The sequence below is a fragment of the Simochromis diagramma genome, unplaced genomic scaffold (assembly GCF_900408965.1).
Source record: "Simochromis diagramma unplaced genomic scaffold, fSimDia1.1 OVJJ01000361.1, whole genome shotgun sequence".
Classification (NCBI taxonomy): Eukaryota; Metazoa; Chordata; class Actinopteri; order Cichliformes; family Cichlidae; genus Simochromis; species Simochromis diagramma.
In genome coordinates, this window is record NW_024386860.1 from 3,415,552 (window position 1) to 3,696,090 (window position 280,539).

The 280,539-nt window shown below is 40.9% G+C and overlaps 21 protein-coding genes across 43 annotated transcripts in view; 8 read left to right on the forward strand and 13 right to left on the reverse strand.

Moving 5' to 3' along the window:
• The first annotated feature begins 1,797 nt into the window (after window positions 1-1,797).
• Window positions 1,798-22,269, forward strand: rorc (RAR-related orphan receptor C). Of its 2 annotated transcripts, XM_040029741.1 has the most exons (13): window positions 1,798-2,068; window positions 2,178-2,306; window positions 6,787-6,816; window positions 16,043-16,128; window positions 17,354-17,495; window positions 17,591-17,941; window positions 18,032-18,133; window positions 18,221-18,342; window positions 18,780-18,912; window positions 19,014-19,121; window positions 19,202-19,312; window positions 20,450-20,559; window positions 20,705-22,269. In XM_040029741.1, the coding sequence occupies exons 2-13, from the start codon at window positions 2,255-2,257 to the stop codon at window positions 20,867-20,869; spliced, it is 1,512 nt and encodes a 503-aa protein (XP_039885675.1). In that variant the 5' UTR covers window positions 1,798-2,068; window positions 2,178-2,254; the 3' UTR covers window positions 20,870-22,269. The 2 variants fall into 2 exon arrangements, with proteins under 2 accessions (XP_039885675.1, XP_039885676.1); XM_040029742.1 differs by lacking the exons at window positions 1,798-2,068; window positions 2,178-2,306; window positions 6,787-6,816 and adding an exon at window positions 8,052-8,390.
• Window positions 22,270-30,045: 7,776 nt separating this feature from the next.
• Window positions 30,046-36,588, forward strand: LOC120732273 (extracellular matrix protein 1-like). The gene is made up of 12 exons (XM_040029743.1): window positions 30,046-30,140; window positions 31,064-31,319; window positions 31,819-31,875; window positions 32,314-32,349; window positions 32,464-32,502; window positions 33,047-33,070; window positions 33,171-33,451; window positions 34,150-34,358; window positions 35,014-35,296; window positions 35,384-35,577; window positions 35,764-35,851; window positions 36,005-36,588. Exons 2-12 carry the CDS (start codon window positions 31,250-31,252, stop codon window positions 36,185-36,187), a joined length of 1,464 nt encoding a protein of 487 aa, XP_039885677.1. The 5' UTR covers window positions 30,046-30,140; window positions 31,064-31,249; the 3' UTR covers window positions 36,188-36,588.
• Window positions 36,589-40,263: 3,675 nt separating this feature from the next.
• LOC120732274 (phosphatidylinositol 4-phosphate 5-kinase type-1 alpha-like) lies at window positions 40,264-50,154 on the forward strand. Its single transcript, XM_040029744.1, is given in 17 exon segments — window positions 40,264-40,387; window positions 43,729-43,763; window positions 44,341-44,427; window positions 44,674-44,804; window positions 44,898-45,015; window positions 45,494-45,646; window positions 45,781-45,969; window positions 45,971-46,081; window positions 47,507-47,742; window positions 47,852-47,935; window positions 48,057-48,105; window positions 48,300-48,384; window positions 48,476-48,646; window positions 49,288-49,420; window positions 49,501-49,563; window positions 49,684-49,783; window positions 49,862-50,154. Coding segments are annotated over 16 exon segments (1,791 nt in total). The 5' UTR covers window positions 40,264-40,341; the 3' UTR covers window positions 49,862-50,154.
• A 5,135-nt stretch (window positions 50,155-55,289) lies between these two features.
• Window positions 55,290-61,016, forward strand: LOC120732279 (26S proteasome non-ATPase regulatory subunit 4-like). The gene is made up of 10 exons (XM_040029754.1): window positions 55,290-55,418; window positions 56,301-56,441; window positions 56,526-56,640; window positions 57,810-57,896; window positions 58,432-58,500; window positions 58,612-58,827; window positions 59,628-59,736; window positions 59,842-59,979; window positions 60,417-60,472; window positions 60,574-61,016. The coding sequence occupies exons 1-10, from the start codon at window positions 55,393-55,395 to the stop codon at window positions 60,742-60,744; spliced, it is 1,128 nt and encodes a 375-aa protein (XP_039885688.1). The 5' UTR covers window positions 55,290-55,392; the 3' UTR covers window positions 60,745-61,016.
• A 132-nt stretch (window positions 61,017-61,148) lies between these two features.
• On the forward strand, window positions 61,149-73,953 carry znf687a (zinc finger protein 687a). The gene is made up of 11 exons (XM_040029745.1): window positions 61,149-62,057; window positions 64,930-66,884; window positions 68,168-68,423; window positions 68,521-68,684; window positions 68,795-68,979; window positions 69,076-69,252; window positions 69,339-69,501; window positions 69,610-69,834; window positions 70,599-70,711; window positions 71,793-71,895; window positions 71,975-73,953. Exons 2-11 carry the CDS (start codon window positions 64,935-64,937, stop codon window positions 72,605-72,607), a joined length of 3,969 nt encoding a protein of 1,322 aa, XP_039885679.1. The 5' UTR covers window positions 61,149-62,057; window positions 64,930-64,934; the 3' UTR covers window positions 72,608-73,953.
• A 989-nt stretch (window positions 73,954-74,942) lies between these two features.
• otoa (otoancorin) lies at window positions 74,943-91,588 on the reverse strand. 4 transcript variants are annotated; one of them, XM_040029747.1, is made up of 31 exons: window positions 91,119-91,232; window positions 90,932-90,963; window positions 88,359-88,478; window positions 87,513-87,587; window positions 87,289-87,350; window positions 86,677-86,698; window positions 85,237-85,285; window positions 84,124-84,265; window positions 83,770-83,847; window positions 83,478-83,671; window positions 83,266-83,399; window positions 82,749-82,867; window positions 82,515-82,651; window positions 82,052-82,157; window positions 81,710-81,925; window positions 81,460-81,630; window positions 81,194-81,334; window positions 80,988-81,037; window positions 79,813-79,933; window positions 79,606-79,724; window positions 79,374-79,515; window positions 79,084-79,277; window positions 78,672-78,762; window positions 78,386-78,506; window positions 77,979-78,160; window positions 77,313-77,462; window positions 77,096-77,238; window positions 76,491-76,627; window positions 76,262-76,359; window positions 75,658-75,811; window positions 74,943-75,391 (listed from the first exon to the last, which is right to left on the reverse strand). In XM_040029747.1, the coding sequence occupies exons 4-31, from the start codon at window positions 87,568-87,570 to the stop codon at window positions 75,309-75,311; spliced, it is 3,414 nt and encodes a 1,137-aa protein (XP_039885681.1). In that variant the 5' UTR covers window positions 87,571-87,587; window positions 88,359-88,478; window positions 90,932-90,963; window positions 91,119-91,232; the 3' UTR covers window positions 74,943-75,308. The 4 variants fall into 4 exon arrangements, with proteins under 4 accessions (XP_039885681.1, XP_039885683.1, XP_039885682.1 ...); XM_040029749.1 differs by lacking the exons at window positions 90,932-90,963; window positions 91,119-91,232 and adding an exon at window positions 91,348-91,588 and having other exon boundaries at window positions 88,359-88,385; XM_040029748.1 differs by lacking the exons at window positions 90,932-90,963; window positions 91,119-91,232 and adding an exon at window positions 91,348-91,586.
• A 370-nt stretch (window positions 91,589-91,958) lies between these two features.
• Window positions 91,959-93,875, reverse strand: LOC120732280 (RIIa domain-containing protein 1). The gene is made up of 4 exons (XM_040029755.1): window positions 93,551-93,875; window positions 93,393-93,469; window positions 92,407-92,453; window positions 91,959-92,238 (listed from the first exon to the last, which is right to left on the reverse strand). Exons 1-4 carry the CDS (start codon window positions 93,632-93,634, stop codon window positions 92,168-92,170), a joined length of 279 nt encoding a protein of 92 aa, XP_039885689.1. The 5' UTR covers window positions 93,635-93,875; the 3' UTR covers window positions 91,959-92,167.
• A 251-nt stretch (window positions 93,876-94,126) lies between these two features.
• Window positions 94,127-104,092, reverse strand: il6r (interleukin 6 receptor). Of its 5 annotated transcripts, XM_040029753.1 has the most exons (11): window positions 103,775-104,088; window positions 101,055-101,687; window positions 99,905-100,028; window positions 99,332-99,510; window positions 99,060-99,229; window positions 98,778-98,922; window positions 97,884-98,056; window positions 97,657-97,787; window positions 97,413-97,444; window positions 96,097-96,205; window positions 94,127-95,957 (listed from the first exon to the last, which is right to left on the reverse strand). In XM_040029753.1, the coding sequence occupies exons 1-11, from the start codon at window positions 103,980-103,982 to the stop codon at window positions 95,696-95,698; spliced, it is 2,166 nt and encodes a 721-aa protein (XP_039885687.1). In that variant the 5' UTR covers window positions 103,983-104,088; the 3' UTR covers window positions 94,127-95,695. The 5 variants fall into 5 exon arrangements, 3 of the variants coding, with proteins under 3 accessions (XP_039885687.1, XP_039885685.1, XP_039885684.1); XR_005695566.1 differs by lacking the exon at window positions 97,413-97,444 and having other exon boundaries at window positions 95,843-95,957; window positions 97,645-97,787; window positions 99,332-99,504; window positions 103,775-104,092; XR_005695565.1 differs by lacking the exon at window positions 97,413-97,444 and having other exon boundaries at window positions 95,843-95,957; window positions 97,645-97,787; window positions 103,775-104,089.
• Window positions 104,093-104,478: 386 nt separating this feature from the next.
• atp8b2 (ATPase phospholipid transporting 8B2) lies at window positions 104,479-133,121 on the reverse strand. Of its 2 annotated transcripts, XM_040029757.1 has the most exons (30): window positions 132,767-133,121; window positions 130,032-130,099; window positions 122,717-122,775; window positions 122,505-122,618; window positions 121,188-121,286; window positions 121,049-121,110; window positions 120,845-120,917; window positions 120,409-120,479; window positions 120,216-120,295; window positions 119,641-119,799; window positions 119,474-119,562; window positions 119,083-119,279; window positions 117,292-117,412; window positions 117,118-117,205; window positions 116,992-117,026; window positions 116,745-116,904; window positions 116,443-116,631; window positions 115,395-115,510; window positions 114,965-115,129; window positions 114,433-114,544; window positions 113,789-113,894; window positions 112,748-113,006; window positions 112,408-112,591; window positions 109,938-110,161; window positions 109,767-109,850; window positions 109,091-109,336; window positions 107,789-107,927; window positions 107,329-107,459; window positions 105,933-106,535; window positions 104,479-105,791 (listed from the first exon to the last, which is right to left on the reverse strand). In XM_040029757.1, exons 2-30 carry the CDS (start codon window positions 130,054-130,056, stop codon window positions 105,693-105,695), a joined length of 4,089 nt encoding a protein of 1,362 aa, XP_039885691.1. In that variant the 5' UTR covers window positions 130,057-130,099; window positions 132,767-133,121; the 3' UTR covers window positions 104,479-105,692. The 2 variants fall into 2 exon arrangements, with proteins under 2 accessions (XP_039885691.1, XP_039885690.1); XM_040029756.1 differs by lacking the exons at window positions 130,032-130,099; window positions 132,767-133,121 and adding an exon at window positions 126,696-130,003.
• Window positions 133,122-136,259: 3,138 nt separating this feature from the next.
• Window positions 136,260-141,270, reverse strand: aqp10a (aquaporin 10a). Its single transcript, XM_040029764.1, has 6 exons — window positions 140,956-141,270; window positions 139,171-139,297; window positions 138,659-138,796; window positions 138,458-138,576; window positions 138,162-138,379; window positions 136,260-136,547 (listed from the first exon to the last, which is right to left on the reverse strand). Exons 1-6 carry the CDS (start codon window positions 141,037-141,039, stop codon window positions 136,355-136,357), a joined length of 879 nt encoding a protein of 292 aa, XP_039885698.1. The 5' UTR covers window positions 141,040-141,270; the 3' UTR covers window positions 136,260-136,354.
• A 1,036-nt stretch (window positions 141,271-142,306) lies between these two features.
• si:dkey-92i15.4 (serine-rich adhesin for platelets) lies at window positions 142,307-150,053 on the reverse strand. Of its 3 annotated transcripts, none has more exons than XM_040029758.1 (7): window positions 148,913-149,743; window positions 145,124-147,902; window positions 144,831-145,026; window positions 144,440-144,538; window positions 144,091-144,337; window positions 143,874-143,990; window positions 142,307-142,939 (listed from the first exon to the last, which is right to left on the reverse strand). In XM_040029758.1, the coding sequence occupies exons 2-7, from the start codon at window positions 147,544-147,546 to the stop codon at window positions 142,776-142,778; spliced, it is 3,246 nt and encodes a 1,081-aa protein (XP_039885692.1). In that variant the 5' UTR covers window positions 147,547-147,902; window positions 148,913-149,743; the 3' UTR covers window positions 142,307-142,775. The 3 variants fall into 3 exon arrangements, with proteins under 3 accessions (XP_039885692.1, XP_039885693.1, XP_039885694.1); XM_040029759.1 differs by lacking the exon at window positions 148,913-149,743 and adding an exon at window positions 149,773-150,053 and having other exon boundaries at window positions 142,776-142,939; XM_040029760.1 differs by lacking the exon at window positions 142,307-142,939 and adding an exon at window positions 143,680-143,751 and having other exon boundaries at window positions 148,913-149,744.
• A 732-nt stretch (window positions 150,054-150,785) lies between these two features.
• On the forward strand, window positions 150,786-155,984 carry cunh1orf43 (chromosome unknown C1orf43 homolog). The gene is made up of 7 exons (XM_040029765.1): window positions 150,786-151,083; window positions 153,028-153,129; window positions 153,209-153,317; window positions 153,433-153,486; window positions 153,582-153,748; window positions 154,735-154,793; window positions 154,906-155,984. The coding sequence occupies exons 1-7, from the start codon at window positions 151,021-151,023 to the stop codon at window positions 155,120-155,122; spliced, it is 771 nt and encodes a 256-aa protein (XP_039885699.1). The 5' UTR covers window positions 150,786-151,020; the 3' UTR covers window positions 155,123-155,984.
• Window positions 155,985-156,491: 507 nt separating this feature from the next.
• Window positions 156,492-166,924, reverse strand: tuft1a (tuftelin 1a). The gene is made up of 12 exons (XM_040029763.1): window positions 166,749-166,924; window positions 161,157-161,237; window positions 160,159-160,260; window positions 159,968-160,054; window positions 159,652-159,702; window positions 159,459-159,542; window positions 158,650-158,760; window positions 158,311-158,534; window positions 158,096-158,201; window positions 157,912-157,995; window positions 157,644-157,738; window positions 156,492-157,530 (listed from the first exon to the last, which is right to left on the reverse strand). Exons 1-12 carry the CDS (start codon window positions 166,806-166,808, stop codon window positions 157,458-157,460), a joined length of 1,158 nt encoding a protein of 385 aa, XP_039885697.1. The 5' UTR covers window positions 166,809-166,924; the 3' UTR covers window positions 156,492-157,457.
• A 7,177-nt stretch (window positions 166,925-174,101) lies between these two features.
• Window positions 174,102-194,344, reverse strand: LOC120732284 (cingulin). Its single transcript, XM_040029761.1, has 21 exons — window positions 194,148-194,344; window positions 187,323-188,208; window positions 187,115-187,212; window positions 186,928-186,997; window positions 186,742-186,837; window positions 185,563-185,684; window positions 185,264-185,375; window positions 184,823-185,035; window positions 183,209-183,357; window positions 182,973-182,999; window positions 180,816-180,936; window positions 180,518-180,730; window positions 180,121-180,342; window positions 179,776-180,024; window positions 179,470-179,640; window positions 179,041-179,202; window positions 178,577-178,750; window positions 178,302-178,420; window positions 177,472-177,580; window positions 177,197-177,360; window positions 174,102-175,806 (listed from the first exon to the last, which is right to left on the reverse strand). Exons 2-21 carry the CDS (start codon window positions 188,205-188,207, stop codon window positions 175,671-175,673), a joined length of 3,612 nt encoding a protein of 1,203 aa, XP_039885695.1. The 5' UTR covers window position 188,208; window positions 194,148-194,344; the 3' UTR covers window positions 174,102-175,670.
• A 1,385-nt stretch (window positions 194,345-195,729) lies between these two features.
• she (Src homology 2 domain containing E) lies at window positions 195,730-203,343 on the forward strand. Its single transcript, XM_040029762.1, has 6 exons — window positions 195,730-196,686; window positions 197,110-197,236; window positions 198,556-198,810; window positions 199,051-199,417; window positions 200,937-201,056; window positions 201,736-203,343. Exons 1-6 carry the CDS (start codon window positions 196,240-196,242, stop codon window positions 201,926-201,928), a joined length of 1,509 nt encoding a protein of 502 aa, XP_039885696.1. The 5' UTR covers window positions 195,730-196,239; the 3' UTR covers window positions 201,929-203,343.
• A 5,636-nt stretch (window positions 203,344-208,979) lies between these two features.
• On the forward strand, window positions 208,980-231,564 carry chrnb2 (cholinergic receptor, nicotinic, beta 2). 3 transcript variants are annotated; one of them, XM_040029766.1, is made up of 6 exons: window positions 208,980-209,305; window positions 219,798-219,943; window positions 220,641-220,685; window positions 223,524-223,633; window positions 225,277-226,402; window positions 229,752-231,564. In XM_040029766.1, exons 1-6 carry the CDS (start codon window positions 209,254-209,256, stop codon window positions 229,899-229,901), a joined length of 1,629 nt encoding a protein of 542 aa, XP_039885700.1. In that variant the 5' UTR covers window positions 208,980-209,253; the 3' UTR covers window positions 229,902-231,564. The 3 variants fall into 3 exon arrangements, with proteins under 3 accessions (XP_039885700.1, XP_039885702.1, XP_039885701.1); XM_040029768.1 differs by lacking the exon at window positions 208,980-209,305 and adding an exon at window positions 215,099-215,103 and having other exon boundaries at window positions 219,911-219,943; XM_040029767.1 differs by lacking the exon at window positions 208,980-209,305 and adding an exon at window positions 217,847-219,657.
• A 1,035-nt stretch (window positions 231,565-232,599) lies between these two features.
• On the reverse strand, window positions 232,600-235,803 carry s100t (S100 calcium binding protein T). Of its 2 annotated transcripts, XM_040029769.1 has the most exons (4): window positions 235,293-235,803; window positions 234,247-234,272; window positions 233,219-233,381; window positions 232,600-233,121 (listed from the first exon to the last, which is right to left on the reverse strand). In XM_040029769.1, the coding sequence occupies exons 1-4, from the start codon at window positions 235,332-235,334 to the stop codon at window positions 232,960-232,962; spliced, it is 393 nt and encodes a 130-aa protein (XP_039885703.1). In that variant the 5' UTR covers window positions 235,335-235,803; the 3' UTR covers window positions 232,600-232,959. The 2 variants fall into 2 exon arrangements, with proteins under 2 accessions (XP_039885703.1, XP_039885704.1); XM_040029770.1 differs by lacking the exon at window positions 234,247-234,272 and having other exon boundaries at window positions 235,293-235,798.
• A 99-nt stretch (window positions 235,804-235,902) lies between these two features.
• si:ch211-105c13.3 (uncharacterized protein LOC325758 homolog) lies at window positions 235,903-243,166 on the reverse strand. The gene is made up of 3 exons (XM_040029771.1): window positions 243,032-243,166; window positions 236,455-236,576; window positions 235,903-236,352 (listed from the first exon to the last, which is right to left on the reverse strand). Exons 2-3 carry the CDS (start codon window positions 236,572-236,574, stop codon window positions 236,197-236,199), a joined length of 276 nt encoding a protein of 91 aa, XP_039885705.1. The 5' UTR covers window positions 236,575-236,576; window positions 243,032-243,166; the 3' UTR covers window positions 235,903-236,196.
• Window positions 243,167-247,595: 4,429 nt separating this feature from the next.
• pbxip1b (pre-B-cell leukemia homeobox interacting protein 1b) lies at window positions 247,596-258,162 on the reverse strand. Of its 5 annotated transcripts, none has more exons than XM_040029777.1 (11): window positions 258,037-258,162; window positions 256,222-256,300; window positions 254,891-254,966; window positions 253,915-253,985; window positions 253,048-253,441; window positions 252,026-252,268; window positions 251,834-251,857; window positions 251,177-251,229; window positions 250,838-250,951; window positions 250,598-250,688; window positions 247,596-250,255 (listed from the first exon to the last, which is right to left on the reverse strand). In XM_040029777.1, exons 2-11 carry the CDS (start codon window positions 256,270-256,272, stop codon window positions 248,712-248,714), a joined length of 2,661 nt encoding a protein of 886 aa, XP_039885711.1. In that variant the 5' UTR covers window positions 256,273-256,300; window positions 258,037-258,162; the 3' UTR covers window positions 247,596-248,711. The 5 variants fall into 5 exon arrangements, with proteins under 5 accessions (XP_039885711.1, XP_039885709.1, XP_039885707.1 ...); XM_040029775.1 differs by having other exon boundaries at window positions 247,596-250,258; XM_040029773.1 differs by having other exon boundaries at window positions 250,454-250,688.
• A 129-nt stretch (window positions 258,163-258,291) lies between these two features.
• LOC120732296 (lens epithelial protein) lies at window positions 258,292-259,655 on the reverse strand. Its single transcript, XM_040029783.1, has 2 exons — window positions 258,950-259,655; window positions 258,292-258,804 (listed from the first exon to the last, which is right to left on the reverse strand). Exon 1 carries the CDS (start codon window positions 259,277-259,279, stop codon window positions 259,085-259,087), a length of 195 nt encoding a protein of 64 aa, XP_039885717.1. The 5' UTR covers window positions 259,280-259,655; the 3' UTR covers window positions 258,292-258,804; window positions 258,950-259,084.
• A 120-nt stretch (window positions 259,656-259,775) lies between these two features.
• shc1 (SHC (Src homology 2 domain containing) transforming protein 1) overlaps window positions 259,776-280,539 on the reverse strand; it is a 21,430-nt gene continuing 666 nt past the window's right edge. Inside the window, exons 2-14 of one of the 5 annotated variants that reach the window (XM_040029781.1) lie at window positions 276,435-276,479; window positions 269,288-269,452; window positions 268,989-269,059; window positions 268,435-268,495; window positions 266,871-266,990; window positions 265,755-265,808; window positions 265,325-265,376; window positions 264,499-264,625; window positions 264,262-264,409; window positions 263,998-264,055; window positions 263,606-263,722; window positions 262,792-263,048; window positions 259,776-262,689 (exon numbers count right to left, since the gene is read on the reverse strand). In XM_040029781.1, coding sequence (XP_039885715.1) covers window positions 262,561-262,689; window positions 262,792-263,048; window positions 263,606-263,722; window positions 263,998-264,055; window positions 264,262-264,409; window positions 264,499-264,625; window positions 265,325-265,376; window positions 265,755-265,808; window positions 266,871-266,990; window positions 268,435-268,495; window positions 268,989-269,059; window positions 269,288-269,452; window positions 276,435-276,446 — 1,371 coding nt within the window. In that variant the 5' untranslated portion in view covers window positions 276,447-276,479 and the 3' untranslated portion in view covers window positions 259,776-262,560. Of the gene's footprint in view, window positions 262,690-262,791; window positions 263,049-263,605; window positions 263,723-263,997; window positions 264,056-264,261; window positions 264,410-264,498; window positions 264,626-265,324; window positions 265,377-265,754; window positions 265,809-266,870; window positions 266,991-268,434; window positions 268,496-268,988; window positions 269,060-269,287; window positions 271,119-276,434; window positions 277,050-280,539 lie in introns of those variants that run through there. The other 4 variants (XM_040029780.1, XM_040029782.1, XM_040029778.1 and 1 more) reach the window with 4 other exon arrangements.

Sequence of the window (280,539 nt, forward strand, 5' to 3'; positions counted from 1 at the left end):
CTGTTTTTCTTAATTATGGAAAGAATATTTTGATCATCCAGTCTTTCAGGCTTCTTGGTATTACTGAGCTGACAATGCATACCTGCTGTTTGAGAAGGAACCGGAGTTTTGATTTGGACAGCTAAAGATTTTTTTGTTTGTCCTCTTTTACTCGCATGGCATCTCTTTGTTCCAATGAGCAGCTATCAAAGCTAACAAAATGACTTCAACACATGGGATCAACTCCAGATCCTGCTGAATCTGTTCATGGAATGACAAGGAACAGGCCTCACCTGGCCATGCAACTGCTGGTCAGTCAATTACCCCGTTGCTTTTGAGGCAAATGGGGGACTGTGTATAAAAACAAACAATTAATTCAAAATTGCAGTTAAACCCCTTCAGTTAAAGTCTGCACATCAATCTAATCTTGATTGTTTGATTCAAAATAATCCATTGTGGTGGAGCACAGAGGCAAAACAAAAAAAAAAAAAAAAAAAAAAAAAGAACAGTACAAAATTAAACCAAAAACAAACAAATCAAAATCCAAAAACTTAAGCATGTTAAGATGCTTTGTATTGTTCTTTGCTGCAGTTATTAGCAACATTTGAAATGAAAATACTCACTTTCTCACAGGTTAGCTAGCCAACACATCACTTAACTGTTTTTGCAGCATGTGTGTTTGTTTGTTAGTTAAAGCGAGCCACGCAGCATTCACTCCCTCACTGCACCTCTGAATTATTTTTTTAAGTACTTTTAGAATAAAAGAATCAGAATCAGAGTCAACTTTAAACACAGGAACTTTAACCCTAACAGCCTTTGAGACTTAATCTGTAAATGCTGGTAAAAGTGAAAGGACTTGATAAGACCCTGAAGTGATTCTTGGTGACTTAGATGAACTCCAGTGTTTTGAGTGAGTGTTGGATTATGAGGATTATGATTTATTATTGCGAGTTAATTTTTGTAGTAAAATGAGTTTAAAATATAGCTGAACAAATGATTAGTAGTTTGACACACAATTATTTATTTATTTATTTTGATAATTAATATTATTAATAATAATATTAATAATTAGCAGCTCAGTTGTTGTGTACATAGTAGTTCAACTTAGTTGTTAAAGTAGAACAAATTATAATTGACTGCTCAAAGACATGCTGATCTAAGGACATACTAAGATTTTTTTTTATTGACGTTTAAAAACATTGTTGCCGTGAAAGAAGTACGTCCTTACGAAGAATGAAAAGTGTCACTATCACGTGGCAAACATTAAATCAAGATAAGATTTTGCAGCCCGGGTTCATATGAGTTGTCTGCTACAGGCTACTTGAGTAAATGCACTCGGTTACAGTCTGTTTCCCTCCTGACATGCATGTGTCTGCACCATGTCTGCAACCACTGTACGAGCCATGTCTTAGAGGAGGATTTACCACAATGATGTAAACCGAGAAGACGTATCGATTATTCATCGTTTTATTTTTGTCCTCCCACCCGTGTTAAAATGGGGCATAAAATAACCCCTCCGTGTATGCCATACTGTATGGGCAGGGCCCTGCGAGTAATTCTAACAAAAATGACACCAACCCACGAAAAGGGATTTTTAATTGAAGGATGTTCCATTTCCATACAGACTGAAATCTAACGTCTCCACCGTGCATTTTATTTTCTCGATTGGTGTGGCGGAAATTTGTGGCAGCAACATGGGATTATATTTCTCAACCGAGCACTTCAAAGCAAAACCCGATCCGGTGCTATTACGTAAGAGCCGGTGACATAACTCTCTCCAGCCTGGGACGGCTAGGGCGCACTGTGAGCGCAAGGGGAGGGGGGTGGCGGGCGCACGGTCGGCCGGTCCAGCTGCACTCTCCGCACTGCTGCTGCCACAGGGGGGAACGGGATTATTTCAAAAACAACCACATAAGAGGAGGAGTGCTGTTGAATAAGGGACCCTGACACACACACAGAGAGAAAGAAAGAAGCCAAGGAAGATGACTGCCGATTTTGGGGAGCCACTGTGAAGACTCTTGAAGGAGGCGAGATGGCAGTGCATGTTTTCAAATGCCTGCGCCGGCCTGGGCGCTAGAGCGACCAACAGGTAGTATGAGTCTCGAGTTTTGCTTCGTTTCTTTCTGAGCACTGCAGTGTCAGCAGATAGAGTTGAAAACTGACTGACCTTACAGGACTTTGTGGTTTGTGTGCGCCAGAGTGCGTGAGTGAGAGAGAGAGTGAGTGAGGGGAGAGTGTGTGCAGGCCCACCCACTGGTGTTTTGACAGGAGAGTTATGGAATATGAAGAGCCCGACGTGCCCTCCGCTGACACCCCCATCAAGAGAGGTGAGATTTTCCCTCTCCAGGTTACATTTACACTGTGGCAGGTGCAGGAAAACTGAACTTTAAAGTCACAGCAAGAAAAATACAATTTGTTTGAATAGTTTCAGCTCACTAAACAGTGTGCCTTGACATTTTATGCCCCCATGTCCCTCGCTTATTTCCCAGCATGCCTTTGTGTGCCCACTCACTCCCATCCCCTCCTTTCCTCCTCACTTTTATCTCATCCTGTTGGCCTCTAGTGCACCAGCTGACTCCCTATCTCTCCCTCTCTGTTCACTCTTAACTTCTCCCCCTTCACTCTCATCCATCTTTACCCTAGTAAACCTCCTCATCCCTTTAACTGGGGTATGGTTAAGGTGCTGTGAGTGTGTAAGAATGGCAGTAAGCCGGAGTAATCCATGGGAATTAGCTCTAATTTTTGCCTCTATTACTGGCCAATGCCTTTCTGTTCAAAGCCTCTCCCAGGCCATAATCAAACTATTGGCAGTGACTGGAGATAAGACTGTCTCTCTGTCACAGAAACCCATAGCACACCTTTCCTACAGGATAGCAACACAGCTTGTCTGAAGTGCTGCAAAATTTATTTATGTGTGTATGTGAGTGCCTCCATTTAATGCATGTAAGAGGCAAAGCAAATAAATAGATTCTTATTTCTAAAGAGGTGAAGCAATAATGAGGCCTGTCCCCTTTTCTTCAGTAAATGTAGGAGGATCATAGCAGCAACAGTTTACATTCAAAGTCCTGAACTTTGTATTTTACCTGTGAAAATTTCACCACACCGCTGATATAGTTTTTGGTTTTCTTGACTTAAGTTTTTCGATATTTGCCACTAACATTGACAGATTGATACTTTTATCTACCCCCCAAACTCCCCCAGAAACATAACATAAACAATTTGCTGGTTACCCTAGATTACCTTTAGACCGCAATGCCAACAGTTTTAATTTGGAACCATTAGTGATTTAATAGTATTATGTAACCATTAGAAAGAAAGCGACCAGCAGGCAGGTCAGAGAGGAAACAGGCACAATTTAGTGTTCATTATAGATGTATTATAGATACACAATTATAATTTAAAATGGGTTTTGTTTATGTTGCAAAGTGTCAATGGTAATCAAGGGAGGAAAATAGGGTAAGACTAAAGCTGAAAAAAGAAATGCCAGTATCAACAGGGACACTGAAACGGCTCTTAAAAGTTTTATGTCCTTCTGTTCTTCTTCTTCTTCTGGTTTTTATTTGCAAGTGACAATTCAAACGAATAATTCCAGAGTGGTTTCCTTTGGAGATAGCTTGCCTTGGGTAAGTTAAAGTCATGTCGTGCAGAATTTAGTGTAAAAATGACAACGTTTGGGGTAAATTTGTTAAAATGATGCACAGCTGAAGCTTGAACATTATGTGCAGGATACCTAATGCATCTGGCCCTGGAGCTGATGCTTTATTCAGGTTAAACTAGAGTGTGGTTGCACTGTTTTATTTTCATATTTAGTTTCCGTACTGCTGAGACGGCTCTTCTTGACTTGATGAGAGTCTTGGTTTTAGCGGCTGTTGTGGGCGTCACTCACTTTTCTCAAGCAGTAGTTTTAGTCTTGCTCCACATTTGGGTTTTTTTCTCCTGTCTGTACAGTATAGGAAAAGAGAAAAACAAAACAAAACAATCTCCTGTACATTATCCAATAAACGCCCATTTGTGGTGTCCCTCAGGGATCTATTGTAGGTCCAATTCATTTCACCATAAATCATTCTGCAGCCATTTATGAACCAAAAACTGTCTTCACAGCAATGACAGTATATTATTCTTTTAACCAAAATGCATCTGGCCTTCTTCAGCCGTCTGCTATTTTCTTGGAAATCAATGCAGACAAGTCAAGAAATACTTTCTGTTCTAAAAGAACACTAGCCTTGCAGCCGTCCTACTGATGTTTTCAGAAACTCTTTGAAGCCAACATGTTCAGATGACTCTTTTTACAGAGAGATTATCCACAATTTGTGACACTGTGAGTGCTACTCCTTTTTTTGTCACTCTATACCTTACTTTTCTTAAACTCCTGCAAAGGTTTGCTTCACCAAATTGGCAGCGACATTTATTTACAGACTTGTGGTGAATTACTTACGGTGTACTTCTGAGCTACACGACTGTCCTAAAATTTTCAGCTGTGTAGATGTTTTGGGTTTAAGATTTTAGAGGAACTGCACGTGTTGGCACATTCTTCTTGAAACCTGGCGAACAGCTTAACCATCCAAATCAGACTTGCTTTTAACTTGATTTGTACATATTTCTTTTTGTTTCAGCATCTAGCATATATTCCTTTTCATATTTTATAGTTGTTATAGTACTATATGTTGTAATTTTTTTACTTGTTTTAGTAATCTTCTTCTCAAATGTATGCTTTTCTTTTGCTTACTGATTAATCATTCTACCTAAACCTAATTTTTAAAAAGCCCTTTTTTAATCTTGTTTACTGTATTTGGCACCGGTCTTGGATGTTCACATGTTTTGTATGTTTTCTGTGCTAGATGGGTCGTGGTTTCTATTCAGACAAAATCGTCGCCTCCTCTCTGGGTTCAGTGGTCTTCGGTGCTGTTATGTAACACAGCAACTGTCACTTCAGCAGTGAGCTTAGATGTCAGTGCAGAGAGTGAGATTTTGCCTGATGGGTGGTGTTGATTTTTGTGCCTCCGCTGTCACTTTTGGGTGTGTGTAGATGGTACATGGCCTGGCTAACAGGTGTGCCTTGCTAAATATGTACATGCTGTGTCACATTTAGTTTTCACAGGTGCCATCGACCGCATGTTTATTTAATTCTGCTGCAGCAATATTTTAAGCATTTAATACCATTGGTGACACATTTCAGGAATAACAGCGGTGCAAATAGGTGACGTCAATTCTCGCTAATTTTCAATCAGCGTATTGGGGTTCAGCATTTTATTTATTTTCTAAAATCAGATTAGTCGCCCTTAAAATCGTCTCCGTAAGGCGAGAAGCTGCTGTGCGTTTCTGTAAATGACTATTCAAGGAACGCAGGGGAAAGCATTGATGTAACACTAGTGTAAAAAACACTGAAAAAATTCAGGCCGTCCTCATTTGGAAATGATGCTCCAATAAATGTAGCTGATTTTTTGTGTGTAATTAATCAGCCTTTTCTTAATCGATCACCTTTAAAACAGTTGCTCTGTGAGTGTTGAAATTTTCTTTTCATTTTCCGTGCGTGCACTGCTGCGCTTTCATTCCATATATTCTGCTTATGAAGCAAAACTGATTTGATGAGGGTAGGAAAACAGAGGAAACCACAAAGGGCCTGATCTGGCGCCAGACAAAGACCGGCTAGCTCTACGTCTTCCATTGATACTTATCTGCCCTGCATTCAAACCTCTGTCTAACACACACAGACTCTCACACGCAAATACACAGAGAAAACGCACACATACCCTCACACACATGAGTATACATACACCCACAGCAGTAAACCCCCTGCTTAAGAACTGACCCTTAGTCGCTCTATCTGCACTTCAGACTTTCTCACAATTGCGGTCACAAAGGCAGACAAGAAAGAGGACCTATTGCTTCACAGACACCCACCTTCCTCTACCTTTATGTCCTGTGTGTGCGTGCGCTGAAACACCACACAAACATATCATAGACCCACACTAGTGTAAATAGGAATCCTCTAATTTAGCCTCTCCGCTCTCACTGAGGCTTCTTATCTGTCCACATGCTATTGTACACTAGAAAAGAAGCCAAAGAAAGTGCTGCCTTCTGCAAACCCCGTATCAAACTGCCATTTAGGAGCTGACAATGGCTACAGTGTAATTTTATGCCGGTTTTACTTTCCCTCTCATTTCAGTCTATTTGAAAGTCAGGATTTTACTTGTTGTTACAGTAGTAACATGCTCATTTGGATATTTGATTATGATTGGTGAGTATGATATGTATTTGAATGTCAAACGTGCTTTTGTAATCCATTCATTGCACTATGAATAGCTCCTGTGTAGGTTTCAGTGGTATTTAAATTGTTCGCTTAAGTAAAAGTAGAGATACCGCACTCTAAACATGATCACTTCTTTTTTTAGTAGCAGATGTAAAGGGAACAATAAGTTAAGGTATCAAAGGTATTCATCAAGCAATCAAAGATTGTCTCATCTAACTTTTGTGATGGGGTTAGCTGTCATTTGTAACTCTTTTTTCTTAAAATGTTATACTGTACAACATTTATCTCAAAAATGAAGTAAATCCGATGCCTAATTTATTTTCCAGTGGCTATCACATTTTCAATTCAAAGAGATGGAAAACTCTATTGGTAAATGTTTACTCCTGGATTCAATATGAAGCTTAGATGCCACTGTGTAACGCCCACCATGTATTCATATGAGTATACAGCAGGTTGAGTTTCTTTCACTAAAATGCGCTTTAGGATGCTCGTACAAAGCATAGACTCACAAAGTTGTTTAGTTTGAATCCACTAACTAATTTTTTCCCTCCCTTTAGGAGGTGCCGTGTCCAAGAAGAGTCATTTGAGTAAGTTGTCTACATTTGTGTGAGTGCGTGTGCAGTAATAACTTTGCTTGTGTTTGTGCTAGATATTTGTGCATGCAATGTGGTTAACTTCATAGTTAGTGAACATGCAGCATGCACCTGTACAGCAAAACACACATACACACAGTGGTGTCGACGGGGACGGGGCCATTAGCGACACACTCTGCGCGCGGCGTGTCGCACCTGTGCTACCCCCCTCGCACAAACACACTCGCAGACAAACAGTGATGAAAATACCAACCACTTTGGCATCTGAATGCAGATGAAAGCGATAACATCTCGTCTTTTTTTAACTTTTTTGGTTTAACACCTTCTGCCACAACTTTAGCACACCTGTGTATGTTATCGAGAGTGAAGGTGCTGTGTGTAACACACCACCGACCTTCATATTAGGTGGCGTGATGATAAACCAACTGAGACTAAATAATAATGGTTTTCATTCATCACACGTACCCAAAACCAGAGAAGACAAGAAAGGAAGGGCAACGTTTGGGGGTCTTCTGTGGTTCTGTGTGGTGGGATGGAAGTGGAGGGAAATATGAGTGGAGAATGAAGAAGCTGTGGTGGATTGCAGCTGCAAGTGTTTGCTTAAACGCAGCACTGAAGACATAAAATAGTCTGAAATACATTTTTCAGTTAAGTTGAAGATCTCACATAAAAAAATAACAGATCTCAAAATACGTACCTTTTTTTGTAGCTACATCATCCGAACATTTTTAATAAAATGCAAACTTAACATTGAACACATGCAGCATAATAATGAATTAATGTAATGTTTAACTCGCTGTACTTTTGAAACCTAATTGCTAATTGTATGAAAATGATAAATATGTAGATTTTACTTGGAGCATTTTCAGTGGAGGAGATCTGTAAGCTAAACTCAGATAACCTGAATCAAGTGTGTAAATATGCTACATGGAGAATAAATAATTCTTTAAAATGATTTTCTCTCTCTCATATACATATATATATGCATTATTTGAAAATATCTGAAATCTCCAAACTGAGTTTCCCAATAACAGAAATGTAAGTTTGTGTGACTTACATATTTTTTTAAGTTCATCTCCAGTGATTCCTGTCTGCTGGTTTGACTTAAACTCTCTCATGGACAGTCTCAAAGGTGCCAGACATTATAAAGCATTTTTTGACATATGATACAGAGTGAGGGGGTGAAGGATAACAACAAAGGTATGAAGAAAAAGTACCTTGAGAAAAACGACAGGGCAGGGGACGGTCCCCCCTTCTTTGTCTTGATCTCTCTCTCTCTCTCTCACACACACACACACACACACACAATCATGCACACGCAAACAAGGAAGGTGAGGCGGTGACTGACACTCAAAAGTCTGAATATGTATGCTGAAGCTGCAGTGAGCACCCGACCCAGCTTGATAAAGGACGAGCAAAAAAAGGAGCAAGATTAAAAGATATAGGTGGTTCCAAAAAACGAGTGTGTGTCAAAAGAAAGACTATTCTTAGACAAAGTGAGAGGACAAGTGAGTTTGTGAAAGTGGGACAAACGTCTGACACAAGTGGAGGAGTGAGGATGATGCGAGGTAGGGATGAAGCTCTTCAGCGTGTGTGTGTGTGTGTGTGTGGGCACTTCAATCAAAGATATTTTTATCAATTAAATCAGTTACATGCTTTTTGATGACGTTTTTCTCCAAGCCTCCCATATTTCAAACTTTACGATTATAAGGTAACGTTGCGGCTGATGCCTCTGATGGTGCGCAAAATCGGTATCGTTCGATAATAACGTCACCTTTTGGTTAAAAGTAGCTGTGTCTTTTTAAACCTTCACCAAGTCGCCCTGAAATATCTGTGCTTTCATGCAGACTCAGACACCTGTGGCTTCAAACACATCAACTTTCTCAGGGTGTGTCATTAAGCTTTTTGTTCAGGTTTGCACTTTAGTTTCTGGTGTAATACTTCGTTGAACAGGAAAACGTCGCTCAAGTTTCAAGTGCCTTTATATTTCACAATTTTTGCTCGTGTGCTAACTAGAATTTTACAGCTTTACAAGTTTTATTGAATCCCACCGACGGATGTTTTTAGCAGCCTTGTAGAAAGCATGAAAACACACACGTGTGTTCCTGTGCTTATGGTTTTCAGCGAGTAAAGATTATCTAATCTGTTTTGAGTCCCTCCATTGGCTGAATTTTGAGTACCTTTACACTGATTGATGTGTTTCAGTTTTACGGTTTGGCAATATGACTCAATTTTGAGCTCTCTTTGATGATTTTAAGATTTGAATCATGTCTCAGATATTTCTGCCCTCTGATACTCCCACATATACAGTATACCTCAGGCTAGGCTAATTCTGTAGAGTGAAAAGGTTGTATAAAAATGTATATTTCTGGAAATAATACCCATTCATAACATTGTAGTAACACCTTTTGTCAAGTCAAGTTTCCATTGTAAGTAATTCTTTTAATGAAGCCAGTGATTGGTGGAAGACCAGTGTGACCAGGTTATAATATAATATTTAAGATGTTGAGTTTTTATTTATTTTTAAAATCATACACACACACACACACACACACATACATATATATATATATATATATATATATATATATATATATATATATCATAATCAATCATCATAGTCTTGCACTTGAGTGCGGAAAACAGGATGTTTCACTACCGCAGTGCGTTGCTTTTAAATGGACCGACTCCAAGCACGTACAGGATGCAGAGGAAATGCTAAAAGTGTGATACTGAAAATGATTTCTCACACAAATAAGTCCCAGATTACCTGAATAAAAATGGACAAAATACACAAAGAGGTGACAAGGGAGAAAAGGCAAAGGGAACAATGAAAATTGATTAATTTGTTTTTGCTGCGTACACACTTTTGCCGTTGCAACTTGCAAACACTTATAGACACACCAGCACATGCAAGCACAAACACGCACACACAGATGCGCAGCTGCTTTTTAGATGGCGGCTAGATGCAGCATATCTCTGCCCTGCAGCTGTGCTGTGGATACTGCCTGTGTGAACAAAACGAGAGCAGCATCTGATGAAAAATAAGTAACTAAATATATTTGTGTTATGACCACAGCTGGGAGACAATGAATTATCTCTGGTGTTACACACTTGATTCCATCAGGCGCACTTGAGATGGCTTTGTTGCTGTGTTTGGGGGGATTCCTGTGTAGATTGTTACACAGTTTCTTTATCAGAAAGGATTTCCTTGTTCCTCTGGGTGCAGAAGCCTGCAAAAGTACTTCCAAAGCAGCAGAAGCGGTTGGCTACAGATCAAAGCAGACATGAAAATGGCAGGTGACACATTCCCCCCCAAAATTTGGTAAATGAAATACACAAGTCGAGCTGATTCATACCCTTTGCTACTGTCAAAACATTACCTCTTTCAGACACCTCCGAATTCAGGAGCAACTTCAAAGTCAAATATATGAAATCTGATGCTAATTGGTGTTCAGATCTGCTTTGAAAAATTCCTCAGATAATCATCTCTCAGTAGGTTTTTCCATCTGTTTTTTGTTATTGCAAATTAATGAAACTCAGCGAAGGAGTTCTCGCATTTATTAAACAACCACAGTCTGTCTGGCTCTGAAACCTAAAAATACATTAGCAGTGAACTATTTCTGAGTGAAAATGTTTAGTCCAAAAAAGCTGACGTGAAATGCTTCTTATTAAACCGCTCTCTGGCACCAGGTTTTACTTTATTTCCCCTTTTTTTTAAATGAATTTTATTCAGTTGCTGCTTATTTTGTGTTTTCTTCTAACTCTTGGTTTCTTTTAAAAAAGTAACCTGACATTTTATTGTTATTTGTTTGGATTTGCGCTGCAAAGTATCGTGTGGTATGATGTGTAGCAAAACATTCATCTTTTATCTAATGTATTTAAATGCAGTACTACACATGCAGTTATTTGTAAAAAATAAAATAAAAAGCTGTGACAATCTGCTTTTTTTGTCATTTAAAATTAGTTTTAAATGCAGCAGAAAAATAGTGGTTTTAAGCTAAAGTTCCAAAAGTCTCAAATTTTACTTCAGGACGACCTTAAATTAAAATCATTAAGCGTGTTTTTATGTATTAGAGATAATAACAGTACAAATAAAACTGAATTAAATTCGCCATGAGTCATATTAAAGTAAGCGGTTAAAGAATTTGTCTTCACTGGTGTTGTAAACTCAAAAAATGATCCTACATTAGGTACAGCCCTCCTGTGCTGAGTGTTAATGTGCTGTATGAGGATAAAGAGTCTGTGCAAGTGTGTTTGTTTGTGGATGCAGTCTGTATACAAAGCTTGTTTGCACTTTTGCTTGCGTATGTCTCAAAGGTAAGCTTCCGTCAGAGGAAAGATTGAGGTTTTTTTTGTCCGTTTACAGTTCATAGAACAAGCTGCTGACAAGGTAATTTCAGGCACAGAGAAGAAAGTGTCTGGTTAAACGCTGCAACAGTGGAGCTGGTACAGTTTTCACCCGTGAGTCTGTCTGCCTGTACGTATCATCATGGTAAAATGGGATTCTTTGCCCATAGCGTCACAACCGTGAGAGACACGGTCTCAGAACTGGCGTCTTTGTGAGGTCAAACTGAAGGCCGAGTTCAGAGATTTGGGGCAGTCCGATGTACTAGTTCGCTGATAGCGGCGATGTGAAAAAGAACGTGAGTTTCCACGATAAACCCCTGTCAAAAAGTCTTTTTAAATACCTGCAGTGACAGCGGTGCCGTTAGTGTTTTGACTTTACGAGTCCGTTTCTCTGTCTGTGTCACAGCGTCGTGATTGAAAACCTTTACAGGTGAGAGCTCAGTTCAGAAGAAAGGCCTCGATTGATGGTGGTTGTAGTCTGACTCATGAGTGCTGACTAAAGGGAACTAAGAGTCGAGGGGCTACTCCCCATTGTCCCTCTTTTAGGACAATTTTATATCACAGTTGTTCTGATCCCATCATAAAACTGGTGCTGGTTTGCATCAGTATTCACACACACACACACACACACACACACACACACACACACACACACACACACACACACACACACACACACACACACTTGTGCTCAGTTTCACTTAAACGTTGTGAGAGGACTAATTCATCTTTTTTTGATTTGAAATCCAGGAATAAAAAACTGTCCTTGATCTTTTCTTAATCCTTTTTATTTTTTCTAAATGATTTTGAAAACGTTCCTCATTTTGCAGTTTACTTTATAGCTTTGTAAATGTTTGAGGGTTTATTAATTTCAGCACATTTAACCTCATTATTATTATTATTTTTGCTTTTTCAGTTTCCCTAAAAAGAGATTTAATGCTTGCACCATTATTATTTTCTTTAATGACTGATATTTATTATCCAAATTTCACTGAAAAGCCATTACAACTAGCTTTCGTCGTCTCTGCTTACAGCTCTAAATGAAAGCCTATATATTATATTATTATATTTAATATATGATTTTTTTTTTTACTTTGACAGCAATCCTGCTTTGTCATTTAAGTTCTCAGTGAAAGATCTCAATACTGTTTTAAAGATCATCAGATCATCTCTGTGTGGCGGCATTTAGGTGTACAGTGCACTGTGTGCGGAAAGCGTGGGAGGTGGCACGCTGTTGTTTGTACTGACAAATCAAAATATCTCCACCACTAGTGTACTTAAACCCCTACACTTGCCAACAGCATGTGTCAGGCAGTTTTGAATAACCTTTCAGGCGAACGGTTTTGTGTAAATGATCTCATTTCATTGTTCCTCAATCATTAAGTGGTTAGTATAGGATTAGTTTCGCACTGTATGTCGTCACTTGTAGGTTGTGATTGCTTACGTAAGGTGTTGGCAGCCATGACTATCAAAAGAGACTTTTTTGAGTGGAAAAATCTGTGTGGACTGCAGAAACATGTTTAAAAGTCTCTATCAGTATGAGTTTATTAGCATTACTGCATGTGATTACTGTGCAGTGGGAATTTATAACTGTCTAGCACTTAAGCTTTGCGTTGTCATTAGCATACTGTCATGTTTATGTTGCAGTTATGAACTATAAAGCCTTCAATGACTAGAATGACTCATTTTTCAATGTGTTTTATTGCCACTAAAACAGAACAAATCTGAAATGGAGGAAGAAAACATCTACTCGCCTGCTGAGGCCTACTTTAAAATAGAAGAACTGCGCTTTGAGTTCTACCTGTGTTTGCGCACATTAATCAAATGAAAAGAAAAGGAAACCTACACTCACAAAATATAATGAAAGAAATAACACCATACCCGCTGCAAAAACAGTAAAAGTAAAGCAAATAGTACCAGTTTAATTCTGACTAAACTTCGGTTACATATTAAACACTGCTAATTATTTTTATTTTTTAAAATTTGGACACCACAACTAGGAGGACTCAGGTCATGACATTTATGTGTTTAGGGTGCTAGGTGATAGACAAAGACTAGGTATTAAAACATTTCTTTTTTTATTGGGTCTATTGGCTGCGCCGTGTTTTTACAGCTGGAGAATGTAAAGAATCGCTAACAGCACTGATAAATAAAAAAACAAAATGCCAAAAAAAAATTAAAAGTCAGATCAAACTGAAAAAGGTTACTGTTGCACCCAAAGGCCTTGTGGTTGCTTCACTGTTGCCAGTTGTGACAGCATTTTAGCATTTTTCTTTTTAACATACGTGTATTTGTAAAATCTTATTCAGTAGCGCAGATTCCCAACAACAGTCGCCTCAAACCACTTTATATTGCAAGGCAAAGACCAAAAACCATTAGAGAGAAACCCAGATAATCACAAAACCCCCGTGTGAGCAAGCACTTGTTGAAGGCGGGAAGGAAAAACTCCCTTTTAACAGGAAGAAACCTCCGGCAGGGCCAAGATCAGGCAGGCTCAGCCATCTGCAGCGACTGGTGAAGGGTGATGGAAAAGAAAAGAAGAGAAGGAGACAGGACAAAAGGCAAAATAACTATAGTTTAATTCTGTATTAGCATCTGTTGTAGCGACCCCTAAAGGGAATGATCAAAAGAAAAAGAAGAAGACAGTCATCTAGTTTTTAATAAGGCCATTGAGAGTCACTGGAGCTTAAACAGATCAAACTGAAAAAGGTTACTATTGCACCCAAAGGCCTTGCTGTTGTTTCACTGTTGCCAGTTGTGACAGCATTTTGGCATTTTTCTATTTAACAAACATGTATTTGTAAATCAAGCGCTGTGTTTAGCTACAATGCGCACCAGACGCAATCGCTCGTGACGGAAAAAGACACAAATGGAAGAAATAATGGTGGCGCGGTATTTTTATCACTCTATCTCACACAACCATACAACCATGCAAGCACGCACACCAGGAGATGCTGGGTTTGATTGGTCTGTGCCTGTGGCTGGAGATAACCAGGTGAGACAAAAATGGCTATAATCTGCTGATAGAGGGCTGTTCGGTGGCTGCCTGGCGTTTATTTCTGTTTGGCAGTCGGGCTTTTAAAGGCAGATTGATTCTTGTTTCTGTGTGGCACCAATAAAGATGTCACAGTTGTGTTGGGCTCATTTAAGGGGAGCGCAGGTACGACTACATGGAAAGCTGTTGGAGGAGCGGTGTGCGTGATTGCCATGAGTTTGAGTGTGAGATTGCATGTGTGAGATTGCATGTGTGAACAGCGAAAAGCTTGTGGGCCACGGTGGATTTCCTGTTGTTTGAGGTTGACAATCAGAACTGAAATAACTAAAAAAGCAGAGACCACTGATGTTCTCTCTGACTATCCAGCACTACCAACAGGAACACAATTTTAGTCACAGCTCGGTCTCTTTTCTTCGTTCTTTTTTTTTTTTACATGTGATATTCAGCTGGTGGCGAAAGGCTGCTGGTCAAGCTTAATGGTTAATTTAAAGGGACAGATTAATGTGAAATGTTAAGCATCGGAGTTAAACTGGTGAAATATTCTTATCATGGTCAATCATGAGGTTAATCAGACAGTTCCATTAGTAGAAGCTGCAGTCTTATCAGATTTGTGGCTCTATTATTTTCAGCTTGATCGTACATGCCTTTGCTCTGTGTCTATATTTATTTTATCTCAGACTGGCTGTTCTCAGAAACCTTCTAGTGATCCCTGTGGCACCAAATAAAGAGGGCACACACTGACACACTAACACACACTCATGAAAACAAATCTGACACAGTTATGCACGGAAACGTAAATACTCCCGTATATTGTCAAGTTGCAGCTATAAGAGCTCGTCTCGAAGAATGCAGTCACACTTTCTAATGAGAGACGATGGCGGGAAGAGATAGCAGCCTTCATTATTTTAGGTTATTTGAGGCTGGAAATGCCTCTGCATCACCACACGGCATAATGCGAAAGAAAAAAAGCGCACTTCCTCATGAGCTTCTCAAAAATATTTTTGTCAAGGATCCGTGATACAATTCATCTTTTTTAATGAATCAAATGACATCTGATTGTGACAGAAATCGCCACTAATCAAAAGACTGGGGGGGTGTGAGAGTTTCACAGTGCAGTGGCATGGGGGGAGGTGAGAGGGGATGGCCATTACTGGCAGTGATGAAGGAGAGTGCATTACTGGCAGCGATGTCCTTTATGAGCGAGATAGAGAAGGATTCACAAAGAAAGAAATGACATGAAAGCAGGAAAGTCAGAGTGAAAGAGAAGTCACGCAACCACTTGAAAGCACTCTGAGGTTGACACCTTCATATTCGCCGCTTTTCTCCATTTGCAAATATTCCATGTCCTCAGAAGTCTCTCGGCTTATTGCATTTGAAGGTATTTTGTTCATTATTATTAAGGCAAGAGGTGCTTGAGAGGAAAATACCTTTGGTCTACTATGGTCACACAACAACTGATAGATGCTTAAGGGAAAGTACAGAATAAAGCAAAAGTTGTGGGAATCACTTTGCAGTTTAATTGTTTAGATAAAAATGTGCAGTGTCATTAGAATGACAGTTGGTATAGTTTTACTTACACTGCGATGAGCTCTGTGCTGCAAATGTTATAAAGGAATGATTAAAAATGCTTGCTTTTAATATTAATAACAGACTCGTTTATTCTGCTATTTTTTTTTTGTTTTGTTTCCATCTGTACTGTAGATGTGTGTGCATATACAAAGTCTGAACTATTGAGCTGACATTAGAGCAACAAAGGTCACGTTAAACTACACTGATCAAACGTAAAAAGTGCTGCATTTAAGAACTGTATTTTATTTTCTATAAAGTTAAAGTTTGGATTTAACAAACTTTTTCTCTCCTTCTGTGTTTGTTCAGCCCAGATTGAAGTTATCCCATGTAAAATCTGTGGTGATAAGTCCTCTGGAGTTCATTATGGAGTCATCACTTGTGAGGGCTGCAAGGTGAGATGGGCCACAACAACCTCATGCCCACATCATTCTGATCCTGACCTCATATCACTCCACTCATTATGAACCTACAGCCAGAAGCCTTTAAGGTTTATGCCACAGCTGCCTTAAATTAACAATGTCTGTAATTTACAAAAAAATCAGTTTTTATATTTCTGTAATGGTTCATCCATCAGTATGTGCAACCTCTTTGATCAAAATTATATTTTAAATGCAAAAATATAATGAATGTTGTCATCCATGAATTTTAAAATGACCTTTATTACAAATAAGCAGAAAGGAAATGCACGTTCTTATTTTGTGATGAAGATGTCAAATTACAGTTTTTAACTTCCTAAACAGAAAGATTCATTTTAGCAGTTGAACATTACTCTTGAATAACTTCTGACTTTCAGTGTGCCGCGCCACATTTGGATATAAAATCATGAATTCAGTCATTTGAGCTTTTTAAAATTTCTAATACTTTTTTGTTTTTATAACACTTGGTTTAAATAATTTGTCAAGCAATGTGCAGGAAACAGGAAACACTTAGCTATGTTAGCATAAAACAAATCTAGTTATCAGTGTCTCTTAAGCATAATAATTTAATATGTATTCATGTTTTATGTTTAACTCATTAAAAAGTGTCTTGAAAATTTAGCCATGTGAATCTACAGAGTTACTTTTCTCATCCAGGTGCTTTTATTTTTGAAGTTCTTGCTAGCAGGCTAACTGGTTTCAATCAATGAACATTTCATCTGTTTTTCTACAAGAAAGCAAGTCGATATTTCCCAATACTCTAGTTCCTAGAAGAATTCCTTTGACGATTGGTGACCAATAAACTTTCCCAATAGGAAAAAAAAATCTGGGACTGTTGTGGAGGGCCGCACCAAAAAACTGTTGCGCAAAACTGAGTTAATCTTATCGGTGCGGCCCTCCACAGCAGTCCCAGTTTCTCACTAACCTTTCACTATTACAGTTGAACTGTTGAATAGCAAGTTTTAGCTTATTTTAGATATTTTGTATCACTTATACCTGACAGATTACAGGAAATATGAGTTATACTGATTTAATTTAGAACTTGTCAGATGATAATAAAATATTTTGGCCACCAGAGAACATTTCTGCTCATTAACAAGAGCAAATAAAAATGTTTCTCTTCTGACTTTTATGTGTAACTCAAAAATCACTATTTCCCAGTCAAAAATTGAGCTTTTGTTTGACTCTGCTAATCCCTCAGGGATTTTTCCGGCGCAGCCAGCTGCCTACCGTATCTTACTCCTGCTCCAGGCAAAGTAACTGCCAGATCGACCGGGCCAGCCGCAACCGCTGCCAGCACTGCCGTCTACAGAAGTGCCTGGCCCAGGGCATGAGCAGAGATGGTGAGAGAAAGCACACATGCACTGACAGGCAGACAAATATATTTACTGTTAATTCGCAGCAGCTGCTTAGTCATTTGTTGATTGTTTATTTCCAGCGGTGAAGTTTGGACGGATGTCCAAGCGTCAGCGCGACTCTCTGATCGCTGAAGTGGAAAGGCACCGACAGCAGCAGCAACAGCAGCTTCAGGGAGACGCCCAGACCGTGTTGTCCTACCCCACCAAGAACCGCCAGGACCGCTCCCCCCAGCTTCTTCAGCCCATGGCCCCGACCTACTCATACAGTGGAGATGCCGAGCTGTTGACCTACGCCGCTGATATTCACCCTTACCTGATGTGCTCCCCGAACGACTCACAGGTGCCTGCTATGATCTACCGCACCTCTGGGATCTCTCCCACCTCAAGATCCCAAGGGAGGGGAGACAACGCCGGTCATGCTGATATAAGAGGTGAGGCTCAGGTGTGGGAACTTCACCATGCAGGACGAATCCTCCTTTCTTTGTTACTTATTTGTCTCTCTTCTCTGTTCTTTATGCAAGGATTTGACTCCAGGCAGTCGTCTCACGATATGATGGGGATTCATCCGTATAGTGGTCTGGAGGATCCATACAGCCTGTATCCTCACTCCCTGCGAAACATAGGTGAGCAAATGAGCACAGTGAGTCAAACTAAACATGTAATTTTCTCATATTTATAGTATTCATAAGTGCGTCGTCTTCTTTTTTTAGATGAACTGTGTGCCAGCATTGTGCGTTCCCACAGAGAGACCAGTCAGTACAGAGTGGAAGAGCTCCAAGCTCTCAGGTGGAAACTCTTCAGCAGAGAGGAGATCCAAGCATACCAGAGCAAAGTATGTGCACTGTTTTCTCTTCATTTTTTTTTTTTTTTTTTTAATTTTGCGATTTCTCCTTCATGTGTGCGAGCTTACTCAGACAGTCTCAAAACAAAACATGTCATTTCACATGCTTTACGTCTGAGGCTAGTTTTGTTTGATGAATCAAACAGGAAACTGAGAAAACGTCTTTCATCGCTTCCCCCTCCTCTTCTTTCTTTGATCTTTTTTTTTCAGTTGATCAGAGAGAAAACAGCAGGGTAAATTGAGTGATAAAATACAGAAACTTGAGCAGCAGACTGAATTGTTGGGACACTGAGGATGAGTTTTTGTGAGACGAGTGAAATGTTTTGCCCTTTAGAGCCCATTTTAAACAATCTATGGTAAAAGAAAAGGATTAATGAGAAACAAACTGAGCTAAGCAAACTGAGCTTCTGTCTGACTCTCTTTCCCAGTCAGTAGATGAGATGTGGCAGCACTGCGCTATCCGACTTACTGATGCCGTCCAGTTCGTGGTGGAGTTTGCAAAACACATCCCGGGTTTCCGTATGCTGAGCCAGAACGACCAGATTGCCCTTTTAAAGACTGGTGATTTTCCCTTTTCTAGAAGGATGTGCTTAAAACACAATATATATAACTGAACAGGTTTGATCTTACTGTCTTCTGACCTGCCTTCCTACTCTTTTCAGGCTCCATGGAGGTGGTTCTGGTCAGAATGAGCCGGTTCTTTAACACAGAGAACAACACTGTGTTCTTTGATGGGAAGTTTGCTGGAACTGAGGTCTTCAAATCTTTGGGTGAGGATTTATCTGAAGGTGTGAAACCGTCTATCTAAACACCATAACTTATCAATGCTCAGTGGTTTCTTGTCTTGCAGCTTGTGGTGATTTAATCGCAGCAGTATTTGACTTCGCACATGGCATGTGTGCCCTAAAGCTGACTGAGCAACAGATTGCTCTCTTCAGTGCCCTGGTGCTCATCAACACAGGTAAGCCCAGCTCGGTCTGTCTCACTCGTACTGCGTTCATTTTAAGCACATCAGGAAGGAAGCGGTCTTTTCTTTTCTCGTCCTCCATGATGGCGGCACATGGTGCGGTCTTGGGTTCGGCCTTTATGTGTTCATTTGGCATTCTCCCTGTGCCTGTGGGGACTTTGTCTTGATACTCTGACTTCTTCTCAAAGACATGACTGTTAGGCTTAATTGGCAATGGCGTCTATGAGTTAAGTGTAATAAGTACCTTGAACTGGAAATGCAGTTGCAAAAATGGGTGGATGGATGTCATAGATGAATAAGCTTGACCTTACTGTCAGATGTGCATGAATAAATCTTGTAGGTTTATCATATTACTGCCCAAATATAGATGACAGATATGTTTTGTGTCTGTGTCTTATCCAGTTTGCCTCTTTTCCATTTTGTCTTGTGTAATTTTAATTCATTCTGTCCCATTAAGTTAACCTTTCTGCCCCCTAGTGGCCGTGAAGAGACATAGTTCAGTTAATAGGCCGCAGTGAATGAGGATGAACTGATGAATGAAGGAAAAGACACAGAAAAGGAAAAAACAAGAAAGACAAAGAAAACTTTACAAAAAGTGTTCTTAGGTGTTGTTGGGAAGGTGCGACAATGTTTCTGGCCTTTGAATGAAGTCCTTTCCTGTCTCGTTGTTGTTGCGTGAATTTTAAACTGAAATTAAAAGGAATCAAAGAGAATATTTTAACAATGGACATTCAGAATAAGGGCGTGATAAATATCTGGATCCTATCACCTCATCGCTTCAGTCCTTATTTTTACTGCTGTGCTTTATGGGTTCCACTGAAGATTTTAATGTCATTATATGTCTAAAGTATAGTATTGAAACAAACTTCTGAATGTATTTATTTAAAAAAACTCTTTTATGATTTCAACCCTGCTATTTTTGCCTGCCAAAATTGACTAAAGTTCACTGCTGAGAGCATCAGCCTGCTGCCAGGGACTTAACTTCCATGCAGCAAGTAATGCTGTCTAGCCTGTTCTGCAAAATGCTTTACTTTATGATTTTTGTTATGTTTTTCACCTTTAAAGGGAACAACCTACTAAATAGCTTGAAAAAAACTCAATCCTTCTTTCATAAAACATCTTTGTGTTCAGATCGTCCGTGTCTGGAGGACAGGAGCAAAGTTCAAAGAGTTCAAAGAAGCGTGGAGTCGGGACTGACACACATTCTGCACCGAGACAATCAAGAAAGTTTGATGCACAAGGTAAATTTCAGTCACCTGGCTGTTCAAACACTAAAATTAAAGGCTTGTATGCTCCATGTTTCATATCTGTGAGTAGGCGTAAGATCGCAGGCTTTCCTCGCTGCTGTAGAAAGCTGACGGCTAAATGTGTGTGTCCTCCCTGCAGCTGTACCAGAGGATGGCGGTGTTGCGCTCGCTGTGCAGTCTGCACATGGAGAAGCTTCGCTGGTTTAGTCAGCGGTACCCGCTCACAGCTCACTCTCTGTTTCCTCCGCTCTACAAGGAGCTGTTCGCATCAGAGGCAGAGCTTCTGCCGGGGACCACTCACTGATGATCTACGGGAATATGCAAAAACAGTCGCGCACCAACGTACAGAGACTCCTATTAGTTTGAGTCTCATTACTTTCTGGCAGATTCTATTTTTCTAATAATAAAAAACACACACAATAATTGTAGCGTGTGTTAAGTGTTATATGACTTCCAGCAGAGCTTTTCTTTGTTAGATGATGTCAAGAAGAATTTTTTTTTTTGATAGCTTAAAATTATTTTGATGATGCCAGAGAAACATATATTTTGATGTTCTTCGAGAGCACATTGTCGGTGGAGTAAGAGCTTCATTTTCTCTCAGGTTGTGCTGTTGTGATTCTGTCCAGTTGTAGCTTCTGTGTGTCACGGTGTCTTTCAGACATACAAATTCAAAAAGGCAGGCCACTGTTCATCATTAGTTCAAACTTTTAAGTGGTAGTCCACAGAAAGTCTGTCTTTCAAGCAGAAAACACCAAACTTCAGAGGGATTCAAATGTGACTTTATAAAGTTTGTATCTTCACCTTGTAGTGATTTCAAGAGGATTCTTGCTTGACTTTGTTAAAAAAATAAATAAAATTTGTGCTATATAAGTTAAAGCTAAAGCCAACCAATGTGCTTTCAACAAACTTTGCAAGACAAACAACAATATCAAGCACTAAAAGCAACCATATGCAACTACAGATGTTGGTCTAAAAACAGAAATCCACTTTGTCTTTAGCTTCCATACTCATAATAGGGTTTAAGTTTTGCAATGCTCCTTAAGGATCATGCAATGCCCTGTTGAGCCTGTGCATGCTAGCTTGCACAAATTACATCCTGTTCCTGTTTCTTCTCGGTTGTTTTTGCCCTCAGGAGTATTTAATGCAACACTGGCTTAATGCACCTGGAAGCTGAGAAAGTCAATCATCTTGTCTCTTCACATCAGCAGCTTCAGTCACACCCGCCGGCCATGAAGAGCGGAAAGTGTCATTTAGATGCTGAATACTAAATTAAAAACTTGCCTCTTTGCGTCTGTATGTCTCCAGAGAAGTTTCTCCTCCTCAGGCTGGTGTCTGTCATAGACTGACCAATAAATACTACAAGGGCAGCAGTACCACTGAAATGGTTCCCTTTAAATGAATCCTCACATGCTTTTATATTGTGTGAGCTGTTGCATTAAGTGTAGAGATAATACAAAAAGGTGCAAGCGTGTAAAGTAGAAATCTCGTCCCGTGTGTGCTAACTCTTCCTTCTTTTCCCCAGATGAACTTGTTTTGTTTTCTCTACATATCTTTGAATAGAGCGGCGGGTGAATGAGAAATGTCGAGATGTTTCTGCATTAAGTATGTCTGTATGTAATCATCTCTGTCCCTGGAACAGCTGGCATTTCCCTCAAGATAATTTGCTGTAAACCTTCTAATAAACTGCTGAAGCTGTGACACCAAGCAGATGTTTCACTTTATTTGACTGCTTGTGAAATCACCATAAATATTTATGCAAGGCTGAGACAAGCAAGAAAAATTAACCGAATTATAGGGAAATCCCTATCAAGTCAAACACCAAAGTTTATTTGTTGCAGTCAAAGCTCTATAGCGAATATACTGAAAAACATCCAAATAAGTTGTCTCCAGCAAATTTCGGTAAATTTGCAGCTGCAGCAAAACAGAGGAAATATTAGTCATTGTGGGTGACTACCAGTGGTCTGTGGAAAGTTTTTTTGAGGTTGTCACACATCGACACACGCACACAACGGTTGCTAGCCAAGTTAGAGAGGAAGCAAATTAAAAGCTTCTAAATCCGTGGGATGTGATTAACCCAGCAAACAGATTTTATGTTAAAGACAGCTCCGATCAAAGCTGCTCACGTTTTCTTTAATCACCTCCTGCATGCAGGTTTGGGCAACAAAACTCTCTAAACTGCTCTTGTATGTAGTGGTCTTTGGTTTCTTTTAATATTCTGTTATGCAGAACAAAAGAATAAAAGGGTCATTTTTGCCTTTGCTTAAATACCATTTCCACTTTTCTTCTTTTTGCTTAGATGTTTGTAAGAAAACTGACTGTGTGGCTAGATTTTAGTAAGCGGAAGGAGAGTGGTTTAGTAGTTTATTACCTTAAAGGAATTTCCAGTTTCCACCAAGTTATTTCACTATTACAGATGAGTGGTACACATGACTCGAGGTCATGGGAAATAGGAATATTTGGTCCTAACTACTGTAAATCAAAACACTAGTTTACCATTAAACATAAAGGCAGCATTAATTATAGCAAAGATGCGCATGCTTACTTACTTGTCCACTCACAACTGTAACATTATAATAAAAACCTAAAAGACCCCCCCCCCCAAAAAAAAAATACTCACATGGAGAGGATGCTGCAACAAAGGCCGAGGGGAAAGCTGGACTATTCACACAAAGTGGGTAATGAGGGAAGTGGAAATAGCTGAGCAAATGAGATACAGGTGTAGACAGTCCCGTGGGGGGAGTAACCTGAAATAACCGAAAGATAACTACTAAACACAGAGATGTGAACTCACACTGAAACACGGTACAGAAAAAACACAAAGTCAAAGACAGAAATCCAAACACAAGAATATTACAAAAAAACCTCATAACACACAAAACTTAAAACTCAAGTATTACCAAAACAAAGGTTTAAGAGGAACAAGCAGGACACTAAAAATGTAACAAACACGAAAATCTCCACACAGGGGAATAACTAAAGAACCAAAATGGAAACTCGAACTCGAAGACTTCAAAACAGAAAACTGTCAGATAGACACCGACTCTGACGCTTATCAGCTGACATCAGCTGGCTGTTAAATCAGAATGAATAATGATTACTTTGATTTGTGTTATTTCTTACTCAGGTTTTCTCATTTTATCTTTTCTTTCTTAAATTCTGCCATCTTGTCCTATGTTTTTATGTCATTTGATTATTTTTGTTGCGCTTTGGTCGGCAGCCGTTGTTTTAAATGTGCTACAGAAATAACTTTGACTGACTGGATGAAGTTCCACTCCCAAGTCTTGGAAAGCAGATGGGTTTTTCAAATGTAGTAAAGCATCTAAGAAATAAACATTATCAGTCTGGGTATGTCTCTGTCTTTTGCAAATGATAACATGTGAATCTGTTTTCCCTGCCTGATGAAGGGAGACATCTAGTTGCCCAAAGAGGAGCAGATTTGGGGTCATGAGTCTACGATTAGCGAGGTTTAATGACATGTTCCAGGAAATTTGAGTTGAGTATGTGTTCAGTAGTTATCAAAACAGCACCAAGAATGTCTGCAGTAGCTATTTGACCATAATTACTCTGGAAAACGGACAAATGAGTGATTTGGTGAAAGAGAAGAGTTATTTTCCTTAATGGAAGATAAAGTTGTGGGAATTCTGAAGTTTCATATGGGTAAGCTCGAGAATTATTTTGCCAGGTATTACACTGACTTACTGGTTTAGTAGATGTGAGTGCTTATAGGTTGGTTTGAGGACTCAAAACAAAGGATTTATTAAGTCAGGAAAAGGAGCGTGAGGTGGCCACAGATCAAAAAGCAGCGGCAAGAATGCTGAGCATCTGTTCCATCTGCACCATTTGGTCCCATCTTTCACGGCCTCCCTATCCTGTTTGGATCAATGATTCTTGTTCTTGGGGGGGGAGAATGTGCATTTAGTTCTATGAGTATCGGGATGATAACACATTTGTTCTTTTTATAATTTTTCCTCTATACACATCAGTTAAAGACCTGAGTGTATACTTTGTAGTTGGCATGCACCATGTACACACTGGCTTTTTGTGGGATTAGTAGCTTCATAGTCTGCCTCACATAACTTGAGTGATAAGAACAGCAGGAAACTGTAATTTAGTCATTTGGATTATGTGTTGTGGGTGGGCTGGAGAGTCTTTTGTTCATGGGCACAGCTGCGTGAGAATGTTCTTGGAGGTGAAGAAGGATAAGAGACTTTATAATACTAACAGTCCTGTGTGCATGAGGGCATTTTTCTCAGCTGAGCTCCCCTCCTAGGTCTCTTTTTTATTATTGTGAACTCTCTGATCTGCATCCAGTGTCTAAGTGCTCCAACTCCAGGAACCATGCAGAAAACAGACTAACCTGGTGTCTAGGCTTTAGTAAGCACCTCTGCGCTGACACACCAGTGAAACAATGAGAGTGAGCAGTTAAGTGGTTTAGATGAGGTAACTGACTGGTACAGATGACTGCTGCAGATGACTAAAACAGAACTTTTAAGAGTCAAATAAAAAAAGGAGGGTTGTACTTTAATAAGGAACTAATTTAACTTTGAAATGATGCAGAAACAAACATAAGAAAAATGCGAAACCTTACTTAGAAAACATATGAAACACATTTTTAGTGTCGTTTAAAAAAAGACATCATAGCATGCTTGCTCGCAGGCTGCAGCACGCAAGACAGAACAGATGTCTGATCCAGGCTTCTGATTGGGTCCAGTGCCACCCCCAAAAGCTGGGCAGGGCGTGGGATTTTCAACAATATTATGATGTTTTTGCAGTTCTGTATATCTCATTTCCACTGACACATGACTTACCCAAAACTCCTTTTTACCAGAGAACCATTTACTGTTAGAGGCTGTCAAAGCAAAAAAAAAAAAGAAAAGAAAATTGTTGCCTTTAATTTTCTTAAACATCCATGACAGGCTGTGATGTATCAGCGGGGCTTGTTTATTTTTCCATAACCCTGACCTCCAAGAGGAATTTCAGCTTTTTCGTACAGCTCCCGGCACTCACCACCACTACCTTTAAGACTCGTATCTGTTTGACTCGACAAAGCTGCAGCCAAAGCAGCAAAAGAAAAATACTCCTCCTGGGTAAACAACATATGTCCAATAGTCAGTATTAAAGTTTATTTGAACTGCAAAGGAGAACTGAAGGAGAATTAAACTGGCTGGAGAATCTGTGTTCCAGTCATTCTTTCATACACTGAGGCCATGATGACTCTGGACCTAATCTCTACAGATTAGAGACATAACAAGGACAGCAAGGCTTTTCATATCTCTGTCATATAAAGTTAACCATCACATCACTGCATTAACTTGATACTGAATCCTGGTGTTATTTTATGAAGTGTCTATAATCATATTCCAACTTCTTTGATTTGATTTCAATTTTACAGCACCAAATCTAAACAGCAGCTGCCTCAACACACTTTATATTGTAAGGTAGAGATCCTACAGTAATAGATTGAAAACGTCAACAATCTTGGCGATAGTGGGAAGGGAAAACTCCCATTTTACAGGAAGAAATACCTGGCAGGATTCTGGCTCAGGGAGAGGCCATGATCGTTTGGGGGTGAGGTGTGGGAGACGGGACAAGAATACACACTGTAACACAAAGTGAATGACAATGAAACACTCAGCAGCCTAGACCTAATGCATCTTAACTAAGGGAGGAGTCAGGGTCGCCTGATCCAGCCCGAACTATATGCTTTATTAAAAAGGAAAGTTTTAAGCCTAAGCTTAAAAGCAGAGAAGGTGTCTTTCTCCCAAATCTAGTGGCTGGTTCCACAGAAGAGGGACCCGAAAGCTGAAATCTCTTCCTCTTGTAAATATGCTTCTAGTTGAGGAACTTTCTAAAAATGGTTGACTAAAAAGCAAACTCACACATCTATTACAATAAAACAAAAGTTGTGATGATCAGTTTAATCATCACAGAGATAAATATTTAGTATTGTGTGTCTAGACAGGCCTCCACAAAGTCTGACAAATAAGCCTGACGACTGTCATGGTCCTGGGTCGGTGACCCAGCGCTTTTAGTTTGTTATCATTTTCTAGTTTATTATGATGATGATTATTATTGTTTGAGTTCTATGTGTTATATTCGGTCTGCCTTTGAGTCTGCTTCTGTGTCTCTGTCTGTCTATGGTGTCACCCCGTCTGTTTGTGAAGCTGTCTGTTTAGTTCTGTGTCTTGTTTGGTTCCCCGTGTTTGAGTTTCCTGCTTTATTGTGAAGGTCTCTGTCTGATGTGAGTGTGTTCAGTTTACATTTCCCCTGTCCCGCCAGCTCTGATTCCTCCCAGCTGTGTTGCCCTCCTGTCTCTCATCCCCTGATTACTGGTGTGTGTATTTAAGCCCTGTGTGTTCTCCTGCCTGTTGATGGTTTGTTTGCGTTACCCTGTGTCAGTCTGCGTTACCCTGTGTCAGTCTGCGTTACCCTGTGTCAGTCTGCGTTACCCTGTGTCAGTCTGCGTTACCCTGTGTCAGTCTGCGTTACCCTGTGTTCCACGGTGTCCTGTTCCTCGTCTGCGTCTCTCTGCTTCTCATCCCCTTTGTCGTATGCTCCCAGGTCTGTTATTTTTAGTTCTCCCAGTTTAGGTGTCTTCAGTTATTTGTCATGCCCCACTGCTTGTTTGCCACTACACCTTTGTTAATAAACCTCACTAGCATTTCATCCACTGCCTGCATCTTGGGTCCTTCTTCCAGCTCCACACGGCTCGCCTCGGCAGCCGTGACAGTACGAACCGGCCACTATGGACCCAGCAGCAGTCAACCCGCCCGAGGAGCTCCGGGAGGACATTATTTACTCGGTAGACAAATTAATTAACTTATGGCTGGAGCATGAGGGGAGAGAAATCCGCCAAGGCATAGCTGTTCGGCTACAGCGCTTAGTTTCTGGTCTCCCCTGGTTGCTCAGCTCACTTCACCCGCTCACACAGAATTTTGTTCTGAACGAGCTTCATCTTCTCCCCCTTGCTACCACCCACCCTGCAACTCATGCTTCACTCCCTGACCTGACGGAGGGTGTCCTGCCTGGCCCGTCGGTCCAGCCTTCAAATGGGAAACGGCACTCACGCCGTCGTCGCCCCTCGCCACAGTCGGAACCCGGGATATCAGAGCGGCCGACTGTGGTGAGTAAAAAGGATAACAGCTCCGATTTGAACTTTGAGACTTTTTCTTCTGGGGTTGTTCGGGGTGTGTCAGTGGGAGCTAATTCGCAAAGCTTACCTACCTTCGTGGTAACCGATCTCTCCCAGGTTGGCATTTTTAAGACTTCAGTGAAAGCAAAGGGCTGTTGTTCTTCTGTTTCTTCTGAACCTGTTAAACCCATGTCAGCTAACCCAGGGTCCGCTAAAACTGTGGCATATATCCCAGAGACAATTAACACCAGCTCTGATAATACCAGGACTGTTTATTCTTTTGAACTGCAACCTGAAGCTCAGTTAGCCGCCCGGCCTCCAGCTCAGTCTCCAATTCCACCACCGTCGTCATCCCAACCATTGTTTCAGTCACCCTCAGTTCAGCCTCCGGTTCAGCAGCCACTAGCCCTGCATCCTGTGTCACTTGCTACTCCGGTACAACAAGCTCAGTCAAATCAATCTGAAAGGAACTGTGTTTCATCAGTTTGTTCTAAGCAGAGAGACAAACCTAATGATAATGTAATCATTCCTAAAAAGCTGGCCAGTTCAGAGACTGTGACGCACTCCAGGGCCTCCCCAGAGGCTGAGTTTCAGCCCTCAGCCCACTCTGGACCCCTGGAGGCTAGGAACCCAGCTGAGGACGGCACCCGGCTGTCACTGCCTGAGCAGAGTCAATGCTCTGGGCAGCTGCAGTCTGCGATGTGTTTGCCAGGGGCCCCCGCGCCTGCTGATTCTGTCCTGTGTGTGCCAGGGGCTCCAGTGCCCACTGGTTCTGAGACTGTTTTCGCTGGGGGGCCCGAGGAGCCCGTCCAGCTTCCTGCCTCGTCAGCTGGAGGGCCCGAGGAGCCCGTCCAGTCGCCAGCTGCAGCCTCATCATCAGCTTCAGCTTCACCCACGCCGTCGCCTGGTCCAGCTTCAGCTCCACCCACGCCGTCGCCTGGTCCAGCTTCAGCTTCACCCACGCCGTCGCCTGGTCCAGCTTCAGCTTCACCCACGCCGTCGCCTGGTCCAGCTTCAGCTTCACCCACGCCGTCGCCTGTCCAGCTTCAGCTTCACCCACGCCCTCGCCTGGTCCAGCTTCAGCTTCACCCACGCCCTCGCCTGGTCCAGCTTCAGCTTCACCCACGCCCTCGCCTGGTCCAGCTTCAGCTTCACCCACGCCCTCGCCTGGTCCAGCTTCAGCTTCACCCACGCCCTCGCCTGGTCCAGCTTCAGCTTCACCCACGCCCTCGCCTGGTCCAGCCTCCGCCTCAGCTTCTGCCTCCGCCTCAGCTTCACCCACGCCCTCGCCTGGTCCAGCCTCCGCCTCAGCTTCTGCCTCCGCCTCAGCTTCTGCCTCCGCCTCAGCTTCTGCCTCCGCCTCAGCTTCTGCCTCGCCTGGTCCAGCCTCCGCCTCAGCTTCTGCCTCGCCTGGTCCAGCCTCCGCCTCAGCTTCTGCCTCGCCTGGTCCAGCCTCCGCCTCAGCTTCTGCCTCACCTGGTGCCGCAGGGATCACGCCACTTTCAGGTCCCAAACTGCCGCCTCAACATCATCGAGCATTTGTCAGGCCGCTTGTTGGGCATCATCACCACCGTGGCCGGTGGCCGCCCTCCGGACTTCTGTTGCCACCCCCGCCTTCCGCGTGGACGACCTCCTACACGCCGCCGTTGCCTTCCGCACGGTCGGCCTCCGGACCTGCATTCGCGCCGCTGCCCACTGCGTGGTCGGCCTCCGGAACTGAACTGTTTTGGCCTCCTGCGCTGTCGGCCCCCTGAACTTGGCCATCTGGGCCTTTTTGGACTCTGTCCCTCCGTCCTGGGCCCCGTCCGCCCGCCCTGGTCGGGTCGTTTTCTGTTTTGTTTTGGTCAGTTTTTGTGTTTCTGCTGGGCTGTCTGGAGCCAGCCCTTGAGGGGGGGGGGGTACTGTCATGGTCCTGGGTCGGTGACCCAGCGCTTTTAGTTTGTTATCATTTTCTAGTTTATTATGATGATGATTATTATTGTTTGAGTTCTATGTGTTATATTCGGTCTGCCTTTGAGTCTGCTTCTGTGTCTCGGTCTGTCTATGGTGTCACCCCGTCTGTTTGTGAAGCTGTCTGTTTAGTTCTGTGTCTTGTTTGGTTCCCCGTGTTTGAGTTTCCTGCTTTATTGTGAAGGTCTCTGTCTGATGTGAGTGTGTTCAGGTTACATTTCCCCTGTCCCGCCAGCTCTGATTCCTCCCAGCTGTGTTGCCCTCCTGTCTCTCATCCCGTGATTACTGGTGTGTGTGTGTGTGTGTGTGTGTGTGTGTGTGTATTTAAGCCCTGTGTGTTCTCCTGCCTGTTGCTGGTTCGTCTGTGTTCCTCCGTGTCAGTCTGCGTTACCCTGTGTTCCTCCGTGTCAGTCTGCGTTACCCTGTGTTCCACGGTGTCCTGTTCCTCGTCTGCGTCTCTCTGCTTCTCATCCCCTTTGTCGTATGCTCCCAGGTCTGTTATTTTTAGTTCTCCCAGTTTAGGTGTCTTCAGTTATTTGTCATGCCCCACTGCTTGTTTGCCACTACACCTTTGTTAATAAACCTCACTAACATTTCATCCACTGCCTGCATCTTGGGTCCTTCTTCCAACTCCACACGGCTCGCCTCAGCAGCCGTGACAACGACTGTTTGCGGTGTCGATGACAGCTATGGAAACTCATTCTCATGAGGCAGGAAGTTGCCATAATCCAGAGCATAAACTCTGGATGGAATTTGTCATTTATCAGGCAATAAGCAACACAATCACTGAGCTAGGAATGATTAACCTATTATTAAAATAAGGATTACTCAGGCTCTGCTGCTTTCTAAAAATAAATAAATAAATAAAAATTAATTTCTTTTCAGTCAGCCAGCTTTAATGGGAGTATTGGCATTTATGGTCTCACACTGTGGTATTTCAATGTAAACACAGTATATAGGTCACGATAACATCAAGACCAAGTAAACATCTGATACATGATAAGGACAAGCTTCTGATCCTTAAGAAAAACAGACTGTGTTGCATTAAGTTCTCAGTAGCCTTGAGAAATAGGAAAGCATAAACATACTTTGTTTTAACACTTTCTATTTAATAAACTGTATTTTATACGTTATTTTACAAGACATATTTGTATTGTTATTCCAAGATTGCCTATGTTTTCGTTTGGTTTATTTTCGTTGAAAAGTTCTCTTTTCCTCTCCATGTTAAGTTTTTAAGCAGGAAAAAATGTTAAAGCTGAGCTTTTCCACATAAGGGTTCCATACATTCCCATTAAACAGCACCAGGATTTTGAACGCATCACCAATGAGTCATGTCAAAAAACTTCCTTCCCTCCCACCTTTTTTCCGCTCCCTTAAATCCCACAACAATCGTAAAAAGTTTTTGCCCTGTTGCAGGCTTTTGCTCCTCAGACAGACAGCGCAGCGGCTTGTGTTGGACCAATTAACGGGCCCGTCTGTGCGCTGCCCCGCGGAGCGTGCTTTCCTGGGCGGCCTCTGCGCACTCTGCCAGGACAGTCAGCTGCAGCTGCAGAACATAAAGCACGCATAGCACGGCACGGCACGGACACGATCAGGTCCAAAATGGGTCCGACTTGGGCGCTAATCTGTTCCACCGCTTTGCTCTTGGTTTTACTGAGCTCAGCATCCGAAGGTTGGTACACTACTTTTTTGTTGCTTCCAACTAGAAATCCACGCAGGGAATTCTTGTTTGCTTCATGGCCGATTGCCCAGCTCCATGTTTGATCGCTCCTGCTGCAGTGGGAGCGTCTATTTTGCAGTGATCTGGTGCCAGGTAGACTTTTATACAAAGCAGTCTGCTCTGAGCACTTTGATTCAAGTTCTTCATTTCAGACATGTCTCACGTGTATTTTTATAGATTACACACAGATGCACGTATAAAATAACATTTTTATTTGTTTGTTTGTTTATAAAACTTCCAAAACTTCTCTTATTTTGTCCCACTCTACCTTTTACAGTTTTTTTTCCGATGAAGGATCTGACTTCTTCAATACTTCCATAATTTTTCGCTCTCAGTAGTAATAAACAAACAACAACAACAAAAAACATGCGTAGTTATGGTTATGTAACTTTGTCTCACTCTTTTCTCTCTCTGTCTGTCTCTCCTTTGTGTGCCGCCTGCAACATTATAGATGAGCGCTTCTTTGAGCAGCGCGAGGTCACCTTTGACATTCCCCAACTGATGCAAGGTGTGTGCGCGCGCATTCACATATTAGCGCAGCATCTCCACAGCTACCAATTATAACGTCACATGCTCATACTTGTATTTGGCCAGCTCTCACTTCTAGAGGAATGTTAGGACTTTGAGATGAAAGTCTTCTTTTAACCGGTTTGTTTTATGATTGCAGTGAAATGTCTTCTGTGGTTAGAAGGTTAGAAAATGTACTGATAGTCTTGTTTTTCTTCTCTCTTTTTATGGAAGTGACATTCTAAACCCCGAAAGAGCCCACCACTCTCGTTTTAAGGTTATTTGCAGCCAGGTTGAGTTAGTTGTGGCCCAGTTTGAGTACAGAACTAAAATATAATTTAAAAAAAAATATAAAGCTGTGTCTTTCTGTCTGTTTTGGTGTTTTACTTCATTTAAAATAATGTATATAAAAATCTGGTATTATGTTTTGTATCTTTAGAGATGCAGAAAGAGATGGACTTGAGAGATTACTTTGGTATGGGCACCGTTTATCGTCTTACATCTAGTTATAATGTTTTGGCATAAATGCACTACATACCCCCCCAATTAAATTAATATATTTTGTGGGGGTTTTTTTCTGTTTTTACAGATTTACAGCAGCCAGTGCAGCCTCAACCAAGGCAGAGAGGTGAGCAGATATTCACAGTAGTGTGCAATACCATGGAATGTCTTCAGGAATACTTTTCCAGGCTTCTTAAAAGCACACTCAAAGCTTTTCTTTGTATTTTGGCTGCCTTTGGTCCATTCTCTGTTAAGAGTTTCTTCCAATTCTTTAAGGACACACCGCACACCATGCTGAGATATGTCTCCAGTTTTCAGCTAATAGCTCTTTGTGAATCAGCTTATTAATGTAAAAATACAATTTTATGCCTTTTGAACTTTGTAATCTTTGTCATTTTTGTAGAGCCTGTTTATACTTGAATGATTCCCAGGTCAATGATTAGTGGCATAATTTAAAATTAAAAAAAGACTGGATTGTAATAAAAAAAAAGGCAGCTATGGTCCTAAGAAAAACTTCAGAAGGTCTGCAATTTATTTTTCAAGTGGCTCAAAACTTTTGCACAGTACTGTACTTACCTACTCATAAGTACCACCTGGGTCAGGGAATCTTTCTTGCCTTCTCTTGTTTGATTTTTTTTTTTTTTTTTTTAAATGTTATTTGTTTTTCTTAGGTTTCAGACCAAGACCAAGAGGACGTATGCATCTACTTTACTTACATTTTTTTTTTTTTAAAACTTGCTCCTTCTGTACTACGTTCTACTGCTAAAAGTGCCGACTGTGGTCTTTCCCCTGCAGGCCCACCAACTGTTGGTCCCCGTTCTTACAGCGGTCCTCTTCCGACAACTTATAACGTTCAGTTTCCTCTCGGTCGGCCAACGTCAGAGAATCTCCAAGCCATCTGTGACTATAGCGACCTTCGTCCACGCTACCCATCATCTTACTTTCCTGACTCAGGCTACGGAGTTGACAAGTTGAGGGCCTCTGCTGTGAATAACGCAGAGGCCTGGCTGAGCACATGCTGCAAAGACAACCAGACGTGGGAGAGAGAAGTGACCCTGTGTTGCGCCACACAGGCTGTATGTTTTCACAACAGCTCTTATAGCTAATTCAGCAATACTTTTTTAGCTCTGCGTAAATATAAAGTGATGTCATGGTGACCTGTGTTTGTTGCTCGAGTTCCTCTTCTCTTACTTTTGCTGATGATTCGTTTTTTTTTTCAGAATAGGGAAGTAGTGTTTTCTCTACTTCCATGTAATAAAAAACACAATTTGTGCTGTTTAGGAACAATGCACTAATAATATACAGTAACATATACAGTTTTTTATTGCACTCATATTCTTTTCATTTTTGAGTCTGTAAATGTAGAAAAAGCAGCATTTTTTTCAACCACTTTATGAATTGGACCTGAACATAATTGGAGCATGAAACATTCTTCACATTGCAGAGGTGATGGTACTTGGGTTTTGTTTTTTTTAAAAACAAAGTTGAAAACCTTGAGCGCTTTCAGTCGATAAGCCCGTTTAATCAGCCCAGGCAGACATAACAGGCGGACAGGCCTTGGCACGAGCATCAAAACTATGTTGAATTCCTCAGTGAGCTTTACCTTAGCAGCTTCTTGTTTGTTTTCTAATTTGTCTCTTGACAACATAACTTCAGGTGGTGAATTTACTCAATAAGTAGCAGACAAGGTGCAGACTTCATGTTATTATTGAAGAATTTCATTCACACTGTGCACCCTGACTGTCTGTGTTACTCTGTTTTGTGCTTACTCAAGTGGGAGCTGTCAGTTGAAAAGTACTGTGAGAAGGACCTTTCAATAAAGCATCCTTGGTATCACTGCTGTAAAATAAACGACAACAACAAAAGGCTCAACTGCTTCAGCAATGATGCTCCAAACCCAAACTACGGGCCGACACAGGAGCTGCCAGTGGAACCTCTTCCCTCTACCCCTGAATTCACCTTTAACCCGAACACTTGCCAGAGGTGCGTAGAAAAGCAAAAAAAAAAGATTATCAATATTTTTGCTCACTCGGATTAAAGAGGATAATACATTTGTTCTCCGTCAGTCTCAATAAACAGTACCAAGGTTAAACCATAAATACTTTGCTGCCTCAGCCACTAAAGGCAGTACTTTTAAGGTACATTAAGTAATTTTTTAGATCATTTAATAGAAAGAAAATATTGTACTCATAAATGTATATTGATTTGTGTGTAATTATGCCTTTCAACAAATTAATAATTCTTATAAACTTAGAATGAATCCATTAAAAATGCATAGCAGCAGGCACCATTTTTAATACAGTAGCTGAGATGGTTATCACTACATTGCATTTATGTTTATGCATTAATCTAACAATACACTTTACAGCAAATGATAGTACTAATGATTCTATTACTGTGGAAAGATGTTATTGTGCACTTGCTTATATTGATTTTGTTGGGCGTGCATCATCTGTCAAGTTCAAAAGTTTAATTGCAATGAAGAGAAGAGTCCTGTAGAAGAAATGATGTCAGGTTATCATTTAAGGCAAAGAGAAAAAGTAGCTTCATATTGCAAAACACATTTCCGTTATGCTGAATTCATCCTGAGCCCGTAAGAGGCATGTCTGTGTCTGACCTTATGCCTCATGCATTGCAGGACACACGGCCCTGTTCCCAGAGCCCTCATAGAAGGGAAGCCCAAGAAACTATCTACTCCTCGAGCTGCTGACATCAGCTTTCCTCCTGGACGACCCACCGCAGATACCATTGAATCCGTGTGTCACAACCAGAGGCTTCGCCCCATCTACAGCATCAAGTGCCTCCCACGTTCAGGCTATGAAATGGTGGCTCTTCAGGCGAAGACCATTAATCTTATAGAGAAGGGATTCAAAAGTTGCTGCAAAAATAAGAAGACTAAACTCAACTGTGCTGACCAGAAGGTAAAAGAATAGCAGCTAAAAATACACATTTTTGCTTAACTGAGTAGTTTCCATGTCGTGACACTTCATTCTTGCTCTTCATTTCAGTGGCGTGAGGAACTGAACAAGTTCTGCTTGCGTGAGAACGTTGGACGGGTGAATTACCCCTGCTGTCTGAACCAAAGTGATAAATACAGCTGTTTCCAGCAGATGTCTCCAGACCCGTATTATAATGTGACTTCTGCTCATGAGGAAGTGTCGCTGAACAAGATATGTGACACTCACAAAACCATCAAGAAGAAGTAAGACACTATTTATTGCATTTTTTCTTTGATCTGATCTTCCTATAATTTCTTTTTGTTTCTTTTGATGTTTTTTCCATTTTTTCTATTCATTTTTCTCTGTGAAACTCAACACATTTGTTTAAGTATATAATCTGTGGCCAGTCTAACATGAGATGCATTGGCATCAATGTGACTGTGTTTTAGATTCCCTGTTGGGTTTCCTCTTAAGGACTTTGTGACACAATGCTGCCCCCTGCAGGAAGAAGAGAAGACCGCTTGCTCTGCGCGACTGGTAAGTCCCATTAAAAGCCATTAAAAGGGGAAGTTTGTCTGCAAAAACAAGACAAATTGCAAAAAAAAAGTTTGGCCTAGCAACATTTAACATTTGAACAGAGAGTTCTGATTTCCCGCTGCTGTTCTGCCTTTGATCTCTCCATGACATCAGCTTGAAGAAATGTCACAGAAGCTGTGCGCATCAAAGAGGGCTGTTCCCAGTACTGTCCGCCGCTGCTGCAAATCGTCCTCACAAGAGACTCCACAGTGCATCTCCAAAATTATCATGAGTGCCATCACCAAAGCAACCAACTTCTCAAGCCAGAAGAAGAGGAAAAGGTGCCCTATCTCCTAAGCTTGTATGGCCTTTCGCTGCTGACCCCACTGTCGCTGGGCTGTTCAGGATATTGGTGAGATAGCAGCAGACGTGGCATTCGGTCACTGAACAGAAACGATTCATGCAACACTTAAATGTTTGTAAGACAAAATGAAATGTAAAATGTTGACCGAGTTTTCTAGCTTCAACTACTGCCGGCGTTCTGAGACCAAATGAGCATTTCTACCATTTATACTACACATACTTAGCATACTGTTACATGCATAGTTGCTAAAACAGACTATTGTCTAGGACACTGTACCACTATTTTTATAGGCTGCTCTTTGCATACTTGATTATTAATTTCTTAATTCTTTTGGAAATTCAAGATCTTTTTTTTCTCTTTTATATGGTTTCTAGTTAAGATCTTCTCTGAAAAAGTGATAATAAACACATTTTTAAAATCTTCCTTTCTGTCTGGTTTACTGTGTGACACCTTGGATACAAGTCCATGCTGCTTTAACCACAGACTTTATTTATCCCACACTGTGAAAATTCCCTTGTTACAGCAGCACAAGGTAGAAGTTGAAAGGATAAATTAGGGATGTATTGGAAAACAATAAAAAATAGAAAAAAGGTTTACAACAACAACAAAAAACCGCCTGGCCAGAGGATGAAGCCTGCCCTGTCTTCTCCTTCTAAATGAAGGTAAAAAAAAAACAACAAAAAAACCTTCTGTCCTGTGAATAGGGGTCTTGTTCCCTAGAATAGACCCCTCCCCTCGGGAACAATTATTTTTCACAGGACGGAAGTGGGTGCTCTGGTTTCATTTGCAGTTAATCTTCTGGACAGGTTGCCAGTCCATCACAGGGTTCATGCAGAAAGGCCCCAGCTGACCAAGAGGCTCATAAACTGCTTGAAAAAAGTTTTATCTCAACAGCTCAAAAAGGTGCTCAGTAGTTTGTATGGCTGGGCACTGTCATGCACCAAGAGGATCCCAGGACTCCCTGCACCAACTGTAGGGTCTGACAGTTGGTCCAAGGATTTCATCCTGATACATAATGGCAGAAAAGGTGCTGTCCCCCAGCCTGAGGAGTTAAATGCCAACTGGACTCCACAGTACCTGGCAGTGAGTTCAGGGACCAGTAAAGGACATCACCTCATGTTATCAGCAATTACAGCCCCCCCCCAAAAAAAACACCTGGAAAAAAAAAGTCCAAAAAGATGATGAGGGACAAATGTTTTTACAGGCCTCCACCTGTAAAAACCATTCCTGTTTTGGGGGTTGTCTCACTGTTGTCTCTCTTGTGCACCTGGTGTTAATTTAATTGACACCAGAGCATCTAAAACTTTAACTCACTTGATGATGCTACTTTCTGAATAACAGAGTCAACTACAAATGACTTCTTTCAGCTTGGCCAAAATGTGGACATCTCCCCCTCCTTCTCCCCAGAGTTATCTGGGAAGTGGTCTGACCTCAGACCACTTCCAGGGTAACCACAGGAGCTCAGTGACCCTGAGACAAAGTGCATACACAGAAGAGGAACAATTTAACACCTTTAAACTCCGTCAAAGGTATACTTCAGTTCCAGTGGGTAGGTTAGGTTCAAAGTGTACATAAGTCCAAACAGCATAGCAGCTGCTAAGGCATAGTTATCCAAGTCCTGCAAGACTCTCTGGCCTTCAAAGACTATCCGGATGTCCTCGGGGCTGCCACTGGCATCTCTTGACTTTATGATGTAGATTCCCATGGTTATTTCCTCAATACAGTGGCTTGCAAAAGTATTCGGCCCCTTGAACTTTTCCACATTTTGTCACATTACAGCCACAAACATGAATCAATTTTATTGGAATTCCATGTGAAAGACCAATACAAAGTGGTGTACACGTAAGAAGTGGAACGAAAATCATACATGATTCCAAACATTTTTTACAAATAAATAACTGAAAAGTGGGGTGTGCTTAATTATTCAGCCCCCTGAGTCAATACTTTGTAGAACCACCTTTTGCTGCAATTACAGCTGCCAGTCTTTTGGGGTCTGTCTCTACCAGCTTTGCACATCTAGAGACTGAAAGCCTTGCCCATTCTTCTTTGTAAAACAGCTCCAGTTCAGTCAGATTAGATGGACAGCGTTTGTGAACAGCAGTTTTCAGATCTTGCCACAGATTCTCGATTGGATTTAGATCTGGACTTTGACTGGGCCATTCTAACACATGGATATGTTTTGTTTTAAACCATTCCATTGTTGCCCTGGCTTTATGTTTAGGGTCGTTGTCCTGCTGGAAGGTGAACCTCCGCCCCAGTCTCAAGTCTTTTGCAGAATCCAAGAGGTTTTCTTCCAAGATTGCCCTGTATTTGGCTCCATCCATCTTCCCATCAACTCTGACCAGCTTCCCTGTCCCTGCTGAAGAGAAGCACCCCCAGAGCATGATGCTGCCACCACCATATTTGACAGTGGGGATGGTGTGTTCAGAGTGATGTGCAGTGTTAGTTTTCCAAGCTAAAACTCAGTGGAGATTTCAGCTGCGTGCCGGTGATTGGACATCAGCCGCTGGTAAAGTGGGTTCACCTACAATGTGCTCTGTAGGGAAACAAGCTCCAGCAGCTCTGCGCTCAGGAAACAAACTATATTTACTTATCTTGTGCAGAATAATGCCCCAGCATTGCGTTATATCGAGCACCGGCTGTCCAGTTAAACTGTGACTATCACCAGGTAATGTGGGCGTGTTTCTTGAATTAGCAGCAGGTGTTAAACAGCTGACAGGTGAGCAGGATGTATGCAGGTAACTCGAGGGCCGTTGAGCTGATCGCTAGTGTCCTGAGGAAAATGTCAGCTCGTTATTTAACACAGAGACACAGCCACAATCATCCAAGCTTTAGATGATTAAAAAGTTTTTTTAACCTAAGAACAAGAAATGGCAGATTCCCAAAAACTGCTGTAAAAAAACTATGCAATAATGTTTTTTTCCACTTTAAATCACTCAGTCTTTTAAAAATACTTCAGCCTGAACCGTATATATTAAATATTAATTACAGTTTGGGGATTTTAACCCTTTAAAGGCCAGTATGTTTACATAACTCCATTGATTTTTATTGAATCCCCCCAGCCAAACAAAAACAATTTCCATAAAAAACATTTCAAGATGCATTTGATCATTGTTTTTATTAGGCCCAGAGATGGGCCAATGATAGCAGCGACATTCATTTTCATGCATTTCTATTTTTTCTGCAGTGTCAGATTTTTGTTTTACAAAAAACGATACTCCAGGTCCTAACAACAAAAAATGCCACCTTCCCAAAAACTATTATATAGTAATTTCCCCCCCCCCACTGACACAGTCTTTTAAAACTTCAGCCTGAATTATAAGTTCAAAATATTAATTACAGATTTTGGATTTTAACCCTTTATAGAAGAATTTTAAATGTAAAAGAAATTCTCTGGCAAATATGGGATATATTCATTTAGCACAGCCAAAATAGCATGAAATGATCTTCCAATGTTGTCCCGATTCATTGTTTCATTCATTTTTCTTCTTATCAACAGAAAATTTGCAGACATTGAAGCAGCAAACCACCAGCTTTGGCATCCGCTCTTTATTTTAAGGATGAGGACAAAGGCATGTCCTCTCTGTCATCACACAAGCCAGATTCACCTGACCAGTCTGGTAATCCATCTAAAAGTGGTGGTCCACAGGATGCCGATAAAAGCAGCCTTCGAACAGGTACAGATGGCACCTCAAAGTCTATCGGTGTCACCACCTGACTTACATGAAAGTCAAGTAAATACAAAAAGGAAGCAGACTGAATCAGGGCATCTTTGAAAACATCACTCCAAATCGCAGTCCTCCACCTGCAGAGCTACGGCGAACAAACAGAGCAAGAGTAGGCAGGAAAAGGGAAGCAGAGGTCATAAACCGGTGGAAATGAAACCTATTAGCTCCCCAAGAAGTTTTGACTTGTACCACGGGGCTGAATTGTTTTATTTTTACAACAAGAGTCAGTCGAAGCCAGCCGACAACTTCTTTTTTGAGTAGTGTATATATTCAATTGCGGGCGCCTTTCTGTCGCACTACAGCAAACTGAAACCGTCCCACGTCCCTCCACTGGAGGCGCTGTGGTGCTGCAGCAGCAGCAACACGAGCATCAAAATTCAAGTGTCGGCTCTGTCTATGATGTTAACAGTCAGATCGTAATGGCGACTGCTGGAACAGCAGACATGGGATCAGCAGCCCCGACAGGTATCTAGCCATCAAATCTCATTCCTTTCTCGTCTCAAAACTAGCGTAAAAAGCGATATCTACAGTGTTTTAAAGCATTGAAAATGATGCAACGCTGGAGCTCTGGCTGTAATTGAGCCTTCGTTAGCCGTTAGCTAATTAGCATCGAGGTTTTCCACCAAAGAAATGAACCAATCTGTGGTTCGCTTATTTAGCTGGCTCTTTAATAAATCCTGGTCTTCTCGTGTTAAAACACAAGAAGATTTTGTGTGCAGGCCACTCTTAAATATGGGGAACAATCTATTGATTTTATAGCGTGCTATAAAGTAATTCCCGACACCACGTTGACCAAACTGTTTTGTTATCAAGCCGGCTGTCCTGTTGACGCTTTATGGTGTTTACACGCAAACGAAGCAGGTGAAGGCGAGTTGAGATTTTATAAATAAAGATCGCCGTTGCTTGGTAAATGAATGGGACGTGTGTAATACTCCTGGTGTTAACACCCCCCCCAAAAAAAAAATAAATCAAGCATCTATGGGAAGTTAACGGTAACTGCTCCCACTCACGTCTTCCTCGCCTGTTACATCCCGTTTCCTCTTCCTCTGAACGTTTTGTGATGTACATGGATAAAAAAAAAAAAACGCTTTCACTTACCTAAGGGCTTCATTAAACACCTCCCAACTGTTACTGTACAAATATTTTCAGTTTAGGTGGTGTATTGTCTTTTTCTGCGTTCCTTTGTCACGCTTATCTAAGTCAATAAAGCAGCCTTAATTTATTTAACCACCTTTGTTTAGGATCACCGATATCAGACCTGTGCACTGCACATGAACTGGTTCCACTTGCTTCACAGATATAGATTGATTATGTGCTTTCAGAGACTTCTTTTTCCCCAAGATAAAGCACGCAATGGGGAAGATGCATCTCTCTAATCCAGTTAGTTGTGCATCACTCATTAGCTTCCCTGTATATGTTTGAGTTGCTCTGCTCCTGGTAACCACCCAGTCTGAATCAGTGAATAAAAATAGTTGCTTTTTAAAGCACTCCTGTGGCTCCCAGATGGCTGAAATCCAGGGACAGCACAAGCACAAGATGTAGCATTCACGCTCACAGACACTTGAGTGACAGTAACTCACTGTGGTTTCCCTAATAGCTTTTATCAGCGTCGTTTCCAAATCAGGTCAAGAAACAGTATATTTGTGGACTCTTCAGAAATGACCTTAAAGAGTGTGTCCATGGGTCATGGTATTGCCGTGCATGCTGTGGGCTGTGCGTAAACAAGGCTGGCAGGGACTTGTTTGGTACACAGAGAGGAACAGATGGTTTGCCTATTGTAGTGAGGCCTGCCGCTGATGAGCTAAAGTTATTGTTAGGGAACTGACTTAGTCTAATTACTATCCATAGTCTGCTGCACAATATATGCCATTAACTGGTTGTATATTGACCTTAATAAATACAGATGGTAGTAATAATAACAATCATAGCTAAAACCGGGCCATCTGGGGTTACTACACATGCAAGTACACATGATCCAAATTTAGTAACAGTCTGTGTTATCTACCTTAAACAAAATTGTCCATTTCTAAGTTATTTTTGGCCTTTTTGGTAAACAATATTCTATTTTACATGTTGAGCACATTTAATCATGTTTGTTTTGTAAACGGTCCTGATGGTTTTCCTTTTACAATAAAAGAAAAGTAGCAGTTGCTTAACTGACTTAATTATTTAGGCCATGCTTCCTTTACTTCTGTGCACACCTACTTTAAATGAGTTCAGTGTGGCGCATGTACTCGGTTAAGCCAGTTAGCCTGACCTTGTCCTGCTCCGCAGATATCAGGACTCAGTTCTGGAGGAGAGCGTTGCAGCGAGGTATTCGCATGGGTGTGCTGTGTTTGTGACTGTGAGCAGCAACTGCATGAGTAGTGATGATATAGTGTGTTGTTTTACATAATGAGAGGGAATGTGGGCAGAGCGATGCTCATTGTTTCCCAGCAGATTGCAGTGTGTCCCTGCTAACTCAGGAGAGATGCATGGCATTCAGTGAGTCTGTGTAATTATACATAGTCCTGCATTTCTTAGGTTGAAAATGTTCATTTTCTGTGCATTGCCAGGTTTAGATTTGATGGGGGTAGAAAGACAAATTTTCAGACTCACTTGTTACTACAGGTGTAAAATCTTTGTAGCCTTCAGTCTTTTTTTGTGTGTATATTGACCTATGGTACTGCAGTGGAGGAGATGTTGCCATTGGTTACAGGCTAGAGGTGATTGCAGAGTGGGCGATGTAGTAAGTGTATACACCAAGTTTATATAAGGACAGGACACAGGAACTCATTCGCTGTATTTATTTTGTTGCACTTGAGTGCCTTTCTTACCAAACATCTGTATGCTGGGATTTAATGACTTATCTCTGTTTAGCAATTAAGCAAAGGTCTTGGCTTGGTGTTTGCATTATTATTTTACAGGCACACAAACAGAAGCTGTTGTGTTTGGGGTTTCATGCAGGCATGAAAACCCTTCAGTGTTCCTTCATATCGCCATGCTGCATTAGCTTGTCACATGGTGAAATAAACATTGAATTACACAGAATTGAACAGAATATCAGTCTCATAGATCTCTAGTCGGATAACAGAGTTTACTAAATGGCCTAATTTAAAGGGGACCTGTTACCTCATTTCCTGCTTCATATTTCATTCTTGGGCTACAAGAGTAGCTTTGCATGATTCACTGTTCAAAAAAAATCCCTATTTATCTTATACCAGGCCTTTGTGCAGCCCCTCAGTCCATCACCGTTCAAAACAAAGCATTTAAAGAGTTGTTAGGTTGCCTTTAGGAAACATCTGAGCATTCATGAGCATGCTGGAGTGGATTTCAGTTATAAAATCAAAGTTAGTCTGAGGCTTAAAGTAGGCTGGGACAGCAACAGCTAGAAATTGCACCATTTTTTGAAAGGAGGTGGTGATGTTGACACACATCCTGGGGGAACAGATGAATGTGGAGCAGCTAGCTCATGGGAGAAGTAGTTCCAGTTCACATACTGGGTGCAGCCGGTAGTAACTGTGGCCACATTTAGGTTTGGGTTCATCATCGGTCTTATAGTCATCCGCCAGTGCTGGAAATAGCCTAATTAACCAGCACAGGGATTCATAAACAGTCCCTAACAAATTCGTCATTGGTCAAAGCCTTTCCAACTCAAACCCTTCAAATTTATTTCAAGCCTTGACTTTGAGTACTGACTGCATGGGTTGGGTTTCAGAGTCTCAACAAAGGAACTATACAGAGTGCTTACTCTATGTAGGATTTTCCTTGCAGGTTTTCGAGCACTTATCTTCCTCTCAATTTAACTTTTTCTGTTTTCTTTTTAGGGACCAGCAGCATTCGAAAAATGGCCCCCGCCGAGGTAACTATGGCAGATACTGTAAATGTAACTACTCTCAGCTCTAAGGGGAAAAGGAGAGCGGAGCAGGCTTATAGGGCTGAACTTTTTTTCATCCACACATTGGCAGCTTGAGACATCGGTCACTAAAAGTTTATTATGGAAGTGAGAGAGTGGCTCTTGTAACGCAGGAGAGCCACATTGTTGTTCCTCAAAGCTCTACATAGATTAATATTTAAAAGTTTTCTTACTTTGAAATATGAATAGTTACTCATAATAATACTGTAGGTTCAGAAACAATTATGACATTTTTGTAGCTCCAAAATCAATAAAAGGAGGAAGTGCAGAGGTAGTTTTTTGGTCAGGAATAGTAACATCAGGCTGATTGCTGTTTGATTAGTTTCCTGCCTTACAATTTGACCTTCCTCTGCAAGTTCAGTTACTTGTGAGCCCAGTTGATCGCTTGGTTAAGGCTGTCATCCATCTGGCCTAAAGCTTGCATACTACAACAGCTAGCTCATTGTTTTCTGCGTTTACCAGCACAAACACACATCAAACTGTGTTTGATTTTCCTTTGACAGCTTTCTGCCTCTCTCCTCAGATGCCCGGCTCTTCAGGCATGAGTATGAAGAAGACCATTGGACACCGGGGCGTTGAGACTACCACAGGAGAAACTACTTACAAAAAAGTAAGGGCAGGGGTCGGGGTCAGTGACAACAGTGATTTGTTGACACCCGCAGCACTGAGCCGGAGTGATCCAAGGTGTTTACAGTTCAGTGGGTTGGCCTGCATGTTTTGGTGTCTGTATTCTAAAATTAGTTTGGAAGTTCCTCTTGCTGGAAACCCAAGAATAGTGAGTGAAACAGCAGAAGTCACAGGGGTAAAATGCTGTTTGTTCCAGTGCTTACTCTCTTTTCCTCGCTGACCTCCCTAGACTACGTCATCTGCCCTAAAGGGAGCAATCCAATTGGGCATCGCTCACACAGTTGGCAGCTTAAGTCAAAAGGCGGAGAGGGATGTTCTCATGCAGGACTTTGTAGTTGTTGAAAGCATCTTCTTCCCGAGGTTTGTGATACGAGTTGTTTGAATGCATGAGGTGAACTGTTATTTTTCCATTTTGCATAGTTTAATGGTTTATCTGTTTCTTGCTCTTTCCAGCGAAGGCAGTAACCTGACCCCTGCTCATCACTACAGTGACTTTCGCTTTAAGACCTATGCTCCTATCGCCTTTCGTTACTTCAGGGAACTGTTTGGCATTCGGCCAGATGACTACCTGGTCAGTATTAACCCCAAGGCTTATTCTGCCATGTTCACCACAGCTGTGTGTGAATCTCTACATGCTGCATATATATTTTGTGGTTTAAGCAAACATGATCCCCTTTTGGAGAAATAATGAACAATAGCTGAAGGTTTTCTCCTTTTTTCTTTTTTTTCCTCAAAAATGATGATGCTTTTGTCTGCATCATCACCACATTTGCTGACACAGTGGGCATGGAGCTGCGCCATCTCAGACAGAATGATAAGCTGTGGTCCAAGTGCTTTTTGGCTCTGTTTTATTTTCCTCCTGACTCTTTCTCTGCTGTCTGTTTTTACAGTCAGCACTAGAAATGCTGATAATCATGTCTCTGTAGTTTAAATCGATCAATTGTGCAATCAGGAGCCAGTGACCCATATATCTTACTTCAGAAACACAAAATCTGTTTTGTTTTTTTGCATTTTATATTAATGCGGGTTCGTCTGTCTCTTTCTGGAAGTATTCTCTGTGTAATGAGCCGCTGATCGAGCTGTCGAACCCCGGAGCCAGCGGTTCCCTTTTCTACGTCTCCAGTGATGATGAGTTTATCATCAAGACTGTCCAACACAAAGAGGCAGAGTTTCTCCAGAAACTGCTGCCTGGATACTTCATGGTGAGTCTGGATAGAGTGGGAGGTAGGAGTTTTAGAATGAGTGACTATTACTGCAACAATTCTCAAGTAAGGGGAGGTTTTTCTTCTAATTTCAGTGTCTAATTTTTTTTTTGTCTGTTCCCTCTCCCTTTCAGAATATAAACCAAAACAAGCGCACCCTGCTGCCTAAGTTTTATGGACTGTATTGCGTTCAGGCAGGCGGTAAGAATATCCGTATTGTTGTGATGAACAATCTCCTGCCCAGAATCATCCCCATGCACCTCAAGTATGACCTGAAAGGCTCCACCTATAAGAGACGGGCTTCCCCTAAGGAGAGAGAGAAGGCCTGTCCCCACTCACAAAGACCTGGACTTCATCCAGGACATGCCTGATGGCCTGCTGCTGGAAGCAGAAAACTACAATGCTCTGTGCAAGACTATACAGAGGGACTGCCTGGTGAGTTACAGAGATGTGGCGGGTTTGTATAGATTGTTTATTGAAGTACTGAGCACTAAAGTGTATGGAGAATGGCTTGGCAAGCTCAAATAGTACACCACCACTTTACATTGTTGTTATCCTCTTGCATAAAAGATACAAAAAAAATGAAATTTCTCTACATACAGCATAAATGTGAAGAAATATCGAAGACTTTTTAGATTCATTTAGTTATTTTAGGCTATTTTTCCATATAATGAAAAGTCCTTACATTGTAAATGGCCTGCAGATGGCTTGACAGATTGTACAACACATGTAATGTCGACATGTAGTGCACTGGCACTTCATTAAACTTTACATTTTACAGAGACTACTATAATTTCCAATTTCTCCAAAGTCGATTAGTGGTTGTTGATAGTTGGCATTGGTTGTTGTTTGCTGTCATGCTCCAGGATCATCAACAGATGTGTGTAGTGCCGGAAAGATGACTCAAGCTTGCATGACACTGCAAACTAATACCTTATTTACTTTGAGGGATGGTATCTTTTGAAATGATGGGAGTAGACTGGTGCCAGTCTGCACGGACTACCAGAATGTTCTGTATCATTTTTCCTTTTAATCAGCAGCTGCACATGCTTTATTGATTCGATCCATTTCCATTATCTCATTGTTCCGGGGTTTTCAGCCACCAGAGGTTCTGGCTTTCCACCAAAGAAAAATCATTAGGACTGTCATTTGTATTTTTGTTTGTTTGTTTTTTGCTTTTTTGATTTGGGTGTGTTATTTAGTTAAGTTTAAAATAGATTTTCTGATCAGACGACTTTTTTGTTGTGTCATGTAAAGCAGATTATTTGAGTTATATCTTTTCACCTAATGACTGTGACTAACATCTAAATATTTGAATGCAGTTTGAAAGTAAATCACAAAACCCAACTCAAGACTTTTAAGGATTCCAAAATAATTTTTAAATATTTTTTTTATGTAAGAAATTACCTCTTGTGGTCCATACTTTGGAAATAACTGTATTAGAGGGTTACCTAGGCAACTGGCGCCTTGAAAAATCTCACTTTGATCCCTGTGTAGATGGGATGTATTTCAACTTTGGGCTCAAACTTTGTTTCCAGGATCAAGATTAAATCAGAATCAGTGGTCACATTACAAATATTTTTGTTCTTAACTGTTGCTGGATTGAACACTTAGACCTGTTTTGTCATATTTAAAAACCCTGCTGCTGTAGCGTAAGGAAACAGCAGCAGGGTTTTTAAATGAGGGTAATATATATGACAGCATGTCACATTTATTATTGTACACTCGTATCATGTTTTATTGTAGTGTTGCCAAAGTCTTTGGCGCCTGTTGTGAAACAGTGTGTCTTTGCATTGATTTACAGTTGGTTGTTCCAGTCGTTGCCAGACGATTCTCATTGCACTTGTTTCTTTGTTGCAGCTCCTGCAGAGTTTCAAGATCATGGATTACAGTCTGTTGATGGGCATCCACAACATGGACCAGGCCAGCAGAGAAAAGGAGCGTAGTGGAGGCAGTTTGGTCGACAATACGGGGTCTGAAGGAGCAGTGACCCCAGATCAGCGCCGACCACAAGCCCAGAAAAGTCTGTATTGCACCGCCATGGAGTCCATCCAGGGGGAGGCTCGAGGGAAGGGAGCTTTGGATTCAGAAGATCAGTGAGTGTGACCATCAGCACACCTGTATCAGCCTGTATTTGCTTGCTGGGGAAATTGTAGCTGTGAAATAATGGTGAATGAAGCAGTTGTTCATTCTGTGACCTTGCAGCATGGGTGGTATTCCTGCTCGCAATAGCAAAGGAGAGAGGTTGCTGATCTACATCGGCATCATCGATATTCTCCAATCTTACAGGTATGTGTGTCAGAGCAGCAAAATCCACTCTTTATATATGCATTTGATGCTAATTCATAAGCAAGATTCACACCACTTATGTAAGTTGCACTAAATAGTTTCATTATGTGATATTATTTAGGTTTATTAAGAAGTTGGAGCACTCCTGGAAGGCGCTGGTCCATGATGGGGTAAGTCGTACACTATACATCACAATATGTATTAATAGACTTTGATTGTAATTGTAGCTTGCATATTAACTGATTAGCTTGGACTACAAAGAATTATGACTGCTTTTTTTCACTTTTAAGAGTTGGTGAATTAAAAGAGAAATGTTGCTTTATAAGGTCTGTCAGGTTTTAATGATCCTTTTCCTGGTACTTAGGACACAGTTTCAGTTCACAGACCTGGCTTCTATGCAGAGCGCTTCCAACAATTCATGTGCAACACAGTGTTCAAGAAAATTCCACGTACGTCTGTCTTTGTAATTTTACTGCATTGAGAGCAGAGGTGTGAAAAGTCCCGATGATTGCACTGATCATTTCCTGTTGTCCTCTTCAGTTAAACCATCACCATCCAAGAAAAGCCGCGGTGGAGGTCAGGCAGGGCTTAGGAGGGCGCCCACTCTTGGAGCACCCACACCGCTCTCCCACGCCACAGGACAGTCATCTGTGGATTCCAGACTAGTTTACCACTCCCATTTTAAAAGCACAGAGTCCGAGGCGGACAGCGGTAAGAGCCAAGAAGATGAGGTCACATTAAGTAGATCTGTGGTTAAGTGGAGTGGTCACTGATGTGGGAACAAGTTCAGGCCCCAAACTTTTATCAAGCATTAAAAATGAAATTGGTGGGGAAAAAATTGAGATAAAGTTCAGCAGATAGCATCAGCAAACTACACATTGTAGTGACACTCAGTGACATTTGAAACACTAAAATTATGTTTCAAATGTCACTGAAATGTTTGGCGCTTTGTGTCATCTGATGTCACGCACACACACGTGCAAAGTCAGACCTGTTAGTTGTAGTTAATGTGAGCAGTGAGTGTCCATGTGTCTGTGCAGAATGTGATTTGTTAACTCTGACTGAGCCAATGTACAGTCACAGAGTCCTGCAGAAGCACACAGCTGTCGTGTGCTTACTTTCCACCTACTTTTCACCTGATTACAACTTCCCATCATAGAAGGCAAGAGAAAGGCAGTGCGCAGCATCAGCCTTGGAAAGACTAGTCAACTAGTTGCGCTCATCCCCATACTGTATCTGCAGCAGCTCCTTGCATTCCCCACAGGCTTAATTTTATTTTAAACTGCACTCAGCTTTGGATAAGATTGTTAAACTCTCTGTAATTGCCATATTAATATCTTTTTTTTCCTCAGGTGTGCAGTCAGGAAGGCCGGATCTGGTTCCTAGGACTCCTCCGCTGGTAGACAACCCTGCAGACTGCGAGGCCAATCTGTCCACCTCATCACAAGGCAGCACAGGAGTTGTCTCCACCTCTCCTCCCCTGCGGTAAAACCTCTCATCTTCCTTCTCGTGCTCACGCTGTGTTTTTTCATCTCTTCTGGTCTGACTCTGACTTTCCTCTGCAGCTCTGTAGGCGTGGAAGTGCACAAATCGGCAAACACGGACTGTGACCAGGCTGTTTCCCACAGGTACAGAGTACAGCCAATGATAAGTCTGTTTAAAAAAACAAAATCAATAAATATGTTTTTTTTTTTTTAACTCCTTATGTTAGTCATTGTGTCTCATTGATTGCTTTTTCCGCTTTGCAGTTTGGGAGTAGAAGGGGCTGCAGATAATTCAGGCAACCTGTCTGGAAATGAAGATGTAGTTTCTCTGTCGGACATCGTCCCTGAGACCAACATCTGTTAAGTAAGTGTGTTCATTTGCTAGTGTTTATGCATGGTGTCAGAAATACAAAACAATCTTAATTACATTTTTTCTTTGCAGTAAAAACACTCCCAGCAATGAGAGACTTCTGGAAACGGCGAGGTGGGTAGAAGAAAGGCAAAATGAACTGGAGTCAGTCATCCACCGCAGACCCTCCATCGCTCCTCTGCTGTTTTGTGACCTCTGCAGTTTATACAGTAGCCACCGAATAAAACAGCATGGTTTGCGACCGTGAGGAAAGCAGTGATTTGGACCATGTTGTGCGGTAGGCTCCAGACTTCCCCAGCCATCAGCACTGTCACTGTGTGTACATATTTGTCCACACCTATCCAAAACTGTCCGATACACACTCAGAAAAAGGCTTTCGGCCCTGAATTGAAGATTTCCCTTCATGTCCGTCTGCAGCGATGATATAATAAACAATATAATGAGTTGTATATTGTATTGAAAGAGAAATAACAAAAAAAGAGGTCATCTTCACTATCACCAGTTGATCATGGAAGGCAGTCAAATTATCCCTTGAAGAGCCAGTCATCCTGCCCACTATCCACAGCATGAGGAGATGTGGGTAGGAGTGGGCAGGGACGGTTCAGCAGGAACACACACACAAAAGCACATGAAGGGCATAGCCTACATAGGAGGAATGAATGTTACTGTGCGTTCGTGCACAGTCTAGGTGGGTTCACATTTCCGTGACTCCCACTCCGGCGTACCTGTTATTGCACATCCATCTCCCCTCAGCACTCTAAGCTATCCATGGCTCTCTCACCGTCATCGATAGAAATCCTTCAAATCAACACCTGCTGCTGTCGACTCTGTAGTCGTGTTTGCGTTTTTCTTTACTGATTGTACAGTATTCATTTAAAACAGCAGAGTTATGGGGTTTTAACCTGACCTATATGGTCATCTTTTTCTTATAAGTTATTTTTCTGGAAGCCTCAGTGGTGCCACATAGATCTTCCCACTGCTGAATGTACATTGTAGTGTTTTTCCACATAAAAAAACGTGTCTTATTTAGGGATGGGTATTGATAAGATTTTCACGATTCCGATTCCATTTTCGATTCTGTTTAACGATTCGATTGTTTATCGATTCTCTTATCGATTCTTTTTTTTTAAAAAAGGAGAACACTAAGGTCGATTAGCTTAGAACTTTGTTTTATATCTTCTTTTTGAATAAGATAGAAATTTAGGCGTAACATGGTCTTACAAACCCAACAGTGAGATCTTTAGAGATCCACAGCCTACGGCTCTTCAATGGGGTGTCACAGGGTCCCCAGGAAAAAAAAATTGTAAATGTAAAATAATAAAATAAATATTCTTCTGTAGCAATAACAAAGTATAACAAAAATTATTCTGTAGCAATTACACAAGAATATCCAGTAATGTCCCTGCCTACAATTAAACACATTCACTTACCGAAAATCGGGGCATCTGCTGTGGCAAATGGGTTCAAGCCTTTGACCACAAACTTAGTCACTGCTCGGTGACATTCGTCTATCCTGGCCTGAAAGGAGACGCTACCAGTAGACTGCAGCGAGAACTGCCAGCGAGCGCCAGCCAGACTCTGTCTGTCTCTCTCATCATGGTCACCTAAATGCACAGTAATGGCAGGTTTTGTAATAAGGCAGATTGCGCTAACATAATATGCACTGTTAGTTGATTATTTACCTGCCGCATTAACGGGAGAGGACGTGCAAACGTTACCGCTGCTGCTGGGTTGAGATTCACGAGTCCGGAGCGGAATTAAAAACACGACATTCATTTAAGGTCATCGAGTGTTTTGTGAGCAAATGCTTTTGCATATTCGTAGTGTTTCCTCCCTTAAATGAAATATCTACTTTTCAAGTATTGCAAGTTGCCCTGTTGTCATCCGTTCTCGTAAAGTATAACCAAACTTTTGAGCGTTTGAGCCGCCATGTTTCCTGCCAGGTAAATGACGCTCCGCAACGTGGTGACGTCATTCGGGGCGACTGGAATCGATAAGGGAATCGTTTGCAAAAATGGCAAACAATTCCAAGGAATTGAAACAGTGGGAACCGGTTCTCAACAAGAACCGGGTTTCGATACCCATCCCTAGTCTTGTTACCATGGCAGATCACATTTATACTAACCTGAACATCTCCCCTCTCTGTTTATGGCCGTATGTGCTGAAGTATAAGTGTAACAGCATTGCTAACCAGTAGATGCTGTTGAATTTTTAATTTAAAGTTGCCGTGCGTCATGTCTGTGCCTTTCCGTGTTTGTCCCCTTCCCTTACATGCGATGAAAACTGACACTTTTTACAGGTGAGTGCACTGGTTACACAGAAACCTGCCTTATCACTACAGCTGAAGTCCTCAAACTGCCATTTATACGTCTCGACCAACCAGTGAGTCAGTTTTCAGACTTTCAGTTTTAAACTCTATTACAATCTCCCTTTTTTTTTGGTTACGTCAGGTATTCGGTCACTGCGGTTTTTCATCTCAGCCAATCACATCGCTCCCTGTCACATCATACATTGAAGGATATACCGGCCTCCTCATTTCTGCTGGTTACAGAAATGACACTCGCTCACATCCACTCAGACCAATATTATTAACGATAAGTAATTTTTGTATCGTGTTTTTATGAAGTTTCAATGTGGCTGTGTTTATTCTACCTAAGTGATTTTTTTTTCTAACCCCAAGAGATATTTCTGATAGAGAAATCACTACAAAGTGACTGAAGGAAAACTTGAGACATCTCATTTAAAGAATCGTTATTTATGTTTGTTGAGCACATGTGGTCTATGCAGCAGAGAGGCTTGGGAAGAAATATGAGCTGTGAATAGAGAAAGAAGGAAAATTACTCATGTTCATCAATGCACAGCTGACGATTTAAGTCTTTTTGTATTATAAGCAAGTCACCAAAGAGAAGAGCAGAGTAGACTGAAGATTTAGTGCAGTTAACGTGAGGCTGAGGGCGAGGGCTTTAGATTACTGCATGGACTGATGGTTTCTGTATGGTAATAACACTGGGCTGACCTGTGTTTAAGGATTTATTATTAAACTGGATGTATTTTGTTTTTCCTGACGTTGAAAGTTTTATCTGACGTAAAATCCAGAGCCTGATAACATTTCTTTGTCAATTATTTCTTCATTTCAAGATTTATCTCCACATTCCTGTGAAATTCATTCATTTGTGGTAGCGTTTAGAACCTTTTAGTTGTACTTGAAATGAAATAGTTCTGGTAGTTTGCTGAAATGTAAACTAATCACAGTTATAATACAAAAATGAAATGCCACAGCCAACAGAGTAAACACTCTGACAGTGTCTTCAGATCAGAACGAGTCCGGGTTTGATTTTGCGAGAGCTGCATTTTGATGTTTTTATGTGATGACTTCTTTAAATTGGTTGCACTGGTTAATTGCTGGCTGCACACCAGTTTTGCTGGAGTAATGTACTACACCGTGACAAAAGGAAAAACCTCCTTTGGTGCTTCTAAGGCAGTACACTCAGTAGTAGACACTACAATGAATTTGAAGTAATGCAATATGAACCACAATCTGCCACTTTTCAGCTCTAAGAAGCATATTTATTGATACGACTGATTGCTGTAGGTTGAAGTGATGTGTTATGTACCTTTTTAGATGATTGTAAGTAAAGTGTATACTGACAGAAGGATGTCTGAAACTTTATAGCATGTGTTGCCTATAAAGGGAGACTGTTTGACAATTTCACTTTTTATATTTCATGTTTGGATTGTGATACGATAGATATATTCTCTCCATGATGATTTTCTCCATGCTTTTTTCTACATGAATGTGTTATACGGCTCTTGAGCCACCGTTGCTGGTTGTCCTATATGCTTCGATTACTATATTTTTACTGTGTACAAAATGTGTATATGTACATATGAGTCACGGAAATGCCTTCTCATGCGATATGTGCTGCCTGTCCCTCCGGCCATGTTTCAGTTATGTGGTGGTGGTGGTGATGTTTTCATGTCTGATTTTAAATGAATAAACACATTTTGTAAGTCTTCATTTTGGTTGGTTGTTGTTGTTTTTAAATCTGAGCATCGCAGTGAATGCTGCAGTTACTAAAATTGATTTCTTGTTTTGCACCCTATTATATCACTTCCTGCATGAAAATATGCACTTTGGTTTCATACTGAGCTGGAAAGGATTAACTTTACTTTTTCCACTTTTTGCCATGTTACAGTTTATCCCAAAATGGTTTGTGAAGGGAAGATTTAATCTGTTTTTGGGAATTCATATGACTGAAAGTCTTACTGGTGTCACACTGCCCACTGATGGGGTGTGAGATGCTCCTTGAGTGGATCCTGATGGTAGGTGAATCTCATTAAAATTAGCTTGCCATCCATCCTCAGGTGAAATAACCTGCTGTCAGAGCTCCAGGTGATGCTTACAGACACTGGCTTTATCTTTCCAGTTTGCACCTGGATGATGTCGACTGGCTTAATGTTAAAGACCAAAAGTTCATTTATTGTTTTGCTCCAAATTGGGCCAAGAGTACATTGTTCCTGGTAATATCAGTGAGGGATCTAAACAGATGTTCCAGATGCTAGAAACTGGGACAAACTGTTCTTGAAACACTGAAATGAACAAACTTTGTTTGCACTGTCTGATCAGTTACCGCAGACAGGAACTCAGAGAATTGCAGCTGTTTTTAGATGTAAGGACTTTCACATGACCTGTGTTGGTCTTTTTTAGGAAGACCAAAACTTTCCCTTAGAGATCTGCACAAGTGGAAGATGAAATAAGTCACAGTGTGTGTGTGTGTGTGTAGCATGTTGCAGACATTAAGAGTACAGTTATTTTCACCTAAAGGTTGAACCGTTTAGTATCAGTGAAGATAGTGAGTTCTTTTGATAACATTTCATGGTCATTTAGTCACTGTCAGGTGAATAATGTCAAGGTTTCGAGCTTCTCTGTAAAAAAAAAAAAAAAAACTTAGAAATGCATATCTCATACCTTGCATCCCAGTTGTGAAATCCTCTGCCTCTGGATGATTTGGCCCCCACTTTAGGATGTTTAACCCACTTTTATTTGCAAGGCCAACATCGGTTGACCTGCTTTCTTTCCACTGGACTGTGGACGGTTTCTTTTTCTTTTTTTAAACTGGAAATATGAACTAATGGGGGCTTTGATGTGTGAGTGTGTGTATGAATTTTTTCCTATTACATATTAAATGCGATTACGAAAACCACAGCAAGCTGTTGCAGCATCTGCAATGAAATATGAACAATGTAAAGCCATTATTTCTTCTTACATCTTTTCTAAATTGTATGCAATGTAAAGATTTTAATTATTTCGGTATAATTTAACCTGTTTTCCTTTAGTTTATAACAGCTTATAACAGTCAGGCATTCCAGCTCACTGTACCAGCAATTGAAATTGAAATTTTGAGATAATAATTTCTTTCTGACTGGCAATTTTATGTATTTATTTTTCAGAATCGAAAACAAGCTCCAATACGCTATGGAATCCGTAGATTGTACACAGCAAGAAATATAAAATTTAAAGATTTAGCTTTATCGGAGAAATTTCGATTTAACTTCATTACCCACAAAGCATCACGATGACGTAGTAAACGGCAGACGCCAAGATGGTGCTTGAAAGCACTATGGTCTGGTAAGGAATTTGAATTATGTTGAAAATGAACACTTTTGAGTGCTAGCTTTGTTTAAATGAACCCGTGACATGAAAGGCTGAGTGTGTTTCATTTTGGCGCTGTTTATATAAATTATTTTGGACGTGTTTTTCTCGCTTTGTTTAGGAAATAATGAACTCCGTCTATTCCCTGAGTCACTCCACAGCCTAACGTTAGCCAGCAGCTCAAAGCAATCATCGTTAGCTGAACAGCAGCTCTTTAATCAGGACCTGGTCATGCTACTGCTTGTATATTTGTAGTTTAATTCATATCGTTTCTACCCAACTTGAATTTAATCTAGCTGTAATTTTTAGGTTGCTTCTGGCGGTAGATTAAAAGCAGTTTGATACGTTAGCATTAGCCCGCTAACAAATCAAAAGGCTACTGTCAATATGAAAACATACATTTCACCAACGCAGTAAACAAAGATGAATGCTATCGCTTGCCTTAAATTAGACCTATATCTATCTTTTAACGTAACATAACTCATCCTTTGAGACAATAAAAGGCTTTCAAACATTGTTATTAAAACATTGTATTTATTTCTATATGAAGTCTGTAAAATCCTATTTTTACAAAGCCCAAATTGTAAACATTTATATAGTAGCTACTATGTTCAATAATCTGCCTAAAAATTTTGTTTTTATTTTTTCAAGGCATTTTTTTTTTAAAAGAATTTGAGTGGTTTTAGATTCGTTTATTTGCATAATCAACCTTTAAATGCCAATTTTGAGTAGGAAAAATCCTGATGATATTGTTTTTGGCCTCTTTTCACAAGCAATATTTATGTTATTTGACTTATATCATTCATTTACATTGAACAAGTGCTTTTATTTTAAATAATCTACTTTAAATTTCCTTAGTGTGGACAACAGTGAGTACATGCGAAATGGAGACTTTCTACCCACTCGGCTGCAGGCTCAGCAGGATGCTGTTAACATCGTATGTCACTCAAAGACTCGAAGCAACCCTGAAAACAACGTGGGCCTCATCTCCATGGCAAAGTAAGCAGCAATCCACTTCAGTATACTGAGGTTTAAGATGGGATAAAACCTATGATAACACAAGTGTTGTGATTCGCTCTGCAGCAACTGTGAGGTGCTGACCACGCTGACTCCGGATACGGGGAGGATACTGTCGAAGCTGCATGCTGTGCAGCCATGTGGAAACATTAGCTTCTGCACCGGTATCAGGGTGGCGCATGTGAGTTTGATTTTTATCATACAACAACTGCTATCTTGGTCTTATTGCTGGACACACAATAGACAAGTAGAAATGCTTGAATGCAGTGAAGTTTTAAGTTTGATTAAAAACTCTGGACTAATGGTGTTGTTGTTGCTCTCTGCAGCTTTAGTGAGGTCCTTTTAAATTAATGGATACAGTAGCAAATTTTGTTGTCTAAGCGAGGAGCTGCTGGGTTTGCAGAATTGCAGAATATTTTGAAGTAACGGTTCTTAAGCCCAGTTAGTGTAGTAAATATTAGACGAAACAGAGCCTAGTGTTTCAAAAAAAGGAGGAGGATGTGGCCATTGCAGAAGAAGTTGTGGGTTCGACAGTGCAGGAAAGGCTAAGTTGTACTCTGTTATTTAATTTGTACGAGCAAGAAAGCAATCAGGAAGAACGGACGTAAGGAGTGAGCTCGACTGCAGTACAAGAGCTTGACTGGAAAGGCTAAAAGTAACAAGAAGATTGTGAGAGAAGCAAAACAAACAAACTGGGGATTTGTGTTAATCTACGTCGTAGCTACGTCATAATGACAAACCCTCCTGAAACCCTGATGTGCAGCTCCCTAGAAATTCCAGCCCACACGCAATTATTGTGATTAGTCTGTTCAGCATTCTCGATTCCTCCTGTGCATTTATGGCTACTTTTGGTCACAGTCTTTGAACTTATTAGTGAGAGAATAACGATAATCGTCTCAATATAAGGAATAATAATCATAGCATCAGTATAAGTATCAGCAAAAACGTGGGCCACTTATTTAGGTTATGCCACAAACCTCACCTGACTCAGTGCCGAAGTCTGAATCCAGCATAAGTGTTACAGACTTGTGAAAAAGGGCAGCTTTCCACAGGTTTCCTTGAAATTCCATTTGATACTTTCAGTGTAGTTTGCAACTTGAAATTTAATAAAAGCAATTTTGGATATTTCAAAAGGTTTTTTTATGTGTTTGGTTGTTTTTACATTACATACATTTGGCTGTATCGCTAAAAGTTCATGCAGTTGTTATCAGTGGTACTGATTGTATTGATGTTGGTAAATGCTATTCTGCCATTTCTGTTTTTATGTTCACACACAGAAAATCACACAGATGCATTTTATTTTGTATGTGTTCGTTTCTCTTTTTTAATATTCTGTCTTTCTGTCTGTAGTTGGCGCTGAAGCACAGACAGGGCAAAAACCACAAGATGCGTATAATTGCGTTTGTTGGCAGCCCAGTGTGTGACAACGAAAAAGAAGTAAGCCAAACTCTTGTTATTAGTTATTATTATCTTATTAGGGTTCATGTATTGCTCAAAAAGTGTTGCTTTCCCCCACCTTGGTTAAGATAACCAGTGAGAAGACTTGCAGCTGTTTCAGACTAGCATCTGGATAGCAAATCAGTTTATTACAGTTAACTGAGTTTACTCTGAAATCACTAGTTGGACGGCAGTATCGTATCTTAAGGTTACGAAAGATGTGACAAACTTGACATCAAACATTACTATCTCACAGCATGCAGGCCACAATCTCAACGTTACAGCATCGGTTGAATTGTTTACAAAGGAAATGTACCTCACAGAGCGATTCTGTTGCTTTAAAGAACATAAAGTCTTCAAATCTTGGCCTGGGAGCTGAAGCTGCTTCAACAGTTTCTTTAGTATTGCTGTTTCCTTAAACAGACACCAGTTTGTTAGCTAAGTGGTCTCTGATGTCAATGTTGAACTTATAAATGTATGACGCGCCTGATAAATTAGCGTTTGTTTTAACTCAAGTGTTTCTCTCTTTTTGTAGTTGATCAAAATGGCAAAGCGTTTGAAGAAAGAAAAGGTCAATGTTGATGTCATTAACTTTGGAGAGGAGGTATTTTTATTTTTTTTAACCTTCTGAGCTTATAACCCACTCAAACATTTTTTTAGTGTATATATTGTCGTCAGAACCACATGCACCCTTTAACTTCTGCTCTGCCCGCAGGCGATGAACACAGAGAAGCTGACAGCCTTCATCAACACGCTGAATGGCAAAGAGGGAGCAGGTTCCCACCTGGTCACAGTACCCCCGGGTCCCAGTCTTGCCGATGCCCTGCTGTCCTCACCCATTCTGGCAGGAGAGGGTGGTGCCATGTTGGGTCTGGGTGCCAGTGACTTTGAGTTTGGAGTAGATCCCAGTGCAGACCCTGAGCTGGCTTTGGTGAGTGAACACAGGACATAATTTTTGTTTTTGTTTGTATAGTTTGTGCAGTTTAATATAGCCACAACTTTTTGTGACTACATTAAAAGTTCTTCAAATGATCTATTTTAGGCTACGTCCACACGTACACGGGTATTTTTGAAAACGGAGATTTTCCATTTTCGTTTTAAAAAATAATCCCGTCCACACGTAAAGGCAGAAATGAAGGAAAACGCTGCTAGGAACATGCCAAAGCAACAGGTGGCGATATATTCCTAACCATGCAGAAATGTTGGCCAAGCAGAAGTCTAGAAGCCTCGGTGGAAAAAAGTAAACAAAGCTGGAAGCAGAACTGAGTCGTATGTGTGGAGGGACAGTAGCTGTGTGTGTATATGTAAGCATTTAAACACTGCAGAGAGTACAATTAACAGTAATAGTATTGTAGAAATTCATTTCACCGAAACAATAACGTGGCGCACAGTGTGACGTCAAAAAAGGCGCACACCTTTGACGCTGCGTTTTCTCCGTTTTTCTCGTCCACACGTAAATGCAAAAACGGAGTTTTCAAAAATATCCACCCTGGCCGGAGTTTTTAAAAATCTCCGTTTTCAGTGACCGAAAACGCAGTTTATGTGTGGACGAAAGGTGCAAACGCATAGAAAAATCTGCGTTTTCAAAAATACCCGGGTACGTGTGGACGTAGCCTTAGTCTTTCTTCTTTATATTTTCTGCCTTTTCTTTGCTTTTTTCTGCACAGTTGTAAGACTCAACGTGTTTCATTAGGAAGTAATTTTTGTTTTGTCTCCTGCTCTTCTCAATAGGCTCTGCGTGTGTCCATGGAGGAGCAGAGACAGCGACAGGAGGATGAAGCTCGCAGAGCCGCTGTTGCATCAGCTGCTGAAGCTGGCATTTCCTCCCCAGCTGCAGATGGTGAGAAAACGTTGCATTCATAGATGCCCATTGCTGCCTGTTTTCCCTCAGTGACAAGTGATCTGAGTGTATACATGCAACATATTCTTTTTTTGTCTGCTTCAGAGTCTGAGGATGCCTTGCTGAAGATGTCTGTTCCACATACAGACTCAGCCACACCTGCCCTACCAGACTTTAGCCGCATGACAGAGGATGAGCAGATCGCCTATGCTCTGCAGATGTCCATGCAGGGAGCAGGAGCAGGTTTACCTACATTTTTTTTCTTCTTCTTTTACTACAGCCAGTCAGCAAATTATTATAGAGGGTTCATAACTTATAAGTGCTCTGTATATGTTACGTGCATAATTTGTATTAACTTGTATCTAGAGTTCACCTGTAAATTTGGGGTGAAAAAATGACTACAGCACTGGATTACTGTACCAAAATACCAAAATACCAAAATACCAGACTTGGCTTGTAGGTCATCAAGTCCCCAAAGAGTTTTAGTTAGATATTTATGAAGGTAGTGTTAATGTACAACTTGGGTATAACTTGAGCTAACTGGGGGGGAAAATTCAAATTTTAGACCTTTTTTTAAAAATTGTTTTTTCCTATTAAAAATTTCAGGTTAAAACAACTACAATTACTTCCAGTCCCCTTTTTATTATGCACAGACATCACTGCTTTCATTTGTTCTGCAGAGTTTGGTGCTGAGGACATGGATACAGGTGCTGACATCGACTCCAGTGAAGCTAAGGTGAATATAAGCAACTGTGGTTTGAAGTCAAAGTTTTCATCACACTAAAAACAAAAACCTTATATATTTATTTATTTATTTATTTAAAAACCTCTACTCAGGATGAAGAGGATTATGATGTTATGCAGGATCCGGAGTTCCTCCAGAGTGTTTTAGAAAACCTTCCTGGGGTCGACCCCAACAACGAGGCCATTCGTAATGCCATGGGCTCTCTAGCTTCCCAAACGGGCTCTAAACCCGATGCCAAGAAGGACGAGGAGAAAAAGAAATGAGCATAATGCACAGTGTTATAAATAAAGGATGAGAATTGCCCTGTGTGTGTCATTCACCATAGCGTCATTATTCTCCTCAGAACAGAAAACAGTTTGTTCACCTTTTGTTTATATAGCTGTGTAAACTCTAAACATTTGCCTTTTTTATGTACTCTTCTGATGTTAACCCTTCTGTGTTCAGGACTTGTGTTATCTTGATTTTTTGTTTGTAATGTAACTAAGTTACATGGTTACATGGACAGATTTCCTCAATAAATTTCCAGAATTCAAAAGTTTATTTACAGTTTTTAATTTCCTTGCACAAACTAGAAATAAATGTTGGCCTGATACTTGCATACACTTCCATTTAAAAATATAATTGAAATATTTATTTATTTATTGTACAACTTATTAGTACAGGTTGGATTCCCTTTTGCAGGAAACATTCCTCAGAGATTTTGGTCCATATCAAAATGATCACACAATTGCTGCAGACTTGTAAGCTTCACATCCATGATCTCAATTTCGCATCGGTGCATTGCCCTGCTGGAAGCAGTCGTCAGAATGGAAATGTTGGGGTCATAAAGAAGATATCCAGCTCATCAGACCAGGCAACGTTTTTGAATCTGTGCTTCAATTTTAGTGAACCTATATGAATTGAAGCCTCAGTTTTTTGCTCTTAGCGGACAGGAGTGGCGCCCAGTGTTGCTGCTGTTGCCCATCTGCTTTAACTTTTGGCATGTTCTGTCTTTAGAGGTACTCTTCTACATATCTTAGTTCTAAGGATTGATCATTTCTGGTGTTGTTGCTTTCCTACAATCCCAAAGAAGTCTGGGCACTCTGACATCAACAAGACATTTTCACTCAGAACAGCGGCCCACTGTGAACCCTATGATTGTGCGGTAAATCTTAGTAGGTCAGCAGTTTCTGAAATAACATTACATTTCTTCCCCAACCTGATGGTGGGGTCGAACTCCAGCGGGTCGTCTTGAACCTGTCTACGTGCTACATGCATTTAGCCGCTGCCATATGATTGGCTGATTCGATATTTACGATAACAATTACCTGAACAAGCACCTAATGGACTGATGATATTGTATGTTAAAATGCTGTGAATCACATCATAGTGTGTAAATAAGACGAAGTCGATAACCGAATTATTTTTTAGTTGTTTTCTTTTGTGGGAGATAAGATAGTAACGGTACGTGGAGATAACAGAGGGCACTTTCTGACGTCTGAGTTTTATTTGGTTCAGTAGCTCACCGTCGCATTTGATGACGCAAACACGTATGAGACCAAGTGCAAAGTGAGGAACCAACTTCGCTAACTTGCAGGTAACATAATTAAATTACAGTTCTCGTGTCCTCTTTAATGCTAGCACACTTAACACGCAGCGGATAAGATGGATTAGAGCCCGCATACCCGAGTGCTGCACTGCTCCAGTTATTTGGACTGCTTAAGGAGAGTTGGTGTGTTTTCATTAGGAAGGCCAGCTAGCAGGTAACTGCTAAAGTAGCTAGCTGTTAGCAGTAGCACACACTTGTTGCAAAACGACTGTGAAGTTTGACTTGATGGTGTGAGAATTGTGCAGTAGTTTCCGTGTTTTTCTTTTTTAAATGTGCTGTTCTGCACCGGTAGAGTCTCTCCTCTTGGAGTTTTGCTTTGACTAACCCCTTTTCACGCCAACTGTTTTCGATTTTAGTCAGCGTAAACCTGCAAGCTGTTATGGACAAAACAGAAGTTTGCATGTTTAAAGCAAGTAGAAATAGTATCCCAAATCTTTAACCTAAAGTTTAACGCTGTTTTGGATTTAATTGCTTCATACTTTTGAGATTCTGAAGTGAATACGTACAGTCAAACCATGCATTCATATAAATGTGTAATTTGGACATGGTGATATTGAGATATGTGAAGTACAGGTAAATGTTTATACGCTTTTTATTGTCTAGAAGAGCAGATAATTCATTCATTAAAAATTGCAATCAAACTTTGGTCAATACTTTAAGCGCATACACTTCGACCACTTCATTAGGTACATCCGTTCTACTGCTCTTTTATGCAAATAGCCATCTAGCCTCTCACGTGACAGCACTCAGCACATAGAGGCACGCGGACATGTTCAGTACGACCTGCTGAAAATCAAACTGAGCATCAGAATGAATTGATTTAATAAGTGACCTAGCATGTAGCGTGGTTGATGGTGTTAGACAGCATGCTCTGAGTATTTTAGATGATCTGATTTGCTAGGATTTTTCCACGCAACCATCTCTAGGGTTTACAGAGAATGTTCCAGAAAAGAGAACATAATCAGTGAGCAGCAGTTCTCTGCGTGAAAATGTCTTGTTGATGTCAGAGGAGAATGGCCAGACTGCTTTGAGCTGATAGGTAGGACACACAGTAACCAAAAATAACTGGTTAATACAACGAAGGTATTAGAGGTGGGAATCACCATACATCCCACGATACGATATTATCACAATACTTAACGCACGATATGATATTATTGCAATTTTTAAAAATATTTTGCGATATTCAGATTCTGTACATAAAGGTAAACTTTATCAATATTCATTTTATCTAATATCAAAGTCTGCACTCAGTCTTTCTCTCATTTCAGTCAGTTTTATTGTTGACAAACTGAACGGTTTGTATTACAGTCTAGTCCAACTTAACTGAATGCAACCATCTGGTACAATTATAGCTATTCTGAACTATGCAATTTATGAAAACTATGCAGCCCATTCAGCAACTGAAGAATTTGAAAGTAAATTAAAACAAAATATAATTTTACATAAAATAAAAAAGTTTTAAACTTAATTAAAATAAAACATGTCTTAAATTAAAATAAGTAAACTGTCATGTTTATTGCTGCCAAAAAAAGTTAAACACATTTGGACAGTGAAGGAATGTCAGGGTTCTTGCTCAGAAAAAGGATCAACATGCTCTGAAGTCAGAGCACAAAAACCTTTTTTGTAACAAAATATCGATTTCTGCTGTCCCTGTATCGATACATTATTAGCAAACAAAATATCACGATACTACACAGTATCGATTTTTTTCCCCCCCACCCCTAGAAGGTATGCGGAAGAGCATCTCTGAGTGCACAACAAACTGAACCTTGAAGCAGGTAGGCTACAGCAGCAGAAGACCACTCTGAGTGCTACTCTGTCGGCTAAGAAAAGGAAACTGAGGCTAAAATCGACCACCAAAAATGGACAACACCTTAGAAAAATGCTGTCTGCGTCAATATTTAGTTGGTTAGGTCAGAATTTGAGCTAAACAACATGAAAGCATGGATCCATCCTGTCCTGTATCAGCAATTCAAGCTATTGGTAGTGGTTTAACGTTATGGGGGATTTTTTTTTTTTATGCCCATCTGTTGATGGCTGCCTCCAGTAGGACAACCACTCAGATCATCTCAAACTGGTTATTGAGCAGGATGGGGAGTTCACTGTGCTCAAGTGACCTCCACAGCCAATCTCAATCTAATAAAGCAACTTTGGGATGTGGTGGAACAGGAGATTCACATCATGGATGTGCAGCTGACTAATCTGCAGCAACTGTGCAGATTTCTTTTCTTTTCTTTTTTTTACTTTACTGGGGGTAACTGGTGAAACAAATATTACATATGGGATTTTTCTGGTGGCAGTGCATTTGGTGGCTGAGATTTAAAAACAATAAAAATTCCAGAGAGTATTACACATAATCTGTAGCTTTTACAAGGACATTATACAACCAACACAAAGACCTTAGAGGCATCGAAGCACTGCCAGCAACCAATTTCCTGTTTTTCTCCTTTTTTGGTAAAGAATTCTGCGTAAATTGTTCAAAAAGGGTACAGAAAATAAAGAAACCTTCAGTATTAAAAAAACAAACAAGCTGTATTATTTTTTTCAGCTGAATGCTACGTTTAAATGCTTTGAACTTTCATTTTACCAGCATTAAAGTTACAGTTTAATGTGGATTAGGGGTATATGTGGAATCTAACAAACACTTAGGGATTCTCTTCTGATTAGTAAATATAGAACATGTAGTTTATTGGAATTTTATAAGGAGCAGCTTTATCAGTGTATATTAATATTGTATATTAATATATATTTATCTTCATAAATGTGTAACCTTTGTAGTTTATCTGTGTCAGCTTGTCCTGACTAAATTAATCAGTTGTTCCAACTCATTTGTTGCTTTAATTGGTTTTGCTTGCAGTGGCAATGGGGGATATGAAGACCCCAGACTTTGATGATTTGCTGGCAGCGTTTGACATTCCTGACATTGACGCCAAAGAGGCCATTCAGTCCAGTCCAGACGAGGAACGGGATGAGGCCCGGACTAACGTGCATGGGAGAGAGAGTGGATCTCCTTCAAGGTTTGCCGACCCTCCTGCCCCTCAAAGCGAGCCTCCTGTGGTCAGTGTTATTGTTAAGAACACAGTGAGGTCAGAGTCTTTTGAAGAGGAAGAGAAGTCTGCCAGGGATAAAACAGACAATCCTTCAAGCAGTGCCTTAGCCTCTCCTGTGCACGTTAAGTTGGATGACATCACTTCACAGCTTTGTCCCAGACTCCCCTCTGAGTCTGCTGTGGAGGGTGAGACGACTAACGGCTTTGAGGAATCTCCCTCCAGCCGGCAGGGACAGTCTAGCACAGAAGCATGGCACCAGGCTTCACCTCTGAGGTCCACACTGAGTGAAAGTGACAGTGAAACCGATAAAAGGCCTGAGCCTGGATCTTCCCAGCATGCGGTTGATGTTATGAACAGTTTAAGGCCCCTTCTCCACCTCAAGTCGCCAACCACTGGTGTTCCCACCCCATTATCTCCTCCTTCCCCAGCCTCTGTCAGTGATCACCTTTCTCCTCACTCCCCTCAGCAGGATGAAACCTGTCTCAGAGATAATACACTATCATCACCGTCACTACAAAAGGACAGCATGGAAACTGGAATTAAGCATGTTATGCACACAGATGAAGATGACTCAGAACCAGAGCTGGTGATCCAGGAGAGCCCAGAATCTGTAATGGCCCCACCTCCTAAGTTTAAATACAGAGCAAAATTACCACCTACTTTTCTTGGGTCTCCTGAAACGAGACCTTCTGATCCTCCTAAGCTCACTTTTTCCAGAAAACCAAAACCCCAACACGAGGAGGATGGGCTGCCTACCACACCAAGCTCTCCACCCTCACCTCAAAGTTCCCAGGACCGCCTCCCACATGTTAGCACCAGCTCTGCATCAGTCCAAGAGGAGAAATACCCAGAACATGTGATTGATGAGAGGGAGTCGCCTGAGAGCCCACCACCCAGTGAGACAGGGTTTTTACTCCAAAATAGAAGCAGCAGCCCTGATCCCGGCTCAACAGCAGCTCTAACTACAAACCATGACGAATTCCACCATCAGGAGGAGCACATGGAGAGTGAGGACTGTCAGCAAGACAAGCCGGGTAACAGTGAAGGAATGGGTGAAAAGGTGGATGGAGATGGGGAAAATTTAGACACGGAGAAGTGTGATGCTGACACTGAGGATGCTGCAAGCGCCACAGAGACGGTTTCACCTCCACTGCGACCACTCAAAGTTAAAATCAAAATGCCCACAGGCAGCATCACAAGGACTGTCACTGGTGTGGCGCCTAAAAGAAGCGGAAGAGCCACCAGTAAGGGTGTGACTGCTCCAAAACCATCACCACAGCGTCATAACACAAGAGCCAAAAGGGAGTTACCGCAAGAAAGTCAGCTGACTGCAGTGGAGATGCTACAGGATGCCTGCGCTGCCACACTAGAAGGTGCGAGTACAGTTAGAGAGAAAACCCCCGCTGACGCCAGGCCAAAAGTTTCCCCCACAGCAGTGAACATCACAAAAACTGCAGCTCTGCCCTCTATTACTACCTCCTCCTCCAGAGTCAGTGCGAGTACAGGCAACCTGCGCACCCTGGGCCAAAAAACTCTCAACAGTGGGGTGACACTACCTGCTTCTTTACCTCTGCTGCCCCCTCAAAGCAGCAGCAGGCCAGCATCTATAGTCAACAGCACTGGGGCCATCATATCAAAGAGCCAGACCAACTTAGTGGAAGCCTTCAACAAAATCCTGAATAACAAGAACCTGCTGCCCAGTTATAAACCAAATCTGAGCGCCCCTCTTCCTGCAGAGTGGGGCATTTCTCTACCTGCGCAGGTAAGCTCTCTTAGAAATTAAGGAATTAGTTGGTCAGCAGCTAAATGAAGCATTTGATATTTTTGTAAATCATTCGAGGTCAATAAGCTAAGTCTAAAAGCGGAACTCAGTTCTGCACAGTATTAATTTGATCTCTTTTATAAACAGCTACTGGTAAGAGTAGATGTTACAATTAAGCAATGAAAGTGTCAAAAAAGTGGAAATTCAACATTCCCAGAAACAACTGAAATTTTGCAAAAACATGAACATTTTATTCACAAAGTAGTAATGCTGTTTGCTTGTAGTTGAATCACTACATCTGCAGTTTTTCAGCTTCTTTTTCTTGTTCAAGCCCAAAACAGATTAGATTTTTCTCATTGAAGTGCATTAAAGTCAGATTAAATGTCTGAGGTGGAAATGCAAACAACAACAACAGAGAGGTGATTGTCATTGATAGAGGATCTGGAGTTAAATGTCGTCACTGACTGTTCACATATGAGAGTAGATCTTCTGAGGATGTGGAAAGTTCTTCTCCGTGAGGGAAGACTAAAAATCCAGCAGGGACATTGACCTAGAGTGCTCTGCCAGCAGTTAATCAGAAGTGTAGCAAACTCTTATTCAGTGGTTTTACCCTGAAGAAGTTACCAACTTTAGTTACTAATCAGCAACATGGTTAATTTTTGTCACTCACTTACACAACACCACCTGGTGTATAACATGGTGAGAGAATACCAGTTTCACTTCTTTACAGTTTTGTCAGAATTCAAAAAGCTGGTCTTGAATGTTCCCTAGATGTGTAAAACTTGATGCTTGTCACGTCTGGTTTCAATACAAAAACAAGGCAGCTAAATGCTAAAGTTCAGGCTTGAAAACAAGACTTCACAAAGCAACGGGTGACATCACAGTGACTATATCCATCATTTATATACAGTCTATAGCGCTAAGCAATTAGATTAAATTAAGAAAATCATGATTGTTTCACCGTTCAATCACAGACTGCTAATCAAGGGTTGAAAGTAGTTATTTTAGTCATGTTATGTAAAGAGGCACGTTATCAGGTTAACACAGCTGAAAATGAAGATAAGCTTGATTAAAGCAGGAATCCTGACATTAGGAGCGTGTTTATATAAAAAAAAAAGAAAAAAAGGACAGAAAATGTGGGCAGTATATCTCGCAATGGATTATTTTTCATACTCTGACATGTAATGCAAAGTGAGTATTTTTTCATTAGAACAAAGATGTAGCATTGTTTAATATTATAGCTCTATGTCAGTTTGAGAAAGAGGATGTTTGATCCCCTGCAGGGTTACCGGTGTCTGGAGTGCGGTGACGCCTTTGCCCTGGAGCAGAGTTTAGCACAGCACTACGACCGGCGCTCGCTCAGAATCGAGGTGACCTGCAATCACTGCGCCAAACGGCTGGCCTTCTTCAACAAGTGTAGCTTGCTGTTACACGCCAGAGAGCACAAGGACAGAGGCCTGATCATGCAGTGTTCACACTTGGTCATGAAACCAGTGCCTGTGGATCAGATGATCAGCCAGCAGGAACCAACAGCAGCTGGTATGGGAATGTTTTTCTTTTTTGTCTCCACTCCACTGTTTTGATTTTTGGATGTGCTTTAACTGCCTCTTCCATCCTTTCAACACCATGCTTTTAGGCCAGACCAACCCAAAGGCAGCACCCCAGGCACATCAAGCAGTAGCTAAGAAAGCAGAAGCAGTGCAGTACACAGGTAACAAATGTCCTGAGTGTCAGGCTCAGTTCTGCAGCAAAGAAGAGGTAGCCGAACATTTCCAGGAAATCAAGCCAGCACAGAGCACCGTAAGTCTTCATCGTGTATGGAAGAGGGTCAAGTAATTGAATTTAAATTCTCTGACTTGCTAAATGGACTCAAACTTAATTCTTTCCTTTTTGGCTTCTCCTGTTTCCAGTCGTGCTCCGAGTGCTCGCCTCCCATGCTGCTACCCAACAGCTGCAGTGCAGCAGCTCATCAGCGCATCCATCAAGGCTCCTCTCCACATGTGTGTCCAGAGTGTGGGGGCACAGCCAAGCAGGCACAGTTCAGAACACATGTGGACGAGACCTGCTTGCACTTTTCCCGCCGTATTGGCTACAGGTGTGACGTCTCCCCATGTGATTGGTTTATTAAAGCACTGCTACACCAGTCATGATTCCACTCTGCTGATTTTTTTTTAACTTTTCTCTTCTCCAGATGTTCTAGCTGCCTGGTGGTGTTTGGAGGTCTGAACTCGGTGAAGTCTCACATCCAGCAGGCTCACTGCGACATGTTCCATAAGTGTCCCAGCTGCCCCATGGCTTTCAAATCTGCCCCCAGCATTCAGAACCACATCACTGCCCAGCATCCGGGGCTCCCTGAAGGACAGCCAATGTATGTGCAGCACACAGTCTGAGTGTTCACGCTCGGATTTATTGCATCACTTTCTGTTTCTTTACCCCGAATTTCTTCCTTCACAGGCTGATCTATAAGTGTGTCATGTGTGACACAGTGTTTACCCACAAACCCCTGTTGCATGCCCACTTTGACACTCATTTAACCAATCAAAAGGTCCACGTGTTTAAATGCCCCGCGTGCACCAAGCTGTTTTCTCAGAGGAACTCACTGCTGGACCATTTCAAGGTATAACTGTTACAGTTGAGGTAGTGCTAAAATCTTGTCCTCTACTTACTCATTTTAAAAAAAAAAAAAAAACTTTTTAAAATTAAACTTTATTCTTGTTTCCATCAGACCCACAAGACTCCCAAATCAAAAGGAGAGCTACCTTTGCTTCCAGGTGGTGCTTCTCTGAAATTAGAGAGCTCTGATGGAGATGAATGGATGCGTAAAGACAAAGAAGAGAAGGTGAAGCCAGAAAAGATGAAGACCCCTTCAGGGTGGAGGTGTTCATCTTGTAACACGCGCTACACGGACCGGGAGGACTATATTACCCATATGGGTGAACTGCACGGCAAGGTTTGGAAGCCTCAAAAATCACAGCACCGTGTGCTGATAAATGTGCAGATGAGTTCATTTATAATCACATCTGAAATGGTTACAGATTCAACATCAGTTAAGCATTTATAAGTTGTTGTTAGCTTTGTGGTGCAGTGGTTACCGCTGTTGCCTCACAGCAGGAAGGTTGTGGCTTGAAAGCTGCTGGGGGACTGAGGGTGTGGGTGCTATGCTTTCCTCCAGCAGTTCAAAGATATGTATGTTAGGTTAATCTAAACTGGCCATAAGTGTGAACGTGAGAGTGTGTCTGTACCCCTAATTTGTTTATCCACACTCCTGGATACAAAGTACTGATTCATACATGAGCACATTATTTTGACAGTTTTTGGTCTTACGTATGTACTTGATTGACATAATAAAACCTTTCAGCTTTTCATGTATTTTCAAACTGGGTTTTTGGAGACCTTGAACCTTTCTGTGTTGACTGTCACATCTATTTTATCTATAGCACATTTAAACAATAGAAGCTGATCCAGGGGTTTTTCACAGTTCATTTTTTTGGAAAGGAAGAAAAAAAACATAATTAACACAGTTCAGTGGGATACATACTGAACCAGCGTTGACATTAATACGATTGATATTTGAATCGATCAGCACGCCTCTGTGCATGGCCATTACTCATTTATTTAAAACATTTCTGCATTCTCTCTGTTTCTGCACCCCTGGCTGTGAATCACTGGTTTAAAATGTCTGATTTAATCAAATCCTTTAATCTTTTTGTGTAGATTTTGAAGAAGTTTCCCTGCAACAAATGTGAGAGCTCCTTCACAACCACCTCCAGTCTGAGGCGTCACATCAGAGATAAGCACAAAGCCATGAACCGCAGCTTTCGTTGCCAGTGAGTAACTTCCCCACCCAACCTCTACTTACAGGGAATTTTTTCTTTTGTGTTAAATGTACATTATAGGTATGGAAAACCCTGCTGTTCAGTACCAGTGAATCCTATGCATTTCTGGTTATTTTTTTGACCACAGCTTTTGAATTTATTAGTGAAAGAATAACAATCATCACCTCAGTATAAGGAATAATAATCACAACCTCAAAATAAGGACTCACAGATATCAGAAAATTTGTTTGCCATAGCCTTCCTATTTTGTTTGTACTCGCTCTGCATGTTAGACTGGGAACAACCAACAACTTTTACCCCACAACGTTTTCTTTCTTTCTTTTTTTTTCTGAAGGATTAACTAGCATTTTATTGATTTCTATTGTGGTGCACATCAAACACACCCCCACTAGCTGGTAACAGTGTTGGTTATGTTGTAGGCTTTATAAAGATTCACCATAGCCATTACTCCCTAATGTGGGATTTCTATACTTATATAATGTCCACTGTAGGTTCATCTTAACTGTAAACTCTACACTGCTTAATGTTTAATTTATGGTACCGCAGTTGTGTCCATTAGTGTACGTATTTGCAAAGGCAAGTGTGCATCCCCGCAGACTCCCAAATTCCCAACTGCATCCTGCTTGATGTGAATAAGGCTGACTTGTTGAAGTAGGCTGCAATGGGGAAGGAAGCAGGTGAACAGCAGAGTTCACCAGGAATTGGATAAGCATGAACAGACTCATTTTAAATAATGTTGCCATTGTACTTTTTCCAGATGTTGAATCTAAAGGTGGTATGTGTATGAAGCAATGTGAGACTTCACTGATTTCATGTGGTGACACAAAAATTGTTGAGCAGAAGGTTTAATTGTTCCACAATTATGAAAGCTTACAAGCCTGTAAGCTTTCATGTTTTTGGGCACCTCCATATACTTTTGTCAGACCCTGGTCCCCAGTGCAAGGTTTGGGAAGCTCGTTGTAAACTCCCGAATACTAACTTTAAAAACTCTTAAATGTATGAAGTCATAACAGAGGACAGTTATGACTGTAATTTGGTGTGTGTGTGTGTGTGTGTGTGCGCGCGCGCGCAGGTTTTGCACTGAAGGTAAGAAAACCTTCAGCAGCAGAACGATGTTGGAGAGGCACCTTCAGCTGAGGCACAGCACAGAAACTGCAAGCCAGAAAACCACAATGGTAAGCCAGCAGTAATCCGATCACACAAGAAGTCAAACAGTAAGTATTTTTTACTAAAGTTTGTATCTTGATATCTCAGAGTGGTGAAGATGAAGCTGACAGTTCATCGGAACAGGACAGCAGTTTGGGGGCTCGCAAGAGACGGAGAGGAGCCGTGAAGGTGGAGCAGAATGAAGAGTCCACAGACAGAGTTAGTCCGGGGAAGAAGCTACGGTCCTCTTCCTCCTCAGCTCTCGCTCCGTCCTCTCTTCCCGAGTCTGGGTTTCGGTGTGCCGTCTGCGGCTTCACCTCAGAGGAGCAGGTGGCGTTCCTGGAGCACATCAGCCAGCACAGGCGCGGAGGCACGGACGACGGTGGCCTGCAGTGTCTCCAGTGTGGCGCCTGCTTCGCATCCACCTTCTCACTGTCACGCCATCGCTTCATCACCCACAAAGTGAGAGATGTGGTCAATGACAACCAACAAACACCCAGTGTGCACCTGTCACCCTCCGTTGGAAATAGTAGGCACCACGAGGAAAAGAGTTCTCTGAATGGCTCTGCACCAGCATCACCCTCCACTCAGCCCTCCACAGGAGAGGAGAAAGAGGAGGAGGGAGCACTGGCCTGTAAGGTGTGTGGTAAACACTTTGACAAGGTCACAGATCTGAATACACACTTCAGAACTCACGGTATGGCTTTTATCAATGCGAGGAACGCAGGAAAAACGATCTGAGATGGCAAACATGAAGAATATGTCATGATTAAGAGTACTCACAAGTGCCTTTCTGTTATCGAGTACCGGTTAAAGTGTGAGTTCTGCTCTGATTTTACCAAAGATTACCAATATAGTCTGAAAACGTGAAATGTTCAGATGCGATTCTCATTGTTCCAGATGAGCTTTTGTGACACTCAGGATCTAATGCTGTGCTTCTGTGTTTAGTTAATGTAATGAAATTAGAGTTTAGTCTGTTTCCCTCACAATCATGTGCCTGCAGAGGCCGGTGAACACTGTTCTAACCGTGCTGTGATAACGATGGCTGTTTAATGAATATGCTTTTTTTTTATTTCAACACTTTCCTCCTACTTTGGAGGTTTTTCTTCTTCTGTAAAATCTTTTTTTTTCCTTTATAATGCTTTTTTTTGTGTGTGTTTTTGTTTTGTTTTTTGTTTTTTTTAGCAAATTGTTGCAGTGATTTTGATGCGTTTCTTTGAATTTATTGCCAGTCATTTTTCAAAGCATGCTGTCTCTTTCAGTTCATTCCCAGCTTAAACTGCAGCCGCTGGCTTCTCTACATTTTAGTTTCAATTTACAGATACTTAAATTTCGCTTTTCTTGACTATTTTCACTGACTATTTCTGCACTGAGCTGAAATGGAAAAGTACACGTTTGTACTTTTAGAAGATTCCCCCTGAATTTTGCTTTGAGTCACACTGCTGAAAGTTTTTCATTAGCTTTCGCTTAACTTTGCAATATATGCTTGCATATAGTGGAATCATGGTGGTGTCATCACTGAATGAAAGCAGCAATAATTAAAGCCACCAATATTTTACTGCATATGTGCAATAAAGCATTGGTGCTTTGGGATTAGTTTTGAAAAAAAAAACTTACTTAACTTAAAATAATGTACACTTAAAGGCCACATATTACCGTTATTGATATTAACCTTGAAGTCTTTACACATTTAATGCATATTGCACTGAAATAAATGCGGACCAAAAATTTCTGGAAATTTTTCTAAGAACTTTTGACTATGCTTTGGAAAATGTTAAGCAATAATCTGACTTGCAGACACACTATTTGTAGGAATGCAACTTTCTGATGCATTGAAATCAACGTTTAATTCCTTATAAATTGAATGTATTTATATCAGATTGAGTAATTTATTCAGTGAGCAAGAGGTGGAAAGTGAAATTGTTATTTTTTTTTTTGTTTTGTTTTTTTTTTTTTGGTATGCGGGCCATATGTTTACCTAAATCTTGCTTTATGGAATTACTGTAAATGGAAGATTGTTATATATGCATTTTGTCTAAAGTCCTTGGAACTGCTAAAAGATTAAAACTATTGTTCCCCATAACCGACTACACGTTCTCTCGTGGTTCTTTCACCTATAGGTGTCAACGTAGCATCCTCATCAGTTCAGAGAAACTGCAAAATCGGCATGTTTAACACAAGTGTTCTAAAAAAATCTGAAAGGAGGAATAAGTGCCAGTTTGATCGAGACGCCTGGTTATCCTGTTTAGAGGATGTTTATTCAGTACAGATGTAATGCAGATTTATTAATTTGGTAGCTCAACAAATGTTTCACCACCTCAGGTTTTGTCACTACTGAAGAATACTCTCAATAAATTTAATCCTACCTTAATCAAATAGAGTTCACAGCTGAGGTTTGTAGGGTGGATTTATGAACTTTCATGTATTAAAACGATAAACCATAGATGGATGTTTGTATTTTCTGTCCTGATGTTTTGGTTGGATTTGTTGGATTTCTTTTTTTTTTTTTTTGTTTTGTTTTTAAAGGAGCTGTTATACTTTTTCAGCTGACCACTCTCTTGTTGAGGCTGGCAGCTCACAAAGATCAAACACTTTCTTTTAACTGCAGACTATTTTGCATATTTACATTTGCAAAGGTATTTTTATTTCTAAAACATGGGTATTTTTTGTTTTAGGTTTTTCTTTTTTTTTTCCATTTTCTCGAAAAAATACAAATAACTGAATTTAATTGGTTTTGGAAAGGTTGAAGCCAAGATTTTCAGCCATAAAACAAAATTGTCTTCAAATTAGAAAGGCTGAATGAACGTCTACATGTGGTGATTTCATAATGTGAGCCTCAGTTGTAACTTTGCATTAACATTTGGACAGGCTGCAAGTTCTGAGATATTTCTCACCACCATACATGAATAATATCAATAGACAGCTAACAGTTTGTTTAAAAAAAACTGTCAAAGTTAGCTCTCCCCTGTGCGTGTTTAGCATTGATAAAACAATTTCAAACCAATCATTTCAGAGAAAGAGGGGAAAAAAGTCACTTGTAACTTGGTCATTTCTTTCAACAAACTTCACTGTTGGCTGCTGGCGTAACAATAACGTTTATTAAGTTGAATCATTCTTCGGTTTTTGTCAGTAAATATCAACTTTTCAAAAAACAGACTCATACCGAGAACATCTGAAAATTAAACATGAAATATTTCTCTGCAATTAATAAAATATATTTTCTTATTAACACATAACAGAGTAAAGGAACTCTAACACATCTCAGAAGGTCATCTAATCGTGTGAGCTACAGTCACAAACATGTATAGATTATCATAAAACATCAATCTGTGCAAACGTCTTCAACACTAAATAAACCTGAAGAATTGCTGAACTGTTGTTTATTATTATTATTATTATTATTATAGGTCTGTAATTAGCTTAAGCAGATGGATGTGATGACTCACAGCAGGAGAAACCCAATGAGAAGCAAGAGAAGGGGCTTCATGAAGGCTGAGAGCCCCTCTGCACCCAGCGATGGAGCTCCTGGACATAGCAGTGAAATATTCAAAGGTCATTAAAACCAAAGTCTAATATTTACATATTGATATATAAATATATCATAATAATTGTTATTATATTGTTAATAAACAATTTAAGTCATATTTATGTTGAAAACACTCTGAAATTAGGTTTTTCAGAATAAGCCAAGCCTACATGGCAGGATGAAATTTAACTTGTTCCAAATACTTCAAAATATTTAGATGACGAAGAACGTGGGAATTAAATGCTGTGCAAATTTGTGTTTTTACCTGATTGAACAGCTCCTTGTGCCTGGTTACGAAAACCAGTTAGAGCCGTTTCAACTGTGTCAAGTTGATCATTATTCAACAGATTTCGCTGTTCAGTGGTCACCATTGCTGCATTGTCAGGCCCAAGGGCCTCCAGCTGAGCAGCAGAGAGTACCTGCAGGGAAAACAGGCATACAACATTTAATAAAATAAAAGTCCTGCATTCAAAATTTGTACTGACATATATTCACACACGTAGAACAAGCGAACTTTAATTTCAATATTATTAGTGATGCATTTATCCTCTTCATAATGACAACATTTGTTGTCTTTCACTGTACCCTGTGAAAACCTTTATCTGCCTTATTGTAACTAATTACGTTTTTATGATCTGCTTTGAAATGGAGTGAGCCTAATAAAAGTAAAACATAGTATACATTTGAGCTCAGTCCACCTGAGCTCAAATTTTCTCTTATAAAATATTGGTAAAAATATCAATTAAGGGTTTTTGTATGTAGGCCTATTTCGGCACGGCCCAACACTCGAGTGAATGTATTTGTTAAATCTGGTCTCTAGGTTTGGCTTCTAGCTTAAAAACAATAGTAGGAAATAAAAAGCTGCTTACAGCAAAATTGTTTGGAGGGATGAGTGGGATACACGTCCTGCTGACAAATGGAAAGACAGATGGGTCCAAAGAAGCCAGCTCCGATGCATCCAGCCCAGCTTAGGGACACAGATGAAAACATTACCAAAAGTGAAAGCTAATTTCTCTCCCAGGTGACACTTTACAGGTATTTCTATGAAATATTCCAATGGGGGTTTTTTTTTTGTTCGCAGATCAAATCTTATCTTACCAAGTATGTTGCCCAAGTCTGCAACCTGTGGTTCTGTCCAGGTGCTGGGTTTCCCAAACGCAGCCACAGCTAGAGTTTTTAATTGCTGTAAAATCTGAAAGGAGCACTTAATACCATCCATCGAGCCCACAGCCCTCCTGTGACAAACACAAACTTTCACACATCGTGCAATTGTGACTCTGTATCATTGTGCAGCTCTTTAAAGTTAAAATAATCTTAGCATCACTACCTGTGAACAAATCTACTCTAAAAAAAGGTTTGTTTATGCACCTGACCAGAAAGAAAGTATTTATGAACTATTTATGATCACTGCTTTAGAAATAAGAAGACATCACAGCTAAAAATTTAAAAAAAGAAACTTTTAAAAAGTCTTGAATGAGTGGCAGAGATTAAGATTTCTTTTATCTGCATATGACAGGATATCACTTGAATTTTCACTTCTCAAAAGTACAATAAGTACTTTCACTACTGTTACAGAGGTGGGAGGAGATGGGCTGTGGGCAGTCATGGATCATTAGATTAGCAAAAAATAATCTGTGAAAATAAGAGCCTGGAAAAATGGGTAACATAAATAAAATGAAAAGTGAGATGTGCGGTGGACAAACTTGAAGGCGCTGATGTTGAGCTGTTTGATCTCGCCGGAGCTCAGGCCACAGATGAGCCGGTTCAGTGATACCATCTCTGCAGCTCCCAGCTGCTGCGCTTTCAGATTGTTATATTTGGCAATTCCCCTCCACAACGACTCCATCTATTGGCACATGAGTCATGTCATGTGTGTAATCGATATAGCGGTGAGCATGCAATGCTGTTTCTATGCTTCACCTGTGATTGAGTCCACCCACAGCGGGAAATTCCCTCTACAATATCCATTGGCAAGGGGAGATTCTCCAGGTCAGAATTAGAAAAACCCTGATTTATACATTCAAGCTGTATGACCACGCCCTCGTTCATCTGTGACACGGGGCCAAAAGCCTAAAGAAATATACAGAAATATTCACACTAACACAAAATAACTAAATATAGGATTTCTACATACAGACCAGCAAATGCAACCTTAAGAAGTTACAGATTGCGTTTTAATTTTGACACCAGAGGAGTGTAGCGTTTTATTTGTTTGGATATTTACACAGACGTTATTCCTCTCTAACTTCCATTAAGCTGCGGAGCAAATTATACCTAGGTCAGTTTATCAGTTAAGACAAACAGGGATAATAACTGCTCAATTGGATCTTGGTTCAATAATATTAAAATATTGATATTCAAAATGTACACCTTAACTTTCATTAGTGAAGCTGTATTAATTATTATTAATTGTGGGAAAGCGGAAAAAAACTTTTATGTTCCACCTTGATTTACAATAACTTTTTATTACTGTGGCAATCTCACTGTGAGTGCCCGAATCAAAGCCAACTGTTCAAACTAGAAATGCTGGAAAGAAAAAACAGACTGGCGAATGAACGAAGCCAAGATGACTGTGTCTCACTGTACCTCAGTAGCTTTTTTGCTGAGCACAGCCAGTTGATCTGCACTGTAGTTCGGGATTTCTCCAAGTATTTCTACAGTGGCCAGGAAAGTGCTGTTTGACATCTTATCCAGCTCTCCTGCTGACCAGTACACATTATCCATTCCCAGTTCTTGAATCAAATTCTCAGTGGGTTCTCTCAGTATCTCTGCAGGTATAGACAATATAATCATAAGGCTTTTTAAAAACCACTTTAAATAAAATGTATTTTAATTTCAACTAAAAACTAAACTGTGGCAGAGATTCAAATAAAAAGTTACGCTGCTATTACCATGATCAGTGTTGCTCTTGCTGTTAGAGACACAAGAACTACAAAAAACAGAAATATAAAACTGAATTGTTGCAAAACAGATAAAGCGTGCCTCCTTCTCACCCCTCTTTTTACGTGTTGCATTTGATCTAGTGGTGGTAAGAGCAAAGATTTTCTTTTTCAGGGCATCTGAAGGATCAGAGGACAGTGACTTTATGTAACGAAGAACATCCTTCATCCAAGGCTAACGGAGATACAGAGAGGGACAACATCAAGAAAAACTGAAAATATATATCCATTTTTAATCACAAGCAGGAGAATCACTTCTGAGTTCTGAGTGACTTAATAATGAACATGACAAAAACAAACACAAGATGAGCTGCATGTAATGGACAAGGCAGATACGCACTTTGTTGGGTAGAGCAGACGTGGCAACCTTATCACAAAGAAGAAGGGGACCGACTGATTCCACAGTGTCCTCGGTCCAATCAGAAGAATTTCTACAGATGTTTTAAAAAAGTACACAAGACTACTACTTTAGCTTTTTTGTTTGGCTCTATACAAAACATGTATGTATGTATGTATGTAAGCTGGATGTCACACACACAAAGCACACTGGCTTTGTTCCCCTTATTCACTCAAAAAGAAAGCATATATATATATATATATATATATATATATATATATATATATATATATATATAACTTCATGTTATATTCAGTAAGAACCATAACTTTTCTGGAAGCCTTGTGCATCTTTTATATACAGTCTATGGTCCTTCTTTGTATTAACTTTAATGCTCATTAGGAGGGTGTCCTACCCAAAGGTCTGGTGAACCATCTTAATGATATCTGCCCTGTATTGTTGAGGAATATGTTTGCAGGAAGCCATCTCCTGGAAAGCGGAGTTGAGGACATCAGGGTTCATTAGACGCAGCTGGGAAGGCTGCAGCTCACATACGAGGGGCCCTAGCTTGGGCAGATCACCACCGGTGAGGCTGGATAAATCTTTCCCCTACAAAAACACAGCAGACATCTCTAACTGCTGTTGAACAAGCGGATCAATTTATCAGATAATACTTATTGTTACTATGTGTATCCTTGAGTGTACATTGGTTAGGCAGAACAGGGCTTTCTTGGTGAGTGCAGGACGAGACGGGGAATTAAGAGGCAAAGAGCTGATGTTGGCTTCTTCCATCTTGTCAAGGAAAATAGGACAGACAGAACTAGGCAAATCGTCCACATCTGAAGGGCTACGATAAAAGGAATGAGAAAACAGATTTCAACACAAACTTAAAAAAATCTAAACAAACTTTAAACTAGTAAATACACCATTTGCTTACAGCAGGTGAAGAAGCAAAGCTGAAGGAATCTTATCCAGTTCCTGTTCAGTGATGGTTTTGAAATAGTCTGCTCTCTTTTTCACCAAAGTTGCGAAAAGTTTTTTGGCAGCACATCCTGCCTAGAAACATGTTTGTTATAATAGTTATTCTGTGCGGACTGCACACACTATGTAAAGACAAGATGTTTATGTGTGAGTAAATACCTACCTGAACTTTGGAGAGCCACTCTGGAGACTCTGCCATGGCCAAAGCCATTTCCATTACACCGCTGTCAGGAGCTTCATTAATCATCTTACAGGTTATGCCCTGAAGGACCGAACGCATCTTCCTGTGTTAGACAACAATGTTTCAGATGTAGGAGCAACAAACACAGTAACAAGAACATGACAATAACTTAAGCACCAAAGAAAATTGTAAACCTGCATTAAAGGCTTTGGTAAAGATCACACGATAATCTTAAAGAGCTTCACAGAAACAACTAAATGAATAAAATTAAGTAGTAAGGAAATTTATGGTGCAGTGAATTAGATTTTATAGTAGTCTGCAGGAAAAAAAACATATCAGTACTGGGGGCTCTTGGTCTTAATGTGGTTGTACTTTGCATTCACACAGGTGCTCCTAGATATGATCAAATAAGTCACAAATGTAAGTGAAACACTTGCGTTTACATGGCAGAAAGTGAGGGCCAAAGAGCTGTAGACTAATGCGTTAACGAGCTAACTGTGCCAACACACTGATGCCGTGCAGCCCCACGCACAGGGCGATCCGCAATAACTCGTTAATGGAGATTTGCCGCAATAATGCAGTTATTTTAACAAGATTAACGCTGACAGCACTAATATGTGTATATATATATATATATATATATATATATATATATATATATATATATATATATATATATATATATAGCTCTGCAATCTGTTCACGTGCATTACGCATTCAATGAAAAGCAATAACATTGACAGGTTGCTCTAAGGCAGTAATGTATTCTCTCTGTACTTGTAATCCTTCAAAAAGGTCAAAGGACTGCCAATAAAAATGATCCATGAGGGTGGCAGTGAGTCAATGGGCCAATTCAGGTGCTTCAGCAAGAACCTATATGGACAAGTTTAGACAGAGAGCTCTAAATCTTAAATGAATACAATGTTTTCTGTTACAGTTAAGTCATGTTACCACTTGTGGCAAATATCCAGCTATAGAGAAATATTTCTGAGATTTGCTGATGAATCAAGTAATAAAGTCAAGTGCTTTAAGCAAAAACTGTAGAAACGGTTAGGTGAATAAATTCTTTGGATGCACTTTCTGTTTTTCTATTAGAAGGAATTTTTCTTTTGCCAAAAAGAGTTTCAGATATTTTGTCAGCAGCATACTTCTCTCACCTAAATTGAAGCTGTTTTAGGTCAGCCATCTTCTTTGCCAGGTATGCTGCCTGAGTAAGAACACACCACAAGTAGCACCATTTTTTGAGTAAAAAGAGAAAATCACAAAATCAGTCATATACTTACTACAGCAATGCATGGTAACAGTAAATAAACTCAACAAAATAATACAAAGAAGCTGCCTAAGGCATACTTAGCATCACTACCTGTGACCGAGTCCAAGTTTTGTTTGTCACTTGGTCCAAAGAGGTGACATTTGCATCGGCCAAAATGTTAATAGAAACGACGTTAAGTAACTGGGAAGACAACTTTGGCACCAGCGCAGGAGGATGCATTTCCTTAAGCATCTACAGGAAAACATTTAATTCTTTTAAGAATATGTTTAGAAATTAAATCAAAGAAAGAATACATACTTTTTGTTTAAGACACAATGTATTTGGTGTGATGAAATGAAGAAACATGAAGAACTCACCCCTGCCAGCATGGCCATTAGCTGTCCCCTGCTCAGTCGTTTGGAGATGTTCTTTAGGCCCTCTGGCTCATTCAGGACCTCTACAGCTTTTACCTGTTTCAGTATACAGTTTGGCAAACCTTCTGCAATGGGCTGAAGTTTCATCAGCTCCATCCCAGATATCTGTTTACACTGAGGCGGAACAGAATGAGGTAAGTATCAAGCAATGAGGACAGCTATCTGACACAAGCTGTCAGGTGAATCCACCCACTTTCTTTTCACCCAAATGTTTCTCGATAAGAGCATGCAGCTGGCTCCTTGTCCATCGGATGTTGGGTCCCAGATTTTTGAGAGCCTGTGTGAGACTGGTGGCAGGGATTGCAGCAATTTCTTTGGCAGACAATGCAGTAACAGTACTGCTTAAGTCTCGTATTATTTGAGCAGGGCTTGACAGTGACCTCAGAGAACTGAGAAGCCGTGTCTTCAGCTTGTGTGGGGGAAGGATAAAAGAGAGAACGAGTAATTATGACACTATTGAGATTCAAGAAACAATTCAAATCTTTGATCAAAGAAGATAAATGTGAAAGTTTGGGTAAGCGTAAGTGAAAAATACCCCTTTGATTTGGGAGCTGTCACACTGGTCCAGTTGAGAGAGGAGTTTCCCACTGAAGTTAGCATTCAACTCTGGGGGATCATAATAGCAAGCCAGTGGGCCAAGTCTGTGGAGATTCAAATACCAGACAACGTAGTGATTATTTCAAATCCTTCACACATTTTTGTGTGAAACCTTGTGTTTCTTTCTGTCCCTATAAGATCTAAGATCAGAAACCTCAGTGATGTTGTGTTATTTTGGTATGTAGCGGGTAAAGTAAAACCACTCGTCAGTCTTTTAAAAAATGACATGACATGTTATGTACAGCTAGATCCTTTTCCTGAAATGCTTCTTATCACTTCTTTCACAGCAGACATGTTAGAGCAAAAAAGAAGAAGACTCTGGGCTTTCCCCATAGTGACAAATCAATATTTTTACTGTTAACACCTGCACCTGCTAATGTACATCAATAATGTATACACACTTTTCCACATGTTCTGGAAACTCCTGTGAACTGAAGCACTCTTGGATTCTATGGAGCAACTTCTTACTCAGAGTGGGGTTCATCGTGGTTACCTTCATGATGGATTTGAACTTAGCTGAAGAGAAAAACTTGCATAGCTAGAAGACAAAGCAAAGCAGACCAACCAGGAAAAAATTATAACCTTGTTGTTTTTTTTCTCTTCCATGTCTTATTTCTTCTTTATCCTTCTCTTACCGCTACTTTAGAAGAATAATTAACCTCACTTGGTGGTAAATAGGACAGGTAGGGTCCCAAAATAGTCAGTGCTTCCAAATTCAGCCATTCCAGTGAAGGGGAGCAGATATCCACATGCTCTATTAATAAATCAAGGTTTTACAATGCACATTTATACTTATCAGAAGCGCAACGAGAGAAATGAGGCAGAAAACAAAGCATCTTAATTGCCTCTTAAAATGTATTTGCAAGACTGTGGTGTGTTGGTGGATCTGTCTGTATGGTCATTTAAATTTTACTAAATTGAAACAGAAATTGTTCAAATGGGATAAAACTACAAATTAAGGTTTAACATAGATCAGAGTCAGGGTTTTGCAGGTTCTGGGTATAATGGAAGTCCCAACGTAAGTAACGTGAGTCAATTTACAGTTTTTCTCACATCAAAAATGCCATCAAACTGTAATAGCCTCTGAAGTTATGCTAACAGAACTGTATGTGTGTACATAGATTTTATCAATTGATTTCTGACTTTTCTTACTTAATGTTGCGTAAACCCATGGCTTTATTGAACAGTTGAAGTAGTTTTGGGTGATCTGATCTTTCGCCCATTGAGCCACACGAGTCCTTTGACCAGGAGGTATGCCATCATACATACTCTTCAACATGTCCATCCTGGAAACAACAACAGGTTTAGTTATAGGAAAGGTTATGAAAAAGCCAGATAATATTATTGCATAAAAGCATACTCACATGTTTTTTAGCTTTGGGATATCTACGTTCATCAGAAGTTTTGTTTTTAGGAAGGGCATAAGCCCCGCCATAGGTGTAACAGCCCACATCAGTTTTCTGTAGTCATTTGAGTCCATGCTGTTTTTATCCTGTGTGGTCAAAGTTGCCCAGGAAAGAGGGGCTGCAAACGCTTGCATATAACATCCAGAATCCTCCTAGGAGAAAAGGATAGATGGCAGACATGATAAGACTGTTAAAAAACAGTAACAATTTAGCCATTGCATTTATTTTTGGGGGGGAGGGTTTCCCTTGCCTTTGATATACCACCAGAATAGTTTCTCATCACCTCAATCATGCCTGGAAGATTGCTGCAATTCCACATCTGGTTAGTCTATTAACAGACAGACAGAAAAAACATTAATGGTCAGAACTCAACAACAAAAAATTCATACTGACTATTAATAAGACAATAAGCGCTGCTTTAAATAATCAGTGACTTTAATGACTAACCTGGTACTCATAAAAAAAAATGAATTACATGTTTCAGTTAATACAGAGTGCATCAAAAAGAATCATCCGATTTCAAAAGGCAATATTTTTTAAGGAAATGGAGATAGATTATACAGTATGTGTGATTATGGGTGTATGGATGTTTATATTTTCAAACCATTTTTTGCAAAATATCCACGGGGAGTTGACCAAATGACTTCATGTTTGTTCCTGTAGTGACTGAGGTCAGGAGATGACGAAAAGTGGAAAGGAGGGCGTTCGACTGGTTAGCGTCTCTGTTCTGCACAGAACCACTAAGGCTAATGAGAGAGCAAATAAAAGTTGATGAGAATAAATGTTTTCACATATGAAATATACCAAATATCCTTTGATTAACTAGTCACATTTGACCAGGCAAAACCATATTCTTAAGATGGAGTTAAATACCAATGTCATAGCTTATCAATAACTTATTTACTAACATTTTGCAGCAAAAAGCAAAAGCAAATCTTTTCTTTACACTTATTTATGAAAATACTGGCAACCACCAGTGTTACCCCTCAGCCTCCTCGTAGACACATGTATGGTACCAATTTTAAAATCTTATGTCACCTTGTTCTGAAGTTCACTAGCTGGGACCGAATCCTCATTTTTAGGTTTAACGGCAGATAAGCATTGAAGGAGTATGTTTCCAAGTTTTAGACTAGTTGGTTAGTTACATTTCTTTTCCTTGTTTATGCACAAAATTGATAAAGAATAACTTGAGGGACAAAAAAGACAAGAGAACTAAATTATTCCCAATTATCACGTTCAAAAGACTTACAGAAAACTTACTCTGACCTCGGGGTCGAGATCACTCAGATTCAAACTTGTCCAAGATTTATAGTAGATGCACCTATGGTATCAGTTTAAAAATCCCACATTGCCTCGTTCTTGAGTTATTGCATTCACAACATTTTCAGAAAACTTGACCTCTGGCCTTTGACCTTTAAGTCGAGGTCACCGAGATTTGAGCTTGTCCGCAATTTTTAGTAGATGTATCTATGGTATCAATTTGAAAATCTACGGTGACTTTTTTCTTGAGTTATGGAAATCACAAAGAGTTTCAGTGGGGTGACGACAAAAAGTGGATAAGCATAAAGAAAAATATTACACAACAGTCCAAATAAAGGTATTTCAAATGGATCTATGGACATTATTTGACAAAATGTATGGCTTAGCGATATCAGTGTGATAACTGAAGTGACCACTTGATTCTTCAGGACAGCAACAAAATACAAAAACAAATTACCTGGAGTTGAAGACACTGTTGACCTGCATCAAATTAGGCTCTGGGTATCCTGTAAAATCAAACCATTTGCCACATATCAGTTGTGGCTCATATTACAGAATGTGGTCAGGTTACTCACACTCTCACACTGACGCACTCAGCATGGTGACTGGAGTTACATTACAATTACTCCAACAAAACATTTTAAGGTTCAGCTTCAGTACACCCTGTGTCAGTTCCAAGATTTTATACATGTTAATTTTTTAATGAAGCTATTCATTTTGCAGAGGAATTCACTCCTGGGACTGGCAACTATGTTGAACGCACAGTGGTCCCTCGCTATAATGCGGTTCACTTTTCGCGGATCTTTTTTTGGCATGATTTTTTGTTGTTGTTGTTTACAGCGCTTTGTGTTCTGCGTCCTGGTCGGCTGTAGACCATTGTCAATCAATCTCCTCCGTGCCGTGTCCCCTGTACAGTACAGAATGTGTTCAGCTTGTCAAATTTATATAAATCTTCTATCTCTAGCAGTGTGACTCTGAAGTGCTGTACTGTATGTAATAAGTTTTCTCCCTCACAAACACAACAATGTCGACGAAACGTTTTTTTCACTATCAAAGGTACCTGTGCTAGCACCCAAAAGGCAGAGGACGATGCTAACCATCGCACAAAAGGTTAGACTTCTAGACATGCTAAAGGAAGGTAGAAGTTAGCGTATTTTTCAGACCATAAGGCACACCACAGTATGAGGCGCATTAAGCAACAAAATAGTCAGATCAGTCAAACTTTACTCAGCTCATTCTTCTTGCTTCCTCTACGTCCGTATCATTGATTTGTTATTCTTGAATTCTCTCACAGAGGCTCTATTCCCATGTTCTGGACCTGAAAACAGGGTTTGATCTTTGGTTTCATTCTATAATACTGGACTTATTTTTCTATGAAGGCTTAAACTGTGAGGGTCTTTAAACAAGAGAGAAAAGTGTGAAAATCTTCGAGCCTGTCTGAGAAAACTGTATAAAGTGTGTAGTGAGGGGTTTTAATGTAAAAAATAAAGTTGGGATTTCACAGATGGCAGGTTAGTTTTAGAACGTACATCTCGCGATAAACGAGGGACCACTGTATTACACTTGTGAACAATGTTTTTCACAGAAGAATGATCGGTTTGCTGGTTCGATTCCAGTCGGAGACACGAATCCCTTTTTGGGGGTTGCGTCAGTAAGGGCAGCTGAAGCACCAGGCTGGTACTTATCCTCTTAATTCCTATGGAAGCACTAAGGGTGTACTTTTGTAATTAATGTGTCATGCGTTGCTGTACATTTGAGGTTGTGTTTGCCTAACTTAAAGACTCTTTAATGAACAGATTATTTTTATTACGCAGTGATGTATAAAAATGTGAAAGAGGGTGTACTTTACACACATACACATTCTTCTCTTTAAAAAGTGTATTGAAAGTTTTCTTACCCCTATAGTAGCACTTCTTCATCTGATGAAGAAAAAAAATTTAAATTAAAATCACTGGCCCCAAACTGAATATGAACACATTTTATTCGCTTTGATGCTTTGTTTAATGCATGACTCTATGATTCAATTGTCACTATGTAAATGCCAATGTTTCACCCGCTCCATTAAAGGCTTTACTGGGAAAAAGCTGATGGGAGGTTGACCAAACCTCAGCCCTCAGAATGTTGATATGCGCACTTTTCTTAATGCTCTTTTAAAGGCTTACAGACACACACACACTCATTTATTAGCACACTAAAAAATACATGCACAAAAAAAAAATACACATGAAGCCTCCTACTAATGTAAGAAAGATCTCTAAGAAGACAGCGTAAAGGCTCTTTCACTTTTTTTTACCTTAGTTTCAGCTGCATGTATACCTTATTTTTTTTACCGTGATTATTTATTTATTTTGGGATTTAAGAAAATGTTTTCTTTATTAAAAATATTCAATATCGGATTACTCGATAAACTGATGAGAATACTTAATTATTTAATAATTGACAGCTCCAGCCCTACTCTTAAGCCTGAAAAATAAATTTCTACTGACGTGAAATTCAGAAAACACCTTACCAGTTTTTCAGTCACTTTTTCTAACTCAGCTTTTTCTTGAGGCCCCATATGTGGAAGTTGAGCTAGGCAGACACGTAAAGGTGTGTATTAATGAACACACACTTTTAATAGCATTTATACATGCATGTTTATGTGCCTATGAGAACACATATTTACATTAACAAACATATAGTATAAAAAAGGGGTAAAACGGGTATACTGAGTGTGATGTTTTTGCAGCTTACCGAAAACTGCAGAGGCCAAGATGAGCAGAACCAAACAGGCTCCTCCCTTCGGAGCCATGTGGATAGGCTGTGCGTCTGTTCGACAGGATGGTATTACATAATGTGTTAACATGAACACAAATGACATGTTTGGCACAGATCTTCATTCTTGGGCTTTAATTTCACTTCTAGTTGCATGCAGTTAATCCTCATTGGTCTTCACTTGTTGTTGAAACTGTCTCTATGTGAGCCACCTCCAGTTTTGTGATATACTTCCTCCAGTGAGGATTTATGATCACACTTCCCTAGTAACCGTATGAGCTATTCATCCTTTGGGAATCTCTGAGGACTTTGGAGGATAACTTGCAGTGAAAAACAGGTTTGGTAATGCACGCAATGTACTGTGGAACAATATTTTAGCACCACGTTTTTGTCTTCTCTTCTTTTGTCCTATCATTTTTACCTTTTTTTAATGTATTTGGTTCACATTCATTAGGATTTCCCTTCACCAACATTTGGATACTGTTATGTTGCATTCACTGTTTACTTTACAGAGATTTTTCTTCTCATTTAAATATTTCAGCAGATTATGAATAATAAAGAATGAAAAGAGTATTAGAACAAAAATGAGTGTTTTAACCACGCAGTCTCAACAGTGTGTATGTAAGAGCAGGATTTAGAGCATATCTTTTCTTTACTATTATATCATCTATTAGCGAGAAAAACAAAACATTAAAATATAAATGTTCATCTGTGCCAGATCTGTACAGGTTTACAGTTAAATTTAAATAATAGTATTACAAGAACTGAGAAAGAAAAAAAAATAACTTATGCAACTTATGAATATATAAATTAGTTGTTACTTACAGATTACCAGTCTTCTCCTTGGTAGATCTGAGAAAAAACAGGATGCATAAGCATAAGAGTGTTCGTCCTCTGTGCCTGTACTTCGTGACTAATGTGATCTGGGAGGATGTCCACCTGTAACTGACACAGTCAAAGCAGGCGGATGGCATTAATACAGCACTGTGAGTGGGAGTGTGTGTGTGTGTGTGTGTGTGTGTGTGTGAGTATTTGCTTTTTTAACAATCAAAATAAGTTTCACGTTGAATTCACAAAATTTCTGATTCTTCAGGCAAAACCTCAGTAATAAGTCAAAACAGTTTTGTCTTTACTCATTGCTAACACCGCTGAGTATTCATTATTACATTCATGTAACTCAGATTTTTCCAATCAATCATGTGTGTATTGCAGTTCTAGAAAAAATAAGAAAACATTAAGCAAAATTAGAACTGTCACCCCACAGCTACTACCTCCTAACTATTTTACAACGTGCTACGGCGTGTCTGGTGCGATTAAGCTCTTAAGTTCCTCCAATCACACAAGAAAAAGAAACATCAACTTTCACATTTTATATATACACGGTATATCTCATAATTAAATCCTATATCACAGCAAAGCATCTAATAGACATGCTGGTCCACCATGTCCATTTCACGCTTTGCCTATTCTAAGTGTGAAATGGACACACATGCAGAAATTGCAGTACCAGCAGGGGGAGATACTATATTCAAAGCCAAGAAGTCGCTGGCGAGCAAGGAAGCTATGAATCCAGGGTCCTTGAACAATTAAGCTAGGCTACTAGTATGTATTTACATGTAACTGTTGGTAATGTCTATTTAAACACTTTTCTGTGATATTTTCATGTTCAAAATAAAATATCTCTCTCTGCTGGTACTGCAGCTTACTGAAACTTACTACAACTTTTGCATGTGTGTCTATTATTGTTTACTTTGCCATTATATTGAGTTGCATAGTTATTATCAAGTATGAATCAAACAAACATTGTGCTACAGAAGAAAAACCTTGAAAGAGGACACTTCAATGGGTAAATTGTGAAGTGACATATAAATCTGGTCTTATAAAATTCTGTTATTTGTTTGCATAAACTATATAGAAAACTGTATGTGGACAAAATCAAGCATTTAAACACTCTGCTTTAACAAACATTTGTTTAAGAATGGGTAATTAAAAAGAGCTCATTGAATTTGTGCGTGGCGTTATAATACAATGCCAACATTACAACAAGTTTGTGAAATTTTCTCTCTCCTAGATACTCCTCGATTAACGATATGTGATATTGCAAAGTGGAAGCATTTAGGAACCACAGTAGCTCAACCATAAAGAAGCAAAGTTGCTGCTGAGGTGGCTTAAAGTTTCAGAGCAGGGCTAACAAGTGCGTGCCTATTGCCTAACTGCAGACCTCCAAACCTCCTCTGGAATAAGTCTAATGTGTGAGTGGTCCAGGAGCTTTGATCATATCATGTATGGGCATGTATGTATATCATGTAATTCTCATCTGCTGTGCACATATACTACTTAAATTACAGTAGTAGCAAGTGTCAACAAAAATTAAGTGCTGTAATTGCGTATAAGGTCTGGTGAAGAGAACATTAATTCACCTAAAAGTTATCAATAAAATCATTCACAAATCATTAATAAAAGTAATAATTGGTAACTCTGAAGCTGTTATTCTAATAAATTCAGTGAAGCACAATGTTTATTTAGAGTTTATGTCATGATAATATCTCAGTTAAATTGTATTTAAGATAAACATACCACAGCTCATATACAAGTATTATTCATATAAAAGTGTGAAGTCAAAACAAAAAAAGACTATTTACATTTTCCAGGGCGAAAGCACATAAATATGAAACAACTGCCACTGGTGGGTAAGGCTACTGTTAAAAAAACAGTAAATAGCTCACCCATCGTACTATTAAGTAATTAAAATATCTGACAGGACACTAGAACAATAATATTTTTTAAAATTGATCATAATATCTAGAGCACTGAGCACTGTGCAGTTGCCTCACTAGTTCCTAACAAGCAGTATTCAAAGAAGTCCATGTAGCTGAGCTTAAATAGCTCAAATGGGATTAAAGAAAATCACACATGGGGCACAATTAAATCCTTGTCTCTTTACAATAATACATCAGATGGACATCCTTTTCTCGTTAAAATATAATTACACTATTACCTAACTGTTATGTTAAAATCAATAAAGAAATTAAATTGAATTCCTTCTTAACTCTTCTTCAAATTAGACCAAACTAGAAACGGAAATAGACATCAAAATAAAAACACACCCCAACCAAGTAATCACACTCATGTCAGTTTAAGTCTGGTCAAGTGTTAAGCTCAAATTTTTTAATTTAACATTTACTAATATTAAATATTTACTTACTAATATTTCCAAACATAACATAAGCTAAACGAGCTAATAGTTACGGGTTAGCAAATGTTTACTCATTAGCCTACTATTACCATTAGCCGTTTTTCACATACACCTAAAAAGACTGAAATGGTTACAAGAACAATAAAGAACTTATACGGATGTTTTTATTTCATGTGTTTTCAGCTCACATTGATCCATTTACCTTCACTATTTCTGTGCCACCAGCTCCTTGCCCTATGTTAAAACAAATTTCTGTTAACTTAGCTAAGTAAGCTAACGAGCTATCTTTTATTTATTAGCCTATTGTTACACATCAAAAAATGCCTGTAAAGATTATAGGAAGGTGAAAAAAGTTAATAATGCAAATATTCTTGCTTAATGTCTTTTACCTTCAGCTGTCCAACTTTTTTCTGCTTATGGCTGCCGAATTAATTTTTTACTTTGCTTGTTTTTTTTAAGTTAGCTAATATTACCTTTATTTATTAGCTTACTGTTACTGGCAGTACCATTCAAACAATAGAAAATCTGTCTATAAAGATTTAAATAATCACAGAGAATAGTTGCCAAAAAGAAAAGAAGCACCAGATAAATGCAGTAAGTTGGCCTATACTTTTTTACCTTCTGTAATTTTTTGGTTTAGCCAAGTCGATCCTATTTTCACTGTAAAAGGATTATCATAAACTGGCCCGCCTATCTGGAAAGAGTTTATGTCCACCTCCTATGCACATGGAACTTACACTGTGAAGGAGGAAAAAGTGATTCTTTAAATTTAAAAATGGTTTAGGTGTCTGTGTTTGATTCCTAATATCCACGACCCCTTGCTTAACCAAAAGTTTACATTAATTATATTAGTGGTATTAGTGCTTTCTTTCTGCTTTCTAGTCTAATAAACAACCAAATAACTAAAATTAAACTAATTTAAACTTATGCTACAGCTGTAAAATTTAGTTAGTTAAGCATCTAAAGATACTTATATTTAAACACTTATTTTTTGAAAATTTTTATTATGTTATTGTTAGGCAGGTTGTGCTAGATCTGTGTATTCTACTAACAACTATATGACAAGCTTATCTTAAATTGTCTTAAAGGGTTAGACTGATAAATAATTCCTGTATATCAGCCAGGTTAACCAATAATTTGCATTTTCTTGTCAGTATGGCTTTCTAGAGTGTGGATCGTGGCTTTAAAAAACATTTTATTGTGTAATTTATATAAATACTTGTGGTGACGTGACAAAATATTTAATACCACTCAAGGTATATCAAGGTAATTATACATTTAAGGATTTTGATTAATAAATAAGCATAAAACCCTTTAGGACCCTTGTCCACAAACTGGACAATGGAGCAACTGAAGCAGCATCATTGTTCCAAAAAACATAGTCCATAAATTTTTTTATCAATATAGAGAAAACATAGGTGAAGTTGTTGGAAGTGTTTCAGTTCGTCTGGCTGTTTCCTTCCATTTTGGGGAGAATAGTTTCTTCAAGGTTTGGGTTTGAGAAGTGATCTGAAAAAGTCCAACAAAAGAGAGAAATTGTAAAAAACCGTGGCAGACTTTAAATATGTATTTATATTTATTCACTAACTAAACACTGGGCAAAAGGATGAATGTGAAAATAAATAATAGTGACCAACTGGCCATTTTTGGTGTTGATGCACACTGCACACAACTCACCTGCAGCAAACTCACGGATGTCAGCTGGCTGTTTGTGAAGCACATCCCTGTGAGGAGAGGTGGCAAATAACAAATTATTGCTCAAGTAGACTTGAGTGATGGTGCTTTAAGCTTTGGGCTGTCTGGAGGCCTTTTAAAATTATTCTTTGGACTTGGGCTCATTGTCAGTCCATCAAAAGAATGGTTATTTTAAGTTTGTTTGTTTGTTTATTTGTTAGTTGCAAAAGGCAGACAATATCTAGAGAGCTCTGGGATGTCCCTAAAGAAGCCTCGAGAACTATTCCTGAATACTACTTAACAAAATTACAAGAAAACTTTTGTAAAATCGTTTGTATTTTGCTCCATACTGTATCCACATGCATGTTTGCACAAATTTAAATAAATCACTGCACATATTTCCCATTTTCCCAGACAAATATAAAGATATGAGACACAAGACTATCACACAGTATAAGATGATGATATATTGCTCAGATATTAGATTAATTATTCCAGAATTATTGAATTGGTTTTTTATTTTTTGAGGCTGTTAAAACCTTTTTTGGCAGCTCCAAAATCCATTTAAGCAGGGAAAACTCAGATTTTAATACTGATGTTGTAACATGTGTTAAAAATATGATACAGAGACTAAGCTTGAATAGCAGAAACCATATTGCAGTACATTTATTGGTGTAAATCCTTTTCAGGGTATACATATATTGTATTATTATATTGTAAAATACACTGTAATCTTTCATACATTTCTTTGAAAGGGTGGCTGGTTCCATTGAATGTACAGAGGTTATTAATATAATATGTTATACACAGTGAAAATAAAATGAAAGTTTGCATATTACCCTAGAAGTGTAACATTTGCTGTAAGATAAACAAATACAAACAAAATTTAACTTAAAGCAGACAGTGTTAAGTTCAACAATAAAACATCACAAACATTTTTTCCCCATTCAGCATGTATTTTTGTGATATTAATGTGAACTTGAGCAGACCTTAGAAAGTCGCCTATGAGTACGTCTACTTCGGGATGCGACCTCAAATACCTCTCGTTGTCGATTCTCGTCTTGATCTGGGTCAATGCGAAAAGCATTTCAGGACATAGCTTACAAATAAAGGTGGTATTTTAGCGTTGAGAAATGCAACACGTTACCTTAAACTGTCGCAGTTTCTCTTGCTGCTCAGCGTTTAGTACAGAGACGTCTAGCTTGGTCACACCGCCTGTCTCAGCCATCATTTCTCTAAGAAAATGCTATTTTTCTGTCTAAGTGCGAACCCTGCAGTGTTCACTGACTGCAAATCTACAGCGAACCCTGAAGTCACGATAAGCACGAGTCAACCGTTGCTAACACAGTGGTTTGGCAGTAACAGTTGCTATGGAAACGAAGTACCGTACACAATGAACGGCAGTGTCCGCGAGGTGGCGGCGTACGTCAATACCACGTTTGAGCCGTTGCTGTGCAAAAAAGTGATTGACTACTAAATAACGATTTAATTCTCTCTCTCTCTCGCTTTTGAAATCTTTGATCTATTTGCTTAAATAGGCTGCAGTAAACATGATCTACAAAGGGGTTATATATTAAATGAAGAAATATCCTGCTTTGAAACCATCTTTATTACAATCCATTCAGCCCTTTTTGGCCACGTTACAGAACAGTGACACTATGTATGTATACCTTGCAATTTCTGTTGCCTTCTTGGCCAGATTTCTCTTGAAAAATACTTTTTTTTTTTAATGTCAGTGACGCTTTTTATTTGGAACCCCCTGGAAAACCAATTACATCTTCTATCTTGTGACGACTATTTTTTCTCCGGCTCAAAACGAGTTAGTATCATTCTTGACAGATCGACATGCTTGACATATTATATACCCATCATTTGGATATGAAGTCACCAAAACTGCCCCACTGCTTCTTGGCCATCTCATTCTCACAATTACGCCTTCACAACATCTTCTGACAGGCAACCGTTTTCATCAACTGTTTATACATTTGTTAAGCACTGTATGTGTTGGCATTGCCTACATATTACATATATATATGTAAATATTTATATCTCTTGGCATGTTACTGGGGTTACAGAACCAAATATATGTGGTAAAATGTAAATAAGGATTTGTGGTTGAACAGGATAAAAAACAAAAACGAATCCACACATGTCCTCCTCCTCCTCACTTTATATAAATGTCACACTATTAAGCATTAGTAAAGTATTAGCAAGTGCCTGATTTATCATTTATACATCATTACTCCCCCTTAGTATGCCATTTAGACTTGCTATTAATTCTTAATAGTGTGACTTATTAAAAAGTGCTACTAATGTTATTTATTCTTATGTTTTATTGTTGTTTTTGTACTATTTTAACATGTTTAAAACTCTATCTATCTATGCTGGTCTAGAAACATACAGCTTATTCAAAAGTAGCTCACATTTGTTTATTTGAAAGGTTCCCTTGCATTCTTATAACAGCAGGTGAACCATTTAAAGTCCACCATGTCACTGAAAAACTATACAAAATAAGTTGTTGTTTTTTCACTGTGCAATAACTACAAAAATCAAAAGCATGTTGGGGACTATGACTGTCCCAGTCTAAAATCCCAGGCAAACAGATGAAGTATTTACAAGACCTCAACCACTACTTCTGCAAACCCTGCATACATTATGAACACCCTGAAAGGAAACAATGTGATATATTTGATAACCTTTAGCAATATATACAAAATTCAGACAGGTCAGGTTGCTCAAAAATTGTAAATTATTTGACCTGCATAACACATATTTCAGTTGCTCTGATGCAGGACAGTAAACTCTACATAGCTTCAAACCTGGGACCTTCTTGATACGAGGTGATGGTGCTAACCATCAGACCACCATGCTGTGTGTGTGTTCTCTGACATGCATGGCAGGCTGGTGATTCTAAATTGGCCGTAGGTGTCAATGGTTGTCTGTCTCTCTGTGTTAGCTCTGAGACACAATGACCACCTGTGCAAGGTGTAGCCTGCCTCTTGGTTGGATGGATGATGTAGGATAGAGAAGGTAAAGGGCAACTCTTTGGACCAGTCACACAAAAAAAGTGTTTAAGAGGTATTTTAGGTATGAGATAAAGTTAGATAGATAAAGACAGATAGAAGCAAAGTCAGAAAGCTGCTTCTGACTTCAGAAAGCTGCTTCTGACTTTGCTTCTTGAAGTTCAGTGGAGAACATCGCGCCATCTATAAAACTGGCACGGAACTGGAAAACAGTCCAACAGTATAAGTTGCCACATTTTCTGCCTATAATTCTTCTTTCTGCACGGCTCTCATTCCCTCTGGAGGAAGAAATAACTTGTGTTGTTGAAGTGCTTGGCGTCTGTCATCTCTCTCAAAGGCTTTTGTTCCTCATTTTCTTCACTTTCGTTTTCATCACTTGGTGGGTGCTCTTTGTTGCTCTTTGTAGGGACAAAGGTCACCAAAGCTACTCCTTCTGGGGCAACCGGGACAGAGGGCGAAGGTTGAGATGAGTCATCACAGAGGGTGGTGAAATAAAGACTGTGCAGTTTAGAGATAAATCTGTCCTTGTGCCTGAATGACAATTTAAAAAAAGAAAAAGAAATATGAAAATGAAGGAGCTGACCGTACATCACATCTTAGAAATGACTAATGTTATGTCATAAATCTGCCCTTTTTTGAAGAGATGCATTGAAAGTGCCAATGTCAGTACCCGAAAGTGTAGATGGCCAAAATGACAGACAAGATAGCGAATAAACCAAATATCCACAGCAAATGATGTGGCCACTCTTTAGGTCCATCTGGTGTAAGTTTTGTGGGATCTGTGGTAAAAAAGAAGGGTAGACTGTGATAAATCTTAACTGAGCAAGACAGCATCCATCTAAATACATCTGAGTGCAACTGAACGTCTGTGTTTGCGTGTAGGTGTGAGGAACCATAACTCCTGAGGCCTGTTTTTGTTGCAAGCCTGAGTTGTTATGATGACATGGTTTCCTGTTAAAACCCAGGGGGCAGAGGGGATTTTCAGCACTAACAACATTTAAGAGTTCCCTCCCTTCTTTTGGCTCTCTCGCACACACACGCACACACACACACACACACACACACACACACACACACACACACACACACACACACACACACACACACACACACACACACACACACAATCACACACACACACACACACACACACACACACACACACACACACACACACGCATAAGTAACTGTAATATTTCACAGTTTGCATGCCAACTCACCATCATCATATTGATCATCTGAACCTGAACCTACGGGGTAAATAATATATTTTAAAAACATATTAGTAAGATAATAATAAATGATAAACCTGAGATAACAAGGCAAAGTTGTATAAGGCAATTTTAAAAAAGACTGAAATTGTCCATTTCCTAAAGAACTATGTCAGACTGCAATAAGTAAGACATGGTTTAAGTGGTCCCAATAAGCAGACAAGGAGATGTTACAGCAGGGAGGAATAACTCCTGGGGGAAAATTATTCTAAACTGAATTCTGCAAACTTTTCAGGTGTTTATAGCTATGTTAGTTCAGAGTTGCCAAGCAGCAAGACTTGCTTCTTTGGTTGTAAGAAGTTTTGGGTAATTTAGCAGACAAATTCTTTACCAATTAAAAGTCAATATGGCCTAACACTTGCTTTCAAAATAAAAAAGACTATAAATAATCCAACATGATAGTGCCTAATCCAGCAGAATCTTGTTTCTCTCTTTCTCTCTCTCTTTTTTTGGAGGGCTGTTTCTTCCTTATTTTAAAAACAGGCTGAAAGAAGTGACCATTAAAGAGAACAGAGAGTTGGACTGATGTTTAAAAAGAAAGGGTTTTTTCACCACAACGAGGGGAAGTGCACTAATGGTACACGGTCAATATCTTGAACCCCTAAGCCACTGAGAAACTTCTTAATAATAATAATAATGGATTGGATTTATATAGCGCTTTTCAAGGCACCCAAAGCGCTTGAAAAGCTATTCATTCACTCTCGCATTCACACACTGGTGGTGTAGCCACAGCTGCCCTGGGGCAGACTGACAGAAGCGCCCCTTAAACATCTGTCACAGGATTTAAAGTTTAATTTCATTCAGCACAAATAAAGTCCACTCAGCTACTTCTGTGAAAACTTACACTCCTGTACTGTGCTTTAATTGAGCATATAGAATACTTACTGATAAACTTAAATATAGTTATTTATTTTATTTTTTAGAGGTGTGTGTGCGTATTTATTTACCCGTTGGGGGGCTCACAGGATAAGGGTATACTCCACTCACTCCACTGACCATCATGTTCTGCCTTATACCTCAGCTGTATCAGGAAGTCAACGTCAGGTGTAGGAGTCACTACAATGGTGTAGGAGCACTCTCCTTCAAACTGCTGTACCAACATGGACACATACAGGCAAACGTCTCCATTTACTGACACAACAGAGTGTTCAACTTTTCACAACTAAGTAAAACCTTGTCTACTTACGTTTTCGCTGTGAAAGGAGAGGTTTGTTTCCCCGTATTTGATCTCACAGATGAGTCTAAAATTGTGTGGCTCCTCGAAGTTTGTCGGTAAACTCCAGGACACCGTCATCATCGTCGTCATATCCTGTCCTTCCTCCAACGTCGCTGACACGATTAACGGAGGCTGAGGCTTCTCTGAGGGATCAGGGACGAACATGTAAAGGTCTTGTATGTGGAATAATATGACTAGTTTAAAAGATGACGAATTTGTCTGTAATTTACTTGAATATGAAATAATAGTCAGATATATTTCACAATTAAATGTTTTGCAATTAGGAGCATTACAACTTATCCAAGGGTACAATAATAAGTCTTTAAATCATTACTAATGTGTTTAATATAAACCAGAAGACTTTCCTAAAAATGAAAATATGCTTATTTGTTTTCTTCTTGGGAAATTAGCTAGTATTCCTCTTTCATGTCTGTAGAGCAATTGTGAAAATCAATCAGAAGGCATCTTAACTTACAGACGGGCAAGATTAACCAATAAAAACAGAACAAAACAAAACATAGACCACAAAGTGGTTTCACTTTCATGTCTAAACTTCGACTTTAAAGGGAATTTGAAGTATTTAATCTGGGAAGGTGCAACAGGACACTGTTACTCATAAACTTTTTCAACCACTTCATCAACTGGTATCCTGAATGCTGAGCCAATCTGCACATATTCAAGTCATTCATAGAGGAAGAAAAATTGGAGGCTGTATAAATGTACATGAGAAGATGTTTATGCAAAGTTTTTCATGAGAAAGTCTAATCATATGGCACAGAAACAGAAATACTACCTCGTCATGACTCTGTGTCTAGGATGGATCATTTTTCTGATTTTTTTTTTCTTGGGTTTGTGTAAATTTACCTGTCCAGCTCTTAGCATAGGTGGATGGACTCCATTCACTCCATTGTCCATCAAATTCCTCTTTAGCTCTGACTTGTATCAGGTACTCAACACCAGGCATTATATCAGTGATGGTTGCTTGCCGCTGGCCATTAACTGGCAGTACCTGAATACATACATAAAAGACAAAAATCTCTGAAACAAAACTGCATTTTCTGTTTCATGCTAGCGTAATGAACATTGAAAAAAAAACAAAAAAACATACACACTTAGTAGTTTGACAACAGGTGTCTCAGCACTGACCTGTTCGTTACCAATTGACGGTTTGACAGGGTTGTATTTAACTTCATAGATCAATTTATAGAAGTTATCTTGCACCTTCCAGGATGTCGGTAAATTCCAGGAGACCGTCAGCCTGTTCTTCTTTCCTTTCTCCTGTCGGACTGACACATTTGACGGAGGGTCTGGTTTTACTGAGGAGTGGGAACAAACACAGTGAGCACAACTTTAAAGCACTTCAGAAGGCCAATACTCAGTCCTGTCATGGACACATGTACTTTGACTTGAGCACTTACAATTTTTTAATGGTGTAAAGTACTTAAGGGGGCTGGTGACATTGCCTGTGATGCTTGTAACACACATGTAGACCAGGTGAGGGGTTCTCCGATCATCCTCAATGTGGTCCAGAGCACACCAACAGCGAGAGAGCCGAGATGAGTATGAGCATGACACTCGCTTGAATTTCTCTCTTGGTTTGAGAGAAGGAAAGGAAAAGAACAGTCAGTCACACAAAGATGGACATAAAGGAAAAGAGAAAGTGGCCTACAACAACATTTCTAGTACATTAGGCCCATTTACAACTTTCATACTTTTTTTCTTTTTAATTTTTGATCTCAAGTAGTTTACTGGAAATAGTATTTATTTATGTAACAGCAATGTTAGCATTTTGACCGCACAAGATTACAAGTTTTGCAACATACACCAATATTGATCGAGAACACACCACAGTATGCACATTTTTTCATCCATGGCTTGCACACATCAGTTTTCCTGTATGTATGTAAATACAGGAGCAAAATATTACTTGATGATCCTTTTAAAACACAACACAAAGCACTCATGGGGGACTTCAAGTGCAATGAACTTACTTTTTACTCAGCAGGAGGTAACAACTAGGCTGCTTTATGGCGGCTTTCTGAGGCATTCCTTCACAGCGGATTTTACTACTGGGCGACTTTTTGTAGCAGAACAGACTGGGAGGCTCAGGAGAATCTAAGAGATAAAGAAGACATGTAAACACACTGTTCACCCATCCATTTTTAAAAATCAATTATCCAAATAGGGTCCTCTCAGGCTCTACAGCCCTCAGGTAGTTTGTTATATTGTTGGCCTTCATGACAGCACGATTAGAAAAAGACTGAACTATGTGTTGTTTTAATGGCTGCCAGGAGAAAGCCTCTACTCTCTTAAAAAGATCATGGCAGCATGACTTAGATTTGCAAAGTGGCATGTAAACAAACCAGAAGAATTTGGGAACAATGAACTTTGGACAGACGATAGTCACAACACCACTTTTGGTGATGCATATCAGCAACAGTCTGGCACAACGTGGAGTGATGATCTGGGCTTGTTATTTAGCCACAGGACCTGGGTGCCTTACAGATATTGAGTCAACCGTGAATACTTCTATGTAAAAAAAAAAAAGTATTCTAGAGTCAAATGTGAGGCCTTCTGTTTTACAGCCAAATGTTGCCCCATACTGGCTCATGCAACAGGACGACGAGCAATCACAGCAGCAAAGCTATAACATATCTGAAAAAGAAAAGAATCGATGTGTTACAATGGCCCAGTCAAAGTCCCGACCTCAGCCCGACTGGTATGCTGTGATGGGGCTTCAGGAGAGCTGTGCATAAGCAGTTCAGTTCAAATCAATTATATTTATATAGCACCAAATCACGGCAACAGTTGCCTCAAGGCAAGCTTTACATCGCAAGGTAAAGACCCTAAAACTGCTAAACTGCAAAATATTTTTGGTGTCACTATTTAAAATTTGAAATTTGCCCAAAAACATTTAAAGTCACAGTTCACCCGCTGGTTTGTTTACTGATTGTCTATCAGTGAGTCGTGTGTACAACATCAATCCTGACCCAATGATATACAAGTTCTGAGCTGGATTTAAAAGATGGATTTTAAAGCCATTTGCCTTCCACCTATAGGCTTTTTATTTGAAAATGAAAGCATGGATGGAATTATATAACCTTCCTCCTCCATCACAAAGTCCTCACTATGAGAACTCACCTGCAACGATCACCTTTAAGCTAAACTTTTCTTTGCCTTTGTGATGACAACTGTATTTTCCAGAGTCTTCCATTCTCAGTGAGGCCAGAGTTAGCGTTGTCCCACTCCTCCCGAATTTAATTTCACCCCAGTCCCTGTCTTCTGTCCCCACTGTCATCGTGTTCCACTTCCACTCAGGCATCACTTTTATCCCCCTTGTTACCCGGTTCACTCCTTCCCCCACTTCATCCTGTTCATCCTCCTCATAGTCATCCTCAACATCTGTTTCTCCAGTGGTCCAATGAGATTCGTCCTTCAGCGATCGAGTGGCCCTGGTTGGCTGGACGATGTGAGGAGAAGTTGTGTATCCTGCATCTGAATATATGAGGCTTCTGTTTCCTCCTGCCTCCGTGAAATGAGGGCTGTAGCCCTCACTTACATTCTTCAGAGAACTGTCATCACTTTTGACTGAAACTGCACTGTTTTGTATATCATTTGGAGCGGCTGGTGTCCCGTTCGAAGAACCATCCCTTTTGTTGATGTTTAAGCTGCTTCCCTTCAGACTGATCTTTACACCATCCACCCTCACATGACCGCCACAGGTCAGAAACAGCTTACTGCCCAGCGATAAGACCAACACACCTGGAGGAGGGTCTGCAGAAAAACACACAAACACAGAATCTGTAGAACTAATAAGAACCAGAATCATTTTTGATGTGTGTGTGTGTGTGTGTGTGTGTGTGTGTGTGTGTGTGTGTGTGTGTGTGTGTGTGTGTGTGTGTAATGTTTGTGATTTGATTGTTCATACAGTGTTTTGTACAAAATGTTAGCTTCTCATTATTTTCAGTACTGGTTGTATTTAACTAGGCACAACACAGAGCGACACATTGCATAACCTCCACCCCAACTTCCTCTTTTAACGTGTCTCTCATCTTCATCATTTCTTTTCAGTCTTGTATTATTTCTAACATTCCCCGTAATGTTTCAGATTTTCTGCTCAGACCTCACACAGTCACTTATAACCTGACATGTTTTGGTTTAGTATGACTTGCCTGAACTTGACTGGGTTGAAGTCATAGTTTCATTCCCCTCAGTCTTTAGTAAAACAAATCGTTTTGCTCTTGCCCAGTTAACCGTTGTGTCTTTTTAAACATCTGATAAGACTTTATCTGATAAATCTGATAAAATGGAGACTGAAGCTGAAGCTGATAAGGGCCTGATGTAGAATCAACAGCCACTATGTTATATGCTGGTACTGGGTTAGTCCTTCTCTGTTCATACTGACATGATAACATCACACAGTCGCTATAGAAAGTTATGCTTAATTCAAACTAACTTAAAAATAAAACTAAAACTAGATGTGAAAAAAATAGTTACTAAAAAAAAGTCGACTTTGAAGAAATTGAAATGAGCTTAAATGATTTTGTAAACTTGGAAAACTAACTAAAATAAAGTAAAAATGGAGAGAAAATATCCTTTTAACATTTGTTAGTTTTGTAAAATTTGTTGTCACAAGTTTCCTGATGAGGCTTTGACTGACTTTTTTTTTTATTTTAAACTTGTTACTTGTTACTTTTAAAAAGCTCTCTCTGTCTCTGGTATATGGTTTCCAGACAACAGTCAATAAAGAAACTAAAACTGACATTGAAACTAATAAAAAAATAAAATTAAAACAAAACATTTTCAGTAAACTGAATTAAAAACAAGAGGTCAAAATAAGATCCACATAAAAACTAAGCTTTCATGCTGTTTATGTCTGATCCTACCATCCACATGTGCAGCAGAAATTGACACATCACAGCAGCCAATATTTTCTGTCCAGTTTTGATGAGCCCTGTTAATTATAGCTTCGCTTTCCTCTTTTTAGCTGACAGATGTGCTGCTGCTATAGCCTATATACTTCAAAATTCAATGTGTTGTGCATTCAGAGACCTATACACCTTCATGCTTCTGTTGTAACTAGTGAATATTTGAGTTGCTGTTTCCTTCCAATCAACCTGAAGCAGTCTGGTCATCCTCCTCTGACCTCCGGCATCAACCAGACATGTTCACCCAGAGAACTGTCGCTCACCTGATATCTTCTCTTATTTGAACCATTCTCTGTTTACCCTATAGACAGATGTGTGGGAAAATCCAGGCAGATTCTGAGATACTCAAATCAACCTTTCAAGAATCACGCCACATTCAAAGTCAGCTACATCATCATCTCACATTCGGATGCTCAGTTTGAACTTCGGCAGGTCGTCTTGACCACGTCTACACGCGTAAATCCGCTCAGCTGATAAGACCGGCATACTTGAACAGGTGTACCTAATGAAGTGGCCGATTAATTTTTGTTTGTTTGTTTTTATATGAATTTTCCTGACTCTGTGCCTATAATATTTATAAAATGTAAAGTTTACAACAAATTAAAAAAAGCTTGTAAAATTAGCTGCTAACGCGTCATAACATTTCCCAACAGGATAAAAACGCATTTTCCCCGAAAGAACAAAAGCGGAAAGAGCAAGAAAAAAAGTTTACTTTATATATTATCCTGTAATAATACAGTGAACTTCGATGAAGTAAATATTTTTAAACGCTGTGATTTTCAGTTAACTCCAAAACTAGACTCCAAAAAATCCTAAATTATAATAACTTTAACTTTGTCACTAAATTAGCCTAAGTTTTTGTTATTCTTAATAACAAAGAAAACAGATGAAGAAAAAAAAATTACATTTAGACAATATGAGAGGAGAGGTTACCTTTTCTGGGACATGTTCCTTCAAAAACTCCGCTGACCGGAGCGAAGAACAGCAAAAGGAGAAAAATCCCCATTTTTACCCAGAGAGCCTCCTTCCAGCGGCGGGTCCTCACACCATCGCAGACGGCAGCAACTGTACACTGACCCCACTCAAACTTTTTACACCGTGAAAACAAGACCGAGCTATTTACACCACGAAAACCGCTCATGCAACACCAAAACCCCCTGTGCAGACAGCAAAGTTAAAGGCGGCTCTCTCTGGTTGGCTCAGTCTGCTGTCCATGAGACCCGTTATTGTGAAATCCCTGCGCTCTTCCCCTTGTTCAGCGCCGTTACACAGAGGAAATCCTCCTCAGCATCAAAATAAGCTCCCCCAACCCAGCGAAAGCTGAATATAGCTCTGCTATATTAATATTCATTTATGAAAAATCTCTTAACTTAGAAAGTTCCTTAAAAATATTTTCACATATCCTGTTTTCTTACTGTAGTGTTTTTAGCACATACACCATGGCGCACGAAAGGAAAATGGCAAATGTGGCAATACAGACTGAAGCTTTTAATATTTCATTATATATATATATATATATATATATATATATATATATATATATATATATATATATATATACACACACACACTGGGAGTCATTTCCACCTGAAACTTCGTTTGATGGGTAAATCATTTGCACAGACACAGCATGTTTCCCTCATGTGAAAGACAAATCAGATTTTTATTCAATATCATTCACATCCACACTTCCACAGAGACCTGCCTCCTGCTAAAACTGTACAGTACATTCATTTAGACCAGATTTTGCAGATCACGTGAACTGTGTTTCAACTGCCTGTTGCTGACCGTAGTACAGAGAGATGTCCAAGAGCAGGTCAGTGTTCCTTTGGTTACCCTATTTAATGATTATCCAAGTCTGAGGTGCATCAACACTTGGATTAGTGGAGGGGTGGAAAAAATAAAAGAAAAAAGGGGGCGATATCTTGGCTTTGTTAAGGCATGATTGTCCACAAACAACTTCCTTTCTTTAATTCATGAACAAAAATGAATATAAAGCACTTTACTGGAGTATATGTTTACAGTACGGATAAGCACTACTGTTCACAATGACAACAATCATGATTAGGAATTTAACAAATCACTTTTTTTTTAAAAATTTATTTTTCTTCTACCTTTTCTTTTCTGCAGAACTGGCCTAAAGTGAAGTCTTTCCATTCTGTTCTTACGTCTGCGTTACATCAGAGGCACATTAACATGATCTGGCCTTTGTTAGACCAAAAAAAAGGCCTAGCTTTAAATCACACATAAACACATCAATGTGATGCAAAAAAAGCTAATGTGGGAAGAGTTACAGTATAACAAGTAAGAACTAAACAAAACAGACCTTTGGGAGAATACTTTAAATTAAAATACCATTCTCATTGAGAACCTTTGCAGATAATACAGCTTGCACTTCACTGGTTAAAACTGTTATGATTCTGCTTGCTCATTCGTCTCATTACTGAGAGGTGCTGAGTGGCTTAGTTGTGAGTGAGGCTTGTGAAATAAGCAGAAACAATCTTTCAAAGGCTACTTTGACATTTGCTTCTGCACCTGCTTCTGTCCCTCAGTTATGTACTGTAAATCTCAAGCATTCATTAACATAACCACCACACACTGTGCGCTCAAATATCTCACCAGTAAATCTTAATTTATGGCTGAGAAAGTTCATGTCATAAGACGATATGTCGCTTCCTGCAGAGATCCGGATGTAACTGATGCATTTTGAGACAAGAACACTGTGCGGGTAAAGTTTTTTTTTTTTTTTATAACAGTCTTTGTGTTCTCTCCATAAAAGCACACAGTGTGTACAGTTTGTGTGTCTGGTACACGCAGTAAATATAGAATTCATCCATCAGATGTTTACGTTTCACTTAATCTGGTTGGTTTCCTTGGCAATAGAGGTTGGGCCCGGACTGTTGGATGAACTGGCACGAGATGCAATACCCTTCCAACCAAACAGAGCTTCCTGTTGGACAAAGAAAGAAAGGTTATGTTTTAGCTTGGTGTTAGAAGAGTTGCATCACACAGATATAAAAGTGCTAGTGTGTATTGTTGCATTTGTTATATAACTGTTGTGTTACTGCTACATCATAAAACCTCAAATGACCTGCACGGTCCCCAGAGAAAGGGTCCAGCCTCCAGGTGAGTCTCCCCCCTGGGACTTTGCTGCTGTGGGGGTTACAACGCCAGAACTGGTGGCCTGAGCTGAAACTTGAGACGCAGGAGCTTCTGCATCTGGTGCCAAAGCCGGTAAGGTTTGTGTGACTGAAGCAGGGATCATCTGTGTGTTCTGAGCTGGTGCCGCAACCGTTTCCTCTTCGATCGGTGTTTCTTGAGAGCCGCCCAGAATAGACGAAGAGTTTGAAAGTGGTGGAACCGACACAGAGATGAAACTGGGTGCTGGGCTGCACTCCCCTGAGGTGCTGGGGGGAGTGTGAGTATGCTTCTTCCTGCGGAGCGTGTCAATCCAGCTGGAGCTATGTCTGGAGGCAAAGGATGCCAGGGCCAGAGACGAGAGCCTCATATTTTTCCCTGATGTGATTAGCTCTCCAAAGCCTTCCTGATGGGCGAAGGCATAGCCGGATCTCCTTGAACCACCACGGGCACCCAGACGGCCCTCTGACACACTGCCGGTACCACGCCAAGCGCTTCCAGTGTTACGACCTGGCGGCTTTCGTCTCTTCTGCCGCACCAGCTGAGTGTAACGAACCTGGAGAACGATGAGACAGGAAATGGGACATCGTTTCAGCTTATAGGAACACGGCTAGTTCACCATAGCCACACAAATAAGATCATCCAAAAACAAAAAAAAACAAAACAAAAAAAATTCCCCCAAAACAAAACAAAAACTCAAACTAATATTTACGCCATCTGACAACAAAATAAAAACTGAAACTTTCAGTGAAACTTTCAGTTTTAGGACTTCTAAACCATCACATTTTTTCAAACTTTTATGCATCCTGCCTTATTTTTAGTCTTTGTAGTCTTTGCATCTATCCAGCAGTTCATCAAACTATTTCTGCTGCTTTTAAACTCATGTTTTAGGTCATCGAAACCCAGAACATTTTGCACTTAACTCAAAATTAACCTCATCATAAAAAAAAATCTGTAATAGTGACTGTTGAGAAACTACATGCAAATCAAAGCAGGAACTTCTTCACAACATCTTGACATCGGCTTCGGTTGGATGCACGGCTAAGCTCAAGACATAACGTCTGATAAAGCCACACACTTATGTTGGATGAATTTACTGAAAGCAAGTCATGACATTAGGGGAAACTGACTAGGTCAATATTTGCAGGGTATTAAAGTGCACTGTGACGGTTAGCAATAAGTCCCGACCACCCCACACAAAGACACACAAAGATAAAATGTTTTTACACATGCAGTTAATCATTGCACAGAGTTCAAACTGACGTTCTAGAAAGACTGTAAAGCATGTTGCAAGGAAGAAGATGGAGACATCAGTGTTAGAAACGCTGTGTTTTTGTGTGTTTTCTCACCGTGTCTGAGAGCTGAGGTTTGAGGTCCAGCTTGAGGAAGCGGAACGCCAAAACTGGAACTATGCATATTGCTGTTGCCAGTGCAATCGTTAACCACACGACTGGCTGCAATAATGTGCTCTGGGCACTACCTGCACTTACAAACAGACAGGGAACAGACAAATGTGTTTTAGACATGTCTTGCTTTTCACTGTGTACACATGATTATTATTATTATCTCCAACAGTAATGCATGTGGTGCAATGAAGTGATATCAGATTATACAAAATCAATCTATTCTCAGTACTGAAACCTACTTGTGTTTAGTTTTTAGACTCACAAAATAGATTTTCATTACAAAAAAGCATGTAAATTATCGATGAAAACAAATCGGTGTTGGCAGAATGATATCGGCTAAGAAGAATTACAGTATTTGATTTGCTGGTACACATGTGGCTGAGAAATGGGAGCAGGGACGAACCTACAAAGTGGAACTGATTAGGAAAGATCCTGAAGAGGGTCTGACTGTGCAGAGCAAACATGATGATGAAATAGGAGCCCAGAGAGCCCCACACAAACACATGGTTGAACACTGTCCAGAAGCCGGTATCGAGAACAACCTACAAACACAGACATGCAAACAAAACAAAAAGAATAAACCCCCAGAAAACAGCAGATGCTGACAGTTAATATGCCACTCCTGAACAATTAATTGTTATACAACGCTGAGCTTGCCACTTCCCTGCATTTCTTTATATTTTGCTAGTAAAATGGGAAACAGGTGCAGCGGTTTATTGAAATCTGTGCAAATATACATGGAAATACAGGATATAAGCATTAATACACAATTCTAATGAGTTTGAAAATTTATATTGTGTATGACCATCTTTAATCTTCATCTCAGCCTGAGCTCTCTTAGACAAGCTTTCTTGTAATTTCTTTAAGTAGTCTTCAGGAATATTTCTCCAGGCTTCTTTAAGTAGAGCCTCAAAGCTCTACTTTGGATCTTGGCTTCCTTTTGTTCTGTTCTCTGTCGACATGATCCCACAATCCTTCAGTAATGTTGAGATCTGAGCTCTGGGGAGGCCAGTCCATGACTCATAGTGTTTTTAGGTGCACCTTTACTGCATTCCCAGTGTCTTTGGGATCACTGTCATGCTGAAAAATGAAGCTGTTGCCAATCAGATGCTTTCACGATGGTACTGCATGGCGGGTCAAAATCTGATGGGACTTTTCTGTGTTTCACCAATTTTGACAAGTTCTCCAACACCACTGGCTGAAATGCTGCTATAAACCATGACAGAGTCTCCACCGTGTTTTATAGATGACTCACTGTTCTCCATACGTATTGATGATGATTTGAAACAAAAATTTCACATTTGGATTCATCCTTCCATAAAGCCTGATGCCACTGATTATTTTAGTTCAGTTCATGTGTAATTTGGCACACTTCTTCTTAAGGAAGAGAGAGTTTCTCATCCACTGAGACCACCTTTGATGAACAGTAGATGGCTAAACTGCAGCGCCAGATGCATCTCTATTTCTTCACGATGTTATTTTCAATACAAATGAAAAAAAAGAACCTTCTCTGAAAGTAATTAAGTACAAAGACTAGATGAGAAGAAACTGGGAATGTAATTTAAAGAAAAACCTTGCAAGACCAGAAATGACAGCAAGTCTGGCTCCTTTGAAGTAAAATATAAAGAAATGAGGGGTGGCTCAACACTTTTGCACAGCACTCTGTGAGGCAGTCGCCTGCTTAAAGCACTCTACAGTTCCTCACCTGTACACTGACCACAATAACCAGGGCTGTCGCTGTGGTGACTGCAAAGGTCTGGTAGTCAGCGAGGGGTACTCCGTTGCTCTGAGTGGCATTGGACAGGACAGCATATGGAACAAAAAACAGCACCACTGATGTGTAGATGCCCTGGGCAATGCAGATGAAGAACTCTCTCTTGTTGAAGAGGAGGTTGAGCTGCCCGGGCTCATACAACTTTGGATATTCCAAACTTCTGTGATCAGGAACATCCTGCATTCATAGAGGAAGTGAGATGCTGCGTTTACTAAAATAACATTATATAGAAACTACAGCCAAAACTTGTGGCTTGGTGTTCTGAGCAAAATGCTAACATCAGCATGTGAAAACAGTTCCATATTTCATGCTAATCCTGAGTACTGTCACCTCAGTTAAAAGGATGTGGTGTTGAACTTGATTGTCTGGGACCTTTTTGTGTCTGTTCTGGTTTTCTCCCACAATGTGTGCAGTATTTTTAGCCATGGTCCAACAGACTCTGGCCAAAAACGTGTCTTATATACATTTTTTTTAAAATTCACGAGACAGATTTCAAATGCAAAAGAAAATTATTTTCTGATTCATGAAACTTCATGGAGTTTTATAAAAACGAAATGTAAAATAAAATCTTATGAGAGCTCAATACAAAGGAATAAATGTGAAAGACCTGGTCAAATATCCCCATGGCCAGCACAGGGAGGGAGGTGTAGACAATGTTGAAGAGTGTGATGAAGTACTGATCGTATACGGTCTACAAAAAAACACACACAAACAGAGTTATAATCATGACTGTAACCCTTTAGACGTTATGATAAAAGCATAACCTGTACTCTCTGACCTGGGCAGAAAAACCACAGAAGAAGCCAAACCAGAAGTGCACCATGGTGAAGGCAAAGTTCTTGTAGAAGAAGTAGCAGAGGAAACGGCACATACGCAGGTAGGACCAGCGGCCGTGGACCAGCAGGAGGCGCTGTAGAAAGCGGAACTGGGAAAAGGAGTAGTCACTGGCTAGCACAGCCTGGATGCCCTCCTGACCTGAGATACCAACTCCAATATGAGCACCTGGAAGCGTGCAGATGAAATGAAAAGACAAATTCAAGAGATTTTTTTCCCCCCAGTTTTCTATACAGACAGTGCTGGGGAAAAAGGATTTGACCCCTTCCTGATGTCTTAGTTTTTATACATATTTGTCACACTTACACGTTTCAGATGATCAAAGAAATTTTACTTTTACTAGACAACTCTAAATCTTTCATTTTTTTGTGTGTTTTTTGAGCCACTCCGAGGTGGACTTGCTGTGTGTTAATTGTCCTGGTGCATAACCCAAGTGAGCCTGAGCTTCAGGGCACGAACTGATGGCTGGAGGTTCTTCTTCAGTAGAGAGCAGAATTTATGCTTCCATGAATTATAGCAAGTCGTCCTCAAGCAGCAAATCAACCCCAGATCACAGTACAACCACCATGTATGATTATTGGTATGATGTCATTTTCATGAAAAGCTGTGTTAGTTTTATGCCAAAGGCCCTCAAACCTTTAAAAAAGTTCAACTTTTGTCTCATCAGTCCACAGAATATTTTCACAAAAGAGATCATCAAGATGTTTTTGATAATTGATGTTTGTGAAACAAGCCTTTGTGTTCTTTTTGGTCACTAGTGGTTTTTTAACTTTTGAATTCACCCATTGATGCCATTTCTGTTGAATCTCTTTCTTATTGCTGAATCACAAACTCTGATCTTAACTGAAGCAAATGAGGCCTGCAGTCTCATATTGAAATTTCTTTGATCCTCTGAAACACGATGAGTGTGACAAATATGCAAAGAACTAAGAAACCAGAATGGGGCAAACACTTATTTGCCCCAGTGTAGACAATGGTAAAAGTTTCACACTGTTTTTTTCTCAGATGTGTATGATATCAATGAGAGGGGAAAACCAAAATGGTGCACTCAGCTTTGACACCTCACACGCCTACTGTTCAAACCTTCTGTTTATCAAGAGCAGACAGTCAGAAGAAAGACTGAAATAAAACAACTGTTGCATAAAGGACCAGAGCATAATAATAAATAAACAGGATTATTATAAACTGTGAATAATATAAAGCTACTTGCAGAGTCCAAGAGTAAAGAAATAGAGTACAGGGACATATGGACACAACAGGTTACCTTTAGGCCCTGCTGTCTGTATTTTACACAATCTAATAAGTGAAAACTGTGGCAAAAGCTAACTCTAGCTAATAAAACTTTATCATTTTCTAACGGAGAACCTTTCCTCTCGGTTATGAGCTATAGTTAATGCCATGTTGAATAACTTAGCAACGTTAGCATGCTCATTACCTTCCTGTCGAGAAGACTAATGCCACATAACATTATGTGGAGAAAGAAAGCGGTAGCCAGAAAATGTTTTCACAACTTGGGAACCCAAGGTTCCCACAAACTTCCCACAAACTTCCCACTAACTGCTGGTAACTGATTGGGAAACCAGCATTACCATCAGCAAAACCATAATTCTCAGTTTAACTTGAGTGTGTGTTCCATTTTCAATAGCTGGACAAAAAGAGCACAAAAGGGGGAAAAACATTTGATTGTTTCGAGATTTTTAAATCAGAAATTACAGGAAGTGAACCAATCCTTCTCCTCACTGCTGCACTGATTGCATTTCTGTTTTGCACTTGCATGCAGATATGTAGACATGATGTACATCCACAGACAAACACACACAGGCTGATGCACTTACAACACACTGATTACAAGACATGCAGAGAAACAGAGCACGGAGGTATTAATAGTTTTCTCTTTTAGTTTGCCTTTAAGCTTAGAAATAAATATTATGAAGCAATGATTGACAGTATAGTTCAGTCTTAGTACAATTATTTGTACAGTGAACAGTTCAAACACAAACCTCCTTTCTATTAAACACAAATACGTTTTCTTCTAAACATCTTTTCAAAGCTTAACAGGACATATTTGGTGTTTTGGGATTTTAGGAGTGACACTAAAATTAAATGTGACTTCTGTCGATTTGTTTTGTTTGTCGGCGTCACATCCATCTATAAGCAGTGAACAAATAATTTGTAAATAAGGCCTAAAAGAACACTGACAACCAAACCTTTACCTCAGGAGGACTCCTGCAATACAGATTTCCACATGACCTACATCACTACTAGGAACAGCGTGCAGATAAACAACTTCTACAGCCGCACTTCTGCTTAGGATTTCCATTGCTTAAAAGTAGACAAGCCACCCAAATGGCTAAACCCAACTTCTCTCTTCTTTTCTGAAAACAATATTTCAGTTACACTTTTGCACAACTCACTTTTGATCATGCTGATGTCATTAGCACCGTCTCCTATAGCCAGCGTGACGGCCTTCTTGCGCTTCTTGATGAGCTCCACCACCTGAGCTTTTTGCAGTGGCGTGACTCTGCAGCAGATGACCGCTTTGCACGCGCACGCTGTCGACACAAACTCTGCCTCCATGTCTGCTTCGAGAGCGTGGGCCTACCACAAGACAACGGAGAGAGGTTTTAGACGTTCAGGTGGTAAAAGGAGTCCAAGTTGCTGCTTTGAAGAAAAGTACTTAATGAGAAAGAATTGTTTTTATGTAACTAAGCTTAAATTTCCATGACAGATATCATGCAGGAGTGTTATTCATACCAGACTGTGACCGTTGATTACGAGGGCAAACTCTCCTGAGATGTTGTCCATTAAGTTAGAGAGAGGCAGAGGAGGAGGAAGGGGAGAGCCATGCAGCTGCTTCCCCACTCCTCCTCCACTTCCACCTGCCGTATCACCTCCTTCTTGTCCTTCTTTGAATCCATTTCCATTGAAACATGGCTCCCTCCATCCCTGCATTCCCTCCTCTTTAACTCCATCTCTGGTACGTGACAGCTCAATCATCCTTTCCCTCGCTCTTCTAGAGAGGAAGACAAACAAAGCCCACATCAACAGTGTCTATCTGCATCACAGAGACATAATTACATGACAACATGATCATGCACAGCAAAAAAAAAATGAGATCTGAGTGTGGGATAAGGAATATAGACTCAAAAAAGCAAGTACATAGGGGATAGTTGGAAAAGTAACATGGATGTGAAGAAGATTAGTGATAATGGCAGGTTTTATCCTGAGCCTGATATTCCAATATAGGCTCTTTATAACTTGAATAATTGCACTTTCCAAGTAAATTTGAACATTGCACAAAGAACATCAGAGTTCTTCTGTCTTTGAAAGATAATTTTATTCTTTTGCACCATTACACTGGATTTGCTCACTTTCTAAACTGACTTCATAGTTAAGGGGTATGTTGCAATGCTGCTCATATTTAACCTTGTGAGTTCTCAGCCATAATCAATGATGACTGGAACTCTAACCCTTTGCTATCAGTTCATGTCATGATGATCACTGAAGTCTGAGAAAAATCTCTTTCAATTATTCCTTTTTGCTTTTATCTAAAATGTCAGGGTCATGAATCAGTCCTCACAGGGTGAGCTGGATGATTTGACTAGAAATGAGTCAAGAAGCTCTGGTCACTGTCGAGTGATTCTCACAGAGTAGTTGGAACATTTTGCTACCACACCTACCGACTTCAATCATGCATACATTTCTTAGTTTCTGCCCGCCCGTCATCTGGAGTTTGGCATTTATCTCGATCCCACAGTGTACAGTCTAGTACAGTGTGCACATAACCAGACTGACCTGAGTTCTTGCCGTACGCTCTGGACGGTGTGGCCACTGATGATGAAAACCTCGGTCATATCATCTGTCAGCATCTTGCAGGAGTAGCCTATGTTTACAGCCGTTTCTGTGTGAAGGAATGGGAGAGGATCTAACAAATACAAGTGCTGCTTCGGTTAAAAGCTATTTGCTAATGTACTGCTCGTCGTTTCAGCTACTTCTCCCTTTGCAGGCATGCCTCTGGCCTTAAACTATAATAGCTGCTGCAGGCATGTCAGTCAACATGTCCCTTTATTTTTCATTCACTGCACTCATTCCTACAGCCTACGGTCCTTTGGTGATGACAGAATACATGATAAACTTCCAGAAATTAATTTTTCCAGTGCTAGCCCAGTAAATAGGTTCAGATTACAAAAGCAAGAGGGGTGTAGCAGTACTGTATGTTTACATGAATGACAATACACCCACATAGTCAAGGTGCAAGTAGATGCACTGATGCTTAAAGTTTTCAGTTTCAACAACCTCCTCATCACAAGGATGCTGCTCTATAATTAGTTTAAATTTTGCAGATTCTTTTGCTTTTTAAACCCTTGTCTAAATGGTTTAAATGTTTTAAACATGCACACTAAGTTCTGAAAGCTGGTGCAAAACTGTGTGCATCTCACCCTGTTTATCTCCAGTAAGAACCCAGATTTTAATGTTAGCCAGAGAGAGGATAGCGATGGTCTCTGGAACGCCTTCCTGCAGCTTGTCCTCTATAGCAGTGGCACCCAGAAGCTAGAAACACAAGCCGAGAGAGAGAGAAACACAAACAAATAAATTCCATATTTAAGGAAATTTAAGACAGGCTTAAATGCAACTTTGTGTTAACACTATGAGTAGAAAATCCAAACTCAAAAGCATACGTGTGCTCCAAATATAGAAAGTAAAAGAAAGGAATTTCCCTCGAACTGCTTAAGTTTCAGTGATCCCAACAAGTTCCCCTTGCTCATTGCAACATTTTTACTTTATTTGAACTTTTTACATGAAGGGCAAACGGGCCTACATACACACACACACACACACACACACACACACACACACACACACACACACACACACACACACACACACACACGCACACGCACACACACGCAATAAATAAGACACATTATCTTGATACAGATTCATACATTATCTGAAAATAAACTCACTGACCATCATATTTTGTTCTATTTCCTCATAAGCTGCTGCCAGTCTATCCTCCCTGCAGTCTGTGGCCTTATCAGCAAAGCGGTGGCTCTCTGACCAGGCCTCCCATTCATCCTCTGACAGGTCCCTGTAGGCCAGAGCCAGGGTCCGCAACCCATCTGCTGCATACTCCTAGCACCAAAAATATACACATAAACATGTAGAAAAACAAAAATATACAGCAGGGACATTAAGAATCACATGACTAAGCATTAAGTAGTGTTGTTTGATGATTTTTAACTTATACTTAATCTAAGAAATGTGACATGCCATGATGAGGTTGACTGTCTCATTAGGAGAAGGTAAATAAAAATGAAGTGCTGTTAAAAGTTGTTTTAAAGTGTGGAGACTCTAGATGGCAGTGCAGCTCAAGCCATCCGTCCAAGAGCTGACTTACATTGAGGTGGTCTGAAGTAATACTCATTACTTCCTGGTTACAAGGGTGGAGTCTTTCCAACAGAACAGTGTCAGCTCCTTTACAGTAGAGACGAATCCTGCCCTCTGGGTTACGTACTGAAAATAAAAAAGAGAGAAATGAAGAAAAAAGAAATCTCAGCAATTCAGACAATTTTTCCATCACCTTTACAATAACGGAAGAACTCTTCAACAAAGGCCACCGGTAGTCTTTATAATTATGGGTGTATGTGTGTGTCCTCAGAGCCTGGCAGCAGAGGTAAAAGTAATTTATGACCAGAGGTCAAATTTACAGCATATTCATCCATCTATCCATTCATAGCATATTTCAGCTATAAGGGGTCTAGAGGTGAGATACACCCTATACAGGTCACCAGGTTATTGCAGGGCTGCCACAGAGAGAAGGACAATCATACACGTTCACGGGCAGTCCAGAATCACCAGTTAACCTAACATGCACGTCTTTGGACTGTGGGAGGAAGCCAGAGTAACCCACTTCACACAGAAAGACCAAAAAAAACCCCCCAAAAACAAAGGTTAAAACCCAGAACTTTTATGCAACAATGTGGCAACAAAGATAAAGATTGCACCACAATGCCATCCTGTACAGCCATACCAGTTTCTGCTATGGCAAGCTGTTAAGTGATTGTCTTGTGACATTGCACAGATACACGTGGCCCTGAAAGGTCGAATGCACTGCAACTTACGAAAACACAAATAGAAAAATGCTGCAAAAGCGCACAATGCACAATGAAAGTTAAAAAACCCAAATCTCACAAAACAAGACAATAATGTGACGTAAGTGACAGAAACCAAAATATGTGGAGGATTGCACTGAGACACGCTTGAAAGAAGCCAATGATTTATAAGTGTTGTTTTTGCATATTTGTTTCCTTTTCCATTGTGTGCTTTTGTAGAATTTTTCTATTTACTGGTGTTTTCTTATGTTGCTGTGCATTTGACCTCTCGGGGCCACCATACGCAGGTTTTTTGTAGTTAAATCAGAAGAAAAAGCACGGATTGCTGCATACCTATAACAGACATTCGCTTGCGTATGTTGTTGAAGTCCAGTATGGCGAGCAGCGAGTAGGTGACGGTGCGTCCCATTTCTGTGGTGGTTATCGTCCCAGGGGTTCGGGAGCGAAACACAAAGCCAAAGTTTCGAGCCGCCGTCACTAAAGCGCCCTCGTCTGGAGACTGAGCCTTATAAACCAGCTCTCCTGTGCAGGCAGGTAAAACAGTCGTTAAATATTATACGATAACGAATGAGCAGATGTTGAGTTTTGATGTCATTATTTGCTGTTTTGCAGCTTCTCTCTTTTTTTAAGCTCACCCTCACTTTTCTCCTCACTCATAACGGTGTGACAGAGGGAGAGCAAGCGGAAAAACTCATGAGTGCACGAGTCTCCCACTTTCACTGATTCCAGCAGCTTGTCATCATAGAAGCAGAAGTCTGGGTCCGCCAGCGGGTTGAAGGGACTGAAGTCCAGCCTCTGAAGACAAATGAGTGATAAATAAAATCACAGGTGATAACAGACATGCATGTGATCTATGATTGATCAAAAAATACTCATACGCACCTTTGGCTGAGTTTCCAGTGGGTCTGTTAGATCACCTGACAAACACATCGGCACCACATGTATGAGCTCTGATATACACGTACATACGGTCTCTGCTACATGCACATGTATTGTGTGTGTCCTTACCGTAACTCTGTCCATTGATGGAGCACTTATTGAACGTCATGATGTTCTGAGTGAGCGTTCCAGTCTTGTCACTGAAGATGTATTCAACCTAGGATCATTTTAGGAGTATATAACTACTCAAAGCAAAGCACGATGGATGGATTTGCAGAGTACAGAGTGAGTCTGGACACTTACTTGTCCCAGTTCCTCGTTCAGAGTGGTGGTCCTGGCCTCAGCTGCTGTGTTACATTGTGAGCAGAACATCTGTTGGTCCCAGTTAATGAAGTAGCTGTGACCGAGCCTGATCACCTCCACACTGAAGCAGGTGAGGAAGGGGAGAGGTTACAAACTCCGAGCCGTTCACAGTTTAAAATAAATGTAACTAAGTAAGTAACAGAACAAGTGAGCACAGAACAATACAAAGATTTTCTGGCCAAATACATTTGGCATGCAGTCAGTGCAGTTCACTGACTTACTGATTACCAAGGACCAGATCTCTTTGCATACACAGTAAGATTGTGTGCATGTAAAGACAGAAAAGCATGTAGCGATTTTTTAAAATCACGTTTATACAGCTGTGTGCATGTTCCTCTTTTCTAAATCTCAGTCATTATTAAATATACGTTTCGCATGTGCACAACTCTCATTTCCACTTCTCTGACTGGATATAGACACCAATACTTTCAGTACTTGCACTCCTATTTGCACCTGAAGCTGTCTGGAAAACAAAAGACCACAACTGGCTTGACCAGAGGAATGAAGAAAACAAGAAAAAAGAAATGTGGGTTTTGTTTGCCTCACTTCTGGAGACACAAACAGAAGAAAAACTCTTGTAAATGAAAAATAATTGGGGCCATTGTACCACTAGGCACCAGCTTTTTACAGCACTAATATTACCAATGAATGACTGTGATAAGAGGACTGATAAAACCAAGTACACGATAAATTTTCAATGATGTTTGCAAATGGCAAACACTATCTCCAACTGCTGCTTTATATTAATCACTGTCTAACTAATCTTTATCTCTACTTCCGAGTATTGTGGTTGACTTTCTATGTAAAGTTGGGAACACGCATGGTCACAAGTCCAGTATTATGCAAATTGTTGTGCAACCCATCATTTCTTGATATTTTTGAAGTACAGCAATCTATTGACACACAGATTGCAAGATATAAGGAAGAAGTAAAGTTTATAAATGTTTATATGTGTGTGTGTGTGTTTAAATCCAGGTATGCTTTAACTGCTTTGGCAGTGTGTTTGGGATCAAGACAGAGCCTCGACTATGTTTTACAGATGGCTGTAGACGCTGTTGTATCTCTCTCTTTACCTCCTGTGAACATCTTGATTTCAACGGTCACTAAACACAAATGTGAAAATTTCATATTTGGATTCATCACTCCATCAGACTTGTTGCCAGTTCTTAAAAATGGCTTCTTAACAGCTGCACTACTATTGAGGCCATTTCTGATGAAGCTTCAGAGAACAGCAGACGCTTCTTTTAGGTCCTGCCTCAGGTCTTTGCTTTGTCTTTTCCAATTCCATAAGGACTTTCAGATGCTATTTATCTGTTGTAGATAATTCATTTTAGTTGTTGAGGTGTTAGGTTTTGAGTTAGTCTTCATTTTTATGTTTTAATGATTAACAAACACACAAAAACAAGCACTCCTACGAACACTGTCAGGTACACGGACTGGACTGAAAATGAGTGAAAAAGAAGCTAATGTCCAAAGAAACACTATAAATGATTTTCAGAAAGTCTGGAGCACTTTTGCTCAAGACAATTAAAAAAAGTATGAAGTAAGCCTGAAGTAAGCAAAATATGAGGAAATGAGGGTTGGCTTAAGACTTTTGCACAGTATTCTATCCATGAGGTCCATACATTCTTTCTTTATAAACACCAGTTTATATGTGGGAAGGGCAAACACAGGGTTTTTGTCTGTAAGCATCATTTATATATTCTTATAGAACTATTGTTTTCTTCCTACCTGACATATAGAGAGATAGGCACGACGGTATTAAGAATGATGACGTAGGACCAAAAGGAGAGGAAGGCCGAGAACAGGAAGTTATTCACAGGAGTGTCCCAAGCCAGGTAGCTCTGGAACAAGGACCCCACCTCTTTCTCCCACCCTGCATTACCCACAGCCAGGATCATACCCATGCACACCAGGAAGCCAAATATCTGACAGAAAATGGACACAGACGAAAAAGTAGAGAGTAAATAAATGAATTTTATAGTTAGATCTGTAGTCATTTAAGCCTAAGTTAGAACAGAATACATCACTAGTGTAGATATATGAAACTAAATTCAAGCCAGTGAGATCATGTCCTGAAATAGTTATGAGCTATGAAAATGAGAAGTGTGGGATGTCCTACCCAGAGGACCAGTGTGTTCATCAATCGATCGATACTCGTACGCTTAAACTTGGTGCGACCGCTGTTCTGCATTAGCTTGGTGTCTGGGCCTGGCAAACAGAAACAGGATTAGACTTGCAACATACAGCAAATGCATTATTTTTTTGTGCAAACATGCACACACCTACCTGCAAAGATGACCAGGCCATAGCAAGCCTCTGTGTTGCGGAGCACGCATCCTCGGAGGAGCATGTTCTGATTGGTCAGGCTGTATTTCTTCTCTCTCCAGTACAGAGTCCCGGAAAAACGATCCAGCTTGTTGTTGGGAGGCTCACACACCACCTCGCCTTCACACAAAGAAGAGTGTGGACAAGCAAACACACAAATGTAAATTAGATGCTCATTCATAGTCATCTGAATCCAGTCACTGCTATGTTTTTAGAATTGAATTAATCACCCGGATGACATCACGCTGTTGTCGTGCACCTGAACACGTGCACAGAGGGAGGATCACACACCTTTTGTAAGCTGATGTGAGGCAAAACGTGAGCAGATTTGCTGCAGTAATGCATTTTCCCGAGCAGGTGAGGAGTGTGTGGGTGTGATGTGCTGACAAAGTGATGCGGTGGCTGTGTGATAGGCTGCCATTCACTGATGGTGGAGCGGTACAGAAAGTGTGTGTCTCTGTTTGTGTGTATGTGTGAATTTTAGTGTGCATTTGTTATCAGAAATGTGCATTAGCATGATTCTCCTCCTAACTCACCGTCAAATGAAGCCAAGTTGTTCGGGTCTCCAAGTTCAGATGTCACTGACACAGACTGACGCACCTTCATATTGGTCTCTCTGCAAGATAAAACCACACACAGCAGTTTAGATGTAGTGTTGCGTTCCTTCTGCAGATTTTAGGTTTTTTTTGGTCACGCGAACAGATGTTGAGGTGCAGCGTGTTTTCTGACCCGTCTAGCTCGGCTGTCTCGATGTAACAGAGACCATGAGGTTCAGTGCTAGACAACAGGAGCAGGTCAGCCTGAAAATGGATACAACAGCTGAGATTAGCATCAGCACGGTCAACATGGACTGAACTAGAAAAGCGCTGATGACACAGCAACGACTGTTTGCATCTATTACAGCTACAAGAAAAGGCAGAATAATTGCAACTGAAAGCATGTTAGTGATTAAATGTAGCACTTCTAATGAGGCACATAATGCATTACAATCCATTTAGCATCAGAGCTTGTGGTCTACTGAAAGCTATTATGAACAAACAGAGGTCTAAAAACACGAGAAGATGCTGGTGCTGAACACTAAGCTGGTGTAATGGTAGATAAATGGGCCTTTTCGGACTACTGATCACTATGTTTTCTTTTGTTTCTGTGCTGGGTGCACACTTACTGCCACAAACTGGTTGTTTTCCAGTTTAATAATATCACCCACTCGAACATTCATCCACTTTTCATTTTGAAGCCTGGAAGAGCAAAACGAAGAGAAACAGTAAAAAAAAAAAAAAGTAACGGATGCTGCTCTATTTTAAGAAACCTCTTAAATCAAGAGATGGGTAAAATCTGAACAGGTAAGTTGTCAGATGTAATGACTCACGAGCCACGGATGAGGACCTGAGACTGACGATTGTTCACTTGGTTGTCGCTCTTGTGACGAAACTAGAGATGACAAAAGGTAACGTGTAGTAGAAATACAGACTCGTATCTGTGCCTGTGGTGCATGAAAACATACTCACGTAGTCATCCGTGGCATCCTTTACTGCAGTGATGCTCAGCACCAGAGCTAAAGGCACGATGGTGGTGAACCAGGAGAGGGAGGAGATCTGAGGTATCAACTAAACACAGGGAGACAAAGCTTATTATGAAAATTACTTTTAAAATGGAACACAAAGGCAGTGTAAGATACAGAGATAGCTACGTCTAACCCCAGCCACATCAAAGACAGCTTGTTATGATGGTGAGTGTACCTGATGGTACAAAATCATGGTGAGACAGTACCAAGGAGGCAAAAACAACAAAGCTACAGTACACTGGTTTGTTTGGGTAGTTTTAAAATAAGCATTTGTTCAATAATAGACCCCTAACTTCACCAGAGTGTTAGGAACCAAACCTTGCTTTTAGTTGAACTATAACATAATATAACATTTTGGGGCTTTGAAATGAGTTTAAAGGAGCTGGGGGGGTATGATTTCATTTTATCTAGCAAGGTTTGAGATTGCAACTAACTCAATATCTCTAGCCTAATGAACAGGAGAACTTACAGTGGCTTCTAAAAATGCAAAAACATAAAAGAAATAACAGCAAGAGCGCTCTGTTAGCCTGGACTTAAAATCAGCATCCTCACTGCCCCACAGTCACGTGCTAATGATGTGCAGGTTTCCCTGCATATCATTTGATTACACACTCATTTACTATTATTTAAAATATTGATAATTGATAACATGCCATCACTACAATCATACAGTACAGTACCAAAGTACTGCACGTAATGAAATTTTGCTGCTGGTGTGCAGAAAAAGTTCCAAGGATCGGCCTCTGGCACGTGTGTTTTTCTGGCTTTATTATGACAGGAAAGCTAGAGGAGAGAACAGGGGGAAGAGGCGCAGCAAGTGGCCTTGGGCCTCTGGTCTGGCCTGACAGCATATAGTTTGCCTCATTCACACAATGAGCTAACTGTGTGTATGAATTTTCATGTTACTCCATCCACTAGACATTATGACATAATCAAGAGGCATTTGTTGCCAGTGAAATGTGTTTGAAATGATTTGTTATGAAATAACTGATCTCATATTCTGCATTGATGTTTTTTTTTCATCATATTCTCAAGTGCAGGAAACTGTGAGGCTCACTACTTCCCTGAAAGTCTTTTATTAATAGCTTATTTTCCATTTCTACAACAGATTAGATCAGCCATTTGGAATTTGAATGTACCAATATTCATCTAATTTTGTACCACCAAACTTTAACTAACAGTTACTGATCACGGTCCTTTAAGGGCGTTAACTAGAAAATCATGTGCTCCTTATGCCTCCTGTCTGTCTTTGATTTCTCACCTGTAGTATGAGCAGGAAAAGAAAGTAGGTGTTGGCTACTTCCTGGAACTGCTCAAACAGATTGACGGGCAGAAACGTGATGATGTTGTACTTGGATGTCATGATGCAGTTACTCTGGAGGATTAGGAGGGAAGAAAATACCTCTCAGTTAAATTGCTTTACGAGTATAAATATTTTAAATATGTACAATAGAAAACAGCAAACTCTCTTACGGCATACTGAAACTTTTCGTTGTACTCTCTGTCATTGGCTCTGACCCTTCTCTCCTCCTCTGCGGAAACACAGCACACAAGATGAGTCATTAAGGCATCAAAAAAAACACATGCAGTAAGTCTGCATAAGGACGAATTTTTAGCATGTTTGGCAAACTGCAGAGTTTAAAAATGTCGGCACTATTCACAGCTTCCTAAAACCTGGAAACAAAAGAGAGGGAATCAAGCAGTGAAATCAAGACGTTTATTGTCATATACACCCCAAAACACAGTGGTTACACTGAGCAATGATTGTTTTACTTTGTGAGTTGCCCTCACAGTAAAATAAATATCTACACTAAAAGAAAAGAAAAGAGTAATAAGCATAGAAAAACAAATAAGATAAATGAAGTAGTATGTACAGAAGGCTCGATTGTGGTTAGAATATAAAGTACAAGATACTTATGGATGCTATCTTACTTACTAATGGTAATGGACATTCAGAATGTATGAGTGTTATTATATAAAACTGTATTATATTGTGTGCAATTGCAGTTGTACAGGTCAGTATGGAAGAAAACAGCCGGCAGTGTTGAAGCATGTATTCATACATCACTGACTGTGCTGTGCATTGGTTGAGTGTAATAGATACAGAGTGTCAGGCAGGAGCCATGCAAAACCAATAAGCAGGCCAATCATCGCTGATGTTTCGTTAGCTGCTACTACTCTTTGTTATTAACCAGATGTGCAGTCGTGGCCAGATACACGCAACCAAACATGAGTGTGCGTGCAAAAGTTTAGGCACCGATATGGGCAGATCATAGTATAGTCTCCAAGTTTCAGAGAGTAAAATTAAGACCGTTTCTTTTTCCTGTGCTCAATCTCTTGTGCACCCCTCCTCCTGACCTTGCACTTTATCCTATTGCTGTTTTTAGGTTTCTGTTATGCTGATGCAAAGTAGTTTGGGAGTTCCCCTCCTCATCTTCCTCCAACACCAGTCGCTTCTCTTCTAATATTAATGAAATGGCTTTTAAAATGAAATGACTGGTCATTTTGAACAGGGCTGCACACAGACACACACCAAAGTAATAATATCCAAGACCAAGCGCATGTTTTGTGCACGAAAGCACAGTCCTTAGCATACTTTTGACAGATTTGTGAAAGGCAGTGAGGTGCCACAGGAAGGGACATCACACAACAGAAACCGATAGGCTATAATCAAATGCCGGCACATAAACAAAGACGCTGTGGTTTCCTGTGTTTCTGCAGCACAGTGAAGCTTTCACACTGCTCATAACCTACATCTTTGTCCCTGCTGCATTCAGCTTCACCAAAAGAGACAGAGGCCACTTAAAGTGATCCCATTAGAGCTGCACTTTACCGTCAGATTATAAGACAGATCTGATGTGACAGATTAGCTCTGGTCGGCTTTAGACCAGCTGCGCCTTTGTCAGGGTGGTTTTAGTCAATTTAGAAAAACACGTTACGTCCACTTATTGCTGATGGTGTTGAGTGAGACTGACAATGAGAGGGACACTAGCAGAAATAATTACATCATTGTTTGTTATGTTGATAAAATATTGGCATATTTAAATGTATTTTGCTCCGGTTTATTAAAAAGAGGTCAGTTCACAACTACGGTCACCTCATGGTGCTTTACACTGTAAAGCAAAGACCATACAACATTATAGAAATAACCCCAACAATGCAATAATTTCCGGTAAAGTGCTTGTTAGGCTGGCAACTCCCTGTTACCACATAGAGACCTCAAGCAGAACCACGCTCAGTGAAGAGTAACTATCTGCCAGGACCGGAAAAAGAAGGCCGAGAAAACAAAAGCATGGTCAAAATTTGTTGCACAGTGCCCTGAAAAAGTATTTGCCCCTTCCCGATTTCTTTTTTAATATATTTGTCTATCTAACATTCAACAATTTGGGGGTTCAGTATCTCACCCAAGGACACTCTGACATGCAGACGGAAAAAGTGCAGGATTGAACCACTGCCCTTCTGATTAATAGACAACCTGCACTACCTCCTCAGCCAAAGCCACAAATCCAGATTGAGATATTTTTGCGTGACTTGTAAAAGATTGCCCATGCTGGAAAACCATCCAGTGCGACTAAATTAAAACAATTCTACGAAGAAGAGTGGGCCAAAATTCCTCCACAGTGATGTTAACGCAAGTAAATACAAAACTGTAGTCTTTAACTTTGTTGATTATTAAAATTTGTTTGTATGATCCAAAGCACGTAAGTGTGACAAAGCCCCCAGGAAGAGGCAAATTGTTTTTCATTGTTTCCAAAAGCAAGTGAGTTACTTTTGTTTTTAATATTCCTATCTGTCACCGCAGCTGTTGTTGAGTAGCACGATTTATTAGAAAAAAATTCTAAATAGTTACATAAGAAAAATTGTTTTAGGCATCAACTTCCCTTTCTTGGAGTTTCTATCTGACAGATGTGAGATTTCTGGGTGCATGCAAAAAGCTGTGAATGTGATTGTGCACAATCCACATACTTTTCCAATCCCTCTGGCATTTCTCCTCCTAAGATGAAGGTCATCGTGCTGTTTTCTGAGACAAATGTCCACCAGAGAGATCTGTCTGACATGCAGTGCCAAGCCTGCTGGGAAAAGCCAAGATCCTTGTGCCAGCTAAGCACCAATGTGAAGTCAGGACCAGCCTGTGTCTGTCCCAGCCACTGCTGTGCAAGCTGAACACCTCAGCCTAAATGCATGAGCATCTTTAACAAACTGCTCAGTAAGTGTTTAATGTCTCTGACAACTTCAAGGGCATTAGAAGCCCTGACGCAAGCTGCATACCATACAGTAAACCTGCGTGAATCTATAAAGCTCCATTACGGAGAAACTTTCAGTGGCAGCCTTACTCCCAGCATAAGGTTTCCATAAAGGGCTGAGACACAAACGAGTTAATATATATTGATTTAAACTAAAATAACTAATGTCACATAGAAAGAGTAACTGTAACCTAATACAAAAGCACTAATTTTGTTTCATCTACCTTCCTGTCTCTTTAACACTGTCACTGCTCATGGCTGGACATGTGAGGACACAATCTCCTTACGTCTCCACAAGCGACACACTCGCACAACAGATTTAGTGCAGATTGAATTCGGAACAATAACGACTACAGTCATTCAATGTGAATTGCAGTACGGGAAGCACTAATGTCCCTGCCACGACTAAAACTAAGTCAGGGTCAGATCAGACTGCGGAGAAGTGAGCATCACTCACAGTGGCTGATCTAATTAGGTGAAAAGGGGATAGCGGAGTCGTGTGCAGCCCAGCACGCGCATACGGTGATCTAATTTGCTGGAAAACAATGCTAGTGACACAATCAGAGAATGATGGAGTGGAGGTCAAATGAAGGTGCACATCCAGGGTGATTTGAGATAGTTAACCTAAGGAATAAGAATACAGATGGAGCAGTGCAGAGGAGGGCTGGCGCCTGAAAGATTGATCAGGGACTCACGCAGCAGAGACACGAACATCAGCCACATATTTAGACCGGATCCAAGCAAAACTCTGGTGTTTGGCATGATTCACTGTCAGCACGAAACACCGGAAAACAGCTGAGATTAAGCAACTAGTTTAAGGCTGTTGGGGTCAACTCCAAAAGATACAGACTGAAGTGTGAAATCAGAAGAACAACAGATATCTCTCTGTTATTAAATCTTAGGAGAATGCTGATGTGTAAAAACCTGAACAGTCACTGATGACACAAAGTGCTACAGTGCAAAAAACCCCAAACAAACCAACTAGGTCTGTGATGCAGAGATGTAATATGACACATATGCAAAAGAGAGTGAGAGACAGATGAAGCAGCAGGAATGAGACTTGGACTCAGATGGGATGAAGATGAGAGATGATATTTATTAGGAAACAAACAAATAAATAGTTTGCACGATGAACAGCCTCCTGACGGTGAAGACAGTAAAGACTTCTTCCCAACTTCAGCCTTAATTTTCCCCGCACAGACTCGTACCTGTCCGCCTCTTTTTCGATTTTCTTCCATCCAGTCCTCTCTTTTTCTTTCCTTGCAGGGGGAAAAGAACGACTGGAAACCATTTCTCCGGGATGTCTTTGAGCACTGTCATCTTAAATTTCTTTAAGTCACAGTGTGATTTTTTCCCCCTTATATCGCTGGCTATGCGCTGTTTCAGTAACAAGTCACAGCCACATCTGACCGTCACGTCTCCGCAAGGACGCGCGCACGAAGCTCCGGCCCCAGCTCAGTCAAGTTAGATTAGAGACTCAGTCCCAGTCCCAGCCTCTGCTGCTTATTGCTCCATCCCCTCCCCCAAAATATACACACGTGCAAGCGATGTCCACCCCTTGGTGATTCGTCTTCCTCCTTCCGCGGGATCAGTGATGTCATCTTTTTTTCTAATTAGGAAAATAAAGCGCAGGGCTCGGACCTGTATTTTCTGTGAACATCGTGCTTTATGTGAAGTTTGAAGGTGCAGCGTCATCAAGCCACACGGGCTGCATCCTCACTGTCAGCCTCATTCGAAACATAAACACTGATGCTCGTGTAGGCATTACGCAATCTCAAAGGCGAGAGGCGTTACCATGGAAGCCGCATCACCACGGGTCCTACAGCCGAAACTGGTCGCCATTTTGGATCCAAAGTCGTTTTTTCGTGTGTGGAGTCCAATTGTCGTTTGGAGCCAAAATGTCCGGTGCAGGAGTTCAGTGTCCTGCGTGATCCTAACGTTAGAAGGTGTGCCGCAGTGGGAAGGGCCAGACAGGTGCCCGGGCACGTGCTGAGCGGCGATCCTCGTGTTGAGGCTGAGGCTCTTCCTGATCTATATGTGAAGCATGAGCCTAAGAAACCAAAACAAAGCACTGCGGGGGGCGAACAGGCAACTTCCTCTACAAACAGCAGGTTGTTTTGGCACATGAAGAGTTAGTTTACACCTATCAGAACTGATTTGACGGGGCAGGAATTATGGATGGGGACTGATGACGGCAAGGTACAACAATGACATTATGGCAGTCTCTTTAATGACCTGCAATGCATCACTGATGAAACCACTTCACTTTGATCAGCATCTGCAGGCGTCTTGTATTCAGAGATCACGAGCTCTGATTTGACTTTTTCTTTTCAGAGATGAGCGCACACAGATCGTGTGAAGGCTTAGGGAAAGATAGATAAAAGCACGGCTAATACTTCTGTATGACTCTCAGTGTGATTGGGGGAATGAGACTGCAGTAGAAAGTGATTTGAGAGCTCAAATTGAATAGAAAGGCAGTATATAAATACCATAGTCCACTTACCACCTAATCAATGATGGCAATTCATTAATTAATTTATTCATTCAACATTAGTCAGGTTTTTACCGTGCGTAAACCTCGTGTTTCACCTGTACCTAATCTCTATTCTTTTCTTGTATTCTAATAATTAGCATTTTCTGCTTACACCAATGCCTCTTCTCCAAACGAGCATCAACTGCAGTCAAAACACCTGCTTTACGAAACCGTCAGACTGTGAGAACAGAAAACTTTTCTCATTTCTCACTTTCTATAATCTGTCCCTCCTAGTCTCCCCTTTCCTCTGTCATCTTGCTTCTGGCCCTGAAATCCATGTCAGTGCGCCTCCCTGAAGGACGTCTCAGCTCCTAAAATGCATCTGGAGGACTGAGGAGAGAGGAGGCTTGCCAGGAAAGATGTATCCTTTGCAGGAGCATGTTTAATTTAACACTTTATAAAAGCGGTGTCACACAGCTGGAATATATGCAACAAACTCTACAGTCCTTTCAGTCCATACGCCGTTCAGTTATTTAACTGTGTGATCAAACTTTCAGCCCTTCACAGTTTGTGTGGGTTTGATTAAAAATCTTTTCACATTGGGTTATGGCTCCAGAATGTCTCATTTTGTTAAAGTGCTCTCTCTCCCTCGCCTCCTCTGTTCATCTTTCTGATGGGAAGGACCAAGATGAGAGGAAATGAGAATGCAGGAAATGAGAAATGAGAAAGGGGACAGTATGACTTGTTTGGAGATCCTTTGTTAGTGTTCACTAGCTTGAACTAGTACTCTGGTTCTGTGCGGACTTAGCACATACCTGAGACACTTGGCCTTTTCCCAGTTACTTTTTCGAGGTCTGAAAAGTGACTTCTCATGGCTAAAATGCCTCTCGGTGCTTGGAGCCTGAGTCAGGCATTACCATACATCTACATCAATGCCACACACACAAAAGTCAGGTTTAAGAATGTTATTCCCAAGTGTTTGTTTTTTTTAACATCTATCCAGTTCAGGGTCGCAGAGAGGCTGGGAGCCTATCCCAGCTGATGCAGGGCAAGGTATACCCTGGACAGGTTGCCAGTCTATTGCAGGGCTAACAACCATTCACACCTACGGCCATATTTATAACCCCAGAGTAACCAAACAAGAACATTACTACTATATAGATAGATTCTTTATTGTCATTGTGCAGCTTGTACAATGAAAGTCTTTTCGATGGCAGTCTTTCTCACAGCAGCGTATAGAACAAATAAAATTACTAGACAACAAGACAATAAATACCAGGAGAGAGTCTGCACTGGTACAGCGATAACATGCGAAGTCCACACACAAAGCAACCAATGTGCTGCCCCACCGGGTTTAAGAGCAATCAGTAAGCTATAAATAACTTATATCGTTAATTTAGTAATAATTTGGAAACCTCCTTCGTTTTATTAACCACAGAAGCATTCAATGATACTGTCAAACTATGTAAAACAAGTTGTGGCAGATGGATCCCCCAATCTGAGCCTGGTTCTGCTGCAGGTTTCTTCCTGTTTAAAGGGAGTTTTTCCTTCCCACTCTCTCCAAGTACTTGCTCAGAAGGGGTTGTCTGACTGTTGGGATTTCTCTCTATTATTTTAGGGTCTTTACCTTACAATATAAAGTCATTTGAGTCAACTGTTATTGTGATTTGGTGAAATATAAACAAAATTGAATTGAACTGAAGGCTAAAGCTGTGTTCGGCCAGTGTTTGTGAAAACTTCTATCTTTCAGTCATTTCCATCTGGTTGTTTTAGAGCCCCCACCCTCCCCTCCAGAGAACTGGTGTCATAATACATTGTCTGTCTGGGAATCTGCAGATGAGCTTCAGTAATAAGTGCTGTTTAATACATTATGATAGTCTGAAATGTATTGAATGTTTGTTTTCCAGCATATTGTTTCTGGCTGTAGATAAATATGTGAATGCACTCTTGCTATCGTGCAGCATGCATCACACCTTCCATGTCTACGTTGTCATTTGGTTCACTGCATTTCTCATTGTCAAGCCACACTGGATGAAACTAGTTTAACTGCAGATGTGATTAATGTACTGACCTGGGGGAGGCCTCTTTCTGAACATCTCCACTCTGCTGGCGTCCTTCTGCTCTGGCCCATGGGACTGTCTGCCAAGGGAAAGAAGGGAGGTGGGTGAGACTGAGGAGGATACAGGGGAGACTATACAGAGCTGACCGTCTGCAGAGCATGAGCAGGAAAAAAAAGTGAAATGAGAGCCATAAAAATGTGATTGTGCGTGGAAGGGAAATAGCTTTTTCAGTTTCAAGCCAAACCACGGCCAGGTGATGCAACCTACTTACTGTAATGTTTCTTTTTTTTTCTTTTCACAGCTTTGCCCTCCCATTTAGACAGTGAAAATCAGTCGAGCATTAAAACCACTGCACAACACGACACACACACACACACACACACACACACACACACACACACACACACACACACACACACACACACACACACACACACACACACACACACACACACACACCAGGCTCTCTCTGGTCTCTTTTGAGCCGTAACGAGGATATGACATTCAACAGAGAGCTGCATCTGTCTCTGTAGCACACTGTCTCTGGTGGCTGGGGCCAGATCCACTGTCAGCCTCTCCCTATAGTGGATCAAAGAGAGTAATGGAGCAGCATTTTTTGCATGCATAGCACAGTTAAGCATCTTCTCTTCTCTCCTGTCATCATTTATGCTGACCTATTAATATCACACAGCTCACTGCTTTTATTCACTCTTTTGCCACAGCTAAGTACATAGGCTAAAAGGCATGACAGGTGAGGCATTATAATCTTTGCCTTGCCTTTGTTGTGGATACTACAAGATACACACAATATGACAGTCAGGGGTAGCTGACTGGGAGCCAGCATCTAATCAATACTCCTGAGAAAGAGCTGCTTTGTTTTTCTCCATGTGAGCTGAGCTGATCAGTTTTCAGCTAGAGTTCCCAACATTATCTCTCAGCCTGACGTACAGTCCCCTTTTTCCATGTCCTCTGCTCACTGCTCTCCACCCTATATATACCACCCATTTATAATTCTAACAGGTACTAATGAGTGAGAGTGTTTGCCATGTTCTTGCACATCTCTCCACACACATGCACACACACACACTCTCCATCTGTGAGTGGCATCTTCTATAACCCACAGGACCCAAGAAATGCCATTATGAAATAACGCTGGCAGCCAGGGGAGTGAGGGCACAGTAAATATCCAAACACCTTTCTTGGCCTCTGAGCAGAATTCCTTTCTTTGCTCCTGCTGGATTTAGGCTGATGTATTAGAAGATTTGAAGCTCGGAAATTCATTATTACGCTATTTTACAGTGTTGTTAATCACCTAAAAAGCTAAAACTTGAGATACAGCAGGATAATAACTCAGCCTGCTGGGATGTAATTAGGGAAATGGTCAGAAGGGACCTGCTAGGTTCAATTTGATCCATGCTATAGAACAGATTTTACAGTTCTTTTCAATAATGTATTACAATCACTTATTTTTCTATAGCTGCATGCAAGCCTGCTGAAATAAATCTCAAGATCACCACTTTCACGTCACAACTTTCGTAAGGAAGCCCAGAACATGAAACCGAAACAACAAAAGATTAAAAGATAACTAACAAAGTTAGGTTATTATGCAATGAGCCTGCTAACAGACCAGGCTATATATTTCCTGAGGCAAAATTAAATGACTTGGTTTTTCCTCGTGTCTTGTAGGCGGTGCATCGCTTTGAAATGATCTGCTCCCAGTATGTGCTATAGTCCCCGTGCCTCCTCTACACATGGTCACATCAAAGCATTCTGCAGGCAAAGCACTGGCACCGCTATAGCACACCTTACGTACATGAAATCTGCATTATGTTCTATCACAGTAATGTTACAAACACCACAAAGCTGCCTTTTATTAACAATGTCATCAGGAAGCCAACAAAGTGGAACACTTTCAGAGTTAAACCAGCTTACACTTGATGTTCTGATAACAGGCTGTGCAGGCTGTAACCTTCTTTTACACAATGCCTGTCTGATTCAACACCATTACAAGACTAATCTGTTTGATACCATAATAAATACTAACTTGCTAATAACATGTTGCGCTGTCTGCTGACAATGCAACCTGTTCAAAGAAAAAGCAACAACACTGCTGTATGCCACTGAGGCAACTTCCAGAAGGAATAAAAAGCACAGCATTGGTTTAATATTCTCCACTGTATGCTTACGCACTCAGGACATTATCTGTGTGCTTTAGGATATTTGCTCCTCTCCACAAGTATGTAAATAAACACTGATGTAGCTTTAAGTATAGCTGCACAGCATCCCATTAAAAATAATGCTATCATAGGTAAAAGCCATCAGGCTCTGCCTTGGATGTAGTCATTTATTAAGTAAGCTTAGTGTACCACAAAGCTCACGGCCCTGGTTTAAGTAACCTTAAGAGCGAATGCTTTCAGTCTAGTGATGCTCGCCACAGTGGCGGGACTGAGTTTCACTTTGAGTTTGGAAATGTTATTATGACTAATACCGACATACAGGAACTCTACTGCAGAGGTGTGAGGGTGAAACTAGCCGTACCTACTGTACAGGATGAGCCTGGTCACACTGGAGCAGCAATGAGAGCTGAACGCTTCACAAGCAAAGCGAGACTCGCGTCAATATTTGCAGAGGATAAAGAGACTGCATAGCAAATCCTCATGACCATGTTAGAAGAAGAAGAAGAAGATGATGATGATGATAGGGAGCAGCTACCCAAAGCTAAGAGAGACCAGCATAGGGATCTTACCTTGGCAACTTTGCGTTATAAACAGGGTTTTGGAGACGTCCTCGCTGCTCCTGTCGCTGAGGTCATGATGAGGTCTGGGGGATGAAGAGGCGACGCTATGTGATATATGATAAAGGCCAGTGAGGTGGGAGGGGGGAGACAGGCACCGTGCAGAGGTAAGGGAGGGTTTGGCTTCAGCTGCCGGAGAGGAGAAGAAGGAGCAGGAGGAGGGGTTGCACCTCCTTCACTTTCTCCTCTCTCTGAACTTCCTGCAATCAGGAAGCCAACATCACACCGGACAACCCATAGGTGTTTTACTTCTGTATTTAATGTGGCAGCACAGTCTTGCGGCATTTCACCCATGCTGTTTGCACGTGCTGACGTTTTTAACACTTTAAACTTGATAAACAGTCGCTCCTTCCGTCAGCAGCCTGAACACACCTCATCGCCTTTCAAGCGTTTTATTTGGTCTCTGTGTTATATCGCCCTCTACAGGTCTGTCAGCGCCATCTCCTCCAACATCTTTGTAAGCCTCCACTCATTCATACTACCAGGTGTGGGAAGTCGGATTTTCTGATGAATTATTTATAGTGAAGATTTGTGGCTGCTTTGCTACAAGTTGCTCCAACTTATTTTGGAAAACTCTGGTCAACATTACTGAGACTTTGCCTCGGGTTTAATAATTTAAGGGTTCAGCCTAAAAGTGGTGCATTACATTGAAACTTATAACTATTCATTCTGAATTATTCTTGGACACTTTTGAAGGTAACATTGTAATGTGTGCCCGACTCAGTTGAGTTTCACAAAGGCGAAAAGAACAGCATATTCCATTAATATCATTGCAAGGCGTGAAATATTACAGAACAAAGTCTGCAGAGGTGTGAGGCTGTTTGATCCCAGAATCCCTCTCTGCTGATCACAGAACAGCTTTACCCTTTGCCCGAGTCCTCTTTAAATGAGCTTTGGCCCAAAGAACGTGCTGGATCATGTTCAAACAGCTTCTTTGCAGTTATTGAGCTGTAACCTGCACTTGTGGACAGGAGGTTGAACTGTGTTCACAGACAGCGATTTTTGGAAGTGTTCCTGAGACCCTGGAGGGATTGTCATGACAAAAAAATATCACACCCAAAAGGGCCTGAAGATTACAGTCATCTAGTACTGAGCTTCACACTGTCACGATCCTGCATCTCTGACCCAGCGTGTTCAGTTTGAGTTCTTAAGTTATCCCTTTATATGTTGAGTAAATCTGATTATCTTTTGGTTGCCTTTAGTTTATGTTTCACTTAGGTCTTCTGTGTTAGTCTGTCATGTTTCTTGTCCATGTTGTGAAATTGTATTGTCATGTCTGCTTTCCATTCTGTTTGCTTTATTTTGAAGGTCTGCATCCTATGTCAGTGTAGCCAGCTTTGCTTCCTTTGTGTTATGTCAGATTAGTGTCAGCTGTTTGCCTATGTGTTTCCACTTCCCCTAATCACCCTTGTGTGTATTTAGTCTTTGTGTTTCTCTTCATTCTTTGTCAGGTTGTTTGTCCTTTGTGCCACATTGTGTTTCATGCTCCAGATTCCAGGTATCTTTGTAGCCACGTCAGGTTTTATGTTTTGTTTTTTAGTTTCCCCAGTTTATTTTTTAGCTTCATCTCCAGCTTTTGTTTTGTGTAGTTTTCACCAGCCTTAATAAACAGCTGACTTTCTGTTAACATTCAAGTTTTGTCCACGTTCCTTGATGTCTGCATTTTGGGTCCTCTTCGCAAATTCGTACAGTGTGCTGCCGCATACTGTGACACACTCTTAGGCAGAGGTTTCTCTGGATTTTTTTGATATTACAAATAAAAACCTGAAGTGGAGCATTATTCTGAAATTGTTCCACAAATTAATTTTTTTGCAGGTTGGTAAATCTCTGCCCAACTTTGCTCCTAAGAAATTCTCCAAGATGCTCTTTTTATATATCACTCAAGTTACTGACCTCTTTCCATTTAAACCAATTAGTTACATGAGGTTGTAAGCATTATTGTGAGTCCACTGAACTAAATTAAAACCAAATTATTTTAAAAGTGACATTTACTTCAAATAAACGCCCGCAAAAAAACAAACCATCTTCTCCGATGATATCCCGCCCCCCAGAAAAGAAAAAAAACAAAAACAAAAACGACACCCTCCAAAATAAGTTAAAACATTCCACCGCACTGCTGCCAATAGTCAGTTTAATTCATTCACATGTGGGTACATACACTGCAAGCAAGTTGGGTCTCAGTCAGTCCTGCCAAGAATTAAAGATATGAGTCACCTGTAGCAGATTTAGGGAAAGACAAGTGTCAGAGAAAAAAGTTAATTTGTCCTCACAATTAGCAATCCGAGTTTTTTTTAGTACAACTCAAAAAAGAAAGAAAATTAAAAAGACAAGTCACTTCAATGAGCGCCGCAAAACATGTTTAAAAGGAAAAAAAAAAAACATTTGAAACGGACGTCAGTTTAATTTTTTAAATCTTAACAAACAACCAAACCCTTAATCTCACCACCCAAATGCCCAAAGACACATGTTAAAAAAATATAAAATAAACACTTGTCATCATTTGATCCAGCTCTAAAAGTCCTTTACTGTAGCACAAACTCACTCGTGCCAGAGCGAGTCCATCGTCTCTTGGAGCTTCCACAGATGAGAGCTGCCTTGCCCTCCTCAGTGTGCTTTCAAGACTTCTCTGCCAATCACACAACAGAGAGCAGCAAACTTCCAGTTACAAGATTTACAAATCATTGCACTCTATTCATTTTGCACAGAATCCCAACATGTCTTGGGAATGAGGGTTGTTTTTAATGCCATCAGTACTGAGGTAGCATAATTAATACACAACAGAACAAAATGAAATGGAGAAGCAGCACAGACCTTGAAGGTCATGCTTTTTCCTCTAATGTCCTCCTAGATACAAATGAGAATAATTTGTTCAATTTACATAAAATAATTCTCTCTCTCTCTCTCTCTCTCTCTCTCTCTCTCTCTCTCTCCCTCTCTCTCCCCCCTCCCCCCCCCCCATAGATAAATATGAAACCTAAAAACACTGCACTACATGCATCTCTTGACAGACTAATGTATAAAATTCATAATTATCATCAAGGGGAAACAAGATGCGGGTTAAACAAAAAAAAAAAAACCATAAACCAGGGGAATAAAACATAACGGAAAAAAAATAAAAGTAAAACCTTTTCACAAATATTAAGTCATAGCTAAGCATGAATTTTTGGTGTTGTTTTCTATAAAAGTGAAATCTTTGCAGGCTGAAATGCCAGAATGTGAATGCGTTAAAACAACAGAGGGGAGTAAAATAGACCAGCCAGTGGACCAAGATGGATTTCACTGTTTAAATCTACACAGTCCTCTATATCTGATTTACAAAGAGGTGAACATGCTAGCAGTTTTCCCAGCTACAAAGTCAAAAAAAGGACACACAGTGATTATTATACTAAACACACATTTCATTGTAAACAAACAGCTTTATCTTATGACTGACACACACATCTGCTGGCTGTGTTTAAGGAGCAAACAGCTACATCATTTGAAAGAAGATATTCCTTTTTGTTTTTTCTAACAGTAGAAAAGTAGTTTCAGCGTTAAACTTTAAAAATTCACAGCCTTTAACTCCTTATCTCTTATCTCCTTTTTTGCAAGTTTTTCACTGATGGTGGAAATCCTCTCAAGTTCGTTTGGGTCAGGCAGCTGCCAGTCGATAAAGATGAGATACATCAAACTACCAAAAACGCCTCCAACAAGCGGAGCCACCAATGGTACCCAGAACCAGTAGTTGTAACACCTGCAGAACAAAGAGCAGCAGGACATCACGGTTAAAGAGTGCAGATTCATTATTTTTAACAGGTTTTACTTCGATAGAAGAATTTATCACAGTGAAAAAAACCCAGAGAGTAGCATATTAAATATTTAAATATCAAACTTCACTCAGAGTTCTTTAGTCTAAGATCAGCAGTTTTTGTTTTGTAGGTCAACACCTTCCATCAAGATCATTTCATAGAAAACCAGGTCCGATTAATCTGTCTGCAGCCATCAGCAGTGTTGTTCAAGTTACTTGAAAAAGTAATTAGGGATTACTTCTCCAAAAAAGTAATCCCGTTACTTTAATGATTACTTATTTTCAGAATTAATTAGTTACTTTTTGAAAAACATGATAAACAACCTGAAAAAGTAATAAAGCAATAGGCCTTTCAGCCCAATTCTAGTTTTTTCTGCAGACTCCATCATATAAAATGTAATCAAATGAAAGTCTCTTTATAAAAATTGTTTTAATCTTTTAACTTTATGCACATTGCATCTAGAAAAAATTAAATTATATGCAACAGTCTTTGACTTGAAGAAATTTGTTTAACATTTAAACCTATTTTCTGCATATTCCAGCATATAAATAAAACTATTTTTTGTGTTTACACTCACTCTTTCAAAGAGATGCAAGTAAAACATAGCAGAAAATAAATAAAATCAAAGACTCCGTCGTCCTGTTGCTCTTAAATCTATTTTAACCTGTTTAGCAGGAGCGGAGCAGGCGGGGGTTTGCCCGGTGCCATAGCGGTCATGCCAGTGGGAGGATCTGGGGGTTTATCTGTGAATTTCACATTCCCGTGGCAGCGTGCTAGGGTACTTGCTCAGAAGTTTAGGGGGGTTCGCTGTAAAAAGAAGTTTTCTTCCCACGCATCATACAGCGTACGCTAATGTTTTTCTCACTTTTTACGTAATCAAACTCAAAGTAATGTCAGTGCTTCCACCCTCTATATATTATCCATGGTTGATCATTGATCTGCACACGTCCGTTACCACGAACATCGCACGCGCTTCCATCATTGTCATGAGACACTCTCGGGAAAAAAAAAAAAAAAAAAAATCACGGTCTAGTAACGCAGCGTGCTTATGGGAAAGTAACAGTAATCTAATTCCTTTTTTGCAATAGTAATCCCTTCCTTTACTCGTTACTTGAAAGGGTAATCACGTTACTGCGATCAGTAACAAAAACAATCTGTTATTTCGGATACAGCTGAACAATAAGCTGAAAGGCCTGATAATAATTAATCAAGAAGCTATAAACTCAACTCAGATGAGATGAATTCCTCTTGGTCTGTTTAATAAAAGCCTTACATGTTGATCTTATGTTAAATTTGTGTTTCTCTTGGCCTGTTTTGCTGTTTTTCTGCCCATAGTGTTAAAACGCAGCTTTAAGTGTTTAAGACACTGTGCACTGAGCATTTGTGGAACCACACAGGTCACACAGGATCATAAGATTATAAAGAGAAAACAGCTTTTTCATGGAAAAACCCTCAGGATAACTCTTCCATTGTCCAACAATCTTTGACATACTTTTGTGAAATTAAGACATAAACAAAGTTTCAATAAAACCAATAACTTAAGCAGATAAGATACTTACGTGAAGACCTCAGTCCCCCAGCCTGCAGCTAGGGTAAAGAGGCGAGGCCCCAGGTCCCGAGCAGGATTTATGGCAGCACCACAGTTAGCCGACATTGAAATGGAGATCCCCAGAACGACAGCTGCCACTACAACAGGAACCAGCTCAGAGGGAGCCGGGGTGTTCCTCTTTTCCTCCAAACCCAGGATACACAACAGCAACATGCCGGTGCCCACTACCTAATGAAATGTCAACTCATTACGTTGGGTACGGGAGCAGCTGCTAAAAGATCCAATCCTGTTAATAATTATACTCACTTGGTCAAAGAAACTTCTGCCCACAGAAAGGTAGTCAGAGGGGTATGTGGCAAATATCGAGGCAGTCTCATTCCTGCCGTACACAGTCAATACTCCTCCACTAAAAGTCATTAAGGCATCTGCGACCGAAACAGAGGTGTTGCAGGAAACAAAACAAACTAATTTTTTTATTTATATGTCACAAAAATTAAAAAGACAAACCATAGTAGACGAGATAGACAACCCCCGACGCCACGAAAGCCCCCACCACCTGGGAGAGGGAATAGGGCACGAGCCTCGACCAGGACACCTTCCCCAAAACACAGAAACTCAGGGTCACCGCTGGGTTCAGATGGGCACCTGCAGGGATGTAGGGTACATATTTGGAGAAGGATACAGGAAGGTGAAAGTTAAAAATGAAGGTAATTAGACACACTGGCAGGTGATCGTGTCTCTGATTATCTGTGTTATTATATAACAGTGGATTGTCATAGGTATGAGCCAAAGCAAACACTTTGCAAAAGAAAGTAGATAATTTATTATTATCTTATTTGTAAAGAGCTCTGGTGATAAATTTTGTGTACTCATGTAATAACTGCAATAAAAGTCATAATTACCTGAGGGATTTTAGACTGTGCAGAGCATATTGTAATGAGTTTAAATGTAATACTATGTAAAAAAAAAAAAAAAAAAAAAAATGTTAGTGCCCATTATGGATATCTTTAAATTCTTACCTGAGATGCCCTTGGTGAGATACATGGCTGACATAACTCCCACAGAGAAGGCCATGTTGCCAGATAGAAACTGGCCTTTAGTCTCATTGCTGGTTTTTACTTGTGCAGCAGCAGCGCAGCCAAAGAGCTTTGTTGCAGATAAAGAGGACAGAGAAGGTGGAAGGTGCATGAGAAGTCAGAAGTTACTGCAAAACTCAGGTGAACAAAGAAACGAGATTTTCCACAGCTAAAAATCCCGACATCAAAGCTAACTTAAATAGACGTAGAGGAAAGCACATGAGCAAATTTCAGTATATCTTTCTTGACTAACTTATTGATAAACAGAGACAAATTTGTTCTTGTTAAAGTGTAATTTAATGCCCTCCTCTTTAGACTTTGTAATGACCCGTGTTATCTGAATGACCATGTAAGGGACAGTATGGCTGTTACATTGTGATCTCACCACAGATGAGAAGATTTATGTAGAAAATTACGTAAGCTGCAAATATTACTTCTTTTTAATATTTTTTGGATCTTTTTCTTAATTTTAATCTTTTTAATATTTGATATACAAGCATAAATTATTGTAATCTGTTCTAACTCCAGGCAAAGTTCCCAATAAAATCTCAGTAGAGATTCTGCAGTCAGGTGAAAGCTGTTTTAGACATGTGGCACAATTAAGGGTCATTAATTTCAACTCATATGGATTGTGCTTTCTTTAAATGCATTACATCAATTTATGTATCTAACTTCATACGCCTACATTTTTCAGATTAGTTCATTTATGTCTTGCAGAGCTGACTTTGATTCCTACAGAAAACAAACATGCTTGAGAGAGATAAGACTGAGAACACCTTATAAATCCCATTCTAGGAAGCAATTTTTTATTTTATTTTAAAGAAAATTACCTTCACCTGGCTTCAGCCTTAGTTTTAGTGATAGATGTAAAGTCATGTGACAAGTTTTCACAGAACAGGTTCTGCAGTACTGTGTAAAACTGAAAGCTCCCAGTCTTTCAGTAGCTTGTGAGCCAGCTTTATCAGCAATAACTTGAAGTAATAATTTTCCATGACTATTAGTCATCAGTTTATGAGTCTCCCACATCATTGTGGAGGATTTTTTCCCCCAGCCTTTAAAATATTGCTTCAGCTCATTGTGATTTGTGGGTATTTTTTATGCACAGCTCTCTTAAGGTCTCGCAACAGCTTGAGGTCTGCACTTTGACTTGAAATTGCAGCATGTTGATCATTTTGATTTTCAGTCATTCTGCTGTAGATTTGCTGCTGTGCTGGGATCATTGCCCTTTTGCTTGAACTGTTGAGCAGGTGGCCTCACATTTGACTCTAGAATACTTTGGTATACACAGGACCTTGTGATCTACTCAGTGACTGTAGGTGCTCAGGTCCTGTGCCTGCAAAATAACCCAAATCATCCGATACAGTGGCAAAAAAATATTTTAATCTGATGCTATTATGTAGTTTCATTTTTTCCAGAGTTGTTTGATTCCGTAAACATTCAGTCAATGTGAGGGTATAAAATCAAACTCAAGCTACTTACACGTTTTACGCATAAATTTAGAAAATTAAAAAATAATAAACCTGAAAAATTAAAGGATAATTCTTAGACTGGATCTGGAAAAATTGTCCAGGGTTTGGGATATGCATATACACATTTCAACTCTTCTTTCTCTAAGCTGTTTTCCAGCTTTGATTTTTTTTTTTTTTTTTTTTTTTTTAAAAACCCGTTTGATTGATTCATTTTCTCCTCTTGATTTTGAAAATTACAATCCAACTCAAAGTCACTCACCATTAAGACGAAAGTTCCCAAAAATTCGGCCATGCACTCTCGCACGAGGGGACACCTCACCCTCATTGCACGTAGCTTCAACATAGCCGGAGTGAAATGAAAGACCTCCACTTATCTCACCCCGCTGAGCACAGTGGCAACTGAGTGCTTCTGTCACTGTATCCCACCGCCCCCCCCTACCCTCTACCTACAGCTCTCTATTCACAGCTGGACAAACACTACTCGTTTACTCGGTCGTCTCACCTCACGATTGGCCAGCGCAGTGAGCGTAATTGGCCCAGCTGGTAAAGACTGATACATAAACAGACACCATAAAGCCAAGAGATATTACTTAATACAGATACCTGTTGACTACTCGGAAGAAGCCGCCGAGATAGTTTTATGACAAAGTGTGTGTGTGTGAATAGTGTTTTACGCATTTCCCTAACAAAGGAAAGCTCCTCGAGGCTCGACTCTTTTAGTGGGTTGGTAAAAAGGCATCCAACCTGAATAAAGCGACCAAATTAAGCGAAGCTGCCCGCTGTGGCGACTCCACGTGAATTAAGGGAGCAGATAAAAGTCGCTTCTGTGTAGGTGTACTGAAGCACTGCTTTAATTTGGCTTTTAACCTTTAGAAATACCATAAAAATTAAAAACAAACAAAAAATATAAATATGCTTTGTGCACGAACGTAAAGTAATGAGGAATATTCTTTTGGAGAAGAAAGCTTCGTGTTTACATGCAGCTAAAGCAAGTTTCTAAGTGTGTTGATATACAAGAAAACCAAGTATCGTTAAAGGGAACATTATCAGTTAGCATGAAATGACGGCTAAATAATTTTTATTTATTTATTTGTTTTGAACAATCGGTCTCCAAAATATGTCAAATGGTTATTTAGCAGGATTGGGAATGGATTGTCAAATATATTAAATTAGTCTATCACGGATTTCCACAATAAAAGCACAAATTGCTGACGATAGAAGCCCCTCTCATCATCGCTGCTATGCATGTCACTGTAACCTGTGTCACTGAACTCTGGACTCTCAGAAGATTGTGTAAGCTAAATATTTGCTGTATTACTGCTGATAATATCCAGAGTGATCAAGGCAGTAACATGGGATGAGGATTTGATACGATATAAAACATATAACTGCCATGAGAGATTATTGTGTTAACTTTTTCTTATCAAATTATCTGAGAAATCTCTCCAAAACAGAAACCTTGACTTACTGATGGAAGGCTGTAAAAGTCACATAGGGATTAGGTATTATCGTGTGTTCACTTTTATTAATGTTTAAAAGGAAAGATACCTTTAACCCCGATCTAAATGAAGACGAATTACTCCCTCTGCTGGTTGTAAGAATAACAAACATCAATTTGTTAGCTTTTATTAAAAACAAATATAAAGTCTCAATGGAAAAGTTATTAACTATTAACAGTATAGTACAACATAGTTTTTCACTTACAGGTACCAAATGATCTGTTTTGAACTGATCAATCTATCTGTTACAAATGTTGGTTGATTTGATGCATGTAGGAGCCACAATTACTCAATGATTCGGCTGATAAAAAGGTTTGCCAGGCCTTGAGGTAGATGTAATCCTGTTAAAAAAGAGCATGTAAGAAAAATATACACCCTTGACCTGGTCTCCAAGCTTATTTTTCTTTTTCTTTAGGATATTATAGTTATTATACTGCCTGTACATAAACGCATTTTTAACTATATCATGTCCAGATTTCAAGTTCTTGCCCACTGAAGGAGATACAGCCTCTCATAGATAGCGTTTATGTTTTTGGTCCATCCCCTTAATCTTCCAAGGAGTAAACTGCTTCCTTAATCTTCATGTTTCTGGATGCTTATGGGAGCGACGTAGCACCACATCCACAGGCCCAGGAGGAAGTGCTCTGATCAAAGTCCAGGCTTCTAAGCGCCTCATCCCCACCACGCTTGTCCCTTGGACTTCTAGGACCTCATCACCGGGATATACCATGTCAACAGGACCTCCTGAGGGTGGAAAGAGGGAAAACAAGTAATCAATAATGGTTTCTCTGAATGGGAACATTCTCCCTCCCATCATCCCCAACCAGGCGGATATCTGCCTCTCCCTGACACCTGTTCTGCTGGAGGTTTCTTCCTGTTAAAAGGAAGTTTTTCTTTCCGGCTGTCCCCAAGTACTTGCTCATAGAAGGTCGTCTGCTATAATTGTCTGCGGTTTCTCTGTATTATTGTAAAATGTTTAACTTACAATGTATAACAAGGATCTTAAGATGACTGTTATTGTGATTTGGCCCTATATAAATAAAAATGAACTAAATTAAATAAATAGCCGAAAATCTACATTAATGTCAAATTTTAACTTTATGCTGCCATAAAAGTTCATATAGTAAACATATAATATTTAGGACTGAATCTTAGATGGTTCTTTATGATGCTGTTTTCTTTAGTTATGAAGAAATAATGCACCACATCACCAAGTACTGTATAACTTTAAGGTATTTGAGTATTTCTGTATTGTTTTCATCTATTGTATTTATTCTACAACTCATGTCAAGAGGAAATACTGCATTTCTTACACTACAGCCAATGTAAAAAAAATATTATTTTGACTTTAAATACAAAATACACGACAATTCAGTAAATTAGTTAGTTAATTCTAATATGAACAGCCAAAGTTTTAACAGTCAAATTGTGTAACAATATAACCCTATATATGGTCATGCTCTATTGTGAGTGCTTTTCTTCTGCTGGAGTTGGACCTTCTCCCTCCTGTCACAAGGCAAGAGATGGAGTAGACCCTGCACAGGTTGCCAGTCAGTCTAACACACAGAGAGTGATAACTATCATTACCTGTGATCAATTTTTGAAGGCCAGTGACCCTAACATGCATGACTTGGGGCAGAGTTTCATGCATGACTTTGGGCAGAGGTTTGGTTTTTACCTTGGAAGATTTTCTGGACGGTGAGTGGTCTGTTTCCCAGACTGGAGCCTTCACCTCCCTCCAGACTGAAGCCCAGATCCCGGCTGTTTTTCTGCAGTTGCACAAACACTGTTTGACCTAAGAGGAGGGGAAAACACAAATAAAGTATCTCATTTTCAGTTCAAGATTAGGAACGTCATTATCAGATCTTTGTTAAAGCATTACCTCTAATACTGACCTGTCTCATACTGTTCCGGTGTTTGTCCCCGACTATTTCCCTCTTCTCCTTTCTTAGAGCTGTCTATGATGTCCCCCCTCCTCACCACCACAACCACCATATCCTTCGCCTTTGCCCTTCTTAAAACCCTCAAGGCTTCCCAGTGGGCACTCCCAGATAGTGCTGTGCCATTGATGGATAAAACCTGGTCACCTTCCTTTATAGAGCCTTGCTTGGCTGCAACACCTGAGTGAAATACTTTGTGAACCTGAGCAGAGGACAAAAGAAAAGAAGAAGAAAAAACATAAAAATACTGCAGACACACATTTGAATATTTGCCAAGTCGAAGCAGGAAGTAGAATTTTCTCACAGTGATGGGCTTGTTTTGGTCCACGCCTCCTGCCAAACTGAAGCCTAGTCCGACTCCCACGTCTTTATGGAGAACCACTACCTGCACATCATCATAGTCCTGAGGGAAACAAAAGGATGTCAAAATACACAAAATGTTCTTGGTATATTGGGCCTCAGGTGCTCAGAGTTGAACATTTTTTGTCCTTTTTAAACTCAATTCAGTCGGTACATGACCTGGTCAGCTGCAACAGCTGTAGCAATATTAACATTACATGTAATGCCTGGGGAAAGCCTTATCTAGATGGAGGTTACTGGACCAGTGAACTGACCACCGCAACCACAGCCGCAAAAATATCAAACAACTGATCATTGAAACCTTTCGAAAGGTTTTAACTTCATGCTGTTTTTACCTGCAGGGCATCGTCCCCCAGGTTCCTCACTTCCTCTACAAGCTTGTCGAGCTCCTCAGTGGGCATCACAGACACACAGGAAAACGCTGACATATCTGAGCTCATTGAAGCGGTACGCCGGTTTGTTGACTGCCAGTCATCGCTGTCATTCTCTAAATCGTAGTCAGCTCCAGCAAAGTTACACAGGTCCGAAAGACTACAAGAAGGAAAATAAAATGTTTTAGGGGTAAAACTAATTATCTGCTTCAATGAGCAACTCCATTAAACCAGAAATAAACAAGCACGGTACGCACGTGACAGAGAAGCTCCTGCGATCTGACTGACTCATATTGCTGGTGATGGTAACTGAGGACTCCCCTGAGTCTGAATCATAGTTTGAATCATCATCTTTTTGGGTGCTTTCATCATCATCAACATCCTCATCATCACTAAAGACTTTCAAATCTGGGTTCAAACCAGCTATCCAAGCATTCAGGTCCAATAACCGTTTCTTGCCTTTCTGGGGTGTTGTTTGGATGTCTGGGGAGATGACATCTTGAAGGTTGTTGTTAGAAGATGTGGGAAGAGCACGAGGAGAAGAGTCTGGATCTTTTGCTGGACATGTGAAGACGGGAGGGCTTTTGTTGTCACTGTCGGCAGTGGGAGTGACATCCCCCAGCTGTGCCACAGGTGAAGTAGTCAGTAAATAGCTAGGGCTGTTTGTTGGAGTCTGTTCATCATCACTAACTGGTGAAGTAATATCAGAGTGTGACCTTTCCTTGTGTGAAGGGTCACAGGGTGGTAGTGGGGTTGGTGTACTGCTGGCTGTCATGTGTCTCTCACTTGGCTCTTCAGGGCTTGAGGCTTTGGAGAAATCTATCTCGTCTGTGCCAAGCTTTCCACTTACAGCTCTGTCACTTTCGTGAGGCATTTCTTGGGTAGTCTTGAGTCCGGAAAATTTTAAATCGTCAGTAGAGTCTATTTTTCTTTTCTGATCCAAGTCATTTAGTCCTGTCTGTTCCTTCTCTATTCTTAGTCCAATTTCATCCACTGATAAATTTCTGTCAGGCCAAACCTTGTTTACTGTTCCCATCTTTTTGTCTTCACTTTTATCTTGTGCCTCCCCTTCTTCTTGGAGTCCTGCCCACTTTTTCCTTAGCTCATTTATTTCTTTTGCAGACCCGCTCTTCTTCACTCCTTCATGTCCCCTGCTGGCTTGTGCTGGTACAGAAAAGGTACGTCTGGGTATTTGGACTTGGCCTGTTGCAAAACTCTGAGTTCGCTGTGTCAGAGCCTCAAACTGGTTGATCTTCTTTCTAACACTGGCTGCTGAGGAGACAGACAGAGCCTTCTTTCTCTCTGCTGTTTTCACATTGGTTTTCTGTGGATTCGTCTCAAATACATCCTCATAAGCATTGCCACCCTTCAATTCTGCTATTTGATCTGGTCCATCAACACTTCTAGTCCTGTCTCTCAACATCCCACTTATTACATTAGTTTTTCTGTTTTCCTCTCCGTTGTTTGCAGAGCTATCATCTTTGCTTTTGTCTCTGAATTCAGATGACTCTCTGAAAGAATCTGGTGTCTCTTCTAACAAAGTTTTTGGCTGTGCGTTTGCCCTTGCAGATCTAATCTGTGCAGCTATACTGGACCTACTCCTGGCTCTATCCAGGGACCTTGTACCTGTTTCCATAAAACCCTTGCCCCAATTAACTCCACTTTCCTCTGAATACCTTCCCTGCATCCACCCTCCTGGTGAGCTATCTCTTATGCTTGCCCCAGATGAAAATGAAGTCTCAAACCCTGAGGCATTGGCATCTTTTTGTGTCCAGAGTGAAAGTCCACTTTTCACCGCACTATTGCTGTCCTTCGAGAAGAAACTCATAGGGAAGGTGCCCCCTGCTGTCTTCTCATGAGGCTTTTGCTGCTGTGAAATGAGGGATTCTGTTGATGATTCAGAGTTATTAGAGGAATCCCTATTTTTGTAGTCATCCGTTTTACCAAAACCAGTAGGTCCAAAGAGTTTCTCTATCCGCTCCATTATACTTTGGCCACTTTTGGGCCCCAATGAAGCAGATGTCTCTGTGTAACTATAGTTAGATCCAGACAGGGATCTTAACCTGGTAGGGAGAGTCTTACCCCTACTGCCCCTTTCCAAAAGCTCGCTTCTCTCTTGAAGATTACTTACACCTACAGAATTAAAGGCCTGTAGTGATGAAATCCTGTCCATGACGCTGCCTTCAATTTGTGTCCTCCTTCCCTCCAAAGCTCCAGCATATTTACTGGTGTCCCCCTTATTGTTGTTGGACAGCTGAGAAAAGTCAGCTATGGTATTGGGATCAGGTTTTCTAGCGCCTGTTTTGAAATCTAAACTCTTACTTCTGCTTGTAAGGTTGGATCCCCTCCACGCCGATCTTCCCTGGCTTTCAAATGCAGGGTTTTCTCTTCTGTCAGTGCCAAACTCTGGGATCGTTCTGTTTGTGCTGACACTGCTGCCACTCCTAGTCCTGGTTTCACATCCAGTGACTGTGTCGTCATCCTTATTTGTACCGTTTGTGTTGGTGTGTTTCCTATATCGTTCTCTTTCTGCAACTTCTCCTATGCCCTCCCGTTTCCTGACACCTGAGCTGCGAGAGAGACTGTATGTGGGAGAGTTAGCTGAGCGGACGGTGAATTTCACCCCTGTCCTCTGCTTGCCATACTCATTCTGTGAAGCGGGCAGCAGAGACGAGTCCATTGTCTGAGAGTAAACAAAGTTAATGACCTCCTGTCAAATGCCAGATCCCAAAAAAAGAGCGGAAAAGTGAACTTGATATTTTCTGGGAGTCCAAGCGACTGTCTTTTAGATTGCACTCTGGAAGCGGTTCATCTAGGAGGCTCGCGTTTTGGGCGTGTAAAAAACAAATAGTGTCACAGTTACAATCCTCTCATTAGATTCTTCCACAGACAGACATACTCAGTGCAGTAGTTTGATATTCCTAATTGTGCTCTGGTTTGCGGCCTGGAAGTGGTGACTCCACTGGCTCTTCTTCTTGTTTTGACCACAGGAGACTCCAGTTCCCCAGCTCGACCTCACTGAACAGCTCCCATTGCCTGCCAAGCATAAAAATGCACAAAATTTTATTCTCAGAATGGATTGGACTGGAATGTAGAGATGTGGATTGTGGTCACTTTGGCCACTTGGAATGGTCAACAATATCTCACAGTGTTAGAGGACAGGAAACATAAAATGTGGAGACTGATACGGGTAGAAAGCATTAACAAATGTTAAGAAATTAGATCAAAACTAAACCTCTGCCACCAAGCTCACTTTGCAACATGTTCTTGCTGTCCTCTCCCTGACTCACCGAACAGTATGACTCAGATAGTGTTCTCTGCTGTACACACGTATGAGACACCATGTTTACATAGGCAACATACTTGAAGTTACCTGTCAGCATCAGCTAAACCTGAACCAAAAACTGGTAAAACTCACCTAACAGCAATCCACTCAGCAAAAGCAATGTATCAAGTGCCAGTCTCTGCAGCATGTATCAGTCTCGTGGTCAAAGAGAGACAGCAGCTTGTTCGAATCGAACGGTCATAAGAGCACAGATTTACTTTGATTTAAATACAGGCTGCAGATAACATCACTGAGGGGTAATGACTCATCATGGTTATCTGTGTGTACAGCCCATGAAAACAATGATAACCATCTTTGATCGCTAATCAAGTCTGAATGAAGATCTAATCATTCATAATGTCATTAAGGATAAATTCTGCAAGCTGATGGTTTCCTGTAATTATATATCATAAGAGTAGATTTACAGTATGCAGTGCTTTGTTTAGTTTAGGCTAAAGCATGGCACTTCCAGACAGTCACTGGAGGTGTTTTCCAGTGCAGGTGAGCCTGAGAGTCAGTTTACAGAAACACCTGTTATATTTTGCCCCATCTTCGTAAGCAGGGCAACACATAGTCATTCACTTTAAACTCCCCTTTGAACCGAAAGAAGGAAACAATTGCACCCTCACATCAAATGAAAATACACACATTTACTCAATTACACAGTTACAAATTAGCCAACTAAAAGTCCGCTCCTATATTCACAAAAAAGGTATCTTACCTCCTTTAAGTGTGTTTTCTGTACTCGTCCTGGGTCATTGTGTTAACTCGGATTCGTAATGAAGACATCGCCATGTAATGACATCAGCTCCTCGCTCCTGACTGCCCTTCTCTCACTCTTTGTCTGCTTCTCTTTCCATCAGCTTTGCATGATAGAGTGTGTACAGTGACGCAAACCTGCCACACTGGTTTGTCCTCTCTCCTTTTCTTCCTCCCTGTGTCTCTCTGTCTTTCTCTCTCCTCCCCCTCCTATTGTTGTTCTCTCCCTCTTTTCCTTATTCTCACAGGGTAACATTCCTGACTGAGGTTCAATGTGTCACCCTTCAAACGCCTCGATAGGGAATGCACACACACACGTTTACACACACACCCCACTAATCATTTGATATGAACATCTTTTATAGCTTCAGGGAGATGAGATACAGTTTCGATATTGTGTGAAACAGTACAAGCATGACATTTCCTAAAACAAGGCCCGTAATGTCACCCCACCTCAGGCAAACCCGAGTCCAATCATCTGGGCTGAGCAGGTATCAAAATACATAATAACAGAGCACCTTTAATTGGGTCCAGAGATTACAAAGAGCCAGGAATACTAGCAGGGATAAATATTGCCATAAGAACACATCTCATATGTCATCTGTTCAACAAAACAGAGCTTGACTCCACACACACACACTTGGTGAGAGTCAGTGGGTTTGTAATGCTGACTAAAGGGAAAAATATCTGCGATTGCTGATAATTTTTGTTCTCACAGAACAAGCTGTTTGTGGGAACAAAAAGCCTTTTTATTACAAATTTTAAAACAAAGGGAAGCACACATAAATGTATAAAATCATTTAAAAAAATGCAGCTACTTACAGTTTTGTTTTTCATGAAGAGGCTATCTACTTACTGCCGCCTTTTTACATGCACCTGTGACTGTTACTCGTCTTCCGTTGAGACAGAGGAAACTGTGGTTACCACGCTAGCTTGCTGCACAACTAAATAAGAGAAGTCTTGATGTTTATGTGTGCCTGCTGAAATAAATAACTTACATACACAGACCCTGGGATAAGAATTAGGACCATAATGATCTAATCAATTACCAGCCTTCCGGACAGAGGGCTGGTAGCTTGCATAGTGCCTCTCAGGACAAAGATAAGTGTGTGAGTAGGGGTAAATAGCCCCATGCAACTCCACAGACACCCACCCTTGTTCCAGACAGAAGAATAGCACCCACTGTCTCTGCAGGATGGATGCAAATAACAGTTCAGCTCACACAGGCACACACTAGTGCTTGAAATTCATTCTTTAGGGTGTAGGACTGACAGACTGTGTGTTGCAGAAGCATTGTGGGAAAGGACAGTGTATTTTATAAGTAGGTCATACGACGTTTAGAGTCAGGGAAGATAGAAATGTAATATGAAGAAGGAGAAAAATCTAGAAGCTGAAAGCTGGAGATGGAGATGACTTGAATTGACAAAGCATTTCAGTTTTTATTTTTATTTTTATGATTTGTCTGATATTGAGTTCCTTTCAAAAAAGTAAATTTTAGTGAAGAAATAATGAAGGTAACAAAGAAGAGGGTATTTTTTCAAACAGGAGAGGACAGAGAAAAAGGGGAGAAGATGACAATAAAGACTTTAAATATCCAGTCTTATAAGTTTTTGTTTTTGAGGAAGAAAAATAGAAACACATTGCTGAACTTCCTTTATTATAAAACAAGAACTTAGGCGGTTTTTTCTCCTATTTACATGTGTGAAGCAATGACTCTGTTATACGGTCATTGCAGTAAAGTAGCATCCGTAAATATATAGTTAAAATAAATAAATACATGCACACACAATAGGGGCAGCGTCAGACCTGACGTCACCCCTGTCCGTACCGGTCACGTGACTACCGCGGAAGTCAACAAATCAGGCAGCGAAATGTAGCAACAAGCACTTTAGTCCGCTCAACTTCCCCGTTTTTGTCTTTTGTTCCTTTAATGTTGGCTGCTTGCGGTTTGAAAACGCCTTCTTAAATGAGACACGTACCGGGCACAGGACGCACTTTGAATCGACATTTATCCAGTTAGTTCAGTTAAAATAACAACAAAGTAAAAAGAAAACCGGCAGTTTCTTCAAAATGTTTAACGACTCGCTTCCTTCGAGAATTAACGTGGTGCTTGTGATGGCCTATGGCAGTCTGGTGAGTTTGTTTAACGTTGTTTGTGCTGGTTTAATCCAAACCGAAACAAGGAACGCAGTCCCGGGTTACAGAGGTAATCGCGATGCTTGGACAGGTGTCTCATTCCTCATCAGAGGCTTGTAGTGGTTGATACTTTATCCAAAGACTCATTTCTACTTGATAATCTGCTATTAAACGCAAATAAAGCTGTTATTACAAGTTTGAACACCTGGATCCCTCAACCATGGTGTACTCCACTGAAAGGTACTAATAGTGTGTAAAATCTGTTTAATAGATATCACTGCAGCCCAATTTCTCCTCTGGTGCCTGTAGTTGGGCGATTAATCATAATAACATTCATAATTATTGTAATGTTTAAAATATGTCGACACTACACTGTGTGATTTAAGGATTTAGAGTGATGACTGACAACATTTACCCTTTGGAGGTGTCACAACCTGGCTCAGGGACTGTGGCAAAGAAATGAAGACAACAAAAAACAAACAAAACAATTTATTTATAAAACCACAATTAACCAATGGAGCATACTGCAGGGCCCAGGCGTGACTCATGTTGATGGAATTTAATTTATATAGCATGTTTAAGTTAAACATAAAAACATATGTCGGTTTGAGATGTCTTAAGGCAGTGAAAACAGCAAAATAAACGTTTACAATGAAGTAAAATACAAGTTAATGTACATGTGCATGCACACACTCACACACACAGTCAACAACAGACAAAAAGATTTTGTGTCTGTTGTTGACTGTATGCACGGATGTCATTCACCTCAGATCAGCAGGCAGCTTGTTCCAAAGAACAGCGTGATAGTAACTGAAAGCACCCTCATGTTCTCAGCGCACTTAGATCTAATTCTGGGAACATTTAAAAGATCTGCACCTGATGACCTGAGAGGTCTTTTTTTTTTAACTGATTTTATTTGAAAAGGCACCATGTACAATATTAACATACATGTTACCATGTGATGCATTGTTCCAGAAATATCTTAAAGCTAATTTGCATCTGCTGTCCCTTCAGTGGTTTAGTGACTGTTTCCCAAGCTTGTTTCTAACATATAGTTTAACATATGACAAAGAATCATGGCATGCATGAAGGTCTTACCAGCTTCTACTGAGAGGCAGACTCTAATGTCCCTCAGGCTTTATCAGATTATATGTAATAGTTTTGATCAATTGCTTTATATTAGACTTAAAACTGAAATTTAAATCATACCCAGATATTCAAACTCACTCACAATTTCAGTCTTCTAACCCTTAGTGAAAGTTTCTGGTCTGAAAAGACCTTCCTTTATTCTTACTTGTATTAAGAGTAAGACAGGACTTGTCAAACCCCTCCATGAGCATTGCAATTGTCAATTTACTCGCCAAAAGCGTTGCAGTTTTTGCATGTGTATATGTGACAGTATCATCTGCATACATTTGCATATTACTGACATGAGCCACTTGTAGAAGGTCACTGATGTAGAGGCTAAGATAAAAACCAGTACAAACCATATCCACGCTGCAGACTGTGCCATTATTGTCCTCTTCAAACACATGAAATGAAATAACCTGATTGCAGCACAAGTGCAAGTGGAACCGGTAAGAGGGAGTGATAGGCAGGCAGACTAACAATTCCAAGGAGTTGGACTACTGGGTCATTAATCGAGAACGGGTTATTGTAGAAAACTGGTTCTTGATATTGATATTCTCGATATTGGTCCAAACCAAATATTTCGGTCTCATTTCTGTTTAGTTCTAAAGAATATGCTGCCATTTACCCTCATTTTAGCCGCTACACAACAAAACAATGAAACAAAAACACATTTAACCCTAGGACTTGCATTTATTTACACTTTAATGGACAAAAAAACAGTGCCACCTACAGGAGCTGCTTGGCCATGGAAATAATGTTTTTAAAAAAAGGGAAACTCAGACATCCATCTAACATTTAACTTTCTTTCAGATTTTTGTCTTGCTGTTCATCTTTGTCAAAAGACAAATTATGCGACTTGCCATGAAGTCTCGAAGAGGACCACATGTACCCCTTGGCCACAACGCACCAAAGGTTAAACGCACACTATTATAATGCAAGTGTGTTCTGATGTTTTTTGTGTTTGTGCTGAAGAATTGTGTCTTTGTTCCAGGAGATGAGACAAGAAATTGAAGCCAAGCTGAACCTGGTCCAGAAAATCCACTTTGAGCCTCGTCTGCTGTCTCCAGATGATGACCGGTTAATGCAGAGAGAACAGTCTGGTAAGAGGAGCAAACAAACACACACATAACACACACCACTCCTGAAGCTATTCAAATAAATAGTTTCCATGCCCGTGCACTAAGTAGTCTGTGTGTGTGTGTGCACATGTTCCAGGTTCCTGTGACTATTTGTATAGAATGAAAGCACTTGATGCCATCAGAGATGCCGGTAAGCTTTTCTGTTACAGTTTGTTTTGTTTTGCCATGAATCCAGATTAAATCCTCCTGACTGCTACAGCAACATCTTCAACTGTTTGTCATTAGATTTTCCTTTTCGGGAACTTGGAGGAACGTCCACCGCTGTTACTGGAAAAAGATTTCGGACCTGGCTTCTGCAGCTACGAAATTCCCACTGCATATTCAGAGAAAACCAGAGCTCTGTCATCGACACGGTGCTAGATGGCTACAATAAAGCTCGTCATGGGGCAGAGGTCAGCATTTTCTCAGACGGTCCACAGCTCAGTCCTCTCTTATTTACTCACTGACTCAAGTACCAGGTTGGACCCCCTTTGTCTTCAGAACTGCATCATTAGTTCTTTATGGCTCAGATTCAACAAGGTGCTGGAAACATTCCCCAGAGACTTTGGTCCAGTTTGACACGATAGCATCACAGAGTTGCTGCAGATTTGTTGGCTGCACACCCGTTACAGCACGTTCTAACCCTGCTATTCAAATGTCACAGGACAAACAGAGACTTAGCAGACCAGGCAACATTTCATGTTCTGTTTTCCGATATTAATGAGCATGTGGGAGTTGTAGTCTCAGTTTCCTGTTCTTAGCTGACAGCAGGGAGACCCAATCCGGTTTTCTGCTTGACAGTTCAACGTGTTTTGCTTTCAGAGATGCTTCTCTGCATACTTTGGCTTGTAACAACAGCTTATTTGAGTTCTCCTCTGACATAATTTGCTCAGAGAACTGCCGCTCTCTAGATATTTTCTCGTTTTCAGACGATTCTCTGTAAAACCTACAGATAGTCGTGTGGGTACATAATTAGAGTTTCTGCCATGTAATTTGATGATGAGAGTTGTGTTGACATGTAGCTGAATGGATGTACCCAATAAACTGTCTGGTGAGTGTATATCATCATCATCATCATCACATGAACAAACAGTTCCATATTGACCTTCCAGTGGGCTCCCAGTTTGTGTTGTAGTTCCGATGCACTTGATGTCATTTTGTTTGCTTATTCTTGTGCTTTTTCTTAAATAAAAAATGTATGGGGTCTTTAACAGTAGTGCTTTTTGTAACATACTGTGTAGCCCAAGGTATAAAGCTATATTATCCATATGATTTAAGTTTTCTCCGTATTGCCCAGCACGGCAGTGAAAATTTGACAAATCTTTAGGTCACTTAAAGATTTTATTCTGGTTTCAGTACCAAATCACTGATCTTGATGTTTCCCTGCTTTTATCTTCAGGCTTTTGGTGAAGCAGAATTCTTGAAGTACCAGGAAGCCCTAACAAAACTGGCCTCCATGTAAGAAAACACAGCCAATCCTCACGCTGCTCCCTTACAGCTTTTCCTTTAATCCCAGCATGGAATGTTAATAAGGCAGCGGGAACAATTGGTTCTCCTTGTATTGTTTCAGAGTGAAGTCTCAGAGCAGCAGCACTTTAAGTCAGCACCATCAGTCTGCAGCCAGAGACCTGACCGGCACCACAGAACCTGCAAGCACCTCCTCTCCCTCTCCGACCCAACCCACCTACCTCTCATCTACAATGCAGCAGCGCAGCAAGAGGTCCAGACACTTCCTGGAGCTGAAGAACTTCAAAGACAACTACAACACTCTAGACAGTACACTCTGAAAATGAGCCCGTCCAACAGAAGGTCAAGGACAAGGCAGCGCTGCCACTGATTACGGAGCCTGAAGTCTCAGAGTGAAAAGACAAAAACACTGCCTTCATACTCTAACATGTATTGCCTTGTTTACACTGTAGTGCATATCAGATTACTGTTACAGTGCCCTTTACCTAAGTGTAGCTTATGCATATTATTGCATGTATGTATTATTGCATGTATGCGTGCTATATGCGTGGGTAGAATGACTCTAACCGACTATAGTAAGTAGGTTTGATTTGACCAAAACAAATCCAGAGCTATTAGGCTATGCAACAGCATAAGACAATCAGTATTTATTGCACAACGTAAACACCTATGCAGACTTGCTGAAAATAACCAACTGTTTTAAAATGTTAATAGTTACATTTTCAGAGAAAACCAGCATTAATTGTTGCTTAGTGAGAAAGAAATCTGCTGTTGATGTCACTTATGTTTACACGTACATCTTTGCTGTCTTTTGTTGCAGCGAATTTGACAACTTGTTTTGTTGATTTGTTTTTTTAAGTCTTGATCTTTTTTTTTTACAGAAGCCATAGTGCTACTTGTTTTCAGGAACTGTGATTAATAAGTGCATTTTTTAAAAAATCAGTTATCTCAGTGCAATGTGAATTAACAGTATTTCAGTGTATTGATGTATTTTAAATGTGGGGTATTGCATTATGGGAACTCTGTTCCTTGACTCTTAATGGTATACTGATATGAGAGCTGTGTTTCATTTTCATCTGCTTTTATGGTTTCCCAGGGAGGCATTTTAATGCCTGAATAATTTATTTTATGTGGTGCCTACTATACAATTTACCATCCAAATAAAACTGTGACATACAGTTGCTTGAGTCATTGGGAATTTTCTTTGACAAGAAAAACTGCAAAATCAAACATGCAAACCTACCCACTGTGGCGACCCCTTGTGGCAAAGGGGGCAGCTGAAACTAGCTGTATTAGGCACACCGTGATAGTACTGTGTTAGACCCTCTTTCCCCTTCTGTTGCCTTTAAATTCTTCGTGGCATAAATTCCACAAGGTGCTGGCGTCCATATTGACATGATAGTATCACACAATTGCTGCAGATTTGTTGGCTGCACACACAAAACTAATAGTTATGCTGTCGTGATTAAACAATTGGATTTCATCAGGTTGTATTGACCATGCATTCACATGCCTAGATGTACTGCATTGCTAAATTATTTAAATTAAATGTATGCGTTAATGAGTAGTTGATGTACCTAATAAAGTGTATCATTATATCATTTTGTAATGCAACTAGCGTCCAGCAGAAGGAGCCCGCGTCACCTTATTTCACTTGTGCTCTCTGCGTAAGAACTGAAAGGAAACTCATTGATTTTCAGTGATTTTATTCTAAAACAAACACAGATAGCAGATTAACAGGTACTTCGTACAAAAGCTTCTCTATTAAACAATGTCTCTAGGCATTTCATTTAACATTAATAAATATAGAGGAAAAAGCTGTTAGGTAGAAATCAAAACATCAAAATCACATTGATATGTACAACAAGAAGGTGACTGTCTGCACAGTGACTGAAATGCTTTACAAGAAATATTAAGAAAAAGGACGCCTCTCACGTGTCTGACTTCCCAAACATCTTCACTTTTCTTTCCGCATCCTCACAGTTTCATAAAGTGCCATACTTTTCGTTGGAGGCTTGACAACCATATATTTACTTACAAACAGCTCAGAGAAAAAAATAAATAGCCCATAAAAATAATCACAGGGTGTCGCCCTTATGGAGGCTACAGTCAGTATTTACACCGCATTACACAGAAAGGGAGCGGAGTCACGGAGGAGTCAGCAACGAAGACAAAGACACAATTCAGATAAACGTGTTAATGATTCTTCACATCGTGTGTCCTGACGGTGGCGTTAGCTACAGTTTATTGGCGCTGCATTGCTGTATGTGAATTTTATAATGTTGTTAGGAATTATTACCCCCTGCTCTTTGAGTTAATCATCATTAGAAACTTAAAGCAGGGCAAGCAAAAACACTTGCATACAGTTTGCAGTACTACACGTAAACTTAGACACACATCGCTCTCTCTAATGCAGCTACATTAAAGCGGACATTCTTTATGCATATGCGCAGTGTGTGTGTGTGTGTGTTTGTATGTGTGCTGATAAACCCCTCCCACCCCCTTTTTTCCTTCAATATTGTTTGGTTTGGTAGTTGTGGTCTCTGATGTTCAGCACGCACATCGGAACCGTTCACTTCAGTCGGCATCGAACAGGCAGTTGGTGCTTCTGAGCCCTTCTCAGCAGTAACTGATTAATTCATCTGCCCAGCTGGTTCATGACTTGATCTCGATGACTTTGATGAAAGGAAGCGGTTTGTTGGATGAGGTGGACAGCTTGATTGGTTTGCTGTAGTGATGAGAGGAGGATAAATTATTTTTTAGGTGGAAAACAGCATTTAACGCACCTAAATGTGTTGTTTATAGGTAATATATTGGAAGAGCGCTGGCAAAATAAGTCACCTGTAGACAATCTGGGCGTTGCGTTCTGATGAAAGGTAGGAATTTGACCTTTGTCCTCCCAGAAAGTAGTCCACCTGGTCATGCATTTCTCGGTTCTGCAAACACAGGGAGATTTCAAAGGGTGCAAATTATAATCACGAAACAGACACTGGCTTCAGCTTTTCTCCTTTCGTCTTCTCTCTAATTGCAGAGGCTGGTCTACGTTTTACCCTGACCCTTCAATTTAAATTCCTCAGACATATTTTCTTACAGAAGAAGCTGTCCTCACCTCAGCCTCCAAAAATGCCACTTTCTCCTCCAGCTCTTTGATCACGCGGTCCCGCTCCTGGATCACCATGCGAGAGTTCTGGAGCTAAAGACGAGCAAACACGGAGACAGACAGTGAGCGATCCCTACGCAAAGAAGACGGAGACAATGTGTTTGCTTTATAGAGCCGCACATGCTCATCCCACCTGCTCGATCATGTGTCTGACTTTCCTCTGTTGGCTTTTCAGCATGTCATCCAGATGGTGGATCTTTTCTTTGAGTATGGCCACCTCCTTCTCCAACTGCTCAGTCCTAAAAACACACACAGTATGTTACAGCACGCTATTGAACACGCTATTGACAGATAATTGATAAGTGGAGAGTTTAACACTTATATGTGTGTGTGTGCTTATTAGCTGACCTTTCCGCCCCTTTGTGGCCCTCCTCTCTGATCTTTCGCAGTTCCCGCAGTTCATCTTCACGGTTGCGGATGGCCTCCCGCAACGTGGCGCTCTCCTGCTCCATTCCTCCCAGCAGCCTCTGGAGCTCATCGATGCGCTGGTCTTTCTTCTCATTGGCTTCTTCTGTACTCCTCAGCTTCTCCTCCTGGTCACTCAGACGCTCTCTAAGCCTGCTGCCTTCAGCCTGGATTGGTCAAAAAGTTTTGTTCTAAATATCGCTTTCATGCAAATTATATAAATATGTATGTGTTTACTTTGTATGTAATATGCACGATGAATGCAAAGCCAGTGTAGGTTACCTGCAGTCTCTCTTTCTCCTCCAGGTGTTTCTTTTCTGCTTCCTGCATCTGTGCATATAAGCGCTTACTGACTTCTCTCAGCTTGCTTCTCTCTGCTTCGTCATCCACGTCCTAACAGAAAATAAAGCGCTGGATTACCCTAATAGTACTCAGATGTTTTTAGAATGATGTAATCAATACAATGATGGCCGAGTCTCGTAAGAGCTCTGTGGGTGTTGCCGCTATAAAGAAAACAGGCGTGTCCACGTGCGTCAGTGGCGCAGCTGGAACATGACCTGCGTTTCCCTCCTATTTGTGCCTCCCACACTTAGAGCGAGTAAGGTGTCGTGTGAGTCACAAATGCTGCTATAAGTGGCGCAAAAACAGTAAAAACCAAACACAACAGTGTCAGCTTCTTTGTTGTGTGTGTCTGCAAAACACTGCTGACACGCACAACAAGAGGATGCGACAAATGTCTGGCTTAGAGTCAGCGAGGATGAAGCATGCGTGGAATGAAGGGGGCCTGAAAACAATAACACACGCAGGCAGCGGTACATAGTGTGCCGGAACAGCTCTTCCGCGCATTTTCTTACACCCTGGGGTGCTGTAAACGTAGCTGCTTTTTGTCTGCCATTTTAATCCTCTTTTTTCCCCCCATGATGACTTCGCTGTTTAACTTTACACCACATTCTATCTGTGAGCCTCCGGGAGGTGATCGCTTTACAGGAATCTTATAGAAAACGCAAACTGACGCAGATAGCCCGTGGAAAAAAAAAACAACAAGACACCACAGGACTGAAGCTATGATGCGCATATGTGTGTTTGCTCACCTGCCCGTCATCTTTAGCTCCTGGTTTAGTGGATGAAGTGCTCTTTCTGAAGGGGATTCCAACCTTCCACCCATTTGTGTGCGGCTGGACAGATAAAAGGAGGAAGTGCAGATGGAAAATGTTAAAGACAGTGAGGGGAGAGTTAAAGGAAATGCCATCAAGAGCTCAGGATGCAAGGCTAACAATGGCTTACCTTGTTTTTGGCTGCCATCTGCTCCCTCAGAGTCTTCAGGCAGTATCTCACCTGTGTGACACAAACACACAAAAAAGATATTGTTATAAATTAAGATATTATCTGAACATGTATGTTTTCTACTTGAGCAAATAACCAACACAGGAAAGTCGGGAGCTGAAGGGAATCACGAGAGAAAAGAGGCGTATGAGTGAGGATGATTTTACAAGATGCAAATTCTTACATAAGTTATAAAACAGGGACGGCAGACTGTAGAGTTACTGTGTGCATTTGTGTGTTAGTGAAACAGCCAGTTAGATGCTGTCCAGACACTGACCTCCTGTATCTGTGAAACTTCATCTGACAGCATCTTCAGGCTCTCTTGGTGTTTCTGCTGCTCTTTTTTGCGGGCCTCTAGATACACCTGAAACAAGGACATACATGAATGTATATACTGGTTTAAAACCAACAGCAGAAAAAAAACAAAAAACAAAAAAAAAAAAACAAAGAAAATACGAAGAAGCCTACCTTGATGATTTCTACCTGCTCCTCTGTGGATTTGACTGGTTCAGAGGTCAAAGCAGTCCTCTCGTTGGCTGGCTGCACCAGTGCAAAAGCTCGTCCGATTGGCTGGAGATTAGCAGACATAAGAGGAGTTCACAATTGGGTTTTTGCGTGAATAGATGGGTGTGATAAATTTCTAAATAAAATGTCAAACTAAATGCAGATGATCCAGAAAGGGTTTGGTCATATTTACAATCAATGCTGCAACACAGGGTTCGTGAGAACTGGCAGGAATGAATCTGACTGATAATTAATACAAAGCTTTTTGCCAGGACCGTCTGCACGCTTGGTCAAATTAAACTGTTAACAGGCAAAAATGAAAAATTTCTTTCTGCGTGGGTGTGAAAGACCGAGAGCCTCTGTAATCAGGAGCCAGAGACTTTGAGCACTAATCGCTATGGAGACTAACCCATAAACATCTGGTCAAAGCCACAATATGCAGAGAGGGAGTGAGAGAGCGAGGGGGGGGGGGGGGGGGGGAGAGACATGCAGATAAAGGGGGAGACACGTTATGCAACTGTGCTGCTCTGGTGGTCCCACTGGTATTGGTATAACAATGGTTGTCTTGAGACACTGAGTGTGGGAACCCCACTAATGAAAAGCTGATGGCATCTTTATACGCGGCTGGTGTCTTTTGTTTTTCCTTTTTTGAAAGCGCAGCTGTTCTGAGCTAATTACTGAGGATCGTAGAGAAGATTAAGCAACTGTCAGCAACTGTCTGAACCTTCAGATCCAAAAATGGGGTGAACAAACCTTCAGCACTTCTTTTCTCATCCGTTAACATTTTAAAATCATTTCTCTCAGTCTAGTCTAATAGGTGACAAATCTATTCAAATATCAAAGACTCGTATTTTAAAACTCTAAACTCCAAACACGCTCCATCTGCTGCTGATCTAATGCCCAGGATCTGCTCTGTTCTCTCTTCTGGTGGTCAGAAGTTATCAGGTACAGGACGTGCTTACCTTCTCCCTGTACTGCTCTGTGCTCCAAGCCGCCGCCTGGTTCTGGTCGTGAAGTGTGAGCCGCAGCCGCCTACACCCCTCCTGAAAAAGGCAGCGAAAGTAAGAGGTTGATGAAGTGAAGCCACAAAGAGACGGTTATGTGATGGAGAGGCTGATTGGGGACTATTTTGAGGAGGAGAGGGGGAAAAAAAAAAAAAAAAAAAAAAAAAGAGGAGGAGAGACTGAGTCATACTCACAGAGTGAAACAGAAGGAGGGACAGAGGGGTGGGGGAGTATCCAGTAAGAAAGTGTGCTATAGGAGCATCAGAACGAAAGAAAAAGTTTTCTCCCTGCTGCACAGGGACAGATTGTTTGATTTAAACCAAGTGCTACAGACGTCAGAGGGACTTAGGCGGAAACCCTCCAGATGCTCGCAGCCAACTGGAGACAGTGGCTGGATTTCTGGGAAAGTACTCAGCAAATGTAATGTCAAGCAAGACGGAATATTTCCATGGCAACATAACCTCACAGTAGCCATAAACTGTCTGGCACACTAACAATACAAGAGGGCGGAGTAAGATGGAGGCAAAACAATGCACAGAATCAACGCTCGAGCAAAACGCACAGATATTTTCTTTCAGTCACAGGATAAAAGTCCCAAGGACGGGACTCCGTGTGTGTCTTCCAGTACACGGCGGCCTCTAATAAACAGTGACCAGTCAGCGTCTGTGCTAATGCAAGTATGCGGATGTTTGGGAGGAGGTTGGAGACATTATATAACTCGTTCCAGCCAACACAACTTGTTCTGTTCATTTTCCCGTGGGTATTCACTGTGTCCTCCTCAAGTCACCGCCAAACAACTCTAAACAGAAACTAATGTATGAACGAGTAATACTTCCAATCAGATTAACTGGTGATATATTACATGTAATCAGATAATTGGTTAAATCGTAAACAAAATGAACATATCTGTGTGTGCCTGCTCTCTGGTGCGTTTGAGTGGGAGCGTCTGGTCATGTTTAGCCACTTGTACGTTGATAGTTTATTCCTTTGTGTTCTTTTGGTGCTCATCATGCACCACAACAGCCCTACCTATATTTTGTTACCTTGCTTTTCCTTTCATAGACACTGCTTTAGGCGGTGTCACAGCAATCTCGCCTAAATGTCAGTTTAACTGGCGTTACAGAACACCGATCAAGTCACACGATCTTCATCTGCGGATGGACTTCGCCCTGCTGTCAGACAGTTAAAGATTCATGTTGTTCTCTGAGCCTTTAATACAACTCGGTGAAAGTGCAGCTAGAATGAACATTCGTGTGTGATTTCCTTTATCAACAGCTGTTTCTGTTTTGGTCAACAACTAGAAGAGAACCCAGTGAGCCCATCCTCCACTAAGGTCAATGCCAGTTTTTAAGGCATTTTGTCTGGATTGACACTTTAATGGGTCTTTCCCTCCCAACAAGCTTCATGATCTTCAGCTTGGTAGTTTCAGCCAAAACCTTCCCTGTTCTCCCCCGTAATTATAAGGAAGTGTAGATAAATGAAATGCAAAATCAGCTGTCTTCAAGTGATTTTTGAATGTAGATGAAATGCCACTTACCAAGCAACTCATTTAAAAAAAAATGTATCAATGATGGATAATAAAAACAAACAAATAACCAATTCTAATCTTTCTAATCTCAGCTTCTGTCCAGAGACCCTGTCTCATGTGCAGAGTGCGTCTCGATTCTGACCAGACGAGGGGAAATGAACTCGCTCGTGTTGCGTAATGCCACCATGAAAAGCTGCGGTAAAAGAAAAGCTTTGTGTTTAGAGAAGGTCTAGGGCTAGATTAGCTGGTTATCTTTTCAGGATGCAATGAAAGGGAAAAGGCAGACAGCGAGACGTGTGGGACTGATATTCAGGAGACATAATAATAGAAAATGAATGTAAAAAAGGAAATAGAGTAAAAGTCTTGGTGGAGGTCCAACCACAATGAAGAAAACTCAGAGAAATGAAAGCAAAAAAAAAAAAAAAAAAAAAAAAAAAATCCCCTTTCTTTCTTCATGTTCTCCTCTCAGATTGCAAATGTCTGTAAGCTCTAACAGGGTGCACGACTGGGGGAGGACGAAAGGGGAACAGTGGGATAGTTGTTAAGAAGGAATCCATCATTACACGACTTTTCTGGACTTCCACAGACAGCCAAACAAAGAGTCCACTAATCCCAGCTCTGAGCTATTCAGTCTCTCTGCTGGTTTGCTCTTTTATGTCCGCGGACACACAAAAATGCGGTCCTTTCCACCTTCAGCAACAACCTGTAATACTACACTTCCCGGGAACACGGACAAAAGGACCAGTTGGATGAGCTTATAGACAGTGACCCACGCATGGCCACTGACACGCAGCAAAACACACATACGAGGTTAAGTGCACACTGCCTTTATAATGGCAGAAACATGACACTGAGCTTTACGCACAGAGTCCACACAGCTGGGTGCACGACAATGGACACAAAAGATCACGGGGTACCTGCAGGCAGAAAGGCTGAAAGGATACGAGGATGCTTTTCATCTCAGACTTTGGCATCAGGAGGCTGTAACTGATGGTTGACTAGCAGTTTAGGAATGTTGCTGTTAAACATGCAGAGTTTCTGGATTTGTCCCTTAGAAATCGATCCCGCTTAAAGAGGAAAGAGTTTATATTTCCGAACAGAGGTAGGAGCAGGTATCGCGCCCTTTAATGGTAAAGCATCCCCTTGTCTCTACAAGTGTACTTCCTGCATTCCCCAAAAAGAAACATCCTCTAATGTGTGTGTGTTTGAACAAACGTCTTTGAATTAAATGACATTCCTCCTCTCTTGCACTGCTTTCCCACACGCTGCACAGGTGTCACTTTATCTTTTGTCCAACTGCATCGTAAACCTCGGCCTTTAAAACGACAGGTGCAATCCGAGCATGGCCGCCAGCGCTTCCTGTGTGATTTCAGGTAGTTTAGTAACAATGTTCACACTGTTATTGAGTTTCAGTGTCTTGCTTGCATAAAGGAAACGGGAATATAAACACATTTGTATAGAAAACCTTTATTTCAATAGGCGTAACCCAATAAACCTCTTACTGCATCACATGCTCTCTTGACACAACTGATTGTCTGAACAGCAAACACTAACACAGGGAACTATGTGATCAAAGATTAGGTAAACAAAACTACGACTCGAAGCTTCAACACCAACTTATCGGTAATAGAAACTGGATTTTATGACCACCTTTATATTCTGCTCCACCCAGCTTTGGCAAGCACAGGGATTTTTACACAAAACCACAGAGATGAATCAAAGTTAATCAAAATAGGACTGATGCACAGTTAAACTGGTAACTTATTTATCGTTTCAGGGTTTCTTCATGTGACTAACCTGGTGCTTGCAAACCTCCAGAGAGGCTGCATTTCTTTGTCACATAAGAGAATAAATTAAACACCCACTTTTGGATTTTGGACTGTGCTGAGAAGCTATGATGATTGTTATTCAATTAATCATTTAATCTTAGACCATTACTGGACGATTAGCTGCTAATTATAGTGCTGAGCCCTAGTTTATGCATCTGTAGCTCCTGTGGCAGTGAAAAGGTGTCACTGTCCCACTGACTCAGCAGGCTGCGCCAATTAATGGGTTAAATTAGGTTAAGTCCATTTTAAAGAGGACAGAGGAGCTGATTGTTGCGTGAAATGCCATCATGTGATAACCTGAACAGGTGATGATAAACAAGCAGTCCAGGATCAGAGTTCACAGTGACAGAGGACACTAGAATCCCTATAATCAGTCATTTTTCTGGTCTGTGTGGCAGATAAAAAAGGTGTTTGCGGGCATATTGCAATCGTGTCTCAACACAAATGTGCCAATAAGTCATGTCTGGCCCATTCCCAGCTGGTGATGTCAGACTCTCCTGACTAAGATGACTGATGATGAGAAGAGACGCTGGGAATGTGTTCAACAACATGCAATTGTGACATCACTTCTAAACATTGCCTGAGCTGAAAATAATACCTTGATAAATCCTGCTGTGCAGGAAAGAGAAAGCGCTACAGTTTCAAACAATATATTAAAAAACCCTGGGATTTCTGGTCACTAGTACTAACCTTAGAGCACTCTTTGTTTCAGAGTCAGTGCTTCTTGTTCCTTCTATTTTATTTTTATCACATGATCCCAGTTCCCGAAAACATACTTAACAAATGAGCTGCTGAAGGCCTCTCTGTGCTACATCAGGCACATTCCTCCTCCTCTTGTATCCTTACAGACGTGTCACTGATAACTGCGTCATTAACTAATCTGTCAGCACCCTGCAGTCGTTACAGTACGACGAGGTGAAAGTTCCTCGGCTGCTTTTTGAACTAGGAACAGCCATATCAGATGCAAATACTGCAGGTGGGTGACTATTTGACTACTGAATTTGACTTTGTTAAAGATAAATTTATGTTCTCTGCGAAGCTGATGCAAATGTGCTATCAGCCTCATGTTCAAATGTCATGTATGATTAGATAAAACAAAGACTGGACAAACATAAAGTTTCGCATATTGCCTCATAACACATTCCTGAGAGCTGTTAATCAGTTGTGTGTAAGTGGCCTTTGTATACGTTGACGTTTATGTCTGCTTTGTAGTTACACAACAGAAGATCTAGATCAGTGGGTCCCAAATGGTGCGGGACTTTGTGCCAACCATAGATTTTCATCACAAATGGACAAAAAATAATGAATTTAATAGAACTTTAATACATTCATACACATCAAAGGGTCTGATTCATTGTAAGTAAAATAATTTGCCTTCCCGTCGAGCTCAGTCAGACAATATCTAATTAAATTAAGAATTTAGACGACCTTCGGGTTATTTTTAAACAAATATGAACGTGTGTGTCTTGAAAGTTTTACACGTTTCTGTAATATGATTTGATATGAGCTCAGCAGGAGAGCGCTGAGGTGGAAGGTGGAGGGTATCATGTTGCCCTGCAACCTCATAAACCACAGCGCAGGTCAACAGTTTGTTTTTTCAGGTGAGGTAAATGATTAATGCTTTTGCTGTCACGCAAGCAAATAAAGCCCATTCAAGGGATGTAAAGTATAGCTTAGGACTACTTTCTTTACAGGTTTGCAGCAAAGCACACACACAGTGAGCTGATTATTCCTGGTGATCAAACCTTCACATGGGCAGGTGGCGCACATACTGCACAAGCACAGCCTTTAGTTCCTGAGCTGCCTTCACTCTCTGTAACTGTAAGCCTTTAAATGATGTGTCCAGAAGGTACTTGTGACAGACACAGATGTTATTTGGATTAATACTGAGCTGCCACCTTGTCTCTGTGGGTAAGAGGGGTTAATACCTTAATTGCAACAAAGCCAGGGACAGTAAATGCACCATTTAAAGCAGGTGAAGCCACAAAATCAGAGGGCAGAGTACAGACAAAAAATGAAAAATTGAAGAAATAGTAAATAACGTAAATAAATTAATTACAATAAATGAACAGGAAATTATCCACCCTGATTTATTTCTGGTTGGGTCATCCATTGATTAGACCTTCTTCAGTTAAGTACAGCAAACGCACAAAGACACAGAAATCCACGTAAGCTAATGTATAAGTAACTTACCCCATATTCTTGACTTCTGATGTCCTCAAAGGTGCACAGACTTCTCGTCACTCCGTTCATCTCTCACAGAAATAAATACTCCACACACACAATAAATAAAGAATTCAAAGCTTCGTCACGGTGTCTCTCTGCTGACCGCACACAGCAGCTCAGTCACTTTATCAGTCCTCGGCCCGGTAAGTGTGTGGGGAGCTACTTTTCTCTGCACGTCACAGTGGGAGTGAGCCACAAAAGCATGCGACCCGCCCACAAGGAGACCGAAACGGCCAAATAGGGAACTAGGGGAATCGGGAATAGCTGAGAGGGGAGGGTCAGCACCGGTATGACAACTTCTGGCACAGTGACTTCTAGAAATGTTACATCCCGATTATCACACGATGTTCAGAGAGCCATGAAAAAGTAGTAAACAGAGGAATGTGATGGCCCCTTGCTGAGCAGCGGAAGGCAACACCTACTGACTGCTGTCCAGTCAGCACACTGCTCAATGAATTATTGAGCGAGCTTGAACTCCTGACCGAGCCTGTTTAAGAAGACTCTCTCCTAAGATTACAAAGCAATGGAAAACAAAAGACTGAGTTCAGTGATTTGAGGCATTTATTCTTATTATTATTGATGTTGTTGTTGAACTTTTCTCACCAAATTCGACATGTAACTGCAAACACAATTGTTAATATAATACGTCTGCCCTATGTTAACAAATCCCAGATACTGTAGAAACCCATCCAGCCACAACAGGTTGCTCTGCAAACATATCAAGGTGGAAGCAGGCTAATTAATCTTCTGCAATGCATACACACTGTTCCTATGGTGATGGCCATATTCAGAATATACAAGTAATACCTGTGGCCACACCGGCCCCACCCACCTGCCATTCAAAGCTTCTGTTTACAAGGGGCAGCCAATCAGAAGGGACGAAACTTAAAGCAAGGTATTGGCCTTAAAGGGAGAGTACGTATAAAAAAAATAAAGAAGCAGATTATCTCAATTAAACGGACAAAAAATGCGGTGATATGGGGAAAAATAGGTACTCAGTAAGTAAAAATCTGCAATACTACAAGTTGATATGTAAAAAGCAAAAATATAAGGCAGTAAGATTGCTCTAAAAGTAAAACAATCAAATAAAGCTAAAGAAAACAGAGTGTAACTAAAAGGAGAAAAGAAGCTGTCACAGTGAACATGTGTTACTTATTTATGTCAAAGCTACTTATTTAATGTGTTGCCATGGCCTGAATGTTTTAGTAATTGTATTAATGTGTTTTTGACTCCATGTATGAGTCTGAAGAATTGGTTTTACTGTTTTGATGTTTAATATCCTTTATGCTTTTCGGTTGCCAGTCATATCCTTCACAGGCCGCATCCATGGCTTTCCCTTATTGTCTGTAAATGACATCAGCGTGCCAGGGACTGGGGGTGAAAATGAACGTATATGGCCAAATATAAACCCATTCCTGTGAGGTCAGCAAAGCACAGCTCATTGACGATATCACTCAACTGCAATACCAAGCTAAGCTTGTTTTCACTACCAGGTAAATGGCTGATTTACTTTAACTGAATTGTGAAATTGTTTATTCTTTGACAGCAAAGCATAACCACATGTCCTCACATAACAGTTAACAGTTCAGTTCAAAGCCTAAAAATGATTTACAGCATTTCAAAACAGAACACATGAAATATTAAAATGTTCCCTTTTATCCCTTTAATGTTGACTTTACATAAAACAGCACAATAAGCTGTCCTCCAGTCACAAAACAAATCAGTCGCGTCCAAAAGCTTGACAAAAAGGTTACTTCTTTATTTTCTTTATGTGTTTATTAATTTGTTGGTGCCAGGCAGATTTTTTCAGCAGTAATGTAAAACTCGCAATCCAAAGCTTACAAAACATTTATTGTTCCTGCAGAATTCCTACTGTTGCACGACCTGGGCTGCATATTTCTACAGGCCACCCCGAAGGCACAAAGGTGACAGAACAAATGAGTAACAGAGTGAGCGTTCCTCTGCTGGCATGTAGCTGATGCAGCAGCAGCTGATCCAGCTCTGCACAGACCTCAAATTGGATAACGACTTTAGCGGTGTTTAGGAGCAAACAACAGCTCAGAGTGACACACAAAAGGATGATGTTAAGTGAATTCGAACCAGGAGCAGAAACCAGGAGCACAAAAGCAGGAAAAGCCTAACCAGGCATTAGCGAAATTGTCTACATGACCCGCATTTTTAATAAGTAATCACTTCAGGGTAACCAGTCACTAACCAAGAATGTAACCTTTATATCAGAGTGGTTGCTTTCACTAATGGTTGATTTATCACTGGGAATGAAGTTCCTCCACAAACTAGAAGACCAGCACGTGTACACCTAATGCACACACCAAGCAACAATCCTAGTCCTGATTATGAGTTTACATCATGCCATTGGTCGCATGCAGACGCACTGATCCAGAGATCAGACAGCAGACTGTTATGAGAGTCTATGTTTTCATACATGCACACATTAGACTGAGATCACAGAGTGAGTCAGACTCCTGCTAGTCGCATTCAGTCGCCCTTCTTATCTGTTTGGAAGAGTATGTCTTAAGTTGTGCCAACTTCAAATATGCACATAGCCCGGACGAGCTTTGTGTTTTCAGATCCTCAAGAATCTGACAAGCCTGTCTGGACTAAAGTTTTGTAGACGACTAAATGGAAATGTCTCATTGGCTACCTTAAAAGGGCTAACACAAGTGAGTCAGGAAAAGTGCTGCTCTGTGAAAGTGTCCCTGCTGAAGCCCAAACATAACCAGATAACAGTTTCAACAAACGCTGTGACAGAAAAAAGGTAAACGCAAATATAACAAAAGACCATAAAACAACCTTCATTTTATACTTACTGGATGTACTTGGTGAGGGAGAAGGAAAATCACACTCAAATAAAATACAGTATTTATCTTTTACATACTTGATGTCAAATCTGGAACCCCTCTGTGTTCGTGTGTGTGTTTCTTAACTTAGATACTTCTAGCTTATTGGGATTTGTTCATCTCACTCCCCGGTGAGCCAGTGTTCACGTCTGATATGGTTCAACAGAAATTCCACCAATACTGTAGGATTTTTTTTTACTTTATGCACTCATCCTTTAACTCTTTCCCACTTATAGACAACATTTGATAAACCTCTTTTGCACCTTGGTATATATCCATAAAGATGTGGTTTGCAGCTTTTTCCAAGGCTGCACAGGCACAGATCACACTCACTACTGATGCACATCCAGTTGTTTTGAAGGTTATTCCCAGTCGGCTTTCAAGGTGTAAAGAGTTAAAAATAAGTCGACATTTTACGCATTTCTTGAGTTGTACACATCGTTCTGGGGCATTAAAAAAATGAGTTTAAGCCAAAATTCAAATATAAAAGACTGCATTAAGTTTTTCCTAAATTGAGACTTTAAAATATTGATACCTAACCATGTGACCTGAACAAGAACACAACATTGTCTGACCTGCTATAACTGGGTTAAAAGTGCACTTCTGTGTAATGCAGAGAGGAGCTGACAAACTGATGAAAATAATAATGACGCTATAAGTGTGGTCACATACTTTAGATTATCAAAGTGAAGCTTACAGAAAACAATGGCTCATTTCCTGTCTTGAGGGCTGTGGTTACCACTGAGGATGCACAGGTCATGTCCTTACACACAGATAAAAAGGATGAGTCCCTCTGGAGTGACTCTTTTTTATTATGTTTACTTCTAGGGAGCAAAATCACGAGCTAATCATCTACTAAATTATAACAAGCAGAAATACGGGAGGTGGGTTTGAGCAGTTAGTTAGAAAAGTTGAATTTGGGCGCTGTTGTCAGTTTCCTTGTAAAAAAAAGAAAACTTACATAACACGCTTTAGTGGAATCATGATATCAGAATCTGGACACAGCCCTCATTTAGTGTTGAACACAAGAAAAGTTATTTTTAAAGCACTGCATGATGACAGTCTTTGCTCCACTCCTTATCTTTTTTATTAATTGTGCACTGCAATTACAACAGAACAACTGAAAACATTAGTCACAGTGTGTGGGTAATTTCACTGCTTGTGTTTTTATTGTGTTTCTACATGTGAAACCCCTGAAGGCAGACAGAAATATTTTCACACCTTCGGCAGGGCTGTTTCTCAACAACAGGAACCATACGTAACAACAAACACACCACGATTTCTAAAGCCAACACACCCAGCTCTTTGGCAAATCAGCTCTCAGGTTTAATGCTGTGTGCTGGAAAACAGGAATCATATGGAAACCCAATCCCACCCACGGAAAGTATGTCCTAGTCTAGCAAAACAGGTATTGTACAAACATTAAAGGTGTGACTTCATGCCAATAAGTTTGTTCCAAGAAAATATTTTAAAGTTCAACTCCCAGTGAGAAGGAAAGGAAAGGCGCATTTTACCTCGTTTGTAGATCAATCGCACAATAGCTCCGTGGGAGGTAAAATAACTTTGTTAAAAAATCAGCAAGACTTAAAGTCTGTCTGTGTGTGCCGATGTGCCAAAAAGGATGTAAACACATAAATAACCCAGGGAGTTGGTGAAGTGTTCCCTCCAGGGTGCTGACTTTGATATCTTTTTTAAAAATGCAGCAAAAAAAACCCCTAAAGTCATAAAATGTTGTGTCTTAAAGAGCAAAAGCCACAGATTTGTTCCCAGTATAGTGAGGAGAGTTTGCTGATTGTCTCCTTTCATTATTTCACTCATTTGCACTTCTGTAGAAACTTCCTTGAACTTGTTTTCACGTTGACTCGGTACATTCCTGGAACGCTTCACCCTGTGGTGCTTCTGACACCAACAAACCATCCATCACTGGGCATCACTGGGAGATTCGCAGTGCCAGCTCAAACACACTGGCCTATTTGTAGTAACCTGCATCGCACGCCCTAATCCTATTTACACAGTTAGAGCTTCGACAAACAGACGTTTTTAATTCGTCTTAAGTCTGTCAGGGTGTTGCACAGGTTGGTTTCGGGATTTTCATGCTCTTTGCTGTGTGAATGTCCACTTTTAACAGTGTAATGTTTAATTATGATGATGATAATAATCGTGCAACTGTTTCTTTAAAAAAAAAATTATGATTCCAGTCACACAATAAACAAAGTTAGAGGCAGATTTGGCTTAGAGCGTTACTGTCATGTTTGTTCCAGAAATGTAAAAACATGATGATAACAGTGTACTGAGAGCGCGGGAGCCCAACGCACGGTTGATTTCTGCTCTTCTTCTGATGTCGCTTTGTGAAATGTCAGATTTAACTGAGAAAAGTGTCTTCCAGTTTAATGTTACTAAGTCTTGTTTGCTTGTTGCCTCATCTTTTGTTCTCTAACTGGCCTCATCAATGTGCCAGCATGTCAGTTTGTTCTGGGGTGTTGGAGAATGTATGAGCTGAGTCAGAAAGCTGAAATCTAACAGACAAGAAAGAAAAATATTCATCCAGATTTGACTGACCCCTGTAATCACATGGATGTGTGCCTGTGTTGATAAAATCTTTTATCAGCACAGCAGCTGTGGTTGATTCTGCTCTGCTTGATGGATATCACAGGCGTGATGAGCAGAAACAGTTATGCAACAGGAGACACCCGGAGTCAAAACAACACTCATTTGTGGCCTCTACAACAAGCAAAATGTGCAGTTTTAAAACAATTTATAGCTTGTTGTTCTATTCTGCCACAGAGCGGAACATCAGGGGTGTACTTTGGATCTCGCCCCATGACAGCTCGGACAGACTCCAGCCTCCTGACAACTCTGAACTGGATAAGTGGCAGAAGATGGATGCTGTTCTGTTTGTTATTTAATCTACAAAGTGCCAAGCTAAAATCTGTGTGAATCTGCTGTCATTCTCTCAAGTGTTCATGCAGGATGTATAGGCTACTTCACTCACTTAAGGAAAGACTGGCATTTAAGGACAGCCACAGAAGACCTATTACCACAGAATAAAAGTACAGCTATGTTAAAACATTTATGAATGAAGTGTAAGTCATGCCTCTGTGTTAGAGCCTTGGGGCAGGTAAACTGAAATAAACAGAAACTGTGTTATCAGAGTTATTAATTACACCTGTGGTTTTCTGTGCACACTGGCAACATGTCATTAAAAAAAACATTCCTCCAAAAGAACTGGAAGCAGACTGGAATAAAACTGCTTAGAAATCATAGCCAGATCCAAATACGTGCTTATCAAACAGTAATAGGAAACAGACTTCAGTGGAACTCCTTTAAACACCTTTAATTCCTGAGAAGTTTGGTGCTGCTGCCAAAACAAACATGAGCAATCTTTGCGATATTGCATCTTTGGAAGTGATACTATACAGACAGCATTTATCAACTGCAAACAGGTTTAGATTAGAAGTGACAAATGTTAGTTTGTAGATTTCTGTGTTATATGTGGCAGCTGAGGGTTAATGTCTAGGTGTCTGTGAAGGCTCTGTCATCCAGGTCATGGTAATGTAAGGAGCTTGGAAAGACAAGCGACTCGACGTCTTTAAGTTATTTTCAAGAAACTTAAAAATTCGTCCAGTTGCTTTTCTTTCCAAGCTCCTTAGGCTAACGTCTGCGGTTACAAATTCCTTCCTTGTATCAACAGTTTAGGCTGCTGCTGGTGTAATGGTGTGGGGGATATTTTCTTGGAACACTTTGAGCGCTTGGTACCAACTGAGCATCATTTAGAGCGTATCTGAATATTGTTCTTCATCATGTACGTACTTTTATGACCACACTGTGCTCTTCTGATGGCTGCTTCCAGCAGGATAACGTATCATGTCACAAAACTCAAATCATTTCAAACTGTTTTCTTGAACATGAGTTCACTGTATTCAAATAGCATCCACTGTCACCAGATCTCAATCCAAACCACCAGAGCGCCATTGGGATGTGGTGGAACGGGAGAATCTCTTCATGGCTGTGCAGCAACACTATGATGCCATCATGACAATATGGACCCTGCTGTCTCAGTCAATGAGAGACACACAGAAAGGGAGGCAGGCTAGGGTACAAAATCCTATCAAGTAAAAACTTTCACTGTGAAGTAAGGGCTCTGGGTTTGTGCACTTTGGGAAACTCTCCCTCGTACCACAAGTCATACGCTACTCCCAATCAAGTGCATGTTCTGATGTAAATTTTTGTGCAGGTTTTCTTAAAGCTATAAGACCATTTTAGGCAGAATATAATAACAACAAGGAGAAATCTGACAAATAATTAATAGCATAGTTAATGCTACTGCAATGGTATACCTAAAAGGAAGATGTCTATTCTTAAATGTGCAAAAACAAACCGCACAGGAAACTCAGCTCATTAAATGCAATCAAGTAAAACATGTCTTATTTAAATTAATAGATTTAATGTGGCTTAATTATTGCAATACAAAAAAACCCCAAACAAACTTAATTACAGACAGCTTTAAATGTTTCCAGCCAACAATGACAGCGTACCAGCATTTTTGATTCAACATGTTTATCTGCATTTAATAAATCATATTCATTACCATTTTCCAGTTTCTTTGAAAACAGTTTTACACTACGGAAAAAAGTGATTTTAACTTCAACTGATTTTTCAAAATGTTTACAAAATTAAAAAAAAAAAAAAATCTACAAATGTTAAATACACTTTACAAAAACTCATTGTCAAGTGAATTACAGATGATTCTTTAACAACTTCAAGGCATTATAATTACATACAAAGTAGATACAGCATAAGTTTAACTGGTTTGATATAAGGGAATGCACAGGAGCTGCGCAGCTTTAATCTTCTGACTAATTGAAAATTTTGGCCACTACTTTTGCTCTAAAAGTGAAAAGGCTTTTTCATTTCATATTCAGAACAGTTGTTAAGTGAAAAGACTGTTTCCCGTCAGGATGGACCACAAAACCAAAACACTGGAAATCCTGGAAAACCAGGAATCCTCTTGAGATGCAGAAAAGACTCACCAGGTAAGTCTAACCTGAACTTTCACACATTCTTCCCATTTCTCCCATCACACCACAAACAGAATTTATGTCTCTCCCCAAAACAATAAATATAAGATGGCAATTTTGTTATAATTGTACAATTCAGCTTCCCTGTGTATTATTTGACATTGAATTCTGTCATTGAATGTCTCAAATGTATCGGACATATTCCATAGCTAAAAATTTAAACAAAAACTAAATATTTTTGTTTTCAGTGAAAAAAAAAATAAATCACTTTTTATTCAGAAACAACAAAATGCAATCCACATAGGGTTGTGTTAGTAATTTAACTTTCAGAAAATGTAAGATTTTTTTATGTGAGGTTGTTTGTATCTACAATTAATGCTCGCAGTGTCAACATTTGGTCCACGTTTGTTAGTAAATCTACGTCATTTCTTTGCATTGTGTAGAACAACAGCAGAGGAAAAAAGTCCAACATGTAAATAAGGAAATTATGAGGATTTCGCTCAAGGCAAGACGATCAGCTTTAAGTGCTTGACCAGAGGCTTCATCCCTGAAAAAGGCACGATGAACTTGTACCAAAAACAAACAAAAAAAAGCAAATCATAACCTGCTTGTTTTTTGTTTTGTTTCAGATTGTATTTCTTCTCATGCAGTTAACATACCGACTTCTTAGTGATAAGTTTTTGTATGCTGGAGGTTTTTGACTAGTCCCCAGTGTCTGCTGGTGTACAATGTGCATCAAGTGGAGGGATTTCAACTGTACCCTGGAGGACACCTGCGTATATTGAATGCTGAAGGAAATTCCCTCAAATGTTGAGGATGTTTTGTTTCCTTCAATTCATACTGGTATACAAAAAAAAAAAAAAAAAAAAAAAAAAAGTCATTACCTCCCCAGGTTCCCCTGCCTCATTGTCTGTAGTGCCTTTTGGCTTTACTCCAAGCCTATAAACTCTCCTCCATAATCGTCTTGGCAGAGTTTTATTTTCCCACCTTCGACCTGCTCTCAGAGCGTTGCTTTAACAGGAGCTGGTCTGAAGGTTGCTCTCTGTGAGGATGGAGGTGATGGTGGAGGAATCGTAAAGACTGTCGTCATCGTCTGAGCTGAGAGCTGATGAATCCAAAGCTGGGCGTATTGCTGCCTGAGTTTTCCTCCTGTGAGACATAATAATCACTATCAGTAACCACATTCACAAAATCAGCTGCCGTCAGGTTTGATAAGGGAAAAAAAAGACTGTCTACACAGCTACAGTCATGGCAGGAAGTTTACATACACTCATCAGGAATCCACACAGCCTTTAGGCATAGTGTAAAAATCTTTCAATACGGTTGAGGTCAGGGTTTTGGGAATGCCATTCCAGAAGCTTAATGTTTGTCTTTTTTATCCATTTCAAAAAACTATTTTGATTTATGTTTGGGATCATTGTCCTGTTAAAACAAACAACTGTGTCCAAGTTTAAACCATCTAGGTGTTTACATGCTTGACAGCTTGTACAGTGTTTTTACGTTTGAAAGCTTCACCTTTAATCATCCAAACATACCTCATGTCATTGTGGTTAAATAACAAAATCTGTGTCATCTGAGGTAAACCGTTTGGGTCTTCTTGGAAAACTGGTGACAGAGCTGAATAACTTGTGCTTACATTATGATTGGTTGAAATCATGACCTTGGAATCTGCAATTGTTTAGAAATGGCTCCAAGAGACCTAAATCCATAATTCTCATTCTTAGATTTTCACTGAGATCTGTCAAAAAAAAAAATCTTTTTATGCCAGCAAAGAGAAACTATCAACTGTAGTTAACCACGATCACTAATGAGTGTTAATAGGCCTTGGCCTTACAAAATACCAAAGTCAATTTAGACCTAATTCTTGTTTTTTTATTAGTCATTGAAGATGCTTGCTGTACAATCAATCCACCATTGAAGACAGAACAATTCAAAGAAATCTTTAAAAGCCCAAAATGTCCATGATGAGTGTACATCAACATCTGAGCACGAGTCTGATCATCCTTAAAGTGGTTGGATACCCCGCCCTCTGCTGGTAAAACCAAAGAACTACATGCAATTCATTGGAACTCGTTAGAGGATGTTTGTAATTTAATTTCCCCTGTGGTATATGAGTAATGTACCGTTTTAGTTTAATGAAATCGCCGATCCACATGTGGCTGATTGCTGGAATGTTTTACACACATCAAACTGTGTAATGCTGCACCTCAGGGAGGCTGTGTGAATCTTTACCATGTGTCTGTATCGATGTGTCACAGCTAAACAATGTGAGTTCACTGATTATTACATCATGTGAATGCAGTTTTTTTTCATTCTGTGACGCAAGTAGGAGGAGATGGTGTCTCTCTCACTTAATCAATCTCAATCAATCACACACACACACACACACACACACACACACACACACACACACACACACACACACTGCTGTGATAATCTGGCTGCCAAGTAGAGCCTTGCATAATCGTTACCAGAAGCTCACATTGAGTAACAAATTGGAAGAGAAAAAAGGAATGGGACAGGAAAAGGAAGCGCTTACTTAAGCTCAGTCTCCAGTGCTGTGACTCTGGTCTGCAGAGCCTCTTTCAGCTCCATTTGTTCCTCCAGGTCTCTCTGAGCTTTTCTTCTCATTCCGTCTAACCTTTCCAGCTCTGTCTCTCCTTCATCCACCTGCCTCTTCAGAGCCTTCACTCTCAGAGCAAGCTGCAACACCAGTTGACATTTAAGCATGGTTTGCCAGTATGTGTTTCAACTTTTCCACTTTCTGTGAGTGGATTTCTGTATTTACATTCAGCACATGGTAAATATTTATACCTGGTCTCTCTGTTCAGTGTGTGTTTGTCTTTCCTCATCCAGTGTCATATTGAGGTCTTTTAGCTTCCTCTCCAAACGACGTTGTGTTGCCAACACAGTGTTCTTCTCTCTTGAAGTCAGAAAAAGAAAGCAAGACTTCTCAGCTACTAAGCAAAACTGCTTACCAACTCACTGCTGTTACATGTTACAACTAGAAACAGTGACTCAATCACTTGACAGAAAAACGAGCACGACCTAGAAAACCTACAAAACCAATTTAATGAAACGTTTAATTTACTAGATTTTAGGATTGTCCTGAACAACAACTCATGATCATCATCAATTAATACCTGTGATGCCATCTGGAACAAAACAGTAGCATACTCTATTTGGACAAAAGCCACATCTCCTAATCGTTTAAATCAGATGTTCTCGGTCACAGGTGTAATTTCAAGCACCTAACCATACAGTCTGCCTTTACAAACTTTGGTGAACAAATGAGTTGTTCAAATGAGCTCACTGAAACTGAGTGTGGTACTGTAATGGTCTGTGACATTTCATCCTTTCTGCAAAGTGGAAGCATCTAGGAACCACAGGAATGAAGTGGCAGACTACATAAAATTATAGAGCAGGGTCGCTGAATGCTGAGGCACATTAAGCATAAACGTCAGTGCTCTGGTGGCTCACTAATAACAATGCATAATAATCACTTTTGTGAGTAAGAGGAATGTCAGTCTCATTTTTTACATTTCTATACAAAAATCTACAAAAACATTCTCAAACACAGCAATAAATAAATAGTTTCACTATATAGATCAACATGAGTGCAGTAGTTGCTGTTTTCACTGCACCTCTCTTCGCTCCGCAGACGGTCTTCCAGCTCCTGGATTTTGCTTTCCAGCTGGGAGACTCCTACAGAGGAACGCGACTGACCCTCCATGTCAACCACACGACTCCTCAGCTCCTTCAGCTGCAAAGACAGACATGAGCAAATATGACGTTAAAAAGTATAGACATGTTGGATGTAAACCCAAAGGCTTTATTTGTAATTAAATCGATAATACATGAGAGTTAAACAATACTTTGGTTAACTTAGCAAACACAAATTTGGTGCATGTGCACATACATGTCTCTCCATTGCATTCTTGTCCAGCTCCAGGTCCTGCTTCGAGGATCTCTCCTGCATGAGCTCAGAGCGGAGCTGATCGATCTGGTCTCTGCTGCGAGCCACACGATCAGTCAGCATATCCACACTGCTTCTCTCCTCCTCCACCTCCACCTCCAAACGCTTTAGTTTGTCCTGATAGAAACAAGAAGAGATCAGTTTAATAAGCTGCTCAGAGGAGACACCGCTGGAAAAAACACACTAATAAATAAATCACACTACTTCTGTTTATTAAAATAATCAGCATTTATCATATTTTGATAGCTATGCTACCCTTGATTTATAAATGTAATAGATGTGCAGACTGTCACAGAGTCAGTGCATGCAGAGCACAACTATTAAAAGCTGTGAGCACAGTATCCATGGGTTACACTCCCAAATGATTCATTCTCCCAAACCAGGAGAGGAGCAGATGAGCCGCTTACCTCCAGGATGCGAATCTCTCGGGTTTTCTCATTGTGGCTGTTTTTGCTGGCCTCCAGCTCTCCCTCCAGGTGGCGCAGCCTGTTGGCGAGCAGCTCTTTATCCAGCTGGTGGTTGTCTCTCTCCTCACATGCAAGAAGCAGCTCCTTCTTCTGCCGTGATATCTAGTTAGAGCGATCAGATTTTTTAGAAATGTCATGCATGTGCTAGAGGAAGTAGAATTAAACCCTTGATTATTATTCAGACAGGATATAGTGCCGTAACAGTTTGGGTTGATTCCCTTTGAAATGAAGGATCATTTTACACTATGCAGGGCCTTAATCAGACACAGTTTTTTTTCCTCGTTACCTGTCTATACACGAATACAATGAAAAAAAAAGAAACTCAGTCAAAAGGTTAAAAACACAAGTCCTTAAACCACAGGCACACACCTCTTCCTCCAGTTTCCTTATATTCATCTGGCTTTTTTCCAGCTCAGAGTGAGCATCGTTTTCGTGACGCTGCACCTCCTGCACTTCCTTGCGTGCTCGCTCTTTCTGTTCTTCCAGTTGAACCCTGAGAGCCTGCGTTTCTTCTCTTAAGGACACGTTTAGTGAGTCATACTGACAGAAGGACGGAGGCAGGCAGGACAAAACAAAAACAGAATGAATTGTGCTGTGTATCCTCCAGTGAGCAGAGAGGACAAGATATAGACTTTTTTCATTTGCACAGGTATAAAAATGATCCATCCTTCTTACGTCTTTGTTGAGTTTCTCTAGAGCTCTCTCCTGCTGCTGTTTAGTGTCCTCAAGCTGGCTGATGGTCTGTTTGAGAGCCTCCTTGTCCTTTTCTGTATCCTCCAAACGCTGGCTGAGTTCACGGTGCTCCTGGCTCAGCCTGGAGGCTTTCCTCTTAGCCTCATCGAGCTCAGATCTCAGGCCTCTAACCTCAGTGTGGAGTGTGAGCTCTGCCTCTGAGCTCTCTGTAGCATTGCTTTGCAGCTGAGCCTGAGGAAACCACAGAGGACATCCAAATAAGCCTTAATGTGAACAGTTTCCCAGGCATCACTAAGCTGGGTGGTGCTGTAAGGGATGCAACCTTACCTCTAATCTTGAGATTTTCTCTTTTAGACGAGCAGTCGCCTCCTCCTGCTCCTGCTGGCCATCATGGAGCGAGTTAATGTCCAGGTGAGCTCTGCTTAGCTGTGCCTTACTGGTGTCTAGTTCCTCTTCAGTCAATGAGAGCTTCTTTTTGAGCTGGGCAACTTCACCCTGGGCCTCATTAAGCTTCTGCTCTAGCTCTGAGATGGTTGCTGGGTCTGGCAGCTACAGGCAGGAAGACAAAAGATAAACCAGAGGATAAACCACAGTCATTTAAACAGATGCTTTTAATACCAAAACTACCATATTCAGAGAAATGTGTCGACCAAACTGGCTAGTTTTTATGATTAAAACAGGAGTTTAAATTATTATTATTTTTTTGCTGGGAGATTAAACCTACCCGTTTATTTTTCTCTTGTGCTTTAGCAAAGTCCTCCTTGGCCTTCTGTAACTGGCCCTTCAACCTGTCAATCTCATACTTCAGTTCAGCCTCTTGGTTCTGGTGAGATTTTTTCAAAGAGATGACCTCCATGACCTTCTTGTCAAACTCCACCCTCATTTTCTCTACCTCAGACTTGCCCTTCTGCAAATCAGCTTTGCACTGCTGGAGCTCCTAAACAAAAATGTAACATTTTGTTAAACAGATCATTCGGCAATGCCTCCGTGATCAGATGAAGTATAGCGTTTGTCTACTGCACCTGGCTGAGAGTCTGTGTGTGGCTGGGGTCTGGTGTCTGTTGTTTCATGGAAGTCATTTTGTCTTGGAGTTCCTTTAATTCTTCCTCAAATTCCTCCTTCTCCAGACGGGTTTGCAGGAGTCTAAGAAATATGCACGTGCATCTGATCTTAACCAATCAATCCATATATAATTGTTTTAAATAATGTTTTATTATCTGATCAAGAGCAGTTTGATTGTATTCGTTAATCATTCTGATATATCAGAATTTGCTTTGGTGTTTTCATGGAGCTAAAAGATTATTTTTAAGTGACACAATAAATTGATTTCCAGCTACCACATAGCAGTCAAATAAATTCACAAGAAAAAAAGTCTATATTATAGTTTTTGCTAAACACACACAAATAAGGCCATCCACACCACTCTTCAGCATCTTAAAATGGACAGTTTATGCCAAAATCTAATTTACACATTTTTCCTCTGTAGTGCTTTTTTTTTTTTTTTTTTTATAAATAAAGATTGTGCACATGAAAAGTGAAAATAGTTATTATGGATTGCATTTATATAGTGCTTTTCGAGACCCTCAAGCGCTTTACCATTCCACTATTCATTCACTTTCACACACTGGTGGAGGCAGCTACAGTTGTAGCCACAGCTGCCCTGGGGCAGACTGACAGAAGCGAGGCTGCCATATCGCGCCATCGGCCCCTCTGGCCAACACCAGTAGGCGGTAGGTGAAGTGTCTTGCCCAAGGACACAACGACCGAGACTGTCCGAGCCGGGGCTCGAACTGGCAGCCTTCCGATTACAAGACGAACTGCCAACTCTTGAGCCACAGTCGCCCCAGTTCTTAGATTAAACTGCTGACTGAGTTTAAAAAAAGGTTTTATGGTTATGATTTCTCCATAGACATTAGCAAATAAAATAGATGGATATATACTCTATTATTATTTTACTAGGTACACCCGTTTAACTACTCATTAACACAAATATCCAATCACATGGCTGTAACTCAATGCATTTAGGCTCACAGCTTTAGACATTGTCAAAACTGAAGGTGAAACAGCATCAGAACGGGGAAGAAAGATGATTTAAGTTACTTTGAGTGTAGCATGGTTATTCGTGCCTAATGGACTGGTCTGAGTATTTCACAAACTGCTGATCTATTAGGATTTTCTGCACTCTGTGTCTCTATGGCTTACAGAGAATGGTCTAAAAAAGAGAAAATGCCCTGCTGATGCCAGCGGTTAGAGGAGAATAGCCAGAATTCCTTAGGTTGGTGGGAAGGGGGCAGTAACTCAGATAATCTCGTATTACAACTGAGATGAGCCTCTAACACACAAAATATTGATCCTTAAAGTAGACGGGCTATTGTATAAAGAAGACCACACCTGGCGCCTCTGCTGCCAGCGAAGAACAGAAAACTGAAGCTAAAATTCACACTGGCTCACTAAAAATGGACAACAGAAGAGGATGTCTGGTCTGAGAAGTGTCGATTTCGGCTGTGACATTCAAATGTTGGGGTCCAACACGAAACGCATGGATCCAGCTTGCCTTGTATCAAAGGCTTAGGTTGCTGGTGTAATAGTGTGGCCTCCACTGCTACAAGAACTCAATTCAACAGAGCACCTTTGGAATGTGGAGAACAGGAGATTCACATCACGGATGGACAGCTGACAAATCTGCAGCAACTGTGCGATGCTATCATGTCGACATGGACCAAAATGTCTGAGGAATGTTTCAGCGCTTTGATCAATCTGTGCTACAAAGGATTCAAAAGTGCTAATTTGTTATTAGCAAGGTGTATCTAATGGACATGGACAAAAGATGTAAATTTGATTTTGGAGTTAACCGTCCGTTTAAAGCTTTATGCTTAGACACTGTTTTACAGTAACTCAGCCCACTATATCAACACAACGAAGAACAGGAAAATAGAATTTTTTAAGGTTCAAATTGTGACTAGACAATCATCTACATTAAAAGTAGAACTAGAACAAATATGATCCATATTTGATTGTTGGTTTTAGACACACACACTTGGATTTGGGCTAAAAATAAAATCATGAAATAAGTTTATTGAGAGCGAATGGCCTTGACACTATAGACAGTTGTTAGCACAGTTCAGCACATCTACAGCTCAGTAAAGCTAAACAAACACTGTTTAGTTTGCGACTCTCACTGTGTTTCAGGGTGGCTGGGTGTCTCTCTGACAGAGAGGGTGAGAAACATTTACCAGGTAGAATGAGAGAGAAAGAATGGAAACACATTAGTAAAGAGAGTGCAAAGGAAAGCATGACAAGATGATGACAAAAATCCATGTCCACGTGAACACTGGAAATGTCAAAGTCAGGTCAGCAATGATGACTAAACACTGCGAATGATACGACTGTTACATCAGAATGCATTAAGACTCACTCTTGTTTAGTTGTTCGAAGTTCGTCTCTGGTCGAATGAAACTGCTCCATCCAGTGGCTGCTCTCATCTCGACAGTCCTCCAGCTGCTGCTGCAGGGAGCGAACTGACGCATTTACACGCAGGCGCTCTGCTTCAATCCCTGCATGAGACTTAAGTAGGAGACAGAAAAACTGATCACCTGTTGTGTCATTTCTCTTTCGTAGCGTGTGTTAAATCACTCTTTTTGCATTTGAATGGCTTTTCCTTTCAAATATTCAAGTAAAACTCAACAAATGCTGCACTTTCACAAACACACAAAGCTTTCATCTCAGTCCTTGGAAAGGCTATCGAAATTAAATCATTTTCTGTTGTATGAACCATTTTCAGTTTTAAAATCCTTCAACTTGTTTTAGAAATATAAAGAAGCAGCAGTATGGCTTCATACTGAGAAAGAGCTCTACAGATGTGATGTTTGCTTTCAAAGTGTTGGTGAAGAAGTATAGAGAAGGTCAGAAGGAGCTGTGCTGTGTCTTATGGATCGAGAGCGAGCATATGATAGTAGCAAAGAGTCAGGAGTAGCAGAGAAGTATGTGAGGCTTGTGCAGGACATGTATGAGGACAGCGAGACAGTGGTGAACGGCTGGAGTGACAGATGGGTTTACATCAGGGATCAGCATTGAGCCCATTCTTGTTTGCGATGTGGACAGGTTAACAGATGAGGTCAGCCAGAAATCACTGGGGACTGTGATGTTTGCAGTCGACACTGATCTGTAGTAAGAGTAGCGAGCAGGTGGAGGTATGCTCTGGAGAGAAGAGGAATGAAGGTTCGCGGAATCAAGACAGAGTACATGTGTGTGAATGAGAAAGAGGCAGGTATAACAGCGAATATGCGAGGAGTAAATATAGTGAAGGCAGACGAGTTTAAATACCTGGGGTCAAAGCAGCAGACAGTGCACAAGAGAGGAAAAAGAGTGCTGGAAAGGTGGAGCAGATAGCAGTAAGAGTGAAAGGAAAAGGTTACAAGATAGTGAGATCTGTTTTAATGTATGGTTTGGAGACGGTGGCACTGACATTGAGATTTTCATTAGGAGTGACCAGAATGGACAAAATTAGAAACGAGTACATTAATGGAAGCGCTCGGGTCAAGCAGACAAAGAGAGGCTACGCTGAGATGGTTTGCATATGTGCAGAGGAGGAATATAGTGGTACAAAGGATGCTGAAGATGGAGCTACCAGGCAGGAGGAGGAAGGAGAAGACCACAGAAAAGGTTCGTGGATGTAGTGAAGGAGGACACGCGGAAGGTTGGTGTGATAGAAAAGGAGGCAGATGATCCAATGTGGTGACCCCTAAACCAAGCAGCTGAAAGAATGAGACAACCTCCTTGCTGCTGTTTCTTAAGAATTACAGGCTGTTTGACCAATTTCAGTTTTTTTAACTTATTTTTCTTCTTTATTTTTAAAATGGCTGTACATATAAAATGTTTTGTACCTACATAACTTTTATTCTTTATCCCGCTGCATTAGCGTGGCAGGATAATGATGACAGAATAGAATTTCCTGGATCAATAAAGTATTTATCAATCTTTCTACATGCCAACTGTAAGTGATGCTCAGTTTGCTACTGTGAGTGCACACCTGAGACACCTGCTCCATGCTGCTACGGAGCTTGTCCATATCCGTACTGTACTGCTCTCGCAGCGCCTCAATCTCTTTGTCATGTGATGCCACCTCTTCCTTCAGAGCGCCCTTCAAAGCTGTAAGCTCCCTCTCTCTCTGTCGCAGTGTCTCCTCCAGCTTCTTTTTTAGTTGCAAAACTTCCATCAGCTGCGCCTGACAAGAAACCAGATCCTGCACATGCAAGGGAAATACAGCATTAACCTGATAACTCTGACCACTCGCTCATAAAAATGTCTTAAATGAACATCAACTTCCTGTTTCAGAGTAAAGGATTTTTCAAAAGAGTGTAAAAAATAGAAGCTACACAGCAATTTATTTAAAAAGTGGGGTGAGATAAACGATCCCGGTGCATCAGTGTTTGTGTGTGTGTGTGTGTGAGAGGCCAAATGTCTGAGATACCGTCTTGTTGCTGCTCTCTCTTCTCAGCTCATCTTGAAACTCAGCCATCTGGTCCTCCATATCTCTGACCCGCTTCTCAGCGTTTTCTCGATCCATACGCAAATGAGTCAGCCTTCAAGGAAATGAGAATAAAAACACGCCTGTGAGGGATTCTTTGAATATAACCGGCACATTTGTTTTGTGAATAAGCTACAGTAGCTGCTTGTGTCATCCAACAGTCTTGCATGTAGCAGTACCATGCCCTTTGCTGCTTTCCCTTGTAAGTGTATTTGCGTGTGTGCATGCCATTATGGTCTTACTCCGATTGTGTTTCGTTTAATTCATTTTTCTTCCGGTCCAGCATCTCCTGGAGTTGCAGATTTTCATCCAGACAACTCTCCAGCTCTGCTTTCAGAGCAGGATCAGAATTGCTAACAGAGTCCTACACACAGACAGACATGATGAATAAATGAGGGCAGTGAAACATAACACCGTCTGCTCTGCTGGCATAAACAATGGGCTTTTAGGAAATGTTGAAGCAGGGTTGCATTTGTGCACCAATCAATATGTGTAAGAGATTTAAGTTATAAAGAGCTATTAGAGATTAAGACCTGCCCAGCTTCCTTAAGACAACATATAATGGGTAATTATTTAGATTACTGTGTGTGTGTGTGTGTGTGTGTGTGTGTGTGTGTGTGTGTGTGTGTGTTGCTGACCCGACCAGAGAGCTTAAGGGATTAATCTGAGGATTAATCTGAAGCACACTCCAAGCTAAGGAACCCCCCAGTCCTCCTGGTAAGATTTGTTAAAAAGGCACAAAAACTCAGAGGACAGTTTCTGAGTCGATTTGGTTGGTGGAGTAGCTGCTCTCATTCCAAGAAGAGTGGCTTGAGTGTTTATGTGAAGCACTAGATGTGATCCGTGTAATCAAAAACGAGTTACTCTGGTAGGGTACTCTGAATGTTAACACCTTCTTGAGGCTGATTTGAGAAAAACTAGTCAGGTCCCACAAGATACCGAAACTACAGGAACCGTCTTAAAATCTAGTGCACAGTTTCCACTGAAACTGAAGATAATGTGACTACAGATACGGTTCAAAGTTCACATTATGGCTCAATTTGTCCTACTCATTATTATTATCATAATGTGTCACTTTAACACTGCTGAAGTTTTAGTTTAGTGTAAATTTCCTTACTCAGTGCCAGTTTACTGAAACAGTCAGCTCAAGGTATTTATATTGAACTGCAAAGGATTGTTGGGACCACCCCAACAATCAGATGATAAAGCACTTAGCAACGTTTGGGAGAAAGAACTCCCTTTTAACACAAAGAAAACTCGACCGATTGGAGGGTGAGGGGACCAAAAAGAGAGCAAAGAGGAGCACAGTGACACCACAAAACAGTAAATAGGACAAAATACAAACTACAAGAAAGACACGAAAGTACTGGTATAGATATCAATATCTCTGTCTTACTTCTCTTTTTCTATGCTCCACTTACCTTCCTTTCTTCCAGCAGTGCAGTTTGTAGTGCAACCACCTTTTCCTCAAGCTTTCTTTTCTCACTCATCCACTCCTCCCTCATGCTTTGTTTGGGCTGTCAACATAGTGGACATAGATGAAAACGGTCTTTTCAGTGGACAGCAAAAGAAAAACTTAGAATTTGACACTTTCAAAACAAGCAAACCTTAAGGTGCTGAATGTTCTGGAAGATGAGCTTTACTTTGTGCCTCACGATGACATCGGTTTCACTACTCCTGTGAAAATGAGAAACTGGTCAAATGACGAATTTACAAACACGTAACTATTTGCTTTTCTACCATTTTATTTAATTAGCTGAATGCGAGCAGAGCTAATAACATGGAAGCACGTACCCTTGTCTCAGGATGTTGTATATGGTCTTCATGGCCTGCTCCTCCTCGCTGCTCAGCTCTGCACTCTGACCCTGGTCCAGCAAAAGGTCAGGGGTCACCTTAAGATATAGATCAGAAAACTACTCTTGCAATAGTGCACGGTTTACGGTGGTCAAAGCTCACTGAAAATCTACTTTATTGTGCAACCACAAATAAAACCAATTCTTACTTGTGCCTCAGTCAGATTTGGTCGTTGTGGCTCCAGTGAGGCCCACTGATTCGCTGGCTGTCCAGGAATTTTGGTGACATTGCCCTGGCTGCGCCTCAAGCTGCTGTGAGTTGGCGATGGGGGTGAGGTGTAGGGATTGGCGGTGGTGAGAGGAGATGTAGCTCCTGGACGTTGCTGGGCAGGGGGGAGTCCTCTCTGCTGGCCTCCAGCATTAGCACTATCAAACCTGTTTATTAGCTTGTTGACAGACGTCTGTCTCTTGTTAGAGTGTAGCTCGTTTGGCTGAGGAGGGGGCTCGGGACTGTCCCTCACTGACCCCAGTGACCTGTTAAGCCCTGCCTGATAAGAACCGTGCCAGATATTTCTTTCAGTGCCCCTCTCTCTATCACTGACATGCCACCCCTGCTCTCTATCTCCCCTTACTCCAATTCCTCCATCCAGATTCCCATAACTACCAGACTTTCCATCTCCTGGTGGTCTAGATAACTGATACTCCTCGTTACTCGGCCCTCCATCCCTGTCGAGAAGCGACCCATGAGACTGAGCCCGGCGTAGTAGCCCTCCCTGCTCTCCTCCTCCTATGTAACCTCCCTCTGTTCCTGGCTCTGCCTTCCCTCTGTTCCGAGGAAGGCTATTATAGCCAGAGGAGTACTCTGTCTTGAGCTGAACCCCATATGAATCTCCTTTTTGTCCATCCTTCAGAACCACATATGGTTGGCCAGCAATTCCCTGCACTCTGACTGCTACACCATATTTAGATGTGGTCTGAGTCTTGGTCTTGGGCTGGGGTGCAGGCTGCCCTCCACCATTCTGATAGTCATTGATGAAGCGGATCTGGACACCATAGTCCACCGGGGTCGTCTGACCTGAAGATGGTGTGGTCATACTGGCAATAGTAGAATAAGAAGAAGTTAGATATATTTTTGTAATTAAAAAAAATAAATTCTGGTTTGAGACTAACAGTACTGTGCCAAGTATTAAGCGCGCCCTCATTTCTTTATATTTTTCTTCCAGTGAGCCAGACATTCTTGTGTTTTCTTAACATGGCCTTGAACAATAGCGCTCCAGGCTTGCTGAAGGTCTTTCAAATTTTGTCTTTGAGCACTAACTACTTTTTCACTCAAGTCCTTGACATTTTCTTTTCTTTTGCCAAGCAGCAGCCCCCCCAAAAAGCTATCATGGGCAGCTGAACAGTATCTGAAATTCATGTCCTTAAGGAAGAAATCTGTCAGCAAAGACCTGATACAGAACCTAAAAGATGCATCTGACCCCTTCAGTTGATCCATCTACTGCTTTCCAAAGCCTCGTCAGACTGATGAGGCTTCATGCAATACCATCTAGAATTACTCTGACTGGCAGCAGCTTTATTTTTCAGCTTGAAACACACTGCCAATGTAGTAAAAGCATACCTGGATGGAAAAAAAACCCCCACATTGCAACACTATTGGTTATGGATTGACCTCCCAGAGCCTAGACCTCAACATTATTGAAGCAATGTGGAATCATCTTAACAGAGAAAAGAACAAAAGAGCTTTGAATGTCTGTTAAGAAGCCTGGAGAACTATTCTTAAAGACTACTTCAAGACATTGCAAAAAAGCTCACCTAAGAGAGTTAAAGCTATGAATGAAGATGTTCATGATTTTCAACATGGAAACTCTGTTTCTGATATTTTGATTTCTATATGCTGTATTTCCATTAATGTTTTACCTGTAATATTAAATGTCTGCACCAAATTTTCTTCAATCAAATCACATTTTAGGTAAAACCCCCTCATGACACACAGATCTTTTGTTTCATTTGATTTTTTTGGCTCAGTTTTTTTTTGCCAGTTTCTCTCTTGTATCATTTTATATTTCATCTATATGATTTAAAAGTGCAGGTACAACAATATATACCTTATATGAATGTTTTAGATTTTTTTTTTTTTTTTTTAAAAAGGGAAATGATCAAAGATACTTGTACTTTGCTTTCCATGAGGACATTGACTTCTGGACCACCAATAATGGACAACCTGCTTTGTTACAACCACCCTCTAGATAAAATTCTGCGACTCTACCAAAGTATGACTACATAACAATGTTGCACATCAAGCTTTTATTCTGATAAGATGGTTACTTCTATCAGCTGTATTACTGTATTGAAGCAGGGAGGGAAAAACTTAGAGGAATTTGTGCATGTGTCAGATTTTTCCCAGAATAGAAAGAGATTTCTACATGCAGGGTTTAGCTGAGGTATGTGTGTGCAAGTGTTCCCACACCTCAAATAGAAAATGAGTAATACTGAAAAATATATGGCGAGAGCCACACCTCAAACATCAGCTGATAATAACTTTGAGTAAATAGCAGTCTTTGATGTCATTAAGATACTGTGACTCATCGTTCATCCACCTGACCTGCACACATGAGATTATTTTTCACTGTAAGGCCATTTTTTAGTGTCAAAAAAAAAAAAAAAAAAAATCTCATGGTTCTATAACAAGACTGATTGTTTATTAAAAACAGATCTTCATATAGTTACTTGCTGTTTGTCAAGTATAATATTAGTGTCAGCTTTAAAATTCCTCAAATTGTGAAAACAAATGTATAGACAGTAGACTTTAATTAACAGGTAATTCTGAAAAGTAAAAAATAAGAGACACAGACTTCCTTTTAAAATACGTGTTCTGAGATTTATAGGCGCTTTCTAGCTCTTTAGTGCTTATGTGGACTTTAACCTCAGTGCGCTCCATTAGTCATTAACCTGAGAGCACACACCCACATATCACTTTCCCCTGTGAGGACCAACTAAGCCTTCTGAAGCTCTTCGAAGTTTCCAAATCTAAAGCTAATTCCCTCAACTGAACTTTGACACCTTGAACACAGACAGCTACTACAGCAACTAGTCAAGTGTCACTACTGCTTTCATTAACTATATCTGAAATTTCTCAATTCATCTTTTTCTTGACTGCCTAATCCTAACTTTTTACACTTCCTGAATACACAAAATGAGGATTTCTAAAATAATGCTTCCATTCATCGTACTTGTTTAAGCTTAGTCACTGCCAGCCTTTTTCATCACTACTGATAATAACTTGTTTTAGGTCACCCAGTAAACCCCATCCCCCAGGACAGCACAATAGTATGGTTCATTCAACTCTCTCCCAAACTATTACAAAACTACCCCCCACCTCTGCGCTCTGCACCTTCCATTTCCTGTCTGCAGCCTTTGGAGGTGACAGACAGAAAGTGGGCTGGGAAACAGAGAGGGAGGGTGAAGTGAGAGAGAGAGAGAGAGAGAAACACTCCACTTTTCTCTTCTTATCAGTGCTGAGTGTGATAAAATCCAAAGTCAAGCTGTTCCTCCGAAACAACCCTCCCTCTCCTCCAGTCCTTACAAAGGACTGGCTACAAAAGTAGCCATCGAATAGATAACTATTTCCACAGACACATACTTCCATAAATTATTGCAACACTTTTTAAAATTTTCTATACTAACTTTTTAATCTGTATGACAAGACAAACCAGCCAAGCTCCTCTGAGATAGAAGTGAGACAAGCAGGAGTGGTAACTATGAAAAGGGGTTTTATATATGAAACAGTTTCGGAGCAAGATAAGAAGGTAATGACTGGCCCAGCAATGAATGGAGTGACGTCACTGAGAATGACCTTCGAAGGTATCTGTGTGCAGCTGGTCGATTTTTTTCACCCTTTGGGAACCACAGAAGAAGCGCCGTGTGTCACAACAAGTTTGTGAAGCTGAGCATAAAGTTTTCAGCCCACTCTTGTAAACCAAGGTCAACCAAAAGTGTGGTCCACTGACGACTGCAGCACAGACACGCAAGATAGTGCACTAACTAGTAATCTTTGATTTAATGGGACATACTCATCTAAACTGGTGTGACCCGTAAAGCAACAAGTGAGCCAAACTGATGTAAAGAAACCAAACTGTAAAGCAGAAACATGTCTCTCTGAGAATATCTGTTTATTTGTCACAGAGGAGGAAGGCACTTCCAGCTCCGACAGCGGGACGAGGTTGAAGGAGAACTCATCCCATTGTCCAGCTGATGTGGGGCGGAAAATGAGGGCAGCAATTCTGGAATGCTATAACTACCCCTGCTGCTCCTGCCCCTTTCTCTTCTGTCACACTGTCCATCTGATTAAAAGAAGTCATTTTCAATACTTAAATTTTGCTTTTAGGCTTCACTCCAAAGTTTTTTTTCTCCACAGCACTCTAAATAAACATGCTTTCTATACTGAGAGTAGGATGGCAAACAAGCTCTCCTTTGATCTTAAACTCGTGATGTGAAACTAACATGTCACACCTAAGGTGATTGTTTCAGGTCTGTAAAACACAAAAATTATTATTTTTTTTTTAAATACAGAAAGCAATCCATTACCCAATAAGCGACTAAACAGTGTTCACTCTGGAGATCCAGAATCTTAACTATGAGTATTGCAACTTTAATAACAGACCAGCTTTGCTTGCACAGCTATATCTGGAGCTTTTGTAATTTCATGAGAGTCGTGCTACCCTGCAGTTATGCAGACGAGCCTGCAGCCTCAAACTCAATTCTCAAAAAGTAAATTGAATTGAAGCTGCTTTCATTTTAAGACCTAAGGTGGAAAGGAAAAGAAAAAAAGAATTAGGACATCAGAATGGGTGAGAAGAAAAATTAAACAACGACAACGTGTGAAATCACATGCCTCTGCTGACTCAGAATCCACATGGCTAATGTGATAGCATCATCTCTAGACTGGCCCAAAAATGACACAGCTGGAGATGGCAGACAAGGGTGATGGCAACATGTGCCAAAAACATATCCTTAGGGTGTAAAAACAACCCTTCATGCCAAAACGTAAGCACTACAAATACGTAAGCATGTGCTATGCTTTTAAGTAAAGCCAGTCTTCTCTCGTTCTCGTACGAGAACAGCTTTGCATGAGTCACAGTTCAAAACAAACCTTGTTTATCCTATACTGGTCTTTGGTTTCACTCCTCAATTAATAAACACCCCAAACAATTCATTTAGCTGCTCTCCCTTTAAACTTTCTTTTTATTGGCTACCAAAAGCAAACAGAAGGTTTGAAGAGCAAGTGGGCGGAGATTCTGTCCTCATAAAGCCACAAAACTGGACTTGGCAGAAAAAGTTTTTCTAATTACACATCTTAAGCAGAAAAATAATAATATGCTTTACTACTTCTGTAAAAAATAAAAATAAAATAAAAAAAATAAAGCAATAATTAAGATTTTTGCTTCCAAAACAGAATTTTGATTAAAGAACTTTTAAAGAACAGAAACATAAAAATGATTTTGGTTACCGATACTGTTAATTTAGGGCAGATGTGCCATAAACCCTACAATGCGCGGGGGTCTAATAAGTTTGGTAAGCATTGTATAAACGTCTTAAGAATGAAAATGTAAACGTCTGTGTGCTGAATGAGGTTGAAAGCGATGGAAAACAGCCAGACACCAAACAAGGAAGAATCAAAACACCACATCTGAAAATATTTGCCTTTAAAAAACCCCAAACAAAACAAATCAATTCAAACTGTCATCAACTCATTGCTAGTTGGACTATTTGAGAGCTAGTTTACAGCATGCTATAAAGCTGGCATATGGATGCTGTAAAAACACATTTAATCCTCCTTTTCTTCCAAGTGAATCATAAAGTTTTACAGGACTGTCCTGCAAATCACAAATGTGATCATGTAAGCAACAGAGATACAAGTGCTGTACTCTCTCTTCTGCTTTTAAAGGACAGTCAGGTACTCAGTCCTCAGAGTATACTCCCTCTCCATTACATTCTTGACATAACACCAAGCCCTCATCCTCTTTCACCCTCAAACAAACACCCATTTATTCCTCTTCTCAGGCCAAAGGAGTTCATTGGCATAACAATGTACAAAAAATGACACAAAAGTAGGAGCACATAAATACACCCCTCCCTTTTCCAAATTCCTGACACTGGTCTCTCTGTCCTTTACACATACAGGGGCGGAAAGTGTGTCAGTGTGGGAGACTCACTTTATGGCGTTTTATCTGCACACTTGAGTGTATCAGCTGCTTGTACGTGTAACACGGCAAAGGTCTTTTATCTGTTAGTCCAATGTGAGGCATTCCCACCACATTACGAGTTCTGAAACTGTACCCGAAGCTTTGCAGGCTCAATGCTATAATTAGTGAAATTCATGACCCAATCCATGAGCCTTTCCCCACCTCAAAACTATAATCTGCCATTCCTTCTTGCCCGTGTCATCAGTTTCACATGAGCTGTGAAGAGAACAAAAGCAGGTGTACTCTAAATGCATGTTTATCCATTGTTTACCCGGGTCCAATCCTTTAATGGTTTCCCTACAGTTGCATTTATCCCTTTGAGCTATGTGCTAAAAACCTTCCTCCTGTACCGTTGTTCCAGTGACAGATCGCCTGGTCCCACAGGTGTACACAGAAACACCTGGCTCATTTCTAAACAACTTAATGGTTTTAAAAGTTAAACCTCTGACATTAAGCCTACCTTCGCTATTCTTACATTTGTCTTAAAGAGACGTATTATTCTGTTTTATTTGTCATTTGGTTCCCCTCATTAACGGGCAAATCCAAAAGTTATCTTGGAGTAACGTTAGCTGGTAGCGCTGTTTCTCTCGAACCATCGTTAGCTGCTCAGCTACACTGGCTCACAGTGACACACTACCAAAATAAACTATTAGATAACTGCCATAAATCAAAAATAAGTGCCGTTTGGCAGCACCAGAAACCCACAAAGCGTCAAAGTAACTGTCTGAGGAGCGGCGCCTGTCTGGTTTAGCTGTCTGGCTATGAGAAGTCCCAAACCCAGCGTGAACTTACCTCTTTTTTCTGAACTTAATCTTCTGCTCCTCTCGTATCCTCTCGCCTCCTGTATGCCGATAATAATTCAAATATATTGACTGACATCCATTAAAGCCCACACGGAAACGTGAACAGAAATACCTAACTCCTACGGAAATTATCACAGCAATAAGTTCATTATGCTGCTGCTGGGAATGCAACCTGTTACCTTTTTGTCAGGGATGTAAACGTTCCGCCCAGCCCCGCCAAGCACGGCGCTGCGATTGGACCGTTTCGCTGGCTTGGGCGGGGCTATTGATACTGTCTAGGGTTGTAATTGGTGAAACCTCCATGCCAATCATTCCTTGTTTCTGTACCATTTTTTCACCTTTTTTGCTGAAAAATGGAACTTGTATTTTTTTTTTCCAAATAATGACCCGCGTAACCTAGATAAACAAGACTCTTCAAGGACTACTGATTGATGCAGGTGCCTCAAAACGTTTATTTCTCCTCTTGACCAGTAGATGGCGCAGCCGTACACCAGCTGGTTCTCAAGGGTTGCAGTTTGCTAGATAGCGTGTGTGAAAAACACACCTATATATTTAGACTATGTCTGTTCAGAAGATGGTCGCTTAGGTTTAAGTTGCTATTTTTTTTTATTATAATTCATAGTTTCTTTCTTTCTTTTTATACTAAGTTAGTATTAATAGCATCGATACCAACGCTGGTATTTGTATCAGATTGATATTAGTGCAAAGGACTGACACATTTTGATTTGTTTCTATCCTGTAAGTTCAGTGTGTAGCCCACGAAATTTTGTTAAACACTTTTTCTTAAATGTTTGTTAAAATATTTTTTCAACTTACACTGGGCTGTAGCACTTTGCTATCATAGCAACAAGATTGTAGATGGCATCGGTTGGTGTCTTCCAACCAAAATTGTGATTTTTTTTTCCTTCCCACTGTCACCAAGTGCTTGCTCATAAGGGGTCATGTGATTCTTGGGATTTTTCTTACTAATACTGTTGAGTCTTTATATAAATATAAATCACATTGAGTTAATTATTGTTGAGAATTGACACTATATAACAAAATTAAATTGAAAATTGAGAGCTTGAAAAGAAGGCAACAAGACTTCTTTAGATTTATGAGCATGTTTCGCCTTTCATCGAAAGGGCAGAACTGAAGAAGCCTCGTGCACAAGAGGGGAAACATCTTCATGAACCTAATGAAGTCCAGTCTATGACCTGGATAACTGAGAACCTACAGACATATTTAAACTTCACTTTTACATTTTAAGCACAATTTTTGACATTGTAATAGGTTACCCGTGTAACTTTCCATTTAAGAAATCATGGGAACATCCCTGAGTGTAAAAAACATATAAATAAATATAACTTTTATGTCCTTTGTTATCTTTTTCTGTTGCAATGTTATGTGTGTAGAGCTGAGTTGAACACAGTTACTAAACTTATTATGTGCTGAAGAATAATAATAATAATAAAAGGTTTTAGAGGTTGGGTTCTGGAAATAAAAAGTTTTCATGAGATTTACAATCTTCCTTGTTGAGTAAAACTGCCACTCCGCCCTGTGCGCGCAGCTCCTCCCCAGAAACCAGCGACATCCCCCAGTCTGCTCACTCCAACTTTCCTCTCCTTTCACTCCTCTCATCACTTCGCCTGGTCGACAGACTTGACGCACCATCTCACGCTCCGGGAATGGGATCTTTACTGGGTTCAAAGAAAAACTTCCAATTCTTTCGAGTTTATGCTCTGCAAAAGTTACTTTTCAAATTGCAGGGATAGTTGTTACTGCAGGTGCAGGGTGACAGCAACACAGAGCAGCTGGCTAATGATCTCCAAGACGCACCAGAAGTTGTGAGAGAATCGCAGGAGCTAGGAATCAGCATAGAATCGTAAAGTGGGCTCTGCTTAAAGTGATTAGTCAGATACCCTTGCATACCAAAGTTACTTCAGTCGAAGTGTGAACAAAGTGAGTGTGCGTAAAGTTGGAGCTGTTGAGAACGGCTAAAAGTAACTTTTAGGGGGAGGCTAATGCAAGGAGGTTGGAAAAAATCCAGTAACTTTTAGTAACTTTTAAAATCAGTAAGAAGTGTCATCAACTTAACAACCATGGCAAAATGGTTCAGAGATTTCCCCATCAACCTGAAGAACGGAAATGAAAGAGTGCGCTCAGCCTCCGAATCTGGTCCACAAACTCGACCCAAACCTTCATTTTCACGAGACAGTTTGAAAGGAAATCAGCGCAGAGATGGGGGAGTGGGGGGTTTGTTGGCAGGGAGAAATAGAAAGAATTCGGCTACAGAACTGGGTCGTAACAATGCTGGTTCTGGTGGAACAGTCTGGGACAGTCTCACGGCTGGAAAAGGTCGCAAGAACGCCAAAAGCGACACCGGGTCATCGGATGAAAACCGCCAGGTCAGGACCTCTAGTGTGGCTCAAGCGTACATCAGCAGGATGATCAAAGTGGACAAACAAGAAAAGACCCCCAAACTCAATGGGATGTGTCAACAGAAGCTACCCGAGAACGAGAAAGGACGATCTGACATTAAAACAACGGTGAGTAACTTATAGAAATTATATAACATGCACATATAACATGTCTTCATATTTCAGCAGCTATTTATTTATGAATTAGTTAATTAAAACATCATTATAGTACAGGGCCTAAGGTCAGTGCTTTCCTTTGTGTTTTCCGTCCATGTCTCAGATCATAACACTGTATTCAGTTTCCATCGTTGTCAAAAGAATACAATACAGTTTCACTTCATTGTTTCAGATCACACAGGCAAACACAATGCGCTGACCTCCTTGCACAAGTATTTCCGCTTGTCCCTCCATTACTTGTCACTCAGTCATGGACACCACACACATACACACACGCACACACACACACACACACACACACACACACACTGCTTGTTGTCTCTGTGACTTTTGAATAGGTAGCAGGCCGGCATTGTGCTTTTCCCTTTTCAACAGCTGATTATCCTGGAGGACTATGCAGATCCTTTTGATGCGGAGAAAACCAAGGAGCAGAGAGAAGCCGAGAGAGCAGGAGTGAATGATGGGTACATGGAGCCTTATGACGCCCAGGTCATCATCACAGGTGAGGTCAGGGTCACATGATCTCGTATCTCAGCAGCCAAATTTTTATTATGAAGGTGCTTCTTGGCTTTCCAGAGATTTGGACTGTTTTCTCAGCAGTTGAGCAAATGTGAACGACATATTTTTGTGAATTTCGCAGAAGAATTCAGTCGTGAACTTAGGCCTACAGCACATCTTTAAACAGAATGGCAGAGTCGCTTATAGAAACACAACAATAACACTAGCAATGTCCGTTCCTACACCTTCACCTTGTATTTTTTTCTTTTATTTGACCATCTTTTGTTTTTCTGAGAACTCAATTCCACTTTTTTTAACATTTTGCCTCACTTTGTATATCATGCTTGATAAGCCAAATGTATTCTGAGCACATAAAGGAACACTAATTATACATCTTATTTAAGTTTCTCAGCACTTAGACCACATCACATTCTTGTTAACTTATCATTTTAAAGGGACTGAGAGCCGAGCTAGATCCTCAGTCTCTCTACTGACTTCCCTCCCCGCTGGCGGTGGCTATAGTAACAGTGTTGTGCAGGGACAATGGGTGCAGCTTCCTCTTCCAGCTTCCTGTCTCCTGCCTCTGTTTCCTTTGCCCCATTCTCTCGATAGGACATTGGCCCTAATGCCCTCCTGCCTCCCCTTCCACACATACACAAACACACAGAGACAGACACCAGCTACTCTATGGTCCCCTGCATGTGACAAGAATCGAAAGCCCCCCTCTCACCCCTCCCTAAAAACCTACAGGTTTCCCCCCGGTCTCACCCAATCACTTCCCAACAGTCAGGAAGCGGTCCGGTTAGTCAGCCAATCAACGGCTGTGTTGACCTTTTCTTCCTGTAAATCCATTGTTTGGTCACACAATAGTGTAGACACACAGGCTACCTGCCGGGCACCAAATGAAAAAAAGAAAAAGGAACATAACAATTAAAATTCCCCGAAAATGTTAAAAAAAGACAATATTCAAACAATACTTGATTTATTTAAAAGAAACGAGCAAATGAAGGACACAACAGTGGAGTCTATATATGTAATCGGCACAATGTTGCTTTATAGACTGTGTGATGTAAACTCCTAATTTGTGCACTTGAGTGAAAGCTTGTAATAAACTAAGGATGTTTCTAAACTTCAGTTTTGTTGTTTATTTTGTCCAAAATATCTGATTTGGACTATAGTGGTTATGTTTGAAATGGCACGTAAATTATTTCAGTAAAAGTACATTTGTAATTTTTTTTCTACTGTAATTTAGTTGTTTTTCTGTGCCTTTAGCTGATCAAATCTTATATACAGTTAGCTAATCACATATCCATTCTGCTGCAGAGGTTCGTAGACGGGGCTCCAAAGACCTCCTGAAAGTGTGTGTCCTGTTGGATCGAGGCCAGAGCGAGGGGAAGGCAGAAGAGGGAATGCCTGCACCCCCAAACATCTATGACATACCCTACGAAGGAGGACTGGAAGGCGACAGTGAGGGCGTGTGGATCCCTGTCACACGACCAGAGTCTGATGTCCGTCCAGCTGGAGAGTACGAGCTGCCGTGGGAGTGGAGAAAGGAGGACATTGTTAGAGCACTGTCAGGTAGAGAAAAGGAGCGAGGGATCATGGGAAGGGTGGGGGTTCAGTGTTTAGGGTGTGGAGGAATAACGTGGATTTTGTTTGTACAGCACACACATAACAGCAATTTTGTGTTTACTTTATTGAGGAAACAAAACAATCCTTCTGAATTAATTTCCAGAGATATGTTTACTTTGGTATCACTGGCATGCTTTGATAGAACTTTTTATGAAAGGTTGATATTGTCTCTCCTGCTTCTTTTAGCTCAGTTTGAAGCGGTGGATTGTTCTCTCAGTAAAGAGAACAATTCGACCCCTGCTCGCCAGCAGCAGCAGCAGCAACAGCAACAGCAGCAGCAGCAGCAGCAGCAGCAGACCCTGAGGCAGAGGAACTGGAGCCATAAAACACTTGTCTCCTCTTCTCCTTCATCTTCCTCCTCCTCTTCCTTTCCATCTTCTCCTATTCTTAAACTCGCCCCTCTTACACAGCCATCTTCCTCCTTTCCCACCCTCAAGCTCTCACCCTCGTCCAGCCCTACCAAACTTTCCCCTCCATCTCCTACCTCTCCCATTCCCCCACTGGATGGGGAGGCGAACAAAATGGACCCCAGCGTGCCCCTGGAGAAGCAGAGGTAAGGAAGGGGGGAAAAGGCATATTTGTGTCCATAAGTAAGGACTGAAACAAGTAAAGTTTTGAGTAACAAATGACGAATACGATGACCGCAAGCCACCAGATTTATTACATGGCGGTGTTGTCATGTTCAAAAATAGTATGTGCATTAACAGAGACATTTAAGACAGGTTTTTGAAACACAAAATATACTAAAAAGAATTACATTGAATAAAAAGTCAAATAAACAAATCTGCAGTACTTTAAAAAGATTACATAACTGTATAAAATTTATTAGACCTTCATCTCCAGAAGGAAATTCCCTGTAAAATATACATATACAGTGATATAGATAACTTATTTGTCAGCTAGCATGGTGTTAAGTGAATATGTTCAGGGTTTAAATCCAACCTGTTAAGCCTAAAATATTCCCCAGGGAAGAGTCTTTTCTTTTTATGTATCATTTCTTTAAAAGACCTGTGACCTACCTCTCACCTCTGCATGCTGAAATCAAATTTAGCACCCACTACAACATCCCTGAACAGATTTAGTGGTTGAAAGGGATTAAACAAATGAGACGACAGGTTAAGAAATCTGCTCACCTTTATCTCAGATCTGTGCATTGTAGGTCTTTATTTAAATTAATCACATTTCCCAAAGCATCATCAGGGTAAAGTGCACCTCATATTTGCTTGCTCTGTAGCTCCACGCTGCATTTTTTAATTTATTTATGATAAGCCTACAATTTTTAGAAGAGCCCTCCCTTCCCACCTCCATCTACCCAACTGTTTGGCTGAAAATCAGTTTGACTTTGTAAAGGTTAAAAGAAATCAAGGAAATTTCCATCATGAAGAGCTGCAAAGCCAGATACAGTACAGTATAAATACAGGGATACATAATATATTACACATGGAAGTGCAGATAATTCTTAGTGAAACTAAGCTTTTGATACCAGACGGGTAAGTCAGCAACAAACCTCCTGATGAGACGCTGAGCATAAATGTTGGATGAGAGGTGCAACCTTAAGGTGAGACAGAGAAGTCTCACTGTAACTCTAAACTTTCCCTCCCCGTAATATTAAAGCATGGCGTTTCTTTTTAGATGGGACTTAGCATTTGTTCTTCTCATGTTGTGGTTGAATGTCAGTGTGTTTTGGCTCCTGGCATCCTGTTTATGTATGGTTCCTGCCCGTGGCCACTGTCAACACCACCTTGTGTCCTAATAGGCCTTTCTGGACACCCTACAGAGTCACATACACGTTCATTTTATTTACCTTGGCGTCTCCAGTTTACCTTTGTCTTTGTTGACTCATTCCTTCTGCAGTACATACCTGTCAGTCTAATTTGCACTGACTGTAATTTATTGTCAGCGAGTTTTTTTCCTCCTGTCAATCTGTCTCTTTTTTTCCTCTTTCAGTGATATCATGAACTTGGCATCTCTCTTAACTCCATATGTCACAATGCTATATGTCACTGATCTGTTGTGTTTCTCTCCGCACCCTGATCCCCGCTATCTCCCTCCTCCATCGCCTCAATGCCAAGCTGGTACCATGGCAGTGTGAGTCGGCAGCAGGCTGAGGCTCAGCTGCAGCGCTGCAGGGAAGCCAGCTTCTTGGTGAGAGACAGCGAATCAGGAACCAGCAAATACTCTATTGCTCTGAAGTGAGTGCACGCTGTCATACAGCATTGTCATGAATGCGCATAGATTTCATAATCAAATCCGTCTTTCTGATTTCCTTCCTTTGATTGTACGCAAAAAATTGTAAAAATTGACACAGCACATTTATCCTCTGCTGTCACATGTATTTTACAGCTTAAAATTGTATGCTCTCATTTGCCATTAAATACATTTAGGCGTTGTTTCTCACTGACATTTTACCCAGGTCCGATTAAGCCAGATTTTAGCTTTTTTTTGAGGCACTGCTGAGGAGCTACAATAGCTGCCATTGTAGTGGAAACCTCTAAGGTGTTAATGCATGAGAATGTGTGTCATTTGTAGAGTAGACGCTTCCAACAAGCGTGCCAGGAACAGGTTCTCCAGGATAAAGACTGAAATCCTGTGGTGCCATTGTGTGTGGGAGTGTGTGCGTGCGTGTGCTCATGCGCCTCAGTGCACATTTGTTGTACGCTGCTCATTCATTTGAGAGTCCACATCATTAACCCCATTTAAACATCCACTGAACTCAGAGAATGCACAGCCTCGTTTGGAGAGAGATAATATTTCCATTTTTTTTTCATCTCCTCCGGTTGTGTCATCTGTGTGCAGGACTGTCTCTTCGGAGAAAACTGATGATAAATACACATTTTAAAATGCATCTTTCTCTCTGTCTCGTTCCACTAGGACCAGCCAAAGCTGCGTGCACATCATTGTGGCCCAGACTAAGAGCAGTAAGGGCTTGTGCTACACGCTGGATCAAAGCAGCTGCGTTTTCTCCAATATCCCTGAGCTGGTCTACCACTACTGCACACACAGACTGCCTTTCACTGGAGCAGAGCACATGACCCTGCAGCATCCTGTGCCCAGGCCACACTGAAGATACACAAAGAAAGACACACTCAGACACAAACACACATACTCGCACACATGCGCAGACATTTAGACACAACTCTGCACAGGCACGTACATAAATATGTTGATATATGTGCACACACACACTCAAAGACATGCTGCTTTGGATTCTCTTTTCTGCCCTTACAGTTTATAGTTTTTATCACCAACATGCGCTACCTAGTGGTCGAAATCAGACACTACAAGTAAAGACCTGAATATTTTACCATTTAAACCAACAAGGCTTTGATTCCTGAAATCACCACCTGAAATGATATGTGTATCTATAAATGAAATTTCAGGTGGATTCCCCTTTGCCTTCAAATCTGCCTTAATTCTTCATGGCATAGATTCAACAAGGTGCTGGTAACATTCCTCAGAGATTTTGGTCCATACTGACCTGATTGCAGTACAGAGTTGCAACAGAGTTGTCATTTCTAGTGATTTGAACAATGCTCAGTTAGTACTACGTGGGCCAAAGCGTGCCCTTAAATACCATTACACCAACACCACCAGCCTCAACTGTTGATATAAGGCAGGATAGATGCATTCTTTATCCCACTGTTTTGCTATATTCTGACACTACCATCAGAAATTGAGACTAATCAGACTAGGCAACATTATTCAACCTGTTGTCCAGTTGTGGTGAGTTTCTGCAAACTGTAGCTTCAGGTTCCTGTTGTTAGCTGACAGGAACACTAGGACCAGCCCATCAAGCACCAATATTTGAGCCACAACCAAAGTCACCTTCTTAAGTCACCTATTTCCCAGATTCTGATGCTCAGTTTGAACTTCAGCAGCTTGTGTTGACTATGTGTACAAGCCTAAATGCATTTGGCCAGTGCTACGCAATTGGATGATTAGATACATTAACAAGCAGTTGGACGGGTGTACCTAATAAAATGGCCGACTCTTGTTAGTCTCTCAGTGTGGTCGATACACCCAATTGGAATACATTCACTCATCCATCTGACATGTCAATCAGCCTATTGATCTATTCTTAAAACTGGGCACATTTGCCGACCACTCCTAATGTCAAGAGAAAGAGCTTTATTGATTGGATGATTAGACCTGGTGTAGCGAGAGGAGTCTTATCACATTAAAGTGCCCTGTCAGCAAAAATGGTTTTAGTATGTATAAGTGTTCTCTACTGCAAATATGTGAATATCAGCCTTTATTTACCTTCCTTCACAATCAATTAAATACTGTATGAAGCCTTTATGACTTAAAATCTGTCTTCCTTTGCTGTGAATGACCTGCACCTGTGCATAAACACTACATGTATGGAGCGATTGTTGGCTATCCACTGTTTTTTTGCATCCCTGTTGCAATGTTGTGATCTGTATATTAATGCTGTAAAACATTTATTCGGTAAATAAAGTACAATTCATTTTGAGTGAAGAAAAACAGTGTTATTCATAGACACAGAGATTGCCAGGAGCAAAAAGTCAAAGGAGGGGGGGTTCAAGGAAAAAGGCAATATGACAGAGATGAGAAGCTAACCAGAGTAAATCTGCTGGCTGTTCTTCTGTAGCTAGAAAACCCATTGACCTGAGTGTGAAATCAAAACAACACACACACGCATGCATGCATGCACATATTTGTCATAAACAAATTACTGACAAACATGAGCACACATACACCCAGAATGCATATGTAACTAGTGCACACATAAATAGCATTTACTCACACAACCCCAAAGGTGCCATATTTAAATCCTTGCCAACACACGCGAAGCTACTCACAAAACAGGAAAACGCTTTACCCTCGCAGTGACGCATGGAAGCGTGTGTTTGTGCTAAGATATGTCTTACCAGCAAACACCAGTGTGCTGAGTTGTATGAGCATCTCTTACAGAATGTGTGTGCATGACTGCATGTGCAAGCATGAGCGTGTGCACCCATGTGTACACACAGTTCCGCTCTGTCTCTGTGTGTGCGTATTTGCGTGTGTGTGTGAGAGAGACATTTTTCTGTTCAGGGATTACCATGTTGCCATGGTGATTAGTTAGAGTGAGGTAGTGCTGTCCCTACAGGGAATGATGAGAGGGAGGAGAGAGGAAGAGGGAGGAGAGACAGGCTGCAATATATATAAGAAAGCTATGAATAATTGTAGCCATAGTAGCATCGAAGGTCCCCCACAGAACAGACTGCCTGGTTTGTGAATGGAAAGCTGCAACATGTAACGTCGCAGAAGTTAAAAACTAATTAACTCCATTTACTGCTAGCTCATAAATAAAATTTATTGATTGTGTGACGCCTCCTTAACTGGCCAAAGTCTGTGGTCTGCTCTAAAACAAAACATCTAGCACTCGCTGATACTTCAGCAACTCAGATGCTCAGTTTTGCACGGGCTTTATTTAACCTAGACATTCCGGTTCAAGGGCTGTCCCTAATCTTGGCTATCCTGCTACCCAGTGTGTCACAAATGGCAATGTTACACAACAGACAGCCCTAACTATTTTGCCCTTCCTGCCATCCATGTGATCTGTCGTGGTTAGTCCTGTATGTCCTCTTAATTAAATCACAGAGCGGGTCAAAATATACAAGAGGCCTGGGGTGCTGGATGCAGGATTCTGGGGAGTCTGTTTTGGGGAAAGTTGTTTCTTGTATTCATCCAGCTTAACATCTTAGATGCTTGTTTGCCTTTTGTTGGCCTTTAATATCATTGGTACCCAGTGAAAAGCATATGTGCATCTGTGATAATAGCCATGTTTTATCGTGCACTGCTCAGTTTAAGATCTTTGCTGTTTGCATATAAGATGTCTTCTTTAGCAGTGGTGGAAATTAAATGTGCAAAATAAACAGGTATGTGATTATTTTACAGTGCAGTCTTTATTCTGGACACCCAAGATTTTCTCTGAGTGAAGGTCTTGAGCCACACCTCTGTATATTTGGCTAAAAAATGGGAAATATGTGGAGTGATTTATTGAAACATGTGCAAACACAGTATATTAGGAGTATATAAAGTTTGGGATCATTCTCATGCTAGAAAATGACACTGTTGCCCATCAAATGCTTTCTAGATAGTAGTGCAAAGTGGATCAAAACCTTATGGTACTTTTTTACCTTCATGATTTCATACATTTTTACAAGATCTCCAACACAACTGGCTGAAATGCAGGTCCAAACCATGACAGAGCCTCCGCTGTGTATTACAGATTGCTGTAGTTGTACCTGTTGTACCTCTCTGCTGACCTCCTCCGTAGATACTGATGACTAGAACCAAATATTTCCAATTTATGATTCATCACTTCCATAAGCATTGTGGTGTCGTGGTTAGCACTGTTGCTTCAGAGCATTTCTGTGTGGAGTTTGCATACAGGGAGTGCAGAATTATTAGGCAAATGAGTATTTTGTCCACATCATCCTCTTCATGCATGTTGTCTTACTCCAAGCTGTATAGGCTCGAAAGCCTACTACCAATTAAGCATATTAGGTGATGTGCATCGCTGTAATGAGAAGGGGTGTGGTCTAATGACATCAACACCCTATATCAGGTGTGCATAATTATTAGGCAACGTCCTTTCCTTTGGCAAAACGGGTCAAAAGAAGGACTTGACAGGCTCAGAAAAGTCAAAAATAGTGAGATATCTTGCAGAGGGATGCAGCAGTCTCAAAATTGCAAAGCTTCTGAAGCGTGATCATTGAACAATCAAGCGTTTCATTCAAAATAGTCAACAGGGCCGCAAGAAGCGTGTGGAAAAACCAAGGCGCCAAATAACTGCCCATGAACTGAGAAAAGTCAAGCATGCAGCTGCCAAGATGCCACTTGCCACCAGTTTGGCCATATTTCAGAGCTGCAACATCACTGGAGTGCCCAAAAGCACAAGGTATGCAATACTCAGAGACATGGCCAAGGTAAGCAAGGCTGAAAGACGACCACCACTGAACAAGACACACAAGCTGAAACGTCAAGACTGGGCCAAGAAATATCTCAAGACTGATTTTTCTAAGGTTTTATGGACTGATGAAATGAGAGTGAGTCTTGATGGGCCCGTGGCTGGATTGGTAAAGGGCAGAGAGCTCCAGTCCGACTCAGACGCCAGCAAGGTGGAGGTGGAGTACTGGTTTGGGCTGGTATCATCAAAGATGAGCTTGTGGGGCCTTTTCGGGTTGAGGATGGAGTCAAGCTCAACTCCCAGTCCTACTGCCAGTTTCTGGAAGACACCTTCTTCAAGCAGTGGTACAGGAAGAAGTCTGCATCCTTCAAAAAAAACATGATTTTCATGCAGGACAATGCTCCATCACACGCGTCCAAGTACTCCACAGCGTGGCTGGCAAGAAAGGGTATAAAAGAAGAAAAACTAATGACATGGCCTCCTTGTTCACCTGATCTGAACCCCATTGAGAACCTGTGGTCCATCATCAAATGTGAGATTTAGAAGGAGGGAAAACAGTACACCTCTCTGAACAGTGTCTGGGAGGCTGTGGTTGCTGCTGCACGCAATGTTGATGGTGAACAGATCAAAACACTGACAGAATCCATGGATGGCAGGCTTTTGAGTGTCCTTGCAAAGAAAGGTGGCTATATTGGTCGCTGATTTGTTTTTGTTTTGTTTTTGAATGTCAGAAATGTATATTTGTGAATGTGGAGATGTTATATTGGTTTCACTGGTAAAAATAAATAATTGAAATGGGTATATATTTGTTTTTTGTTAAGTTGCCTAATAATTATGCACAGTAATAGTCACCTGCACACACAGATATCCCCCTAAAATGGCTAAAACTAAAAACAAACTAAAAACTACTTCCAAAAACATTCAGCTTTGATATTAATGAGTTTTTTGGGTTCATTGAGAACATGGTTGTTGTTCAATAATAAAATTATTCCTCAAAAATACAACTTGCCTAATAATTCTGCACTCCCTGTATATATAACTTAACCCCACAGCCCACAGGGGTACCCCTCCTCTAGTATCCTCTTAAGTATTGTGCTATTCATAATTTCTAAATTATACAGAATTTAATTCCTCTCGTGGCTAATGACAGAATTATCTTGTGTTTGTAGTGATAATAATACATTTCCCAAATCCTCCCAGAAAAAATAAATATCAACTCAAATAGTATCTATCCATCATCTACCCATTGCTCTTACCTACTTTTCTAGTTTGGGGTAGCAAGGGGCTCAAACACATCTCAGCTGTCACAGGGAAAGAAGCAGGGCACACTTTGGACTGGTTGCCAGTCCATCACACGGCCAACACAGAGAGAGGCAGATAACCATTCATGCTCACATTCACACCAATTAGCCTAACAAGCATGCCTTCGGACTGTGGGAGGAAGCCAGGGTACCAGGGGAGAACCCACAGGCACAGGGAGAACATTCAAACTCAAACAGAAGGGCCACAGCTGGCCGGTGGTTTCTATAACCATGAACCCTCTAATTTACTACAGAATATTGTAAGCAAAAAAATATTTTGAGTGAATTAACCATATTTATTTCTACTTGTTAAATTTCTCAGTGTGAAAGAAAATGACAAGAACCGGCTTATGTCAATGACAAGGCCTGATACATAAATTTGGAAAGTAAATTAAACGCAGGAGGAGATTTTTGGTTTATAAAACTCAGACACTTAGGGAGATACAACAGTTTAGTAAGAGTACAATAAACTTATAGCAAAGAAAAATAATATTAATTAGAAATACTATAGGTTTTTATAAGCGCAGTCACATTTCCCCACTGTAATTTCTTAGACTTTGTTGAGTCTTGTTCCGGTAATCACTGTGTGATTCATAGTTCTGATTTGTGTTTCCCAGACATGACAGAAGCACAGGAAGTAACTGCAGCCACTAGAAGACGGAATGACAGCAGGAGAGGAAGGGACAGAGAAAAGAAGCGAGAGAGAGGGAGCGTGAGGTGGTGTTAGGGGAAGACAAGCACTCGTGGGGGTCCCAGCTTTTAAATAATTCAGAGAGAGACTCACAGCACTCAGTAAGGGGAGGAGCACTGTCAGGTCAGCTCATTTCGCTGCAAAGCAGAGGTGGGGGGGGGGACGGAGACAACTGTACAGCAGAGGGAGGGAGGAAGAGTGTATAAAGATAGCATGAGAGAGAAAGACATGCAGAGGACTGTGGAAGAGTTTGCTATTGTGTGCATTTATGCATGAGTGTGTGTTTTGTGCACGTGTGTTCACCTGTGTGTATGTGTGCTTCAGTGACAAAAATAGACAAAACGAAGGAGAAACAGGTCGCTTCCTCCTGGAGCTTTCTGGTTTCTCTGAGTCACTATGGCAACCGCCTCCTCCCTCCAACCCATACTTCTGTTTACTTGGCTTTTTTGTTCTCCCACGCTCTTTTGACTTCCTTCCTATACCCCTCCTATTTTTTTTTTTATTATTTGCTGGAGTCCCATTGCCCTTCATCGCCCCATTCAGTTATCATCAGATTGTGAGTCTCAGCTCTTTCTCAATACCTGGACACATTTGTTTCTTAACTCCCATTTCCAACTTCATTCTGTGCAGCTCAAACATGTATCAGAGGTCACTTTAGTGGCCTAAAGGGTAGAGGAGAAGGACACACAGAAGCTTCAACTTTCAGACTACAGACCATCCTGGGGAGCCTGTGTGAGGATAGGGATAGATGTGGGGTGTGGCAGATACCAGAGCATCAAATTAACACACACACACACACACACACACACACACACACACATACACCAGCCAGATTTCTTATGATTTACATTTACAGTTAATATTTTTCAATATAAGCAAAGCCAATGTAATCACATTTATAGCTTATGTTTAATTATCACAGCTACCACCTCCACAAATATTTGACCTGGAACTTTAACTTTAACTTAAACATAAAAATCCCATTAAGTTTGACAAGGTTACTATAAAGTCAGACTGAGCAGCACTCACACCCTAGGAGTGCTTATTATTACATTATGGTGATGTGTGACTTTGTGCGGGGAACACACTGGCATCTCTAACTGAGATACGGAGTCTCAGAGGTATGCCACATCCTCTCCTCCCGTCTCCCCCACCCTGCTCCTCTGCGCTCCCCCCCTCACCCGCCCCCGCCTTTCCAGCGCGTCGCATCGCTGAGCAACGTTCAGCACGGACAGCCAACACAACTCAACCGAGCGCAGAGCTTACCTGGCTCCGCCGAGATATTTATATTTTCCCCTGAAAAGGAAGGAGTGTGGACCGCCGGAAAGCCCTGACGTCACCATGACAGGTAGACAGTAAAGAAAGGTTTGGGTCGTGAGGAGGAGAGGGAGTTAACACTGCGGGCGTGCTTGAGGTGGCCTCTCCATCCCGGTGAACACCTTTCCGGGCTCGGAGCGCGCTCGGACGCACGTTTGACGATGGACGGCTGGCCGCCGCTGCTGCTGCTGGCTCTCCTCGCCATTGCGGGAGGTGAGTAGCCTACCTTGTCCACATAATGGCTCCATCGAAGCTCTTGTGCGTCACCCTCATAGGGCAATAAAACACCGCGCGTCTGTGCATTAAGGGAATCCGAAAAGGTTTCTTCCAAGTAATGAAGAAGTGAATGCAATAAAAAAAAGGACTGGTTAGACGCTAGGGAGAGGCAGAGGTGGAGAAAGCGACTCTTTCACTGCTGTGTCACCATCTTTCTTTAAAACAGCAGCGAGCGCGACGGAATGATGTAGTGGAGAAATACCCACTCCATAGAGCACAATGAAAATACATTAGCAAGTGTAAAGGGGGAAAACACTTGCATCGTAAGCATATAAAATACAAGATATATTTAACCTGAGATTCTGTTGGGGTTAATGTAATGCGTTTAGGGACGTGTGTGATGTTCTTCTATGGAATTACTGCTATTTCAGTGTTGAGTGTGCGGGAGTTAGTCACATTTTGGTAGATCAGATGAAAATGATACGTATTAAAAGACTTAAATCAAACTTATAATCTTTTCTACTGAAAATAAAACATGTGATAAACATACATGAGAAATTTACCAGCCTACTGCAACAGCTAAACCACTGTGGCATCAGTTAGCATATTCCTTCTAATTAATTGAGAGAGAAATAAATTATCTTATCACTCACTCGCCTCTCTCTCCTTCTCTCTCATTAACACTGAGGTCTTGCATTGAGTGGGCAGGTTAATAAGAGGCATGTTGGGCTAAAACAACTTCTCCTTCCTGTCATCAAAGGGCAAATGATGTGTCATCAGGCTGCACAGGGAAAGCCTTCTGTTTTTGCATAACAGCTTAGATGGATAAACTTATTGTTATGGGGCGCATGCATTGGGTGGTTATCTTATTTATGGCTCTCGCAGCACATTTAAAGTAAATACTGTAAGCTCTTAGGTTGTTTGGACATATTTTACCTCTGTAAGTTGGCTTTATTTTGGTGTCGCTCCAACACATCCGCTCAGTGGCTGAATTATGACTGCCTTAAGATTTTGTAACCTATCTACAGCAGAGGATAGAGCAGAGGCCAGCTCAGCAGCTCAGAGCAAAAGACTGCCTGTGCAGCAACACACACAGCACACACCTCTGTCCACTCGCGCGCATGCACACGCTTGGCCATCTGCCTTGCACTGACTAACCGTTCATCATCACCAAGGGCGAAAACATGCTGCTTTGACTCCTCTTTTACACCCTCCCCCCCAAAAAAGACAGCTTTACACCCATAGTTCATCACACTGCATCCAGAGGAAATGACGAAGACAGATAGTACGAGATAAAGTGCTTCAACCAACATTAACCTGCCACTTATCACATCAAGCACCGGTTGCAGACGTTCTCACCGCACACACAGCAAACATACATCGTGTTTGGTTTTGGTAAAAAATAGCAGCTGTATACTAGTTAAAGCATCCGTTTAAGATTATATGGAAACAACATTTAATGCTCGATTTTGTTAGCAAAAAATACAAAATCTAAAGTCTTTAGAGACATAGAATAAAATGAAGATAACTAAAGAACATGAAAATAATCAAAAAATATCAGCAGTAACATTCATTTAATAACAGACTTTGTTTTACAGTGAAAATAATGAGTTCCAGTGAAAATCTAATAAGCTAAATGCCAATAAAAGCCTGAATAGAGCTAATTGTTAAAATGTCAAATGTCAAAGGACACGCTTTTTTGTATGAAGCTGGTGTAAATTTGCACAATATTCAATTCTTGCCCTATATTCGGTTCAAACAGAGGTGTTTGCACTAAAAAGAAAATGCCAACATGAAATATCACTTTAAGGAGCCTCATAAGCTGTGGAGTACTAATGAGTCATCTTCCCTTAAGGGAGAAAATCTGATTAGCATCATCCTCAGAGACTATAAACTCTGTCCACACACAAGCACACGCAAACACATGTTTGAAGAAAAATGCACACTGGGCACATATAAACACACACACACACACCTGGAGCTTATAAGGCGTTTAAGAAGTTTCCTACAAGCGAGCAAGCAAAAACACACAAATGATAAATACTTAGGAAACACAACCTTTGCCTAGTTTGAGGCTTACGTGTTGATTTCGGTGTTCTTATTTAGTCATGTTTGTCCTTGATTGTAATGTTCACGTCATATAAGAGGCGAAGAAGGCAAGAGACATGTGAGAGAATCCATGCTTTTCCCACAACAAAAATAGCCGGCATAAAAAAAAGGTGGTGATCGAATGAAGAGGAGAAAAGTCATAGGTTTACACCTCCAGAGCCACGGCATCATTTACTTACATAAGCATCCACACACACACACACACACACAAACACACACACACACACGGAGGAGTCTTGTATTGAGTGGCTGTGCAAGGACGCTCAAGGACATTTCACCACCTGTCTAAGAGGCTGCCGTGAGGATTTGGCCATCTACTGTGTGAGGAGGATGTCTCTTGTCATTTCCCCAACAGGCCATGCATAATAAAAAGAGTCTGTGGGGCTGAGCTGACCTAATGCAGGGGTTACTGGATATGGAGCAGAGTCTGCGACACTCTCATCAGCCAGAGATGTTGTAGAAAAATTAGTTTTTCTACAACACCCCCAGTCTCTGCATCTTAAAAGATATTTTAATAAGTGCATGCATACGCTGGAACGGTAGTCCTCTGCTATGTGTGAATGCACATCAGCAAATCATCTCTGTGCTAGTGCTACAGTCTAGAAAGTTCTGCTCCTTTACTTTAGTCTGTCATCACTTTTTGGGTTTTTTTTTGGTGCACTGATTTTCCTCATCTGATCTTTGCAGAATCTCATTGTTCACACGACAGCAGCCCTGCTATCGTCTCGCTCAACCTCGCTTTCTCTTTCCGCGCTTTATCTCGCTTGCTTATTTTCTCTGTCTCTATCTCGTTGGACCGACTCCCAATACACAGCAGCAACAGGATCAGATCAGCGGGTAGGGGCAGCATCTGTGATTAAAAAATGTGCAACGGATTCACCGCACGGGCCTGCACTCGCATGTGAGAGTGTGCGTGATTCCATGTGTAAAACCCTGTGCTCTCATGTGTGATTTGTGCAAGATTGTGTGTGTGTGTTTATGTGAATGAATGTGCAGCAGTAGTAGCAAGAGCAGCAGCAGCACACAGCAGTGTGGCCCGGGAGATTAAAGGGAAGCAAAGGGAGAGCACAGAGGTTTAATAGAAACTTAAGCAGCAGAGAAGAAGAGGCAGATAAGAGACGTTTGGAAAGTTAAGAGTTTTAAATCTGACCTTGTCTAAGAATATTTAAAAAAATAAAGGTGGACTTAAGTCGAGGCAGGTCTGTGCTTACCTTGCACTGATACAGCTTTTTGTAGAAGTGTATTCAAGATGACGCACACCTTTCAATAAAATCAAGTATAAGAGACGAAAAAGACTTTCTAACTTCAACAAAATGCGACATCAAGAGTTATGTGGAATCATTTTTGCAGTCAGTCCTCTTGTTGTTATCTATTCATGGGCACATTTTTGCTGCAGGCGCTGACCTGGTGCAAGCGTGGCCTCGCAATTTATGAGTATATAAACGACAGTGCAAATAATAGCTGCGACGAGAGGCATAATGCATTTCAAGTGATGCATTTTATTGCAGCCCCTGAAATAGGCACCGCTGTTAGAAGGCCATATCCTGTCATCCAGCAGCTGAGCTCCATGCGTTTTAATAAACAAATGAAAGCTATTACTGCTTATTTACAGTATGATTTCTGGATGAGTTAAACTGCAGCCTCTGACGGCGATGCTTTGCAGCCTTCATTATTCTAAACTATTTTAGCATATTCTCCTCAAATTTCCCTTGATGTGACTTCAAAATGAATGAAACACTTTCCACAGCAGCAATATATTCTGTTTTGTCCCAGTGATTCACTGAGCTAATATCACTCATGCACCTATATATTAGAAAAATTCAAACCTAAGATGTCATTTTAATAGCTCTAGCATATAGCTAGAATATTTATGGCATTTGTAGCAACAACAGTCTATCTATAAATCTAAATATGGGCGTATATCTATGTATCCATGATACATGGACACATTTTTTTAAAAATTTGTCAACAAATTAAATAGCTGTGTTGATCTGTGCATGGTTTTCTCTTAGTATTTATCCAGGTTCCAACTAATTTGTTTAAAAATTAATGTCTAAAAATGAACTCAGATTAAAAAAAATGGTTCTTGGGTAAATAATTGAATTTATGTCAGATTATCATTTTGGCTTCCAGTGATTATAAAAACAAAATAAATGATAGAAAACAGCTGTTATTGTGTTCCTGTTTTTGTTTTGTGACATGCACTCTCCTCTTTATTGGGCACACCTGTTCAGCTGCTTGTTATAGCTCGCATGGAGACGACCTGCTGAAGTTCAAACTGAGCATCAGAGTGAGGAAGAAAGGTGATTTGGCATGGTTGTTGGTGTCAGACAGGCTCGTCTCAGTGCTTCAGAAACAACAACAACAATCTGCTGGGATTTTCCCACATAACTATCTCTAGACTTTACAGAGGAAGTTCTGTAAAGAAAATATACCATGAGCTGCAGTTTTCTGCGTGAAAATGTCTTCTTGATGTCAGAGAATGACCAGACTGGTTTGAACTGATGGGAAGGCAACAGTAACTCAAATAAATACTTTTTGATTAAATTCAATTCAGTTTTATTATATATAGTGCCCCAAGCCACTTTATATTCTAATGTAAAGACCCTTAGAGTCAGCTAAAGACAAAAATCAGGTGTGATGCGTCTCAGTTTCTGCTGCAACGCTCAGATGTTCAGATGTTAAGGTCACAAACAATATGAAGACGTGTTGTTTACACCAAATCCTGCCGTGTAGTAATGGCTCGTTATAGTGGTGCATTGTTGCCCCTCCCTAAAATCCAAACACGATCGCAGCCAAGTCCTGGCAGGTTTCATTTAGCTCAAGCCAGGATCCTGCAAAGAAAAGTTTTGGTCAAATTAAATCGTCTCTAGAAACAATCTGATTTCAAGACGTCACGCCGTGAAGCAACAGCAAATACTGTGCATGGTTTGTCACTTGTTTTAAAACAGGTCTTTATTCATTACTGCATGTTTATAAAGTCAGTCACTGATCTAACCATATAACTAAGATCTAAACGCTGGTCAAAAATAAATCATGATTATGATCTTTGCCATATCCGTGGATCTATTAAATAAAAGGTTGAAAAAAAATTCCTTTAAAAAAGCTGGGTTTTTTTTAAATTAATAACATGTGATGATCAAAGATTAAATGCATCAACTAATGTTTCAGCTCTAATAATAGAACAACATGCTGGAGTGATTTGTCAGTGCTTTCTGTAAAAAAATGAAAAACCTCTGTGGTTATTAAAACACAACAAACTCGACTGACTTTGCATCTTTGTGCGCAGCGTGGAAAGACAATAAAGCTTCAGGCTGCAGTTAGCCCACAGTGGAATGCCTCTGTTTTTGTGCTCTGATATTGCAACTAGATGGAGGATCAATATTAATATCTCAGTTCTATGGCCACTACAGAGCCAATTGGGTGTTGCCAGTACATCAGTGGATCTCTCCATTATTGACTTAAGAATATTTCAGCATAAAAGGTTTCAGCTGCAGCCAAAAAGCCTCTTTAGCCGTCGACAGAAAGGAGGGCAGAAAATGACCCCAGTTTCCCTCCAACCTTTTCTCATTTGAGCGAGCTGTATAAATAGAGATCATCACTGTAATAGTCTTAGTGGGATAATTCAATTTAGATCTCGCCTCGCCTTCATTTTCTCCACGTTTGTCTTTACAGCGTGTGCTCTAGTCTCTAAGCAGCATTAGAGATTATAACCAGATGCTGTCAAAAGTAAAGATTTTATAAACAAGTTGTTGGGGACACAAAAGGTCCATCAGCACGCTAAGATTAATGGCTATTTTTAAGGACGAACGGATTGAAGGGGCAGACATAGCTATAAAGCAATCTGACCTAATGGCTACCATCTTGTCTCTTCCGGTCCTCCTGTCACGGAAGCGTGTGCGTGTTTGTGTGTTTGCATGCGCATGGTGATGTGTAACTTCCCTAGCTTACGGGTCTAATGGGGAGCCCTGCTGAAATATTCATAATGTCACATTAAGTTTGCAATATCTGCTCTGGAAAACAAATATAAAGCCACCTGAACTACCAACAGTGTTGGGGAGTAACGGAATACATGTACCGCCGTTACGTATTTAAAATACAAAATATGAGTAACTGTATTCCGTTACAGTTACCGTTTAAAAGGGTGGTATTCAGAATACAGTTACTTTGTTGAAATAAATGGATTACACTGCGGTACTTTCCTGTTTCATTTTGTCGCGGGTCAGGACTGTTTGGGTTTTGTTTGACAGCTACGTTCTGTTGTTCCAGGCGGCAGCGTTACGGTTGCCATGGTTACAGGGCGACGCTCTCTCTCTCTCTCTCTCTCTCTGCGACTGTGTGTTTCCTGGGTGAGAGAGCGCCTTTTCGTTGTTGTTGTTGTGCTAAGCTAACAGGCAGAATGCTACAAGCATAGCTCTAAAGAATGTAGCATCATGGGCAGTGTAGTCCGTGCTGCAGGGAGAATGGACTGCCATACACGTTATGGGTCTGTGAGTGCGAGGAGGGAGAAAAAGGGGAGTGGAAAGGTATGAGTTGTCATCGAGGAAAAACGGGAGCTGGAAGCATGTAAATATAATAATAACCACTGCAGCCAAGAAGAGTGCCTGACGAGCCCAGTTGTAAGTAAGCTATTAAGACTCGACTGTACACCGTGTTCGTGTTTTCCTCCGAAAACAATAAGTTCCGTTGGAGCAGTCTTTCAACGCCTCTCTCTGTCTCTCGCAAGAAAAGTTGACCCACACAACAAAGTAAAGCTATTTTTCGGCTACGAGCCGACAGGGACCCCGCCGTATTAGTCAGAGGTCCCTTTACTACAGTTCGGAGTCGCGGACCTTCAGTAATAGTAATAAATCACACAGCAATAGTACATTCACGTTGTTGTAAAAAGCATGATAATATATTAAGTAATCCAAAGTATTCAGAATACGTTACTGTCATTGAGTAACGTAACGGAATATGTTACAGAATACATTTTGGGGCATGTATTCTGTATTCTGTAATGGAATACATTTTAAAAGTAACCTTCCCAACACTGACTACCAACAACATTAGAGCCCCTCAGTTCAGCCTTTAGCATGTGGAGACAGAGGCACATCAGTCTGTGGTTAGCAGTGTTGGTCAAGTTACTTGAAAAAAGTAATCAGTAACTAATTACTGATTACTTCCCCAAAAAAGTAATCCCGTTACTTTACTGATTACTTATTTTCAAAAGTAATTAATTACTTAGTTACTTAGTTACTTTTTAAAAACACGATTTACAACCTGAAGAGGTGATAAAGCGATAGATCTTTCAGCCCAATTCTATTTTTTCTACATAATCCATCACACAAAATGTAATCAAATGGAAAAGTCTCTTTTTTTTAACTTGTTTTATCAGTTTTAATCTTTTAACTTTATGCATCAAGCAAAAATTTAATTATATGCAACATTCTCTGACTTGAATAAATTAGTTTAACATTTAAATCTATTTTCTACACATTCCAGCACATAAAATAAAATATTTTTTGTGTTTACACTCACTCTTTCAAATAGATGCAAGTAAAACACAGCAGAAAATAAATACAGTCAAAGACTCAGCGGTCCTGTTGCTCTATTTTCACCTGTAAAGCAGGACTACGGTAGGCGGAGGTTTACCCTAGTGCAGGTGTGCCGCGGTCAGTGGAAGAATCCGCGAGTTTCTCTGTGAGTTTCCCATTACGTCGTTGCGCACTCGGTGCTTGCTTGGAAGTTTAGGTTTTTTTTTCGCTGTAAAAATAAGTTTTCTTCCCACGCACGATGGATGCTAATGTTTTTGTCACTTTTTATGGAATCAAACTCAAAGTAAGGTCAGTACTTCCATGCTTTAAACCAGGGGTGTCAAACTCAAATACACAGTGGGCCAAAATTCAAAACTGGAACAAAGTCGCGGGCTAACGTTAATATTTATTGAAAAAAAAACTTCCTCTAGATATAAGAATGAATCTTTTCTTATGGACTCAAACAAGTTTTGCTGAAAAACTGAATATGGAACAAGCAAAGCTTAATACTAAACAATATATATATTAGCTGTATAATACCAGTAGGTCAGCTCTAATAGTAATTTGGTATGGCTTCGCGGGCCAAATATAATTAGGCTGCGGGCCAAATTTGGCCCGCGGGCAGAGTTTGACACCTATGCTTTAAACGCTGCACGCTCATACTCTCTCCCACAATCGATATGTGATCCATTGTTGATCTGCAGACAGCTGTTGTCACTAACGGCGCACTCGCTTATGTCACTGTCGTGAGACGTTCTCGCAAAGAATCACGGTTTTAGTAACGCAGTAACGCAGCGTTCCTACGGGAAAGTAACGGTAATCTAATTACCGTTTTTGCAAAAGTAATCCCTTACTTTACTCGTTACTTGAAAAAAAGTAATCAGATTACAGTAACGCGTTACAAGTAACGCGTTACAAGTAACGCGTTACTTGTAAGCAGAAATCTTTCATTTACACGTATGAGCATGGTTGAATGAACCGTGCTCTTCTTTTTTTTCCTCTGCCAGTCTGGCTTCCTGTCTCATCCGACAGTGTTATTGCCTTGTGCTTCCGGGAATAATATACATTACTCATATGGTTCTGACACAGACAGCAATGCTTATTTCCCTGATGAATGTGTGTCCACAAAATGGCACACATGCACGCATAGAAAAAAAAAGCCAGCTCTTGTGCACAATAAAGTACAACACTCATGCTGACAGGACTTGTATTGATGATGCTGATTTAGCGAAGGAAAGGGCAATAAATGTACACTGGCTGTCAGCGACAGCGAGATGGAGATAACAAACAGGATGGGAGAAGAAACGGGCTGACTGGGATGATGAAAAAGATGGTAAAAGTGTTAAGGAAAATGTGATGACAGAGAAAGAGCAGAAGATTAAAAAATAGGGGATGTGGGAGCGAGGGATTGCATCGAGAGGTCACGGGGTATGAATAGAGTCCTTATTGATCCAGAGATAGAGGCTATCATTCCTGTTCAGTGAACACAGCAGCACTACAGGGCAAAGAGGAAGGGGAGGGTGGAGAGCAGGGGATAAATAGAGGAGGAGGACAGAGTGTCACAGAGGAGCCGGAAACATTCAGAAGAAGTTTGGTACGTCTTCTTTCCATTTCTGTGTTTTAATTTACCTTTTGAGCTCTCATGTTGCATTGCAAGCATCAAAATCAGACCAAATAAATATTGTTTTAAAGTTTTCTAAATACAGTTTTTGTGGGGGGTTTTTGTGTTATTTCTATTGGCAGTGACTTCCAATACTCCATAGCCCTGTATAAAACAGTTCTTTTATTTTCGCTGATTCTTGCTATGGGTAATAAACAGTGTCATGTCTGGGAAAATGTTTATCTCTATCTGCGCTAAAGTACAATTTTTTAAAACAAAAAGACTGAAATCTTTTACGCTGTACCAACTGAACTCTAACAGTTGTTAATTAATTCAAATTTGATTTATTTTTGTGCAGATTCATGGAGAAATTGAGAGTCTAAGCTCTTTGTATACTTTTTAATATCATTGTGTTCATTAAAAAGAAATAATTTTGCCTACATCAGCTTTCACGCGTTTGTTTTCCTGCAATGTTAACGGCCTTTAAAAGAGAGTATGACAACATCGGTACAGTTAGCAGCCTGTGTTTATCTTCAGGGGTGGAGCGTGAGGGTGAAAAGACGCAGCGCAGGGATGAGCAGATGCCAGAGAGACAGGGAGTGAAAAGCAGGAGGGAATGAGGAAGGAAGCAGGAGGTGCAGAACAGTTGTTTTTCTCAGTGCATCACTCTCTCAGTGAAAAAAACCCCCCGGAAAACCCTCCCCTCCTGTGTGTGGTGTTGTGACAGCTCTGCCTAAATTCAACCACTCACACAGATAAGACTACAGTCTGCTACAGATGGAGGGATGGGAGGGGGAAGAGACAGGGGAAGGGACGCGAGAGACTGAGTGAAAATAACCCAGAGCTACAAAAGAGTGGCAGTTGGGGAGAAGTGCAGCAGGGCAGAGGAGAATACATAGAGACAGAGCAGCGGGACGAAGTGTGTGATAGAGACAGGAAGGAGAGCGATAGAGACATACAGAGTGGTTGACTCATTCTCGTGATGTCAGATCTCGTAAGATCTATGCATTGAGGTGTGCTGACGTCTTCCAGCCGCCGGTGATGAGCAATGTCACGGCTCAGGCCGCGCGGCTCTCAACAGAAGCGCCTATGACAAACAGCGGCACCACTGACTTCAAGCTCCAGTATGTTTGTATTGCAAATCCAATTTGATAAAACACCTTTTAAATAAGGCCAAGTGAGACACAGATGCCTGCAACTTTGGTGCTTCCTGATAGAGCCACACGATGATGATGATGATGATGATGATGCGCTCTCATTACAGGCGGCCTTGGGGCAGACACAGAGGAGCGGTTGGTGGAGCATCTCCTAAACCCAGCGCATTATAACAAACTGATCCGTCCTGCGACTAACGGCTCTGAGCTGGTTACTGTGCAGCTGATGGTGTCTTTGGCCCAACTCATTAGTGTTGTGAGTATGGACACGTCTGGGATTGAATCTGTGTGCATGATTTAATGTGATTTTTAGAATTTAATTTGGATAATAGAACAAACAACATAAACACAAATGGTGATTCATTTAAATTTCTGTTTTTCCTCCTGGTAACCTAAACGCCAGAATCTTGATTTAAAACTCAAATTAAACATAATCACAGACAAACCAGCAACACTGAGCAGTATTTGAATATTGTGGCGCTGCTTACTTGTACTTGTTACTCTCCACGACTGCAAACAAGCCTCAGACAAAGGGTAACGTTGCTTTTGTCTCGAGGCTGAAATTCTCTGCTCAGGTCTGTTTGCTTTTTTTATTTTTTTGTTGTAAATTTAACGGCTACACAGCCGATGTTGCACATAAAGATGATTTATAGTGATGAGTTCTAGCCAGCATATATAAAAGCAGTTACAGGATTCCTTCTGTGGCGCGGGAGGAGCTCTCTAAAGAGAAATTAATCTTGAAGACATCATTAGGGTTATCTTTGGCCTCAGCTTGAAAACAACATTTATTTTCCCCCTATTACAAAACTGGGACATGGAGTTTGAAGGATGTTTTCTGAAGCTTGACCCTGTTTAAACATACTACAAATCAGGACATCTCATCCTCACTGAGTCTTCTGAATAAATTCATGCAATAAAACTACAGCTTTTAATGTGAATGTGTTCCATTGCAGCATGAACGAGAGCAGGTGATGACCACCAATGTCTGGCTAACACAGGTGAGAATTTTGACTCCCCATCTGATCTAATCACTGCGTACCCAACATTATGCTACATGGAAAAAGAGAAGGCAGAAAGCTTAGTGAAATGCAGAGAAAACAATGAGTAAATATTTATTTTTAGGTGTGTTTTTTTTCTTAGATTTCACAGTGTCGCAGCTAGGTCAGTGGACGTGAATCACAAACCGCGAGGGACTTGGACGGTAGTCATAAATGTGACTTAGATAAACACAAACACACACATTGAAGGTTCCTCTCTCTAAAATATACTACTGTACGTGATGAATTTCATTGGATAATCAAGTTCCTGAAGTGTTATCACACCAATAGTACACGATTCACGGATGCAGTTACTGGGGTGGAAAGATGCATTTTTCTTTTCCGTGTTGTTGCTGTTTCTGGATAGCTGAGTATGACCCTGCCAGCAATCATGTAGAGCTTCAGTTCAGACAAAAGTCGACAGGACTGGTGAAGAGAGACATCAAAAAAGAGAGTCATGCTCATCCTCAAACAAAATCCAGAAGAAGAAAAATAAGAGATGGGAATTTACCAGAGAGTGAGAAATGTACAGAAAGACATTTCTGAAGCTGAACTCATGTTTCTGCGCTAATGTTGTGATTTTTGATGTTCTGTAAAGTCATACGTGACCTCTTATAGCTGAGGTATATAGATATTTGGGCTTAATACTTATAATAATTTATTCAACAACATGAACATATTCTAGATATTCAGACAAATGACCAAAGACTGGCTTAAGCTGAGATTCACAAACCCCCAAAAAACAGCAAAGATGGGGTGTAAATAAATAATAAAGAAAATCCAAGGATTTAAACTCTTTGTTTCACTACAAAATTGTAACTGTGATGAGCTGATAAGCAGCAGGACTGTAATCTATTTCTATAGCTCTAAGGATGCACATTCATTTCCCAAAAGAGTTTTAAATTTAGTTGTTTGTTTGTTTGTTTGTTTGTTTTAAGATCACAGGATATTTTTCTTTAGTCTTACTCTTCTTATCTTAAGTGAGCTCTTGTCCAGAGAAGCCATCTTTGTTTCTGGATCTTTTTAAAATATGTCTGCAGTGGAGTCAGTGCAGTGAATATTACATAATACTGTTTTTTGCCCTTGTCCCCTGAGTATAGAGATTTCCCTCAGATTCTCTGAATCTGTCATTGATTTGATCTGCTGTTGACGATGAATTCCACAAATTATTTCCAATTCTGCACAAAAATATTTTATATTGTAAAACTCTTTGGCCACATAGTCTTACTAGGAGTTGTGAACCCCTTCCCATCTTCCCTTCAGAAAGACTCAGCCACGCTAGGATGATTTTGTATACTCAATGAAATTCTTCTGTTTAGAACACTGTATAATGTGGCCATTGTTGATGGTGTATATATTCAGAAGAAAAGGTCAAGTTTTGAATACCTGGTCAGGGCATGCAAGGCAGATAACTAAAGCCATACGTCAGGTGTTTAAGGACAAGGACATATTGATGAGAAGTGGGCATGTGGACATGGAATATATGGGACAGCATACACTGAAAGACACAAACAAGTGGCTGGGATAGTGTGTAGGAACATCTGTTTCCCAAGTCCCGATGGGAGACACCACCAAAGGTGGGTAAAAAAAAACAAAAAACCAACAGGCTAAGGTCCTTAGGGATTTCAAGTTCCAGACAGACAAGCAGCTGCTGGCTAACCAACTAGACGTAGTGCTGGTTGACAAGGAGCAGAAGACCACAGTTGTGATAGGTGCAGTGTTCCCACTGGACAGCAACATCAGAAAGAAGGAGCCAGAGAATAGAGAAGTGCCAAGGGCTGGAGGAACAACTGGAGCAGATGTGGAAGGTAAAGGCCAAAGTGGTCCCAGTTTTAATAGAAGGATTAGGAACTTCAAGCCAGAAACTGCAAGACTGGCTCCAACAAATTCCAGGCACAACATCAGAGGTCTCTGTCCAGAAGAGCGCAGTCCTAGGAACAGCTAAATACTGCACACAACAACTCCCAGGTCTCCGGTGCTTAAGGAACACATGCATACCACACCATCAGGGAGTGAGAGGGAGATTTTTATATATATATATATATGTATGTGTGTGTGTTAAACTTTTTCATATAAAGCAGTTCTAAGTACGGTTGTCACACACTGGCACATAGACAGACACACACATGAGCCAGATTAGGATTTATGACGTGTAACGGAGCATAGAATCACCATCAGTGCTCTATGGATTCTTTGCCATCAGAAAGTAGGAGTGCCAAGGACAGCTGTCGTGAGCCGAGACAAACTGTAATGACCACAATGCATCACAGTTACAGAGGACAGTCTAGCATGAGCAATACAGCTCCAACCTGGTTATACCACACACAGAACTGCGGTAACAGGTCACAGAGGCTTCAGTGTGGCAATGTCAAAGTCTGATCCACAACATGGAAAACAAGATAATGTTTGTCTTTTACACAAAGTTGCACAGAGGACTCAGATGTCTGCTGATGCATTCACATGCACCCACACACACATACCTGGGAACAGCTGCTGCTTTATAATCATGCTGAGTGGTTTGCGGCCGGGTGTGTTTTAAAGACCATTCAGGGTCAGGACAGACATGAGTGTTACTCTGGCTAATGGTAGAAGTGTGATGAAGGTGCAGGTTGGGCAGATAGCACATAACGTACCTTAGGCTTATCTTTATTGCAACATGTCATGTTGACCAGTTACTGAGTGACGAACACAAAAAGACAAACAGACACACCTTCTCCTCTCTGCTTCTCTCAAGATGTCATTTCCTGCTGTGTGGTTGGCAGATGAGTGACTAAGCGTTGTGTTTTTATTGGCCTTTAGGAGTGGCAGGACTATCGTCTGACTTGGGTCCCCGAGGAGTTTGATGGAATGCTGAAGGTCAGGCTGCCCTCCAAACACATCTGGCTGCCTGACGTGGTGCTTTACAACAAGTGAGTCACTCTCTCGTCCACCTGTCCTCACTTTGTAAAGCCTTCACAAGATACAAACTGATAGTGCATACACTGCACCATGAAAGTACAGAACAAGTCACCCGCACTGCATACATCGGCAAATGAAGTGATGAGTCGGTGCACACAGTTGTTCCACAAGAATGCAAACTTCTGTCGTCTTGTCTTTTCCACTTGTAAAATATATGAAGCTTATTTGATGTGCTCGCTGAGAGTCTAGATAATTACCATTGCCTCTCTTTTAATGTGGCACTTCTATCTTGGACCAATGGAAGGATTTGAAATTACTTCTACACTGTCATACAAATATGCAGCCATCACTTTTAATTCTGCTATTGAGAACAGATTACCTTATGAAAAGTCTTCAGGGGTGCGCATGGTTGACTTAGCCTATTATGCACCTCCAGACCAAAACTTTTCTGCTGGGAATTTAATGACTTTCAGCCTTATTCCTGTCCCTACCGTCTGTGCATAGTTCCTATCCCATCAGCTGCATTCCAGAAACCATCCAGTACTCCTGTGCTGACATACTACATCATACATTTTTATGTGTCGATTAATTTGTGGTTTGTGGTAACTAAATACAAATTTACTTAGGTCCCGAGGACATTTAACAAGTTGGCAAGATGAGCGGTAGGAATCACTCATGTGCAAATGAGTGTACTATCACATACATAGTACATAAATGATAACATCCCAAATAAGCTTTGCTGTAATGTATTACACAAAATGATTAACGTGTAAACTTCATCCGCATGTTTTGTTAATTAGAATTCTCCTGCATGTCTGAGAGAGAATGGGGATGTTGCGGACCACTGGTCTTAATGTAATGGAAACTGAGTGTCAGCATACAGTATGTAAATCAGCTCATCAGAGCACAGCGATCTGTCTGGCCTTCTCCTCTTTCCCTGCTTCAGGCCTTACTTGACTAAAGATTATAAGATCCCTGACCCAACTAACTCTGGAAAAGTGATCCCGTTAATCCCGTGTACCCCAGGTTGGGGTGTTATCCTCCATGACTCCGATGAGTCCAGCTGTCAGTCCTTTAAACTGGAGGATTAACTCAGCTTATGCCACTACCACACCACTTTTTATATTATTATTTCATTTGGAGAAAAGATGAAGCGTGTCATAGTGCACTGAAAATGTGCAGCTATGTGTTCGTGCAGGTTCCTCTTTTGTATGTTAAAAATATTCTTGCTGCATGTATTTTTCTGCCATTATCGTAAGATGACATGAAATTCATACAGCTCACAGTTGGTAGCTTACATGTGCTGTTTAATCAAGCCCAGATTACCTTAAAAATGATGTCTTCTGCCTGGACTTCACATTCATTTGGTTCCTTATCCTTCTTCTGTGTGTTAATATAAGGAGTCTGTGACTCTGCTAACCAGAGAAACCTCAAAAAGTCACACCCATAACTTCAAGATTCGTTAGTGTGTCGTTGAGGTCTAATGAAGCTTCTGCATAATAAGATAAAGCACTACCACATTGCCCTATTCAAGAGGCCTGGAAGAAACATGGCTCCTCATGATACTCTTTTATTATTTAAATCATCACACCAGCATCTGGATTTATGTCTGACTCCTGTTTTTGTCTTTATCCTCTCTGACCTTGTCTCTTAGTGCTGATGGGGTGTACGAGGTGTCGTTCTACTCTAATGCAGTGGTGTCTTACGATGGCAGCATCTTCTGGTTGCCCCCGGCAATCTATAAATCAGCCTGTAAGATTGAGGTCAAGCACTTCCCCTTTGACCAGCAGAACTGCACGCTGCGCTTCCGCTCCTGGACCTACGACCGCACTGAAATCGATCTGGTGCTTCGTGCTGATGTAGCCAGCATGGATGACTTCACCCCCAGTGGAGAGTGGGACATCATCGCCCTGCCGGGAAGACGAAATGAAAACCCAGCTGACCCTACTTACGTGGACATCACATATGACTTCATCATTCGCAGGAAGCCTCTTTTTTATACTATCAACCTCATCATCCCGTGTGTGCTCATCACCTCGCTGGCGATCCTGGTCTTCTATCTGCCCTCTGACTGTGGCGAGAAGATGACACTCTGCATCTCAGTGCTGCTGGCTCTCACCGTGTTCCTGCTGCTAATCTCCAAGATCGTCCCACCAACTTCACTGGATGTTCCTCTGGTCGGAAAGTATCTGATGTTCACCATGGTTCTGGTCACTTTCTCTATCGTCACCAGTGTATGTGTCCTGAATGTGCACCATCGTTCTCCCACCACACACACCATGCCCCCTTGGGTTAAACTAGTGTTCCTCAACAAGCTTCCTGCCCTGCTCTTCATGCGCCAGCCGAGAAACAGCTGCGAGCGTCAGCGGCTGCGTCAAAGGAGGAGGGCGCAGGAGCAGAGCGAGGGTGGTCGAAGTGGAGAGGCAGGGGCCTTGATGGTGGGGCTCGGGCTGGGAAATGCTGGTGGGAATGGAGGGGGGACCTCCACAGTGTTTGGTAAGGAGGACAGTGACCCTTGTACGTGCTATGTGAACCGCGCGTCTGTTAAACAGTTTGGAGGGGATCTGGGAGGTGCAGGAGGGGGATCCATCGATGGTCTAAACAGAGTCAGAGAAGGTCGAGAAGGGGGCTCTGGAAACCTTCCAAGAGGGAAGCAAGCAGCTGCAGGTCCTGCTTTGACCCAGGCCCTGCTGGCTCAAGCCTGTCCAGGCTTTGAGGAAGCTGTGGAAGGAGTACGCTTCATCGCAAATCACATGAAGAGCGAGGATGATGATCAGAGTGTGAGTATTATCTGTTGCTTCATATCAGAGCCTGGAGCTGATAGTGTTGCACTAGATTTGTTTATGTTTTATAGCTGTTTAATAAACTTCATTATCATAGTAACTGCAAAAATAGCATTTGACAGCTGCTCAAAATAGATTTTTATGTTGACAACAGATTAAATAAATTAGGACCAGATTAGCTAACTGTCTGCATCAGTGCAAACGCCTCTTTTGGGATCAAAAATCTTCTCTTTGCTGCTGAAATGTGTGGACAATAGTTTTTGAGGAGCTCTTATTGTATATAAATTTATGGGAAAATTACTCAGAGTGGAAAATTGAGCTAAACATATTTCTGGTATTTCAGTATTTCAGTAATGCAAAATGCATAAAGGCTATGTTTGTGTTACAGGAAATATGTCTTTACTTTAAGATGTAATTTGCAATATTTTAGGGAATTTGGGCCACAGTGAAAACTGCAGAGGACACAAGAGCCTCTCAGCACTGTGCACACAGAGTTGTGCAACATAAAAAATAATGTGAATTAATGAATTTATTTTAAACTCTCTTTAGCATCGGCTCTATTATAGAATAAACAGACATGTCTGCCAAGCTATTCGTGGGACTCAGATTTCCCTCATATTAGAAAAATATCAGAATTTTACAAAATGCTGTTCAGGATTTTGAAGAAACATGTTTGTTGCCCACTAAACTATTTGATTCCACAGAGGGGAAAAAAGAATAAAAATTAGAGGGATTTTAAAAATAAAGATCTTAAAGAATAAACATAATAATGCCAATGACAACAATGTTTTGCCCAACATATGTACTTTACAGTAACATAACTGAGCAAAACACACCTGGCACCATATTTTAATTGTATATATATATCAAAAATAAAATTTAAATATAACATAATGCAAATATAATAAGGTGGGTGCCACTGCTGGTAGATTTGTCTTTGCTTCAATGTCTGCCTTTAAGAAAAAAAAGAATTCTGTTATACTTTTAAATTATTCATATTCTTATTAGCCATAGCTGCTAGCTACCAACTGAGTTATTATTATTTCTTTAAATGATAACTTAACTCATGGCTAATGTAGCTATCCAATATTTGCTAGTAGTTAAAGGGCTAACATTCATGTGTTCACTGGCCAAGTTGACTTTTATAATAATTGTTTAACACTTAAGTGTTGTTGAAGCAGGAGCTTTACCAACTTCATGTTTTTCATAAAGTGTTGTTCAGATTTGTGAAAATCAATTCAGCTGCTAGTGAGGTGAGGGGCTGTATGCTAGGTGTGTAAAGTTGTGTGCCATCTGGAGGAGGCAAAGGCCGCCCTGATGGGATCAATGCTTTTGCAAATGAGTATCTAATCCAACCAATCCCGTTTTTAATATCTGAGCCTATTTTTTTAACAACCTGATTGCCCACAGCTGCCGCTGAGTCAGCCTTTCCTTTGACTTTAATAAACACCTGTAGGCTTATATGTCACATAGAAAAAGCAAGAGTAATGTGCATTTACACACATGACACAGTAACAATAACTTAAAATGTGCATCGGTCAGGACAAGAGAAAATGTTGTGTTTTCTTTGAGGAAGCTGTGGAAGGAGTCCGCTTCATCGCTAACAAACCTGTGCAAACCTGAAATCTGTCATACACAGGTTTCAGGTTTGCACACTGACCCATTTTGTAATAAAGCAGCTCTTCTCTGCATAAATCCTGCAGTCAACTTGAGCCTTGCTGTATAATGTTTGTAGATTATTCACTGACTAATCATTTCTACTCTGTTTTGAGCTGTGAATTTGCCCTCCTCCTCATAGACTGTCCTGGGCATTATTGGTGTCAAAAAGCTTTTTCTTTGCTTATAAAACTGGAAAAATGTTATTTTTAGATAGTTTAGACAGTTAGTTTTGATTACCTGATAACAGTCCACTCACACCTGTGCTGTTTTCTGTGATTGCAACACTACACTAATTTATTCCTCTCAGTAAATCTGTCTTTTTTGTGTAATCACAGACTCAGAGATAGTTATTATCCCACTGTAGCTGCCCTGCTTTTAAAGACTGCGATTTTACTGTTTGTGCTGACCTTAGCACTTTAATCAGACACTTTCTTTGACTGATAGAGCCTTTTAGCAGTGAAAGAAAAATATTTTACCTTATATTGTAAAATTATATTGTATTGTAAAATTGGTCATTGGGTTATTTTGGGGGGATGGGGCTTAAATTATCTAGTATTTGCTCACTGTCTCCTTATGAAAAGAAACACAGCTCCAAATAAATGCTTTTGTGCTGCTTGTCTACTTTATTTGTTGAGCAGCAGCTTTTAACTTAGTGCTATTCAACTAGCTTAAAAAATGTAATACTGTAAATTTAAACAGCAATTTTGGCAAAAACAAATGACATTAAAAAAGTGTATTTGATGTGGTGCTGCAGTTTACAGCTCTGACACCATGCATGCTAATATAGCCTGTGATAATGTGAGATGAGCACCAAGAGTATTGGCTGATAATACATACCTCCATATTTATTACTCAGATTCAACTGTGTATTAACATAAAAAAAATTATCATGTCTCCGTGCGTGTGAAATCCTGCCATAAATAATCTTCTTTTATGCGCATATGTTACCAGCCATAAAAAGTATCCAGAGCAGCACAGATCAGTGCCATATCATGTTATAGTCAAGACCGAGCTGTGCGACTCTGCTGTTTAGTACTGCCATTTAAAATGCAGGGGTTAGTACAAAAGGCCAGAAGCAAAGGAGACAGATCTGGTGATGCAATCGTAACCCTCTGAATATTCGACACAGACATGTAATTATAGCAGCAGCGGCAGCATGACGTGTGCATAGAGAAAGAGTACAACTGGTAAAGGGCTGGAATAGAAGAAGCGAGTCAGCAGAGTGAGGGTGTTATTTTTTATGTCTTATCCTGACCGCATCTTATTGGAGCATGCGTCTGACATGGGAATTAATAAACCGCAGTAATTCTGTCTATCACTGATATAGTTACCATCCCATCGCCTTTAAAATCCTCCCATTCCCAGCGCAGTGCATGGCTCATCATTCATTCCCCTCTCTCTTTAAGTTATCATCACAGGGGTCACAGTTTCAGAACACCCTCTGTTTCTCTCCGTCCTCCATCTCTCTCCAGTCTCTTACACCCTTCTCCTCCTCCTTGACTCGTGTCAGACCTCATCAGAGCTGTGTAGCTGAACGAGTCTCCATTCACATTAACACTTCACCTCCATTAACGTTGCGTCTAGTTAAAGGCAGACGGGTAGGTCGAATGATAATGAGCATGACTGGACTTGAGAGTGGGATTCTGCTCACCTTAATCTTTCTCTTCACCCTGTTCCACAACCACAGGTGAGCGAGGACTGGAAGTATGTTGCCATGGTGATCGACCGCCTCTTCCTGTGGATCTTTGTGTTTGTATGCGTGTTCGGCACGATGGGCATGTTCCTGCAGCCGCTCTTCCAGAACTACACAGCCAAGACCATCAACATGCCAGGTTGACCATTTTTCCCCAGCCACAAGCACGCTGACAGACAGCTCCCCGACCAATCAGCACAGCAGGACATGGGCCGGAGGCGGGGGGTGGGTCTGGGTTTTAATGTGTCTATGGTACAGGAACCGGAACTGGAATAAACAACAATCACATCCATTACCTTTATAGTAACAGTTTTTGCAACAAACAATTTTTCTCCTATGAAGATAAAGAAAAACACCATCTTACTCTTACCTGCAGGTTTTTGGTTGTTGTTTTTTTGTCCAGATGCTTAATGGTGTGACCTCTTTCTGGTGGAAAGGTCTCTCCCTGCTTCCCTCTTCAGCCAGCCAGGGAGTGAGGATTCTCCGAGTTATTCCTTGTTGAACCTTACGCCAGCTAGTTAACACTTTCCGCATTACACTGACTGCTTAAGTGACACGTGACATACCTGCCTTCAGCTACGACAGACGTTACTTATTCACTATGTTGATTGATGTCAGTATGAGAGAGGAAAGGGAAGTTTATATCAGTATCAAGGTTCTTATACTCCCCCCCCCCCCCCCCCCCCCCCCCCCCCCAAAAACAAAAAAAATCCACTCTGTCAGTAAACTGATTCAATATATTTTATCATAGCATAGCTGCTTACCACAGTATAGCATTGAGTATATATTATTAAGATTTCTCTATGTTTATTAGATCATGCAAGGATATGACGCTAACCGAGAGACTATGGTGTGTTGTATGATTGTATAGATATAACCAGAATGTGATATAAACTGTAATACACAGCCTGTGATGCGCACACTAACACAATATGTGTAAAAGCAACAGATTGTGAAGGAAAAATATATAGAAGGTAGTTGTACTTCGAAAAGAGCCAGGTTGCATTATTACATAAAAGTCAAAGGGATGAAGTAATAGATTATGCATGGACGGTTTTCTGCTCAGACTGTTGTGCACAGTAAGTAGAGAACAGCCGCAGCCTGCTGTGCCAGAGTGCACAGCTGCACTGAGACGAGTCTAACTCCTGAGAAATTGAGGAAGCTGAGCCAAGAGTGTGGATATGGGCTCCTATTTGATGGGCGGTGGAACATGGTGGATTGATGGGAGGTGTATTATGGATATTAAGTCATGTCACAACTGTTCATTTTCTGTTATCAGAGCAGGACAAAGCCTCATTCGCTCGTCATTTTCTCCTCTCTCCTCTCCTCTCCTCTCCTGAATATATAATTCTGCAGTGGATTTTGTTCATGTATGTAATGTCCAGAACATATGTACACATGTACATCTGTGAGATGCAGTGTCCAGAGGAGCATAACACATGTATGTATCCCTCCCATCCTTCCACCCTTTCAATTAATCTCTGCTGTCCTCTCTCCAGTCCCGCTCTGTTTATCTGGTCTTCCACGGGCGCTCACTTCTGACATTTAGTCCACTTAGAACAACAGCTAACTTCCAGTCATTAGTGCCGTATTCTTTTTGTGGCAGATTTCCACAATCTTCACAGGATCCCTGACAACAAAGACGATGCAAAAGGTCTTTTCAGGCACACATGCAGTCGGGTGGGGGTGGGGGGAATTAAATTTTTAGTAAACAAGAGCAAAATGCCAACAGGAGCAACAATGAAGCAGTCCTGGCAAGGTAATAAGTTGTGCAAAATCACAAGCAGAAAGGATGAATGCCGAGGAGGAAAAAAAAGCAGGATAGGCAGAGACAAAAGATTCTTGTTATTAGTGCAATGGAAAGGTACGATAAACCTCTGGAAAAAGGCCATCTCCCCAGTCACTGTCATTTGCTACAGGTTTCCTGGCTTTATGCAGTCGTGTGACCAACTCTGCAGCTCAACTCAGTTTTGGACTGGAAGGCGTCTCTTGCTGTGTCTAGGGCGGATGGGATTACTCGCGGGGGTTCCCGGGCAGATCCCAAACAAGTGTGAAAAGCCTATCAGAGACCTGTGAAAACTGTAGGCTGCATGTCTCCACACGGAGAAAGTGCTGCTGTCCACTCTCTTCTCTTTCTCTTTTTGACCTTTCCACTCTCCTTCCTTTCTCTCTCACTTCCTCTCTCATTATGCTCTCCCATCTTTCACCTTCCCCTTCCTGACTCTAAAATCTGCTCCTGTGCACACCTTAACCAGTCCAATAAAGGTTGTAGGTTCAGATTAATCAAAGTATGTCTGCGTGACATGTTTTCACATGAAAGAAGGAAACATTTCCTGGCTTTCTAACACTGATGCTGGCAACTTCCTTTTTTTATATGAACAAAAATGCACACACACTCAGTCACACAGTACTTTTTTTTCTCTTAGGAAGCAGGGCTTTTAAACAATAATGTGTTTAAAGCCCTGTCAAGGTCACTCTGGGTTCTGATTATTCTACTGTGAAAACAGGACTGTAGGTAGTTCTTATCTACACATATAAACCTGACATTTTTAGTGCAGAGAACCAGTTTGAATAATTCACACCACAGCAGGAATAACTGTCTCTCATATCTTACGCTTAGCAATACTTAAAGACAGCATCTTAGAATGTGTATTTCGTAAATACCACATAGTATCTCCGGTCTGCATCCATCCACCTCTGGCACAAACTGCTGTACCCATGTGGCAATGCAAATTAGAAGTAATGCACCAAAACCGCTGGATTCAGAGGACCACTTGCTGCCACCTGGTGCTCGTTGTTTGTTCATTCTCGTTCTCTTCTGTAATAATGCATAGCCAACTTGTTTGAGTAAAGGTCACATTTATTTTTTTCGGGGAAGGGGGGCATCCCTTACTTAAATGTGTGACAAGATGCACGAAAAGAGCAGAAAGAGAGATATTCACATATTCAAGAATGACAGCTCTTGAAACACTAAAGATGTTCACTTTGCAGTAATATTACAGTTTGAATGAATTCAAGAGACATTGAAGACAAAACACAACATTTATTTCTCTATTAGAGGTTTGTTTGTGTGTGTGTCTGTGTGTTTGTGAACTTGAGGTCCATGACAGGATGTCCCAAACGGGCCTTCTCTCTCTCCTTAAGTGCTTCCTCCCTGGAACATGTGGGATTTTTAAGTGGAGACTCTGGGCGAAGGGTGTGTTCACTTCTTCTCTTGCTTGTCATTGTACTCCAGGAAGAAGTCGTTACAGGCCACAGTGAGAGCTCCAACCAAAATGATGAACTCTGTAAAATCTACCTCTCCATCATTGTTGGAATCCAGGTCTCCCATAATCTTCTCCACAGCTTCCTTATCCTGGGCATTCTGCACGTATCAAGATACAAAAAAAGCAATGTCTTTTCTGTACACATAATCTACATTTGCATCTTCTCTTCCTAAGTATGAACATGTGCTTTCTTACCCCCAGATAGCTGCCAAGCTCTTTGGTAAGCATTTCTTTGAGCTCAACCTTGCTCAGTGTATATTTGTCCCCGTCATTTCCAGAGTACTTATGGAAGGTCTGGATCATGAGCTGCATGGCATTCTCCAGGGTGGAAGCGTTCTCGGAGTTAGGCAAAGACATTCTGTAGAGGAACAGAAGGGTGGGTTGAAGATACAGTAAGAACAGTTCATGTCAGTACATGTGCTCTGTCAAGCATTGGGGGAAGCATGGAAGTCTAATGCAGAAAAAAATCAGGTGAGAAAAGCCTGTCTGTCGTTCTGTTTTGCACTTAAATGTGTTTGCAAATATGCATTCAAGTAAGATGAGTTTTACACACAGTATTTGGGAAGAAACCTTAACTAGCTTAACAGTTTCTTCATCGTGTCCTGGCCCTGATAAGATTTTGCCACAGATAAAAGGATCCTGCTCTGCCAAGGTTTTTGAACCTCCGGGAGTCCGGACATAGTCAGCAGCAACCGGACATGTGAGCCAGCTGATAAGAGTGAAACTCTAAGCTGGTTAAAAAGCCCATCCACTGGAGAAGATGTAACGGGGACACACAGTGGCAACCTGATCTGGCTTTTACTTTAGCTTTACCGGATAGCAAAAAAACCACCACAAACAGGTGTAGGTCCTTACCTTTCTTGAACCTGTATCACCTGTGAACTGTGAAGACTTTTCCTAATTGTCAATCACAGCTTATAGTAGTTTTCACGTAGATTTTATTTCCCAAAACAAATCAGCAGGATGTAAAAATGACTAAAAATGCATTTTTGGCACGCTATGTCTTTCCGATGTCTAGTTAACCAGTGAAATTGTTTTTTATAACTTATCAGTGAATCAACTGAAAGTTCTCCCTGTCCTTAGTGCTCTACACGAAGGTACTCGACAAGTGATGAACTAACAGACGTGCTCTAGCTGCATCAGCACCACTATGCAATCATAATTAGAAAAAAAGACAACAGAGAAATGTGGAGACAGTTGAAATCTGTCTCTCTGTTTCTTACCTGAGTGGAGGATTAGTGCTGGCCTGCTGCTCAGGTGCAAAGAGAGGAGGTAAAAGCAACTGTTAAGGAGGATGAGGACTACACCGTCTTAAATACATCCCTTACTCCACCCATCCCACTTACCCCTTCCTCCTCCTTCTCTACCCCCTCCACCTGTTGCCCCTCTCCTCTCTACCTTCTCTGTTTACGCCAGAGACACCTGCTATCCGCTAATTGGACATACACAAGAGCCGGTTGCAGCTACAGAAAGACTTAAGGTAAATTGAGGTATTCACAATAAGTCTACAAGCCAAACCTGCCCTAATGTGCTCAAATGTGCTGAAATAAGAAAACTCACTAAAAAGAGAAGAAGTGCTGGAGAAAAGATCTATTTGTTTCCAAATATTCATACGTTGTCTAAACTCACTCGACCAACTGCGCGCTCCAAGCACAATGGGCTGTTGTGCAGTGACAGTGACATATTGCTTACCGTGTCACAGGTTGCTATTGAAATAGTGGATTACCCTGCTCTTCTGTTGTGCAACCGCTTTGTACTTCATGTCAAAACAAAGGAAAGGCTTGCAGGAAGTGCTTAAAATACTGCTATACCAAGGCAAAGATTAATAACTCCATAGCTTATCCAAAAGCACCCGGTTTCAGGCAGCAAAAACATTGTTAGGTTAATTGTAGGGGTAGGATGTTCACTGGAGGAGGGGGGTGCGGCGGAGGCTCATGCTTGTTATATTATCCGAAGGATCAGAGTAGCACCGATGAATGGAGCCATCGCACCTGGCAGTCATGCAGAGAAATCCCCACACAAAGGAGAACATGACAATGCGAGGACGCACACACACGAGCACTTTCACAAGCCTGTTCACACCTTTGGCTTCAAAACACACCATACATGCAAAAAAAAAAAAAAAGCACAAATAAAGACATATTTGAACAGGAACAGAAAAAAATCTTGAAATAGTTCAAGACACACCTTTAAAGCTGCACACCACCCTTGCACAAACCACGTGAAGAAAACCGAGAAGCAAGAACAGAGAACTGGAACAGAAACATACTTTAAATAGTTCGTGTGAGGCATCCACCGGACTTGGAGACATCTGGATAATGGTGAGAGCGAGAGCCAAAGACCATGAAAGTAATTGCGTTTCTGAATGAATGATAGACAGGCTTGTGCTTAAAATTAAACATTAAAGCTTTTCATATGAAGAGATCATGTTTTAAAGTGCAGTGATGGTAAAGCATCTTCTCATTAATGAGTCTTTGGAGCATCATATTGTGCCAGTAAGGGGGGTAGCACGGAGTGTGTGTGCACATTTGTATACGCCGAATGTATAGAGTTGCTGAGTGAAGGGTGGTGCACAATAGAAAGTGTAGACTGTATATCAGGATCAGGTTGCAATAAGTGATACATCTAAAGGGTGCTGAGTTTGACTAGTCAGGGATGTCGCAGCTATATTTAGCAAGTGCTGCTGGTATCTGTGGAAAGGAGCGGGCATGATTCAATTAGTAGTGTCAAATCATGACAGAGAAACTACTGCACTTATAAAGTACTTCCGCACATGCAGAAAGAAAGGAAATGTATATGAGAAAGGGAGGTTCAAAGGTGAAATCTTAAAAGACTGACAAATGTGCAACAGCAGCAACCACAGACCAAAAAAAAAACAATTTAATTTTAATATAAAGCTTTTATTTTGAAAACATTGGTATAAAATGTAGGATTGGTATAAAAAAGACCAGCTCAGAATCCTTCAGTGACAGTGTTACTACATAAAGGTTCATTTGGACAGACATTAAGATCTAGTATAGCCGGTTAACTATCTCAGAGAAAATCATTATGATCTGATGTATACATGGTGGCTGGAATGTTTGGAAATGAAAAAAAGACATTTAATAAGCTCAAAAAGAAAAAAAAAATGACTGAATGCAGATCCTCTCCAAATACTGCAACTTCAAGAGTATCTACGATGAATCTGGATTGCTTTCAGTCTTGCGCTGACTCATGGAGTTAGCCAAGTAACCTATCAGGGTAAGGTATTCCTCGAAGCTGACCTTTCCATCGCTGTTTTCATCCAGTCCCCTCTGCATCTCCTTAACAGCAGAGGAGTTGCTTGCATCCTGAGTTTAAAAACAAATATTAAAAAGATTAGAGATTACAACTGCTTTTAAATTCATGTTCTAATATACTGGCAGCATGACGGACAACCACAAAACACTTACTTCCATGACACCACTGAGGTTTTTCTCCACCAGTTTCTGGAAGGATTTGCTGTCTAGGTTCTCCTTCCCCCTGGAAGATTTAACAAACGTGGTCACCAACGTCTTAATGGCGGACTCCATATCTGTATAAGAGAGTGAGACAAGGACAAAGCAGAAATGAGAATTTAGGGACAGATAAGGACATATCTTAGAAGACTCTCAGACTCTCAAACATTGTGCCATGAGATACTTTTCCTGTGAACTTTAATAATATCATAATGCAAAAAACTAAACAGGGCATTGAGTGGATGAGACGCTTATTTCATATTGAACATTTCATGCTTTGTTTGGTTCTGATTGTGAAAAAGAGTAATGTCAGCTGTGAGTTTGTGGAAGGCTTGTGCACAACTATGTGACCTTTAACTCCACACAACCAAATTATAAAGCATATTATGATGTATTTAAATTGAAAAACATGTCATTTATAATACCTGATGATTTTAAAAAGGCAAAACCCAGACAGAAAAAAATCCCCCTAAGACCCTCTTGTCCTCTGTGGGAAGAACAGAAGTGAAGAGGAAATCCTGGGATTTCTTGTGACGCCACATTTGCAATAGTTTGACAAACAGATAACATGTGCTTTCTTTTCAAAATGGTGCAGCTTCCACGTTTTCTAGGGACAAGGGAACTTAAGTGATCATTCATTTGTTCATGTATTTTTTGCAGATAATATGATAATATTGCTAAAAATCTAATTGTTTCTTCAATGTCAGATTCTTAACTTCACATCAGTGGGATTGCAGAAATGTACAGTATTTTCTAACCCCCTAAAAACAAACCTTTTACTCAGTGTCCTTTGCAGTGGACAGCAAGACTTACTAACTCCCATTTTTAACCATTTGTCCCATTCAGAAAGCAGAGGACCAAGTGAGGCAGGAAGGACTTTACTCATACTTGTAGAAGCGAAGTCAGACTTACAGATGTCAGCGGACGAGGTGGACAAGGTTGAGAAGTTAGGGCGGGAAGGCGAGAGCTCAGAGGACATACCAGCTTCTGAGGAGCCTGAGCTGGGATTAAGTGACCCATGGTCATGAAAAGCAATGTGTAATGTGGAAATTTAACAATTTATTCATTTAACAAGCAGGGGCCTCAGTAGCATACGGAAGAACCATACACAGCCACGACAGCCTGGCACCTCCTCCTCATGCTGCTCACAAACTTGGTCCAGCTTGGTCTGGGATGACATCTCATTCTTCAACCAGCAATTGTCACAAGTCAGCCAGTGTGGTTGTGTTGGACGCTATGGCCCAAACAGCGCGCACAAGCTGATCCCACAAGTGTTTAACGGTGTTGAGGTCAGGGCTGCAGGCAGGTTCTTCCATCCTCTCCACACCCAAATTCTTGAGATAGTCGCTGATAAACCCTGCTCTGTGGGAGCGAGTGTTGTCACGTTCGAGCACAGAGGTCAGTTGCTAAACCTCATTTTGATATCTTCGTATTGCGAGTGCCTCCAACGACGACAATCCTTGTTTATCCAGTGAGGGAGATGCTGCCTCACAAAATCACACCTCCTCTACCCTATTGGTGCAGCAATCAGAATGGTTGCTGCACCAGTGGTGAAGGATGGTCATATCAGCCTTCCTGGCAGTTCTATGAGACCAGCGACTGGCTGTGTGCTGTCTTTTCTGGATTGTCTGGGTAGAGACCCCTCGGCCATACCGTCCTGCAAACCTTGACTGCAAATCTGTTAAAGGCTGCCTCTGGTTCCTAAGTGCTAATAGGGTGAGGAAATGATCTTCTTATGTAGTAGCCTTCTTGGGACGTCTATTTCGCAGCCTGTCTCTGATATAACCTGTTAGATGGAGCTTGGCCTTCAGTTTGGAGATGGCACTGAAGAACAATCCAAATGATACTGCAAGTTGGTTTTGTGCAACACCCACTTGAAGTTGTCCTATAGAACAAGCCTAATTCAGATCAGTCAAACATGGCGTGCTTGGAGTAGACACTAGTTGACCGCTGTAGCAAGGCCTGCTAATCACAGACAGTTAGACACTTGATAGCCAGAACTGGAGTACCAAAAGTTCAAAACAAGAGTCAGTAGCAGAACAAGCTATTTGGCATTAGCAGAGAAGATTTGGCAACTTTTTCATGGGCGCAACCCATGTGGTACTATTTAGGGGGAAATGAACAGACTTTAATGGTATAAGATTTCCCAAGAAGCATTGTTACAACAAATAAATAACAGACCAATCCATGACTTGGATCCGGATACACCGAGTCCTTATTATAGCTAATTTAATAAGTTGAGACATATTCTTCAAGACTGGGCAGTCCATTGAAGTAACAAATGAGATAATTTTCTCCTCTGATGTTGAAAAAGAATAATGTGAGATTTCTGTTAAACAGCGTACAGGAAGGCTGCCTCAATCTGCTGAGACCAGTGAAGGTCTGTGCACTGTAGATGAGCTGATGTTTCCTTTCCCACAACTTCAGAGCCCCGCCTTGTTGTCATCTTGCTTGAGCTCAGGCTCCTTAAAAGCCTGGATGTCGTCCTCTGAGCGTTTGCCTTGCTTTTTTAATCAAAAAGTTCAACGATGTGAGGTTGTTGTTGTTTTTTTTAAACAATGTTTATGTGTTCAGTCGTAACTGTTTTAATGTTAAATAAAAAGAACTTTTTTAGCAGAAATGAAACCAATATCATTTCATCACATCATTCTGTCATCACGCAAGACTCCATGTTCATGACAAGGGGCAAACAATTAAACAAAGAAAAACAAAAAATTTAATGAATAACAATTTTTTTCTCTTCTTTCAACCACAACACTTAAAATACCTTTAAAAAAAATCCTTGTTTGATATTTAGAGTTTTAGAAAATTATTGTTCAAGTGGATTTTGAAAGTGCATTCAAATTGGTTTATGTAAGTGTCAAAAATGTGAGACACACAATTGACGTCAGCACGGAAGGGGAAGAGGGGGAATGGGGAGCGATGAGGGGACCCAGGCTGGATGCCGGTGGAGGTAAACAGAGCAAAAGAGAGGGAGTGAGGGGAGGCTGAAGAGATGGGGAGTCTCTAAAGGTAAACACAATGGGAGCTGTGATCTCTGACGGTGGACATCTGATCCCCAAAAGCGAACAGGAGGCTGTGAGATCAGATTACTGCCTAATGCCCGACTGCAGCAGCACACACTACCGCGCACTGTAGGGACACAAGTACGCACTGAAATATGTCACCCAGCTAGTGAGCCAAACACTAACAGATAACCTGAATGCCAACGTCACATCCTGCACTCACTGAGCAAACCAAAAGCAAACCATTTACAACCTCACTGGATGCCAAATCCGGTAGCTCTAATAAATAAAAAACAGCAACATCAACACAGCACACACTGGAAATATGACAGAAAGCTAAAAAACAAAACTCTACTGATCTATTTTAAGCATGCAACTAATTAATTCCATTAGTCTGTTTTTAAAAGCAGGCACAATAATAAAAACAACTATTTAAAATACTGTAATTAATGATGATAAAATAACATTTAGACACTGCAGTTACAGAGTCCCGGCTCACTGTCACACTGTCAGGGTTTTCTGAGACATTTCAACATAGCCGTGCCATTATTAGGAACACTGGTGCTTTCCCCTACTGTGACAAATATCTGCTGTGAAAATGTCTGTGGTTTCATATGTGACACAGAGATGATATATATACATATATTTATATATATGTATATATATTCTCAAATGAGCTGGTGGTGCATGCTTTTTATTTAAAATGCAACGCACCAAGAAAATGCAGGAACTGCTCACAGCTGCAAAGGATTACAAGTAATTGTGGTAAAAAAAAAAAAAAGATCTGGGGCCACGTCAGAGCCCTGTACCTCTAACAAATAAACAACTAACAAAAAATAACATGTAAAAAACAGCACAAAGAAATAACCATAGTAATTTGACTGAAGTACACAATTACTATGCAGATTAATCAGAGAGATTTTCAGTTATTTTCTGTTGCATGTGCACATTATGTTTCCAAGCACAATTTGACTAACACAGGGGTCTTTTAAGGTCACTCCCATGAAGTTTTCTCTTGTCTCAACAAAGTAGAATTCCAAGGCAATGGCTCGCAGAAAACAAAAGCCCTGAATGAAAGCTGAAGATACTTGAGCAGCATTGATAAGTATCTCAGCAGCGTGGGGGCGAGGCCTTGCTGCAGGATTTCCAGTGTGTATTGGAAACTACCACAAAGCAGCAGTGGACACTGGATGGGTAATAATCATTGGTGCCTGGAGTGATGTCGCTGAGGTAACTTTAGAAGCTGGTAAATCTCCCATCTGACACTGATGTCACGCCTCACCGCTCACACTACTCACCTACTCTGGCCCACACGAGAACACATAGACATACAGAAAGATGGAAAAGCACACACACATATGCAGAAACACACTCATCTAAAGAAGGACAATGCCAATTAGGACTTCTGTTGCATTAACCTAATTACTGGGTGAATGAGAGCAGGCACCCAAACCCTGGATTTTGTTTCATGTCTCCCTGCCATGCCAGCACACACTGACACACACACACACACACACACACAACTCTTTTCAACATTCAAGTTAGCATCTGTCATCAGCCTGCTGCTCATTATTATTTAATACGTTACTATAATTGTCTTAACACCTTCCTAACATCCTCCACAAGTCAAACAGCTCGGGAGCAGGCTGTTTACAGGCCATATATCAAAATGCTCGACAGGCCACAATCCATTAGCATATCTCCTGAATGTAACAAGATGAGCAGAAAACCAAGAAGGCTCCAGTATGAACCGGAGACATCAGGGCCACAAAAATCCAAAATGAGTAGAAAGGAAGGAAAGGAACATGTGGCAGGGCCGTAGGGTTTGTCTGATAAGGGCAGGGAGCGTGTAATGACGACAATCGTGGCTCTTGTACAAGCTCTTAGTGCATACACATTCCAACTCTGAGTGTGGAGATGGTGATTAGAGAGAAGGCAGCTAGTTGCCAAACAGAAGCAATGTGTTTTCTAGTGATTTGTCAGTTGCAACTGTAATGATTAAATGGAAATTGAAAAACAAAACAACATCTGATACAGACATTTGAACAGGAATATACTTTTTAAAAGTTTACCTCATGGGTCCACCAAACTTTGATAAGAGATGGTGAGAGTAAAAATTTAAAAAGCTGCAAAGAGCAAAACTAAAAGCCAGGAATATATTTGAATAAATGCTCTATATTTGTCTGTTTGTGTGCAAAATAATAATGAAAGTAGTGGAATGAAAGCCTGAGTGGAGCCCAGTTCATATTGTTGGTATGAGAGGGTTTTTTTTTAATGACATTTTTTTGCATTTTACACAGAGTGGTTCAGCAGCTGCTAATGTGCTTGTGAGCATCATGGATTATTACCAGTAAGATAAGAGAAGGGCTAGATTTTCCTGTTTTAAACATCTTTAGAAGCCTAAAGTTACAAAATCATCCAGCACTCACAAAAGAAAAAAAAAAGAATTCGAGTTTTAAACAATAAATATTAAATAAATTAATAATGACAGTTATTTTTTATATCACCGGTGTATTATAACATGCAGCCCATTAAGCTCCCTTAAAATTATACACACTGTAGCTACATGAACTCCTGAATTAACGGAATAACATGAATATTGAGCAGACCTAGCAAAAGAGAGGGAGGTAATGTGAGGTAATGTGCGCTGAAACTAGATGAGACTTGTCATGTGCAAACCAGTTTTAACCCAGTATGTCCATCTAACCCACCCCTCACTACTCCACTAAAGAAGACAAACTGAGAACGCGAAAACCGAGAAAGTTTGAGCATGCTTCCCATCTCAGACCAAACGGATCTCTCTCTTTTTTTTCCGTCTTCTTCTGCGATGGCAACGGACGTGAGCAACCATTGATCCTTGTGGGTGACCAGCTCCACCCTGGTCGTGTTGTTTGCACTAGGTGTGACTGACTCACTTCCCCCATGAGCATACCTGTCATCGCCCAGGTCGCTATTTCTCCTCCGCTTCATTAACTACACCGGGTCAAAGCCATTCGAGTCTCACTACCGGAGTCTTATCATAACGTTAATAATTCACAGTGATGAGAGCCAAATCTGACTGTCGTTACAACGGTCACATTATGACTGACTAACGGGGCGATAACAGCCTCGGCGCACACGCCAAAACTAGTAAGCGCCGCGCGTAACGGAGATGTTAGGGGCTTGCCCACGTCGCACATTTACATTTAGCCCTAACTAATCCTCACAATTTGTAGAGTGACCACAGGCAGGAGTGACACACAGCAGATAAATAAGTAAACGCGACTCGAGACTCCGGTTTCTGTGTAAGTGTAAAGGGATTGGGGTTACATTACCAAGAAGATGAACCCGATCCCTTGGCCACCAAGCTGGGTAATGACAATAGAGAGGCTGGCAAGTAATAGAAAATTGATGACACGGTGCAGAAAATAAGTTCAAGTTATAAATTTTTTTGTTGAGTAGAAAAGTTTGAACTCGCAATTTAAAAAAGAAACAGCTGCATTTATTAATGAAGAGAACTCGTAATGGAGAGAGAAAAAAGCACTCACCTTTGAGAGCGAGAACAAAAGCCTATATAAACTGTCTCAGCAAATGCTCTGCTTCTTTCTTTCAGATCCTCCTCGCAAGGCTTCCTCTAGATTAAGCAGCTACACATATCTTTTCCGTGATTTAACTTCTGACTCAAGCCAGTTTTTTTCACAGTTTTAGGGCGTGTGCCTGGGAGAGGAGGAATGTGGAAAGAGGCGCAGCTTGAGCAACGCAGCAATATTTTCTTAACAAAGATTTCCGTTGTTCCACAAAAGAGTCTAAAAAAGCGTTTTTGATTACAAAAAACTTGCGGCCTTTCTGCTTCTGTTTTATACTCACACCCGCATCTTTGCTATTTTTTAAATATATACATGTATTATATTATATTGTACTTTTTTTCTGGCACAACACAGTTTCTCTCAACAAGTAGGGACAAGAGCGCGCGCATGTTTTAAGCGCGTGTGTGTTCAAAGCCTTACGAACAGACAGATGCAGTCAAGCCACACCCTGAAAGTGGTTCAAAGAGTGGAAAGATGGAGTTATGTAGCAAAAAAGAAGACCCCCCCCCCCCCCACACACACACACACACACACATACAAAGTAACGAATGAAAGACTGGACAGCAGAGAACACAGAACTATCCTGTTACATTTTATTCAGATTTTTCCCTAAACACCACCTCTGTTGGCGTCCGGAGGAGAGATGATGATTTCCAGGAATTAGGAAGCCAGGAATGCGCACACAGAAACACACACACACACACACGCACACACACACACACGGCTGTAACACACTACATTCCTATTCTGCAGTTTCATCATAGGACTGTGAGCACACGGGGCATAAAAGCATGTGTGTTTTCGCTGCGGGCTGGGATTTGTTCTAAAACTACCGAAACCGTGCAGTGTTATGTAAAAGTGAAGTGACTGAATCTACCTGAGAGCCTCTTGAAACATGGGAGGTGGAAATGAAACACAAAGTATTGACTAAAAAACACATAACTGCGAAACTGAAACGGGCTTTAGGGTGTTTTTCATCTGGCTGAAATCCCGTTTTTTTTAACTGCATGGCACACAGGCGACACAGTAACACACAGAACTGCGAAAGAAAGAGTATCCGAGGACACTCTTATTGGCTAAACCTCCCATGTTTGCTCGTAAGTTGCCCAATCAGCTTCCAGAATTCCAAGAAGTTGAGCTCTCCATCATTGTTCTTGTCCAATGAGCTCATAAGTTGGTCAATGGCAGCAGGGTCATCAGCTTTCTGCAGGAAAACAGGAAATCACATGTATCCAATATTAAAAAAGACCCGTCTCAGTCCGTGGATAATGCAAAAAATTCGGTTAATACTGGTCATGTGTATGGAGCGAGAGATCAGAGGCAAGCAGAACACACTGGCATGCAAACGAGTTTTTAAAAAAAATCATGCTTCATCAGCAGAAGTGGTTTGGCACAGAACTCTATTGACTCTGTCCCCATCTAGTGGTCATTGCGATTATTACAACTATTCAAACAAGAAGAAGCATGTGGAATTTTCCACACTGTGGGTAAAGCAGATCTTTATCCTTCGAACATGTAGAGCACAGACAAGACAGTCTCAACAACGCAATACTTTTTTTTTGAGGGGGGGACATTTAGTGTGAAACATTAAATGGAGAGTAATATCCTGTCCCAATATGAGATGATGCAACTGCTCATTCATGGTCAAGATCACAGGCAGGAGAGCTGTTAAATGACTCAAAACTCCAGTAAGACTGCAACTGTTGATGAGAGCTCACATAGATGATGACTAACGCTTAATAACATCAGCTTCCCCCTTATGATTAATTTCGTGAGAAACAAAACTCAGTTTGAGCAAATTGAGTCTCCCTGATTATACTTTAATAATGAAACTGCGGGCCTTCAAACTGATATCTAAGTATGGTACTTTGTGTTGCATCTGGTCTTTTTTTCAGCGTAGTCAGCGTACAAGAAGTGCTAACAGTTAGTAGCCTGCAGCCTAAATCCGCATATAAACTGTCTGTAAGTACAGAACATTTTTGAACCAATAGTCAATGCAAAAAAGAAAACAGGCATCTATAGAAATAGAAAATGTAATAGATACTTAAGTAAAGCCACCAAGCTGCTGTGACTATTAGATCAATGAATAAGAGGTACAAATGAAACTACTGTGCACTGATTTGACGAAGTTAAGGAGCTCTGATGACACCAGTCTGTAAAACTCATCTCTGCTCAGCGTGTCAGAGGAACCATCCCTGCCAGCACAGGCCTTGAACCCAGACACCAGCGCATTAATGGCCGACTCTTTTAAAAGAATATACTGAAGTTCAACAGAATTCTAACATTGATTTGGAATAAAAGACAGTGGAAACTCACCAGCTGTGTGTGTGTAGGTATTTGGTGAGTACAAACGTCTTTCTTCTCCTTTTGTACCCTGCTGTTGACGGATTAAGTAGATAAATCATTGGAATTGTTAAAAGTGTAAACCATATTTCCAAAGAAACCACAAATGTTTTTCCATGACGCAGCTGTGTTTTCAGATGCACGCACAGCATGTAGCCAATCTTTGAAGAAGGATGGGTTACTAGATGCATCATCTCATTCAGGAAAACCACCACAAGACTGAGAAGTGAAGTTAAGCGAGGTTAACATTAACATTCTGCACTGCCTGTGAACTATTTTTAATCATTTTTGCGGGTCATCCCAGTGCACAGACAGTTTATTTCCTTTGCTTCTTGTGAGTATGAAAATGTGGGCAGAATGCTGTGGAGAGCAAAAAGTAGAGCAGTACATCAGGTATATAATTATACTGTCTGTATATGGAAACTTTTGAATGAGGATGAGAATGAGGCACTTGGGTTTTACCTCATAAAATTTTTTTTTTTAAACTCTAAAGCTCTGACAGGATGTGTACAATTGGCATATTAGGGAGGCAGTTAGCACTAACAAGCACATCGGCTTTATCATCCAAATATCCCCTCTTCTAGTTTTTGTTTCTCTGCTGTATGACGCACACACCCAGACACACACATCTTTATCCCCTTATACTTGAAAAAGCAGTATTTAGTTCTCCTCCTTCCATTCCCTTGGCTGTCATTGGGGAAGGAGAGTGTGGCAACTAACTCAAAATAAATGGCTTAGTGAGGGGGCTGGAAATTGCTTCCCTACACACAGTCTTATAAAAGCATCGGTGCTTACAGTGGGCCAATGCTTCTAGTTGTTTTAAGATTGATATCCTGGGACTGTAGCTGCAGGTGTATCTCTGTCTGAGGACATGTCTTAAAGTTCTCAATTGCTACTTAAGTCTACAACACCAGCATTTGGCCTTGAGGCAAACATCATAGGCCTAAAGGTTTCAAGCTAAATATAAACTTAAATTACTGCCTTGGGGTTGTAGGCCATTCCCAACCAATCAATTTAGGCCCACATGTGTCCACATTTATTATTAAATAAAGTGAATTCAGTAGATTAGTGTCACCAGTTCAGTTTCTGACCAAATTTAAGGAAATACGTTCACAGCCTGTTATTTTGTAAAAGACTGTCCTGAAACATGTTCTCTAGAAAATTGACATGTAGTGGTGAAGCCGACCTTTGACCCTTAGGACATGAAATTTCACAGCTTAATTCATTTATGCAGTAGTTATGCAGTGGTTGGCCTCACAGTAAGAAGGTCCTGTGTTTAAATCCACAGCTATTTTGGGCCCCATGCTGAGCCTGCGCAGATTCTCTCCAGGTCCTCTGACTTATTCCAAACCTAGACATGGGGTGAGGGTGCTCGTGGTGGGGCATTCCAGTGTGCTCCTAGTGCCAGTCTCAAGCCAGGATAAATTGGGAGGGTTGTGTCAGGAAGGGCATTCTTTGCCAAATCAAACATCATCAAGAATGAGATTTCCATAGCAGATTGGGTGCAGCTCGGGCTACTAACGATCGCCTCTGGTGCTGTTGGCCAAGAGCATGCCACCAGAAAAATGGATGGATGGATGGATGTACACAATAGGAAGGGACAATAGATTAAAAAAATATCCTAATTTCTTCTCTATTTAAGATTAACTTAAAATAAGCAGGTATAAAGGCTGCTGATCTCTCTTTGCTGAAGCAAAGTTAATGAAACAGTTGATGTACAGACAGACTACATTAGGATAAATGTTCACTAACAAACAACTTCTTGTTCTCAACCTTGTAGAATTGTCTGTATCAGTGTGGCACAGCAACAAAGGCACCCCGAGCTCAATGCATCTAATAAGATGAGTTTGGCAATGTGGTGTGGTTTAATGGCTTGAACAAAGAGGTGGAGCAGGCTGACACACAGCTACTAATCATGATCCCTCCTTTATAGTCGGTGTGGGCCCAGAGGAGTGACGCACGAATGAAATGCACTGAAAAGGCAGTGGCGCTGCAGGTGGGGCAAAGTGTCGGAGCTGTTTGAGTCTGTAAATAGTGTAGAAAAAAAAAATACAGTGTGTGGCAAGAGCCCGTGGCTTATCTGTCATCACTATGGAGAACTTGTTACAGCGAGCATACACTTCAGGAAGTATTCTTTAAAGACTAAAACAGGTGAGTTAACGGAAGACAGAGTCAAGTATTATTCATCACAGAGAGGAATTACATTTATTATTTTTTAAATGCCAAGAACATGGGAAAACACAACTGTAATGACATTTAAAGTTCTCTGTGCTACCACAGCTGTGTGGCAACATTTAAAAAAAAAACAAAAAAAAAAAAAAAAACACTATGGTGCTGAAGGCCTTTAAATCTGCTACATTTCATAAGTTTATCCACACGTAAAGAGATAAAGAAAGTATTTTTGAAAACAAATCTCTTAAGTACCATCACCAACCACAAACAAATGTTACAGTCATCACAAAGCAATAACTTAAGGACATCTGCACAAGCTCCACACCTGAACAGCAATAAACATGCTCAACATGTCAAAATCTCATGTGCCCATCAATTCTCTATATTACACCTATAAAATAAGTTAATTAGACATTTGTAGATTTAAGCAAGTTCCTAAACACAAGCATAATGTACGTACAAACACAAGTGTCATGACTACAGACCCTCGCTCAATTCGTTCAGCAGTCCATGCTTAATTAACAAAAACAGCCATGATCAGCGAATAAGCAGATTTTAAAAGTGCACAGTGCTGCTTGCAGAAAATAGTGAAAGTGTCGTGTTTGAATAAGACTGTGCAGCATCTTTTAGAAATCTTATTGAGAGCAACAGTGTAAGAGAATTGTGAATAGCAATGACTTTCACACTAACGGACATTCACAGTAGCTGCAGGTGGTCGGTCCCAAATAAACAGCTGTAAGTAAATGTTCATACATTTAGTGGGACTGTTTTAGGCTAGCAATATTTGTCTGTCACCATCTAAGATGTATTATGCAGATTCTTAAAATATCAGACTCAGCACTTCACACACACACGATGTACGTTCAAGCCCTTCCTATGTAACAGTGCATTAAGTGTTTGCATATGAGCACTCAAAACAAACAAAAAAAAAAAAAAAACAAAACCCACAAGTGGACAGCAGATGGAGGTAAAACACAAAAGGTCATCCTGCAAAAAGCATGACAGGTTGATAAATGTATACTTTAAGCCTTTGTGGTCCAATAAGAAATGTTCCCTTTGAGTAAACCCTCGCTCGCTCCGACTCCTTTTAGCCACTTTTGACAGATCCATCAATTCTATCATTTCATCAGCCACGTCCTTGTCCGCTCTCCTTTCTCCAGTCCCCTTTGATTCCCTCCTCTTTCTCTCCGGCTCCTCGCAATGAAAACTTTCTCATGACTTCTCTCTCAAACTCCTCCATTTCATCCTCTATGGCGCTATCTTGTTCCCCATCCTCGTCCTCTTCCACCATGTCTTCTAAAATATCGCTCAAATCTTCAACAAAATCTTGAAAGCTCATCTGATCATGAACAAAAACTCCATCCTTAAAAAACTGCGTGGCCAGCTTTTTGAGCTCCTCTCTTTTGGAATCATCGACACCTGCCTGCTCTGCCTTAGCTAGATAGGTTTGGAGGATGGCCTCAAACTCGGGTAAGTGGACAGGGAGCAGCCGCTCAGCCTTTGCACAGGACTCCAATGAGTCGCACTCCTGTGGAGGTTTAGGACTGTGCTGGAGACGCTCTCTCTGCTGGACCCAGTACTCAGGCTGCCCCATGGAGGGTTTGCGGTGTGTATGAGGCTGCTTTTGGTCTCCGTACTGATGTTCTTCCTTTTTGCCATGATTATTTTTAACCTTGTATACATCTTTGCTTTTCTGGAATTGCGATTTGTCTTTTTTCCAGTCTTCATTATGCTTCTTCTCCTTCCTCCCGTCTCTCTCTTTCGATTGCTCCCGTTTCGACTGTTCCCACTTCTTGTCCTTGCTCTTCCATTCCTTATCGTGTTTCCCATTTTGACTCTTCCGCTCATATTCATTCCATTGCTTCCTGTCATCTTCCCTCGATCCGTCTTTGCCATGATTTTTACTGCCTTCCCACAGTTTCCTTTCATCCTTTTCTTTCCCTACTTTACCCTGAAGTTTGTCATTTTTATCATTCCTCTCAGTGCCTCTTCTCCACTCTCTCTCTCCTTTCTCCTTCCACTCTTTATCTTCCCACTGCACTTTGCCACTTTCTTTGAAGCCGTCTTTCAGCTTCTTCCATTCCTTTTGTTCCTTCTGTCTCCCCCCATGATCCTTTCCTTCCTTCCAGTGCTTGTTTTCCTCCTTACCTCCCAATTGTTTACCCTCATTCACTTTCTCATGCTTTGGTCTTTTCCTATAGACATCTTCATTCCATTCTTTTTTCTCCCTCTTTTCTGTCCGCTCTCTTTTTCCTTCCCCATCTTTCCATGGCTTTCCTTCATCACCTCTGCTAGTCTTCTCTTTCTTCCAGTCTTTCTCCTTCCACTGTTTTTCCCCTTCACCATGCCTCTTCTGTCTACCTTCCTTATCATTCTCCCTGTCAAACATTCCTTGCTCATGTTTTTCCTTCTTCCATTCTTTTTTACCGCCATCTTTACGGCCCTTTTTCTCTCCTTCCATCCCTACAGATTTTTTTCTCTCTTTTCCCCCTTTCTGCTCACCCAAGTCATAACGATCTCTCTTCACATCTTTCTTTTTCTGCTTTGGGTCATCCCGTGGATGCTTTGTCTGTCTCCCTGTGGATCCAGCAGTTTCCTGCTTGCTGTCCTCTGGCTGACCAGGTGGGGGCAATGTAGCGAGCTTCACGGAGGCTTGAGTTGTCTGACTGCCTGCTGGAGCAACCACAAAAAGTCAAAGTTAGAAAAAGAAAAAAAAGATACAAGTGTGCATTGCGTTTCAAAAAGAGAGAAGAAAGCAAATCACTAAATGACTAATCTACTCCCAAGCTTTCTTATAACTCTCATCCTTCTATATCTCCTACTCTCCTCCACATCCCCTCCCTTCTTCCTCCCTTGCTCCCTTTGTACCTGAGGAGACTTTTAATTCTGTCACAGTGGATCTCAGAGTTTCTAGTTCTTTCTGTAGGGCCGGGAATGACTCCAGCTCTTTCTTCATCCTCTCATTCTCTTTCTGAAGGACAGGAAGAGAAGCCATCTCTGTCTTCAACCTACTGTTTTCCTTCTCCACCGCCTCCCACCTCAGCCGCTCCTTTGCTCCCTCTGCTGCATGTCCCTGGGCTACTTTTAGCTCCTCGTTCTGTGCCTGTTTAAAGAAGAACAGAAAAAGAGGGTCCTATGAGAATACCACACACTCACTGACACCTTTATCCACAGACGCACATTTGTATAAATACATGTGCATTACTGTACACACGCAGAGGAGACGAGGTGAGAGACAGAATGGAGTCACACCTGAAGTTGGGCTTGGAGCACAGAAATCTGCTCATTCCCTTTGGCTAGCTTGTTTAAAAGCTCTGAATTGTCAGCATCTAGTGGGGACGGAGGAGCCTCTGGGTTAAGCCACTCCTGTCAACAAACAGAATTACACATCTGCAAGATATTAGAAGTCTTCTCAAAATAACTATTGCCAGGTGGAGGAGTGGAGAAGAAAAAGAGGTGTTAATGGAACGGGAAAGAACAAGAACAAGTCACTGTACAGTAAAATTTATTTTTTTTTTAAAAATTGCCACTCATTATACAGTAAATAAAGGTTAGACTAGAAGAAACAGACAGAGTAGACATTACACTGACCCGTTTTTCTGGTAGCTCTGTATCTTTCAGATCCCTTGTACTATAGTCGCTCTCTGCAATGCAAATATTAGTTTCAATGCGAGTAATACATTAAAAATAGCATGCAAAAAAAAAAAAAAAAAAAAACAAAAAAAACAAAACTATGTGCAATTACCCAGAAACAACATGCTTAAGGTTTCTGACAGTAAAATGAAATTCAGCTGAGCAGAAAAGCAGCATTCATAATACACTTCACTACAAATGCATTTGTAAATGCAATAGAGGGAAAAAAAGAGAAAAAAAAAAAAAGTATGGATTCCTTGGTGAAGTCCTCATGAATCCTGTTTTCACCTTTACCTCATTCTCACGCCTTTGCTTTTCAAACTGTACGTCAAAATCAGGTGACAAACTGGGCTTACAGGCTTCTAAAGCTAATATTTACTAACTGTCGTTCTTGGTCCCTTCAAAGCAACAAGGTTGCCTTTTGACAACACCTACACCAAGTATCAGGACAAAACCCCACATTTAACAGCATAAAGAACTTTGAAAGCTTTTTTTCTGCAAAGTATTACATGCAAAGGCTTTTTCCTGCATGCATCCTCACACATGCAAACATGCTGTGGCCAACAAAGACTTAATTAAATCAGTGACCCACACATATACACAGAAAGAACCTACCCTCATCCAGATCCATGAAGATACCTGCATGTATAATACACCTCAGTCTCAGAGCATCCTTCATCTAATCCAGTGTTAGTTACTTTCTATTCTTTTAAGCTTTTACCTTTAAAATATAATTTTAAAAACAGGCAAAGAGCTTCCCAAAAAAAATCAAATTAGAAAGAAACGTTACCTTCGTAACATGCCTACCTGAGAAAAAAATGGTGCCAAGGCCTAACAGAATGAGAGCACCTAGGATGCACTTGTTCACAGAAAACCCGCTGTCGTCTTCTCGCTGGGGGAGCTGAAATTCTTCCACTTCCTCTTCCTCTTCTCTTCTCCCAATTTGCTCCAGAGATGCTAAAAGGGACCTTCTCTTCCTCACCTCTGACTCTCCCTCCTCACCAGCCTTCTCGGTTCTCTCCTGACTCACTTCTGAATCTGCAGGGGGGTCTGGAGGGGTGAAAGAAAACAGTATTAAGGTGTAGTTCTACCAATAATTAAGTTACAGGAACACCTCAAATATAAACTGAAAACACCACAACAATATGCAATCAGAAATTTCAACCCCCAGCAGAGTATTTATTTTAAGCACAAAGTTGCAGTGCAGATATTTCTTGCTTTTCTATAGCTGATATAAGATAGCACTGCAGCTAAGCAGGGTATGCTGGTTAATTTGCTCCACTTTCTTATATTTAAACTCAACAAATCAGTCTGGCTTTGAAAGAAAAGAGCAATGATATAACTGGCTCTGTAAAGACATCACTAATGCTGAACTTTACTTTTTAAACACAAATTGTAAGGGGAAAAAAAAAAAAAAAAAAAAAAAAAAAGAAAAAAAAAAAAAGTGCAGAACAGAGTAAAAGAAGACCAATCATTTGATGGTGCAGCAGTAAAAAGTGACACAAACCAAAACCACTACACTGCAAAATATTTTAAGTGGTTCCTGTCCCTCTGAAGCCAATTTACTTCTGCAGGGTGTCATGTAACTAAAGGTTTCTGTCACATCATGCTCCCCTCCACACACAGCCTCTTCAGACAACCTCCTGGCCCAGATACTGAAAAAGTCCATAACCAGGTGTTCCAGCAAATACACTTCAAACACAAATAGAACATGTGGCTTAGTCTCCAATAGCAGAAGAGAAAGGCTGCATGCCATGTATACAGTGACATACACATAAAGTTTTTCTAATATTAAAGTAATAATGACCCGACTTTCGCCCTGTTCATACCTGTTTCTTTTCCCAAGTCAGTTGTCTTTAGATACGCATCTGACTCCTCCCCTTCTTGTTTTAGCTCCTCCCCATTTCGCAGATGCTGCGTTCCTTCCACCTGCACACACTCTGCACCTCCAAGAGTCTCTGTGCTCAACGGTAAGAGTGGGGGCTCATCAGGGGAAGGAGCTACATGAGTGTAGGAGTCAGAGTATGAATCGGGGTCAGAGCTGCTCTGCGCCGGGCCCTCAGGTAGGCCTCCTGCCTGGCTGACTTCATCACTGCCATGGTTCAAGTTGCTGGAGACTTCCAAAGAGGAAGGAATGGGGTTATCCGTGACAGAAGTGGGCACAGAGGTGGGCTGATCTGCACTCAAGCCTCCACTTAGCTCTGCTGTTTTTTCTTTTGGTACCTGGATATAAGAATAAGGTCATTATAAAAAAAAGTTTTTGCACTTCTTATAGTTTGGCACTTTTGGTTAAAAGCCAAGCAATACAAGTTTGGTCTTAAAGGTTTAAATGTTATTTAAACAGAAACATTGTTGTGTTATCTTTAGCATGAAGAACGCCATCTAAGCTACAGCTGAAATGAGTCACTTTCCAAATCTGAGGAACAAATGAGAAGGATAATGCTGCTACTTGGAAAAAAAAAAAGGCAAATTCTGTCCAATTAGAATCAACCATTCTCACTACACTATAAATAGGTTTAGTATTTATTCTTTGAGCATTCAAAAATAAGCAATCATTCAAGCCTCGGGATTATTAGAAAATTAAAACGTGGGAGAGGAGAATGCTTTCTTTGGCCAATCAAGGCTACACATTCAGCAAAGCCGCGTGACAAATGGTACTGTTACAGAACAGAACATTGCATGTATTGCTGCCTTACTAGGTAGTTCTCCACAGGGAGCCCTTCTGCAGACTTTGCACCATTTGCAGGCTGGTTGTTGTCCCCAGAACCTGGATCAAACACAGACACAGGAGGGGAGCCATTTAGGCCAGCAGTTCAACATTTTTCAATCCTGACTCTTTGAAGTGGAGCAATTCCTACTCGTGACACCAACACCTGCCCCCAGTATGCACAGGCAGGGTGAAAAGCAGTGGTGATGAGGTGTATTTATTCTACTTTACCAGTTGTTTTCTTTGATTACAGTCGTTTCTGATTGCTTAGGTAATAACTTTGCAATAATAGCTGGAAGGCTCAAAGCTCTAATGCACTAACTGCAGAATATTACATCAAGCCAGTAAAACTATTTTTGAGACACTCTTGTAAAAATTGAATTTATACGTTAAACCCAAACCATCATTTAAAGAACTTCTTCAAGCACCAACTACACACTGATGTAGTGAAACACACACACTTTACGTTTTCTGTGTGCAAGGCACAGCAGCTCGCATTAATCAACTGACATGTGTGTGTGTGTGTAAATACCCATGTTTGCATGTATGCATCTTCGGAACCTTACTTACCTTTATTTCTGCACACAATCAACAGAAATAAAAGGTTTTAAAAAAAAAAAAAAAAAAAAAAAAAAAAAAAAAGTATAATTTTGCATTTTAAATATGCAAACACTCCTCAAAAGACATTAGCGGTAGAACAAAACATTTCCAAGGAAAAATACAAGAAAGCCAGCCAAATGTCATTCTCTTTGTCAATCCAGACTCACAACTTTATCCACATCTCATGGAAAGCATCAAATGAGTGCAAAGCAATCACTTTACAAACTGCCTGTAAAGCAGAGAAAGCACATTCAGTTTGCCAAACTTGTTAAATGCACTTGCTACAAAAGTTAGTATTTTCAGGTATACTCCGATCCTAATGTGGATATGCAATTGAGAAAATGAATGGATGGATGTGAAGGCACCTGGTGCAGTTGTATGGCTTTCTCCATGGTACTCCGTCCCCATTATCACAGGCTTCAGGGTTTCAGCAGCAGTTTCCTAAGAAAGACAAACACCCAGTCAGAGAACAATCCAATGCTGTGCAAAATATTAAGCCACCCATCAGGGTGCAGTCATTTACTGCAATGTACAAACACACATTATATAAAACCAAAAGCAGTCTTCTTGAAGGACATTCAAAGCTCTTCTTTGGGTGTTGGCTGCCTTTTGTTTTGTTCTCTGTCCACATGATACCACGCTGCTTTAAAAATGTTGAAGTCTGGACTCAGTGGAGGCCAATTCATAGCTGAGTGTTCCACTGTTTTTCTATGCAAATATGCCTTTACTGCACCATCAGTGTGTTTGGAACTACTGCTGTTTTGATGTGACCCATAAAATTTTACATTTGGATTTATCACTCCATAAGACTTGCTGCCATAAGTTTCAGTCCAGTTCTTGTGTAATCCAGCATATCTCGACCTTTTCTCTGCGTTTCCATCTCTTATGAATGGCCTCTTGACAGCTACCCTTTCACTGAGGCCATTTCTGATGAGGCTTCAGTGATCAAGTGAAGAAAAAGATGCTCTCAGGTCCTGTGTCAGGATACACTGCACACCATGTCAAGATCTGCCAAATTTTTCCCCTAATAGCTCTCTGGAAATCATGTTGTTGATGCAATAATGATTAAGTGTTAAGTGGCTTAACAAATAAACAAAAAAGAAAATCATTAAATTACAAAAACTGGACTGAAAATGAGTGAAAAAGCAGCCAGCGTCTGAAAGAGCTTCAGAAAGCTTGAAAAACTTTTAAGACCACTTGAAAATCAAAGAAACCTCACAGGTGTTTCATTTTCAACACCAATACCAATTTTGATATTTAGAGAATTAAAAATCTAATATTACAATGTATTTTTTTCTTTCAGACTTATGAAGCATAACTAAATTTCCCACAACATGTGTTATCTGTAGTTATGGACGAGTCCTTACTGAGAAAATATGGCAACATAATCCACAACTTTTAAAGATAAAACAAGATTCTTTATATATATATTCATTTAGATAGCGTTACTGGAATAATAACAATAATGAGTGACTGAGCATCACCCTCTTTAACAGGCTCACAAATGAGAAGATCTTATAATAGTTTGCCTTCCTGAATACTAGTCAAATCAGAAAGATCAAGACAGACTTAGTACAGAAAACAAACTTCATATTTAGGTAACCGAAAGAAAATAAACTGAGACCAGTAATTTTTTTAAATAAAGCATTTTGCTTAAAGCCTGTGTATTCCAGTGCTCTATACAGAGCGATGATACCTCAGGAGTTAGGATGGTCCAGCTGTTATTAGCACTCCCAGTGCCAGACATGGCCCCCAAGAGACTTCGTGTGTCTCTCCTGCAACAAAGAACAACATAGAGAACAATGTGAAGAGTGTATATACGTACACCCTGAATCAAAGCCATGCATATTTTACAGTTTGACTTACAGAAGAGACAACTAACAGTGTGCCACTAGCTTACAATTACAGTAACAACATGAGGACTGCAGCTTTAAGAAATTTACGCTCATTGTTTACCCGATTTGAATACAAGCCTCTACTACTCAGCCTCACCCATTTTGCCAATAAAGGTCTGACTGTAATGTGTTACTGAGGTCTTTGTGCGAGTGTGTGCATTTTGTATGTGAGCAGGAAGTCTAATTCCCTGGGAGCATTCAGTTCTTCATTAGTAGTTTATGTGTGTTGTGAGCCTTTTGGCCAGCCTGGCTTTTGACTAGCTGGGAAATGTTTTGGCAGAGACATGGGTAACTAAGGCCGGCACTACAATGGGCTGTCCATTTCAAAGGTACTGGTCTCTTAAACAGAGGTCTACAAATGAGCACATTTGTAGTGTACACTATATCTGCCCACTGCTTTGGAATCACTGATTTTACAGTAAGATCATTCATCTTAGCTGCCACCACAGTAGTTGAGAAAATTATCTCCCATGTAACCACTTCAGTGTCACCCCCTTGTTAGGTGGAAGTGTCAGGTATTAGATTTTTGTAAAGCTTTTCCTTTCAAATTACACAAGGTAGCATAACAGCGAGACATATTTATATGCATCCAGTCTAGTTTTGTATGAATGCTGAAAGAACGAGGCACTTAAGTTAATACCACACTGTCTGGGTAATGACACACTTCACTCCCCAAATTCAATTCTCTCCCAGCTCTGCTATTTAGGTCTCCTAATCGAGTGCCTCCCAAGAGAAGCCTACTGAATCTAGCCTGGGGCCCAAGGAGCATTGTGGAGCATATAGTGGAATGGTTTAAATAGATGCCAGCTAAATATAGCTACCATGAGATTGACTAGAGACAGACAGAGGGAGCATGCAGGAGATGGCCACGGGGAATAAAATAGAGGCAGAAATGTATTCTAAGGACAGTTTTAAAAAGGATTATTTTACATGCAACACAAGGGAGGGAGAAAAAAAAAATAACATCCTGGTCTGATCTTATTCACTGATCGGTACGAATAGCATTTAATTTAAGCTCTAGCTGTAGGAGTCAGTGCAAGATCATACTTTCACAGTGCGTCTAATCTCAGTTTATCTCTTCAGACATTAATCTGCATGTGTGTGTTATCTTCCAGAGACTAGACTGTTAATCTTTTTTCTTTTTTGCAGCGTCTTTGCCTCTGCATGGAAAAATTACCAAAAAAGGTCAAGAGATAAACTACAAGACTTTCCATGAGGACAGCCAACGCTGGGCTGCGAGCTAAAGCCAGCTCCACACAGCATCACCGCTAAAAGCAGACCGCTCTTATCACTATGCAAAAAGGGTCGGGGTTAGTTGGAAGAAGTTCATAACCTGCGACAGGAAATGTCACACGGCCTTAAAGAAGACAACAACATCTGGTTAAACTCAGGAATATCACTTCTCACATGAGGTGAGGGCCGCTGTTAGTAGGCTACTAAAGGCTTCACAAGCCGAAAGTTGTTGACATTAGTCCTTAAAAAAAACGTTTCCACTTCAACGACGTCTGCCGAGCAACCAGGAAAACGTGAACGTTTGCGACACAGAGGGAGAAGAAACGACACTAGAAAAGACGTCGTTATCTTGTAATACAATCAAAAATACAGGTGGGTCTTACCGTGGTCTGTCACTTTACTTTAGACTTCAGAGGACGCCACAGACACAAGCTGGGACTTCTTTGATTCTTCCCATCAAACTTGACAACTTATAACGTGCCTCCAGAACTTACTGAGCCATGCTCTTCTCGCCCAATCACAAAACGCGTTTGCTCTAGTCCCGCCTCTCGCTTATCCAATAAGATATCGTTGTCGCTTCACTTCGGCTGGAAAGCTTCTAAGTTGATTGACATGTATATATGTATAAATATGTAAGTGATGGAGGCTGAATTAATGTAAAATTAATACTACAGGTTACTGCTACTGCTACCCTGACATTAGACAGGCTTGAGTTGATGGTTTCCATCATAAATAGAGCCTCCAGTTTAGCGATAATAATAATGCTCTTTTGCACACTCACTTAAGAAATACCAAGAGTCACATTAGATGCAAGCTAAAACTGTTTCATAGAAGCTATATTACTGACACTTAAGATCAAAGCATTTTTCTCCCTTTAAAGGTGTCTGTGCAGAATTACCTAATCATCAAATGACCAAAAGAAAAGAAGCAAAAATTCAGACATGTAGGTAATAATTTTTTCTGTTTATGAGTTCCTTTATTTATTGCCACACCACTTTGTGTTGTACAGTGAACATCAGGTGAGCCACAGTCCTGGGAATCTCATATCATCAGGGTACAATTCAGAAAACTCTAACCCAGTCCGGATATAAAGTCTGTATCATCTTGAAACCTGCTGGCAAGCTTCCTCGAACCCCAAAAGACCTCCCTTCCTATAGAGACACCGAAAAACAAAAAGCAAAAAAATGTTAAAGGGTTGAGTGGTTTTATGATTTTGAAATTATTATTTATAGATTTATTAAACACTATAAATTAAAGCATGTAGTTTATACATAAGTCATTCAAAACAAGTCATACCTGCCAAGGCTTTACCATATAACACTCCCATTTCTGATGAAATAAAAGCTGGTTGAAATTACAATACAGGACCCAGTGGAGAAACAAGGAAAAATCTGTGCTCTACCACTTGATGTACCCTTTTCTCTCAGTCTGTCAGTCCAGGATCTCTTTGATGCACCAGCAGCAGAGGAGGAAATAGAGGCATTCTTTAACCGACTGGATAAAACTGTAGGCAAAGTTTCCTCCCAGGAAGTTCTTGCCTCGTCCCAGGCCCATGGCCATGTCCCGCAGGTGCTGTCCCAGAGAGGCGGAAGGCATGGCCTGGGGAAGAGGACGCTGGGGGTGCATGGCTCTGCAGAGGGACCAGACAAATGCAACGAGGAGGGCAGTCGATGAGAAGAACTGGAAGATGAGCTGTGACAAATGGAGTCAGACGAGACCCATGCAACAGCTGAGCTCTGCTCCGTATTCCCGGCACGGTTCACTCCTCTACTTATAACCTCCTATACAAACTGCAAGCGCTCTCCACCCACATCTGGCATTTTCTGGACTGTCCTCTAGTTTCAAACGCCCGCTGACTGATTAAAGACCTTGTTTACCTTTGCTGTACTCAGTTCCCATGTGTCGTATGATGCCCCCCTGAATAAGCCCCTGCTGTTCCAGCCACAAACAAGAGAGTTCCAGTAGCTCCAACACATTCGCCACGACACCACACTCTTTGTTCGGGTCAGCGTACAACAAACGCTCATATTTTCTGGTAGTGTGTGCTTTGTTTCAGTCTCTGCTGAACTTTTTTGATGTACACAGAGGGAGGCACAGCAAAAGCCAAACTCACAAAGCCAGATAAGTGATATATGTATTTATATATGCAATCTATATTTTTCCAATACAGGTGTAAACAGACACATTTCCCTAAAAACAAAACAAGACAAAAAGTATTAAAACAGAAACATAAAGTAATAAAAATCATTATCTGTGCACACTATTTCAAAAGGAACCTTTGGCTTTTTAAAAACACAAACCAAAAAGTACAACAGCATCATCAACACTACCACCATCACCAACAATAAACAACTAATTTTCTGAAAGGATTTTCATGCAACAAAGGCTACTGTGATGCACAATAATAACACAGAACCAGTTCACTAACGATAAAGAGCATCAAGTGAGCCTGTTCCAGCCCACACACACATACAACAGGCACGCACAGTAATGGCAGAACTTCTCTGCCGTTTTCCTATTTCTGACCTGCATAAAGCTGAACATGCAGACTGACCCGGCGGTCACTCGGGTATGTGTGTGCATACATGTTCTACAACATGTTAGCCCACTTCAAAGTCTAATGACGAACAGATAGTTAAGGTTTAGGCTGAAAAAAAAAAAATCCCTTCCCAAATTTTAAAATTTTGGCTTCGGTCTCTTCGACGTGTTCAAATTTTACATGAGCGACCTCTGTGCTGTGGTTTCTGGCTCTGTGTTATTTATCAAAGAAGTCATTAAATATACAAAAATGGAAACAATAATCCATCACTTAAGCTTATCAGTCAAAAATGTATGTTATTTACAGATGATCAGGAAAAAACCCCGATCCCATACCACCCCGACCCCCACTCCCCCCAAGATGGTGACATCAAGTATCTGTGACTGTAAGCTGAACGCGAGAACGTGCATCAGAGGAGATTGCCATCACTAGATCTGTTTGCGTGTGTTTACCGGAGTGTCATTTTTGCAAAGTTGTTGATAAACTGAGACTTTTTTTGTAAGATTCTCCTGTAGCTGACTACATTTGAATTAAGTACATAAGGTGACTGCATTGGAGTGACATGACTGCATTGAAGAAACAAGGCACGATCAAAAAGGTATATATATATATCTATATATAGATATATAGATATATATAAACCAAAAACAACTACATCATGAAGTAAGGGAGGAGGAAAACAGTAAACAATAACGTGAACTTCTCCCTCCTGATCCTCGAAAGTCTGTGAACACAGCACGCCGAGGAGCAACCTTTGGCTGAACAGTTCATTGTTAGCAATATCCGTCTAACCTCGGAGCATAAAAGGTTTGGAAATCGTTCATTATTCTCTCAAACGATTCAATAAAACACAAACATCAAAATTACATAACCAGTTACCATGACATAACTTGCATTGTTTTTGCAGAAGGAAATTCATTGCTTAGACTGTTAAACACTTGTCAAAAGGGGTCTCCCGCTAACTGCTCTTTTCAATTAGGATATTCTTTAAAGATATAACACATAGATTGTCGATGCAAACGCATATTAAGGTGTTTAATGTAAACCAATAGCTCAATAATATCTCGTCTAAGCTTCTCCAAACTTACTGAATTTTGTGTTGTGGTTGATTTTGATGTATTTTTTAAAAATCTCCTTTATTGCCCCCCCCATGCACACAATCGTTCCTCTCCACTCTAAAACGGGCATGTTTCAAAATGCATTTCTTTCTAAACACACTTGCTCCGATGCCGCAAACGCACAAGATCGATAGGAGTTGTTAATATTCATGGCTTCCTTTTCTGCTTCCTTTTCAACCAAGTTCATGTTCTTTGGCATGACAGGTGGTGCTGACTCAGTTGTGTAAAAGGTGTGTACGTCTGCGTTTAGAAAGGGATTGGGAGGATACAGCTGATTTGATCCTTGCGTACTCAGGGTGTCCTTTGATTGATGAGTGCCAAGATAATAAACAGAAATACAGAAAAAAAAAAAAAAGGAATATACAGTATATGAAGATCATTGGCATAGCAGTCCTAGATTTGCATACAGGCTTTCCTCCAGGGGTTTAAAAGTCCTTAAAAGAGGAGAAGTTGGGGTTGGGGGTGGCCCTCTGATGAGATCGGAACCAAACTCGTATACCTGTACACATATTCTCCAGCCGAATTATTTTATACTAAGGATTGCTGTGAGAGTTTGTGTTTGAGCCTAGTTCAGTCTCGGAAACAAAGAACTCTTGCCATCCAGTTTGTGTTTTATCTAAAATGCTCCAGCAACAGTCTGAGGAGGATTTTTTTCCCTCCTTTCAGAAAGAATAAAGAAAGCACATGCTTAGAAGTACTGAAGATCTCCCTCCATGTCCCTTAATGTTCCTTTCCACACTCTTCAGTTCTGCCATTTCAGTACACAATTCCATGTAGTATTACGTTTCCACTTTTCTTTCATAATTACAGATAAAGATTTTTTTTTTCTTAAAAAACAAAAAGAAAAAAAGATTGCATTTGTTTTCTGCCCCATTCTGTAATTTGCAAAGGGCTCCTTCCTGGTTCACAGTAGGCTGAGAAATTGCAGCAGTGCTTCTCCGCTTTGGAGGAATGCGCCTGATAGTCGGTGATGTCAGCGAAGGAACCGTAGATCACAGTTTGGACAGGAAATATAGCAACAGCAGCAAGTGAGTGATTTTGCAGAGAAACTGGTGATACTTTTTCTATTTTTTTTTGGCTTTCTTTGCAATGTGTGTGCATATGTATCATTGTGTGTTAGGTGTAGTGTTTCTGTGTGCATTAAAGGAAATGAGCGTGTGTGTGTGTGTGTGGTCGTGTATGTTGTGCAGAACTGATATAATAGTAGGAGTGTATGTTTTTGGTGGTGTATTTCATTGGTGTGGGTAAGGTCAGGCCCTGCGCTCTACTGGCTGTTGCAGACACACTTCACTCCCAGCTGACACAATGGGAAGTCTGTTGTCCATGTGGTAACTGATCAGGTGGCTGACACTCGAAAACCGGTGGTCTTTTGTACGGACCTAAAAAAAAAGAAAAAGGGAATAAATTAGAGTAAGCTTCAACACCAATATAACACTCCACTCTGAAATCTCTGTTATGAATTTGATCGTTTCGTGACGTACCACTCCTTCTGGGTCAACGAGCAGCAGGTGTTTGGGCTGACCACCCTGCTGTCCCGTGAGGACGTACTGCCCAGGTGTGGTTCCAGACTCCCGCACCAGGAAGTCTCCATCTCGGGTCAACAGTTTCTCTGCTTCCTTACGACTTAGGCTCCCGTGGAACCAGATTTCAGACTGTAACTGCTGCACCATAGAGGGCACTGCTGTCACTGAGTTTGGGCCTCCATGCCCAGAAACCCCCAGGGCATCATCCAGTGGCTCTTGAAAAATGAACACACAGAAATGTATTATTTTGTATTTCACTGTAGATAACATGTTGTCCTGTAGGATCCCATAGCACTGTCTGCATTTCTGCACGACCGATAAATAGGAAAGTGAACCACATTGACTCTGACAGATGCTGCACACAGTTGTGGACTCTGCCGTGAAAAGCTTTATGTAGTCAATCAATAATCTTATACAAATTGCCCCTGTAATGGACAAAGACATTCTAATATCCTTATCTTCCTCTGAGGCTGACTTCTGTGGAGAGCTCCACTGCCAATTAGCATCAGTCATATGGAAATGTAAAATACAAACTACTTTACTCATCTCACGAGCCCAATGATTAACCCTCTTTTCTTCTCACATGAAAGAAAAATAGCTGATTGCAATTGCCAGAAATTTTGGTCATCTTGATTACAACCCACACACATCACAAATTACCTTTCTTATTTAGTTTTCTCACAGGCTAATGATTTGCACTAGTGTTCAGGATTCAGTCCATTTGAACTTCACTTAGCAGATTTCCAGCAAAAACGCACAAAAAGACACTTACTCATGTCGAAAGCGTCTTTGTGAGCGTTTCCGTTTGCTGCAGCTGGGAGGCGAGGTTTATCTACGTTGACATACGAAGGGTCATCAAACATCTCCCGCCCACCTTCTTTGGCACCCACTAAGAAAAAACAAAATAAAAAAAGGAAACAAGTAAAAGCTGCACAAACACAGGAAGAACTTTGCCACGTATTCTCACTTCCTTGCAATTCTAAGAATTTTATCAGGACTAAACAGGGCAAAAACGGAGAGAAAGTTTGACCAATTTCTCATGATTTAGCAACAAATAATATAAAGAAATATGTTAGTAACCAAAAAAAAAAAAAAAAAAAAAAGGACAGGAACGACAGATAAAGTCCAAAGAGATGCACACATGCAGGCAGCGACAGAGCTCACCTGGTAGGGGTGGCAGAGGCTGTTTATGAATGTCATTCTGACCCGGCTGTCCATAAGGCTGCAAACACAGAGGGGTACAAACAAATGCTGAAGGCATGCACCATGTGGGTATCCTCAAAAAATGTTCTTTTCTGGCTAGTGAAATGATTACAATCTATTTATCTATCACTTAGGAATGAGACAAGTAATTAATTTTTTTTTTTGGTGGGGGGGGGGGGGTTATGCTTGTCTTCCTTCTTTCATGTTAATATGCACGGTTCTCACCAGCGTGGCACCAGGCCGGGTCCTCATGTCAATCACTCCAGCAGGGGGAGGCTGTTTTCCAGGGAAATTATTATAGTACGGGACATCAGGAGGCGGAGCAGCCTCATCTTCTTCTTCCTCCCATGCAGAACCATCAAATGGAGCCATTCTGTCACAGAGAACAGATACAGAAACAAATTATACGAGACAATATGCAAATACAAGCTCTTGGTTTAGGTTTGTGCAAGCGACAGTTACCTGTCATGAGGTGTGACCAGTTTCGGAGGGTTTTTTAGATACTGTTTAAAACGCAGTTCGAAGGCCTGACCAATGGTGCTGATGACTTCCTGGGCTAAACCCTCCGAACACTCCAGGATATGACATGCTGCAATAAGGAGGCACAAAAAGCTGATAAGTGGGCTTCTTTTGAAGGAAGCATGTGCTCCAACATACAAATACGTTCAGATACAGGTAGAATACAAAAGCACGTATGCATGTACATTTTTATTATGTGCGATGCTGTAGGACACATGTAGCAGCTCTAATACACTTTACACACTCTAGTTTTAACTCAGGAAATTACATAAGCAATAGGATGGCTTCTTTTTTTTTTATAAGCACTGCATGTTAGAACTTTAATGTCAATAATCTAGCCCAAAGATTTTCACTTTCAGTATTAAACAGAGGAGTGTTTTTGCTTTTTCAGCTGAGAAATGAGCCACAAGTTAACTAATTTGGCTTGCAGACAAACTTTGGGACTTCAAAAATAGACATTTGGTGGAAAATGTACTTCTGCCTTTTCTCTACACACTGGGTGTGTAATGTCTTAGCTCTAGCGGGGTATTTGGCAAATTCAAAGGGGAATAAACAGCTAATAAAGCTATTTAAGTTTGATTTACTTATATTAAGATTAATTCAGTTCATACATTAATGAAAATGTTTGGTTATATTTGCTGAAAGTAAAAAAAAAAGAGGACTAGTTGCACAGTGCAATGAAAGCAACTACTCTAACTCATGTATTAAAGGATCATTTTATCTACACTGGCAGCTGCTACCTTGGTGAGGCTGTCATTTTGCCACTTACCTCTCTGGTTGACTGGATCTTTGGCCACATATGCTACGTACTCAGCTGTATCCTGAGGGAGACCGACAAGGAAGACAGTCAGAATGGGAAAAATCAATAGGAGGGAAAAGTGAAGGGCAGGTTTAGGACAGAAAAGCTAAGAAGAGAAATAAGAAGAAAGAGGTAAAGCGAAGACTTTGGTGTTTAAGCCACAGCCGAAGTTAAAAACTTACAGAGCTTAAAGAAAAGAGAGAGAAGATACGAAGTAAAGAGATAATGTCTTGACAGAGGGACTGCAGTCCAGGCAATCCAGTAAGGCTGCAATAAAGTGAGTGGGATTCAGAGCAATAGACAATGACAGAAGGCAAGGAGGAAGAGCATGCTGGCTGAAGAAAGATGGAAAAAGGCGAGAGTGAGATTTCAGCTGAGAAACAGGGTTTGGCTGACTCACTGGGTCTCCTCCAGAGGCGAAAGAGATGGACTGCATGTGATGATTGGCGATTATCTGTGGAGAAAGAGAGAGAGAAAGAGAGAGGGAGAAAGAAGGAGAGGGAGAAGGAGAGCACGTGGGTGACATGAAGTATGTGGGAAGTGAAATGAAAGCATGTGGATGAAAAGACAAATGTGGAATCATTACTGAGAAAAGTGCTCTTTCCTCCATTGAGCGCTATCAATTGCAGCGGAGATAAAAACTAAATGGGGACAATGGATGGAACACCTTTTTAACAGTCTGCAACAACCACCCATGTTAGATCAATAACAGCATCAACACTTGCTAATGCTTCAAGCACAGAGTGTGGTCTGTGAGTCCTTAATTGTGATTTGGTATATGTTCTGCATGACATGTTTCTTCACGCTAATGCGAATGCACTACACCACTGTATACCATCTCCCCAAAGATAAACATCGTGCAGCAGCTATTAACTCATTAGAGGTCTAAGAGGAGGATCACATCCTGCCTTGTGGTAAAGCAGGAATCAAGACAATGGTTAAGAGGGATTTGTGCAGCATCCAGAGTAAATGAGGCAAACAATGAGAAGCAGTTCTAAATATATATCGGGGCATCTCCTGAATATTCCAGGAGGTCACGATACATAATACATATGGAAAAATACTGAGAATTTCTTTTTAAAAAATGATGTTTATATCACTGAGATTCAACCACCTTTAACATTTTAGTGAACTAAACATGTTTACACCATTAACAAGAAGCTGAAAGCAGTGGGAATGATTACAATGCAACTCTGAAGGCAAAGAATAAAAACATTTAGAATTTTTGAAATAAATCATCTGTAGATTGGTCTTTGAAAGTAAGAAAACATCACAAAATCCACACAAAAATCCCTCAAGCAAAGAGATCCCAAGGTTTACTCTGCTTCGGTAAACTCCACAGGCTAAGTGCACTCAGGGTACCTGAAAACATGCCCCATAGCTACAACAGAGAGCTCAGACAATCAAGTGTATTTCTGACTCAAAAGCGAGATTACTGGCTTTCAAGGACAGCTCAACGAAATGCCTGGGTAGAGTTTGAGAAAACAGCAGCTTGAGGTTAGAGCTTCGTTCTAACCTGTTTGCAGTCAGAGGCCAGCAGATTGAGGCTGCTGGTCGAGATGGTGAGGCTGATTGTCATGCCTGCAAACTGTAAATTACTCTTTCCCAGGATGGACGTTAGACAGCGAGAAGAAGGCTGCAAAAGGAGAGAGAGCAGTTTTAGTAATAATCAAATCAAGGTGCCCAAACCAAAAAGCAACAGGACGTTTTGTTTTTTTAAAAAATTCAACAAAGCATGATAGTGAGTGCTCCCTGCCTCAGCATGACTCTGTGGGCATATGTGTGGAAATGCCTGTGTGTGGGAGTGGGAGAACAGCTGCAATTGTGAAAGTGATCCTGTCTCCAAGGCCAACTGCGACCAATTGGGAATAGACAGGACAGTTCACATACTGTAGCCTGGGCCAAGAGCATCACACAGACCATGCCAGCACTATTGTGCCAGCATTATTGCGCCAGCACGTTTATCCAAATCCTCCTACTGTTCTCATGGCTTTCATCCATATTTGTTCCAAAATGTTTAGAGTGTGCAGTGAGAAAAGCAGGAGCAACAGGACAGGAAGCACATGCTTGGCCACATTAACCTCAGTCCTGCCAAATCAGAGGCACTAGACTAGTTTAATCTATTCTAGTTTATATCCTATAACTGTATTTTGTCTGCTGTGCTATACTGTCAGACATTCCTTGGTCAAACCCTGCTACAGCAGCAGGCAGCTGAATATAGCCACCTGTTTTATAGACTGTTTGGGTGGATGTTTTTAGGTTTACAGGAATACTGTGCACAGACACTCGCAGTCTTTAAACAGCAGACTGGCGGCTGCGTCTGCTAATCTGTTGTGCTCCTTTGGCCTGACGCTGGCTCCACACAAGCTTCTACTCCACCTCTCCAGCCTCCCTTGTGACAACAGGGAGGGAAAAGAGAGATCAGAGAGTGACTGGTAATTACCTGTGAGTAGTCGGCTAACCACAGAAGTGTACAATCAGCCCAAATCAAGATTTGTGTGTGTATGTGTGTACTTGTAAAGCTATATTTGACGGAACCATTGACTTTTAGATCACTGGAGGAAAAGTGGGGACATTTCGGTTGGTCCTGATTTTTGTGTGTAGGTTAAGGTTATAATTAGGTTTAGATTAGGGATAGGCTCTTCTATGAAGATAAAGAGGCAAGGGAATGGATTAAGTCAGTGAATGTGCTCATAAAGATAGCCAAACAAACTTTGTATATGTGCATGTGGTCCAGCTATACTCACGTTTTGGGGACCTAAATCAGTTAACAAAGACACATTATGGAAAAAAAGGAAGTGCCAAATGTGTAATGGTTATAGTTTAGGATCAATGTCATAACAAATAGGAAAAACTCCAGGTTATGAATGCAACTTAATGTAATATCCTCTAAAATCATGTATACATGGCTCTTTGTGCATTTGTGTGTATACATGAGACTAAATAGCCCACTGACCAAAGGGTGGACAACCGAGCTAAATCTAGCTCTTATCCAGAAAACTCTTCATAACGCTGTCCACTTAAGTCTTATAAATAAATAATGCTCTGTATGGGTGTGTGCTCCTGTATGTAGCGCCTACCTTTCTCCTGCGGGCTCCTTTGGCACCGGGTACTGCCTCACACACCACAGAGATAGCTTCCCTGAAAAATGAAAAACATGCATGTTTGCAAATGGCATGTAATTAACCTAAACACCTTCCCAGATTCACATTTATGGATATTAAATGAGATCTGGCAGCGGGTGATAGAATTTATCGTCCCTGGCGACTGGGCTCGTCTTTGCCACGGAGACAAACATCATTGCGGAAACCAGATGGAAACCACCAGGATTCCAGAACATTCTAATTTGGGGGCTCTGAGAGCGGCAGGCGTGTACATGCAAACACACACGGGCAGATGTAGTCAGATGCTAAAACAGAAAGAAAACAAGCCCTGCAAGCAAAATGGAGCGGAAGCAGGACGGAAAGCGAGCGAGCGGGCAAAGGAGTAAATGCGAGGTGAGTGATGTATGTGTGAGCCATAACATTTTTCAAAGTGTAACCACACTTTTAACATCTCGCCCCCTCAGAAACAAAGCAGAAATGAAACGAGAGAAAGGTCAAACCTGCAGCCGATGAGCTGTGTGTAATCTCACCTGGTGACCTGAGTTCTGGTGTTGAAGTCCAGCGCCCGCATTGATTGTAGCACCTCCACGCATCCCATGTACTGCCCAGGAAACAGGAAGGCAAAACATTAACATTAGACATTTCCTACATCCTGGTCCCATTGGACCAAGGGAACACAACAGAGGAAGAAAGCAACAGTATCCTTTCCTCATTACAGACTCAGTTTCTAAAAATGAAGGGTTTATATGTACACAAAAACAGCTTGGCAAGGGTGACGTGCAACTTTGCATTTAAGCTAGAGGCTACTGAGAATGTGCCACCCACTTACCCGTACACTGTAGGAAACACCAGTGGTGCTGACCACATTGTCTGAGTGCAGCCAGCCACGGGTGGGCTTGTTGACAAAGGAGCCATGGCGCGTCCACTCGTCTCCTCCCAGCTGCCCTCCTTCCACCCGTGCCCTCCTAGACACCCCTCCTAGCCGGTTCATGTCCTGCAGAGGAGGTCGGGGAGGGGGAGAAGGAGCAGTTAGAAGCGAAACAGGGTGATGAAGTGGTGGGGAGGAGCTAGAGTTGCTCCTGTCATCCCCAGAGGACTCAACAGGTGCCTGAGGTGCCTGAGCTCCCTGTGATTTGCTTGAGGCCTTGAGTCCTGGGAGAAGAGTAGCTGAGACACCCAGACGAAGAGAGCCCATTCTGGGGAAGAAGGAGCAGAAGGTGGTGGGGCTGTTCTCAGCTTGTTGGGGAGAGGAGGGGGGCAAAATGGGAGTGAGAGATGAGGAAGAGAGAGAGGAAGGTAAGCCAGGGGAGGGTGTGAGGGGGGTGACAGGACTGGAAGGAGGAAACGATGATGGATTGGAGTTTGTTTCGTCAGTTGAGCTCAGTGATTCACTCCGAAAATGGGTGTATTTTGTTTTCTCCATAATGAATTGAATCATAATGAATCTGCAGTGTCAGTTTTTATATCCGTGCAAGTCCACACAGGCTCTCGTGATTCAAAGTCTCTTTGTCTCAGTATTCAAAGTTTTTCTCTGAAAGGACAAACAGCCATCTGTCTGTCTTGCTCAGTGTAAGAGCTGCATCCATCTGTCTGGTTGTGTGTCCTCCACTTGTTTCCAGGCAGCCAAAACCCAACTGCTTTAAAAACGGCTTTATCCACAATGAAAGCAGTATGAGCAAAAGCACAGAGGAAACGTTGGGTGCCCCAGTTAATGGTAAAACACAGACAAAAAAAGCTTTTTAGTGCACCAGTGCAGCTCATGTTGTCATGAGTTCATTTTGAAATTTACTTGAGTGTTTTCTGAGTTCCCAGGAACTGATGAATAGCTTCTTAGCTGTCCACAGACTGTTGCTCTTGGTGTTTTGCCATGATGTAAAACAATATCTGTGACTATCTTGTCCCAACTTAATAGCCTCTGAGTGAGGCCCAGTAATTCAGCTGTCACCAGCACCATGAAGAATCAGCACAAGTGATTGTCTCTCTGAACACCCCCTCATGTGTATGTCTTACTGCTCTGGGGGGTGCGCATTTCTATGTGATGTGTCTACATGCGTGAGGCAGTATAAACCTTGCCGGCCTACAATGCTTCTTTGATTATCTGTGTATGTTCGTGTTGGCATGCGCTTGTGCGTGCACGTGTGAAGCAGCTCCCCTTGGCAGCTCTATCCTGCTTGACACGGGCCCATAAAAATCCTATTAGCAGCCAGAGAGGGGATTGCAAGGAGGGCCGTGCACGCTAACGCGGCAGCGACGCACACATTATACACAGCCTCAACTGGTCGATACGACAGCAAGCACCTGCAGAGCTCAATGAAGCCCAGAACTGCTAAAGAAGAGAGAGGAGGCTTACTGATGTATGGCTAGTCTCCAACTCTTGGTAGCAGCACACTTTCTTTAACGCCTACTTTTCACTCCCTCTCTCTCTTCCTCCAAATGCTTTCATGTCCTCTCTGAATGGCCCTCGCTCTCTCTCTCCCTGCTTCTTCTTCTTCTTCTCTTCTCTTCCAGATTACCTCTGGCGCAGGCGCCTTCCCTTTCTCTGAACTCTTTCCTCCCTTCTCTCTGTCTCCTCTCTTATCCTGGAAGTCTTCTCTCTTCCTCCACACTATGTACTCCGCCAGCCTCTGTCTCTCCAACGCCTCCGCCCTCTCCCGCGCCACCACTTCCTCTCTCCTCTTCCAGATGATCTCTCGCTCCCCCTCTCCCCCTCCCTCGTCTGCTCGCCCGTTCTCCAGGCTGTCCCGTTTAACAGTCCCTCAGTCGAAAAAAAATAAATAAAAATAATATTGAGCCCTGTCTTTCTGCTTCCCTTAGCTTTAGGATTATAGATGGTTAAAGGCTAGGCATGGTAACCTTTGACACCAACAGAAACCCTAAAGACAAAAAGTGAAGTACTTAAGACTGCACTGGCAGAGTTGAATCTGTTCCTGACTGATGTTCCTGATATGGCTAAAACAAGTGAGCCTGTCTTGTTTCAAGTGTGTTCCCTAAAACTGGCCACATAGGGTGTTGATTTTTTTCTTCCTGGAGCACCATTAGATAGCGGTAGTTTGAGTCTGAGATGCTGCCTGTGTCTGGTACACTGACACACACTGCAGTAGCACGGTGGTGATGTAACACTGAAGAATGTAGGTCATTGGCTGATAACGACTACCGGTGGTCTTGTTGTGATGGTAATGAGACCTGATTGGTCAGGTTTGAACTCCCAACCCAGGGTTCCCTGAATGGTGCTGAGGCTCACCAGTGTTCAACATGTAGTCACTCGCCCAGCTGGAAATGCTCAATCAAAACTGCTGTTAGGCTGATTTCTCTATGCACGGCTGTTCTCACCTTGTAACTTTATTACGGCCTAGTTCAAATAGCAATCGCAGAACAGAGTTATTTACCTGAGAGAAAAATATTGACACTGTCACAGATGATATGAACGAGCCAAGAGTTATATTCCTTCCTTATCTAAGGCAGGGCTTATCAAGCAGCAAGTAAGCTCTCTCTACTGTACAGACACCATCTCACATCTCATAGTCTGCATAGTCCAATCTAGAAGGCAAACAACAGTCTGTTTACATTAACAGTCTCTCACAAACCGGAGCCCCACAATTAAAACAGTCTGCAACAGTTTGACCTCAGGAGGCAAAGCTACACCTACAGTCCAGCAGTAAACTGGCTGGCTGACCTACAACTTAGTGCTGCTGAGGCACTAGTCATACTTACAATCTGCTGACCTTTGCTCGCTCAAAGGAGAAGGTTTACACCCACCTGTTCCACAACACATACAAAAGTCTGTAAAAGTGGCACCAGCGTTTCAGTAATGCCAAGCAAAAAAGGTTGATTATTTTTTTCCTCCTCACACTAAGATTTCAGAACTTCATTCTGCCTGAAGGACAGCCCGCAAGCTTGTGGTGGGCGCTCAATGCATGGCAAAGGAACAGTCGCCTACACCAGTCTAGCACCACAGAGGGATTGTCTAGCAATTCTAGCTAGTCATCCATCTGGTCTTGGCCAGAAAGCACCATGGAGGATCCAGTCATACTTATGAACTGCAAGACAGGCTGGGACGATCTCCAGAAAGCTGTAAAGCATCTAATAAAACCAGAACTTAGTCCGTAGAGATGAATAGCACTTAAAAAGGCAAACTATTCAACCTCAGTAGACTTGCTAACACTGGAGAGAAATTCAGGTGCTGTTAAAAAAAAAAAAAGGGAGCTGCTGAAATGCTCTATGGGCAGAGTTAACCCTGGCTCTTCCCAGGGATGTTTTAGTGCACCGAACACAGTGTAGGTCAGGTGACTGCAGAGGAGATGACCCTCTACAGGAAGCGAAATCCTGAGTCACCTAGAGACAAACAGCAAAAGGAAAAGGCTGTGACAAACACAGCTAATGACTGGTGATTGGTGGCCTTGGGGCCACGCAGCTGTGATATGTACAAGTGAAATCAGTACTGTAATCTAATTCATCCAGTCATTTCTGATAAGAGCTCATCAGTTTGACTGATGGAAATGGTAGTTGTCATTAATAAATGTGAGATCGGGACAGGCTGGACGGAGATGAGTCGTACAAGGCGAACACGGAGAATTGGGAGGGGGAGACAGGTGACCTGAAACAACCCTGATTCCCGGAGCTTGCCGAGCTCCGCAAAGACAAGGACTGTCTAGTAGAGAAGAAGGGAAACAAAACTTCTAAAAACTGACACGAACAATGAACTAATCTTGTTTTATCAAGTAAATATATACAATTACCTAACGGCACAGCACCAGTTTAAAAAGATAGGACAAGGAAAACCAACTTTACATCTTGTTCTGTCTGCAGCTGCTGCCCGTTGCTATGGCAACAGACATTAAAAGAGATGCCTGCAGAGGATATATACTGAGAAGTCCTGACAACAGCAGAAATCTTCAGACAAAGAGATAACCGCTTTGTCAAATCACATTGCAAGCAATTAGTAGCTCCATCAAAGGCTCCACATTAGAGCTCTTTTTTTTCATCCAACAGGAGAAAAACTACAGACTCCTAGAAAGATCAATATGGTTCAGGAAATGATCAAAGTTTGGCCGGCATCCCGCCAGCCATAAAACCGAATCAATGTTGACATCCGATGTCGGTCGCTTGCACCGACTCCGACTAGGGCATGTAAAACTGACACTGTTTTCAAAGAACAATAATCTATTTTCTAATAACTGTATAAACAAGAATTTCACCAAGAATTAACATCAAAAAGACAACTCATGTTTAGAAAACTTGCATAAAAACAACCTGAATATTCTGTGCAGCAGCTAACAAAGATTAGAATGATTGTATAACATCCTGCAGAGTAGATCCTACGCTCATGAAGGATAGGAAAAGAAAATAGAAAATCACAAAGGGAGTCTGTATTTCCAAAAAAAGAAAAGAAAAAGTAATTAAACTGTTCTGTATAAAGTGAGTCTTATCGATTTCCCTAAGTGTTTTAATGAATGGCAAAAAAACAAAACAAAAAAACAAAACAAAAACCGAAGTAGTTCCTTTTTTGGTTTATAAAGCATGCAATTGATAATCCACGGTGATTCTCCTAAAGCTAGGTTCCGTATTCACATAAGAACCACATTAATGTTTAAATGGCCACAGCTTGTCCGATCATTCGTCCTCTCCTTCCTCTTCCTAGCTTTCCCTTCGTCCACTCCCCGAAAAACGTGCTTCTCCTCTGATCCGCTCTTCCGCTCGATTAATTCACAAAGTCACTGCCGGCAGCTCCTCTCCATCTATCCTCTCCTCCGTTTGGCTGCCTCCTCTTTTCGTCCCTCCTCTCACTCTCTCTCTCTCTCTCTCTCTCTCTCTCTCACTCTTTCAGCAGATGGTGAAATGGCAGTGTTGCCAGGATGGATGATGGTAGTCCTTCATTGTGCTCCTCTTCTCCCCTCACGTCTGTCTCTCATCCCCACTTTCCTTCCACCTCTGTCTGTCTGTTAGAGGCACAAGCACACTGTCTGTCCTCCCCTCCTCCCTGTCTGGGTGGGTGATGCTGCCTCCCATTCTCAGTCTCTCTCTTTCATACACACACACACACGACCGCACCACAGCCTGTGCCCTCCCCACCTTCTTTTCTCCCATGCTACCTCCTTCCTGTTTCCTTCCCTTCCCCCCACCTCCTCTCTGCAGCCAGAGTCATTTAGCAGTATACATGTGTATGCACAGCAAGATGCTGCACTTCTACTCAGAAATGCACACACTCCAAGGGGAGATGGAGATGGGGATGGGGAAGGAGGAATGAAGGGAAGGGAAGAGAAGGGAAGGGATGGTGGATACATGTGTTTGTGTGTGCATGTGGAGGGTGGGCTGTTCATGTTGGGTATTCAACGCTCCTCCCTTATTCATGTTTGGTAACCTGAGAAACACAGTTAAAGAGTGAGGGGAAGAGAGTGAGAGAGAGAGAGGAAGGATGGATATAGATAGCCTCTGTGTGCTGTGACATGAGGTCACTCTATATAACCTTGATAAAAGTGGACAAAGTGAGGGGAAAAAGGAAAGCAGACTGCACTCGCATGATGATAAATATTTCCAATGTTACTACATGACTACAGCACTCTAGGGGAAAAGACTGGAAGACATAAAGCAGAAATCCCACAGATTGGTCTTGACATTCGAGCGCATCTGATGAGAAGGCAGTGTTGCGGAAAGTAGAGGAAACCACACATAGAGTGACACAGGAACCCGGCAGAGTGGATAGCAGAGTCCTCAAATGACACCCCAAAGAGTCCCCGCAGTACCAATTTTCACCACTACACCATCATCGTGAGCTCAAGCGGTGCACTCAAGGATGTGAAGGTTCATAATGAGACAACTGCAGACAGCTAGCATTCGTCATCATACACGTGATCTGATTGGTAGTGATGGGCATGATTGGCGAAGAAGACACCCTCCACCCGCAGCCTGCGAGATGCCCAGAACCAGCGAAACACACGATACACTGTGGCTTAGGGTTGACCTAATTGAACATTTTGTGCTCCCTTATTAGATTGAGTGATTTAACAGTTCAGGTGCCATCTTGAATTTACATTAAAAAGATAGCAACCACACTGAGCTGACAGCTTATTCAGTACACCCAACTAAAACTCATTGTACGATCTACTGTACAATATAAAGCACCTTGAGGCAACTGTTGTTGTGTTTTGGCGCTAGATACATAAAATTGAATTGAATTGAAAACTACTGCAGTTCAGCCAGTTTCTTCTCCATGGAGCCGCAACCTCCAAAAATAACCAAACATATCCATCTGAAAATATAGATATGGGTTTTTTAGCTCATAAAGGTAAGATTTATCTCACAGCTTCCAACTGCATTTGTTTTATTTGGGTGCAACTAATAAACTGCAGAGGAAGTAAAGTTAACATCCCATTCAAACCACAATAAATTTACATGCACAGGGCTGTACAATTACTGAGGCACGATTTCAAAATGACTTTAGTTTCCAGTTCTTTCTTGCAGGTGAAAACTTGTGCAATATTAAAGATAGCAAATGAGGAATGCATCACACTGTACTACTTCTTAGAAGGCTGCGCTTTGTTGAAACATCTCTTAAATAAGGTTTTTGTTTTATGTTGCATATGCTACTTGGAAACCCTTTTAAATGGGTCAGAGAACATTCCAGTTTGTTTCATATCAAAGCCTGAAACGTGACACTTTCATAACGCTCGATTATAATTTCATGAAAATGGAAAGGAGGCATCTTAATTGGTGAAATATTGCACACCAACTACAATCACTCTTGTGTCCACAGTATCTTTGAGAGCAATTTTATTTTATTCTTGGTGTAATTGTGCAGCCCTGAAATTACAGTGCTTTAACAAATAATGCTTATTTTACACATATGCCCACCAGGGCTGGATGCGAGAGTCTGTTCATTTCTATATCATATCAGAAATTTAGAAGCAGCAACTCCTTTGCCACTGTGGCACGATGTGTTTTTTTTTTGATCAGCTGCTTGTATCATTTTAATGCCTTACCATATATTCCATCGGCCAGCACAGGCAGCGTGTGAGTCTGTAGCCCTAAAAACACCAAGGTGCACATCAACACACAGTACACAAAAGCATACACAGTGGCAGACAAGCACACACGCACACAAATCAAAGAGCAAATTACAGCGTGCTCCAACCAGCGCCCTTGCAGCCACTTGACTTCCAGCATGCTTTGCTCCCAGCATCAGCTGTGGAGAGAGTCATGGGACCTTCTTCATATCGAGCACACAGACACACAACACTGACACAGGGCAGAGGCCGGGCGATACTGAGAGGGATAAAGTAACGGAAAGCGAAGGAAGGAGAGAGGAAGAGTGAAAGGAGAAAGGCAGAAATCCGTTGTGCGTGTTGAAACATACCCTGTGGAATGAAAAGAATCAACTCATAGGACTGCATGTGTAGGTTGTTTGTGTTTCAGCTTGCCCAGCGCGAGTTAGCAAGTGTGAGTTTTGGTGTTCTGCGCCTGCAGAAGTCTGTGGAAACTGCAGCTAGTCAGTGTTTATTAGATGAAACAGTCGGAGACAGACTAAGAAAGAGCTCTGGATCTAATGCACACGCTGCAGGGCCACATCTGCAGTCTGCTCATACACTCTGTGTGTGTGTGTGTGTGTGTGTGTGTGTGTGTGTGTGTGTGTGTGTGTGTGTGTGTGTGTGTGTGTGTGTAATGTGATTTGACCCACCTCACTTATCCTTATTTGAACTAGTCAAAGAAAAAAAAAAAATTAGCAAAGATGAGTAAACAGGGCCTCGATGCTGACATTTTCTCTTGGATTCTTGCCAGAGATGCTGACTAACATCAATTCCCATTATCAAGGCAAGACAGACAGTAAAGAGTCGAGTAAAGAATGAACAATAGAAGGGAGAGAGGGAGGAAGCGTAACTCACACGGGAAAGTCTCAAACGTAAACACAAATAAGCAGGCACACTGGAAAAAGGCAATCAAATTTTCAAAAATTAGGCTGAGGGTGAACATTAGATTAGCCACGGCTTCAGCAGGAGTACTTTCTCTCGGCTTCGTAGCTCACTACGCACACAGCAAACATGTGAGCTGGCTATTTTGGGTTGTGCTTCCACCACCACCACCACCACCCCTCCTCTAACCACACTCCCACATCTCTATCTCCTTCCATCATTCTTTTCCTGCCACCACTTACTGCTTTGCTCCACTTACGACTTCCACTTACAACTTCCTTCTCGGTTTAACGGCTTACTTGTCAGAAACTGCGGTGTTTTTACACTGAGGTTCCAGCTGAACCTTTGAACATTGTCTGGCGTAACCTTTAGTCCTCTGTAGCAGCACGTATCGAAATTCTTCAAGGGTTCAAGTTTGCATGAAATACTTGGGTCAGGGTTTTTTTTTTTTTACACAAACATACGTTTCCGGATTTAAGTCATAGCTGTGCAAACTTTGTGCAGTTTGCTTTTGCTCAATTAACAAAAGTTCCGATCACACAGCAAACAGGGGTGAACATCTGAAAGCGAAGTGCAAACGCAATTTGATTCAAACTTTTTTCTACTGGACAACCACACCACTTCACCCATTAAGACTGTCATCTAATTTAAGTACATGTTGCTGAGTCGCTGCTTTTACTGTTATTTTAACAAGTTTCCAAGTCGATTTATTTTAGTGCTGTGGCTTTAAACATTGCTTCATGTCCAAGTGTATCTGAATAATGTTAACCAGTGGCTTCTGAAAAGTGCATGCTGAGGAGCAGGATACACAGAATAATCAACGCTACAAAACAATAACAGCTAGGAGATTTTAACTTGACCCTAAAGTGACCCTAAAGAGTTACTTCAATACTATTAACACTAAGCTGAAGTAAGATGTGGGATCATTCCATCTAAAAACATCACATTTTCTGCTCAGCCACCTGTGATTTGCCTGAAAATGTTACAGTTTAATTCGGACATAAATGTGTGATTACTGGGAAATGTTAACCTTGCAAAAGACAACTGGTGCACATTTCTAAACGCGATATAGCTGTATTCCACAATAAGATCAAATAAAAGATGCAGAATCCCTTTTAAAATGCAATTACTACTCACCGAAATGAAGAAAATGCTATTTTTATTCAGATTTTGTGATGATTGATCAAATATGATAATTATGTTAAGCTGTACCCAGCAGAGAGTCTTCCCCAGATAGTACAAAATTCTGGAGTTTCTTGGAGTACAAGAACTTTACTTAAAACTGAGAAAATAACTGTTAAATATATACATATTTAGCCTGCTTTGTGGACATGCACATTCAGGCTTATCATTATGCACTTTAAAATATACTGAAGACCTCCGGTGAAGCGAGCCTGAAGGAATCCTGATCTGCAAGAAGAGACACCGTTTGAAAATGCAATCTCAGCTTTCTGAGTAAAGAGAGACAAACCACAATAAAGACACAAACAGACTTTCAAGTTAGATACGTGGCACCACAGAGTCACTCTGCTGTAAAACGCTGCATATAAAAATGCAACAACCAGAGTCTCATACAGAATTCAGAAAAACCATCAGCAGCCATCACGCTGCTAATGAAATTCCGCCGAAGCTGCACTAACTTCTGTTTTTTAGCATCGCACGGGACGAGATGTTAATCAAACTGTGGCTCACGCAGTGCGCTGAGCACGTCGCGCTAGACTGAGCACCGCAGGAGGAAACGCAGCTGAGACTCGGCTCTATTGTATGAAGGCAGTGACGGACAACCACATGCTATGGCCTCAAAAACAAACTCCTACAGTTGGTTTCCAGAATGCGCTCATACACACCAGGAAATAGAAAAAAAACGCGAACAAACAACCCCCCTCCCCACATGGTCGGAGAGACAGACAGATAGAGTACATGAGCCAGACAGAAGAAAACTGAGAAAAACACATCCTCACAGGTCAAGACACCCACACAAAAAGCGTATGTAGTGTCGACAGTCTCGAAGTGTTTATAAGAGCTTAGCACCTCAGCACTGTGTTTTGTCAATAGTGATGCACCACAGGCCGAAATCCAAGTCTAATATCTGCGGTAATATTTGCACTGCTGACAAAAATCGAATTCTTTATTTTTGAATTGGCTGTGCGTCTGAGACACACGGACTCCGTGCACAGCTGTCAAGCTGAAACCGCTGTAACAATCAAGTGTCACACCTCCCGTCAATCAAGGCGAAGGCTTTTACCGGTGACCGAGGGGTTTGAAGGGAATTGGACAGATCCAATTTTAATCAAGTGGATTTTGGTTTACGTTGGAGTGTGATGGAGTGGCCGAGGCGCTCGACTTTGGCTGACAGTTTGTGTCCCAGACTGTCCTCCTGCCTGTGCTGTGTTTGTTTATGTGGGTCTAAGACGCACACGGCCTATTTGTCAGGCTCCTGACATGTGTCTGAATCTACCGCTTCTTGGGATCAGATGTTGACTGGACCTTCCCTCGGCCTCCATTTCATCGGTGGAGATAACTTGAGTCATATAATATCGTGTCAGCGGCTGCTGGTCTGAGCGGTATGGTTGACCCTGATAACAGCACTGAGCCCACTGCTTTCAGCTACCTCAATCACAGCACATAGCCTTGAGTCTGCTTCTATAATAGTCTGTCTGCCCTTCACTTGTTTACCGCAAACTTTAACTCTGTCACACTGACCCTGTTTTACACATCTGAGGTGCGTTTTGGTGACCGTTCTCCATGGATGCGCACAAAAGGGGTAACATTAAGTAAGCTTTTTTTAATGTCTGACTTTGTACAGATTTGCGAGTGGGTTCGTGTGTGTACTGATAGCTCCTAAGGCTTATCTCACTGACACTTTATAGCCTGAAGCAAATCAGGCAGATTTCAGCAAAGCTAGGACAGGCTTTAGTCCCTAAAGCAAAAATAAACACAAATTTATTAAATAGTGAAGGAGTAGTGAAAAGTATCTTTCATAATAATCTCCAATGTGATGGGAAAAAACTTGTTCTGGGTGCAAGAGTCCTACACCTTTTTTTTCCGCTTTTATACAAAAGAGGGAAAGTAAGAAGGTTGGAGAAGACGACAGCAGCAAAAAGTTGCCCCTTTATACCAAAAAATGTCCTCAAATAACTGTCTTATTTTGCTCAGGTCTAACTTAGTTTGAGTTTAT

What these genes read in the sequence shown, in the direction of transcription:
- rorc (XM_040029741.1), top strand. Translation starts at nt 2,255, where the DNA reads ATGGAATATGAAGAGCCCGACGTGCCCTCCGCTGACACCCCCATCAAG. An exon ending in TCACTTGTGAGGGCTGCAAG is followed by an intron (nt 16,129 to 17,353) that starts GTGAGATGGGCC and finishes CTAATCCCTCAG; the next exon opens with GGATTTTTCCGGCGCAGCCA. An exon ending in CCAGGGCATGAGCAGAGATG is followed by an intron (nt 17,496 to 17,590) that starts GTGAGAGAAAGC and finishes GTTTATTTCCAG; the next exon opens with CGGTGAAGTTTGGACGGATG.
- LOC120732273 (XM_040029743.1), top strand. Translation starts at nt 31,250, where the DNA reads ATGGGTCCGACTTGGGCGCTAATCTGTTCCACCGCTTTGCTCTTGGTT. An exon ending in AACCCGAACACTTGCCAGAG is followed by an intron (nt 34,359 to 35,013) that starts GTGCGTAGAAAA and finishes CATGCATTGCAG; the next exon opens with GACACACGGCCCTGTTCCCA. An exon ending in CCGCTTGCTCTGCGCGACTG is followed by an intron (nt 35,852 to 36,004) that starts GTAAGTCCCATT and finishes CCATGACATCAG; the next exon opens with CTTGAAGAAATGTCACAGAA.
- LOC120732279 (XM_040029754.1), top strand. Translation starts at nt 55,393, where the DNA reads ATGGTGCTTGAAAGCACTATGGTCTG. An exon ending in GGCCTCATCTCCATGGCAAA is followed by an intron (nt 56,442 to 56,525) that starts GTAAGCAGCAAT and finishes TTCGCTCTGCAG; the next exon opens with CAACTGTGAGGTGCTGACCA. An exon ending in TCATTAACTTTGGAGAGGAG is followed by an intron (nt 58,501 to 58,611) that starts GTATTTTTATTT and finishes CTCTGCCCGCAG; the next exon opens with GCGATGAACACAGAGAAGCT.
- znf687a (XM_040029745.1), top strand. Translation starts at nt 64,935, where the DNA reads ATGGGGGATATGAAGACCCCAGACTTTGATGATTTGCTGGCAGCGTTT. An exon ending in GCATTTCTCTACCTGCGCAG is followed by an intron (nt 66,885 to 68,167) that starts GTAAGCTCTCTT and finishes GATCCCCTGCAG; the next exon opens with GGTTACCGGTGTCTGGAGTG. An exon ending in CACTGCTGGACCATTTCAAG is followed by an intron (nt 69,502 to 69,609) that starts GTATAACTGTTA and finishes TGTTTCCATCAG; the next exon opens with ACCCACAAGACTCCCAAATC.
- otoa (XM_040029749.1), bottom strand. Translation starts at nt 87,570, where the DNA reads ATGGCTCCGAAGGGAGGAGCCTGTTTGGTTCTGCTCATCTTGGCCTCT. An exon ending in GAAGAAGTGCTACTATAGGG is followed by an intron (nt 85,286 to 86,676) that starts GTAAGAAAACTT and finishes TTGATTTTACAG; the next exon opens with GATACCCAGAGCCTAATTTG. An exon ending in ACAGCTCCCAAATCAAAGGG is followed by an intron (nt 81,926 to 82,051) that starts GTATTTTTCACT and finishes CCCCCACACAAG; the next exon opens with CTGAAGACACGGCTTCTCAG.
- LOC120732280 (XM_040029755.1), bottom strand. Translation starts at nt 93,634, where the DNA reads ATGATGGCTGAGACAGGCGGTGTGACCAAGCTAGACGTCTCTGTACTA. An exon ending in CTCATAGGCGACTTTCTAAG is followed by an intron (nt 92,454 to 93,392) that starts GTCTGCTCAAGT and finishes CTCTCCTCACAG; the next exon opens with GGATGTGCTTCACAAACAGC. An exon ending in CATCCGTGAGTTTGCTGCAG is followed by an intron (nt 92,239 to 92,406) that starts GTGAGTTGTGTG and finishes GGACTTTTTCAG; the next exon opens with ATCACTTCTCAAACCCAAAC.
- il6r (XM_040029753.1), bottom strand. Translation starts at nt 103,982, where the DNA reads ATGAGCGGTTTTCGTGGTGTAAATAGCTCGGTCTTGTTTTCACGGTGT. An exon ending in AGGAACATGTCCCAGAAAAG is followed by an intron (nt 101,688 to 103,774) that starts GTAACCTCTCCT and finishes GTTTTTCTGCAG; the next exon opens with ACCCTCCTCCAGGTGTGTTG. An exon ending in TACCTCCTGCTGAGTAAAAA is followed by an intron (nt 99,511 to 99,904) that starts GTAAGTTCATTG and finishes TCCTTCTCTCAA; the next exon opens with ACCAAGAGAGAAATTCAAGC.
- atp8b2 (XM_040029756.1), bottom strand. Translation starts at nt 126,807, where the DNA reads ATGACAGTGCTCAAAGACATCCCGGAGAAATGGTTTCCAGTCGTTCTT. An exon ending in TGAACACACTGGTCCTCTGG is followed by an intron (nt 119,280 to 119,473) that starts GTAGGACATCCC and finishes ATTTTCTGTCAG; the next exon opens with ATATTTGGCTTCCTGGTGTG. An exon ending in TAATCAGTTCCACTTTGTAG is followed by an intron (nt 107,460 to 107,788) that starts GTTCGTCCCTGC and finishes TTGTAAGTGCAG; the next exon opens with GTAGTGCCCAGAGCACATTA.
- aqp10a (XM_040029764.1), bottom strand. Translation starts at nt 141,039, where the DNA reads ATGTTGAAGCTACGTGCAATGAGGGTGAGGTGTCCCCTCGTGCGAGAG. An exon ending in TGTCTATCTCGTCTACTATG is followed by an intron (nt 138,577 to 138,658) that starts GTTTGTCTTTTT and finishes TTTCGGTCGCAG; the next exon opens with ATGCCTTAATGACTTTTAGT. An exon ending in GCAGAAGTTTCTTTGACCAA is followed by an intron (nt 138,380 to 138,457) that starts GTGAGTATAATT and finishes ACATTTCATTAG; the next exon opens with GTAGTGGGCACCGGCATGTT.
- si:dkey-92i15.4 (XM_040029758.1), bottom strand. Translation starts at nt 147,546, where the DNA reads ATGGACTCGTCTCTGCTGCCCGCTTCACAGAATGAGTATGGCAAGCAG. An exon ending in CGCAGGAGCTTCTCTGTCAC is followed by an intron (nt 145,027 to 145,123) that starts GTGCGTACCGTG and finishes TCCTTCTTGTAG; the next exon opens with TCTTTCGGACCTGTGTAACT. An exon ending in CGTCCAGAAAATCTTCCAAG is followed by an intron (nt 142,940 to 143,873) that starts GTAAAAACCAAA and finishes TTCCACCCTCAG; the next exon opens with GAGGTCCTGTTGACATGGTA.
- cunh1orf43 (XM_040029765.1), top strand. Translation starts at nt 151,021, where the DNA reads ATGTTTAACGACTCGCTTCCTTCGAGAATTAACGTGGTGCTTGTGATG. An exon ending in AAGCTCGTCATGGGGCAGAG is followed by an intron (nt 153,749 to 154,734) that starts GTCAGCATTTTC and finishes TTTTATCTTCAG; the next exon opens with GCTTTTGGTGAAGCAGAATT. An exon ending in CTAACAAAACTGGCCTCCAT is followed by an intron (nt 154,794 to 154,905) that starts GTAAGAAAACAC and finishes GTATTGTTTCAG; the next exon opens with AGTGAAGTCTCAGAGCAGCA.
- tuft1a (XM_040029763.1), bottom strand. Translation starts at nt 166,808, where the DNA reads ATGAACGGAGTGACGAGAAGTCTGTGCACCTTTGAGGACATCAGAAGT. An exon ending in TGGCATTTTTGGAGGCTGAG is followed by an intron (nt 157,739 to 157,911) that starts GTGAGGACAGCT and finishes CTGTGTTTGCAG; the next exon opens with AACCGAGAAATGCATGACCA. An exon ending in AACGCCCAGATTGTCTACAG is followed by an intron (nt 157,531 to 157,643) that starts GTGACTTATTTT and finishes TCATCACTACAG; the next exon opens with CAAACCAATCAAGCTGTCCA.
- LOC120732284 (XM_040029761.1), bottom strand. Translation starts at nt 188,207, where the DNA reads ATGACCACACCATCTTCAGGTCAGACGACCCCGGTGGACTATGGTGTC. An exon ending in GCATGGAGCAGGTGTCTCAG is followed by an intron (nt 183,358 to 184,822) that starts GTGTGCACTCAC and finishes CTCCTACTTAAG; the next exon opens with TCTCATGCAGGGATTGAAGC. An exon ending in ACACTGAACAGAGAGACCAG is followed by an intron (nt 177,361 to 177,471) that starts GTATAAATATTT and finishes CTGGTGTTGCAG; the next exon opens with CTTGCTCTGAGAGTGAAGGC.
- she (XM_040029762.1), top strand. Translation starts at nt 196,240, where the DNA reads ATGGCAAAATGGTTCAGAGATTTCCCCATCAACCTGAAGAACGGAAAT. An exon ending in GATCTGACATTAAAACAACG is followed by an intron (nt 196,687 to 197,109) that starts GTGAGTAACTTA and finishes CCTTTTCAACAG; the next exon opens with CTGATTATCCTGGAGGACTA. An exon ending in CGCCCAGGTCATCATCACAG is followed by an intron (nt 197,237 to 198,555) that starts GTGAGGTCAGGG and finishes ATTCTGCTGCAG; the next exon opens with AGGTTCGTAGACGGGGCTCC.
- chrnb2 (XM_040029766.1), top strand. Translation starts at nt 209,254, where the DNA reads ATGGACGGCTGGCCGCCGCTGCTGCTGCTGGCTCTCCTCGCCATTGCG. An exon ending in CCAATGTCTGGCTAACACAG is followed by an intron (nt 220,686 to 223,523) that starts GTGAGAATTTTG and finishes ATTGGCCTTTAG; the next exon opens with GAGTGGCAGGACTATCGTCT. An exon ending in GACGTGGTGCTTTACAACAA is followed by an intron (nt 223,634 to 225,276) that starts GTGAGTCACTCT and finishes CTTGTCTCTTAG; the next exon opens with TGCTGATGGGGTGTACGAGG.
- s100t (XM_040029769.1), bottom strand. Translation starts at nt 235,334, where the DNA reads ATGTCTCCAAGTCCGGTGGATGCCTCACACGAACTATTTAAA. An exon ending in AGCACTAATCCTCCACTCAG is followed by an intron (nt 233,382 to 234,246) that starts GTAAGAAACAGA and finishes GTTCCTCTACAG; the next exon opens with AATGTCTTTGCCTAACTCCG. An exon ending in AGCTTGGCAGCTATCTGGGG is followed by an intron (nt 233,122 to 233,218) that starts GTAAGAAAGCAC and finishes TGATACGTGCAG; the next exon opens with AATGCCCAGGATAAGGAAGC.
- si:ch211-105c13.3 (XM_040029771.1), bottom strand. Translation starts at nt 236,574, where the DNA reads ATGGAGTCCGCCATTAAGACGTTGGTGACCACGTTTGTTAAATCTTCC. An exon ending in ACCTCAGTGGTGTCATGGAA is followed by an intron (nt 236,353 to 236,454) that starts GTAAGTGTTTTG and finishes TTTTAAACTCAG; the next exon opens with GATGCAAGCAACTCCTCTGC.
- pbxip1b (XM_040029772.1), bottom strand. Translation starts at nt 256,272, where the DNA reads ATGTCTGGCACTGGGAGTGCTAATAACAGCTGGACCATCCTAACTCCT. An exon ending in CAGAGCTACCAGAAAAACGG is followed by an intron (nt 250,952 to 251,176) that starts GTCAGTGTAATG and finishes GTTTGTTGACAG; the next exon opens with GAGTGGCTTAACCCAGAGGC. An exon ending in AGAATTAAAAGTCTCCTCAG is followed by an intron (nt 250,259 to 250,453) that starts GTACAAAGGGAG and finishes TGGTTGCTCCAG; the next exon opens with CAGGCAGTCAGACAACTCAA.
- LOC120732296 (XM_040029783.1), bottom strand. Translation starts at nt 259,279, where the DNA reads ATGCACCCCCAGCGTCCTCTTCCCCAGGCCATGCCTTCCGCCTCTCTG.